Source organism: Scyliorhinus torazame, chromosome 19, assembly GCF_047496885.1.
Source record: "Scyliorhinus torazame isolate Kashiwa2021f chromosome 19, sScyTor2.1, whole genome shotgun sequence".
Taxonomy (NCBI): Eukaryota; Metazoa; Chordata; class Chondrichthyes; order Carcharhiniformes; family Scyliorhinidae; genus Scyliorhinus; species Scyliorhinus torazame.
This window is the reverse complement of record NC_092725.1, coordinates 38427172-38677187: the sequence shown is the minus strand read 5'-3', so window position 1 is coordinate 38677187 and position 250016 is coordinate 38427172. Positions and strand designations below refer to the sequence as shown.

The 250016-nt window shown below is 45.7% G+C and overlaps 1 protein-coding gene across 4 annotated transcripts; it reads left to right on the top strand.

Annotated features, from left to right (window-relative positions):
* The first annotated feature begins 66288 nt into the window (after window positions 1-66288).
* ccdc77 (coiled-coil domain containing 77) lies at window positions 66289-248881 on the top strand. Of its 4 annotated transcripts, XM_072484198.1 has the most exons (12): window positions 66289-66384; window positions 67429-67645; window positions 91912-92054; window positions 92502-92598; window positions 117662-117722; window positions 126462-126569; window positions 160714-160805; window positions 162335-162483; window positions 172324-172552; window positions 196550-196675; window positions 223607-223759; window positions 248489-248881. In XM_072484198.1, exons 1-12 carry the CDS (start codon window positions 66356-66358, stop codon window positions 248633-248635), a joined length of 1551 nt encoding a protein of 516 aa, XP_072340299.1. In that variant the 5' UTR covers window positions 66289-66355; the 3' UTR covers window positions 248636-248881. The 4 variants fall into 4 exon arrangements, with proteins under 4 accessions (XP_072340299.1, XP_072340298.1, XP_072340300.1 ...); XM_072484197.1 differs by lacking the exon at window positions 66289-66384 and having other exon boundaries at window positions 67318-67645; XM_072484200.1 differs by lacking the exon at window positions 66289-66384 and having other exon boundaries at window positions 67483-69851.
* The last annotated feature ends 1135 nt before the right edge of the window (window positions 248882-250016 follow it).

Sequence of the window (250016 nt, the reverse complement as noted above, 5' to 3'; positions counted from 1 at the left end):
AAAGATCAGGAGGGAGCTTGTTTATATTAAAGATCAGGAGGGAGTTTGTTTATATTAAAGATCAGGAGGGAGTTTGTTTATATTAAAGATCAGGAGGGAGTTTGTTTATATTAAAGTTCAGGAGGGAGTCTATTTATATTAACAATCAGGAGGGAGTTTGTTTATATTAAAGATCAGGAGGGTGTTTGTTTATATTAACGATCAGGAGGGAGTTTGTTCATATTAACGATCAGGAGGGAGTTTGTTTATATTAAAGATCAGGAGGGAGTTTGTTCATATGAAAGATCAGGAGGGAGTTTGTTTATATTAAAGATCAGGAGGGAGCTTGTATATATTAAAGATCAGGAGGGAGTTTGTTTATATTAACGATCAGGAGGGAGTTTGTTCATTTTAACGATCAGGAGGGAGTTTTTTCATATTAACGATCAGGAGGGAGTTTGTTTATATTAAAGATCAGGAGGGAGTTTGTTTTGAATGAAAGATCAGGAGGGAGTTTGTTTATATTAAAGATCAGGACGGAGTATGTTTATATGAAAGATCAGGAGGGAGCTTGTTTATATTAAAGATCAGGAGGGAGTTTGTTTATATTAAAGATCAGGAGGGGTTTGTTTATATTAAAGATCAGGAGAGAGTTTGTTTATATTAAAGATCAGGAGGGAGTATGTTTATATTAAAGATCAGGAGGGAGTTTGTTTTCTTCAAGATCAGGAGGGAGTTTGTTTATATTCAAGATCAGGAGGGAGTTTGTTTATATTAAAGATCAGGAGGGGTTTGTTTATATTAACGATCAGGAGAGAGTTTGTTTATATTAAAGATCAGGAGGGAGTATGTTGATATTAAAGATCAGGAGGGAGTTTGTTTATATTAAAGATCAGGAGGGAGTTTGTTTATATGAAAGATCATGAGGGAGTTTGTTTATATTAAAGATCAGGAGGGAGTATGTTTATATTAAAGATCAGGAGGGAGTATGTTTATATTAAAGATCAGGAGGGGTTTGTTTATATTAAAGATCAGGAGAGAGTTTGTTTATATTAAAGATCAGGAGGGAGTATGTTTATATTAAAGATCAGGAGGGAGTTTGTTTTCTTCAAGATCAGGAGGGAGTTTGTTTATATTAAAGATCAGGAGGGAGTTTGTTTATATTAAAGATCAGGAGGGAGTTTGTTCATATTAAAGATCAGGAGGGAGCTTGTTTATATTAAAGATCAGGAGGGAGTTTGTTTATATTAACGATCAGGAGGGAGGTTGTTTATATTAAAGATCAGGAGGGAGCTTGTTTATATTAAAGATCAGGAGGGAGTATGTTTATATTAAAGATCAGGAAGGGGTTTGTTTATATTAAAGATCAGCAGGGAGTATGTTTATGTTAAAGATCAGGAGGGAGTTTGTTTATATTAAAGATCAGGAGGGAGCTTGTTTATATTAAAGATCAGGAGGGTGTTTGTTTATATTAACGATCAGGAGGGAGTTTGTTCATATTAACGATCAGGAGGGAGTTTGTTTATATTAAAGATCAGGTGGGTGTTTGTTTATATTAACGATCAGGAGGAAGTTTGTTTATATTAAAGATCAGGAGGGAGTTTGTTTATATTAAAGATCAGGAGGGAGTTTGTTTATATGAAAGATCAGGAGGGAGTTTGTTTATATTAAAGATCAGGAGGGAGCATATTTATATTAAAGATCAGGAAGGGGTTGTTTTATGTTAAAGATCAAGAGGGAGTATGTTTATATTAAAGATCAGGAGGGAGTTCGTTTATATTAAAGATCAGGTGGGAGTATGTTTATATTAAAGATCAGGAGGGAGTTTGTTTATATTAAAGATCAGGAGGGTGTTTGTTTATATTAACGATCAGGAGGGAGTTTGTTTATATTAACGATCAGGAGGGAGTTTGTTTATATTAAAGATCAGGAGGGAGTTTGTTCATATTAACGATCAGGAGGGAGTTTGTTTATATTAAAGATCAGGAGGGAGTTTGTTTATATTAACGATCAGGAGGGAGTTTGTTCATTTTAACGATCAGGAGGGAGTTTTTTCATATTAACGATCAGGAGGGAGTTTGTTTATATTAAAGATCAGGAGGGTGTTTGTTTATATTAACGATCAGGAGGGAGTTTGTTCATATTAACGATCAGGAGGGAGTTTGTTTATATTAAAGATCAGGAGGGAGCTTGTATATATTAAAGATCAGAAGGGAGTTTGTTTATATTAACGATCAGGAGGGAGTTTGTTCATTTTAACGATCAGGAGGGAGTTTTTTCATATTAACGATCAGGAGGGAGTTTGTTTATATTAAAGATCAGGAGGGAGCTTGTTTATATTAAAGATCAGGAGGGAGTTTGTTTATATTAAAGATCAGGATGGAGTTTGTTTATATTAAAGATCAGGAGGGAGTATGTTTATATTAAAGATCAGGAGGGAGTTTGTTTATATTAAAGATCAGGAGGGAGTTTGTTTATATTAAAGATCAGGAGGGAGTATGTTTATATTAAAGATCAGGAGGGGTTTGTTTATATTAAAGATCAGTAGGGAGTTTGTTTATATTAAAGATCAGGAGGGAGTTTGTTTATATTAAAGATCAGGAGGGAGTTTGTTTATATTAAAGATCAGGAGGGGTTTGTTTATATTAACGATCAGGAGAGAGTTTGTTTATATTAAAGATCAGGAGGGAGCATGTTTATATTAAAGATCAGGAGGGAGTTTGTTTATATTAAAGATCAGGAGGGAGTTTGTTTATATTAAAGATCAGGAGGGAGTTTGTTCATATGAAAGATCAGGAGGGAGTTTGTTTATATTAAAGATCAGGAGGGAGTATGTTTATATTAAAGATTAGGAGGGAGTATGTTTATATTAAAGATCAGGAGGGGTTTGTTTATATTAAAGATCAGGAGAGAGTTTGTTTATATTAAAGATCAGGAGGGAGTTTGTTTATATTAAAGATCAGGAGGGAGTTTGTTTATATTAAAGATCAGGAGGGAGTTTGTTCATATTAAAGATCAGGAGGGAGCTTGTTTATATTAAAGATCAGGAGGGAGTTTGTTTATATTAACGATCAGGAGGGAGCTTGTTTATATTAAAGATCAGGAGGGAGCTTGTTTATATTAAAGATCAGGAGGGAGTATGTTTAAATTAAAGATCAGGAAGGGGTTTGTTTATATTAAAGATCAGCAGGGAGTATGTTTATGTTAAAGATCAGGAGGGAGTTTGTTTGTATTAAAGATCAGGAGGGAGCTTGTTTATATTAAAGATCAGGAGGGAGTTTTATATTAACGATCAGGAGGGAGTTTGTTCATTTTAACGATCAGGAGGGAGTTTGTTCATATTAAAGATCAGGAGGGAGCTTGTTTACATTAAAGATCAGGAGGGGTTTGTTTATATTAAAGATCAGGAGGGAGCATATTTATATTAAAGATCAGGAAGGGGTTTGTTTATGTTAAAGATCAAGAGGGAGTATGTTTATATTAAAGATCAGGAGGGAGTTTGTTTATATTAAAGATAAGGTGGGAGTATGTTTATATTAAAGATCAGGAGGGAGTTTGTTTATATTAAAGATCAGGAGGGAGTATGTTTATATTAAAGATCAGGAGGGAGTTTGTTTATATTAAAGATCAGGAGGGAGTTTGTTTATATTAAAGATCAGGAGGGAGTTTGCTTATATTAAAGATCAGGAGGGAGTTTGTTTATATTAAAGGTCAGGAAGGAGTATGTTTATATTAAAGATCAGGAGGGAGATTGTTTATATTAAAGATCAGGAGGGGTTTGTTTATATTAAAGATCAGGAGGGAGTTTGTTTATATTAAAGATCAAGAGGGTGTATGTTTATATTAAAGATCAGGAGGGAGTTTGTTTATATTCAAGATCAGGAGGGAATATGTTTATATTGAAGATCAGGAGGGGGTTTGTTTATATTAACGATCAGGAGGGAGTTTGTTCATATTAAAGATCAGGAGGCAGCTTGTTTACATTAAAGATCAGGAGGGAGTTTGTTCATATTAACGATCAGGAGGGAGTTTGTTTATATTAACGATCAGGAGGGAGTTTGTTTATATTAAAGATCTGGAGGGAGTTTGTTTATATTAACGATCAGGAGGGAGTTTGTTCATATTAACGATCAGGAGGGAGTTTGTTTAGATTAAAGATCAGGAGGGTGTTTGTTTATATTAAAGATCAGGAGGGAGTTTGTTTATATTAAAGATCTGGAGGGAGTTTGTTTATATTAACGATCAGGAGGGAGTATGTTTATATTAAAGATTAGGAGGGAGCTTGTTTATATTAAAGATCAGGAGGGAGTTTGTTTATATTAACGATCAGGAGGGAGTATGTTTATATTAAAGATTAGGAGGGAGTTTGTTTATATTAAAGATCAGGAGGGAGTATGTTTATATTAAAGATCAGGAGGGAGTTTGTTTATATTAAAGATCAGGAGGGTGTTTGTTTATATTAACGATCAGGAGGGAGTTTGTTCATTTTAACGATCAGGAGGGAGTTTTTTCATATTAACGATCAGGAGGGAGTTTGTTTATATTAAAGATCAGGAGTGAGCTTGTTTATATTAAAGATCAGGAGTGAGCTTGTTTATATTAAAGATCAGGAGGGAGTTTGTTTATATTAAAGATCAGGATGGAGTTTGTTTATATTAAAGATCAGGAGGGAGTATGTTTATATTAAAGATCAGGAGGGAGTTTGTTTATATTAAAGATCAGGAGGGAGTTTGATTATATGAAAGATCAGGAGGGAGTTTGTTTATATTAAAGATCAGGAGTGGTTTGTTTATATTAAAGATCAGGAGAGAGTTTGTTTATATTAAAGATCAGGAGGGAGTATGTTTATATTAAAGATCAATAGGGAGTTTGTTTATATTAAAGATCCGGAGGGAGTTTGTTTATATTAAAGATCAGCAGGGAGTATGTTTATTTTAAAGATCAGGAGGGAGTTTGTTTATATTAAAGATCAGGAGGGAGTTTGTTTATATTAAAGATCAGGAGGGAGCCTGTTTAAATTAAAGATCAGGAGGGAATTTGTTTATATTAAAGATCAGGAGGAAGTTTGTTTATATTAAAGATCAGGAGGGAGTTTGTTTATATTAAAGATCAGGAGGGGTTTGTTTATATTAAAGATCAGGAGGGGTTTGTTTATATTAAAGATCAGGAGGGAGTATGTTTATATTAAAGATCAGGAGGAAGTTTGTTTATATTAAAGATCAGGAGGGGTTTGTTTATATTAAAGATCAGGAGGGGTTTGTTTATATTAAAGATCAGGAGGGAGTATGTTTATATTAAAGATCAGGAGGAAGTTTGTTTATATTAAAGATCAGGAGGGAGTTTGTTTATATTAAAGATCAGGAGGAAGTTTGTTTATATTAAAGATCAGGAGGAAGTTTGTTTATATTAAAGATCAGGAGGGGTTTGTTTATATTAAAGATCAGGAGGGAGTATGTTGATATTAAAGATCAGGAGGGGTTTGTTTATATTAAAGATCAGGAGGGAGTATGTTTATATTAAAGATCAGGAGGGGTTTGTTTATATTAAAGATCAGGAGGGAGTTTGTTTAAATTAAAGATCAGGAGGGAATTTGTTTATATTAAAGATCAGGAGGGAGTATGTTTATATTAAAGATCAGGAGGGGTTTGTTTATATTAAAGATCAGGAGAGAGTTTGTTTATAATAAAGATCAGGAGGGAATATGTTTATATTAAAGATCAGGAGGGAGTTTGTTTAAATTAAAGATCAGGAGGGAATTTGTTTATATTAAAGATCAGGAGGGGTTTGTTTATATTAACGATCACGAGGGAGTTTGTTTATATTAAAGATCAGGAGGGAATATGTTTATATTAAAGATCAGGAGGGAGTTTGTTTAAATTAAAGATCAGGAGGGAATTTGTTTATATTAAAGATCAGGAGGGGTTTGTTTATATTAACGATCACGAGGGAGTTTGTTTATATTAAAGATCAGGAGGGAGCATATTTATATTAAAGATCAGGAAGGGGTTTGTATATGTTAAAGATCAAGAGGGAGTATGTTTATATTAAAGATCAGGAGAGAGTTTGTTTATATTAAAAATCAGGAGGGAGATTGTTTATATTAAAGATCAGGAGGGAGTTTGTTTATATTAAAGATCAAGAGGGAGTATGTTTATATTAAAGATCAGGAGGGAGTTTGTTTATATTAAAGATCAGGAGGGAATATGTTTATATTAAAGATCAGGAGGGGGTTTGTTTATATTAAAGATCAGGAGGGAGTTTGTTTATATTAAAGATCAGGAGGGAGTTTGTTTATATTAAAGATCAGGAGGGAGTTTGTTTATATTAATGATCAGGAGGGAGTTTGTTTATATTAAAGTTCAGGAGGGAGTTTATTTATATTAACGATCAGGAGGGGTTTGTTTATATTAACGATCAGGAGGGAGTTTGTTCATATTAACGATCAGGAGGGGGTTTGTTAATATTAAAGATCAGGAGGGAGTTTGTTTATATTAAACATCAGGAGGGAGCTTGTTTATATAAAAGATCAGGAGGGAGCTTGTTTACATTAAAGATCAGGAGGGAGTTTGTTCATATTAACGATCAGGAGGGAGTTTGTTTATATTAAAGATCAGGAGGGTGTTTGTTTATATTAAAGATCAGGAGGGAGTTTGTTTATATTAAAGATCAGGAGGGAGCTTGTTTATATTAAAGATCAGGAGGGAGTTTGTTCATTTTAACGATCAGGAGGGAGTTTTTTCACATTAACGATCAGGAGGGAGTTTGTTTATATTAAAGATCAGGAGGGAGCTTGTTTATATTAAAGATCAGGAGGGAGTTTGTTTATATTAAAGATCAGGATGGAGTTTGTTTATATTAAAGATCAGGAGGGAGTTTGTTTATATTAAAGATCAGGAGGGAGTTTGCTTATATTAAAGATCAGGAGGGAGTTTGTTTATATTAAAGGTCAGGAAGGAGTATGTTTATATTAAAGATCAGGAGGGAGATTGTTTATATTAAAGATCAGGAGGGGTTTGTTTATATTAAAGATCAGGAGGGAGTTTGTTTATATTAAAGATCAAGAGGGTGTATGTTTATATTAAAGATCAGGAGGGAGTTTGTTTATATTCAAGATCAGGAGGGAATATGTTTATATTGAAGATCAGGAGGGGGTTTGTTTATATTAAAGATCAGGAGGGAGTTTGTTTATATTAAAGATCAGGAGGGAGTTTGTTTATATTAAAGATCAGGAGGGAGTTTGTTCATATTAAAGATCAGGAGGGAGTTTGTTTATATTGAAGTTCAGGAGGGAGTTTATTTATATTAACGATCAGGAGGGAGTTTGTTTATATTAAAGATCAGGAGGGTGTTTGTTTATATTAACGATCAGGAGGGAGTTTGTTCATATTAACGATCAGGAGGGAGTTTGTTCATATTAAAGATCTGGAGGGAGCTTGTTTATATTAAAGGTCAGGAGGGAGTTTGTTTATATTAAAGATCAGGAGGGAGTTTGTTTATATTAACGATCAGGAGGGAGTTTGTTCATATTAACGATCAGGAGGGAGTTTGTTCATATTAAAGATCAGGAGGAAGTTTGTTTATATTAAAGATCAGGAGGGAGTTTGTTTATATTAACGATCAGGAGGGAGTTTGTTCATTTTAACGATCAGGAGGGAGTTTTTTCATATTAACGATCAGGAGGGAGTTTGTTTATATTAAAGATCAGGAGTGAGCTTGTTTATATTAAAGATCAGGAGGGAGTTTGTTTATATTAAAGATCAGGAGGGAGTTTGTTTATATTAAAGATCAGGAGGGAGTTTGTTCATATTAAAGATCAGGAGGGAGTTTGTTTATATTAAAGATCAGGAGGGAGTTTGTTTATATTAAAGATCAGGAGGGAGCTTGTTTACATTAAAGATCAGGAGGGAGTTTGTTTATATTAAAGATCAGGAGGGGTTTGTTTCTTTTAAAGATCAGGAGGGAGTTTGTTTATATTAACGATCAGGAGGGAGTTTGTTCATTTTAACGATCAGGAGGGAGTTTTTTCATATTAACGATCAGGAGGGAGTTTGTTTATATTAAAGATCAGGAGTGAGCTTGTTTATATTAAAGATCAGGAGTGAGCTTGTTTATATTAAAGATCAGGAGGGAGCTTGTTTATATTAAAGATCAGGAGGGAGTTTGTTTATATTAACGATCAGGAGGGAGTTTGTTCATTTTAACGATCAGGAGGGAGTTTTTTCATATTAACGATCAGGAGGGAGTTTGTTTATATTAAAGATCAGGAGTGAGCTTGTTTATATTAAAGATCAGGAGTGAGCTTGTTTATATTAAAGATCAGGAGGGAGTTTGTTTATATTAAAGATCAGGATGGAGTTTGTTTATATTAAAGATCAGGAGGGAGTATGTTTATATTAAAGATCAGGAGGGAGTTTGTTTATATTAAAGTTCAGGAGGGAGTTTGATTATATGAAAGATCAGGAGGGAGTTTGTTTATATTAAAGATCAGGAGTGGTTTGTTTATATTAAAGATCAGGAGAGAGTTTGTTTATATTAAAGATCAGGAGGGAGTATGTTTATATTAAAGATCAATAGGGAGTTTGTTTATATTAAAGATCCGGAGGGAGTTTGTTTATATTAAAGATCAGGAGGGAGCCTGTTTAAATTAAAGATCAGGAGGGAATTTGTTTATATTAAAGATCAGGAGGAAGTTTGTTTATATTAAAGATCAGGAGGGAGTATGTTTATATTAAAGATCAGGAGGGAGTATGTTGATATTAAAGATCAGGAGGGGTTTGTTTATATTAAAGATCAGGAGAGAGTTTGTTTATAATAAAGATCAGGAGGGAGTATGTTTATATTAAAGATCAGGAGGGAGTTTGTTTATATTAAAGATGAGGAGGGAGTTTGTTTATATTAAAGATCAGCAGGGAGTATGTTTATATTAAAGATCAGGAGGGAGTTTGTTTAGATTAAAGGTCAGGAGGGAGCTTGTTTATATTAAAGATCAGGAGGGAGTTTGTTTATATTAACGATCAGGAGGGAGTTTGTTTATATTAAAGATCAGGAGAGAGTTTGTTTATAATAAAGATCAGGAGGGAGTATGTTTATATTAAAGATCAGGAGGGAGTTTGTTTATATTAAAGATGAGGAGGGAGTTTGTTTATATTAAAGATCAGCAGGGAGTATGTTTATATTAAAGATCAGGAGGGAGTTTGTTTAGATTAAAGGTCAGGAGGGAGCTTGTTTATATTAAAGATCAGGAGGGAGTTTGTTTATATTAACGATCAGGAGGGAGTTTGTTTATATTAAAGATCAGGAGAGAGTTTGTTTATAATAAAGATAAGGAGGGAGTATGTTTATATTAAAGATCAGGAGGGAGTTTGTTTATATTAAAGATGAGGAGGGAGTTTGTTTATATTAAAGATCAGCAGGGAGTATGTTTATATTAAAGATCAGGAGGGAGTTTGTTTAGATTAAAGGTCAGGAGGCAGTTTGTTTGTATTAAAGATCAGGAGGGGTTTGTTTATATTAAAGATCAGGAGAGAGTATGTTTATATTAAAGATCAGGAGGGAGTATGTTTATATTAAAGATCAGGAGGGAGTATGTTAATGTTAAAGATCAGGAGGTAGTTTGTTTATATTAAAGATCAGGAGGGAGTATGTTGATATTAAAGATCAGGAGGGAGTATGTTTGTATTAAAGATCAGGAGGGGTTTGTTTATATTAAAGATCAGGAGGGGTTTGTTTATATTAAAGATCAGGAGAGAGTATGTTTATATTAAAGATCAGGAGGGAGTATGTTTGTATTAAAGATCAGGAGGGGTTTGTTTATATTAAAGATCAGGAGGGGTTTGTTTATATTAAAGATCAGGAGGGAGTTTGTTTATATTAAAGATCAGGAGGGAGTATGTTTATATTAAAGATCAGGAGGGAGTATGTTTGTATTAAAGATCAGGAGGGGTTTGTTTATATTAAAGATCAGGAGAGAGTTTGTTTATATTAAAGATCAGGAGGGAGTTTGTTTTCTTCAAGATCAGGAGGGAGTTTGTTTATATTAAAGATCAGGAGGGAGTTTGTTTATATTAAAGATCAGGAGGGAGTTTGTTCATATTAAAGATCAGGAGGGAGTATGTTTATATTAAAGATCAGGAGAGAGTTTGTTTATATTAAAGATCAGGAGGGAGTATGTTTATATTAAAGATCAGGAGGGAGTTTGTTTTCTTCAAGATCAGGAGGGAATATGTTTATATTAAAGATCAGGAGGGGGTTTGTTTATATTAAAGATCAGGAGGGAGTTTGTTTATATTAAAGATCAGGAGGGAGTTTGTTTATATTAAAGATCAGGAGGGAGTTTGTTTATATTAAAGTTCAGGAGGGAGTCTATTTATATTAACAATCAGGAGGGAGTTTGTTTATATTAAAGATCAGGAGGGTGTTTGTTTATATTAACGATCAGGAGGGAGTTTGTTCATATTAACGATCAGGAGGGAGTTTGTTTATATTAAAGATCAGGAGGGAGCTTGTTTATATTAAAGATCAGGAGGGAGCTTGTTTATATTAAAGATCAGGAGGGAGTTTGTTCATATTAACGATCAGGAGGGAGTTTGTTCATTTTAACGATCAGGAGGGAGTTTTTTCATATTAACGATCAGGAGGGAGTTTGTTTATATTAAAGATCAGGAGGGAGTTTGTTTTGAATGAAAGATCAGGAGGGAGTTTGTTTATATTAAAGATCAGGACGGAGTATGTTTATATTAAAGATCAGGAGGGAGTATGTTTATATTAAAGATCAGGAGGGGTTTGTTTATATTAAAGATCAGGAGAGAGTTTGTTTATATTAAAGATCAGGAGGGAGTATGTTTATATTAAAGATCAGGAGGGAGTTTGTTTTCTTCAAGATCAGGAGGGAGTTTGTTTATATTCAAGATCAGGAGGGAGTTTGTTTATATTAAAGATCAGGAGGGGTTTGTTTATATTAACGATCAGGAGAGAGTTTGTTTATATTAAAGATCAGGAGGGAGTTTGTTTATATTAAAGATCAGGAGGGAGTTTGTTTATATGAAAGATCAGGAGGGAGTTTGTTTATATTAAAGATCAAGAGGGAGTATGTTTATATTAAAGATCAGGAGGGAGTATGTTTATATTAAAGATCAGGAGGGGTTTGTTTATATTAAAGATCAGGAGAGAGTTTGTTTATATTAAAGATCAGGAGGGAGTATGTTTATATTAAAGATCAGGAGGGAGTTTGTTTATATGAAAGATCAGGAGGGAGTTTGTTTATATTAAAGATCAGGAGGGAGTATGTTTATATTAAAGATCAGGAGGGAGTATGTTTATATTAAAGATCAGGAGGGGTTTGTTTATATTAAAGATCAGGAGAGAGTTTGTTTATATTAAAGATCAGGAGGGAGTTTGTTTATATGAAAGATCAGGAGGGAGTTTGTTTATATTAAAGATCAGGAGGGAGTATGTTTATATTAAAGATCAGGAGGGAGTATGTTTATATTAAAGATCAGGAGGGGTTTGTTTATATTAAAGATCAGGAGAGAGTTTGTTTATATTAAAGATCAGGAGGGAGTATGTTTATATTAAAGATCAGGAGGGAGTTTGTTTTCTTCAAGATCAGGAGGGAGTTTGTTTATATTAAAGATCAGGAGGGAGTTTGTTTATATTAAAGATCAGGAGGGAGTTTGTTCATATTAAAGATCAGGAGGGAGCTTGTTTATATTAAAGATCAGGAGGGAGTTTGTTTATATTAACGATCAGGAGGGAGGTTGTTTATATTAAAGATCAGGAGGGAGCTTGTTTATATTAAAGATCAGGAGGGAGTATGTTTATATTAAAGATCAGGAAGGGGTTTGTTTATATTAAAGATCAGCAGGGAGTATGTTTATGTTAAAGATCAGGAGGGAGTTTGTTTATTTTAAAGATCAGGAGGGAGCTTGTTTATATTAAAGATCAGGAGGGAGTTTTATATTAACGATCAGGAGGGTGTTTGTTTATATTAACGATCAGGAGGGAGTTTGTTCATATTAACGATCAGGAGGGAGTTTGTTTATATTAAAGATCAGGTGGGTGTTTGTTTATATTAACGATCAGGAGGAAGTTTGTTTATATTAAAGATCAGGAGGGAGTTTGTTTATATTAAAGATCAGGAGGGAGTTTGTTTATATGAAAGATCAGGAGGGAGTTTGTTTATATTAAAGATCAGGAGGGAGCATATTTATATTAAAGATCAGGAAGGGGTTTGTTTATGTTAAAGATCAAGAGGGAGTATGTTTATATTAAAGATCAGGAGGGAGTTTGTTTATATTAAAGATCAGGTGGGAGTATGTTTATATTAAAGATCAGGAGGGAGTTTGTTTATATTAAAGATCAGGAGGGAGTATGTTTATATTAAAGATCAGGAGGGAGTTTGTTTATATTAAAGATCAGGAGGGAGTTTGTTTATATTAAAGATCAGGAGGGAGTTTGCTTATATTAAAGATCAGGAGGGAGTTTGTTTATATTAAAGGTCAGGAAGGAGTTTGTTTATATTAAAGATCAGGAGGGAGTATGTTTATATTAAAGATCAGGAGGGAGATTGTTTATATTAAAGATCAGGAGGGAGTTTGTTTATATTAAAGATCAAGAGGGAGTATGTTTATATTAAAGATCAGGAGGGAGTTTGTTTATATTAAAGATCAGGAGGGAATATGTTTATATTAAAGATCAGGAGGGGGTTTGTTTATATTAAAGATCAGGAGGGAGTTTGTTTATATTAAAGATCAGGAGGGAGTTTGTTTATATTAAAGATCAGGAGGGAGTTTGTTTATATTAAAGTTCAGGAGGGAGTCTATTTATATTAACAATCAGGAGGGAGTTTGTTTATATTAAAGATCAGGAGGGTGTTTGTTTATATTAACGATCAGGAGGGAGTTTGTTCATATTAACGATCAGGAGGGAGTTTGTTTATATTAAAGATCAGGAGGGAGTTTGTTCATATTAACGATCAGGAGGGAGTTTGTTTATATTAAAGATCAGGAGGGAGTTTGTTTATATTAACGATCAGGAGGGAGTTTGTTCATTTTAACGATCAGGAGGGAGTTTTTTCATATTAACGATCAGGAGGGAGTTTGTTTATATTAAAGATCAGGAGGGTGTTTGTTTATATTAACGATCAGGAGGGAGTTTGTTCATATTAACGATCAGGAGGGAGTTTGTTTATATTAAAGATCAGGAGGGAGCTTGTATATATTAAAGATCAGGAGGGAGTTTGTTTATATTAACGATCAGGAGGGAGTTTGTTCATTTTAACGATCAGGAGGGAGTTTTTTCATATTAACGATCAGGAGGGAGTTTGTTTATATTAAAGATCAGGAGGGAGCTTGTTTATATTAAAGATCAGGAGGGAGTTTGTTTATATTAAAGATCAGGATGGAGTTTGTTTATATTAAAGATCAGGAGGGAGTATGTTTATATTAAAGATCAGGAGGGAGTTTGTTTATATTAAAGATCAGGAGGGAGTTTGATTATATTAAAGATCAGGAGGGAGTATGTTTATATTAAAGATCAGGAGGGGTTTGTTTATATTAAAGATCAGTAGGGAGTTTGTTTATATTAAAGATCAGGAGGGAGTTTGTTTATATTAAAGATCAGGAGGGAGTTTGTTTATATTAAAGATCAGGAGGGGTTTGTTTATATTAACGATCAGGAGAGAGTTTGTTTATATTAAAGATCAGGAGGGAGCATGTTTATATTAAAGATCAGGAGGGAGTATGTTGATATTAAAGATCAGGAGGGAGTTTGTTTATATTAAAGATCAGGAGGGAGTTTGTTTATATGAAAGATCAGGAGGGAGTTTGTTTATATTAAAGATCAGGAGGGAGTATGTTTATATTAAAGATTAGGAGGGAGTATGTTTATATTAAAGATCAGGAGGGGTTTGTTTATATTAAAGATCAGGAGAGAGTATGTTTATATTAAAGATCAGGAGGGAGTTTGTTTATATTAAAGATCAGGAGGGAGTTTGTTTATATTAAAGATCAGGAGGGAGTTTGTTTATATTAAAGATCAGGAGGGAGTTTGTTTATATTAAAGATCAGGAGGGAGTTTGTTCATATTAAAGATCAGGAGGGAGCTTGTTTATATTAAAGATCAGGAGGGAGTTTGTTTATATTAACGATCAGGAGGGAGCTTGTTTATATTAAAGATCAGGAGGGAGCTTGTTTATATTAAAGATCAGGAGGGAGTATGTTTAAATTAAAGATCAGGAAGGGGTTTGTTTATATTAAAGATCAGCAGGGAGTATGTTTATGTTAAAGATCAGGAGGGAGTTTGTTTGTATTAAAGATCAGGAGGGAGCTTGTTTATATTAAAGATCAGGAGGGAGTTTTATATTAACGATCAGGAGGGAGTTTGTTCATTTTAACGATCAGGAGGGAGTTTGTTCATATTAAAGATCAGGAGGGAGCTTGTTTACATTAAAGATCAGGAGGGGTTTGTTTATATTAAAGATCAGGAGGGAGCATATTTATATTAAAGATCAGGAAGGGGTTTGTTTATGTTAAAGATCAAGAGGGAGTATGTTTATATTAAAGATCAGGAGGGAGTTTGTTTATATTAAAGATAAGGTGGGAGTATGTTTATATTAAAGATCAGGAGGGAGTTTGTTTATATTAAAGATCAGGAGGGAGTTTGTTTATATTAAAGATCAGGAGGGAGTTTGTTTATATTAAAGATCAGGAGGGAGTTTGTTTATATTAAAGATCAGGAGGGAGTTTGCTTATATTAAAGATCAGGAGGGAGTTTGTTTATATTAAAGGTCAGGAAGGAGTATGTTTATATTAAAGATCAGGAGGGAGATTGTTTATATTAAAGATCAGGAGGGGTTTGTTTATATTAAAGATCAGGAGGGAGTTTGTTTATATTAAAGATCAAGAGGGTGTATGTTTATATTAAAGATCAGGAGGGAGTTTGTTTATATTCAAGATCAGGAGGGAATATGTTTATATTGAAGATCAGGAGGGGGTTTGTTTATATTAAAGATCAGGAGGGAGTTTGTTCATATTAACGATCAGGAGGGAGTTTGTTCATATTAAAGATCAGGAGGGAGCTTGTTTACATTAAAGATCAGGAGGGAGTTTGTTCATATTAACGATCAGGAGGGAGTTTGTTTATATTAACGATCAGGAGGGAGTTTGTTTATATTAAAGATCTGGAGGGAGTTTGTTTATATTAACGATCAGGAGGGAGTTTGTTCATATTAACGATCAGGAGGGAGTTTGTTTATATTAAAGATCAGGAGGGTGTTTGTTTATATTAAAGATCAGGAGGGAGTTTGTTTATATTAAAGATCTGGAGGGAGTTTGTTTATATTAACGATCAGGAGGGAGTATGTTTATATTAAAGATTAGGAGGGAGCTTGTTTATATTAAAGATCAGGAGGGAGTTTGTTTATATTAACGATCAGGAGGGAGTATGTTTATATTAAAGATTAGGAGGGAGTTTGTTTATATTAAAGATCAGGAGGGAGTATGTTTATATTAAAGATCAGGAGGGAGTTTGTTTATATTAAAGATCAGGAGGGTGTTTGTTTATATTAACGATCAGGAGGGAGTTTGTTCATTTTAACGATCAGGAGGGAGTTTTTTCATATTAACGATCAGGAGGGAGTTTGTTGATATTAAAGATCAGGAGTGAGCTTGTTTATATTAAAGATCAGGAGTGAGCTTGTTTATATTAAAGATCAGGAGGGAGTTTGTTTATATTAAAGATCAGGATGGAGTTTGTTCATATTAAAGATCAGGAGGGAGTTTGTTTATATTAAAGATCAGGAGGGAGTTTGATTATATGAAAGATCAGGAGGGAGTTTGTTTATATTAAAGATCAGGAGGGAGTTTGTTTATATTAAAGATCAGGAGGGAGCCTGTTTAAATTAAAGATCAGGAGGGAATTTGTTTATATTAAAGATCAGGAGGAAGTTTGTTTATATTAAAGATCAGGAGGGAGTATGTTTATTTTAAAGATCAGGAGGGAGTTTGTTTATATTAAAGATCAGGAGGGAGTTTGTTTATATTAAAGATCAGGAGGGAGCCTGTTTAAATTAAAGATCAGGAGGGAATTTGTTTATATTAAAGATCAGGAGGAAGTTTGTTTATATTAAAGATCAGGAGGGAGTTTGTTTATATTAAAGATCAGGAGAGAGTTTGTTTATAATAAAGATCAGGAGGGAGTATGTTGATATTAACGATCACGAGGGAGTTTGTTTATATTAAAGATCAGGAGGGAGCATATTTATATTAAAGATCAGGAAGGGGTTTGTATATGTTAAAGATCAAGAGGGAGTATGTTTATATTAAAGATCAGGAGGGAGTTTGTTTATATTAAAGATCAGGTGGGAGTATGTTTATATTAAAAATCAGGAGGGAGATTGTTTATATTAAAGATCAGGAGGGAGTTTGTTTATATTAAAGATCAAGAGGGAGTATGTTTATATTAAAGATCAGGAGGGAGTTTGTTTATATTAAAGATCAGGAGGGAATATGTTTATATTAAAGATCAGGAGGGGGTTTGTTTATATTAAAGATCAGGAGGGAGTTTGTTTATATTAAAGATCAGGAGGGAGTTTGTTTATATTAATGATCAGGAGGGAGTTTGTTTATATTAAAGTTCAGGAGGGAGTTTATTTATATTAACGATCAGGAGGGAGTTTGTTTATATTAAAGATCAGGAGGGTGTTTGTTTATATTAACGATCAGGAGGGAGTTTGTTCATATTAACGATCAGGAGGGGGTTTGTTTATATTAAAGATCAGGAGGGAGTTTGTTTATATTAAACATCAGGAGGGAGCTTGTTTATATAAAAGATCAGGAGGGAGCTTGTTTACATTAAAGATCAGGAGGGAGTTTGTTCATATTAACGATCAGGAGGGAGTTTGTTTATATTAAAGATCAGGAGGGTGTTTGTTTATATTAAAGATCAGGAGGGAGTTTGTTTATATTAAAGATCAGGAGGGAGCTTGTTTATATTAAAGTTCAGGAGGGAGTTTGTTCATTTTAACGATCAGGAGGGAGTTTTTTCACATTAACGATCAGGAGGGAGTTTGTTTATATTAAAGATCAGGAGGGAGCTTGTTTATATTAAAGATCAGGAGGGAGTTTGTTTATATTAAAGATCAGGATGGAGTTTGTTTATTTTAAAGATCAGGAGGGAGTATGTTTATATTAAAGATCAGGAGGCAGTTTGTTTGTATTAAAGATCAGGAGGGAGTTTGATTATATGAAAGATCAGGAGGGAGTTTGTTTATATTAAAGATCAGGAGGGGTTTGTTTATATTAAAGATCAGGAGAGAGTTTGTTTATATTAAAGATCAGGAGGGAGTATGTTTATATTAAAGATCAATAGGGAGTTTGTTTATATTAAAGATCCGGAGGGAGTTTGTTTATATTAAAGATCAGCAGGGAGTATATTTATTTTAAAGATCAGGAGGGAGTTTGTTTATATTAAAGATCAGGAGGGAGTTTGTTTACATTAAAGATCAGGAGGGAGTTTGTTCATATTAAAGATCAGGAGGGAGCTTGTTTATATTAAAGATCAGGAGGGAGTTTGTTTATATTAACGATCAGGAGGGAGTTTGTTTAGATTAAAGATCAGGAGGGAGCTTGTTTATATTAAAGATCAGGAGGGAGTTTGTTTATATTAAAGATCAGGAAGGGGTTTGTTTATATTACAGATCAGGAGGGGGTTTGTTTATATTAAAGATCAGGAGGGACTATGTTTATATTAAAGATCAGGAGGAAGTTTGTTTATTAAAGATCAGGAGGGAGTATGTTTATATTAAAGATCAGGAGGAAGTTTGTTTATATTAAAGATCAGGAGGGAGTATGTTGATATTAAAGATCAGGAGGGGTTTGTTTATATTAAAGATCAGGAGAGAGTTTGTTTATAATAAAGATCAGGAGGGAGTATGTTTATATTAAAGATCAGGAGGGAGTTTGTTTATATTAAAGATCAGGAGGGAGTATGTTTATATTAAAGATCAGGAGGGGTTTGTTTATATTAAAGATCAGGAGAGAGTTTGTTTATAATAAAGATCAGGAGGGAGTTTGTTTATATTAAAGATCAGGAGGGGTTTGTTTATATTAAAGATCAGGAGGGGTTTGTTTATATTAAAGATCAGGAGGGAGTATGTTTATATTAAAGATCAGGAGGGAGTATGTTTATATTAAAGATCAGGAGGGAGTTTGTTTATATTAAAGATCAGGAGGGAGTTTGTTTATATTAAAGATCAGGAGGGGTTTGTTTATATTAAAGATCAGGAGGGAGTATGTTTATATTAAAGATCAGGAGGGAGTTTGTTTATAATAAAGATCAGGAGGGAGTTTGTTTATATTAAAGATCAGGAGGGGTTTGTTTATATTAAAGATCAGGAGGGAGTATGTTTATATTAAAGATCAGGAGGGAGTTTGTTTATATTAAAGATCAGGAGGGAGTTTGTTTATATTAAAGATCAGGAGGGAGTTTGTTTAGATTAAAGGTCAGGAGGGAGTTTGTTTATATTAAAGATCAGGAGGGAGTTTGTTTATATTAAAGATCAGGAGGGAGTTTGTTTATATTAAAGATCAGGAGGGAGTTTGTTTAGATTAAAGGTCAGGAGGGAGTTTGTTTATATTAAAGATCAGGAGGGAGTTTGTTTATATTAAAGATCAGGAAGGGGTTTGTTTATATTACAGATCAGGAGGGGGTTTGTTTATATTAAAGATCAGGAGGGACTATGTTTATATTAAAGATCAGGAGGAAGTTTGTTTATATTAAAGATCAGGAGGGAGTATGTTTAGATTAAAGGTCAGGAGGGAGTATGTTTTTATTAAAGATCAGGAGGGAGTATGTTTATATTAAAGATCAGGAGGGAGTTTGTTTAGATTAAAGGTCAGGAGGGAGTTTGTTTATATTAAAGATCAGGAGGGAGTTTGTTTATATTAAAGATCAGGAAGGGGTTTGTTTATATTACAGATCAGGAGGGGGTTTGTTTATATTAAAGATCAGGAGGGACTATGTTTATATTAAAGATCAGGAGGAAGTTTGTTTATTGAAGATCAGGAGGGAGTATGTTAATATTAAAGATCAGGAGGGGTTTGTTTATATTAAAGATCAGGAGAGAGTTTGTTTATAATAAAGATCAGGAGGGAGTATGTTTATATTAAAGATCAGGAGGGAGTTTGTTTATATTAAAGATGAGGAGGGAGTTTGTTTATATTAAAGATCAGGAGGGAGTATGTTGATATTAAAGATCAGGAGGGGTTTGTTTATATTAAAGATCAGGAGAGAGTTTGTTTATAATAAAGATCAGGAGGGAGTATGTTTATATTAAAGATCAGGAGGGAGTTTGTTTAGATTAAAGGTCAGGAGGGAGTTTGTTTATATTAAAGATCAGGAGGGAGTTTGTTTATGTTAAAGATCAGGAGGGAGTATGTTTATATTAAAGATCAGGAGGGAGTATGTTTATATTAAAGATCAGGAGGGAGTATGTTTGTATTAAAGATCAGGAGGGAGTATGTTTGTATTAAAGATCAGGAGGGAGTATGTTTATATTAAAGATCAGGAGGGAGTATGTTTATATTAAAGATCAGGAGGGAGTATGTTTATATTAAAGATCAGGAGGGAGTTTGTTTGTATTAAAGATCAGGAGGGGTTTGTTTATATTAAAGATCAGGAGAGAGTTTGTTTATATTAAAGATCAGGAGGGAGTATGTTTATATTCAAGATCAGGAGGGAGTTTGTTTTCTTCAAGATCAGGAGGGAGTTTGTTTATATTAAAGATCAGGAGGGAGTTTGTTTATATTAAAGATCAGGAGGGAGTTTGTTCATATTAAAGATCAGGAGGGAGCTTGTTTATATTAAAGATCAGGAGGGAGTTTGTTTATATTAACGATCAGGAGGGAGGTTGTTTATATTAAAGATCAGGAGAGAGTTTGTTTCTATTAAAGATCAGGAGGGAGTATGTTTATATTAAAGATCAGGAGAGAGTTTGTTAATATTAAAGATCAGGAGGGAGTATGTTTATATTAAAGATCAGGAGGGAGTTTGTTTTCTTCAAGATCAGGAGGGAGTTTGTTTATATTAAAGATCAGGAGGGAGTTTGTTTATATTAAAGTTCAGGAGGGAGTTTGTTTATATTAAAGATCAGGAGGGAGTATGTTTATATTAAAGATCAGGAGGGAGTTTGTTTTCTTCAAGATCAGTAGGGAGTTTGTTTATATTAAAGATCAGGAGGGAGTTTGTTTATATTAAAGATCAGGAGGGAGTTTGTTCATATTAAAGATCAGGAGGGAGCTTGTTTATATTAAAGATCAGGAGGGAGTTTGTTTATATTAACGATCAGGAGGGAGGTTGTTTGTATTAAAGATCAGGAGGGAGCTTGTTTATATTAAAGATCAGGAGGGAGTATGTTTATATTAAAGATCAGGAAGGGGTTTGTTTATATTAAAGATCAGCAGGGAGTATGTTTATTTTAAAGATCAGGAGGGAGTTTGTTTATATTAAAGATCAGGTGGGAGCTTGTTTATATTAAAGATCAGGAGGGAGTTTGTTTATATTAAAGATCAGGAGGGAGTTTGTTTATATTAAAGATCAGGAGGGAGCTTGTTTATATTAAAGATCAGGAGGGAGCTTGTTTACATTAAAGATCAGGAGGGAGTTTGTTCATATTAACGATCAGGAGGGAGTTTGTTTATATTAAAGATCAGGAGGGTGTTTGTTTATATTAACGATCAGGAGGGAGTTTGCTTATATTAAAGATCAGGAGGGAGTATGTTTATATTAAAGATCAAGAGGGGTTTGTTTATATTAAAGATCAGGAGAGAGTTTGTTTATAATAAAGATCAGGAGGGAGTATGTTTATATTAAAGATCAGGAGGGAGTTTGTTTATATTAAAGATGAGGAGGGAGTTTGTTTATATTAAAGATCAGCAGGGAGTATGTTTATATTAAAGATCAGGATGGAGTTTGTTTATATTAAAGATCAGGAGGGAGTATGTTTATATTAAAGATCAGGAGGCAGTTTGTTTATATTAACGATCAGGAGGGAGGTTGTTTATATTAAAGATCAGGAGAGAGTTTGTTTCTATTAAAGATCAGGAGGGAGTATGTTTATATTAAAGATCAGGAGAGAGTTTGTTAATATTAAAGATCAGGAGGGAGTATGTTTATATTAAAGATCAGGAGGGAGTTTGTTTTCTTCAAGATCAGGAGGGAGTTTGTTTATATTAAAGATCAGGAGGGAGTTTGTTTATATTAAAGTTCAGGAGGGAGTTTGTTTATATTAAAGATCAGGAGGGAGTATGTTTATATTAAAGATCAGGAGGGAGTTTGTTTTCTTCAAGATCAGTAGGGAGTTTGTTTATATTAAAGATCAGGAGGGAGTTTGTTCATATTAAAGATCAGGAGGGAGCTTGTTTATATTAAAGATCAGGAGGGAGTTTGTTTATATTAACGATCAGGAGGGAGGTTGTTTGTATTAAAGATCAGGAGGGAGCTTGTTTATATTAAAGATCAGGAGGGAGTATGTTTATATTAAAGATCAGGAAGGGGTTTGTTTATATTAAAGATCAGCAGGGAGTATGTTTATTTTAAAGATCAGGAGGGAGTTTGTTTATATTAAAGATCAGGAGGGAGCTTGTTTATATTAAAGATCAGGAGGGAGTTTGTTTATATTAACGATCAGGAGGGAGTTTGTTTATATTAAAGATCAGGAGGGAGTTTGTTTATATTAACGATCAGGAGGGAGTTTGTTTATATTAAAGATCAGGAGGGAGTTTGTTTATATTAAAGATCAGGAGGGAGCTTGTTTATATTAAAGATCAGGAGGGAGCTTGTTTACATTAAAGATCAGGAGGGAGTTTGTTCATATTAACGATCAGGAGGGAGTTTGTTTATATTAAAGATCAGGAGGGTGTTTGTTTATATTAACGATCAGGAGGGAGTTTGCTTATATTAAAGATCAGGAGGGAGTATGTTTATATTAAAGATCAGGAGGGGTTTGTTTATATTAAAGATCAGGAGAGAGTTTGTTTATAATAAAGATCAGGAGGGAGTATGTTTATATTAAAGATCAGGAGGGAGTTTGTTTATATTAAAGATGAGGAGGGAGTTTGTTTATATTAAAGATCAGCAGGGAGTATGTTTATATTAAAGATCAGGATGGAGTTTGTTTATATTAAAGATCAGGAGGGAGTATGTTTATATTAAAGATCAGGAGGCAGTTTGTTTATATTAAAGATCAGGAAGGGGTTTGTTTATATTACAGATCAGGAGGGGGTTTGTTTATATTAAAGATCAGGAGGGACTATGTTTATATTAAAGATCAGGAGGAAGTTTGTTTATATTAAAGATCAGGAGGGAGTATGTTAATATAAAGATCAGGAGGAAGTTTGTTTATATTAAAGATCAGGAGGGAGTTTGTTTACATTAAAGATCAGGAGGGAGTTTGTTTATATGAAAGATCAGGAGGGAGTTTGTTTATATTAAAGATCAGGAGGGAGTATGTTTATATTAAAGATCAGGAGGGAGCTTGTTTATATTAAAGATCAGGAGGGAGCTTGTTTACATTAAAGATCAGGAGGGAGTTTGTTCATATTAACGATCAGGAGGGAGTTTGTTTATATTAAAGATCAGGAGGGTGTTTGTTTATATTAACGATCAGGAGGGAGTTTGTTGATATTAAAGATCAGGAGGGAGTTTGTTTATATTAAAGATCAGGAGGGAGCTTGTTTATATTAAAGATCAGGAGGGAGCTTGTTTACATTAAAGATCAGGAGGGAGTTTGTTCATATTAACGATCAGGAGGGAGTTTGTTTATATTAAAGATCAGGAGGGTGTTTGTTTATATTAACGATCAGGAGGGAGTATGTTAATATAAAGATCAGGAGGAAGTTTGTTGATATTAAAGATCAGGAGGGAGTTTGTTTACATTAAAGATCAGGAGGGAGTTTGTTTATATGAAAGATCAGGAGGGAGTTTGTTTATATTAAAGATCAGGAGGGAGTATGTTTATATTAAAGATCAGGAGGGAGCTTGTTTATATTAAAGATCAGGAGGGAGCTTGTTTACATTAAAGATCAGGAGGGAGTTTGTTCATATTAACGATCAGGAGGGAGTTTGTTTATATTAAAGATCAGGAGGGTGTTTGTTTATATTAACGATCAGGAGGGAGTTTGTTTATATTAAAGATCAGGAGGGAGTTTGTTTATATTAAAGATCAGGAGGGAGTTTGTTTATATTAAAGATCAGGAGGGAGCTTGTTTATATTAAAGATCAGGAGGGAGCTTGTTTACATTAAAGATCAGGAGGGAGTTTGTTCATATTAACGATCAGGAGGGAGTTTGTTTATATTAAAGATCAGGAGGGTGTTTGTTTATATTAACGATCAGGAGGGAGTTTGCTTATATTAAAGATCAGGAGGGAGTATGTTTATATTAAAGATCAGGAGGGGTTTGTTTATATTAAAGATCAGGAGAGAGTTTGTTTATAATAAAGATCAGGAGGGAGTTTGTTTATATTAAAGATGAGGAGGGAGTTTGTTTATATTAAAGATCAGCAGGGAGTATGTTTATATTAAAGATCAGGATGGAGTTTGTTTATATTAAAGATCAGGAGGGAGTATGTTTATATTAAAGATCAGGAGGCAGTTTGTTTATATTAAAGATCAGGAAGGGGTTTGTTTATATTACAGATCAGGAGGGGGTTTGTTTATATTAAAGATCAGGAGGGACTATGTTTATATTAAAGATCAGGAGGAAGTTTGTTTATATTAAAGATCAGGAGGGAGTATGTTAATATTAAAGATCAGGAGGAAGATTGTTTATATTAAAGATCAGGAGGGAGTATGTTGATATTAAAGATCAGGAGGGAGATTGTTTACATTAAAGATCAGGAGGGAGTTTGTTTATATGAAAGATCAGGAGGGAGTTTGTTTATATTAAAGATCAGGAGGGAGTATGTTTATATTAAAGATCAGGAGGGAGTATGTTTGTATTAACGATCAGGAGGGGTTTGTTTATATTAAAGATCAGGAGAGAGTTTGTTTATATTAAAGATCAGGAGGGAGTATGTTTATATTAAAGATCAGGAGGGAGTTTGTTTTCTTCAAGATCAGGAGGGAGTTTGTTTATATTAAAGATCAGGAGGGAGTTTGTTTATATTAAAGATCAGGAGGGAGTTTGTTCATATTAAAGATCAGGAGGGAGCTTGTTTATATTAAAGATCAGGAGGGAGTTTGTTTATATTAACGATCAGGAGGGAGGTTGTTTATATTAAAGATCAGGAGAGAGTTTGTTTATATTAAAGATCAGGAGGGAGTATGTTTATATTAAAGATCAGGAGAGAGTTTGTTTATATTAAAGATCAGGAGGGAGTATGTTTATATTAAAGATCAGGAGGGAGTTTGTTTTCTTCAAGATCAGGAGGGAGTTTGTTTATATTAAAGATCAGGAGGGAGTTTGTTTATATTAAAGTTCAGGAGGGAGTTTGTTTATATTAAAGATCAGGAGGGAGTATGTTTATATTAAAGGTCAGGAGGGAGTTTGTTTATATTAAAGATCAGTAGGGAGTTTGTTTATATTAAAGATCAGGAGGGAGTTTGTTTATATTAAAGATCAGGAGGGAGCTTGTTTATATTAAAGATCAGGAGGGAGTTTGTTTATATTAACGATCAGGAGGGAGGTTGTTTGTATTAAAGATCAGGAGGGAGCTTGTTTATATTAAAGATCAGGAGGGAGTATGTTTATATTAAAGATCAGGAAGGGGTTTGTTTATATTAAAGATCAGCAGGGAGTATGTTTATTTTAAAGATCAGGAGGGAGTTTGTTTATATTAAAGATCAGGAGGGAGCTTGTTTATATTAAAGATCAGGAGGGAGTTTGTTTATATTAACGATCAGGAGGGAGTTTGTTTATATTAAAGATCAGGAGGGAGTTTGTTTATATTAACGATCAGGAGGGAGTTTGTTTATATTAAGGATCAGGAGGGAGTTTGTTCATATTAACGATCAGGAGGGAGTTTGTTTATAGTAAAGATCAGGAGGGTGTTTGTTTATATTAACGATCAGGAGGGAGTTTGCTTATATTAAAGATCAGGAGGGAATTTGTTTATATTAAAGATCAGGAGGAAGTTTGTTTATATTAAAGATCAGAAGGGAGTATGTTTATATTAAAGATCAGGAGGGAGTATGTTTATATTAAAGATCAGGAGGGGTTTGTTTATATTAAAGATCAGGAGAGAGTTTGTTTATAATAAAGATCAGGAGGGAGTATGTTTATATTAAAGATCAGGAGGGAGTTTGTTTATATTAAAGATGAGGAGGGAGTTTGTTTATATTAAAGATCAGCAGGGAGGATGTTTATATTAAAGATCAGGAGGGAGTTTGTTTAGATTAAAGGTCAGGAGGGAGTTTGTTTATATTAAAGATCAGGAGGGAGTTTGTTTATATTAAAGATCAGGAAGGGGTTTGTTTATATTAAAGATCAGGAGAGAGTTTGTTTATATTAAAGATCAGGAGGGAGTTTGTTTATATGAAAGATCAGGAGGGAGCTTGTTTATATTAAAGATCAGGAGGGAGTATGTTTATATTAAAGATCAGGAGGGGTTTGTTTATATTAAAGATCAGGAGGGAGTTTGTTTATATTAAAGATCAGCAGGGAGTATGTTTATATTAAAGATCAGGAGGGAGTATGTTTATATTAAAGATCAGGAGGGGTTTGTTTATATTAAAGATCAGGAGAGAGTTTGTTTATATTAAAGATCAGGAGGGAGTTTGTTTTCTTCAAGATCAGGAGGGAGTTTGTTTATATTAAAGGTCAGGAAGGAGTATGTTTATATTAAAGATCAGGAGGGAGTTTGTTTTCTTCAAGATCAGGAGGGAGTTTGTTTATATTAAAGATCAGGAGGGAGTTTGTTTATATTAAAGATCAGGAGGGAGTTTGTTCATATTAAAGATCAGGAGGGAGCTTGTTTATATTAAAGATCAGGAGGGTGTTTGTTTATATTAACGATCAGGAGGGAGTTTGTTTATATTAAAGATCAGCAGGGAGTATGTTTATATTAAAGATCAGGAGGGAGTTTGTTTAGATTAAAGGTCAGGAGGGAGTTTGTTTATATTAAAGATCAGGAGGGAGTTTGTTTATATTAAAGATCAGGAAGGGGTTTGTTTATATTAAAGATCAGGAGAGAGTTTGTTTATATTAAAGATCAGGAGGGAGTTTGTTTATATGAAAGATCAGGAGGGAGTATGTTAATATTAAAGATCAGGAGGAAGTTGGTTTATATAAAAGATCAGGAGGGAGTATGTTTATATTAAAGATCAGGAGGGGTTTGTTTATATTAAAGATCAGGAGAGAGTTTGTTTATATTAAAGATCAGGAGGGAGTTTGTTTATATGAAAGATCAGGAGGGAGTATGTTAATATTAAAGATCAGGAGGAAGTTGGTTTATATAAAAGATCAGGAGGGAGTATGTTTATATTAAAGATCAGGAGGGGTTTGTTTATATTAAAGATCAGGAGAGAGTTTGTTTATATTAACGATCAGGAGGGAGTATATTTATATTAAAGATCAGGAGGGAGTTTGTTTTCTTCAAGATCAGGAGGGAGTTTGTTTATATTAAAGATCAGGAGGGAGTTTGTTTATATTAAAGATCAGGAGGGAGTTTGTTGATATTAAAGATCAGGAGGGAGCTTGTTTATATTAAAGATCAGGAGGGAGCTTGTTTATATTAAAGATCAGGAGGGATTTTGTTTATATTAACTATCAGGAGGGAGGTTGTTTATATTAAAGATCAGGAGGGAGCTTGTTTATATTAAAGATCAGGAGGGAGTATGTTTATATTAAAGATCAGGAAGGGGTTTGTTTATATTAAAGATCAGCAGGGAGTATGTTTATTTTAAAGATCAGGACGGAGTATGTTTATATTAAAGATCAGGAGGGAGTTTGTTTATATTAAAGATCAGGAGGGGTTTGTTTATATTAAAGATCAGGAGAGAGTTTGTTTATATTAAAGATCAGGAGGGAGTTTGTTTATATTAAAGATCAGCAGGGAGTATATTTATTTTAAAGATCAGGAGGGAGTTTGTTTATATTAAAGATCAGGAGGGAGTTTGTTTACATTAAAGATCAGGAGGGAGTTTGTTCATATTAAAGATCAGGAGGGAGCTTGTTTATATTAAAGATCAGGAGGGAGTTTGTTTATATTAAAGATCAGGAGGGAGTTTGTTTATATTAAAGATCAGGAGGGAGTTTGTTTACATTAAAGATCAGGAGGGAGTTTGTTCATATTAAAGATCAGGAGGGAGCTTGTTTATATTAAAGATCAGGAGGGAGTTTGTTTATATTAAAGATCAGGTGGGAGTATGTTTATATTAAAGATCAGGAGGGAGTTTGTTTATATTAAAGATCAGGAGGGAGTTTGTTTATATTAAAGATCAGGAGGGAGTTTGTTTACATTAAAGATCAGGAGGGAGTTTGTTCATATTAAAGATCAGGAGGGAGCTTGTTTATATTAAAGATCAGGAGGGAGTTTGTTTATATTAACGATCAGGAGGGAGTTTGTTTATATTAAAGATCAGGAGGGAGCTTGTTTATATTAAAGATCAGGAGGGAATTTGTTTATATTAAACATCAGGAGGAAGTTTGTTTATATTAAAGATCAGGAGGGAGTATGTTTTTATTAAAGATCAGGAGGGAGTATGTTTATATTAAAGATCAGGAGGGAGTTTGTTTAGATTAAAGGTCAGGAGGGAGTTTGTTTATATTAAAGATCAGGAGGGGTTTGTTTATATTACAGATCAGGAGGGGGTTTGTTTATATTAAAGATCAGGAGGGACTATGTTTATATTAAAGATCAGGAGGAAGTTTGTTTATATTAAAGATCAGGAGGGAGTATGTTCATATTAAAGATCAGGAGGAAGTTTGTTTATATTAAAGATCAGGAGGGAGTATGTTGATATTAAAGATCAGGAGGGAGTTTGTTTAGATTAAAGATCAGGAGGGAGTTTGTTTATATGAAAGATCAGGAGGGAGTTTGTTTATATTAAAGATCAGGAGGGAGTATGTTTATATTAAAGATCAGGAGGGAGTATGTTTATATTAAAGATCAGGAGGGGTTTGTTTATATTAAAGATCAGGAGAGAGTTTGTTTATATTAAAGATCAGGAGGGAGTATGTTTATATTAAAGATCAGGAGGGAGTTTGTTTTCTTCAAGATCAGGACGGAGTTTGTTTATATTAAAGATCAGGAGGGAGTTTGTTTATATTAACGATCAGGAGGGAGGTCGTTTATATTAAAGATCAGGAGGGAGCTTGTTTATATTAAAGATCAGGAGGGAGTATGTTTATATTAAAGATCAGGAAGGGGTTTGTTTATATTAAAGATCAGCAGGGAGTATGTTTATTTTAAAGATCAGGAGGGAGTTTGTTTATATTAAAGATCAGGAGGGAGCTTGTTTATATTAAAGATCAGGAAGGGAGTATGTTTATATTAAAGATCAGGAGGGAGTTTGTTTATATTAAAGATCAGGAGGTGGTTTGTTTATATTAAAGATCAAGAGGGAGTATGTTTATATTCAAGATCAGGAAGGAGTTTGTTTATATTAAAGATCAGGACGGAGTATGTTTATATTAAAGATCAGGAGGAAGTTTGTTTATATTAAAGATCAGGAGGGAGTTTGTTTATATTAAAGATCAGGAGGGAGTTTGTTTATATTAAAGATCAGGAGGGAGTTTGTTTATATTAAAGATCAGGAAGGGGTTTGTTTAAAATAAAGATCAGGAGGGGGTTTGTTTATATTAAAGATCAGGAGGGAGTTTGTTTATATTAAAGATCAGGAGGGAGTTTGTTTATATTAAAGATCAGGAAGGGGTTTGTTTATATTAAAGATCAGGAAGGGGTTTGTTTATATTAAAGATCAGGAGGGAGTATGTTTATATTAAAGAACAGGAGGAAGTTTGTTTCTATTAAAGATCAGGCGGGAGTATGTCTATATTAAAGATCAGGAAGGGGTTTGTTTATATTAAAGATCAAGAGTGAGTATGTTAATATTAAAGATCAGGAGGAAGTTTGTTTATATTAAAGATCAGGAGGGAGTTTGTTAATATTAAAGATCAGGAGGGAGTATGTTTATATTAAAGATCAGGAGGGAGTTTGTTTATATTAAAGATCAGGAGGGAGCTTGTTTATATTAAAGATCAGGAGGGAGCTTGTTTATATTAAAGATCAGGAGGGAGTTTGTTTATATTAACGATCAGGAGGCAGTTTGTTCATATTAACGATCAGGAGGGAGTTTGTTCATATTAAAGATCAGGAGGGAGCTTGTTTATATTAACGATCACGAGGGAGTTTGTTTATATTAAAGATCAGGAGGGAGCATATTCATATTAAAGATCAGGAAGGGAGTATGTTTATATTAAAGATCAGGAGGGGGTTTGTTTATATTAAAGATCAAGAGGGAGTATGTTTATATTAAAGATCAGGAGGGAGTTTGTTTATATTAAAGATCAGGAGGTGGTTTGTTTATATTAAAGATCAAGAGGGAGTATGTTTATATTCAAGATCAGGAAGGAGTTTGTTTATATTAAAGATCAGGACGGAGTATGTTTATATTAAAGATCAGGAGGAAGTTTGTTTATATTAAAGATCAGGAGGGAGTTTGTTTATATGAAAGATCAGGAGGGAGTTTGTTTATATTAAAGATCAGGAGGGAGTTTGTTTATATTAAAGATCAGGAAGGGGTTTGTTTATAATAAAGATCAGGAGGGGGTTTGTTTATATTAAAGATCAGGAGGGAGTTGTTTATATTAAAGATCAGGAAGGGGTTTGTTTATATTAAAGATCAGGAGGGGGTTTGTTTATATTAAAGATCAGGAGGGAGTATGTTTATATTAAAGATCAGGAGGAAGTTTGTTTATATTAAAGATCAGGAGGGAGTATGTTTATTTTAAAGATCAGGAAGGGGTTTCTTTATATTAAAGATCAAGAGGGAGTATGTTAATATTAAAGATCAGGAGGGAGTTTGTTTATATTAAAGATCAGGAGGGAGTTTGTTTATATTAAAGATCAGGAAGGGGTTTGTTTATATTAAAGATCAGGAGGGAGTTTGTTTATATTAAAGATCAAGAGGGAGTATGTTAATATTAAAGATCAGGAGGGGGTTTGTTTATATTAAAGATCAGGAGGGAGTTTGTTTATTTAAAGATCAGGAGGGAGTTTGTTTATATTAAAGATCAGGAAGGGGTTTGTTTATATTAAAGATCAAGAGGGAGTATGTTTATATTCAAGATCAGGAAGGAGTTTGTTCATATTAAAGATCAGGACGGAGTATGTTTATATTAAAGATCAGGAGGAAGTTTGTTTGTATTAAAGATCAGGAGGGAGTTTGTTTATATGAAAGATCAGGAGGGAGTTTGTTTATATTAAAGATCAGGAGGGAGTTTGTTTATATTAAAGATCAGGAAGGGGTTTGTTTATAATAAAGATCAGGAGGGGGTTTGTTTATATTAAAGATCAGGAGGGAGTTTGTTTATTTAAAGATCAGGAGGGAGTTTGTTTATATTAAAGATCAGGAAGGGGTTTGTTTATATTAAAGATCAGGAGGGGGTTTGTTTATATTAAAGATCAGGAGGCAGTATGTTTATATTAAAGATCAGGAGGAAGTTTGTTTATATTAAAGATCAGGAGGGAGTATGTTTATATTAAAGATCAGGAAGGGGTTTGTTTATATTAAAGATCAAGAGGGAGTATGTTAATATTAAAGATCAGGAGGAAGTTTGTTTATATTAAAGATCAGGAGGGAGTTTGTTTATATTAAAGATCAGGAGGGAGTATGTTTATATTAAAGATCAGGAGGGAGTTTGTTTTCTTCAAGATCAGGAGGGAGTTTGTTTATATTAAAGATCAGGAGGGAGTTTGTTTATATTCAAGATCAGCAGGGAGTATGTTTATTTTAAAGATCAGGAGGGAGTTTGTTTATATTAAAGATCAGGAGCGAGTTTGTTTATATTAACGATCAGTAGGGAGTTTGTTTATATGAAAGATCAGGAGGGAGTTTGTTTATATTAAAGATCAGGAGGGAGTTTGTTTATATTAAAGATCAGGAGAGAGTTTGTTTATATTAAAGATCAGGAAGGGGTTTGTTTATATTAAAGATCAGGAGGGAGTTTGTTCATATTAAAGATAAGGAGGAACTTTGTTTATATTAAAGATCAGGAGGGGGTTTGTTTATATTAAAGAATGGAGGGAGTTTGTTTATATTAAACATCAGGAGGGAGTTTGTTTATATTAAAGATCAGGAGGGAGTTTGTTTATATTAAAGATCAGGAGGGGTTTGTTTATATTAACGATCAGGAGAGAGTTTGTTTATATTAAAGATCAGGAGGGAGTTCGTTTATATTAAAGATCAGGAGGGGTTTGTTTATATTAAAGATCAGGAGGGAGTTTGTTTATATTAAAGATCGGGGGGGGGTTGTTTAATATAAAGATCAGGAGGGAGTATGTTTATATTAAAGATCAGGAGGGTGTTTGTTTATATTAAAGATCAGGAGGGGTTTGTTTATATTTAAGATCAGTAGGGAGTTTGTCTATATTAAAGATCAGGAGGGAGTATGTTTATATTAAATATCAGGAGGAAGTTTGTTTATATTAAAAATCAGGAGGGAGTTTGTTTATATTAAAGATCAGGAAGGGGTTTGTTTATATTAAAGATCAGGGGAGAATTTGTTTATATTAAAGATCAGGAGGGAGTTTGTTTATATTAAAGATCAGGAAGGGGTTTGTTTATATTAAAGATCAGGAGGGAGTTTGTTTATATTAAAGATCAGGAAGGGGTTTGTTTATATTAAAGTTCAGGAGAGAATTTGTTTGTATTAAAGATCAGGAGGGAGTTTGTTTATATTAAAGATCAGGAAGGGGTTTGTTTATATTAAAGATCAGGAGAGAATTTGTTTATATTAAAGATCAGGAGGGAGTTTGTTTATATTAAAGATCAGGAAGGGGTTTGTTTATATCAAAGATCAGGAGGGAGTTTGTTTATATTAAAGATCAGGAGGGAGTATGTTTATATTAAAGATCAGGAGGGAGTTTGTTTATATTAAAGATCAGGAAGGAGTTTGTTTATATTAAAGATCAGGAGGGAGCTTGTTTATATTAAAGATCAGGAGGGAGTATGTTTATATTAAAGATCAGGAGGGAGTTTGTTTATATTAAAGATCAGGAGGGGTTTGTTTCTATTAACGATCAGGAGAGAGTTTGTTTATATTAAAGATCAGGAAGGGGTTTGTTTATATTAAAGATCAGGAGGGAGTTTGTTCATATTAAAGATCAGGAGGGAGCTTGTTTATATTAAAGATCAGGAGGGAGTTTGTTTATATTAACGATCAGGAGGGAGGTTGTTTATATTAAAGATCAGGAGGGAGCTTGTTTATATTAAAGATCAGGAGGGAGTATGTTTATATTAAAGATCAGGAAGGGGTTTGTTTATATTAAAGATCATGAGGGTGTTTGTTTATATTAACGATCAGGAGGGAGTTTGTTCATATTAACGATCAGGAGGGAGTTTGTTTATATTAAAGATCAGGAGGGTGTTTGTTTATATTAACGATCAGGAGGAAGTTTGTTTATATTAAAGATCAGGAGGGAGTTTGTTTATATTAAAGATCAGGAGGGAGCTTGTTTATATTAAAGATCAGGAGGGAGTTTGTTTATATTAACGATCAAGAGGGAGTTTGTTCATTTTAACGATCAGGAGGGAGTTTGTTTACATTAAAGATCAGGAGGGAGTTTGTTTATATGAACGATCACGAGGGAGTTTGTTTATATTCAAGATCAGGAGGGAGCATATTTATATTAAAGATCAGGAAGGGGTTTGTTTATGTTAAAGATCAGGACGGAGTTTGTTTATATTAAAGATAAAGAGGGAGTATGTTTATATTAAAGATCAGGAGGGAGTTTGTTTATATTAAAGATCAGGAGGGAATATGTTTATATTAAAGATCAGGAGGGGGTTTGTTTATATTAAAGATCAGGAGGGAGTTTGTTTATATTAAAGATCAGGAGGGGGTTTGTTTATATTAAAGATCAAGAGGGAGTATGTTTATATTAAAGATCAGGAGGGAGTTTGTTTATATTAAAGATCAGGACGGAGTATGTTTATATTAAAGATCAGGAGGAAGTTTGTTTATATTAAAGATCAGGAGGGAGTTTGTTTATATTAAAGATCAGGAGGGAGTTTGTTTATATTAAAGATCAGGAGGGAGTTTGTTTATATTAAAGATCAGGAGGGAGTTTGTTTATATTAAAGATCAGGAGGGAGTTTGTTTATATTAAAGATCAGGAGGGAGTTTGTTTATATTAAAGATCAGGAAGGGGTTTGTTTATATTAAAGATCAGGAGGGAGTATGTTTATATTAAAGAACAGGAGGAAGTTTGTTTCTATTAAAGATCAGGCGGGAGTATGTTTATATTAAAGATCAGGAAGGGGTTTGTTTATATTAAAGATCAGGAAGGGGTTTGTTTATATTAAAGATCAGGAGGGTGTTTGTTTATATTAAAGATCACGAGGGAGTTTGTTTATATTAAAGATCAGGAGGGAGTTTGTTTATATTAAAGATCAGGAGGGAGTTTGTTTATATTAAAGATCAGGAGGGAGTTTGTTTATATTAAAGATCAGGAGGGAGTTTGTTTATATTAAAGATCAGGAAGGGGTTTGTTTATATTAAAGATCAGGAGGGAGTATGTTTATATTAAAGATCACGAGGGAGTTTGTTTATATTAAAGATCAGGAGGGAGCATATTTATATTAAAGATCAGGAAGGGGTTTGTTTATGTTAAAGATCAGGAGGGAGTTTGTTTATATTAAAGATCAAGAGGGAGTATGTTTATATTAAAGATCAGGAGGGAGTTTGTTTATATTAAAGATCAGGAGGGAATATGTTTATATTAAAGATCAGGAGGGGGTTTGTTTATATTAAAGATCAGGAGGGAGTTTGTTTATATTAAAGATCAGGAGGGAGCTTGTTTATATTAAAGATCAGGAAGGGAGTATGTTTATATTAAAGATCAGGAGGGGGTTTGTTTATATTAAAGATCAAGAGGGAGTATGTTTATATTAAAGATCAGGAGGGAGTTTGTTTATATTAAAGATCAGGAGGTGGTTTGTTTATATTAAAGATCAAGAGGGAGTATGTTTATATTCAAGATCAGGAAGGAGTTTGTTTATATTAAAGATCAGGACGGAGTATGTTTATATTAAAGATCAGGAGGAAGTTTGTTTATATTAAAGATCAGGAGGGAGTTTGTTTATATTAAAGATCAGGAGGGAGTTTGTTTATATTAAAGATCAGGAAGGGGTTTGTTTATAATAAAGATCAGGAGGGGGTTTGTTGATATTAAAGATCAGGAGGGAGTTTGTTTATATTAAAGATCAGGAGGGAGTTTGTTTATATTAAAGATCAGCAGGGAGTATGTTTATTTTAAAGATCAGGAGGGAGTTTGTTTATATTAAAGATCAGGAGGGAGTTTGTTTATATTAAAGATCAGGAGGGAGTTTGTTTATATTAAAGATCAGGAAGGGGTTTGTTTATATTAAAGATCAGGAGGGAGTTTGTTTATATTAAAGATCAGGAGGGTGTTTGTTTATATTAAAGATCAGGAGGGAGCTTGTTTATATTAAAGATCAGGAAGGGGTTTGTTTATATTAAAGATCAGGAGGGAGCTTGTTTATATTAAAGATCAGGAGGGAGCTTGTTTATATTAAAGATCAGGAGGGAGTTTGTTTATATTAAAGATCAGGAGGGAGCTTGTTTATATTAAAGATCAGGAAGGGGTTTGTTTATATTAAAGATCAGGAGGGAGTTTGTTTATATTAAAGATCAGGAGGGTGTTTGTTTATATTAACGATCAGGAGGGAGTTTGTTCATATTAAAGATGAGGAGGGAGTATGTATATATTAAAGATCAGGAGGGAGTATGTTTATATTAAAGATCAGGAAGGAGTTTGTTTATATTAAAGATCGGGAAGGAGTTTGTTTATATTAAAGATCAGGAGGGGTTTGTTTATATTAACCATCAGGAGAGTGTTTGTTTATATTAAAGATCAGGAGGGAGTTTGTTTACATTAAAGATCAGGAGGTGGTTTGTCTATATTAAAAATGAGGAGGGGATTGTTTATATTAAAGCTCAGGAGGGGATTGTTTATATTAAAGATTAGGAGGGAGTTTGTTTATATTAAAGATCAGGAAGGAGTTTGTTTATATTAAAGATCAGGAGGGGTTTGTTTATATTAACGATCAGGAGAGAGTTTGTTTATATTAAAGATCAGGAAGGGGTTTGTTTATATTAAAGATCAAGAGGGAGTATGTTTATATTAAAGATCAGGAGGGAGTTTGTTCATATTAAAGATAAGGAGGAACTTTGTTTATATTAAAGATCAGGAGGGAGTTTGTTTATATTAAAGATCAGGAGGGGTTTGTTTATATTAAAGATCAGGAGAGAGTTCGTTCATATTAAAGATGAGGAGGAACTTTGTTTATATTAAAGATCAGGAGGGGTTTGTTTATATTAAAGATCAGTAGGGAGTTTGTTTATATTAAAGACCAGGAGGGAGTTTGTTCATATTAAAGATCAGGAGGGAGTTCGTTTATATTAAAGATCAGGAGGGAGTTTGTTTATATTAAAGATCAGGAGGGGGTTTGTTTATATTAAATATCAGGAGGGAGTTTGTTCATGTTAAAGATAAGGAGGAACTTTGTTTATATTAAAGATCAGGAGGGAGTTTGTTTATATTAAAGATCAGGAGGGAGTTTGTTTATATTAAAGATCAGGAGGGTGTTTGTTTATATTAAAGATCAGGAAGAGGTTTGTTTATATTAAAGATCAGGAGGGAGTTTGTTTATATTAAAGATCAGGAAGGAGTTTGTTTATATTAAAGATCAGGAGGGAGTTTGTTTATATTAAAGATCAGGAGGGAGTTTATTTATATTAAAGATCAGGAGGGAGTTTGTTTATATTAAAGATCAGGAGGGAGTATGTTTATATTAAAGATCAGGAGGGAATTTGTTTATATTAAAGATCAGGAGGGAGTATGTTTATATTAAAGATCAGGAGGGGTTTGTTTATATTAAAGATCAGTAGGGAGTTTGTTTATATTAAAGATCAGGAGGGAGTTTGTTTATATTAAAGATGAGGAGGGAGTTTGTTTATATTAAAGATCAGGAGGGGTTTGTTTATATTAACGATCAGGAGAGAGTTTGTTTATATTACAGATCAGGAAGGGGTTTGTTTATATTAAAGATCAGTAGGGAGTTTGTTTATATTAAAGATCAGGAGGGAGTTTGTTTATATTAAAGATGAGGAGGGAGTTTGTTTATATTAAAGATCAGGAGGGGTTTGTTTATATTAACGATCAGGAGAGAGTTTGTTTATATTACAGATCAGGAAGGGGTTTGTTTATATTAAAGATCAGGAGGGAGTTTGTTCATATTAAAGATAAGGAGGAACTTTGTTTATATTAAAGATCAGGAGGGAGTTTGTTTATATTAAAGATCAGGAGGGAGTTTGTTTATATTAAAGATCAGGAGGGAGTTTGTTTATATTAAAGATCAGGAGGGAGTTTGTTTATATTAAAGATCAGGAGGTTGTTTGTTTATATTAAAGATCAGGAAGGAGTTTGTTTATATTAAAGATCAGGATGGGTTTGTTTATATTAACGATCAGGAGAGAGTTTGTTTATATTAAAGATCAGGAGGGAGTTTGTTTATATTAAAGATCAGGAGGGGTTTGTTTATATTAAAGATCAGGAGGGAGTTTGTTTATATTAAAGATCAGGAGGGGTTTGTTTATATTAAAGATCAGGAAGAGCTTTGTTTATATTAAAGATCAGGAAGGGGTTTGTTTATATTAAAGATCAGGAGAGAATTTGTTTATATTAAAGATCAGGAGGGAGTTTGTTTATATTAACGATCAGGAGAGAGTTTGTTTATATTAAAGATCAGGAGGGGGTTTGTTTATATTAAAGATCAGGAAGGGGTTTGTTTATATTAAAGATCAGGAGGGAGTTTGTTTATATTAAAGATCAGGAAGGGGTTTGTTTATATTAAAGATCAGGAGGAACTTTGTTTATATCAAAGATCAGGAGGGAGTTTCTTTATATTAAAGATCAGGAGGGAGTTTGTTTATATTAAAGATCAGGAGTGACTTTTTTTATATTAAAGATCAGGAGGGAGTTTGTTTATATTAAAGATCAGGAAGGGGTTTGTTTATATTAAAGATCAGGAGGAACTTTGTTTATGTTAAAGATCAGGAGGGAGCTTGTTTATATTCAAGATCTGGAGGGAGTTTGTTTATATTAAAGATCAGGAAGGAGTTTGTTTATATTAAAGATCAGGAAGGAGTTTGTTTATATTAAAGATCAGGAGGGGTTTGTTTATATTAACCATCAGGAGAGTGTTTGTTTATATTAAAGATCAGGAGGGAGTTTGTTTATATTAAAGATCAGGAGGGAGTTTCTTTATATTAAAGATCAGGAAGGAGTTTGTTTATATTAAAGATCAGGAGGGAGTTTGTTCATATTAAAGATAAGGAGGAACTTTGTTTATATTAAAGATCAGGAGGGGTTTGTTTATATTAAAGATCAGGAGAGAGTTTGTTCATATTAAAGATAAGGAGGAACTTTGTTTATATTAAAGATCAGGATGGAGTTTGTTTACATTAAAGATCAGGAGGGAGTTTGTTTATATTAAAGATTAAAGATCAGGAGGGAGTTTGTTTATATTAAAGATCAGGAGGGAGTTTGTTTATATTAAAGATCAGGAGGCGTTTGTTTATATTAACAATCAGGAGAGAGTTTGTTTATATTAAAGATCAGGAGGGAGTTTGTTTATATTAAAGATCAGGAGGGGTTTGTTTATATTAAAGATCAGGAGGGAGTATGTTTATATTAAAGATCAGGAGGGAGTTTGTTTATATTAAAGATCAGGAGGGGTTTGTTTATATTAACGATCAGGAGAGAGTTTGTTTATATTAAAGATCAGGAGGGAGTTTGTTGATATTAAAGATCAGGAGGGAGAATGTTTATATTAAAGATCAGGAGGGAGTTTGTTTATATTATAGATCAGGAGGGAGTTTGTTTATATTAAAGATCAGGAAGGAGTTTGTTTATATTAAAGATCAGGAGGGAGTTTGTTTATATTAAAGATCAGGAGGGAGTTTGTTTATATTAAAGATCAGGAGGGAGTTTGTTTATATTAAAGATCAGGAGGCAGTTTGTTTATATTAAAGATTAAAGATCAGGAGGGAGTTTGTTTATATTAAAGATCAGGAGGGAGTTTGTTTATATTAAAGATCAGGAGGCGTTTGTTTATATTAACGATCAGGAGAGAGTTTGTTTATATTAAAGATCAGGAGGGAGTTTGTTTATATTAAAGATCAGGAGGGGTTTGTTTATATTAAAGATCAGGAGGGAGTATGTTTATATTAAAGATCAGGAGGGAGTTTGTTTATATTAAAGATCAGGAGGGGTTTGTTTATATTAACGATCAGGAGAGAGTTTGTTTATATTAAAGATCAGGAGGGAGTTTGTTGATATTAAAGATCAGGAGGGAGAATGTTTATATTAAAGATCAGGAGGGAGTTTGTTTATATTATAGATCAGGAGGGAGTTTGTTTATATTAAAGATCAGGAAGGAGTTTGTTTATATTAAAGATCAGGAGGGAGTTTGTTTATATTAAAGATCAGGAGGGAGTTTGTTTATATTAAAGATCAGGAGGGAGTTTGTTTATATTAAAGATCAGGAGGCAGTTTGTTTATATTAAAGATCAGGAGGGAGTTTGTCACTTCCGGGTGCGGCTATGCAGAGCTAGGTCACATATTCGGCAGCTCCCGCTTGAAACTGATTTTTGGGCTCTTTTACAGGGCTCCCACGGCATTTGTTTGACATTTCCCGGTGTGGGAAGAAGGCTGCAGCATTCCCCTGACAGTGTCCCCCAGGAGTGTTGTGTCTTTTGGCTACCAGACCCGGCAGAAACAGTGAAAGATTTGGCTTGAGCTGCAGCAGTAGACGAGGGCCTCTTCCAGCATGCAGGCGGGGGAAGGGCAAGCTTACAGCTGCAATCTGGCTTGACTCTATCAAAGGTGAATTCTAGCAGCAGAGGGAACAACTGTGAAAAGATCTACCAGGGCCATTGAAGAAGCAGGCTTCTGGTGGCGGCCATGGGGGAGTAGGTCGCGCATTCGGCAGCCCCCGTGGGGAAGGGAAGAGAGAGGTCCCCCTCCAACTTCTATGAAACGGACCAGAAGTGCAACGGCCAAAGGAGCGGCACTGGAGCAACGGGAGAAGTGAGGGAAAGAAAACAAAATGGCGGCGGCCAGGGACAAAGGGGAGCTGCAGGAGTTCATCAAGCGCTGCTTAGAGGAGCAGCGCGAGGAGATGCGCAAAGAGATGTTGGCGCCTATGCTTTCGGCAATTGAAGGACTCGGGATCACGCAGAAGGCCCACGAAGCTAAGATCCAGGAGGTACAGAAAAGAGTCAGTCAGAACGAGGTTGAGCTCGTGGGCCTGGCAGTGAGAGTGGAGCAGAACACGGAGCTACACAAGAAGTGGGCGGGAAGACTCGAAGACCTGGAGAACAGGTCGAGGAGAAAGAATCTGCGAATCCTGGGTCTCCCTGAGGGAGTGGAGGGGGCTGATGCCGGGGCATACGCGAGCACGATGCTCGAGGCAATGATGGGCACGAAGGCCCCTTCGAGGCCGCTGGAGTCATGAGCATCGGACCCTCACTCAGACAGGAGCCCCGGACCCTCACTCAGACAGGAGCCCCGGACCCTCACTCAGACAGGAGCCCCGGACCCTCACTCAGACAGGAGCCCCGGACCCTCACTCAGACATGAGCCCCGGATCCTCACTCAGACATGAGCTCCGGACCCTCACTCAGACAGGAGTCCCGGACCCTCACTCAGACATGAGCCCGGGACTCTCACTCAGACATGAACCCCGGACCCTCACTCAGACAGGAGCCCCAGACCCTCACTCAGACATGAGCCCGGGACCCTCACTCAGACATGAACGCCGGACCCTCACTCAGACAGGAGCCCCGGACCCTCACTCAGACATGAGCCCGGGACCCTCACTCAGACATGAGCCCGGGACCCTCACTCAGACATGAACCCCGGACCCTCACTCAGACATGAGCCCGGGACCCTCACTCAGACATGAACCCCGGACCCTCACTCAGACATGAGCACCGGACCCTCACTCAGACATGAGCCCGGGACCCTCACTCAGACATGAACCTCGGACCCTCACTCAGACATGAGCCCCAGAACCTTACTCAGACATATGCCCCCCACACTCAGTCAGACATGAGCCCCGGACCCTCACTCCGACAAGAGCTCCGGACCCTCACTCAGCCATGAGCCCCGGACCCTCACTCAGACATGAACCCCAGACACTCACTCAGACATGAGCACCGGACCCTCACTCAGACATGAACCCCCCACACTCACTCAGACATGAGCCCCGGACCCTCACTCGGACATGAGCCCCGGACTCTCACTCAGATATGTGCCCCGGACTCTCACTCAGACATGAGTCCCCGACCCTCACTCAGACATGTGCCCCCCACACTCACTCAGACATGTGACCCCCACACTCACTCAGACAGGACCCCCCCCCGACCCTCACTCAGACATGAGCCCCCCACACTCACTCAGACAGGACCCCCCGACCCTCACTCAGACATGAGCCCCCCACACTCACTCAGACATGATTCCGGGAGTCAGTGTGCAGTCAGCAGATCAATCGGAGCCTGACATAAGCTGAGCCTAATGAGCATCACAGCTTCCCTCAGTGCGAGTCGTCCTCACCCTCCTGTATAGACATGTAACACGGGCCCTGTACCCTGATCATAGAATCATAGAAGTTTACAGCATGGAAACAGGCCCTTCGGCCCAACCAGTCCACGCCGCCCAGTTTTTACCATTAAGCTAGTCCCAGTTGCCCGCACTTGGCCCATAACCCTCTATACCCATCTTACCCATGTAACTATCTAAATGCTTTTTAAAAGACACAATTGTACCCGCCTCTACTACTACCTCTGGCAGCACATTCCAGACACTCACTACCCTCTGAGTGAAGAAATTGCCCTTCTGGGCCCTTCTGAATCTCTCCCCTCTCACCTTAAACCTATGCCCTCTAGTTTTAGACTCCCCTACCTTTTGGGGAAAGATGTTGACTATCTACCTTATCTATGCCCCTCATTATTTTATAGACCTCTATAAGATCACCCCTAAGCCTCCTACGCTCCAGGGAAAAAAGTCCCAGTCTATCCAGCCTCTCCTTATAACTCAAACCATCAAGTCCCGGTAACATCCTAGTAAATCTTTTCTGCACTCTTTCTAGTTTAATAATATCCTTTCTATAATAGGGTGACCAGAACTGCACACAGTATTCCAAGTGTGGCCGTACCAATGTCTTGTACAACTTCAACAAGACGTCCCAACTCCTGTATTCAATGTTCTGACCAATGAAACCAAGCATGCCGAATGCCTTCTTCACCACCCTGTCCACCTGCGACTCCACCTTCAAGGAGCTATGAACCTGTACTCCTAGATCTCTTTGTTCTATAACTCTCCCCAACACCATACCATTAACTGAGTAGGTCCTGGCCTGATTCGATCTGCCAAAATGCATCACCTCACATTTATCTAAATTAAACTCCATCTGCCATTCGTCGGCCCACTGGCCTAATTGATCAAGGTTCCGTTGCAATCCTAGATAACCTTCTTCACTATCCACTGTGCCACCAATCTTGGTGTCATCTGCAAACTTACTAACCATGCCTCCTAAATTCTCATCCAAATCATTAATATAAATCACAAATAACAGTGGACCCAGCACCGATCCCTGAGGCACACCACTGGTCACAGGCCTCCAGTTTGAAAGACAACCCTCTACAACCACCCTCTGTATTCTGTCGTCCAGCCAATTTTGAATCCAATTGGCAACCTCACCCTGGATCCCGTGAGCTTTAACCTTCTGCAACAACCTACCATGCGGTACCTTGTCAAAGGCTTTGCTAAAGTCCATGTAGACAATGTCTACTGCACTGCCTTCATCTACCTTCTTGGTCACCCCCTCAAAAAAATCAATCAAATTTGTGAGACATGATTTTCCACGCACAAAGCCATGCTGACTGCCCCGAATCAGTCCTTGCCTCTCTAAATGCTTGTAGATCCTGTCTCTCAGAATACCTTCTAGCAACTTACCTACTACAGACGTTAGGCTCACCGGTCTGTAGTTCCCAGGCTTTTCCCTGCTGCCCTTCTTAAACAAGGGCACAACATTCGCCACTCTCCAATCTTCAGGCACCTCACCTGTGGCTGTCGATGATTCAAATATCTCGGTTAGGGGACCCGCAATTTCCTCGCTAGCCTCCCTCAACATCCTGGGATACATTTCATCAGGTCCCGGGGATTTATCTACCTTGATGCGCTTTAAGACTTCCAGCACCTCTGTAATATGCACACTTCTCAAGACATCACTATTTATTTCCCTTAGTTTCCTAACATCCATGCCTTTCTCCACCGTGAATACCGATGAGAAATATTCATTCAGGATCTCACCCAACTCTTGTGGCTCTGCACATAGATGTCCTTGTTGATCCTTAAGAGGCCCTACTCTGTCCCTAGTTACTCTTTTCCCCTTTATGTATCTGTAGAAGCTCTTTGGATTCTCCTTTGCATTATTTGCCAAAGCAATTTCATGTCCCCTTTTTGCCCTCCTGATTTCCCTCTTAACTCTATTTCGACAATCTCTATACTCTTCAAGGGATCCACTTGATCCCAGTTGTTTATGTACGTCATATGCCTCCTTCTTTTTTTTGACCAGAGTCTCAATATCTCGAGTCATCCAGGGTTCCCTACTTCTACCAGCCTTGCCCTTCACTCTAAAGGGAATGTGCTTACCCTGAACCCTGGTTAACACATTTTTAAAAGCCTCCCATTTACCAGCCGTCCCTTTGACTGCCAACAGTCTCCCCCAATCTACCTCTGAAAGTTCCTGTCTGATACCATCAAAATTGGCCTTGCCCCAATTTAGAATTTTAACTCTTGGGCCAGACCTATCATTATCCATAGCTATCTTAAAACTAATGGAGTTATGGTCACTTGTCCCAAAGTGATCCCTCACTAACACTTCTGTCACTTGCCCTTCCTTATTTCCCAAGACGAGGTCAAGTTTTGCCCCCTCTCTAGTCGGTCCATCCACATACTGAATGAGAAATTCCTCCTGAATACACTCAACAAATTTCCCTCCATCCAAGCCCCTAATGCTATGGCTGTCCCAGTCAATGTTGGGAAAGTTAAAGTCCCCTACTATTACCACCCTATTATTCTTGCAGCTATCTGTAATCTCCTTACATATTTGCTCCTCAATTTCCCGCTGACTATTTGGGGGCCTGTAGTACAGTCCTATCAAGGTGATCTCACCCTTCTTATTTTTCAGTTCCACCCAGATGTTAATAATTCCACCAGTGCGGGATGTCTTGGAGGAACCAAGGGGAGGGGGGTTGTAACTGACGGACAACAAGTCTCCTATTGAAAGAATCTGGAAGTGATGAGGGCACCTGCCCATCTGCACCTGGCTGCGCCCACCCTCCATCCTCCTGCTCCTCCTCGGGCTCTTCATAGAACATAGAACGATACAGCGCAGTACAGGCCCTTCGGCCCACGATGTTGCACCGAAACAAAAGCCATCTGGTTCCTCCTGGTTCTCCTCCTAACTTAGAACATATAGAACATAGAACAGTACAGCACAGAATAGGCCCTTCGGCCCTCGATGTTCTGCCGAGCATTGTCCGAAACCAAGATCAAGCTATCCCACCCCCTGTCATTCTGGTGTGCTCCATGTGCCTATCCAATAACCGCTTGAAAGTTCCTAAAGTGTCCGACTTCACTATCACAGCAGGCAGTCCATTCCACACCCTAACCACTCTCTGAGTAAAGAACCTACCTCGGACATCCCTCCTATATCTCTCACCCTGAACCTGATAGTTATGCCCCCTTGTGACAGCTACATCCACCCGAGGAAATAGTCTCTGAATGTCCAATCTATCTATCCCCCTCATCATCTTATAACCCTCTATTAAGTCGCCTCTCATCTTCCTCCGCTCTAAAGAGAAAAGCCCTAGCTCCCTCAACCTTTCCTCATAAGACCTATCCTGCAAACCAGGCAGCATCCTGGTAAATCTCCTTTGCACCCTTTCCAATGCTTCCACATCCTTCCTATAATGAGGTGACCAGAACTGCACACAATACTCCAAATGTGGTCTCACCAGGGTCATGTATAGTTGCAGCATAACCCCGCGGCTCTTAAACTCAAGCCCCCCGTTAATAAATGCTCACACACTATAAACCTTCTTCACGGCTCTATCCACTTGAGTGACAACCTTCAGAGATCTGTGGACATGAACTCCAAGATCTCTCTGTTCCTCCACATTCCTCAGAACCCTGCCGTTGACCCTGTATTCCACATTCAAATGTTTTCTACCAAAATGAAACACCTCGCACTTATCAGGGTTAAACTCCATCTGCCATTTTTCGGCCCAGCTCTGCATCCTATCAATGTCTCTTTGCAGCCTACAACAGCCCTCCACCTCATCCACTACTCCACCAATCTTGGTGTCATCAGCAAATTTACTGACCCACCCTTCAGCCCCCTCCTCCAAGTCATTGATAAAAATCACAAATAGCAGAGGACCCAACACTGATCCCTGTGGTACACTGCTGGTAACTGGTCTACGGTCTGAAAATTTTCCATCCACCACCACCCTCTGTCTTCTATGTGATAGCCAGTTACTTATCCAATTGGCCAAATTTCCCTCCATCCCACACCTCCTTACTTTCTTCATAAGCCGACCATGGGGAACCTTATCAAACACCTTACTAAAATCCATGTATACGTCATCAACTGCTCTACCTTCATCTGCACACTTAGTTACCTCCTCAAAGAATTCAACCAAATTTGTGAGGCAAGACTTACCCTTCACGAATCTGTGTCGACTATCCTGGATTAAGCTGCATCTTTCCAAATGGTCATAAATCCTATCCTTCAGGACCTTTTCCATTAACTTACCGAGCACCAAAGTAAGACTAACTGGCCTATAATTACCAGGGTCATTCTATTCCCTTTCTTGAACAGAGGAACAACATTCACTACTCTCCAGTCCTCTGGCACTATCCCCGTGGACAGTGAGGACCCAAAGATCAAAGCCAAAGGCTCTGCAATCTCATCCCTTGCCTCCCAAAGAATCCTAGGATATATCCCATCTGGCCCAGGGGACTTGTCGACCCGAAGGTTTTTCAAAATTGCTAATACATCCTTCCTCAGAACATATACCTCCTCCAGCCTACCCGCCTGTATCACACTCTCATCCTCAAAAACATGGCCCCTCTCCTTGGTGAATACTGAAGAAAAGTATTCATTCAACACCTCTCCTATCTCTTCTGACTCCATGCACAAGTTCCCACTACTGTCCTTGACTCCTCATCAAACAACGGGATTCGCTCCTTCTTGTCCCCTTCGAGCATGTTGCCCCGCAGCTGTGCCAAGTTAAGGAGTGCAGAATATACCACGACAATGCAGAATTGGCTGGCTGAAAGAAGACAGCGAGTGGTAGTGGATGGAAAGTATGCCGCCTGGAGGTCGGTGACCAGTTGCGTCCTGCAAGGATCTGTTCTGGGACCTCTGCTCTTTGTGGTTTTTTTAAATGACTTGGATGAGGAGGTGGAAGGGTGGGTTAGTAAGTTTGCCGATGACACGAAGGTTGGTGGAGTTGTAGATAGTGTTGAGTGTTGTTGCAGGTTACAACAGGACTTTGACAGGATGCAGAGCTGGGCTGAGAAGTGGCAGATGGAGTTCAACTTTGGTAAATGTGAAGTGATTAATTTTGGAAGGTCGAATTTAAATGCTGAATACAAGGTTAAAGGCAGGATTCTTGGAAGTGTGGAGGAACAGAGGGATCTTGGGGTCGACGTACTTAGATCCCTCAAAGTTGCCACCCAGGTTGATAGGGTGGTTAAGAAGGCGTATGGTGTGTTGGCTTTCATTAACAGGGGGATTGAGCGGGCTTTGTGTGGGCGAATAAAACCCCGCGGGTGAAGAAAATGTTGTTGGAGCGCAGTCGAGGGTGGGTTGGCGCTGCCGAACTTCTGCAACTACTACTTGGCGGCAAATGTAGCGATGATTAGGAAGTGGGTAATGGGGGAGGGGTCGGCATGGGAGTGGATGGAGGCTGTGTCATTCAAAGGCACCAGTTTGGGGGCACTGGTAACGGCACCTCTGCCGTTCTCGCCGGCCCGTTATTCCACTAGCCCGGTGGTGGTGACGGCATTGAGGATCTGGGGGCAATGGAGGAGGTATAAGGTGGAGGGTGCATCAGTCTGGACCCCGATTTGCAATAACCACAGGTTCGCGCCAGGCAGGATAGATGGCGGGTTCCGAAGTTGGCAGAGAGCAGGAATTAGAAGGATGGGAGATCTATTCATAGACGGGAGTTTTCCCAGTCTGAAGGCGCTGGAGGACAAGTTCAAGCTGCCGCCGGGGAATGGTTTCAGATATTTACAAGTCCGGGACTTTCTGAGGAAAGAGGTGTTGGCTTTCCCGCTGATCCCGCCCCGGGGGGGGGGGATACAGGACAGAGTAGTGTCCGGTACCTGGGTGGGGGAAGCGGAAAGTGTCAGATATCTCTCAGGAGTTGTTGGAGGCGGAGGAGACCCCGGTGGAGGAACTGAAGGGCAAGTGGGAGGAGGAACTAGGTGTGGAGTTAGAGGCGGTCTGTGGGCAGACGCCCTAAGCAGGGTTAATTCCTCCTCATCATGTGTTAGGCTCAGTCTAATACAGTTTAAGGTGGTACACTGGGCACACATGATGGCGGCGAGGATGAGCAAGTTTTTCAGGGTAGAAGACAGATGTGTTAGGTGTGCAGGAAGCCCAGGAAACCAGGTCCATATGTTTTGGGCATGCCCGAAGCTTGGAGGATTCTGGCAGGGGTTTGCCAAGGCAATGTCCAAGGTGTTAGGTACGCGGGTGGTGCCGAGTCCAGAGATGGCGATCTTCGGAGTGTCGGAAGACCCGGGAGTTCAGGGAGTTAAAGAGGCCGACATTCTGGCCTTTGCCTCCCTGGTAGCCCGGAGACGGATTCTTTCAATGTGGAGGGACTCAAAGCCCCCCGAGTGTGGAGACTTGGGTCAGTGACCAGTTGCGTCCTGCAAGGATCTGTTCTGGGACCTCTGCTCTTTGTGGTTTTTTTAAATGACTTGGATGAGGAGGTGGAAGGGTGGGTTAGTAAGTTTGCCGATGACACGAAGGTTGGTGGAGTTGTAGATAGTGTTGAGTGTTGTTGCAGGTTACAACAGGACTTTGACAGGATGCAGAGCTGGGCTGAGAAGTGGCAGATGGAGTTCAACTTTGGTAAATGTGAAGTGATTAATTTTGGAAGGTCGAATTTAAATGCTGAATACAAGGTTAAAGGCAGGATTCTTGGAAGTGTGGAGGAACAGAGGGATCTTGGGGTCGACGTACTTAGATCCCTCAAAGTTGCCACCCAGGTTGATAGGGTGGTTAAGAAGGCGTATGGTGTGTTGGCTTTCATTAACAGGGGGATTGAGCGGGCTTTGTGTGGGCGAATAAAACCCCGCGGGTGAAGAAAATGTTGTTGGAGCGCAGTCGAGGGGAGGGTGGGTTGGCGCTGCCGAACTTCTGCAACTACTACTAGGGCAGACGCCCTAAGCAGGGTTAATTCCTTATCATCATGTGTTAGGCTCAGTCTAATACAGTTTAAGGTGGTACACTGGGCACATGATGGCGGCGAGGATGAGCAAGTTTTTCAGGGTAGAAGACAGATGTGTGAGGTGTGCGGGAAGTCCAGGAAACCATGTCCATATGTTTTGGGCCCGAAGCTTGGAGGATTCTGGCAGGGGTTTGCCAAGGCAATGTCCAAGGTGCTAGGTACGCGGGTGGTGCCGAGTCCAGAGATGGCGATCTTCGGAGTGTCGGAAGACCCGGGAGTTCAGGGAGTTAAAGAGGCCGACATTCTGGCCTTTGCCTCCCTGGTAGCCCGGAGACGGATTCTTTTAATGTGGAGGGACTCAAAGCTCCCGAGTGTGGAGACTTGGGTCAGTGACATGGCTGGGTTTCTCAAGCTGGAGAAAATAAAGTTTGCCTTGAGGAGGTCAATGCTGGGGTTCTCTCGGAAGTGGATGCCGGTCATCGACTTTCTCGGGAAAAATTAAAATGTCAGCAGAGCAGCATTCTTAAAGGGGGGGGGGGGGAGGTGCAATATGGTTAAGGGGTGTACAGAAGGGGTTGGGTGGGAAATGTCTAGTTTACCATGTTGATGTTTATGTTATTATTGTTTTGTTTGTTATTCTCATATAAATTTTGCAAATGCTTCAATAAAAATATTTTTTTTAAAACAGGGGGATTGAGTTTTTGCTGCAGCTTTATAAAACTCTAGTTAGACCACACTTGGAATATTGTGTCCAGTTCTGGTCGCCTCATTATAGGAAGGATGTGGATGCTTTGGAGTGGGTACAGAGGAGATTTACCAGGATGCTGCCTGGGCTGGAGGGCATGTCTTATGAAGAAAGGTTGAGGGAGCTAGGGATTTTCTCACTGGAGCGAAGAAGGCAGAGAGGTGACTTGATAGAGGTGTACAAGGTGATGAGAGGCATGGATAGAGTGGATAGCCAGAGATTTTTCCCCAGGGTGGAAATGGCTGTCACGAGGGGACATAATGTTAAGGTGATTGGAGGAAGGTATAGGGGATATATCAGAGGTAGGTTCATTACACAGAGAGTGGTGGGTGTGTGGAATGCACTGCCAGCGGAGGTGGTGGAGTCAGAGTCATTAGGGACATTTAAGCGACTCTTAGACAGGCACATGGACAGCAGTAAATTGAAGGGGTGTAGGTTAGGTTGATCTTAGATTAGGATAAATGGTCGGCACAATATCATGGGCTGAAGGGCCTGTTCTGTGCTGTACTGTTCTATGTTTCTATGTTCTAATGCGGGGGAGACCTGGGACCTTCTGTAGACTACTGATGGGCCCCACTAGACCAGTAAAGACAATGGAAGTACATCTTCAGTGTACCAATGCAACCCTCTAGGGTCGCACTTTGTGCCTCATTATACCAGGACTCCTCATCGATCTCAGGCCTCCTTTTGGCGTCATCAGCCAAGACCTTGTCCCCCTCCAGCCATCCCGGCTGATTTTCAAAGATCCCAGGAATCTGCGAGTGCCTCAGGACGAAGCTGTGATGCATGCTCCCTGGGAAGTGTGCACAATGTTCACACGGTGATTACACAGGAGTTGGACATTAAGGAAATGGAACCCATTCCAGTTGATGAGGGGGAAATCCCTGATACCAGAGTTCTCTTAACGCCACCTTCGTTCATGGGACATGGGCATTGCAGGCTGTGCCAGCATTTATTGCCAATCTCTAATTGCCCTGGAGGAGTTGAGGAGGAGACAACGCTGTGGATCTGAAGTAATTTGGTTGACTCATTAGGTGCATCCCTAATTGCAAACCGTATGAATGGAATTCCTTTATCCCAATCCTCTGGATAATCTTGACAATGAGCCCTCAACTTTGTCCTTAATGTTTGATGCTACCTTTCTAACGCTCCCCGCGATTCTGGATGGTACGCAGTTGATTTAAATTGTTTTATTCCTAAACTATCCATTATGGTCAAAAGATATTGATTCCCACATTTTGTTTTCGGAAGCGGTCCGACGTAATCAATTAGGACCCTTGTAATAGGTTCCTCAAATGCTGGAATGGGTATTAAGGGCGAAGGTTTTATCACTGCTTGAGGTTTCTCTATCACTTGACATGTGTGACATGATTGACAAAATTTAACGACATCTTTATGTAGTCCAGGCCAATAAAAATGTTTTTAAATTTTAGCTTGAGTTTTCCTTATTCCCAAATGACCTCCCACTGGTACCTCATGTGCAACTCGCAACACCTCCTTTCAATACCCTACCGGCAATACTACTTGATGAACTTCTGCCCACTTTTCATCCGCCTGCATATGTAAAGGTCTCCATTTTCTCATCAAGACATCACTTTTATGGTAATAACACTCTGGTATACACTCAGATTCCTCTTCCGTATATGCTTTCTGATACATCCGTTTTATTTCTACATCTTTCTGTTGCAACTCTGCCAATTTTCCTGAACTAAAAATATCTGCCTCATCCTCCATCTGTTCTTGTTCTTTTTCAACCATCTGATCAAAAAACGTTTTTGATAATTGCACCTCAACTTCATCTTCACTCTTTGATTTCTCCTCTTGTCTTAACCTGCTACTTTGCGACCGTGTTACTACACAATCCTGAAAAATCCCAGGATATTCGTCCTTCAACACTTCAGTTGTCTGGTTTTCCACTGGCTTATAAACCACAGTAGGTATCACTCCCACCTGCGATCCAGCTATATCATTACCCAAGATAAACTGTATTCCTGGACAAGATAGTTTCTCTATTACTCCTGCTACCACTTCACCACTCTTCACTGGACTTTCCAACCTTACCTTATATAATAGAACGCTACTCCTCTCACCCTGAATTCCACACATTACCACCTTTTCTGGCAACATTCTTCCCAAACTACATAACTCTTCATCTCTTACCATTAAAGATTGACTAGCTCCCGTATCTCTTAAAATTGTGACTTCTTTACCTGCTCCTCTTGATACACATGAGTAAACTTTACCCACACAAGTTAATTATTTTCCGACATCTGGCACCTTCTTATCAATCACCTCTTGAACAGTCTGTACAATCTTTTGCACCTCCTTCGCTTCCCTTGGGATTTCCTTTACCACTCTAACAAACCCCACTGTCTTATCCTGTTTTACCACATCAGCCTTCCCAGTGCTTTTCTTCAACCACCAACAATGTGACTTTACATTGTTTATTACAGTGAAAACATTTGAAACTTTTCATGTCTCTTCCACCATCCTGGATTTCTTTTTTAATCTGAGGTACACTCTCCTTATTATCTCCCATCAGATCACCTTTACCTTTCCCACTTGAGTATTTCTCATGTCCCCAGTTTCTATCCCTCACAGGCTGAAACTGATGTCGGAAACCAACCTTTGATTTATGAACTAATTCATAATCATCTGCCATTTCTGCTGCTAATCTCACAGTTTTAACCCTCTGCTCTTCCACGAGTTCTCACTACATCAGGAATTGAATTTTGAAACTCCTCAAAGTATAATTTTCTGGGAGCTTCAAACATTTGGTCTATTTTCAAAGCCCTTATCCACCTATCAAAATTACTCTGAGCCTTTCAAACCCCATGTATGTTTGACCAAATTCTTTCCTTAAATTTCTAAACCTTTGGCTGTAAGCTTCAGGCACTAGTTCATGTGCACCCAAGATGGATTATTTCACCTCCTCATACGTCTCAGATACCTCCTCCGGTAATGATGCAAACACTTCACTAGCCCTACCTACCAGCTTTGTTTAAATCAGTAATTCCCACATGTCCTGTGGTCATTTCATTTGTTTAGCTACCTTCTCAAATTAAATGAAAAAGGCTTCTACCTCCTTCTCGTCAAACCTTGGCAATGCTTGGACATATTTAAATAGATCCCCACCATGCCTTCGACTACAACGCTCTTTCTCACTATCCTCATCACTATCATCCAACTGTACGTTTCCCTTTACATCTGCCAATTTTAACTAACTTATGTTTCATAGCCATTTTCTGACGTTCAAACTCTCTCTTTTTCCCTTTCCTCTCTATCTCTTTCTTTTTGTTCTGCTAGGGCTACTCTTTCTTTGTTTTTTTTTCTTCTTTTCTTTTTCTCCGATCTGTATCTCCCTCTTTTTCTTTTTCTCTCATTGCATATTCAAGCTGCTTTAATTCTTTTTCATGTTCAAATTGCATAATCTGCAACTGGATCTTTGCCATTTCTAATGAGTCAGACAACTCAGGCAACTTTAAATGCTTAGCCACCGCCATAATTACCTCATCTTTTCACATTTTGTCAGGTAATGTTAACTGCAATGTTTTTGCCAAATCTAAAAGTCTATTTTTAGTCTCTGTTCGTAAGGTACTGCGTGTGACCGTCTCCGCCCCCAAAAACTCCTGAGCCTCTGAAAGAGTCATTGTCCACAACACACTCCCCACTTAAACTAAAATACCACACCTGAAAAGCAACCACAATATGCTCACCCCTCACTCCCTTTAAGCTCACTAAGCCAATCCAATAGATAGACTTTTATCCCCCTCGAGGCCCCAATTGTTATGGTTCAGGGTTTAGAGTTCAGCTGACCCACAACTTTTAATAGATTGTGGTATGGGGAGCACGCGGCCCACTCTACAGGCGTGGTACAGCAGAAAAGGATAAGTATTTTTAAAATCAAAACAATCTTTATTCTATGAACGTAAGTTAACCTTTTTTAAAACAGACAGTGAACATCTGAGCAACCATTAATTCAAATACAACCCCAAAGACTACAACCCTAAGTAACCCTGTAAGCTGTCCCTTTAACACCCAAAAGACTTAATAAACCTTCAAACAGGAGCACATTAGGTTTACATTCAATACTGAGACCTTTTACAATCCTGGGTTCACCAAGTGATCCATAGATAGTCTTTGGATGGCAGAGATCAACAGTACTTCAGATGCAGCTCACTGAAAAACACAGACACACCAAGCTTTTCTCAAACTGAAACTAAAAAGCAGAAGTAGAGCTCAGCTCCACCCACACTCTAACATCACTCCAGTAACATGAGCAGCTCCATTTCTTAAAGGTACATTTCGTAAACACCCATTTCTTAAAGGTACTCTCACATGACAATATATTCCGAGGCCCAGGCATATAGAGCATCCATCACTACATGGATGCATTCATGAGCGGAGGACTCTGCTATTCCACAGAGGTCATTGGTTGGACCCTGCAATTAATCAGTTGCTGTGACCTTCATGGCCAGAGGGAGGGGGTTCCCTCCTCCTCCTTCACATGGCGCGAGGATCACAGGGTTTCCTGAGGCACATGTTGTTCAACAGCTCCATGAAGGACACTTGGGTTCTGTCCTGCTACGTCTTCTTCTATGCCATAAGGCCCCCTCTTTGGTTTGATGGGTGGCCTACCATGAGCCTGCCCAGAGGCCCCCTGGCGCTGGGTCCTCCCTGGGTGCGGCATCTCTTAACCGCTGGAGTCTGTTCTCCTCCAGCGCGTGATGTTTAAAAGTCAGTTCCATAGGCTCTATCCCGATATATCTCGGGGCTCTGGGAGGGATAAGAGACACAGAGAAAGAGAGATTGGTTTTCCATCCCGTTACCCTCAAGCCCCCCACCCCTGCACCATCTCCTCCCCAGCTCCTCCTCATCCCCTCCTCCATCTCCTCCTCATCCCCTCCACCATCTCCTCCTCATCCCCTCCTCCATCTCCTCCCCACCCCCTCCTCCTCCCCAACCCCACCTCCTCCTCCTCCATCTCCTCCCCCCACCTCCTCCCCACCCCATCTCCACCCCACCCCTCCATCCCACACCCTGTCCCCACCCCCCTCACCCACACCCTTTCACCCCCCACCGTGTCCCCCACCCCCTCCCCCCCCAACTCCGCCCCCCCCACCCCCTCCCCCACCTACCCACACCCCATCCCTCCCCTCTCCCCCCACCCACACACCCTCCCCCCTACACCGCATCCCCCCACACCCTCTCCCTCCCCCACACCCCCTCCCCCCACCCCATCACCCCCACATCCTCTCCCCACCCCTATCCCATCTCTGCCCCCCACCCCCTCCCTACCCGCTACACCCCCTCCCTACCCGCTACACCCCCTCCCCTCCTACCCACACCTCCTCCCTCCCCACCCCCTGCCCCCCGTCACCTACACACCCACACCCCCCAACCACCCACCCCCCCACCCCACCCCCACCCCCAACTACCCCCCTCCCCAACCACCCCCCCTCCCCAACCACCTCCCCCTCCCACACACCCCCAACCACCCACACCCTCCAACCACCCGTCCCTCCCCAACCACCTACCCCTCCCCCAACCCCCCACCCCCAAAACCCCAACCCCCAACCATCCACACACATCTCCCCCCACCCCCTTCCCCTCACCCCCACCTGATCTCCTCCATCGCCTCCCCACTCCCACCTCCATCGCCTCACCACTCCCTCCTCCATTTCCTCCCCATCCCCTCCTCCCTTCCCCACAACCCCTCACGACCCCCTCCCCCGTCTCCTCCCCACCCCGTCTCCTCCCCACCCCACACCGTCTCCTCCCCACCCCCTTACCACCCACACCACACCCTACCCCCCACACCCCTCCCTCCTACACACCCACTCCCCCCAACCACCCCGCCCCCCTCCCTCTCTCCCCCACCCCCTCCACTACCCCTACCCCCAACCATCTAGCCCCTCCCCCAAAACTCCCACCCCTCCCCCACACGCCCCCAACCATCCACACCCTTCCCCCCAACACCCCCCTCCACCACCCACCTGATCACCTCCCCATCCTCTCTTCCATCGCCTCCCGACTCTATCCTCCGTCGCCTCCCCACTCCCTCGCCTCCCCACTCCCTCCTCCATTTCTTTCCTCCCCACTCCCTCCTCCATTTCCTCCCCACTCGCTCCTCCATTTCCTCCCCATCCCCTCCTCCATCTCTTCCCCACCCCCTCCTCCATCTCCTCCCCACCCCCTCCTCCATCTCCTCCCCACCCCCTCCTCCTCCCCTCTTTTCTCGTACTCTTCGGGAGGGTTTAAACTAATTTGGCAGCGGAATGGGAACCGGATTTGTAGTCCAGCAACTAAGGAAGCCGATATTCAGGACGCCAAAGCGTGTAGTGAGGCAGTGGGGAAGGGAACACTGACAAAGGAGAGTACTTGCAGTCACGGAGATGGGTTGAAGTGTATATACTTCAACGCAAGAAGCATCAGGAATAAGGTGGGTGAACTTAAGACATGGATCGGTACTTGGGACTACGATGTGGTGGCCATCACGGAAACTTGGATAGAAGAGGGGCAGAAATGGTTGTTGGAGGTCCCTGGTTATAGATGTTTCAATAAGATGAGGGAGGGTGGTAAAAGAGGTGGGGGGGGGGGGGGTGGCATTGTTAATTAGAGATAGTATAACAGCTGCAGAAAGGCAGTTTGAGGAGTATCAACCGACTGAGGTAGTGTGGGTTGAAGTCAGAAATAGGAAAGGAGCAGTCACCTTGTTAGGAGTTTTCTATAGGCCCCCCAATAGTAGCAGAGATGTGGAGGAACAGATTGGGGAACAGGTTTTGGAAAGGTGCAGAAGTCACAGGGTAGTAGTCATGGGTGACTTTAACTTCCCAAATATTGAGTGGAAACTCTTTAGATCAAATAGTTTGGATGCGGTGGTGTTTGTGCAGTGTGTCCAGGAAGCTTTTCTAACACAGTATGTAGATTGTCCGACCAGAGGAAGGGAAATATTGGATTTAGTACTTGGTAATGAACCAGGGCAAGTGATAGATTTGTTAGTGGGGGAGCATTTTCGAGATAGTGACCACAATTCTGTGACTTTCACTTTAGTAATGGAGAGGGATAGGTGCGTGCAACAGGGCAAGGTTTACAATTGGGGGAAGGGTAAATACGATGTTGTCAGACAAGAATTGAAGTGCATAAGTTGGGAACATAGGCTGTCAGGAAAGGACACAAGTGAAATAGAACATAGAACAATACAGCGCAGAACAGGCCCTTCAGCCCACAATGTTGCACCGAAACAAAAGCCATCTAACCTACACTGTGCCATTATCATCCATATGTTTATCCAATAAACTTTTAAATGCCCTCAATGTTGGAGAGTTCACTACCGTAGCAGGTAGGGCATTCCACGGCCTCACTACTCTTTGCGTAAAGAACCTACCTCTGACCTCTATCTATTACCCCTCAGTTTAAAGCTATGTCCCCTCGTGCCAGCCATTTCCATCCGCGGGAGAAGGCTCTCACTGTCCACCCTATCCAACCCCCTGATCATTTTGTATGCCTCTATTAAGTCTCCTCTTAACCTTCTTCTCTCCAACGAAAACAACCTCAAGTCCATCAGCCTTTCCTCATAAGATTTTCCCTCCATACCAGGCAACATCCTGGTAAATCTCCTCTGCACCCGCTCCAAAGCCTCCACGTCCTTCCTATAATGTGGTGACCAGAACTGTACGCAATACTCCAAATGCGGCCGTACCAGAGTTCTGTACAGCTACAACATGACCTCCTGACTCCGGAACTCAATCCCTCTACCAATAAAGGCCAACACTCCAAAGGCCTTCTTCACAACCCTATCAACCTGGGTGGCAACTTTCAGGGATCTATGTACATGGACACCTAGATCCCTCTGCTCATCCACACTTTCAAGAACTTTTCCATTAGCCAAATATTCTGCATTCCTGTTATTCCTTCCAAAGTGAATCACCTCACACTTCTCTACATTAAACTCCATTTGCCACCTCTCAGCCCAGCTCTGCAGCTTATCTATATCCCTCTGTAACCTGCTACATCCTTCCACACAATCGACAACACCACCGACTTTAGTATCGTCTGCAAATTTACTCACCCACCCTTCTGCGCCTTCCTCTAGGTCATTGATAAAAATGACAAACAGCAACGGCCCCAGAACAGATCCTTGTGGTACTCCACTTGTAACTGAACTCCATTCTGAACATTTCCCATCAACCACCACCCTCTGTCTTCTTTCAGCTAGCCAATTTCTGATCCACATCTCTAAATCACCCTCAATCCCCAGCCTCCGTATTTTCTGCAATAGCCTACCGTGGGGAACCTTATCAAACGCTTTGCTGAAATCCATATACACCACATCAACTGCTCTACCCTCGTCCACCTGTTCAGTCACCTTCTCAAAGAACTCGATAAGGTTTGTGAGGCATGACCTACCCTTCACAAAGCCATGCTGACTATCCCTGATCATATTATTCCTATCTAGATGATTATAAATCTTGTCTCTTATAATCCCCTCCAAGACTTTACCCACTACAGACGTGAGGCTCACCGGTCTATAGTTGCCGGGGTTGTCTCTGCTCCCCTTTTTGAACAAAGGGACCACATTTGCTATCCTCCAGTCCTCTGGCACTATTCCTGTAGCCAATGCTGACATAAAAATCAAAGCCAAAGGTCCAGCATCTCTTCCCTGGCCTCCCAGAGAATCCTAGGATAAATCCCATCAGGTCCTGGGGACTTATCTATTTTCAGCCTGTCCAGAATTGCCAACACCTCTTCCCTACGTACCTCAATGCCATCTATTCTATTAGCCTGGGGCTCAGCATTCTCCTCCACAACATTATCTTTTTCCTGAGTGAATACTGACAAAAAATATTCATTTAGTATCTCGCCTATCTCTTCAGACTCCACACACAACTTTCCATCCCTGTCCTTGACTGGTCCTACTCTTTCCCTAGTCATTCGCTTATTCCTGACATACCTATAGAAAGCTTTTGGATTTTCCTTGATCCTACTTGCCAAATACTTCTCATGTCCCCTCCTTGCTCGTCTTAGCTCTCTCTTTAGATCCTTCCTCGCTACCTTGTAACTATCCATCGCCCCAACTGAAACTTCACACCTCATCTTCACATAGGCCTCCTTCTTCCTCTTAACAAGAGAGTCCAATTCTTTGGTAAACCACGGTTCCCTCGCTCGACGCCTTCCTCCCTGCCTGACCGGTACATACTTATCAAGAACACGCAGTAGCTGATCCTTGAACAAGCTCCACTTATCCAGTGTGCCCAGCACTTGCAACCTACTTCTCCACCTTATCCCCCCCAAGTCACGTCTAATGGCATCATAATTGCCCTTCCCCCAGCTATAACTCTTGCCCTGCGGTGTATACTTATCCCTTTCCATCATTAACGTAAACGTCACCGAATTGTGGTCACTGTCCCCAAAGTGCTCTCCTACCTCCAAATCCAACACCTGGCCTGGTTCATTACCCAAAACCAAATCCAACGTGGCCTCGCCTCTTGTTGGCCTGTCAACATATTCTGTCAGGAAACCCTCCTGCACACACTGTACAAAAAACGACCCATCTAATGTACTCGAACTATATCTTTTCCAGTCAATATTTGGAAAGTTAAAGTCTCCCATAATAACTACCCTGTTACTTTCGCTCTTATCCAGGATCATCCTCGCCATCCTTTCCTCTACATCCCTAGAACTATTTGGAGGCCTGTAGCAGACTCCCAACAGTGTGACCTCTCCTTTCATGTTTCTAACCTCAGCCCATACTACCTCGGAAGATGAGTCCCCATCTAGCATCCTCTCCGCCACCGTAATACTGCTCTTGACTAGCAGCGCCACACCTCCCCCTCTTTTGCCTCCTTCTCTGAGCTTACTAAAACACCTAACCCCCGGAACCTGCAACATCCATTCCTGTCCCTGTTCTATCCATGTCTCCGAAATGGCCACAGCATCGAAGTCCCAGGTACCAACCCATGCTGCCAGTTCCCCAACCTTATTTCGTATAGTACGAAGTCTTACAACACCAGGTTAAAGTCCAACAGGTTTGTTTCGATGTCACTAGCTTTCAGAGCGCTGCTCCTTCCTCAGGTGAATGAAGAGGTCTGTTCCAGAAACACATATATAGACAAATTCAAAGATGCCAAACAATGCTAGGAATGCGACCATTAGCAGGTGATTAAATCTTTACAGATCCAGAGATGGTGTAACCCCAGGTTAAAGAGGTGTGAATTGCATCAAGCCAGGACAGTTGGTAGGATTTTGCAGGCTAGATGGTGGGGGATGAATGTAATGCGACATGAATCCCAGGTCCCGGTTGAGGCCGCACTCATGTGTGCGGAACTTGGCTATAAGTTTCTGCTCGTCGATTCTGCGTTGTCGCGCGTCCTGAAGGCCGCCTTGGAGAACGCTTACCCGGAGATCAGAGGCTGAATGCCCTTGACTGCTGAAGTGTTCCCCGACTGGAAGGGAACATTCCTGCCTGGTGATTGTTGCGCGATGTCCGTTCATTCGTTGTCGCAGCGTCTGCATGGTCTCGCCAATGTACCACGCTTCGGGACATCCTTTCCTGCAGCGTATGAGGTAGACAATGTTGGCCGAGTCGCAAGAGTATGTACCGCGTACCTGGTGGGTGGTGTTCTCACGTATAATAGTGGTATCCATGTCGATGATCTGGCACGTCTTGCAGAGATTGCCATGGCAGGGTTGTGTGGTGTCGTGGTCACTGTTCTGAAGACTGGGTAGTTTGCTGCAAACAATGGTTCGTTTGAGGTTGCGCGGTTGTTTGAAGGCAAGTAGTGGGGGTGTGGGATGACCTTGGCAAGATGTTCATCGTCATCAATGACGTGTTGAAGTCTGTGAAGAAGATGACGTAGTTTCTCCGCTCCGGGGAAGTACTGGACGACGAAGGGTATTCTGTCGGTTGTGTCCCATGTTTGTCTTCTGAGGAGGTCGGTGCGGTTTTTCGCTGTGCCGCGTTGGAACTGTCGCTCGATGAGTCGAGTGCCATATCCCGTTCGTAAGAGGGCATCTTTCAACGTCTGTTACGCTCCTCCTCGTCTGAGCAGATCCTGTGTATACGGAGCGCCTGTCCATAGGGGATGGCTTCTTTAATGTGTTTAGGGTGGAAGCTGGAGAAGTGGAGCACCATGAGGTTATCCGTGGGTTTGTGGTAAAGCAAAGTGCTGAGGTGACCGTCCTTGATGGAGATGAGTGTGTCCAAGAATGCAACTGATTTTGGAGAGTAGTCCATGGTGAGTCTGATGGTTGGATGGAACTTATTAATGTCATCGTGTAGTCGTTTCAGTGATTCTTCGCCGTGGGTCCAAAGGAAAAAAATGTCATCGATGTATCTGGTGTATAACGTCAGTTGAAGGTCCTGTGCGGTGAGTAGGTCCTGTTCAAACTTGTGCATGAAGATGTTGGCGTATTGGGGTGCGAATTTGGTCCCCATGGCTGTTCCGTGCGTCTGGATGAAGAACTTGTTGTCGAAGGTGAAGACGTTGTGATCCAGAATGAAGCGGATGAGTTGCAGAATTGCGTCTGGAGATTGGCAGTTGTCGGTGTTGAGTACTGAGGCTGTTGCAGCAATGCCGTCGTCATGGGGGATGCTGGTGTAGAGTGCCGAGACGTCCATTGTGATGAGGAATGTTCCTGGTTCAACTGGTCCATGGGTGCTGAGTTTCTGTCGGAAGTCCGTCGTGTCGCGACAGAAGCTGGGTGTACCTTGTACGATGGGTTTCAAGATGCCCTCGATGTAGCCAGAGAGGTTCTCACACAGGGTCCCATTGCCTGAAACGATAGGGCGGCCTGGTGTGTTGGCCTTATGTATTTTCGGGAGGCAGTAGAGATCTCCAATGCGGGGAGTACGTGGGATGAGAGCACGTAGGGTGCTCTGAAGATCTGGATCCAAGGTCTTGATCAGTCTGTTAAGTTGGCGGATGTGTTCCTTGGTCGGATCTGCGGGTAACTGTCTATAGTGTTCTTGGTTGTTCAGTTGTCGGTATACTTCTTTGCAGTAGTCCATTCTGTTCAGTACGACAGTGGCCCCTCCTTTGTCTGCTGGTTTGATGACGATGCTGCGGTTGGTCTTGAGAGCGCGGATGGCATTGCGTTGTGCTTGGGTGACGTTCGGGGCTGTCTTGTGAATGCGACTGATGAATCTGGCATTGACGCGACTCCTGACGGCTTGAGCATACATGTCGAGTCTAAGGCAGCGGCCTTCCGGAGGGGTCCAATTCGACTCTTTCCTCTTCGGTTGCCGCACCGCAGATCTCTCCGTCTGCTGTTCCGATTCATTGATAGTCTGCTTGAGTTCGCTGTTGGCCTCTTGGGGTCTGTGGAAGAATTCCCGGAGCCTCATTCGCCTGATGAATTCCTCCGTGTCTGCCGCGAGACTGATGGGGTCCATTTTGGTGGTGGTGCAGAAATTGAGCCCTCTGCTGAGGACTTCGATTTCGTCTGGTTGAAGGGTGTAGTCTGACACGTTGACAACAGATTTCCCTGTATTGTTTTCTACTGTGGTACCGGGGGTGGCTTGGTTGCTGCCGGTGGTGATGCCAAGTTTCTCAAGCTTTCTGTTCTTGGTGTGCATATAGGTGGCATAGTATTGTTGTCTCATCTGTTTGGCGGTGTTCCGCAGCTGGTCTGCTGCATCCTGAGCACAAGTTGAGAATATAGCCTCTATCTTGGTTTCCAGGTTGCGTCGTCTGCTGTAGAGCTGGCGGACGAGGTGGTTGAGGAGTGTGAGAGAGGTGCGACGGCAGAGTCTCTCAGCGTAGTCTGTGTTGTAGGTCGACTTGAGTGGGTTTGTGATCTGTAGCCCTTTCGGGATCTTGTCTGCTTTCTTGCAGCTTTGTAGAAACTTAATGTCAGTGTCTATATCGCGCCATTGTTTGCAGCAAACTACCCAGTCTTCAGAACAGTGACCACGACACCACACAACCCTGCCATGGCAATCTCTGAAAGACGTGCCAGATCATCGACATGGATACCACTATTACACGTGAGAACACCACCCACCAGGTACGCGGTACATACTCGTGCGACTCGGCCAACGTTGTCTACCTCATACGCTGCAGGAAAGGATGTCCCGAAGCTTGGTACATTGGCGAGACCATGCAGACGCTGCAACAACGAATGAACGGACATCGCACAACAATCACCAGGCAGGAATATTCCCTTCCAGTCAGGGAACACTTCAGCAGTCAAGGGCATTCAGCCTCTGATCTCCGGGTAAGCGTTCTCCAAGGCGGCCTTCAGGACACGCGACAACGCAGAATCGACGAGCAGAAACTTATAGCCAAGTTCCGCACACATGAGTGCGGCCTCAACCGGGACCTGGGATTCATGTCGCATTACATTCATCCCCCACCATCTGGCCTGCAAAATCCTACCAACTGTCCTGGCTTGATGCAATTCACACCTCTTTAACCTGGGGTTACCCCATCTCTGGATCTGTAAAGATTTAATCACCTGCTAATGGTCGCATTCCTAGCATTGTTTGGCATCTTTTAATTTGTCTATATGTGTTTCTGGAACATACCTCTTCATTCACCTGAGGAAGGAGCAGCGCTCTGAAAGCTAGTGACATCGAAACAAACCTGTTGGACTTTAACCTGGTGTTGTAAGACTTCGTACTGTGCTCACCCCAGTCCAACGCCGGCATCTCCACATCATTGTTTCGTATACTCCTGGCATTGAAGTAGACACTCTTCAAACCACCTACCTGAACACTGGCCCCCTCCTGCGACGTCAAATCTGTGCTCCTGACCTCTATACTCTCATTCTCCCTTACCCTAAAACTACAATCCAGGTTCCCATGCCCCTGCTGCATTAGTTTAAACCCCTGCTGCATTAGTTTAAACCCCCCCAAAGAGCACTAACAAATCTCCCCCCCAGGATATTTGTGCCCCTCAGGTTCAGATGTAGACCATCCTGTCTGTAGAGGTCCCACCTTCCCCAGAAAGATCCCCAGTTATCCAGAAATTTGAATCCCTCCCGCCTGCACCATCCCTGTAGCCACGTGTTTCATTGCTCTCTCTCCCTATTCCTCATCTCACTATCACGTGGCACGGGCAACAACCCAGAGATAACAACTCTGTTTGTTCTAGTTCTGAGCTTCCATCCTAGCTCCCTGAAAGCCTGCCTGACATCCTTGTCCCCTCATCCCTCCCCCATCTCATCCCCCATCCCCCCCATCTCATCCCATCCCCCACCCCTCCATCTCATCCCCCATCCCCCCCACCTCAGCCCCCACCCATATCAGCCCCCACCCCCCCATCTCAGCCCCTACCCCCCCCATCTCAGCCCCCACCCCCCCATCTCAGCCCCCACCCCCCCAACTCAGCCCCCACCCCCCCATCTCAGCCCCCACCCCCCCCATCTCAGCCCCCACCCCCCCCATCTCAGCCCCCACCCCATCTCAGCCCCCACCCCACCACCATCTCAGCCCCCACCCCACCACCATCTCAGCCACCACCCCACCCCCATCTCAGCCCCCACCCCCCCATCTCAGCCCCCACCAACCCCCCCATCTCAGCCCCCACCCATCTCAGCCCCACCCATCTCAGCCCCCACCCCCACCCCCATCTCATCCCCCACCCCCATCTCATCCCACACCCCCCATCTCAGCCCCCACCCCCCCATCTCAGCCCCCACCCCCCCCACCTCAGCCCCCACCCCCATCTCAGCCCCCACCACAGCCCCCACCCCCACCCCAGCCCCCCCATTCATCCCCCCCATATCTCATTTCCCCCATATCTCATTTCCCCCCCATATCTCATTTCCCCCCTCCTCTCATTCCCCCCTCCTCTCATTTCCCCCCAATCTCATTTTCACCCCCCCATCTCAACCGTCCTACCCCCCATGTGATCCCTCCTACCCCCCATCTCATCCCTCCTACCCCCCCATCTCATCCCTCCTACCCCCCCCATCTCATCCCTCCTACCCCCCCCATATCTCATCCCTCCTACCCCCCCATATCTCATCCCTCCTACCCCCCCCATATCTCATCCCTCCTACCCCCCCCTATATCATCCCTCCTACCCCCCCATCTCATCCCTCCTACCCCCATCTCATCCCTCCTACCCCCCCAACCTCATCCTTCCTACCCTTCCCCCATCTCATCCCTCCTACCCCCCCATCTCATCCCTCCTACCCCCCCATCTCATCCCTCCTACCCCCCCATCTCATCCCTCCTACCCCCCCATCTCATCCCTCCTACCCCCCCATCTCATCCCTCCTACCCCCCCATCTCATCCCTCCTACCCCCCCATCTCATCCCTCCTACCCATCTCATCCCTCCTACCCCCCAATCTCATCCTTCCTACCCCCATCTCATCCCTCCTACCCTTCCCCCCATCTCATCCCTCCTACCCCCCCATCTCATCCCTCCTACCCATCTCATCCCTCCTACCCCCCAATCTCATCCTTCCTACCCCCATCTCATCCCTCCTACCCTTCCCCCCATCTCATCCCTCCTACCCCCCCATCTCATCCCTCCTACCCCCCCCATCTCATCCCTCCTACCCCCCCATCTCATCCCTCCTACCCCCCCCATCTCATCCCTCCTACCCCCCATCTCATCCCTCCTACCCCCCATCTCATCCCTCCTACCCCCCCATCTCATCCCTCCTACCCCCCCCATCTCATCCCTCCTACCCCCCCATCTCATCCCTCCTACCCCCCCATCTCATCCCTCCTACCCATCTCATCCCCCCATCCCCCAATCTCATCCTTCCTACCCCCATCTCATCCCTCCTACCCTTCCCCCCATCTCATCCCTCCTACCCCCCCATCTCATCCCTCCTACCCCCCCATCTCATCCCTCCTACCCCCCCCCATCTCATCCCTCCTACCCCCCCCATCTCATCCCTCCTACCCCCCCATCTCATCCCTCCTACCCCCCATCTCATCCCTCCTACCCCCCATCTCATCCCTCCTACCCCCCCATCTCATCCCTCCTACCCCCCCATCTCATCCCTCCTACCCCCCCATCTCATCCCTCCTACCCCCCCATCTCATCCCTCCTACCCCCCCATCTCATCCCTCCTACCCCCCATCTCATCCCTCCTACCCCCCCATCTCATCCCTCCTACCCCCCCATCTCATCCCTCCTACCCATCTCATCCCTCCTACCCATCTCATCCCTCCTACCCCCCAATCCCATCCCTCCTACCCCCCAATCCCATCCCTCCTACCCCCCAATCTCATCCCTCCTACCCCCCCAATCTCATCCCTCCTACCCCCCCAATCTCATCCCTCCTACCCCCCCCAATCTCATCCCTCCTACCCCCCCAATCTCATCCCTCCTACTACCCCCAATCTCATCCCTCCTACCCCCCTCCCCAATCTCATCGCTCCTACCCCCCCAAATCTCATCCCTCCTACCCCCCCCCCCCAATCTCATCCCTCCTACCCCCCCATATCTCATCCCTCCTACCCCCCCCTATCTCATCCCTCCTACCCCCCCCTATCTCATCCCTCCTACCCCCCCCATCTCATCCCTCCTACCCCCCCAATCTCATCCCTCCTACCCCCCCAATCTCATCCCTCCTACCCCCCCCCAATCTCATCCCTCCTACCCCCCCATCTCATCCCTCCTACCCCCCTATATCATCCCTCCTACCCCCCCAATCTCATCCCTCCTACCCCCCCAATCTCATCCCTCCTACCCCCCCAATCTCATCCCTCCTACCCCCCCAATCTCATCCCTCCTAACCCCCCCCCAATCTCATCCCTCCTACCCCCCCCCAATCTCATCCCTCCTACCCCCCCAATCTCATCCCTCCTACCCCCCCCAATCTCATCCCTCCTACCCCCCCCAATCTCATCCCTCCTACCCCCCCAATCTCATCCCTCCAACCCCACAATCTCATCCCACCTACCCCCCCAATCTCATTCCACCTACCCCCCCAATCTCATCCCTCCTACCACCCCCCCAATCTCATCCCTCCTACCCCCCCCAATCTCATCCCTCCTACCCCCCCCCCAATCTCATCCCTCCTACCCACCCCCCAATCTCATCCCTCCTACCCCCCCCAATCTCATCCCTCCTACCCCCCCCAATCTCATCCCTCCTACCCCCCCCAATCTCATCCCTCCTACCCCCCCCCCAATCTCATCGCTCCTACCCCCCCCCAATCTCATCCCTCCTACCCCCCCCCAATCTCATCCCTCCTACCCCCCCCCCCAATCTCATCCCTCCTACCCCCCCCCCAATCTCATCCCTCCTACCCCCCCCCCAATCTCATCCCTCCTACCCCCCCCCCAATCTCATCCCTCCTACCCCCCCCCAATCTCATCCCTCCTACCCCCCCCCCCCAATCTCATCCCTCCTACCCCCCCCCCCCAATCTCATCCCTCCTACCCCCCCCAATCTCATCCCTCCTACCCCCCCCCCCAATCTCATCCCTCCTTACCCCCCCCCCCCAATCTCATCCCTCCTTACCCCCCCCCACAATCTCATCCCTCCTTACCCCCCCCCCCAATCTCATCCCTCCTTACCCCCCCCCCCCCATCTCATCCCTCCTTACCCCCCCCCCCCAATCTCATCCCTCCTTACCCCCCCCCCCCCAATCTCATCCCTCCTTACCCCCCCCCCAATCTCATCCCTCCTTACCCCCCCCCCCAATCTCATCCCTCCTTACCCCCCCCCAATCTCATCCCTCCTTACCCCCCCCCCCCCCCCCCCCCAATCTCATCACTTCCCTCGTCTCCGCCCCTCCCCTTCACTGTATTTCCCTCCCCCTCCCGCCTGACAGCAGCGGTACCTGATTGGTTGGTTCCGGTCCTGAGCACCCAATGGTTGATTTGCGCGCGGAGGAAGCGCGAGGAGCAGTTGTTGTTGTTGTAATTTACCCGGATGGAGAGAGAGAGAGCGCCGCAGAGCCGGTGAGAGACACCCCCCCCACCCCACTCTCTACCCTCCCCCCCCCCCCCCCCACACTCTCTACCCTCCCCCCCCCCCACACTCTCTACCCTCCCCCCCCCCCCCCCCCCCCACACTCTCTTACCCCCCCCCCACACTCTCTCTACCCCCCCCCCCACACTCTCTCTACCCCCCCACTCTCTCTCTACCCCCACTCTCTCTACCCCCCCCACACTCTCTCTACCCCCCCCACACTCTCTCTACCCCCCCACTCTCTCTCTACCCCCACTCTCTCTACCCCCCCCACACTCTCTCTACCCCCCCCCACACTCTCTCTACCCCCCCCCCCACACTCTCTCTACCCCCCCACACTCTCTCTACCCCCCCCACACTCTCTCTACCCCCCCCCCACACTCTCTCTACCCCCCCCCCCCCACACTCTCTCTACCCCCCCCCCCACACTCTCTCTACCCCCCCCCCACACTCTCTCTACCCCCCCCACACTCTCTCTACCCCCCCCCCCACTCTCTCTACCCCCCCCCACACTCTCTCTACCCCCCCCCACACTCTCTCTACCCCCCCCCACACTCTCTCTACCCCCCCACTCTCTCTCTACCCCCACTCTCTCTACCCCCCCCCACACTCTCTCTACCCCCTCCACACTCTCTCTACCCCCCCCCACACTCTCTCTACCCCCCCCCACACTCTCTCTACCCCCCCACACTCTCTCTACCCCCCCCACACTCTCTCTACCCCCCCCCACACTCTCTCTACCCCCCCACACTCTCTCTACCCCCCCCCCACACTCTCTCTACCCCCCCCCACACTCTCTCTACCCCCCCCCACACTCTCTCTACCCCCCCCCACACTCTCTCTACCCCCCCCCCACACTCTCTCTACCCCCCCACACTCTCTCTACCCCCCCCCACACTCTCTCTACCCCCCCCCTACTCTCTACCCCCCCCACTCTCCCCAGTTCAAGGGTAATTAGGAATAGGCAATAAGTGCTGGCCCTGCCAAAAAACACTGATGACCAATACGGGAAATGCTTTCTTTCTGCAATGTAGGTCAACAATGGGCCGTCACTCATCTCGCTCCGCCAAACGACAGGATCTCCGAACTGATGATTCTCCACTCATTCCATCTGTTAATGAACGTTTGGCTTTTCTTCGTCCTTCCCGGGAGCTTCTGGAGTATTATCGTAAAAAGATTGCAGAGTTTGATGAGGAACATGAGACACTCTTAAAAAGACTGGAAAACTACAAGGCGACATATGAAGAGCAGGTGGGTCTTGACAAGCACGGTGAAACGGTGGAAGTCACAAATCATTCACCTTTGGCACTGTGAGTTGGAGCAGTATTGGAAGTCCTGTAAAGGGATCATATGGACTTGAAACGTTAATTCTGTTTCTCCACAGATGCTGCCAGATCTGCTGAGCTTACCCAGTATTTTGTGTTTTATATTGGAAGGAGTCAATGTTTAATTTCAAGAAGTGATCAAAATTGCCAAATATTCTGTGTTCATCCATGAAACCAGAGTGACAAGATTCTAAAGCACCTTCCAGTACACAATTCCTTGTGTGCACTCTGTCTGACTCCCAGGTCCCAGAATGCTATCTTGTTTGTCTGAAATGGTGATTAATTTGTGTGCCTATAGTTCTCAACTCGACCCCCTCAATTTGTTTCCAACCAATAACTTGCACGGCGTTATCACCGTGCTAAATGGGATATACTTCGCCCAGATATAGCAACTGAAGACTGGATATCTATGAGGTGCTGTAGACCATCAGCAGCGGTAAAATTGTATTCAGCCACAATCTGTCACCTCATGGGCTGACATAGCCCCCACTCTACCATTGCCACTAAGCCAGGGGATTAACCCTGGTTCAACGAAGAGTGCAGGAGAGCCTGCCAGGAGCAACACCAGGCATACCGAAAAAGTGAGTGTCAACTTGGTGAAGCTACAATGCAAACAGCACAAGCAGCAAGTAATAGAGCAAAGCAAGTCCACAACCAACAAATCAGATCTAAGTTGTGCAGTCCTACCACATCCAGTTGTAAATGGTGGTGGACACTGGAGGAGGAGGCTCCACAAATATTCCCACCCTCAATGATCCAGGCGCCCAGCACATCAGTGCAAAGAACAAGGCTGAAGCATTAGCAACAATCTTCAGCAAAAGTGGCGAGTGGCTGATCAATCTCAGCCCTCCTTCAGAGTCCCCAGCATCACAGGTGTCCGTCATCAGCTAATTCGATACACCCCACCTGACAGCAAGAGACACCGAAGGCACTGGACACTGCAAAGGCTTTGGACTCTGACAATATTCCGGCAATAGTACTGAAGACTTGTGCTCTAGAACTTGCCGTGCCATGAGCCAAACTGTTCCAGTACAGCTCCAACACTATCATCTACTTGGCAATGTGGAAAATTGCCCCGGTGTTTCCGGTACACAAGAAACACGACAAATCCAACCCAGTCAATTACAACCCATCAGTCAATTTCATAGAATCATAGAATTTACAATGCAGATGGAGGCCATTTGGCCCATCTTGTCTGCACTGGCCCTTGGAAAGATCATCCTACCTAAGCGCATATCCCCACCCTGTCCCAGTAACCCCACCTAACCTTTTTTTGGACGCTAAGGGCAATTTAGCATGGCCAATCCACCGAACCTGCACATCTTTGGACTGTGGGAGGAAACCAGAGCACCCGGAGGAAACCCACGCAGACACGGGGAGAACGTGCAGACTCCACACAGACAGTGACCCAAGCCGGGAATCGAACCTGGGACCCTGGAGCTGTGAAGCAAATGTTCTAACCACATCAGTAAAGCGGTGGAAGGGTTTACCAACAGCACCATCAAGCAGCAATTAGTTAGTAATAAACTGCTCATGGAAACTCAGTTTGAGTTCCGCCAGGGTCACTCTCAGCTCTTGGCCTCATTGCAACTTTGGTTCAAATATGGGCAAAGGAGTTGAATGCCAGAGGTGAGGGGAGAGTGACTGCCCTTGACATCAAGGCTGCATTTGACGGAATATGGCATGAAGGAACCCTCGCTAAACTGGAAGAGGATCAGGGGGAAAACTCTCCGCTGTTGGAGTCATACCTGGCACAAAGGCTGTGATTGGATGTTAATCACTTCCGCTCCAGGACATACTGCAGGAGTTCCTCAGGGTCGTGTCCTAGGCCCAGCCATCTTTAGCTGCTTCATCAATGATCTTGCTTCCAACATAGGTCAGAAATGGGGATGTTCGCTGATGTTCAGCACCATTCATGACTAATATACTGAGCAGTCCATGTCCAAATGCAATATTACCTGGCTGTTAAGTGGCAAGTAACATTGCCGCCACACGAGAGAGGCAGTGACTATCTCCAACAAGAAAGCATCTAATCATCACCCGTTGGGGGTCACCATTGACTAGTAACTTAACTGGACTGGCCAGAGAGATACTGTAGCAACTGGAACAGGTCAAAGGCTAAGAATTTTACAGTTGAGTATCTGGCCCCCCCCCCCCCCCCACTAAGTCTGTCCCCCATGTCCGAGGCGCATGTCAGGAGTGTAATGGAATATTCCTCACTTGCCTGGATGAGTGAAACTTAACACCTTCCAGGATGAAGCCTGTTTGTTTGCTCCCCATTCCACAAGCATTCACTCTCCACTGACACACAGTGGCAGCAGTGCACCATCTACAGCACAGCAGGAGCTCACCTTCGTTTCTCACCTGTATTAGACCGTCCAAAATGCATTACCTCACATTTGCCCAGATTAAACTCTATCTGCCATATCTCCACCCATCCGATCTATATCCTGCTGTATCCTCTGACAGTCCTCATTGCTATCTGCAATTCCACCAACTTTTGGGTCGTCTGCAAACTTAATGTAAATATGTACTGCAAAGGTCCCAGCACTGATCCATGTGGAACACCACTAGTCACAGCCCTCTTTCTTCCCCCCCCCCTCCCCCACACCTTACTCCAGTTTACCAGCCAGCATTGCGTTTGTTAGCGGGAAGGCCCGTACCAGAGCCCCCTCCCCACAACGAAAAAACACACTAGCTCCAAAGCTCCCCCACACCCACCTCTTCCAAACTCCCAACACCCCACATCCAAACAAACCCCAACCAATCATCAATCCTAACCGTCCTTCCCAAACCACCGCAGAAATATCGATTACACAAAAGAATTAACCATAACATCCAAAAAGGGAAAGAGCAACTTTAGTGAAAAATCCAGTCAAAAACCTTCAAGGCCCAAATTCAGTCCAGTCCCAAGGCTTCTGCCTTCATGAATGCCTCCACCGCTGACTAAAAGTAGTAGTCCCTGCCATTGTGTGTGACCCTCAGTCTCGCCAGGTAGACCACACAAAACCACATTTTGGATTTATATAACGCTGCCTCAGCTCGACAAAGGTCGCCCGTATCTTCGCCAGTTCCATTGTCAGATCCTGGTTATACGTATACCGTTGCCGTCCACTACACCTCCAGCTTCTGCTTCACCAACCTCAGCAACTTTTCTTTCACTTGAAAATTGTGAAAGCAGATTCTAGTCAGTTCATTCGTTCTTGGTTTCAGCTGAAGACCACGGTGGGCCCTGTCCAATTCATACTAGGAGGGATCGTCCCCCTCACCCATCAACTTTGTCAGTATGTCGGCGATGTATCGTAGGCCTCCAACTCCATCCCTTCAGACACACCCAGGATCCTCAGATTCTGCCTTTGTGACCTGTTCTTCAGGTCTTCAACTTTGGCTCACAGCCCTCTGGTGATCTCTGCTACCTTCTGCAGCCCATCGCTATGAACTGGCTGCTATGCTGCGACAATGCCTCCTCCACCCTCTTAAGTTTCTCTCCTTGCTCCTGCACTGCCGTCAAAGTCTTCGCCAATCCCCTCGCATCGGGAAAAGGGTATCACCAACCCACTCCTTAAGCGAGATCATCATCTCTGTCCGCTTTGAGAGCAGCCACTCAAACTTCCAGGCCACCACTTCAGCCACATGATGGCGTACCCCACCCGATAGGCTCTCTCCCGCCATCTTTACTCCCTCTGAACACCTCATCACGCTTGACCGCGGGGTTTTGCTCACTTCCTTTTTCCCTGGGTTCGTTTTTCCTGTTTCTGACATTCTATAAATGCCTCCCACCTTCCCACAGCTTCTTACCAAAGAACTTCCCCAAAAGCTGGATGTAAAGAGCCTAAAAAGACTACTCTGGCAGGAGCCACCAAACATACGACTTCCACCTACAAGCTGCACCCAGAAGTCTCCTCACCCCCGCCCATTCATAAATGTTGACTTACTTTCCCTGCTCCTTAAATTTGGAGTGTTCCAATTGTCATGCGAGAGTGCCTTTAAGAACTGGATGTTTAAGTAATGTACCTTTAAGAAAACAGTGATGTCATAGAGTGAGTGGAGCTCAGCTCAGTTCAGCCATTTTGCAGGTTTGGTTTTGCAGTTTAAAAGTGCCTGGCTGTTTTGCTGTGAGCTGATTAAAAGGAGAAAGCCAGTTTGAGACAGCAGCTTGAGAAGTTCTGGTTTGCTGTGAGTTGCTTGAAGGGAGAAAGCCAGTTTTGAAAAGAGCTGGTGTGTGTCTGTGTTTTGCAGTGAGCTGGATCTCTCACATGAAAGACTATCTCTGGATAATTTGGGTGATTTAAACATGATCGTGAAGCCTTTAACCTGATGTGATTTTGTTTAAAGGTGTTAAGTCTCTTGGAAGTTTGAAGGAACATTTTCAGGAATTATTTACTGTTTCAATATTTTCAGAGTTATCTTTGAAGTGAGGGGTGTTCAGAGATCCAATGTTTATTTAAGATGTTAAGTTGAGTTCATGGAATAAACAGTGTTTTGTGCTTAAAAACCCACCTTCCATAGTTGTAATACCACACCTAGGGAAAAAGCCGTGTTCTAGGAAAAGCAACAAATCCATTAAAGGGAGAGGTTGGTTGAACTCCATCATACATTTTGGGGTTTTGAAAAAGCCTCCCCCATAACACAATTGTCTACCAATATCTGCCGCAGCAAAACCGAGATAAGGTAAAATAAAGCGGCTTTATTTATTCTTATATGCACACATACAAATATGAGGAGGGGTTTCACAATGCCCACCCTTTTTACTGTCACACAATAAACACGGGCTAAGAAAAAAAGAAAGAGGGTCCAGTGCACAGCCACCACAAGACTCGAGGGATTTATTGTGTTCAGAGTCTGGAATCAGAAGTCTACTGGGAGGCTCCTTCCAAGGCTACCAGGGACACAAATGAGAGGGGTCCGGAGGGTCCAGGTGGGTTAGGCTTTTTATAATGTATGTGGCCCCCACAAGCTGTCAGCAAGGCTAGTTTGAACAAAGAACAATACAACACCGGAACAGGCCCTTCGGCCCTCCAAGCCTGCGCTGATCACGTCTCCTATCTAGACCAACCGCCGGTGTCTTTCTATACCCCATCTGTTCATGTGCCTATCTAGATAAGTCTTAAAGGTCGCTAACGTATCTGCCTCAGCCACCTCACTTGGCAGTGCATTCCAGACCTCACTTGGCAGTGCATTCCATCACCCTCTGTGTTAAAAAAAAAAAAAAAAAACGTACCCCGCACATGTCCACTGAACCTGTCCCACCTCACCTTGAACTTGTGCCCCCTTGTAATTGTCATTTCCACCCTGGGAAAAAGCCTCTAACTGTTCACCCTATCTATACCCCGAACAATTTTATAAACTTCTGTCAGGTCGCCCTTCAGCCTCCGTCTCTCTAAGGAGAACAACCCCAGTTTATTCAATCTCTCCTAAAGGGGATTAGTGTTCCAGATGGGTTTTTACGACAATCGACAATGGTTTCATGGTCATCGTTAGACTTTTAATTCCAGATTTTTATTGAGTTCAATGCCGTGATGGGTTCCTGGAGTATTACCCTGGGTCTCTGGATTAACCCACGCAGTAACAACACCAGCACACCACTGCCTCCTCAAACCTTTGAAAAAAAGGCTACAACGTGTTTGGGTAAAGAAGGCCTTGTGGCAGCATGTTTGTGCCAGCATTTATTACCCTTGAGGGGCAGTTAAGAGTCAACCACATTGCTGTGGGTCTGGAGTCACATGTAGGCCAGACCAGATAAGAACGGCAGATTTCCTTCCTTGAAGGACATTAGTAAACTAGATGGGTTTTTACGACAATCGACAATGGTTTCATGGTCACCATTAGACTTTTTGAATTGAGGATTTTTATTGAATTCAAATTTCACCATTTGCAGTGGCAGAATTTGAACCTGGATCCCCAGAGAACTCTGGGTCTCGGATTACTAGTCCAGTGACAATATCCCTATGCCACCACCTCCCACAGCAATTGGTGTCGACGGCAGCTGCACTGAATCCTTGTCGCCAGTGTTAAGATCCGAGGTAAGCAGCAACGTAAGCCATATATAACATAGAACGTACAGTGCAGAAGGAGGCCATTCGGCCCATAGGGTCTGCACCGACCCACTTAAGCCCTCACTTCCACCCTATCCCCGTAACCCAATAACCCCTCCTAACCCCTTTGGACACTAAGGGCAATTTATCATGGCCAATCCACCTAACCTGCACGTCTTTGGACTGTGGGAGGAAACCGGAGCACTCGGAGGAAACCCACGCAGACATGGGGAGAACGTGCAGACTCCGCACAGACAGTGACTCAGCGGGGAATCAAACCTGGGGCCCTGGCACTGTGAAGCCACAGTGCTAGCCACTGTGCTACCGTGCTGCCAATGTTAGAGCACAGAGGTTTATTGTTACTTGTAATCAAACCACCACCGCTCCCTGGGAGGTATACTAGAGTGGCAGCACTTGTCTGACATTAGTCGACACACCTCCAACCTCATATGATCCGGGATTCGTCCGCTGACTCTCCAGGATACCGATGCAAGGTTAGCAACCTACACGGGAGTTTCTCGCGATTGCGGGCACACCATCGTATATATAGCAGCAGGTCAGCCAATTTACCACTGGTCATGGGGTGTGACTGGCGCCGTCCACACCTTCACTTACTGGTTAGAGGGTTTACCAAATGCATGCAAATAGCCCCAAGGGATAATAATCTTTCTTCGTGTCACAAGTCGGCTTATGTTTACACTGCAATGAAGTTACTGTGAAAATCCCCCAGTCGCCACACTCCGGCACCTGTTCAGGTACACAGGGATCATTCAGAATGTGCAATTCTAGAAAATGTGAAAAAGGAGGAGAATAAAAAGATAATTAAGAAAAAAAAGAATGCCCAATTCACCTAACATGCATGTCTTTCGGGCTTTTTGGCCAGATTCCCAATTGGGAAGGTTTGGGAACCATCCGGTGGGTGGTGGGTGGTGGGGGTTGGGGGGGGGGGAGCCCAAATAACCGTGGACCCTATGCCTTGCTATTTCCGCACCTGCCCTGAACCCCGCGCCCCAAGGTAGATGTGTTGGATCGCTTGGAGGACCTGGCGATCGTAAGACCAGGACAATTTCCGAGTGGGCGGTGCCAGTCGTACCGGTACTGAAGCCCGACGGTCGGTGCATCTCTGCAGGGATTATAAAATGGCAGTAAACCGGGTATGGCGCTTGGGCCGTTATCCAGACCCCAGGGTTAAGGATGTGTATACCAAGCTCAGCTGTGGACTTGCATTCACCAAGCTAGATATGAGCCATTGTCAAGAAGTTTCGCCACCATCAGAATTCACCTGGGAATCTGAGTATACCTGGCTGCCATTTGGGGTCTTCTCGGCATGTACAATATTTCAGAGGATCATGGAGAACATATTGTGGCAGTCTACTTCGGCGACAGATTGAAAACCGGTTCGTCCGTCCAGGTGCACCTCTGCAACGTGGCAGAAGTGCTACAACACAGGTGGCTGCCGTTGAGAGAAGTGCGTCTTCAACCGAGGTGGTGGACCGCCATGGTCTGCACCCCATGGGTGAAGAAGGTCCAGGCCATCTGCCAAGACTTGGCGCCAGGAGGACCAATGGAACTTCTGGCTTTTCTGTCGCTGGTCAAGTATTCGGGAAAGTTTCTTCCGGGATTAGCCACGCCATTGGCTTCATTCTATAAACGACTAACGCATGGACAACTCTGGGCATGTGGCACCGAGCAGCTTTCCTCTTCAAGACTGCTTACTGATTTTGACCTTCCACTGACCTGCGACGCATCCCCTTACGGCATTGGGGCCTGGTCGCCCACATAATGGAAGATGGTTCCGAGCGACCTATTTGCATCTGAGAAAATGTCCGATACGGAGAAACGGATGTGCACGTGAAGGAAGAAGAACCCATACGTCAACGAGCACTACTTCACCATCCTGATGGCCATAAGTCCCTTCTGGGACCTTTCAAGGAGGGCCGTGCGATTCCTCCCATAGCCTCCATTCGCGTTCAGCGCTGGGTGCTATTACTGGCAGTGTATGATTACGCCCTGGAACACTGCTCTGGGGCCCACCTACCTCACGCAGACACTTTGAGCCCCAACCAACTAAGCCACCTAATCCTGCAACCACTGATTAGGTAATCGCTACCTCATTGTCTCACCACCGGTCACGGCATCTCACATCCGCAGCCAGGTTCAGACCCAGCCACAGCTCTCCTGCGTCAGGCACAGGATAGAGTACGGGGCCAACACCGGGCTATGCCCGAGGACCTGAAGGCTTACATGGGGAAGATGCAAGAACGGAGCATCGAAGATTGTGTGCTCTGATCGAGCACCTGTGTGGTGGTCCTCGAACGTGAACGTGCAGAGCTCTTGCTAGACATCCATAATAGTCACCCGGGAGTGTCTAAAATGCTCGCTCAGAGCTACGTCTGGTGGCCCAGCAGACGTGGATATTGCACGAGTAGCCCAGCGATTTGCCCCCCCCCCCCCATGTCAGGTGCATTAACGATTATTCCCCCCCACCCAGCACTCCAGCCGTGGGAATAGCCTGGACGGAAGACCTTGGGCCCGGGTTCATATTATATTTGCGGGCCCTTTCTAGGGGGGCAGTGGATGCAGGCGATGACTGCCCTGGCCACCATGAAAAATCTACCCCAGATTTTCAGTACGTATGGAATACCTGAGGTACTGGTGTCTGATAATGGCGAGGAGTTTGCAGCATTCAACTCCGCAAATGGGACCCAACGCATGAGGACTGCTCCCTACCACCCAGCTTCGAACGGACTTGCCGAAAGAGTAGCCCAAACATTTAAGTTGGGCACAAAGAGGCTGACTGGGATACTTGCCTGGTGTGTTTTTTATATCGTACCACACGGGTGTCGCATCAGCAGAGCTCTTAATGGGCTGTCGCCTCTGCACCCGCCTGAGCATCGACATCCCTGATCTGGGGGCGGAGGGTCCGACAGGACCACTCCGAGATTAACGGCGGTCACCGTCCGCAGGCCCGCATGGTGACTGGGTGCACGTCTGGAACTTTGGTGCTGGGGTCCCAGGTGTCACCTTGGCAACTACTGCCCAGTATCCTCCAAGGTCCGGGCTCGAGGGCGGGAATTCAATCGCCATGAGGATCATTTTCGGAGGTGCGAGCCCCCCCCCCCCCCCCCCCCCCCCCCCCCCCCCCCCACTGAAGCTCGGATTCAGTGACTGAAATGGACACGCTGCTGCTGCACGAGGAACCTGCGCTGGCTGCGGCACCGACAACATGAGACTGAGGAAGGAGCTCTGCTCCGAAAGCTAGTGATTTGAAACAAACCTGTTGGACTTGAACTTACTCAAGGCAGAGTAAGGCAGATTTCTGATCGAGTGTGTCTCCGTTTATGGGGCTTGACATCAAAATGGAGGCGACCACAACCAGATAAATGATACAACATTTATCTTCAAGCAGGCTTGAAGGGCTGAATGGTCTAATAATCATAATCTTTATTGTCACAAGTAGGCTTACATTAACATTGCAATGAAGTTACTGTGAAAAGCCCCTAGTCGCCACACTCCGGCGCCTGTTCAGGTGCACAGAGGGAGAATTCAGAATGTCCAAATTATCTAACAGCACCTCTTTTGAGACTTGTGGGAGGAAACCGGAGCAGCTGGAGGAACCCCACGCAGACATAGAACATATAGAACATAGAAAATACAGCACAGAACAGGCCCTTCGGCCCACGATGTTGTGCCGAACCTTTGTCCTAGATTAATCATAGATTATCATTGAATTTACAGTGCAGAAGGAGGCCATTCAGCCCTTTGAGTCTGCACCGGCTCCTGGAAAGAGCACCCTACCCAAACTCAACACCTCCACCCAACACCAAGGGCAATTTTGGACATTAAGGGCAATTTATCATTGGCCAATTCACCTAACCTGCACATCTTTGGACTGTGGGAGCAAACCGGAGCACCCGGAGGAAACCCACGCAGACACGGGGAGGACGTGCAGACTCCGCACAGACAGTGACCCAAGCCGGAATCGAACCTGGGACCCTGGAGCTGTGAAGCAATTGTTCTATCCACAATGCTACCGTACTGCCCTTAAGAACAAATAAATCTACACTATATCATTTTACCATAATCCATGTACCTATCCAATAGCTGCTTGAAGGTCCCTAATGTTTTCGACTCAACTACTTCCACAGGCAGTGCATTCCATGCCCCCACTACTCTCTGGGTAAAGAAGCTACCTCTGATATCCCTCCTATACCTTTCACCTTTAAATTTATGTCCCCTTGTAATGGTTTGTTCCACCCGGGGGAAAAAGTCTCTGACTGTCTACTCTATCTATTCCCCTGATCATCTTATAAACCTCTATCAAGTCGCCCCTCATCCTTCTCCGTTCTAATGAGAAAAGACCTAGCACCCTCAACCTTTCCTCGTAAGACCTACTCTCCATTCCAGGCAACATCCTGGTAAATCTTCTTTGCACCTTTTCCAAAGCTTCCACATCCTTCCTAAAATTAGGCGACCAGAACTGTACACAGTACTCCAAATGTGGCCTTACCAAAGTTTTGTACAGCTGCATCATCACCTCACGGCTCTTAAATTCAATCCCTCTGTTAATGAACGCGAGCACACCATAGGCCTTCTTCACAGCTCTATCCACTTGAGTGGCAACTTTCAAAGATGTATGAACATAGACCCCAAGATCTCTCTGCTCCTCCACATTGCCAAGAACTCTACCGTTAACCCTGTATTCTGCATTCATATTTGTCCTTCCAAAATGGACAACCTCACACTTTTCAGGGTTAAACTCCATCTGCCACTTCTCAGCCCAGCTCTGCATCCTATCTATGTCTCTTTGCAGCCGACAACAGCCCTCCTTACTATCCACAACTCCACCAATCTTCGTATCGTCTGCAAATTTACTGACCCACCCTTCAACTCCCTCATCCAAGTCATTAATGAAAATCACAAACAGCAGAGGACCCAGAACTGATCCCTGCGGTACGCCACTGGTAACTGGGATCCAGGCTGAATGTTTACCATCCACCACCACTCTCTGACTTCTATTGGTTAGCCAGTTCGTTATCCAACTGGCCAAATTTCCCACTATCCCATGCCTCCTTACTTTCTGCATAAGCCTACCATGGGGAACCTTATAAAATGCCTTACTAAAATCCATGTACACTACATCCACTGCTTTACCTTCATCCACATGCTTGGTCACCTCCTCAAAGAATTCAATAAGACTTGCAAGGCAAGACCTACCCCTCACAAATCCGTGCTGACTATCCCTAATCAAGCAGTGTCTTTCCAGATGCTCAGAAATCCTATCCTTCAGTACCCTTTCCATTACTTTGCCTACCACCGAAGTAAGACTAACTGGCCTGTAATTCCCAGGGTTATCCCTCGTCCCTTTTTTGAACAGGGGCATGACATTCGCCACTCTCCAATCCCCTGGTACCACCCCTGTTGACAGTGAGGATGAAAAGATCATTGCCAACGGCTCTGCAATTTCATCTCTTGCTTCCCATAGAATCCTTGGATCTCTCCCGTCAGGCCCAGGGGACTTGTCTATGCTCAAGTTTTTCAAAATGCCCAACACATCTTCCTTCCTAACAAGTATTTCCTCGAGCTTACCAATCTGTTTCACACTGTCCTCTCCAACAATATCGCCCCTCTCATTTGTAAATACAGAAGAAAAGTACTCGTTCAAGACCTCTCCTATCTCTTCAGACTCAATACACAATCTCCCGCTACTGTCCTTGATCGGACCTACCCTCGCTCTAGTCATTCTCATATTTCTCACATGTGTAAAAGGCCTTGGGGTTTTCCTTGATCCTACCTGCCAAAGATTGTTCATGCCCTCTCTTAGCTCTCCTAATCCCTTTCTTCAGTTCCCTCCTGGCTATCTTGTATCCCTCCAATGCCCTGTCTGAACCTTGTTTCCTCAGCCTTACATAAGTCTCCTTTTTCCTCTTAACAAGACATTCAACCTCTCTTGTCAACCATGGTTCCCTCACTCGACCATCTCTTCCCTGCCTGACAGGGACATACATATCAAGGACACGTAGCACCTGTTCCTTGAACAAGTTCCACATTTCACTTGTGTCCTTCCCTGCCAGCCTATGTTCCCAACTTATGCACTTCAATTCTTGTCTGACAACATCGTATTTACCCTTCCCCCAATTGTAAACCTTGCCCTGTTGCACGTACCTATCCCTCTCCATCACTAAAGTGAAAGTCACAGAATTGTGGTCACTATCTCCAAAATGCTCCCCCACTAACAAATCTATCACTTGCCCTGGTTCATTACCCAGTACTAAATCCAATATTGCCCCTCCTCTGGTTGGACAATCTACATACTGTGTTAGAAAAGCTTCCTGGACACACTGCACAAACACCACCCCATCCAAACTATTTGATCTAAAGAGTTTCCACTCAATATTTGCGAAGTTAAAGTCGCCCATGACTACTACCCTATGACTTCTGCACCTTTCCAAAATCTGTTTCCCAATCTGTTCCTCCACATCTCTGCTACTATTGGGGAGCCTATAGAAAACTCCTAACAAGGTGACTGCTCCTTTCCTATTTCTGACTTCAACCCATACTACCTCAATAGGGTGATACTCCTCGAACTGCCTTTCTGCAGCTGTTATACTATCTCTAATTAATAATGCCACCCCCCCACCTCTTTTACCACCCTCCCTAATCTTATTGAAACATCTATAACCAGGGACCTCCAACAACCATTTCTGCCCCACTTCTATCCAAGTTTCCGTGATGGCCACCACATCGTAGTCCCAAGTACCGATCCATGCCTTAAGTTCACCCACCTTATTCCTGATGTTTCTTGCGTTGAAGTATACACACTTCAACCCATCTCCGTGCCTGCAAGTACTCTCCTTTGTCAGTGTTCTCTTCCCCACTGCCTCATTACACGCTTTGGCGTCCTGAATATCGGCTACCTTAGTTGCTGGACTACAAATCCGGTTCCCATTCCCCTGCCAAATTAGTTTAAACCCTCCCGAAGAGTACTAGAAAACCTCCCTCCCAGGATATTGGTGCCCCTCTGGTTCAGATGCAACCCGTCCTGCTTGTACAGGTCCCACCTTCCCCAGAATGTGCTCCAATTATCCAAATACCTGAAGCCCTCCCTCCTCCACCATTCCTGCAGCCACATGTTCAGCTGCACTCTCTCCCTATTCCTAGCCTCGCTATCACGTGGCACCGGCAACAAACCAGAGATGACAACTCTGTCTGTCCTGGCTTTAAACTTCCAGCCTAACTCCCTAAACTTGTTTATTACCTCCACACCCCTTTTCCTACCTATGTCGTTGGTACCAATGTGCACCACGACTTCTGGCTGCTCCCCCTCCCCCTTAAGGATCCTGAAGACACGATCCGAGACATCCCTGGCCCTGGCACCCGGGAGGCAACATACCTTCCGGGAGTCTCACTCGCGACCACAGAATCTCCTATCTATTCCCCTAACCATTGAATCTCCTACAACTATTGCTTTTGTATTCTCCCCCCTTCCCTTCTGAGCCCCAGAGCCAGACTCAGTGCCAGAGACCTGACCTCTAGGGCCTTCCCCAGGTAGGTCATCCCCCCCCCCCCCCCCCCCCCCCCAAACAGCATCCAAAACGGTATACTTGTTTTGAAGGGGGAACGGCCACGAGGGATCCCTGCACTGTCTGCCTGTTTGTTTTTTTCCCCCTGACTGTAACCCAGCTATTCTTGTCCTGTACCTTGGGTGTGGTTACCTCCTTGTAACTCTTCTCAATCACCCCCTCTGCCTCCCGGATGATCCGAAGTTCATCCAGCTTCAGCTCCAGTTCCCTAACACGGTCTTTGAGGAGCTGACGTTGGGTGCACTTCCCGCAGGTATAGTCAGTGGGGACACCAGTGGTATCCCTCACCACCCACATCCTACAGGAGGAGCATGCAACTGGCCTAGCCTCCATCCCCTCTTACCTTACAGAATATAGCTGCCGTGTGGACTAACTAGATCTCCGCCCTCCGACTCTGCTCCCAGTCAGCTACACTTTCTGTAAACTCCTGGCTCTCTTCGCACTCTTTGCGGAAATGTCGGAAACAAAATGAAATGAGCGCCTTACTCCCTCCTCACCTAACTCCCTCTGTCACCAAACTCTTACTATAGCACTCAAAAAGCACCAAATTCAGCACGGAGATTGTGCAGACTCTGCACAGTCAGTGACCCGAGCGGGAATCGGACTTAGGACCCTGGAGCTGTGAAGCAATAGTGCTAACCACTGTGCTACCATGCCGCCTATAATCTACTCCCAAATCCTATATTCCTAATTATACATGTTAGTCCAGTTTGTTGCACAGCTGTAGCAAAATATCCCAGCACTCTTGTTATGAAGGCTGACATGCTATTAGCATTTTTTTGGTTTTCCTTTTGACTTGGTAACAATAATCATAGCATGTTTGATCTTTGGGTACAGACTGCTTTGCAGCCCACAGTTTCTAACTTTTCGCCATTTAAATAATACTCTGATTTTAAAAAAGATTTGACACACAGTGTCAAATTCATCTGTTTCAGTTTCACCCGCTCACTTAATTTATCAATATCTCTTTATAAGTTGGTGCGCCCATCCACAGTACAACCAGTCATCATCAAACTCTGTTACCTGGCACTCAATTGTCTTATCCATGCTATCAATTCAGTTCATAGTTGAGAGATGACACATTTCTTGTGGGATACTACAGATCACATCCTTCCAATTTGGGTACATAACCATTCACCCAATTTCCTTGTCTTCCACTGCCTAACCAATCTCCGAAGTGGGTCAATAATTCCCTTTCAAATGCATGAGCTTTAATTTTCGCTAACAGTCTCTGATCAAATGTCTTCTGAAGTCCTATAGAAAACGTAATCCAACGACGTATTGCCTGTCTATTACCGTAATAGAACATAGAACAATACAGCGCCGTACAGGCCCTTCGGCCCACGATGTTGCACCGAAACAAAAGCCATCTAACCTACACTATACCATTATCATCCATATGTTTATCCAATAAACTTTTAAATGCCCTCAACGTTGGCGAGTTCACTACTGTAGCAGGTAGGGCATTCCACGGCCTCACTACTCTTTGCGTAAAGAACCTACCCCTGACCTCTGTCCTATATCTATTACCCCTCAGTTTAAGGCTATGTCCCCTCGTGCTAGCCATTTCCATCCGCGGGAGAAGGCTCTCACTGCCCACCCTATCTAACCCTCTGATCATTTTGTATGCCTCTATTAAGTCTCCTCTTAACCTTCTTCTCTCCAACGAAAACAACCTCAAGTCCATCAGCCTTTCCTCATAAGATTTTCCCTCCATACCAGGCAACATCCTGGTAAATCTCCTCTGCACCCGCTCCAAAGCCTCCACGTCCTTCCTATAATGTGGTGACCAGAACTGTACGCAATACTCCAAATGCGGCCGTACCAGAGTTCTGTACAGCTGCAACATGACCTCCTGACTCCGGAACTCAATCCCTCTACCAATAAAGGCCAACACTCCATAGGCCTTCTTCACCACCCTATCAACCTGGGTGGCAACTTTCAGGGATCTATGTACATGGACACCTAGATCCCTCTGCTCGTCCACACTTTCAAGAACTTTTCCATTAGCCAAATATTCCACATTCCTGTTTTTCCTTCCAAAGTGAATCACCTCACACTTCTCCACATTAAACTCCATTTGCCACCTCTCAGCCCAGCTCTGCAGCTTATCTATATCCCTCTGTAACCTGCTACTTCCTTCCACACTATCGACAACACCACCGACTTTAGTATCGTCTGCAAATTTACTCACCCACCCTTCTGCGCCTTCCTCTAGGTTATTGATAAAAATGACAAACTGCAACGGCCCCAGAACAGATCCTTGTGGTACTCCACTTGTGACAGAACTCCATTCTGAACATTTCCCATCAACCACCACCCTCTTATATCCTCAAAGTCAAGTAAGCTTGTTAGACTTGACCCACCCTTTACAAATCCAAGTAGCTCTCATCAGCTTGAATTTCTGCTAAGTGATCAATCAGCCTTTCCTTAATTATAGAAATGCAAAGCATAGGAAAAGAGAGCATGACGCATCATATCATGCTGGTTGAAGCTGAATCCCATTTTCTGGCTATTTATAGTCTACAGAACCTTTTTGAGTGCATATTCAAGCACAGTATTTATAATTATACTGTTTTATTTGATAAGTTATTTAACATAAAATGATTTAGGAAAGTACAGTATCATGTTTTTTTTCTGATAAATTTCTTCAGGACCCAACTACAGGAAACCTCGCTTAAAGTTGTTGATTGGTTTCTGGTAATGTGGAATGATGTTATGCAAAGTAGCCTGTCTCAGGCTTATAGCCCCCTCTCAAGATTGCCTGCTCTCCATCTTAGCCAAGATGCCACTCTCTCAGGCTCAAGATGGGAGGTACATGGGGTATCAAGGTGGCTGGCAACATTACCGTGAAACAGCAGCAACGCAATGAGAATTCAACATTCTAATTGGAAGTGACATTAAAGCAACACGACATTGCACAGAACAACATTAAGCAAGATATTCCTGTACTCTTTCACATCAGGTGTAATGGGAAAATCTAATTCAGTGACATTGTTTCACTTAAACTCACATTTTTCCGGAACACAACTACAACATTAAGTGAAAACTTACTGAATTTTTGCAAGGTTTCTGCTTCTACCATAAGTACCAGAACCCCACCACCCACCGGGTGAACAAATCTTTATCTTTTTTTTTTAAATAATATTTTATTGAAAATTTTTGGTCAACCAACACAGTACATTGTGCATCCTTTACACAACATTGTAACAATACAGATAATAATGACCTTTTTAAATTTAAACAAAAACAACAACAAATAAATAAATATTAAATAACAAAAAATAAAAACTAGCCCTAATTGGCAACTGCCTTGTCTCAGGCCACACACCACCACCCCCATCCCCCCCCCCATCCCCCCCCCCCCCCCCCCCCCCAAGTCCTGGGCCGCTGCTGCTGCCTTCTTTGTTCTCCCCTATCTATCTTTCCGCGAGATATTCGACGAACGGTTGCCACCGCCTAGTAAACCCTTGAGCCGACCCCCTTAGGACGAACTTAATCCGCTCTAACTTTATGAACCCCGCCATATCATTTATCCAGGTCTCCACCCCCGGGGGCTTGGCTTCTTTCCACATTAGCAATATTCTGCGCCGGGCTACTAGGGACGCAAAGGCCAAAACATCGGCCTCTTTCGCCTCCTGCACTCCCGGCTCTTGTGCAACCCCAAATATAGCCAACCCCCAGCTTGGTTCGACCCGGACTCCTACTACTTTCGAAAGCACCTTTGTCACCCCCATCCAAAACCCCTGTAGTGCCGGGCATGACCAAAACATATGGGTATGATTCGCTGGGCTTCTCGAGCACCTCGCACACCTATCCTCCACCCCAAAAAATTTACTGAGCCGTGTTCCAGTCATATGTGCCCTGTGTAATACCTTAAACTGAATCAGGCTTAGCCTGGCGCACGAGGACGACGAGTTTACCCTGTTTAGGGCATCTGCCCACATCCCCTCCTCAATCTCCTCCCCTAGCTCTTCTTCCCATTTCCCTTTTAGTTCGTCCATCATAGTCTCCCCTTCGTCTCTCATTTCCCTATATATATCCGACACCTTACCGTCCCCCACCCATTTCTTTGAGATGACTCTGTCCTGCACCTCTTGTGTCGGGAGCTGCGGGAATTCCCTCACCTGTTGCCTCGCAAAAGCCCTCAATTGCATGTACCTGAATGCATTCCCTTGGGGCAACCCATATTTCTCGGTCAGCGCTCCCAGACTCGCAAACTTCCCATCCACAAATAGATCTTTCAATTGCGTTATACCTGCTCTTTGCCACATTCCATATCCCCCATCCATTCCCCCCGGGGCAAACCTATGGTTGTTTCTTATTGGGGACCCCCCCAGTGCTCCGGTCTTTCCCCTATGTCGTCTCCACTGTCCCCAAATCTTCAGTGTAGCTACCACCACCGGACTCGTGGTATAGTTCCTTGGTGAGAACGGCAATGGGGCTGTCACCATAGCCTGCAGGCTGGTCCCCTACAGGACGCCCTCTCTAATCTCTTCCACGCCGCTCCTTCCTCCTCCTCCCATCCACTTACTCACCATTGAAATATTAGCGGCCCAATAATACTCACTTAGGCTCGGTAGTGCCAGCCCCCCCCTATCCCTACTACGCTGTAAGAATCCCTTCCTCACTCTCGGAGTCTTCCCGGCCCAAACAAAACCCATGATACTCTTTTCTATCCTTTTGAAAAAAGCCTTCGTGATCACCACCGGGAGACACTGAAACACAAAGAGGAATCTCGGGAGGACCACCATCTTAACTGCCTGCACCCTCCCTGCCATTGACAATGCTACCATATCCCATCTCTTGAAATCTTCCTCCATCTGTTCCACCAACCGCGTCAAATTTAGCCTGTGCAATGTGCCCCAATTCTTAGCTATCTGGATCCCCAGGTAACGAAAGTCTCTTGTTACCTTCCTCAACGGTAGGTCTTCTATTTCTCTACTCTGCTCCCCTGGATGCACCACAAACAGCTCACTCTTCCCCATGTTCAATTTATACCCTGAAAAATCCCCAAACTCCCCAAGTATCCGCATTATTTCTGGCATCCCCTCCGCTGGATCCGCCACATATAGTAGCAGATCATCCGCATATAAAGATACCCGGTGTTCTTCTCCTCCCCTAAGTATTCCCCTCCATCCCTTGGAACCTCTCAGCGCTATCGCCAGGGGCTCAATCGCCAGTGCAAACAGTAATGGGGACAGAGGACATCCCTGCCTTGTCCCTCTATGGAGCCGAAAATATGCCGATCCCCGTCCATTCGTGACCACACTCGCCACTGGGGCCCTATACAACAGCTGCACCCATCTAACATACCCCTCTCCGAACCCAAATCTCCTCAACACCTCCCACAGATAATCCCACTCCACTCTATCAAATGCTTTCTCGGCATCCATCGCCACTACTATCTCCGTTTCACCCTCTGGTGGGGCCATCATCATTACCCCTAACAACCTCCGTATGTTCGTGTTCAGCTGTCTCCCCTTCACAAACCCAGTTTGGTCCTCATGAACCACCCCCGGGACACATTCCTCTATTCTCATTGCCATTACCTTGGCCAAGACCTTGGCATCTACATTGAGGAGGGAGATTGGTCTGTCGGACCCGCATTGTAGCGGATCCTTTTCCTTCTTTAAAAGAAGCGATATCGTTGCTTCTGACATAGTCGGGGGCAGTTGTCCCCTTTCCTTTGCCTCGTTAAAGGTCCTCGTCAGTAGCGGGGCGAGCAAGTCCAAATATTTTCTGTAAAATTCAACTGGGAATCCGTCCGGTCCCGGGGCCTTTCCCGTCTGCATGTTCCTAATTCCTTTCACCACTTCTTCTACCGTGATCTGTGCTCCCAATCCCATCCTTTCCTGCTCTTCCACCTTGGGAATTTCCAGCCGATCCAAAAACTCCATCATTCTCTCCCTCCCATCCGGGGGTTGAGCTTCATACAATTTTTTATAAAATGTCTTAAACACTTCATTCACTCTCTCCGCTCCCCGCTCCGTCTCTCCATCTTCGTCTCTCACCCCCCCTATTTCCCTCGCTGCTCCCCTTTTCCTCAATTGGTGTGCCAGCAATCTGCTCGCCTTCTCTCCATATTCATACTGTACACCCTGCGCCTTCCTCCATTGTGCCTGTGGTCAGCAAGTCAAATTCCACATGCAGCCTTTGCCTTTCCCTATACAGTCCCTCCTCCGGTGCTTCCGCATACTGTCTGTCCACCCTCAAAAGTTCTTGCAACAACCGCTCCCGTTCCTTACTTTCCTGCTTCCCTTTATGTGTCCTTATTGATATCAGCTCCCCCCTAACCACCGCCTTCAACGCCTCCCAGACCACTCCCACCTGAACCTCCCCATTGTCATTGAGTTCCAAGTACTTTTCAATGCATCCCCTCACCCTTAAGCACACCCCCTCATCCGCCATTAGTCCCATGTCCATTCTCCAGGGTGGACGCCCTCTTGTTTCCTCCCCTATCTCCAAGTCTACCCAGTGTGGGGCATGATCCGAAATGGCTATAGCCGTATATTCCGTTCCCCTCACCCTCGGGATCAATGCCCTACCCAACACAAAAAAGTCTATGCGTGAATAGACTTTATGGACATAGGAGAAAAACGAGAACTCCTTACTCCTAGGTCTACTGAATCTCCACGGGTCCACCCCTCCCATCTGCTCCATAAAATCCTTAAGCACCTTGGCTGCTGCCGGCCTCCTACCAGTCCTGGACTTCGACCTATCCAGCCTTGGTTCCAACACCGTGTTAAAGTCTCCCCCCATTATCAGCTTTCCGGTCTCTAGGTCTCTAGGTCAATTCATAAAATTGGCATCGTCCCAATTCGGGGCATACACGTTTACCAACACCACCATCTCTCCCTGTAATTTGCCACTCACCTTCACGTATCTGCCCCCGTTATCCGCCACTATAGTCTTTGCCTCGAACATTACCCGCTTCCCCACTAATATAGCCACCCCCCTGTTTTTCGCATCCAGCCCCGAATGGAACACCTGCCCTACCCATCCTTTGCGCAACCTAACCTGATCTATCAGTTTCAGGTGCGTTTCCTGTAACATGGCCACATCTGCTTTAAGTTTCTTAAGGTGTGCGAGTACTCGTGCCCTCTTTATCGGCCCGTTAAGCCCCCTCACGTTCCACGTGATCAGCCGAGTTGGGGGGCTTCCCACCCCCCCCTCCCCCTGCCGGTTAGCCATCATCTTTTTCCAGCTTCTCGCCCAGTTCCCACGCAGCTGTATTTCTCCCAGACGGTGCCCCCCCGCCCATCCTTTCCCGTACCCACTCCCCCCTTTCCCCAGCAGCAGCAACCCAGTAATTCCCCCCCCCCCCCACGCTAGACCCCCCGCTAGCGTAATTACTCCCCCCATGTTGCTCCCACAAGTCAGCAAACTCTGGCTGACCTCGGCTTCCCCCCGTGATCACGGCTCGCCCCGTGCGGCGCCCCCTCCTTCCTGCTTCTCTATTCCCGCCATAATTATCATAGCGCGGGAACCAAGCCCGCGCCTCTCCCTCGGCCCCGCCTCCCATGGCCAACGCCCCATCTCCTCTCCCTCCCCACCTCCCCCCCATCACCACCTGTGGGAGAAAGAAAAGTTACCATACCGCAGGATTAATCATACAATCCCTCTTCGCCCCCCCCCCCCCACTCGTCCCACCACTTTGTCCAAACGTTCATTTTCGTAGTCCAATCATTCCAATTTTTCTTCTCCAATAAAAGTCCACGCTTCATCCGCCGTCTCAAAGTAGTGGTGCCTCCCTTGATATGTGACCCACAGTCTTGCCGGTTGCAGCATTCCAAACTTTATCTTTTTTTTGTGAAGTACCGCTTTGGCCCGATTAAAGCTCGCCCTCCTTCTCGCCACCTCCGCACTCCAATCTTGATAGACGCGGATCACCGCGTTCTCCCATTTACTACACCGAGTTTTCTTCGCCCATCTAAGGACCATTTCTCTATCCTTAAAACGGAGAAATCTCACCACTATGGCTCTTTAAGCTTCTCCTGCTCTCGATCCTCGCACCATAACTCGGTATGCTCCCTCCACCTCCAACGGACCCGTCGGGGCCTCCACTCCCATTAACGAGTGCAGCATCGTGCTCACATATGCCCCGACGTCCGCCCCCTCCACACCTTCAGGAAGGCCAAGAATCCTCAAGTTGTTCCTCCTTGCGTTATTTTCCAGTGCCTCCAACCTCTCCACAGATCGTTTCTGGTGTGCCTCCTGTATCTCCGACTTCACCACCAGGCCCTGTATATCGTTTTCATTCTCTGCTGCTTTCGCCTTCACGACCCGAAGCTCCTGCTCCTGGGTCTTTTGTTCCTCTTTCAGCCCTTCAATCGCCTGTAATATCGGGGCCAACAACTCTTTCTTCATTTCCTTTTTTATCTCCTCCACGCAGCGTTTCAAAAACTCTTGTTGTTCAGGGCCCCATATGAAACTGCCACCTTCCGACGCCATCTTGGTTTCTGCTTGCCTTCCTTGCCGTTGTTCCAAAGGATCCGCTGCAATCCGGCCACTTTCCTCTCCTTTTTCCATCCGTGTCCAGGGGGAACACCCTTCTGGTTTACCGCACGGTGTTTTCAGCCGTTAAAATTGCCGTTGGGGCTCCTATCAAGAGCCCAAAAGTCCGTTTCACAGGGAGCTGCCGAAACGTGCGACTCAGCTGGTCATCGCCGCACCCGGAAGTTTCGAACAAATCTTTATCAACTGCCCTCTAAATCTCCTGACAGTTATTTTAAATCTAGCTTTCTTATATCAATCTCTCTGCTAAGTTATGTCAATCCACACCGCAGGCCCTGCAGTTTTATGCACCTCAACTCAATTTTTTACACAGGGTAGTGGGTGCCTGGAACTCGCTGCAGGAGGAGGTGGTGAAGCAGGGACGATAGTGACGTTTAAGGGGCATCTTGACAAATACATGAATAGGATGGGAATAGAGGGATACGGACCCCGGAAGTGTAGAAAATTTTAGTTTAGACGGGTAGCATGGTCGGCGCAGGCTTGGAGGGCCGAAGGGCCTGTTCCTGTGCTGTACTTTTCTTTGTTGTTTGTTAAATCTCCTCACTATCTTCTCTGCTTTAAGGAAAGCAACCTTTTTCCTCATTGGTAAAATGTTCCATTCCAAGAGGTAGCATGGTGGCGCAGTGGTTAGCACTGCTGCCTCACGGAGCCGAGGACCCGGGGTCGACCCCGACTCTGGGACAGTGTGCATTCACCTCGTGTCTGCGTGGGTCGCACCCCCACAAACCCAAAGATGTGCAGGTTAGGTAGTTTGGCCACGCTAAATTGCCCCTTAATTTGAAAAAAAAAGAATTGGGTACTCCAAATTTACAAAAAAATAATAAAATAAAATGTTCCATTCTTGACAACACTTTGTAAATTTCCTTCTTTCCCTCTAAGTGCAACCTTATCCTGGAATGCTGTGACCAGAACTATATGCAGCACTTAGCTGTGGCCTAGCGAGTGTTTTTCCAACTCGTGATTTAATCTCCCAGTTCTTCTGTGCTCTGCCTCAGCTAATAAAGTATCTTGTATATCTTCATCACCATCCTGTCTATCTACTGCTCCCTTCAGGGATCTGTGGATCAAGCTTCCTTTCTTTCTAGTATCCTTACATTGATTGTATATTCCCTTGCCTTGTTCTAAATGAAAGTTTATATTGTCCTTCATTTTTTTGCAGTAATTTGTCCATCAAGATTGCATTGTCTAGCCTGCAGTTCTAGCCTTTTATTCTCGGCCACCTTCAAGTTGTTTGGCAGAAGGGTGGTACGATGGCATAGTGTTTAGCAGAGGACCCGGGTTCAATCCCGGCCCCGGGTCACTGTACTTGTGGAGTTTGCACGTTCTCCCCATGTCTGCCCGCACAACCCAAAGATGTGCTGGATAGGTGGATTGGCCACACTAAATTGCCTTTAATTGGGGAAAAAAGTCTTCCGGCACAACACCTGTAGGATTGAAAAAATTCCTCCCTTGCTTCTCTTAGCAAATGGATACGCACTATCTGGGTCTGGTGGTTTATTCACCTTTAAAAATGCTAAACCCCTTGACAGTTTCTTTCACTGTTTATACCATTCTCCCTCTTTACCTGCAATATCTGTTTCAGCCTTTCTCTTGTGAAGAGAAAACAAATACTCACTTGAAACAGAGAAAATTATGATCTGGATTTCAGTTACATGAAAGAGTGGTGCAAGCAAACTCAATACTAACTTTCCAAAGGGCTATGTAATTGAAATGGAAAAACATGATGTGGAAAGAGTAGGGGAGTTGTATCAGTTGGATAACTCTTTCCAAAAGCAAATACAGAAGGGCTGAATGGCTTCCTTCTGTATTGTTCTGATTCTAGTTAACCCACGGAAGAATTAATGACAGATGTGGTGGTTTGTGACATTAAACTCCAGGAGGGAAATTAAAGAATGTTAAGATATTTAGTGTGTGAATATGTGTACATCCCCTTGTTACCACTGTACACAACAGATGCTCAGCTAACTTGCGATTAGTGTTGCTGGTTTTTTTGATCTCAAACCCACGTTTGTGCTATCATTTAATTTGTACAATGATGTGAAATACTATTTTCTCAGCATAAACTCCAGTGGGAGATGCGGCAGAGGGAAGAGGAAATTGAGGAGTTACAGAAGGCACTCAGCGATATGCAGGTTTACCTCTTTCAAGAGCGTGAACATGCACTGAGACTCTATGCTGAAAATGACCGGCTAAAGATCAGGTAGGAAACCAGATTTCAGTGAATTGCTGCTGTGGCAAGATCCCTGAAAAGCAGGACTGCCATGTTCCTGAGACACAATATTTTCAAATTAGAAGTAGGCGGCACCAAATACCAGATGTAATAGGTGTTTGTTTGGTGGATGTTAGAAGTTGATGCCATAAGAAAATTTGGATGAAAATTATGCTGAAGCAGACAGTTTCCATTGTTGGCTTTCATCTGTCCTCTCCACCAGAACGCGCACCTACTTCTACTTCTATAGTGCTGCCCACCTCATCAAATCAGGCGCAGATAGTACATATCATTCGAACCCGATTCAGATTTAACTTCCGGTGTTGCTTTGGCCAGTCTTGCATCCCCCATTAGTGCTACCCATATCTTGATAAAAACTGAACAATCTAAAATTTTTCTGGTGATGAGCTGACATTTTGTCAAATTTGGTCATTGTAGGGAGTTGGAAGATCGGAAAAAGATTCAACATCTCTTGGCCCTGGTGGGCCCTGAAGCAGAAGCAACCACGTACTTTCACAAAGAGCCACCTCACAAGGTAATGTCGCTTACTCCATGGGCTGAGTGAAGGAACAGCTCTTCATATTTTTTGTATTTGGAGAATCCAGTTACAAAATTACATTTATTCTTCAGTTTCCATCACCTGTTCAGGTTTTGTCAATGTTTAATCCGTCCCAGTAAAGCTCTAGGGATGTATTCTTAACAGTTTGACCATCATGGTGCAAGATTATTGTTTTGCAATTGGTGCCTGTAAATTTTCTTGGATCTCACTAATTTTTCTGTCTTTCCCTTTTACAATAATCCATATTCTCGGGCTTATACTTCATTTCACATGGCCTGATTTGATATCTCAAAGCTCTCCTCAATTTTTTTCAGAACCCGCTGCCTGAATAAATGCTTGCCTCCCTGCATGCATGGCATTCGGATGTTCTGCAAAAATTGAACCAATAGTAGGTCCCTCAAAAGCCAGGGGATGGTTGCGCACTGTTGAATTCCTGCCATGTCGTAATCGATACGGCCTGTGACCCCAGACATCTGGAGTGTGTTTTGCATATATTGCCCACAAAGAAAAGTAGAGCACAGGATCAGGCCCTTCGACCCTCCAAGCCTGCGCTGACCATGCTGCTCACCTGACCTAAAACCTTCTACACTTCCGGGGTCTGTATCCCTTTATTCCCATTCTATTCATGTATTTGTCAAGACGCCCCTTAAACGTCACTATCGTACCTGCTTCCACCATCATCTACACACCCACGATCCTTTGTGTAAAAAAAATTTTTTTTAATCCGTTGCACGCACATCTCCTTTCGACTTTGCTCCTTTCGACTTTGCCCCTTGCACCTGTAAATCACAATGTGATTTCTCTTGATTATCCCATTGCTAAAAGGACTTCAGCGTCGCTCCAAAATTCAAATTTTCACTCATTCTCCTGAAGTCATAATTGGCTAATTCTCCATTGTCCTTCAAAAATTTAGCTGGTGCTCCCGGCCCTGTTCCTATCCATCGCTCCCATTATTTGATTGATAATTACTTTTTTGTCTTTAAAAAATCCGGTTGACAGACTAAATCTAGTTGCTACATCTATAAAATGTAAAAAAATATTTTTTTCTGTATCCCATGCTTTGAGATCCATTACTAGTTTCAAAGTCTCATCAATGGGCAGCACGGTAGCTCGCACTGTGACGTCACAGCGCCAGGGTCCCAGGTTCGATTCCCTGCTGGGTCACTGTCAGTGAGGAGTCTGCACGTTCTCCTCGTGTCTGTGTGGGTTTCCTCCGGGTGCTCCGGTTTCCTCCCACAGTCCAAAGATGTGTAGGTTAGGTCGATTGACGAAGCTGAATTGCCCCTTGTGTCTAAAAAATGTTAGGTGGGGTTACGGGGATAGGATGGAGGTGTGGGCTTAGGTGAAATGAAATGAAATGAAAATCACTTAGTGTCACAAGTAGGCTTCAATGAAGTTACTGTGAAAAGCCCCTAGTCGCCACATTCCGGTGCTAGGGTGCTCTTTCCAATAGACGGTGCAGACTCGATGGGCCGAATGGCCTCCTTCTGCACTGTAAATTCTATGATATGTCAATATTCTTTGTCCATTCGCAAATGCCCTTTAGAAGGTAGTGGTGCTCAACAACCACCTCAAACTGCTGCAGTCCATGAGGTGTTAAGGAGGGAATTTCAGGATTTTGACCCAGCGACCGTGTACAAACGGCAATATATTTTGAAGTGACTCGCATGGGAACTTGCAGGTGATGGCGTTCCCATGCATCTGCTGCCCTTGTTCAGGATGATAGAGGTTCTCGTTTGGAAGGTGCTGTAGAAGGAGCGTTGGTGGGTTCCAGCAGTGCATACAAGGCCATTGTCATGTGAGGGTACCTTTAAGACATGGATGTTTAAGCAATGTACCTTTAAGAAAACAGTGATGTCAGAGAGTGGGTGGGGCTGAGCTCAGCTCAGCCATTTTGCAGGTTTTTAATTTCAGTTTAAAAAGCAGTGTGTGTCTGTGTTTCCAGACAGCTGCAAGTTTTGAAAAAGAGCTGGTGTGTGTCTGTGTTTCCAGAGAGCTGCAAGTTTGAAAAGAGCTTGGGAGTGTCTGTGTTTGTGGGAAGCTGGATCTCTGACATGAAAGGCCATCTCTGGATCATTTGGGTGATTTCAACTGATAATAGTGAAGCCTTTAACCTGATGTGATTTTGTTTAAAGGTGTTAAGTCTTGGAAGTTTGAAGGAACATTTTCAGGAATTATTTACTGTTTCAATATTTTCTGAGTTATCTTTGAAGTAAGGGGTGTTCAGAGATCCAATGTTTATTTAAGATGTTAAGTTGAGTTCATGGAATAAACAGTGTTTTGTGTTTAAAAACCCACCTTCCATAGTTGTAATACCACACCTAGGGAAAAAGCCGTGTGCTAGGAAAAGCAACAAATCCATTAAAGGGAGAGGTTGGTTAAACTCCATGGTACGTTTTGGGGTTCTGAAAACGCCTCGCCCATAACAATTGGGGGCTCGTCCGGGATAAAAGCCTATCTATTGGATTGGCTTTTGTGAATTTAAAGACAGTGAAGGAGTGTTGCTTTTCCAGTGTGGTATTTTAGTTTAAGTGGGGAGAGTGTTGTGAACAATGGCTCTTTCAGAGGCTCAGAAGTTTTTGGAGGTGGACATGATAACAAGTGATACCTTACTTTCAGAGAGTAAAAATAGACTTAGATTTGGCAAAAACATTGCAGTTAACGTTACCTGACAAAAATGCGAAAAGCTGAGGTAATTATGGCGGTGGTTAAGCATTTAAAGTTGCCTGAGATACAGTTTGACTCATTGGAAATGGCAAAAATTCAGTTGCAAATTAAACAAATGGAACATGAGAGAGAATTAAAGCGGCTTGCATACGAGAGTTAGAGAGAGGAAAAAGAAAGAGAAAGAGAGAGGAAAAAGAAAAGGAGAAGAAAGAATAGCCCTAGCAGAACAAAAAGACAAAGAAAGGGCGATACAGATCAGGGAAAAAGATAGAGAGGGAGTTTGAACTTCAGAAAATGGCCATGAAACATGACAATCAGTTAAAATTGGCAGACGTAAAGGGACACGTACAGTTGGAGGAGATGGATGAGAATAATGAGACAGAGCGTCATAGTCAAAGACATGGTGAGGATCTATTTAAGTATGTCCAAGCATTGCCAAGGTTTGACGAGAAGGAAGTGGAAGCCTTTTTCATTTCATCTGAGAAGGTAGCGAAACAAATGAAATGGCCACAGGACATGTGGGTGCTACTGATTCAAACAAAGCTGGTAGGTCGAGCTCGTGAAGTGTTTGCATCATTACCGGAGCGGAGGAGGTATCTGGAGCTTATGAGGAGGTGAAGAAATCCATCTTAAGTGCATATGAGCTAGTGCCTGAAGCTTACAGACAAAGGTTTAGAAATTTAAGGAAAAAATTTGGTCAAACATACATGGAGGTTGAAAGGCTCAAACAGAGTAATTTTGATAGGTGGATTAGGGCTTTGAAAATTGACCAAACGTATGAAGCTCTCGGAGAAATTATACTTTTGGAGGAGTTTAAAAATTCAATTCCTGATGTAGTGAGAACTCATGTGGAAGAACAGAGGGTTAAAACTGAGATTAGCAGCGGAAATGGCAGATGATTATGAATTAGTTCATAAATTAAAGATTGGTTTCCGACATCTGTTTCAGCCTATGAGGGATAGAAACTGGGGACATGAGAAATACTCAAGTGCTAAAGGTAAAGGTGATCTGATGGGAGACAATAAAGAGAGTGTACCTCAGATTTTTAATTAAATCCAGGAGGGTGGAAAAGAAAAGAAAAGTTTCAGATGTTTTCACTGTAATAAACTAGACCATGTAAAGTCACAGTGTTGGTGGTTGAAGAAAAGCACTGGGAAAGCTGATGTGGTAAAACAGGATAAGACAGTGGGGTTTGTTAGCGTGGTAAAGGAAATCCCAAGGGAAGCGAAGGATTGTACAGCCTGTTCAAGAAGTAATTGTTAAGAAGGAGCAAGATGTCTTTAAAGAATTTACTTGTGTGGGTAAAGTTTATTCATGTGTATCAGGAGGAGCAGGTAAAGAAGTCACAATTTTAAGAGATACAGGGGCTAATCAATCTTTAATGGTAAAAGATGAGGAATTATGTAGTTTGGGAAGAATGTTGCCAGAAAAGGTGGTGATATGTGGAATTCAGGGTGAGAGGAGTAGCGTTCCATTATGTAAGGTTGGAAAGTCCAGTGAAGAGTGGTGAAGTGGTAGTAGGAGTAATAGATAAACTATCTTGTCCAGGAATACAGTTTATCTTGGGTAATGATATAGCTGGATCGCAGGTGGGAGTGATGCCTACTGTGGTTGATAAGCCAGTGGAAAATCAGACAACTGAAGGGTTGAAGGATGAATATCCTGGGATTTTTCCGGATTGTGTAGTAACAAGGTCGCAAAATCACAGGCTAAGACAAGAGGAGAAATCAAAGAGTGAAGATGAAGTTGAGGTGCAATTATCAGAAACTATTTTTGATCAGATGGTTGAAAAAGAACAAGAACAGATGGAGGATGAGGCAGATATTTTTAGTTCAGGAAAATTGGCAGAGTTGCAACAGAAAGATATAAAAATAAAACGGATGTATCAGAAAGCATATACGGAAGAGGAATCTGAGTGTATACCAGAGCGTTATTACCGTAAAAGTGATGTCTTGATGAGAAAATGGAGACCTGTACATATGCAGGCGGATGAAAAGTGGGCAGACGTTCATCAAGTAGTATTGCCGGTAGGGTACAGAAAGGAGGTGTTGCGAGTTGCACATGAGGTACCAGTGGGAGGTCATTTGGGAATAAGGAAAACTCAAGCTAGAATCCAGAAACATTTTTATTGGCCTGGACTACATAAAGATGTAGTTAAATTTTGTCAATCAGGTCACACATGTCAAGTGATAGGGAAACCTCAAGCAGTGGTAAAACCAGCGCCCTCAATACCCATTCCAGCATTTGAGGAACCTTTTACAAGGGTCCTAATCGATTGTGTAGGACCGCTTCCTAAAACAAAAAGCGGTAATCAATATCTTCTGACTATAATGGATGTGTCTACTAGGTTTCCAGAGGCCATTCCAGTATGTAATATTACAGCTAAAAGGATTGTGGAGGAGTTACTTATATTCTTTACTAGATTTGGACTACCCACAGAAATTCAATCGGGTCAAGGAACAAATTTTACTTCAAAGTTATTCAAAGAAGTTATGGATAGTTTAGGAATAAAACAATTTAAATCAAGTGCGTACCATCCAGAATCGCGGGGAGCGTTAGAAAGGTGGCATCAGACATTAAAGACAGTGTTGAGGGTGTATTGTCAAGATTATCCAGAGGATTGGAATAAAGGAATTCCATTCGTATTGTTTGCGATTAGGGATGCACCTAATGAGTCTACCAAATTTACTCCTTTTGAACTAATTTTTGGTCATGAGGTAAGAGGACCACTTAAATTGACTAAGGAAAAATTGGTGGGTGAGAAATCGGAAATTACACTATTGGATTACGTGTCAAATTTTAGGGAACGATTAAATAGAGCAGGTGAATTGGCTAGACAACATTTGAAAGTTGCACAAAATGTGATGAAATGGGTAGCGGACAAGAAATCCGAAGTTCGTAGTTTTGCCAGTGGGAATAAAGTTTTAGTGTTGTCACCAGTGGAGCCTTTAAAAGCTAGGTTTTGTGGACCTTATCAGATTGAAAGGAAATGAAGTGAGGTGAATTATGTGGTAAAAACACCAGATAGAAGGAAGACTCACCGAGTGTGTCATGTGAATATGCTTAAAAGATACTTTGAAAGGGAAGAAGAAAAGAGGTTTTAATGATTCTAACTCCATGACGAACCAAATCCAGATGACTGTGAATTTGACATACCTCAAATTAAATTGGAAAATGAGGATGTTCTTAAAAATTGGGATGAATTGCTAAGTTAACTTCCAGAGGAAAAACAAACTGACCTGAAAGAGTTATTGATATCACATGGGCAAGTCTGTAGAGATACATTGGGAAGTACTAAAATGGCTATACATGATGTAGATGTGGGAAATACTGTTCCTTTCAAACAACATCCATATAGACTTAATCCTTTAAAATTGGCACAGGTTGACAGAGAGATTGAGAGTATGCTTAAAAATGGTATAATTGAAATGGGTTGCAGCCAATGGAGCTCACCCATAATGATAGTACCTAAACCAGACGGTACCCAACGGTTGTGTGTGGACTATCGAAAGGTGAATGCAGTTACAAGAACAGACTCTTATCCTGTCCCACCATTGAAGGATTGCATGGAGAAAGTGGGACAATCTGCTTTTATTTCCAACTTCCAGACATGGAAAGAACATTTAAAACATCGTATGGAGTTCTTCGATCGACTTCAGCTGGCGGGTTTGGTGATGAACCTAGCTGAAAGTGAATTTGGAGAAGCCCAAATCACTTGCGGAGCTTCCGATGCCCTCAAGACGAAGGAAAATAAATCAATCTCTTAGCATGAATGAATCTGATCGACACTTTGTGCAAAGGTTTTGTGGCGTGATTACTCCACTGATGGACTTGCGAATGAAACGTCAAAAATTTCAATGGACAGCGGACTTTCAACAGGCATTTGACTGCCTGAAAGCTGTGATCACCAATGTTCCTGTATTGGAGATGTACAACGGGCTCTGTGGTCAGATTGAACTAAAGTATCTGATTCTGAAGAGAAATGCGGAGGAGTAGAGGAATGGATGGATCGTGCAGAGGCTTTGTTCAAAGAGACTGTCAATCGAGAAGGATTTTGGTTGAGACTTCCGGGTGCGGCGATGACCAGCTGAGTCGCACGTTTCGGCAGCTCCCTGTGAAACGGACTTTTGGGCTCTTGATAGGAGCCCCAACGGCAATTTTGACGGCTAAAAACACTGTGCGGTAAACCAGAAGGGAATCCCCCCTGGATACGGATGGAAAAAGGAGGAGAAAGTGGCCGGATTGCAGTGGATCCCTTAGAGCAGCGGCAAGGAAGGCAAGCAAAAACCAAGATGGCGTCGGAAGGTGGCAGTTTAACATGGGGCCCTGAACAACAAGAGTTCTTGAAATGCTGTGTGGAAGAGATCAAAAAGGAAATGAAGAAAGAGCTGTTGGCCCCGATACTACAGGCGATCGAAGGGCTAAAGGAGGAACAAAAGACCCAGGAGCGGGAGCTTCGGGTCGTGAAGGCAAAGGCAGCTGAGAATGAGGACGATATACAGGGCCTGGTGGTGAAGACGGAGACGCAGGAGGCACATCAGAAACGATGTGTGGAAAGGTTGGAGGCACTGGAAAACAACGCAAGGAGGAACAACCTGAGGATTCTTGGTCTTCCTGAAGGTGTGGAGGGAGCGGACGTCGGGGCATATGTGAGCACGATGCTGCACTCGTTAATGGGAGCGGAGGCCCCGGCGGGTCCGTTGGAGGTGGAGGGAGCATACCGAGTGATGGCGCGAGGACCGAGAGCAGGAGAAATTCCCAGAGCCATAGTGGTGAGATTCCTCCTTGAAGGATAGAGAAATGGTCCTTAGATGGGCGAAGAAAACTCGGAGCAGTAAATGGGAGAACGCGGTGATCCGCGTTTATCAAGACTGGAGTGCGGAGGTGGCGAGAAGGAGGGCGAGCTTTAATCGGGCCAAGGCGGTGCTTCATAAAAAGAAGATAAAATGTGGAATGCTGCAACCGGCAAGACTGTGGGTCACATATCGAGGGAGGCACCACTACTTTGAGACGGCGGATGAAGCGTGGAGGGGGGAGCTGGTATGGGAGAGGATGGGCGGGGGGCACCGCCTGGGGGAGATACAGCTGCGTGGGAACCGGGTGAGGAGCTGGAAAAAGGTGATGGCTAATCGACAAGGGGGGGTGGGGTAGGAAGCCCCCCAACTCGGCTGATCACGTTGAACGTGAGAGGGCTGAACGAGCCGATAAAGAGGGCACGGGTACTCGCACACCTTAAGAAACTTAAGGCAGATGTGGTTATGTTACAGGAAACGCACCTGAAACTGATAGACCAGGTTAGGCTACGCAAAGGATGGGTGGGGCAGGTGTTCCATTCGGGGCTAGATGCGAAAAGCAGGGGGGTGGCTATATTAGTGGGGAAGCGGGTAATGTTCGAGGCAAAGACTATAGTGGCGGATAACGGGGGCAGATACGTGATGGTGAGTGGCAAACTACAGGGGGAGACGGTGGTTTTGGTAAACGTATATGCCCCGAACTGGGATGATGCCAATTTTATGAGGCGGATGCTAGGACGCATTCCGGACCTAGAGATGGGAAAGCTGATAATGGGGGGAGATTTTAATACGGTGTTGGAACCAGGGCTGGATAGGTCGAAGTCCAGGACTGGAAGGAGGCCGGCAGCAGCCAAGGTACTTAAAGATTTTATGGAGCAGATGGGAGGTGTAGACCCATGGAGATTTAGCAGACCTAGGAGTAAGGAGTTCTCGTTTTTCTCCTATGTCCATAAAGTCTACTCGCGAATAGACTTTTTTGTGCTGGGTAGGGCATTGATCCCGAAGGTGAGGGGAACGGAGTATACGGCTATAGCCATATCGGATCACGCTCCACACTGGGTGGACTTGGAGATAGGGGAGGAAACAGGAGGGCGCCCACCCTGGAGAATGGACATGGGACTAATGGCAGATGAGGGGGTGTGTCTAAGGGTGAGGGGGTGCATTGAAAAGTACTTGGAACTCAATGATAATGGGGAGGTCCAGGTGGGAGTGGTCTGGGAGGCGTTGAAGGCGGTGGTTAGAGGGGAGCTGATATCAATAAGGGCACATAAAGGGAAGCAGGAGAGTAAGGAACGGGAGCGGTTGCTGCAAGAACTTTTGAGGGTGGACAGACAATATGTGGAAGCACCGGAGGAGGGACTGTACAGGGAAAGGCAAAGGCTACATGTAGAATTTGACTTGCTGACTACAGGCACTGCAGAGGCACAATGGAGGAAGGCACAGGGTGTACAGTACGAATATGGGGAGAAGGCGAGCAGGTTGCTGGCACACCAATTGAGGAAAAGGGGAGCAGCGAGGGAAATAGGGGGAGTGAGGGATCAGGAAGGAGAGATGGAGCGGGGAGCGGAGAGAGTGAATGGAGTGTTCAAGACATTTTATAAAAAATTATATGAAGCTCAACCCCCGGATGGGAGGGAGAGAATGATGGGCTTCTTGGATCGGCTGGAATTTCCCAAGGTGGAAGAGCAGGAAAGGGTGGGACTGGGAGCACAGATCGAGGTAGAAGAAGTGGTGAAAGGAATTAGGAGCATGCAGGCGGGAAAGGCCCCGGGACCGGATGGATTCCCAGTCGAATTCTATAGAAAATATGTGGACTTGCTCGCCCCAGTACTGACGAGGACCTTTAATGAGGCAAAGGAAAGGGGACAACTGCCCCCGACTATGTCTGAAGCAACGATATCACTTCTCTTAAAGAAGGAAAAGGACCCGCTACAATGCGGGTCCTATAGACCTATTTCCCTCCTAAATGTAGATGCCAAGGTCCTGGCCAAGGTAATGGCAATGAGAATAGAGGAATGTGTCCCGGGGGTGGTCCACGAGGACCAAACTGAGTTTGTGAAGGGGAGACAGCTGAACACGAATATACGGAGGTTGTTAGGGGTAATGATGATGGCCCCACCAGAGGGAGAAACGGAGATAGTAGTGGCGATGGATGCCGAGAAAGCATTTGATAGAGTGGAGTGGGATTATTTGTGGGAGGTGTTGAGGAGATTTGGTTTTGGAGAGGGGTATGTTAGATGGGTGCAGCTGTTGTATAGGGGCCCGATGGCGAGCGTGGTCACGAATGGACGGGGATCTGCATATTTTCGGCTCCATAGAGGGACAAGGCAGGGATGCCCTCTGTCCCCATTATTGTTTGCACTGGCGATTGAGCCCCTGGCGATAGCGTTGAGGGGTTCCAAGAAGTGGAGGGGAGTACTTAGGGGAGGAGAAGAGCACCGGGTATCTTTGTATGCGGACGATTTGCTACTATACGTGGCGGACCCGGCGGAGGGGATGCCAGAAATAATGCGGATACTTGGGGAGTTTGGGGATTTTTCAGGGTATAAATTGAACATGGGGAAAAGTGAGTTGTTTGTGGTGCATCCAGGGGAGCAGAGTAGAGAAATAGAGGACCTACCGTTGAGGAAGGTAACAAGAGACTTTCGTTACCTGGGGATCCAGATAGCTAAGAATTGGGGCACATTGCATAGGTTAAATTTAACGCGGTTGGTGGAACAGATGGAGGAGGATTTCAAGAGATGGGATATGGTATCCCTGTCAATGGCAGGTTGGGTGCAGGCGGTTAAGATGGTGGTCCTCCCGAGATTCCTCTTTGTGTTTCAGTGCCTCCCGGTGGTGATCACGAAGGCTTTTTTTAAAAGGATTGAAAAGAGCATCATGGGTTTTGTGTGGGCCGGGAAGACCCCAAGAGTGAGGAAGGGATTCTTACAGCGTAGCAGGGATAGGGGGGGGGCTGGCACTACCGAGCCTAGGTGAGTATTATTGGGCCGCTAATATTTCAATGGTGAGTAAGTGGATGGGAGAGGAGGAGGGAGCGGCGTGGAAGAGATTAGAGAGGGCGTCCTGTAGGGGGACTAGCCTACAGGCTATGGTGACAGCCCCATTGCCGTTCTCACCGAGGAACTACACCACAAGCCCGGTGGTGGTGGCTACACTGAAGATTTGGGGACAGTGGAGACGGCATAGGGGAAAGACTGGAGCCTTGGGGGGGTCCCCGATAAGAAACAACCATAGGTTTGCCCTGGGGGGAATGGATGGGGGATATGGAATGTGGCAAAGAGCAGGAATAACGCAACTGAAAGATCTGTTTGTGGATGGGAAGTTCGCGAGTCTGGGAGCGCTGACCGAGACATATGGGTTGCCCCAAGGCAATGCATTCAGGTATATGCAACTGAGGGCTTTTGCGAGGCAACAGGTGAGGGAATTCCCGCAGCTCCTGACACACGAGGTGCAGGACAGAGTGATCTCAAAGACATGGGTGGGGGATGGTAAGGTGTCAGATATATATAGGGAAATGAGGGACGAGGGGGAGATTATGGTAGATGAACTAAAAGGGAAATGGGAAGAAGAGCTGGGGGAGGAGATCGAGGAGGGGCTGTGGGCAGATGCCCTAAGCAGGGTAAACTCGTCGTCCTCGTGTGCCAGGCTAAGCCTGATTCAGTTTAAGGTATTACACAGGGCACATATGACTGGAGCACGGCTCAGTAAATTTTTTGGGGTGGAGGATAGGTGTGCGAGGTGCTCGAGAAGCCCAGCGAATCATACCCATATGTTTTGGTCATGCCCGGCACTACAGGCGTTTTGGATGGGGGTGACAAAGGTGCTTTCAAAAGTAGTAGGAGTCCGGGTCGAACCAAGCTGGGGGTTGGCTATATTTGGGGTTGCACAAGAGCCGGGAGTGCAGGAGGCGAGAGAGGCCGATGTTTTGGCCTTTGCGTCCCTAGTAGCCCGGCGCAGGATATTGCTAATGTGGAAAGAAGCCAAGCCCCCGGGGGTGGAGACCTGGATAAATGACATGGCGGGGTTTATAAAGCTAGAGCGGATTAAGTTCGTCCTAAGGGGGTCGGCTCAAGGGTTCACCAGGCGGTGGCAACCGTTCGTCGAATACCTCGCAGAAAGATAGACGGAATGGGAAAAAGAAGGCAGCAGCAGCAGCCCAGGATCGGGGGGGGGGGGGCGGGGAGGAACCAGACGGACTCTCAGGGTTGTTAATATATACTGTATAGTATGTATAGGTCGTTGCTACAGATAATTATATATTGGACTGTTAAATTATATTTTTGGAGAGTGTTACTTGTGACAAGGCAGTTGCCAATTAGGGCTAGTTTTCATTTTTGTTATTTATTATTTATTCATTTTTGTTTATAAAATAGGTCATTGTTATTTGAACATAGAACAATACAGCGCAGTACAGGCCCTTCGGCCCACGATGTTGCACCGAAACAAAAGCCATCCAACCTACACTATGCCATTATCATCCATATGTTTATCCAATAAACTTTTAAATGCCCTCAATGTTGGCGAGTTCACCACTGTAGCAGGTAGGGCATTCCACGGCCTCACTACTCTTTGCGTAAAGAACCTACCTCTGACCTCTGTCCTATATCTATTACCCCTCAGTTTAAAGTTATGTCCCCTCGTGCCAGCCATATCCATCCGCGGGAGAAGGCTCTCACTGTCCACCCTATCCAACCCCCTGATCATTTTGTATGCCTCTATTAAGTCTCCTCTTAACCTTCTTCTCTCCAACGAAAACAACCTCAAGTTGAGTTCATGGAATAAACAGTGTTTTGTGTTTAAAAACCCACCTTCCATAGTTGTAATACCACACCTAGGGAAAAAGCCGTGTGCTAGGAAAAGCAACAAATCCATTAAAGGGAGAGGTTGGTTGAACTCCATGATACATTTTGGGGTTTTGAAAACGCCTCGTCCATAACACCATTGTGCATTGGTTGTCAAAGAAGTGAATGTTGAAGGTGGTGATGTGCCGATCAAGCGGGTAGCTTCATCCTGGATAGTGTTGAGCTTCTTGAGTGTTGTTGGAGCTGCAACCATCCAGGCAAGTGGAGAGTTTTTTATTACACTTCTGACTTGTGCCTTGTTGATGGTGGTCAGGCTTTGGAGAGTCAGGAGGTGAGTTACTCTCTGCAGGATTCCTAGTGTCTGACCTGCTCTGGTAGCCACAGTATTTATATGGCGAGTCCAATTCAGGTTCTGGTCATGGTAATTCCCAGGATGTTGATGGTGGGGATTCCAACCAAAGTACAAAGAACAAAGAAAAGTACAGCACAGGAACAGGCCCTTCGGCCCTCCAATCCCGTGCCGACCATGCTGCCCGACTAAGCTACAATCTTCTACACTTCCTGGGTCCGTATCCCTCTATTCCCATCCTATTCATGTATTTGTCAAGATGCCCCTTAAATGTCCCTATCGTCCCTGCTTCCACTACCTCCTCCGGTAGCGAGTTCCAGGCACCCACTACCCTCTGCGTAAAAAAACTTGCCTCGTACATCTACTCTAAACCTTGCCCCTCTCACCTTAAACCTATGCCCCCTAGTAATTGACCCCTCTACCCTGGGGAAAAGCCTCTGACTATCCACTCTGTCTTGAATGTCATGGGAGGATGGTTAGATTATCTCTTGTTGGAGATGGTTACTTATTGGAGCTGTGTGGCACACATGTTATTTGCCACTTATCAGCCTAAATCTGAATGTAGTGAAGGGTGAAGGTCAAGCTGCACACTGACATGTGTTATGGGCCAGGGTTTAGAAAACACCAAAGTATATTATGGTTTATTGATTTTTGGCTACAATGACCACAAGAGCCTGCCTTTCAGGTGTTACTCCAGAGTTCTTAGGTGCTTTTAATCAAAAAAACAAGCGTTATTCTACAAATTTAGTTAACATTTTTATAAACATACAGTAAGAATTTTTATCAGCTACAAACATAAAGACACCACACAGCTACAGTAATCTACGTTTAACTCTTAATGAATTCCCCCTTAACTGTTCTAATTCAATAACAAAATCCATGTAAAACCAGAAACCCCTTTTCAAAGGTGTGGCCCAGCACACGGCACTCTTACTGGTATAAGACCTGTTAGTGATACTTTGTCCCCTTTCCCAGCAGCAGGTTTGAATTCCTTCCAGAAAGCAATTATCTTTTAGGTTATCAAGCAGTCTGGAAACAGCTTTTAAAATGAAGATAGGCACTTCTTTCAACCTGTGCAGTTCAAAACCAGTCCAAATTCTGTGACTGATTTAGGTCATTCCGGACCTGATACCTTATTATTAACGTATGATTTAGGTTAACCCACCAAAAGAGGGAAATCCGTTTCTCTGCTAAGACTCAAAATAGATCTCTCAATGGGAGAATGCTTTTCCGGGTCTCAGACAGTTAAACAGGATATCAGTTACTTTTTATGGGAAAAGTTCAGATTCACCAGTTGTAACTAAATCGTTACCTCTGTCGTCGTGGGTCCTCGTCATTTAAGAGTTCCTAAATGAGCGTCTAGGATTTTAAACTTTGAGAGTAAGTCTACACAGTATAATTTTAATCAAAGTATTTTTATTGTAAAATACTCTCAATTGATACGTACAGAATTGCAGAGTTAAAAATATAAATTGATTAACAGTCTTTAGTTATCTGTTCATCATATAACACCGTTAACAGTCCTTTGGTATCGGCTAACACACTAACTTCTCTTAAGAGAATGAGATATCTAAAACATGGAAAATCCTAAAGTATCTCCTGTCAATTTCTAATACATTTCTAGGAAGTTTAACAGAAACATACTTTCAAAAACCACGAGGTCTTTGTCTGACGAGGCAAGCTGGTTTGAACAGAGCTTTTCTCCCTTCAGTTGTACTGACGAGGAGAGGTAACTTTCACTAAATTGCCTCCTCCTTATATACATAAAATCTTCTAAGCGGTCAAGGACTGTTTCTGTTATCGGTGTTGTTGGTTAATTGCCTATAGCCAAATGGCTAATTTGATGTATTATCATCAATATATGTTTTAATTATCTTAGTGTCTGCGTGAATGTCAGGTGCCTTAAGATATATTGGCAAAGAGGGACTCGTATAGAGATCTGTCTCTTTTCAATGTTGCCATGTTTCTTAGATATATAGATTGTCAAACAGACACTTCTTTGAGGGTGTTATTCTAAATGTCAAGAGTTATATAAGGAAAGATTTGTCGTATTGTTTATCTGAAGAATGTTCCTGTCATGGTTTGAATAATTATAGTTGTAGGGGAGTGATTTGGAGAATTTACGGTATGTCAATGCAAGGATTTCCTTATCCTGTATTTGTTTGGATCCTAATGATCCTTGAAGTCTGCAAGGAGTTTCACCTTTCAAATGGTGACTTCTGGACGATCTTTAGCTGAAGTGGCTTTATCCCACTTTGAATTAAAATACTGGTCATATTAATTTCTGTTGCCTTATTTCAAACCAAATTCTGCGGCGAACGTGACATCCATCACAACTCAAAGTAAAACTTCTCGGAGCCACAGCCCAGTTCCACCCGCACAATGACATCACTGAAGCCATGTGATAAGACAAAAACATTTCTTAAAGGGGCACTCCCATGGCACATGGAAAAAGTTCTTTATCAAGGTTGTTCGCCTTTGGAATTCTCTTCCCCAGAGTTAAGTGGAGACAGGGTCATTGGATATATAAAAGACTGAGTTAGACAGCAAGGACTATGTGGCACAGACAGGAAAGTGGAGATAAACTCACAGTCAGATCAACCAGAATAGCAGAGAGGCTCAAGGGCCTACTCCTATTTCTTATGATCATAAGATCTTCTGACTGCGTCAGTACATTGGGAATTGTGAATGGCGCTGAACATTGAGCAGTCAGTGAACATACCACTTCTGACCTATGATGAAGCACCTGAAGATGGGCCGAGGACACATTCTGAGGAACTACAGCGATGTCCCAGGACTGATATAATCGGCCTCCAAAAACCACAACAATCTGCCTTTGTGCTAGCGCTGACACCAACCACTGCAGGGTTTTCCCTCTAATTTGCATTGGCTCTCATTTTGCTCCGGCCCCTTGATGTGACACTTGCTCAAAATACATCTTAATGCCAAAGGCCTTCACTCTCTCCTCACCTCTTAAGTTGAGCTCTTTTATCCATCTTTTGATCAAGGCTATAATGCGTTCAGGAGCTGAGTGACCTTGGCAGAAACCAAACTGAATATCAGTGAACAGGATATTGCTGAGTACATGTTTCTTGATAGTAGTGTTGGTGACTCCTTCCATTACTTCGCTGATGCTGAAGGCTAGAATCATAGAACAGGAGGAGGCCATTTGAGGTCTACTCGACATTCATTATGGTCATGGCCTGATCCCGCCTTACCTCATATCCTTTTATTCCCTTCGCCCCAAGAGCTATATCTAACTCCTTCTTGAAAACAAACAGCGTTTTGACTTCAATTGCTTCCCGTGGTAGCCAATTCCACAGGCTTACCACTCAACCGATTCAATCTCTACTCATAAGTCAGTCCCGCCATCCCAGAAATCAGTCTGGTAAACCTTCTCTCACTCCCTCCACAGCAAGAACATCCGTCCTCGGATATGGAGACCAAAATTGCAGGTGTGGCCTCACCAAGGCCCTGTATAATTGCAGTAAAACACCCTGGCTCCTGTACTCTAATCCTCTCGCTATAAAAGCCAACATATAATTTGCCTTGTTTACCATCTGCTGCACCTGCATGCTTATCTTCAGTGACTGGTGTATGAGGACCCCCAGGTCTCGTTGCACATTTCCCCCTCTCAATTTAAAGCCATTCAGATAACAAGCCTTCCTGTTTTTGTGGATAACCCCACATTTTATCCACATTATACTGCATCAGCCAGGCATTTTCCCACTCCCTCAGCTTGTCCAAATCACTGCAGCATTTCTCCACCCAAGTTCCTAATATCTCCCTATCATGCCACCACACAGACACTGGGAGAAAGTGCAAACTCCACACAGCCAGTCACCCAAGGCCGGCATTGAACCTGGATCCCTGGTGCTGAGAGGCAGCAGTGCTAGCCATTTTGCCACTCTGCTCTGTTCCTACTCGTTTTCTTCCTGTCTGCCAACCAGTTTTCTATCCGTCTCAATACACTACCCCCAGTCACATGTGCTTTACTTTTACGCGCCAATCTCTTATCTGAGATTTTGTCGTGAACCTTCTGAAAGTACAAATAAACCACATCCACTCGCTCCCCCTCGTCAACTCGATTATAAGACCATAAGACATAGGAGCGGAAGTAAGGCCATTCGGCCCATTGATTCCACTCCACCATTCAATCATGGCTGATTTCAACTCCATTTACCCGCTCTCTCTCCATAGCCCTTAATTCCTTGAGAAATCAAGAATTTATCAACTTCTGTCTTAAAGACACTCAACGTCCCGGCCTCCACCGCCCTCTGTGGCAATGAATTCCACAGACCCACCACTCTCTAGCTGAAGAAATTTCTCCTCATCTCTGTTCTAAAGTGACTCCCTTTTATTCTAAGGCTGTGCCCCGGGTCCTAGTCTCCCCTGCTAATGGAAACAACTTCCCTACGTCCACCCTATCTAAGCCATTCATTATCTTGTAAGTTTCTATTCGATCTCTAATTTCTAGATTAGTTCCATTGTCGATGAATTCCAGGAGATTTGTCAAGAATGATATCCCATTCTTAAACCCATGCTGACTCTGTACGATCCTGCCATTGTTTTCCAAGTGCCCTGCTATAGAATCTTTGATAACGGATTCTGGAAATTTCCCCACTAGATGGTGGGGTTACATTATCTACCCTCCAATCTGTAGCAACTGTTCCAGAGTCTATAGAATCTTGGAAGATGACCACCCATGCATCCACTATTTCTCTTGATATCATCAAACTCTTTCATCATCTGTTTGTATGGTGATTGATATTGGACCTGTTCTAATAAATTCTAATATTTTTTTTTAGAATTTACAATGCAGAAGAAGGCCATTCTGCCCATCGAGGCTACACTGGCCCTTGGAAAGAGCACCCTACATAAGCCCACGCCTGCACCCTATCCCCGTAACCCACCAACCCACTTAATCTTTCAGACACCATGGGGCAATTTATCATCGCCAATCCACTAACCACATCCTTGCACAGTGTGAAGAAACCGGAGCACCCAGAGGAAACCCACGCAGACACGGGGAGAAAGTGCAAACTCCTCACAGACAGTCACCTGGGCTACCGTGCTGCCCTATTCATACATCCTATTCATGCATTTGTCACGACGCCCCTTAAACTATCGTACTTGATTCCACCACTCATCCAGCAGCAAGTTCCAGGCACCCACAATCCTCTGGGGGAAAAAAAAAACTTCCCTCGCACATCTCCTCTAAGCTTTGCCCTCGAACTTTAATGTCTCCCTAGTAATTGACTCTTCCACCATGGGAAAAAGCTTCTGACTATCCACTCTGTCCATGCCACTCATTATTTTGTAGACCTCTATCAGGTCGCCCCTCAACCTCTGTCGTTCCAGTGAGAAAAAAATGAGTTTATCCAACCTCTCCTCATTGCTAATGCCCTCCATACCAGGCAACATTCTGGTAAATCTCTTCTGCACCCTCTCTAAAGCCTCCACATCCTTCTGGTAGTTTGGCGACCAGAATTGAACACTATACTCCAAGTGTGGCCTAACTAAGGTTCTATACAGCTGCAACATGACTTGCCAATTCTTATACTCAATGCCCCGGCTGATGAAGGCAAACATGCCATATGCCTTCTTGACTACCTTCTCCACCTGTGTTGCCACTTTCAGTGACCTCAGCACTCTTCTCAGTCACTTTCAGTGACTGTGCACTCAGATCCCTCTGCCTATCACTACTCTTAAGGGTTCTGCCATTTACTGTATATTTCCCACCGGTATTAGACCTACCAAAATGCAGTACCTCCCATTTGTCCGGATTAAATTTCATCTGCCATCTCTCCGCCCAAGTCTCCAAACGATCTAAATCCTGCTGTATCCTCAGACAGTCCTCATCGCTGTCTGCAATTCCACCAACCTTTGTGTCGTCCGCAAACATACTAATCAGACCAGTTACATTTTTCTCCAAATCATTTGTATATACTACCAACAGCAAAGGTCCCATCACTGATCCCTGCGGAACACCACTAGTCATAGCCCTCCATTCAGAAACGCACCTTTCCATTGCTACCCTCTGTCTTCTGTGACCGAGCCAGTTCTGTATCCAACTTGTCAGCTCACCCTATGTGACTTCACCTTCTGCACTAGTCTACCTTGAGGGACCTTGTCAAAGGCCTAACTGAAGTCCAGACAAACAACATCCACAGCCCTACCTTCATCAATCGTCTTTGTCACTTCCTCGAAAACTCGATCAACTTAGTGAGATGCGACCTCCCCTTCACAAAACCATGTTGCCTCCCGCAATGTGTCCATTTGCTTCCAAATCCTGTCTTGAAGAATCCTCTCGAATGATTTCCCGAGCACAAGGCTCACTGGCCTGTAATTTCCTGGATTATCCTTGCTCCCCTTTTAGAAAGGAACAACATTGGCTATTCTCCAGTGCTCTTGGACCTCACCTGTAGCCAGTGAGGATGCAAAAATTCATGTGAAGGCCCCAGCATTTCCTCCCTCAGTTTCCTGGGGTATATCCCATCAGGCCCTGGGGACTTATTTACCTTAATTTGTTTCAAGACCAACCTCTCTATACCAGGCAACATTCTGGTAAACCTCTTCTGTATTCTCTCCAAAGCCCAACACCATCTCCTTTTTGATTTCAATGTAACCCAGACTATCTACACACACTTCCTCAGACTCATCATTCACCAAGTCTTTCTCTTTGGTGAATACTGATGCAAAGTACTCCTTTAGTACCTCATCCATTTCCTCTGGCTCCACGCATAGATTCCCTCCCCTGTCCTTGAGGTGGCCAACCCTTTCCCTGGCTTCCCTCTTGCTCTTTCTATACGTATAAAAAGCCTTGGAATTTTCCTTAATCCTGTTTGCCAATATTATCGTGACACCTTTTAGCCCTCCACGAAACCACTAATGTCTGTGACAGAAAAGTTAAAAAGGAATGAAACTATACAAGACCTAGCATCTTAGGCACCAGATACATTACACACACTTGACCCTGTCAACCCTACAAAGTCACCTTTAATTGAGTGGACATTGTTTTGTGCCGAGTTTGATTTCAGGCATGTCAGTTGAGTTACAGCTGTACGGTCTCAGCTGCAAAGGAATGCTGATGACTGAACTCGTCAATTATCCTGCCCTTGACAACATGCTGCCTCCAGAAAGGACCCCATCCCCCAAGTCTGAATTGAGTTTGAACCGTCAGCCCGTGATGACTCACTGCTCCAGGCACCCCTACCCTCTGAGACCGTTCTAAGAAGTCTGTGGGGTCTCCCTCGGAATCAACTCCGGTAGGCCAAGTCAAACCTGGTGTCCACCGAGCCAGATCCCGCTACCCACCAGTCAAACTCCTGATTAAGCGGAGCTGTTGCGCGAGTGCTCAGCTCCGAATTCCCCTCAGTATGTTTGATTGCGGGCGGCTTACACAGCTGAGGTCCCGGGTTCGAATCCCGGCCCTGGGTCACTGTCCGTGTGGAATTGGCACATTCTCCTCGTGTCTACGTTGGTTTCACCCACACAACCCAAAGATGTGCAGGGTAGGTGGATGGGCCATGCTAAATTGCCCCTTTTTAATTTAGTTTGTTTACCAGTTGTACTTCTGAAGCCAGTTGTGATTCGCCCCGTTCTTAGATCATGGCGCCGTGGATGGATTTTTTTGATGGGATCTTTTGATTCTGACATATAGGCCTAATAATGAGATGCAAATGTATTCGATGTTGTTCCCGACATTGAATCTCCTCACTGACTGGGAGGGGATGATTGCGGCAAGCTTTCACACCAACTCCTGTCACCAAACCCGCCAAAGCAAACAGCAATGGGAAATTCCGGCCATTGTATCCTCCTCACAACTTATTTCCCTACTTTTGTATCATCAGAAAATGTGGCCGCAACATTCGCTACAGTCCCTTCAGCATAATCGTTAATATAGGTGGCATGGCTAGCACAGCTGCTTCACAGCGCCAGAGACCCAGGTTTGATTCCTGGCTTGGGTCACTGTCTGTGTGGAGTCTGCATGTTCTCCCCATGTCTGCGTGGGTTTCCTCCGGGTGCTCCGGTTTCCTCCCATAAGTCCAGAAAGACGTGCTGTTCGGTAATTTGGACATTCTGAATTCTCCCTCCGTGTACTTGAATAGGCGCCGGAATGTGGTGACTAGGGGATTTTCACAGTAACGCCATTGCAGTGTTTTTGTAAGCTACTTGTGACAATAATAAAGATTATTATTATTATTAGTTTGTAAATAATTGAGACCCCAGCACTGTGGTGCTCCACTAGTTGCCAACCTGAAAATGTCCCATTTACCCCTTAATATTTGTTTCCTGTTAGTAAGCCATGCTAATATATCACCTCCCCACCACCATGAACTCTTATCTTGTGTAGTAACCATTTATGTGACAGCTTATCAAATGCGTTTTGCAAATCCAAATGTACTGCATCTACAGGTTCCCCTTTATCCACCCTGCTTGTCACATCTTCAAAAGACTAAGTAAATTGCCAAATTCAATTTTACTTTCAGAAAAATGGTGTATATGGATTTCAGCAAGGCGTTTGATAAGGTTCCCCACAGTAGGCTATTGCAGAAAATACGGAGGCTGGGGATTGAGGGTGATTTAGAGATGTGGATCAGAAATTGGCTAGCTGAAAGAAGACAGAGGGTGGTGGTTGATGGGAAATGTTCAGAATGGAGTACAGTTACAAGTGGAGTACCACAAGGATCTGTTCTGGGGCCGTTGCTGTTTGTCATTTTTATCAATGACCTAGAGGAAGGCGCAGAAGGGTGGGTGAGTAAATTTGCAGACGATACTAAAGTCGGTGGTGTTGTCGATAGTGTGGAAGGATGTAGCAGGTTACAGAGGGATATAGATAAGCTGCAGAGCTGGGCTGAGAGGTGGCAAATGGAGTTTAATGTAGAGAAGTGTGAGGTGATTCACTTTGGAAGGAATAACAGGAATGCGGAATATTTGGCTAATGGTAAAGTTCTTGGAAGTGTGGATGAGCAGAGGGATCTAGGTGTCCATGTACATAGATCCCTGAAAGTTGCCACCCAGGTTGATAGGGTTGTGAAGAAGCCTATGGAGTGTTGGCCTTTATTGGTAGAGGGATTGAGTTCCGGAGTCGGGAGGTCATGTTGCAGCTGTACAGAACTCTGGTACGGCCGCATTTGGAGTATTGCGTACAGTTCTGGTCACCGCATTATAGGAAGGACGTGGAGGCTTTGGAGCGGGTGCAGAGGAGATTTACCAGGATGTTGCCTGGTATGGAGGGAAAATCTTATGAGGAAAGGCTGATGGACTTGAGGTTGTTATCGTTGGAGAGAAGAAGGTTAAGAGGAGACTTAATAGAGGCATACAAAATGATCAGGGGGTTGGATAGGGTGGACAGTGAGAGCCTTCTCCCGCGGATGGAAATGGCTGGCACGAGGGGACATAACTTTAAACTGAGGGGTAATAGATATAGGACAGAGGTCAGAGGTAGGTTCTTTACGCAAAGAGTAGTGAGGCCGTGGAATGCCCTACCTGCTACAGTAGTAAACTCGCCAACATTGAGGGCATTTAAAAGTTTATTGGATAAACATATCGATGATAATGGCATAGTGTAGGTTAGATGGCTTTTGTTTCGGTGCAACATCGTGGGCCGAAGGGCCTGTACTGCGCTGTATTGTTCTATGTTCTATTCGGGGGTACGTGGAACTGAATGAAATAGGTGGGGTTCTGGCCGCCATGCTATGGGAGGGGTTCAAAGCAATGGTTCGGGGGGGAGTTCATATTGATCCGGGCGCATAGGGAGAAGGTGGAATGAGCAGAGATGACTAGGTTGGTGGATGAGATTTTGCAGGTGGATAGGAGATATTCAGAGGCCCCGGAGACAGGATAGTTAAGAGAGGCATAAGTTCCAGATGGAGTTTGGGTTGGTGTCCACGGGGAAGGCAGTAGGGCAGTTGTGGAGGGGCAGTGTATTAGTACGGCGAGAAGGCAAGTCGGATGCTGGCCCACCAACTCAGGAAGCAGGAGGCGGCAAGGGTGATGAGTGGTACTGGATCCAGTGACATTGAATAGGGTATTTGAGGAGTTTTATTGGAGCTCCCGACCCGGGTGGGGGTGGGGATGAAATGCGGCGATTCCTAGACGTGTTGGCGTTCCCCAAGGTGGAGGAGGGGCTGCGGGCTTCCATTGAACATGTGCAGGTGATGAGTGGGCATGGGAGCATTGCAGACAGTGAAGGCCCTGGGCCCGAATGGGTTTCCTGTAGAATTTTATCAGACTTTTGGTCACCTGGGACCCTTCCTGGTAAGGGCATATAATGAGGGGAGGGAAAAGGGGGAGCTCCCCCCCCCCCCCCCCCCCCCCCTACATTATCGCAGGAGTCCATATCCCTAATATTAAAGAAGGATAAAGATCTGGAGCAGTGTGGGTCCTATCACCTGAAATCGTTGCTAAATGTGGATGTCAAATTGTTGGCAACGATCTTGGCCTTGTGAATTGAAGTCTGTGTGCAAGGGGAAAACCAGACAGGGTGTGTAAAGAGAAGGCATTTGTCGGTGAACGCCAGAAGATTACTAAATGTGATAATGTTGCCCCCGGACGGACAGGATGTGGAGGTGGCAGTTTCAATGAATGCAGAGAAGGCGTTCGATCGGGTGGAATGGGAGTACTTGTGGGAAGTGTTGGGACGGTTCGGGCAGGGGTTTCCTGCACGCTTACTGATGAACGAGGATGGCACAGTGGTTGGAACTGCTGCCTCACAGCGCCAGGGATCCGGGTTCAATTTGGCCTTGGGTGACTGTCAGTCTGGAGTTTCTCCCCGTGTCTGCGTTGGTTTCCTCCGGGTTCCTTCTACAGTGCAAAGATGTTGAGGTTAGGTAGATTGGCTATGCAAAATTGCACTTAGTGTTCAGGGATGTGCAGTTTAGGTGGGACTGTGGAGATAGGGCGAGGGAGTGGGCCTGGGTGGGGTGGTCTTTCAGAGGGTCGGTGCAGACTCCTATTTTTGCTAACGAAGCGGATAACCTTGTATTTATCCACATTATACTGCACCTGCCATGCATATGCCCACTCACTCAGCCTGTCCAAATCCCCCTGAAGCATCTCTGCATCTTCCTACAGCTCACCCTCCCACCCAACTTTATATCATCTGCAATTTTATGATACATTTAGATCCGTCATCCAAATCATTAATATATAATGTGAACGAACAGTTGGCGTCCTACTACAGATCCCTGTGGCACCCCACTAGCCACTGTCTGCCAATCAAAAAAGATCCATTTAATCCAATTTTTTGCTTCCTTGCTCCTAACCAGCTTTCTATCCATCTCAAGACACTACCTGTAATCCCATGAGCTTTAATTTTACATATTAATCTGCTATGAGACCTTGTCGAAAACCATCTGAAAATCTAGATAAACCACATCCACCGGGTGTCCCTGGTCAACTCTACTCGTTACATCTTAAAATAATTCCAGTTGATTTATCAATTATGATTTCCGTTTCATATTACATACATAGAACATACAGTGCAGAAGGAGGCCATTCGGCCCATCGAGTCTGCACCGACCCACATTAATCCCTCACTTCCACCTTATCCCCGCAACCCAATAACCCCTCCCAACCCTTATGGACACTACGGGTAATTTAGCATGGCCAATCCACCTAACCTGGTTTCATTAATGCATGCTGACTTTGTCAGATTATACCACTGCTTTCCAAATGCTGTGCTATGAAACCCTTGATAATGGACTCTAGCAACTTCCCTAATACCAATGATAGGCTCACTGGTCTATAATTCCCTGTTTTCTCTCTAACCTCCTTTTGAATAGCAGGGTTATATTAGCTACCTTCCAATCTGTAGAAACCATTCCAGAATTCAAAGAATTTGCTGGAGCTTTTGAGAGTAAATAAGGGTGGCCTGATGGAGGCCTTTAAGATAATGAAAGTAGTTAATAGGATAAATGTAGAGAAAATATTTCCACTTATGGGGATAACAAAACATACATAAAAGGTGGCCACTAATAAATCCCATTAAGTATTTGCGTAGCCAGACTGCAGTTACACTGTGGAACTCACTAACGCAAGTAGTAATTGAGGTGACTAGCAAGAGTTAATGGGGTTAGATGACGAAGGATGGAAGGATGCCGATGCGGATTAGTAACACTGATTGAACTCTGCTATAATTACAATCTAATACCTCCTTTGACTTTCTGTAAATTCATTAAATAACTCAAATCCGGTCTGAGTTGATTTTCTCTTAGAAACATATTCATCTCTGAATAAGAAATAAATTTGTTCTTGACTGGCCTCTGGTAATTTTCTATTTAGTGAAGGCACTGATTAGACTGTAGTTATCTGGTTTATCCATCTCCGCTGTTTCTGAACAAGGGTGTATGTTTTTAACCTTCTAATCTTTTGGTACCACTCCATTTAAAAAAAAATAACTTGATTTACATTTTTTCCAGGTCACTGTCCCCCAGCGTACTGTGCAGCATGGATGCACCGAAACTAGATCTTCAAAGAACGGTAAATGATAATCTTAATTTTTTTCCATCATTCATTCATAGGATGTGGGCATCGCTGGCTGGGCCAGCATTTATTGTCCATCCCTAATTGCCCTCGAGAGCTCGATTTATTGTCAGCCAAGCAGTCAGTTAGGGCAAGGAGCACAACACAAGAAATAGGAGCAAGAGGAATCCATATGGCCCACCAAGCCTTCTCCTCCATTCAGTAAGGTCATGACTGATCTTGGGCTTCACCCACTCCCCATATCTTATAATAATTGAAATGAAAAACCTGTCTATCCCCAATTTAAATGTATTGAACAATGGAGATTCCAAAAACTTGTGGGTTGAAAATCTGTGATAAATTAGTTCACTATAAATTAGTCCTAAATGATCGGTCCTTTATCCTGAGACTGCCCGTATTTTTTAGACTCTCTTGTGAGTGGAAACATTCTCTGTGTCTACCTCATTGAGCCCCCTTCAGAACTTTGTAGGTTTAGATGAGATCACCCCTCATTCTGAGTACTGGAGAATCGCAAGCCCAATTTACTCAGCATCTCATCAAAGGACAGTGACCTCATCCCATGGACTAAACTAGTGAACCGTAGCTGTATCACCTGCAATGCAGGTGTATTGTCACGAGAATGTCGCTTTAAGAAATGGTTAGCTGCTCATGTTACTGCAGTGATGTCAGAGTGTGGGTGGAGCTGAGCTCTGGTTCTGCTTTTTAGTTTCACTTTGAGAAAAGCTTGGGTGTGTCTGTCTTTTTGGTTTGTTTTTCCAGTGTGTTGCAGCTGAAGTCAGACAAAGCAGCTGTACTGTTGATCTCTCTCTGCCATGAAGGACTATCTCTTGATCATTTGGTGAATTCAGAAGAATTATAAATGTTTTCAGTAGTGAATGTAAACTCTGATGTGCTTCTGTTTAAAGGTTTGTTAAGTCTTCTGGGTGTTAAAAGGACAGCATACAGATTACTGAGTTGTATTCTTTGGGGGGTGTAATTGATTTACTGGTTGCTAAGATGTTCACCGTTTGTTTTAAAAAGATTAACTTGAGTTAAGAATAGGGCAGCACGGTAGCATTGTGGATAGCACAATTGCTTCACAGCTCCAGGGTCCCAGGTTCGATTCCGGCTTGGGTCACTGTCTGTGCGGAGTCTGCACATCCCCGTGTGTGCGTGGGTTTCGTCCGGGTGCTCCGGTTTCCTCCCACAGTCCAAAGATGTGCAGGTTAGGTGCATTGGCCATGATAAATTGCCCTTAGCGTCCAAAATTGCCCTCAGTGTTGTGTGGAGTTACTGGGTTATGGGGATAGGGCGGAGGTGTTGACCTTGGGTAGGGTGCTCTTTCCAAGAGCCGGTGCAGACTCGATGGGCCGAATGGCCTCCTTCTGCATTGTAAATTCTATGATAACTCTGAGTTCATAGAATAAACATTGTTTTGTTTTAAAAAGTACTGGTCCACTGCTGTTCTACCACACCTGTAGAGTGAGCCGTCTGCTCCCCATACCACAATCTATTAAAAGTTGTGGATCAGGTGAACTCCATGATACACTTTGGGATTCTCTAAACCCTGACCCACAACAGTATCCTTTGTTAAATATGAAGACCAAAACTGCACATAGTATTTCAGATGTGGCATCACCAAAGCCCTGTCTAATTGTAACAAGGCTTCTTTGCTTTTGTAGTCAATCCCCTGGCAATAGAGACCAACGTGACATTTGCTTTCCCAATTGCTTACTGAACCAGCATGGTAATTTTCTGGGTTCCTTGTATGAACATACCTAAGTCCCTTCGAAGACCAACACTAAACAAATTTCCCACCAAAAATCTTTCTGCTTTCTATTCTTACGATCCAAAGTGAAGAGCTTTACACTTCCCTACATTCTACTCCACCTGCCAACTTATTTCCCTGACTTAACCTGTTTATATCTTCACTGTGTGCTCCCTCCAGCTAACCTTCCCACCAGCATGGTATTATCAGCAACCTTAGCTACATTATTCTCTGTCTCTTCATCTAAGTTCTGAATATAGACTGTAAGTAGCTGAGGCCAGAGCACTGATCCTTGTTGTACTTCACTGCCTACCAACTTGAAAAAGCTGCATTTGTGCCCACTCTGTGCTTTCTATCGATTAACCAATCCTCTATCCATGTTAAAATATTACCCTCAACTCCATGAGCCTTATGTTTTTTAAATGCAATTAGAGTACCCAATTCATTTTTTCCAATTAAGGGCCAAGCCACCTACCCTGCACATCTTTGGGTTGTGGGGATGAAACCCACGCAAACATGGGAGAATGTGCAAACTCCACACAGACAGTGACCCAGGGCCGGGATCGAACCTGGGACCTCGGCGCCATGAGGCAGCTGTGCTAACCACTGTGCCACCGTGCTGCCCCTAATGAGCGTTATCTTGCCTATTAAACTTTTGTGTGGCACTTTATTGAATGCCTTCTGGAAATATAGGTATTCTACATTTACTGGTTCCCCTTTATCTACTCTGCTTGTAACGTCCTTAGAAAAACACTAATAAATTTGTCAAACAGGATTTCCCTTTAGGGGGGGCATGGTGGCACAGTGGTTAGCACTGCTGCCTCAGCTTTAGGGACCCGGGTTCAATTCCGGCCTCGGGTCACTGTCTGTGTGGAGTTTGCACTTTCTCCCCATGTCTGCGTGGATTTCCTCCAGGTGCTCTGGTTTCCTCCCACCGTCCAAACACGTGCAGGTTAGGTGGATTAGCCATGCCAAATTGCCCCTTGGTGTACAAAAATGTAGATGGCGTTACAGGGAAAGGGTGAGCTTAAGTTGGCGGGCTCGTGCAGACTTGATGGGCCGAATGGCCTCCTTCTGCACTGTAGATTCTATGATTCTAAAACCATGTGGCCTTGTTCAAATCGTACTGTGCTTTTCAAAGTTTGTTGTTGAGGCTTCAATCACTTTGATTCCAGCACCTGTGCTTTCTGCTGTGAAGGTTGACACAATATCTGTTCAATGCCTCATTCCCCATACTTTCTCCTGCTTCTGCTTCTAAGGGACCATCATTTACTTTAGCTGCTAGCTTTCTTTTTATAGATTCAAAAGCTCTTACAATTTGTTTTTCCAGCTTCAGCAGGATTTGGAACATATTTTTGTCAAACATTTTAAATTGCCTCTTGAATGTTTCCCTCCAAATTTTTCATTGACCTCCAAATCTTTGTCAATTTATCTAATTAACTTTAGACAGTTCTGATATGTAATTAACTTTGTGTAAGTTTAAGATTCTTTTGTGTTTTTTGTAGTATGTCACTTTCAAACTTAACATGGACTTCAATGGTAGTTGACTTGGACATGCCCTATCTTTCTGCAGTTAAACACACAGGCTGCTTGGCCTTGCCTTTCATTTCATAGAATCATAGAATTTACAGTGCAGAAGGAGACCATTTGGCCCATCGAGTCTACCGGCCCTTGAAAGAGCACCCTACTTCAGCCCACACCTCCATCCTATCCCCGTAACCCAACCTAATCTTTGGACACTAAGGGGCAATTTAGCATGGCCAATCCACCTAACCTACACATTTGGACTGTGGGAGGAAACCGGAGCACCTGGAGGAAACCCACGCAGACACGGGGACAAGTGAAAATTTCAGTACCTCCTTTTTTGTCCTGAGGAGGGTTCCCAGAATTTCCCCCTCTTCCATGGGTTCTCACTTTCTTATCACTCTCACCACCTCTATCCTTCCCAGTTGGTTCAAAGCGCCTGGGACCCAGGTTCAATTCCAGCCTTGGGTAGCTGTCTGTGTGAAATTTGCACGTTCCCCCTCTGTCTGCATGGGTTTCCTTTGGGTGCTCTGGTTTCCTCCTTCAGTCCGAAGATATGCATGTTAGGTGGGGTTATGGGGATAGAGCCTCTTTGAAATTATCCATGATCCCTTTGTGCTCCTTCCTGAAATTCCCTTTCTTTTTATCTCCTGAAATTCTAACTTCCACTTTTCCAATTTTAATCTCTCTACTGCTATGACATCTTATCTTTCTCACGTTTCAGATGCAGACCCTTCTCATAGTTCGGGTTTTTGGACTTTCGGCTGAAATTCTAATTCAAAGTCCTTCGCTAACTGTTCGAGGGACAGAACTTTTAAATCCTCACAGTAATATTCTCTGGTTCTGCTATAAAATCATTGGCATCAAAGGTGGACATGTTTACAGTTTAATTGGACAGACTCCAGAAAGCCTTTTTTGGAGTTTCGTAAAATTGGTTTTAAGGAACAATTTACTTTCCCCACTCTAATTCATTTATTTTGTCTGTAGGAACAAATTTCAAACCCTGTTGCTCCTAATTTGTTAGCCATCTGTGGGAACAATGTCAGCACGAGCCCCCCCAAATCGTTCAGATTACAGACAAACATCCCATTTTGTTCTGAGCACCCCAAGGTGAATTTCCCCAACGTTGCTGTTCAGGGTGAGACTCTCAATTTGTCACTGCCCGGCTGGAATACCCTCAAATTGTTACACACTCGGACGAGGAGGGATGAACTGGCTTTGTGTCTTTATCTAATCCCCTCTGTTGTTATATAGAACATTACAGCGCAGTACAGGCCCTTCGGCCCTCAATGTTGCGCCGACCTGTGAAACCACTCTAAAGCCCATCTACACTATTCCCTTATCATCCATATGTCTATCCAATGACCTTTGAATGTCCTTTGTGTTGGCGAGTCCACTACTGTTGCAGGCAGAGCATTCCACGCCCTTACTACTCTCGGAGTAAAGAACCTACATCTGACATCTGTCTTACATCTATCACCCCTCAATTTAAAGCTATGTCCCCTCGTGCTAGACATCACCATCCGAGGAAAAAAGCTCTCCCTGTCCACCCTATCTAATCCTCTGATCATCTTGTATGCCTCTATTAAGTCACCTCTTAACCTTCTTCTCTCTAACGAAAACAGCCTCATGTCCCTCAGCCTTTCTCATAAGATCTTCCCTCCATACCAGGCAACATTCTGGTAAATCTCCTCTGCACCCTTTCCAATGCTTCCACATCCTTCCTATAATGCGGCGACCAGAATTGCACGGAATACTCCAAATGCGGCCGCACCAGAGTTTTGTACAGCTGCAACATGACCTCATGGCTCCTAAACTCAATCCCTCTCCCAATAAAAGCTAACACACGGTATGCCTTCTTAACAAACCTCTCAACCTGGGTGGCAACTTTCAGGGATCTATGTACATGGACTCCGAGATCTCTCTGCTCATCCACACTGCCAAGAATCTTACCATTAACCCAGTACTCAGTCTTCCTGTTATTCCTTCCAAAATGAATCACCTCACACTTTTCTGCATTAATCTCCATTTGCCACCTCAGCCCAGCGCTGCAGCTTATCTATGTCCCTCTGTAACTTGTAACGTCCTTCCGCACTGTCCACAACTCCACCGACTTTAGTATCATCTGCAAATTTACTCACCCATCCTTCTACGCCCTCCTCCAAGTCATTTATAAAAATGACTAACAGCAGTGGCCCCAAAACAGATCCTTGTGGTACACCACTAGTAACTGGACTCCAGTCTGAACATTTCCCATCAAACCCTTTGTCTTCTTCCAGCAAGCCAATTTCTTATCCAAACTGCTAAATCACCCTGAATCCCATGCCTCCGTATTTTCTGCAGTAGCCTACCATGGGGAACCTTATCAAACGCTTTACTGAAATCCATATACACCACATCAACTGCAGACAAAGATGACTTAAAGATCAAGGCCAAAGGCTCAGTAATCTTCTCCCTAGCTTCCCAGAGAATCCTAGGATAAATCCCATCCGGCCCAGGTGACTTATCTATTTTCACACTTTCCAGAATTGCTAACACCTCCTCCTTATAAACCTCAAGCCCTTCTAGTCTAGTAGCCTGAATCTCCGTATTCTCCTCGACAACATTGTCTTTTTCCTGTGTGAATACTGACGAAAAATATTCATTTAGCACCTCTCCTATCTCCAAGCACAACTTCCCACTACTGTCCTTGACTGGCCCTACTCTTACCCTAGTCATTCTTTTATTCCTGACATATCTCTAGAAAGCTTTAGGGTTATCCTTGATCCTACCTGCCAAAGACTTCTCATGTCCCCCTCCTGGCTCTTCTTAGCTCTCTGTTGAGGTCCTTCCTAGCTAAGTTGTAACTCTGGAGCGCCCTAACTGAACCTTCATGTCTCATCTTTACATAAGTCTCCTTCTTCCTCTTGACAAGTGTTTTGACTGCTTTAGTAAACCACGGTTCCCTCACTCGACCACTTCCTCCCTGCCTGACAGGTACATACTTATCAAGGACACGCAGTAGCTGTTCCTTGAACAAGCTCCACATTTCCATTGTGCCAATCCCATGCAGTTTTCCTCTCCATCCGATGTATCCCAAGTCTTGCCTCATCGCATCATAATTGCCTTTCCCCCAGATATAACTTGCCCTGCGGTATATACCTATCCCTTTCCATCACTAAAGTAAACTTAATCGAATTGTGGTAACTATCACCAAAGTGCTCACCTACCTCCAAATCTAACACCTGTCCTGGTTCATTACCCAGTACCAAATCCAATATGGCCTCACCTCTCATTGGCCTATCTACATACTGTCAGGAAACCCTCCTGCACACATTGGGCAAAAACGGACCCATCTAATGTACTCGAACTATAGCGTTTCCAGTCAATATTTGGAAAGTTAAAGGCCCCCATAACAACTACTCTGTTGCTTTCGCTCCTATCCAGAATCATCTTTGCAATCCTCTCCTCTACATCTCTGGAACTTTTCGGAGGCCTATAGAAAACCCCTAACAGGGTGGCCTCTCCTTTTCTGTTTCTAACCTCAGCCCATACTACCTCAGTAGACGAGTCCTCATCAAACGTCCTTTCTGCCACCGTAATACTGTCCTTGACTAACAATGCCACCCCTCCCCCTCTTTTACCACCTTCCCTGAGCTTACTGAAATATCTAAATCCTGGCACCTGCAACAACCATTCCTGTCCCTGCTCTATCCATGTCTCCGAAATGGCCACAACATCGAAGTCCCAGGTACCAACCCATGCTGCAAGTTCACCCACCTTATTCCGGATGCTCCTGGCATTGAAGAAGACACACTTTAAACCACCTTCCTGCCTGCCGGCACACTCCTGCAACTCTGAAACCCTACTCATGACCTCACTAGTCTCAACCTTCTGTATACTGGAGCTACAATTCAGGTTCCCAAGCCCCTGCTGAACTAGTTTAAACCCTCCCGAAGAGCATTAGCAAATTTCCCCCCCAGAATATTGGTACCCCTCTGGTCCAGGTGCAGACCATCCCGTTTGTAGAGGTCCCACCGACCCCAGAGTGAGCCCCAATTATCCAGAAATCTGAAACCCTCCCTCCTGCACCATCCCTGTAGCCACGTGTTCAACTGCTCTCTCTCCCTATTCCTCGTCTCGCTATCACGAAGCACGGGTAACAACCCGGAGATAATAACTCTGTTTGTCCTAGATCTAAGTTTCCACCCTAGCTCCCTGAATTCCTGCCTTAGTGTTGGAATCTTTAATTTGAAGGGATCTTAACCTGCCGAACTACGCCAAGTTGGGGGAAGCTTAGCTGATGAATCAAAGTCCTGGCGTACTACGACAAGTTGAAAGATTTGTAATATTTTTGGACTAGGCCAAGTTGTTGGATTCCTAGTATTATTTGACTGTGTAAAGTTGAAGGAATTTATATTATTTCTACTATTCGGTTACCAGTAGCACTTTGCGATTACTGGGACTCAGCAGAAATTTGCAGTTAAAACTTCTCAGGTGCAAAAGGAATTATTTTATTTGTCTTCTATTGATTACAATTTGAAAATCATTTAAAAGGCAATTCGTAGACAATTCGAAGCTTTCAGAGAATCAAAGACATTATCTTCTTGCTTAGGCAGACAGCTCGAAAGTAACTTTTAAAAGGTCAAAGTCTGGAAATGAAACATGAAGAGAGAGAAAGCTTCAGCTAAACTCAAAGCTAACCTTCAGCTAAACTCAAACTCAAAGTAGAAAACAGACTAACAGACTGACTGAATCAAAGACAGAACCCCCAAAATTAAAGAAAACAAAACTAAAAGAATTAAAGACAGACAATTAAGGACAGAGACAGACTGCATCACTGACACAGACTAAAACCCCGAAAAAGACAACTAAAATGGCAGGAGGAAACGTTTCAGTTATACACTTTCATATCTGTCTTAAGCCATCTAATCACCCCCCAATATAATCCTAATTGGTTTGGGTTAGACTCAAACACATTTGATTTGATGGCAAGCCGTCCATCTTCAATGTGCAACATGAGCTTTTAATTGTTTCATGTCTGCATGTTATGGAATGTGATATTCTGCTAATCTTTACCAGCAATAAACTGGTTTTCCGCTAGCTTGGCTAATGTAACAATGGAGACTTCATATCGAGAAAGATTGAGTAAAATATGTATTTGATTCAATGCTCTTACAAACTGCACTGGACTCCTGCCACCTCGTTGCCATGGAACTCAGCCCTTGTCCTTGACAATTAGCACAAGCAGTGTCAAATCATCTTGCAACTGTGCAGTTTTAATCTATGATGAAATTTTATGCTGTTTCATGTATCTATTGAAGACCTAAATTTATGGGTGCTGAAATTCTCATTTTTAAATGAGTATTTAAAACTTGGGCTTAATATTTATGCTGAAACAGCTATCTTTTACCTATACTAGTTGTATTCAAAATACCTGGCTTCTACACTTACATCCCCATCCCTTTTCCTACCTATGTCGTTAGTGCCAATGTGGACCACGACTTGGGGCTGCTCCCCCTCCCCCTTAAGGATCCCGAAAACACGATCCGAGACATCACGCACCCTGGCACCTGGGAGGCAACACACCAACCGTGAGTCTCTCTCGTTCCCACAGAATCTCCTATCTATCCCCCGAACTATGGCGTCTCCAATGACTAATGCTCTACTCCTCTCCCCCCTTCCCTTCTGAGCAACAGGGACAGACTCTACCAGAGACCTGTACCCCATGGCTTAACCCTGGTAAGTCTCCTCCCCCCCCCCCCCCCCCCCCGCCCCCAACAGTATCCAAAGCGGTATACTTGTTACTAAGGGGAACGGCCACAGGGGATCCCTGTACTGACTGCTTCCTCCCAGCCCCTCTCATCGTCACCTAGCTATCTTTAATCTTCGGAGTAACTACATCCCTGATCTACATCTATCTATGACCAACTCTGCCTCCCGAATGATCCGAAGTTCATCCAGCTCCAGTTCCCTAACGCGGTTTCTGAGGAGCTGGATGGAGATGGGTGCACTTCCCACAGATGAAATCAGCAGGGACACTGACGGCGTCCCTCACCTCAAACATTCTGCAGGAGGAATATTGCACCACCTTCCCTGTCATCCCCTCTAGATTAAAAAAAAAAGAAAGAAAGAGCTTACCTGTTATTCACTCCCCTTTTCAGCAAGCACTCACTCAGCAACCTCTGCGCCCCGCACGATAACACCTGAGGGAAAATAAATAAAAACTACTGACCAGTCACCAGCCAATCCTTTACCTGCAGGCTGTGACATCACGGTTGAACTTTCCCCTTCTACCTGCCCTCGAGCCTTCCTCTTGATCCTTACAGCGGTTGTTTTTATTTGGTTAGAGGAGGGGGTAGGGAGGGAAACACTGAAGAAGTGTTTCTGGTTTAAGTGTCACTTGACAAGAGCTCCTTCACAAACCACCTCCAAGTTAGGGTGAGCACACGGACGTATGCAAATTTCCCCTGCAACGGCCAATCAGCAGCTCCGCTCTAATGCCCTCTGCTGGATGCTTGTCTTCACTTGAACAGCTAGGGTCTCTTGTTCAGGTACGCCTCCAAGTTAGGGTGAGCAACACCTAGGGTGTTAGCAACAAGATTTAATCTAACAGGATTCCTTTTCCTGTGGCTACCCTTTTCCCAGACCCAATAGTTTGGCAGATAAACTCCTCAGTACTCAGTGGAATGGGTTAAAGTGTGTCTGTTTCAATGCAAGAGGTGTCAGGAATAACGGAGATGAACTTAAGAGCATGGATCAGTACTTGGAACTACGATATTGTGGCCATTATGGAGATATGGATTTCACAAGGGCAGGAATGGTTGTTCGATGTTCCGGGGTTTAGATGTTTTCAGGAGAATAGGCAGGAAGGCAAACGAGGAGGGCGAGTGTCACTGTTAATTAGGGAGTGCACCACAGCTGCAGGAAAGGAGGTAGTTGAGGAGGGTTTGCCTACTGAGTCAGTATGGGTGGAAGTCAGAAACAAGAAAGGAGCAGTCACTTTATTGGGAGTTTTCTACAGACCCCCCCAATAGCAGCAGAGAGATAGAGGAACAGATTGAGTGGCAGATATTGGAAAAGTGCAGAAGTAACAGTTGTTGTCATGGATGACTTCAACTTCCCGAATATTGACTGGAACCCCCTTAATGCAAATGGTTTGGATGGAGCAGGTTTTGTCAGGTGTGTACAGGAAGAATTCCTGACTCAATATGTAGATAGGCCGACTAGGGGGGAGGTGACATTGGATTTGGTGCTTGGCAACAAACTAGGCCAGGTGTCAGATGTCTCGGTGGGAGAGCATTTCGGTGACAGTGACCACAATTGGTGGGGGGGAAATTATACTGCTATTGGACAGGAGCTGAGGCGAATAAAGTAGGAACAAGTGTTCTTCGGGAAATGCACAACAGTAATGTGGGGGTTCTTTCTGGACCACTTGCTGGGAGTGCTGAATAGTTTTGTCCCAATGAGACGAGGAAGGAATGGTAAGGTGAAGGAGCCTTGGATGACTAGAGAAATGGAGTTTCTAGTCAAGAGGAAGAAGGAAGCTTACGTAAGGTTGAGGAAGCAAGGATCTGACTCTGCTCTAGATGGTTGCAAGGTAGCTAGGAAAGAACTCAAAAATTAACTTAGGAGAGCTAAAAGGGGGCATGAAAAAGCACTGGCGGGAAGGATTAGGGAAAACCCCAAAGTTTATGCTGACTTATGTGCGAAATAAGAGGATGATCAGAGTGAGAGTAAGGCCGATCAGGGATAATGGAGGGAACTTGTGCCAAGAGTCTGAGGAGATGTGGGAGGCCCGAAATGAATACTTTGCTTCAGTATTCACCAGAGAGGAGGGATCTTGTTGCCCATGAGAACAGTGTGAACCAGGTTCATAGAATCGAACAGGTTGATATTAAGAAGGAGGATGTGCTGGAAATTTTGAAAAGCATCGGGATAGAGAAGTCCCCTGGGCATGACAGGATACACCCAAGGTTACTACGGGAAACGAGGGAGGAGATTGCTGCGCCATTGGTGATGATCTTTGCGTCCTCGTTCTCCACTGGAGTAGTACCGGATGATTAGAGGGAGGAGAATGTTGTTCCCCTGTTCAAGAAAGGGAATAGGGAAATCCCTGGGAATTACAGATCCATCAGTCTTAAGTCTGTGGTGAGCAAAATATTGGAAAGGATTCTGAGAGATCGGATTTATGATTATTTAGACAAAAATAGTATGATTAAAGATAGTCAGTGTGGCTTTGTGACGGGCAGGTCATGCCTCACAAGTCTCATTGAATTCTTTTAGGATGTGACAAGACACATTGATGAAAGTCGGGCAGTGGATGTGGTGTATATGGATTTCAATAAATCATTTGATAAGGTTCCCCATGGTAGGCTCATTCAGAAAGTTAGGGGGCCTGGGATACAGGGAAATTTGGCTGTCTGGATACAGAATTGGCTGGCCGAAAGAAGACAGCGAGTGGTAGTGGATGGAAAGTATTCCGCCTGGAGGTCGGTGACCAGTGGTGTCCCTCAAGGGTCTGTTCTGGGACCTCTGCTCTTTATGGTTTTTATAAATGACTTGTGTGAGGAAGTGGAAGGGTAGGTTAGTACGTTTTGCCGATGACACGAAGGTTGGGGGAGTTGTAGATAGTGTTGCAGGTTACAACAGGACATCGACAGGATGCAGAGCTGGGCTGAAAAGTAGCAGATGGAGTTCAACTTGGATAAATGTGAAGTGATTCATTTTGGAAGGTCGAATTTGAATGCTGAATACAGGGCTAAAGGCAGGATTCTTGGAAGTGTGGAGGAACAGAAGGATCTTGGGGTCTGCGTACATAGATCTCTCATAGTTGCCATCCAGGTTGATAGGGTTGTGAAGAAGGCGTATGGTGTGTTGGCTTTCATGAACAGGGGGATTGTGTTTAAGAGCTGGGAGGTTTTGCTGCAGCTTTATAAAACTCTAGTTAGACCACACTTGGAATATTGTGTCCCGTTCTGGTCTCCTCATTATAGGAAGGATGTGGATGCTTTGGAAAGGGTACAGAGGAGATTTACCAGGATGCTGCCTGGACTGGAGGGCATGTCTTATGAAGAAAGGTTGAGGGAGCTAGGGCTTTTCTCACTGGAGCGAAGAAGGCAGAGAGGTGACTTGATCGAGGTGTACAAGGTGATGATAGGCATGAATAGAGTGGATAGCCAGAGACTTTTCCCCAGGGTGGAAATGGCTGTCACGAGGGGACATAATTTTAAGGTGATTGGAGGAAGGTATAGGGGATATATCAGAGGTAGGTTCTTTACACAGAGTGGTGGGTGTGTGGAATGCACTGCCAGCAGAGATGGTGGAGTCAGAGTCATTCGGGACATTTAAGCGACTCATGGACAGGCACATGGACAGCGGTAAATTGAAGGGGTGTAGGTTAGGTTGATCTTAGATTAGGATAAATGGTCGGCACAACATCGTGGGCTGAAGGGCCTGTACTGTGCTGTACTGTTCCATTTCCTCTTTACAGCTGCAATCTTTTTTTGTTGGCTGTAGCTGACTTAGTCAGAGAGAGAGAAAGATATACCTGCGAAAATGGCTGTTTTTCAAAGGCACTACTGGCTGCTTCTGTTACAATGTCTCACACCTTCAGTACGACCAACTGCTTGCTCTCACACGGCACACATAGACATACTGTGGGGCAGCTGTTTCGCTGGCATTTAACCCATTCTTTGTATATTCCTTGCGGGAAGGCGAGCCCACAATTCCGTCTCTGCATTGCTCACACGATCTCTTGAGTTGTGTCGGCCATTATTGTCCTTTTGTCTTTACCAGACACGGTAATCAGTCACTGAACACTTCAGTAGAAACAGGGAGGGGTACCTTTGTCCCTCAGAAAATCACCCTTCAGTAATCCAGCCGGTGGCTTGCGTGTACATTCTCAGCCATCTTTGGGTTTGTGTCAATTGTTAAAGGTATTTCTTGGTTTTTAAAATATGTTCGTGTCTCACTAACTTGATAGAGTTTTTCGAGGAGGTCACTAAGATGATTGATGCAGGTAGGGCAGTAGATGTTGTCTATATGGACTTCAGTAAGGCCTTTGACAAGGTCCCTCATGGTAGACTAGTACAAAAGGTGAAGTCACACGGGATCAGGGGTGAGTTGGCAAAGTGGATACAGAACTGGCTAGATCATAGAAGGCAGAGAGTAGCAATGGAAGGACGCTTTTCTAATTGGAGGGCTGCGACCAGTGGTGTTCCACAGGGATCAGTGCTGGGACGTTTGCTGTTTGTAGTATATATAAATGATTTGGAGGAAAATGTAACTGGTCTGATTAGTAAGTTTGCAGACGACACAAAGGTTGGTGGAATTGCGGATAGCGATGAGGACTGTCAGAGGATACAGCAGGATTTAGATTGTTTGGAAACTTGGGCGGAGAGATGGCAGATGGAGTTTAATCCGGACAAATGTGAGGTAATGCATTTTGGAAGGTCTAATGCAGGTAGGGAATATACAGTGAATGGTAGAACCCTCAAGAGTATTGAAAGTCAAAGAGAGCTACGAGTACAGGTCCACAGGTCATTGAAGGGGGCAACACAGGTGGAGAAGGTAGTCAAGAAGGCATACGGCATGCTTGCCTTCATTGGCCGGGGCATTGAGTATAAGAATTGGCAAGTCATGTTGCAGCTGTATAGAACCTTAGTTAGGCCACACTTGGAGTATAGTGTTCAATTCTGGTCGCCACACTACCAGAAGGATGTGGAGGCTTTAGAGAGGGTGCAGAAGAGATTTACCAGAATGTTGCCTGGTATGGAGGGCATTAGCTATGAGGAGCAGTTGAATAAACTCGGTTTGTTCTCACTGGAACGAAGGAGGTTGAGGGGAGACCTGATAGAGGTCTATAAAATTATGAGGGGCATAGACAGAGTGGATAGTCAGAGGCTTTTCCCCAGGGTAGAGGGGTCAATTACTAGGGGGCATAGGTTTAAGGTGAGAGGGGCAAGGTTTAGAGTAGATGTACGAGGCAAGTTTTTTACGCAGAGGGTAGTGGGTGCCTGGAACTCGCTACCGGAGGAGGTGGTGGAAGCAGGGACGATAGTGACATTTAAGGGGCATCTTGACAAATACATGAATAGGATGGGAATAGAGGGATACGGACCCAGGAAGTGTAGAAGATTGTAGTTTAGTCGGGCAGCATGGTCGGCACAGGCTTGGAGGGCCGGAGGGCCTGTTCCTGTGCTGTACATTTCTTTGTTCTTTGTTCTAGTTCTAATAGTTTTCCTGGTTCGATGATTTTCTTTTCTCCATCAATATGACAACATGCGGACTTCCGGGTGCGGCGATGATCAGCTGAGTCGCACGTTTCGGCAGCTCCCGGTGAAACGGACTTTTGGGCTCTTGATAGGAGCCCCAACGGCAATTTTGACGGCTAAAAACACTGTGCGGTAAACCAGAAGGGAATCCCCCCTGGATACGGATGGAAAAAGGAGGAGAAAGTGGCCGGATTGCAGTGGATCCTTTAGAACAGCGGCAAGGAAGGCAAGCAAAAACCAAGATGGCGTCGGAAGGTGGCAGTTTAACATGGGGCCCTGAACAACAAGAGTTCTTGAAATGCTGTGTGGAAGAGATCAAAAAGGAAATGAAGAAAGAGCTGTTGGCCCCAATACTACAGGCGATCGAAGGGCTAAAGGAGGAACAAAAGACCCAGGAGCGGGAGCTTCGGGTCGTGAAGGCAAAGGCAGCCGAGAATGAGGACGACATACAGGGCCTGGTGGTGAAGACGGAGACGCAGGAGGCACATCAGAAACGATGTGTGGAAAGGTTGGAGGCACTGGAAAACAACGCAAGGAGGAACAACCTGAGGATTCTTGGTCTTCCTGAAGGTGTGGAGGGAGCGGACGTCGGGGCATATGTGAGCACGATGCTGCACTCGTTAATGGGAGCAGAGGCCCCGGCGGGTCCGTTGGAGGTGGAGGGAGCATACCGAGTGATGGCGCGAGGACCGAGAGCAGGAGAAATTCCCAGAGCCATAGTGGTGAGATTCCTCCGTTTTAAGGATAGAGAAATGGTCCTTAGATGGGCGAAGAAAACTCGGAGCAGTAAATGGGAGAACGCGGTGATCCGCGTTTATCAAGACTGGAGTGCGGAGGTGGCGAGAAGGAGGGCGAGCTTTAATCGGGCCAAGGCGGTGCTTCATAAAAAGAAGATAAAATTTGGAATGCTGCAACCGGCAAGACTGTGGGTCACATATCGAGGGGGGCACCACTACTTTGAGACGGCGGATGAAGCGTGGACTTTTATTGTGGAAGAAAAACTGGAATGAGCGGGTTATTAAAAAGAACGTTTGAACAAAGTGGTGGGGTGAATGTGGGGGGCAAAGAGGGGGGTTAAAAAGGTGGGAAAGAGGAGTTTTATGTACTAATCCTGCGATGTGGTAACTTTTCTCTCTCCCACAGGTGGTGATGGGGGGAGGAGGGGAGGTGGAGGAGATGGGGCGTTGGCCATTGGGGGCGGGGCCAAGGGAGAAGCTTGGTTCCCGCGCTATGATAATCATGGCGGGAATAGAGAAGCAGGAAGGAGGGGGCGTCGCACGGTGCGAGCCGAGGTCACGGGGGGAAGCCGAGGTCGGCCAGAGTTTGCTGACTTCTGGGAGCAACATGGGGGGAGTAATTACGCTAGCGGGGGATCTAGCGCGGGGGGGGGGGGGGTGGGAGGGGGGGATTTACTGGGTTGCTGCTACTGGGGAGAGGGGGGAGCTGGTATGGGAGAGGATGGGCGGGGGGCACCGCCTGGGGGAGATACAGCTGCGTGGGAACCGGGTGAGGAGCTGGAAAAAGGTGATGGCTAATCGACAAGGTGGGGGGTAGGAAGCCCCCCAACTCGGCTGATCACGTGGAACGTGAGAGGGCTGAACGGGCCGATAAAGAGGGCACGGGTACTCGCACACCTTAAGAAACTTAAGGCAGATGTGGTTATGTTACAGGAAACGCACCTGAAACTGATAGACCAGGTTAGGCTACGCAAAGGATGGGTGGGGCAGGTGTTCCATTCGGGGCTAGATGCGAAAAACAGGGGGGTGGCTATATTAGTGGGGAAGCGGGTAATGTTCGAGGCAAAGACTATAGTGGCGGATAACGGGGGCAGATACGTGATGGTGAGTGGCAAACTACAGGGGGAGACGGTGGTTTTGGTAAACGTATATGCCCCGAACTGGGATGATGCCAATTTTAAGAGGCGGATGCTAGGACGCATTCCGGAGCTAGAGATGGGAAAGCTGATAATGGGGGGAGATTTTAATACGGTGTTGGAACCAGGGCTGGATAGGTCGAAGTCCAGGACTGGAAGGAGGCCGGCAGCAGCCAAGGTACTTAAAGATTTTATGGAGCAGATGGGAGGTGTAGACCCGTGGAGATTTAGCAGCCCTAGGAGTTCTCGTTTTTCTCCTATGTCCATAAAGTCTACTCGCGAATAGACTTTTTTGTGCTGGGTAGGGCATTGATCCCGAAGGTGAGGGGAACTGAGCATACGGCTATAGCCATTTCGGATCACGCTCCACACTGGGTGGACTTGGAGATAGGGGAGGAAACAGGAGGGCGCCCACCCTGGAGAATGGACATGGGACTAATGGCAGATGAGGGGGTGTGTCTGAGGGTGAGGGGGTGCATTGAAAAGTACTTGGAACTCAATGATAATGGGGAGGTCCAGGTGGGAGTGGTCTGGGAGGCGTTGAAGGCGGTGGTTAGAGGGGAGCTGATATCAATAAGGGCACATAAAGGGAAGCAGGAGAGTAAGGAACGGGAGCGGTTGCTGCAAGAACTTTTGAGGGTGGACAGACAATATGCGGAAGCACCGGAGGAGGGACTGTACAGGGAAAGGCAAAGGCTACATGTAGAATTTGACTTGCTGACTACGGGCACTGCAGAGGCACAATGGAGGAAGGCACAGGGTGTACAGTACGAATGTTGATTCCCAAATTTCTTTCTCTGTCAGTCTGGCCTCAATAAAAGTTGAGATGGATTCGCACGTAAAAAGAAGTTATTTATTTAGCTTGCAAGCTTGATTCATTTCATAGAAACATAAGAGACATCCAGTTTCCTATATCCCAGAAAGCGAATGAACAAAGAAACAAAGGGATCTCTGCAAATCAATTCAAATGGTATCAAGTTTCACATACTCGACGCCCATAGGTCAGCCTATATCCCTCCTGACCTGTTTGATCTATTCTGATTGGCTCACTTCCAATCCCTTTCTCTGGCCCCTATCAATGCAGCATCACTCTCATAGACACACCTCTTCCTGCTTTTTCCATGCGGTCTCAAATCCCTTTGTCCCTAACTGCCAGAATCAAAGTGGCTTATTTCTACATTACATTAACTAGTATCTCTAAAGTAACTATTTTATATCACATTTGTCACGAATATGGGGAGAAGGCGAGCAGGTTGCTGGCACACCAATTGAGGAAAAGGGGAGCAGCGAGGGAAAAAGGTGAGTGAGGGATGAGGAAGGAGAGATGGAGCGGGGAGCGGAGAGAGTGAATGGAGTGTTCAAGACATTTTATAAAAAATTATATGAAGCTCAACCCCCGGATGGGAGGGAGAGAATGATGGGCTTCTTGGATCGGCTGGAATTTCCCAAAGTGGAAGAGCAGGAAAGGGTGGGACTGGGAGCACAGATCGAGGTAGAAGAAGTGGTGAAAGGAATTAGGAGCATGCAGGCGGGAAAGGCCCCGGGACCGGATGGATTCCCAGTCGAATTCTATAGAAAATATGTGGACTTGCTCGCCCCGGTACTGACGAGGACCTTTAATGAGGCAAAGGAAAGGGGACAACTGCCCCCGACTATGTCTGAAGCAACGATATCGCCTCTCTTAAAGAAGGAAAAGGACCCGCTACAATGCGGGTCCTATAGACCTATTTCCCTCCTAAATGTAGATGCCAAGATCCTGGCCAAGGTAATGGCAATGAGAATAGAGGAATGTGTCCCGGGGGTGGTCCACGAGGACCAAACTGGGTTTGTGAAGGGGAGACAGCTGAACACGAATATATGGAGGTTGTTAGGGGTAATGATGATGGCCCCACCAGAGGGAGAAACTGAGATAGTAGTGGCGATGGATGCCGAGAAAGCATTTGATAGAGTGGAGTGGGATTATTTGTGGGAGGTGTTGAGGAGATTTGGTTTTGGAGAGGGGTATGTTAGATGGGTGCAGCTGTTGTATAGGGCCCCAGTGGCGAGCGTGGTCACGAATGGACGGGGATCTGCATATTTTCGGCTCCATAGAGGGACAAGGCAGGGATGCCCTCTGTCCCCATTATTGTTTGCACTGGCGATTCAGCCCATGGCGATAGCGTTGAGGGGTTCCAAGAAGTGGAGGGGAGTACTTAGGGGAGGAGAAGAACACTGGGTATCTTTGTATGCGGACGATTTGCTACTACACGTGGCGGACCCGGCGGAGGGGATGCCAGAAATAATGCGGATACTTGGGGAGTTTGGGGATTTTTCAGGGTATAAATTGAACATGGGGAAAGGTGAGTTGTTTGTGGTGCATCCAGGGGAGCAGAGTAGAGAAATAGAGGACCTACCGTTGAGGAAGGTAACAAGGGACTTTTGTTACCTGGGGATACAGATAGCTAAGAGTTGGGGCACATTGCATAGGTTAAATTTAACGCGGTTGGTGGAACAGATGGAGGAGGATTTCAAGAGATGGGATATGGTATCCCTGTCACTGGCAGGGAGGGTGCAGGCGGTTAAGATCGTGGTCCTCCCGAGATTCCTCTTTGTGTTTCAGTGCCTCCCGGTGGTGATCACGAAGGCTTTTTTTAAAAGGATTGAAAAGAGCATCATGGGTTTTGTGTGGGCCGGGAAGACCCCGAGAGTGAGGAAGGGATTCTTACAGCGTAGCAGGGATAGGGGGGAGCTGGCACTACCGAGCCTAAGTGAGTATTATTGGGCCGCTAATATTTCAATGGTGAGTAAGTGGATGGGAGAGGAGGAGGTAGCGGCGTGGAAGAGATTAGAGAGGGCGTCCTGTAGGGGGACTGGCCTACAGGCTATGGTGACAGCCCCATTGCCGTTCTCACCGAGGAACTACACCACAAGCCCGGTGGTGGTGGCTACACTGAAGATTTGGGGACAGTGGAGACGGCATAGGGGAAAGACTGGAGCTTTGGGGGGGGGGTCCCCGATAAGAAACAATCATAGGTTTGCCCCGGGGGGAATGGATGGGGGATATGGAATGTGGCAAAGAGCAGGAATAACGCAACTGAAAGATCTGTTTGTGGATGGGAAGTTCGCGAGTCTGGGAGCGCTGACCGAGAAATATGGGTTGCCCCAAGGGAATGCATTAGGTATATGCAACTGAGGGCTTTTGCGAGGCAACAGGTGAGGGAATTCCCGCAGCTCCCGACACAAGAGGTGCAGGACAGAGTGATCTCAAAGACATGGGTGGGGGATGGTAAGGTGTCAGATATATATAGGGAAATGAGGGACGAAGGGGAGACTATGGTAGATGAACTAAAAGGGAAATGGGAAGAAGAGCTGGGGGAGGAGATCGAGGAGGGGCTGTGGGCAGATGCCCTAAGCAGGGTAAACTCGTCGTCCTCGTGTGCCAGGCTAAGCCTGATTCAGTTTAAGGTATTACACAGGGCACATGACTGGAGCACGGCTCAGTAAATTTTTTGGGGTGGAGGATAGGTGTGCGAGGTGCTCGAGAAGCCCAGCGAATCATACCCATATGTTTTGGTCATGCCCGGCACTACAGGGGTTTTGGATGGGGGTGACAAAGGTGCTTTCAAAAGTAGTAGGAGTCCGGGTCGAACCAAGCTGGGGGTTGGCTATATTTGGGGTTGCACAAGAGCCGGGAGTGCAGGAGGCGAGAGAGGCCGATGTTTTGGCCTTTGCGTCCCTAGTAGCCCGGCGCAGGATATTGCTAATGTGGAAAGAAGCCAAGCCCCCGGGGGTGGAGACCTGGATAAATGACATGGCGGGGTTTATAAAGCTAGAGCGGATTAAGTTCGTCCTAAGGGGGTCGGCTCAAGGGTTCACCAGGCGGTGGCAACCGTTCGTCGAATACCTCGCAGAAAGATAGACGGAATGGAAAAAAGAAGGCAGCAGCAGCAGCCCAGGATCGGGGGGGGGGGGGGGGGGGAGGAACCAGAAGGACTCTCAGGGTTGTTAATATATACTGTATAGTATGTATAGGTCGTTGCTACAGATAATTATATATTGGACTGTTAAATTATATTTTTGGAGAGTGTTACTTGTGACCAGGCGGTTGCCAATTAGGGCTAGTTTTCATTTTTGTTATTTATTATTTATTCATTTTTTGTTTATAAAATAGGTCATTGTTATTTGTGTTGTTATAATATTGTGTAAAGGATGCACAATGTACTGTGTTGGTTGACCAAAACTTTTCAATAAAATATTTAATTAAAAAAAAATAATATGACAACATGCACCTTGTTATGTTCCCTGATCAGAGCCCAGATCTTGAGTGGCGGCGATCCGGTTAGGGACCAATAACGGATTAGCGTGTTTAGCGTAGATCAAGTTTTAGATTCAAGATGCTTACTAAATGAATAAAACCACAAGATTCCGTGGGTTTTGAACAAAAATAAGCTTCACTGTGCAAGTTCAGAAAGTTAAACAATTTACAATATCAACTTTATACTTTAACCTAAGTTTCGGGTACATGTGAATTTGCAAGCAAACAGGTCAAATATACCACACTAAAGACTAAATGCCAAAAGCAACCAAACCCAATTCCAAGGATTTCTGAACAACCCACCCAGACAAGATCTTCAAAGGTGGAAATTGGAAACCCGCAATTTTGGACATTAAGGGCAATTTAGCATGGGCACTCCACCTAACCTGCACATCTTTGGACTGTGGGAGGAAACCGGGGCACCCGGAGGAAACCCACGCACACACGGGGAGGATGTGCAGACGCCGCACAGACAGTGACCCAAGCCGGAATCGAACCACGGACCCTGGAGCTGTGAAGCAATTGTGCTATCCACAATGCTACCGTGCTGCCCACCTCATTCCCTTTGTCAACCTTCATCAACATTTCAATTCGACAGCACAGCCTTTTACAAATCTATGCTCTCCTTAGTTCATAGATCATAGAATTTACAGTGCAGAAGGAGGCCATTCGGCCCATCGAGTCTGCACCGGCTCTTGGAAAGAGCACCCTACCCAAGGTCAACACCTCCACCCTATCCCCATAACCCAGTAACCCCACCCAACACGAAGGGCAATTTTGGACACTAAGGGCAATTTATCATGGCCAATCCACCTAACCTGCACATCTTTGGGCTGTGGGAGGAAACCGGAGCACCCGGAGGAAACCCACGTACACACGGGGAGGATGTGCAGACTCCGCACAGACAGTGACCCAAGCCGTTCACTCAAACCTCTCCATGATGTTTTTCCCCCTGATTTATTGTTCTTAAAACTTTCACTTGTGTAATTTTAAACTAACTGGTTGCTCGAACTGTCCTTGCATCCTTTCTTGAATAATGGTGTTACATATGCTACTGTCCAATTAATAATGCAAGGCATTGAGCCTGCTCTGCTATTCCGTCTGATCAGGGCTGATTTTGGGCTTCAACTCCATTTTTCCACCCGCTCCACATATCTCTTGATTCCCTGAGAGATCAAAGTTTGTCCTTCCCAGGCTTAAATACATTCATGCACAACCCTCTGAGGAAAAGAATTCCAGAAATTCACAACTGTGAACAAATTGCTGCTCTTCGCAGACCTAATAATTGACCCCTTATCCCTTATGCTTCATCTGCCGTAAGAACGAAGAGCAGGAATAGCCACTTCAGTCCCTCAAGCCTGGTCTGTCATTCAATCTGATCATGGCTGATCTCTCAGCCTCAACTGCACTTTCCTGCCGGTTCTCCATAGCCCTTCAACCCATTACTAATTAAAAATCTGTCTGCCTCCTCAAAATTTCTCAATGTCCCGCCATCCACTGCACTCTGTGGGAGTGAATTCCACAGATTCATGAAACTTGAGAGAAGTAATTTCTCCTCATCTGTTTTAAATCTGATGCCCCTTATCAGAAAACTTGACTATTCGAGCTAAATTTCCCCACAAGTGGAAGCATCTTCTCTACGACTACTTTGTCAATATCTTTTATCATCATATATGCCTCAATTAGATCCTCTCTCATTCATCTTAACTTGAGAGAGTTTAGGCACATCTCTCTTCATAAGACTAACACGGTGGGCAGCACGGTAGCACAGTGGGTAGCACTGTTGCTTCCCAGCTCCAGGGCTCCAGGTTCGATTCCCGGTTTGGGTCACTGTCTGTGTGGAGTCTGCACGTTCTCCCCATGTCGACGTGGATTTCCTCCAGGTGCTCCCGTTTCCTCCCACGAGTCTTGAAAGACGTGCTGTTAGGTCATTTGGACATTCTGAATTCTCCCTCTGTGTACCCGAGCAGGCACCGCAATGTGGCGAGTAGGGGCTGGTCACGGTAACTTCATTGCAGTGTTAATGTAAGCCTACTTGTGAGAAGAAGGATTATTATTATAACCCCTCAACTATGGAATGAATCCAGTGAACCTCCTCTGAACTACTTCCAATGCAATTACATCCCTCCTCAAGTAAGGGGACCAGAACTGTACACAGTACTCCAGATGTGGTCTCACCAATGCACTTCCCTACTTTTATACTCTATTCCTTTAGCTATAAAGGCCATAATTTCCATCAAATATGGACCAGTGGACTGGTCCATATTTAAGAACTCAGCAACCAACTTAAATGAGTATGCCACCACCGTCACAAGACTTCATCAGCAAATGTGTGGATGACTGCATGCCAAAGAAAGCAGCACGTATGTTCCCCAACCGGAGTCCATGGCTCAATCGCGAGATTGACTCCCTACTGAAGGACAGATCTGAGGAGTTCAAGGCAGACGACCCTGACCTATACAAGAAATCCTGGTACGAACTCCGCAAAGCCATCCGAGATGCCAAGAGAGAATATCAAACCAAGCTAGAGTAACAGACAAACTCTCGGCGGTTGTGGCAAGGACTAAACAACATAATGGGCTACAAAGCGAAGCCAAGCAGTATCTCCGGCAGCAGCGCACCCCTACCCGATGAACCAACAATGGCCGCTGTCGAGTGCCCCCACTCACCCATAGCCACCATCACAGCTTCTGAAGTCACCTCGGCCTTCCTGAAAGTGAACCCTCGGAAGGCGACGGGAACCCTGGTCGTGCACTCGGCCTGTGCGGACCAGCTGGCAGAGATCTTCACGGACATCTTTAACCTGTCCCTACTCCACTCCGAGGTCCCCACCTGCTTCAAGAAGACCACCATCGGTGCCAAAAAAGAACAGGCAACGTGCCTCAATGACTACCGTCCGATGGCCCTGACTTCAGTCGTAATGAAGTGCTTCGAGAGGTTGATCATAAATCGCAATCACCTCCATACTCCCAGAATGCCTTGATCCACTGCAATTTGCATACCGTCGCAACCAGTCCACAGCAGACGCCATTTTCCTGGCCCCACACTCATCTCTAGAGCACCTCGACCACAAGGACTCCTACATCAGACTCCTATTTATTGACTACAGCTTCGCCTTCTGCACCATAATCCCAGCCAAGCTCATATCAAAGCTCCAAAACCTAGGACTTGGCAACTGGATCCTCGATTTTCTGACCAACAGACCACAATCAGTAAGAATGAACAACAACACCTCCTCCACAATAGTCCTCAATACCGAGGCCCCGCAAGGCTGCGTACTTAGCCCCCTACTCTACTCCCTGTACACACGACTGCATGGCAAAATTTGGTTCCAACACCATCTCCAAGTTTGCTGACGATACAACCATACTGGGCCAGATCTCGAATAACGACGAGTCAGAATACAGGCGGGAGATAGAGAACCTCGTGGAGTTGTGTAGCGACAACAATCTCTCCCTCAATGCCAGCAAAACTAAAGAGCCAGCTGGTCATTGACTTCAGGAAGCAAAGTACTGTACACACCCCTATCAGCATCAACGGGGCCGAGGTGGAGATGGTGAGCAGTTTCAAATTCCATGGGGTGCACATCTCCAAAAATCTGCCCTGGTCCACCCACATCGACGCTACCACCAAGAAAGCACAACAGCGCCTATACGGCCTCAGGAAACTAAGGAAATTCGGCATGTCCACATTAACCCTTACCAACTTTTACAGATGCACCATAGAAAGCATCCTATCGGGCTGCATCACAGCCTGGTATGGCAACTGCTCGGCCCAGGACCGCAAGAAACTTCAGAGAGTCGTGAACACCGCCCAGTCCATCACACGAACCTGCCTCCCATCCATTGACTCCATCTACACCTCTCGCTGCCTGGGGAAAGCGGGCAGCATAATCAAAGATCCCTCCCACCCGGCTTACTCACTCTTCCAACTTCTTCCATTGGGCAGGAAATACAGAAGTCTGAGAACACGCACGAACAGACTCAAAAACAGCTTCTTTCCCACTGTCACCAGACTCCTAAATGACCCTCTTATGGACTGACCTCATTAATACGACACCCTGTATGCTTCATCCGATGCCAGTGCTTATGTAGTTACATTGTATACCTTGTGTTGCCCTATTATGTATTTTCTTTTATTCCCTTTTCTTCCCATATACTTAATGATCTGTTGAGCTGCTCGCAGAAAAATACTTTTCACTGTACCTCGGTACACATGACAATAAACAAATCCAATTTGCCTTCCATATTGCCTGCTGTACCTGCATATTTTGCGATTCATTCACTAGGACAACCAGGTCCTTTGAAGTTTCTTTAGAACATAGAACATAGAACAATACAGCGCAGTACAGGCCCTTCGGCCCACGATGTTGCACCGAAACAAAAGCCATCTAACCTACACTATGCCATTATCATCCATATGTTTATCCAATAAACTTTTAAATGCCCTCAATGTTGGCGAGTTCACTACTGTAGCAGGTAGGGCATTCCACGGCCTCACTACTCTTTGCGTAAAGAACCTACCTCTGACCTCTGTCCTATATCTATTACCCCTCAGTTTAAAGTTATGTCCCCTCGTGCCAGCCATATCCATCCGCGGGAGAAGGCTCTCACTGTCCACCCTATCCAACCCCCTGATCATTTTGTATGCCTCTATTAAGTCTCCTCTTAACCTTCTTCTCTCCAACGAAAACAACCTCAAGTCCGTCAGCCTTTCCTCATAAGATTTTCCCTCCATACCAGGCAACATCCTGGTAAATCTCCTCTGCACCCGCTCCAAAGCCTCCACGTCCTTCCTATAATGCGGTGACCAGAACTGTACGCAATACTCCAAATGCGGCCGGACCAGAGTTCTGTACAGCTGCAACATCACCTCCCGACTCCGGAACTCAATCCCTCTACCAATAAAGGCCAACACTCCATAGGCCTTCTTCACAACCCTATCAACCTGGGTGGCAACTTTCAGGGATCTATGTACATGGACACCTAGATCCCTCTGCTCAGCCACACTTTCAAGAACTTTACCATTAGCCAAATATTCCGCATTCCTGTTATTCCTTCCAAAGTGAATCACCTCACACTTCTCTACATTAAACTCCATTTGCCACCTCTCAGCCCAGCTCTGCAGCTTATCTATATCCCTCTGTAACCTGCTACATCCTTCCACACTATCGACAACACCACCGACTTTAGTATCGTCTGCAAATTTACTCACCCACCCTTCTGCGCCTTCCTCTAGGTCATTGATAAAAATGACAAACAGCAACGGCCCCAGAACAGATCCTTGTGGTACTCCACTTGTGACTGTACTCCATTCTGAACATTTCCCATCAACCACCACCCTCTGTCTTCTTTCAGCTAGCCAATTTCTGATCCACATCTCTAAATCACCCTCAATCCCCAGCCTCCGTATTTTTTGCAATAGCCTACCGTGGGGAACCTTATCAAACGCTTTGCTGAAATCCATATACACCACATCAACTGCTCTACCCTCGTCTACCTGTTCAGTCACCTTCTCAAAGAACTCAATAAGGTTTGTGAGGCATGACCTACCCTTCACAAAGCCATGCTGACTATCCCTGATCATATTATTCCTATCTAGATGATTATAAATCTTGTCCTTTATAATCCCCTCCAAGACTTTACCCACTACAGACGTGAGGCTCACCGGTCTATAGTTGCCGGGGTTGTCTCTGCTCCCCTTTTTGAACAAAGGGACCACATTTGCTGTCCTCCAGTCCTCTGGCACTATTCCTGTAGCCAATGATGACATAAAAATCAAAGCCAAAGGTCCAGCAATCTCTTCCCTGGCCTCCCATAGAATCCTAGGATAAATCCCATCAGGTCCCGGGGACTTATCTATTTTCAGCCTGTCCAGAATTGCCAACACCTCTTCCCTACGTACCTCAATGCCATCTATTCTATTAGCCTGGGGCTCAGCATTCTCCTCCACAACATTATCTTTTTCCTGAGTGAATACTGACGAAAAATATTCATTTAGTATCTCGCCTATCTCTTCAAACTCCACACACAATTTCCCATCCCTGTCCTTGACTGGTCCTACTCTTTCCCTAGTCATTCGCTTATTCCTGACATACCTATAGAAAGCTTTTGGGTTTTCCTTGATCCTTCCTGCCAAATACTTCTCATGTCCCCTCCTTGCTCGTCTTAGCTCTCTCTTTAGATCCTTCCTCGCTACCTTGTAACTATCCATCGCCCCAACCGAAACTTCACACTTCATCTTCACATAGGCCTTCTTCTTCCTCTTAACAAGAGATTCCACTTCCTTGGTAAACCACGGTTCCCTCGCTCGACGCCTTCCTCCCTGTCTGACCGGTACATACTTATCAAGAACACGCAGTAGCTGATCCTTGAACAAGCCCCACTTATCCAGTGTGCCCAACACTTGCAGCCTACTTCTCCACCTTATCCCCCCCAAGTCACGTCTAATGGCATCATAATTGCCCTTCCCCCAGCTATAACTCTTGCCCTGCGGTGTATACTTATCCCTTTCCATCATTAACGTAAACGTCACCGAATTGTGGTCACTGTCCCCAAAGTGCTCTCCTACCTCCAAATCCAACACCTGGCCTGGTTCATTACCCAAAACCAAATCCAACGTGGCCTCGCCTCTTGTTGGCCTGTCAACATATTGTTTCAGGAAACCCTCCTGCACACACTGTACAAAAAACGACCCATCTATTGTACTCGAACTATATCTTTTCCAGTCAATATTTGGAAAGTTAAAGTCTCCCATAATAACTACCCTGTTACTTTCGCTCATATCCAGAATCATCTTCGCCATCCTTTCCTCTACATCCCTAGAACTATTAGGAGGCCTATAAAAAAACTCCCAACAGGGTGACCTCTCCTTTCCTGTTTCTAACTTCAGCCAATACTACCTCGGAAGAAGAGTCCCCATCTAGCATCCTCTCCGCCACCGTAATACTGCTCTTGACTAGCAGCGCCACACCTCCCCCTCTTTTGCCTCCTTCTCTGAGCTTACTAAAACACCTAAACCCCGGAACCTGCAACATCCATTCCTGTCCCTGCTCTATCCATGTCTCCGAAATGGCCACAACATCGAAGTCCCAGGTACCAACCCACGCTGCCAGTTCCCCTACCTTGTTTCGTATACTCCTGGCATTGAAGTAGACACACTTCAAACCACCTACCTGAACGCTGGCCCCCTCCTGCGACGTCAAATCTGTGCTCCTGACCTCTATACTCTCATTCTCCCTTACCCTAAAACTACAATCCAGGTTCCCATGCCCCTGCTGCATTAGTTTAAACCCCCCCAAAGAGCACTAACAAATCTCCCCCCCAGGATATTTGTGCCCCTCAGGTTCAGATGTAGACCATCCTGTCTGTAGAGGTCCCACCTTCCCCAGAAAGAGCCCCAGTTATCCAAAAATCTGAAACCCTCCCGCCTGCACCATCCCTGTAGCCACGTGTTTAAATGCTCTCTCTCCCTATTCCTCATCTCACTATCACACTTCAGATAATATATTGCCTTTCCATTTTTCTGACAAAAATGGATGACCTCACACTTATATACGTTAAACTCCCATCTGCCAGATTTTGGCCACTCACTTAACCTATGTATATCCATTTGTAAATATCTTATTTCTTCATTGCAACTTGCTTTCCCACCTATTTAGTTTCATTTGCAAATTTGTCTATAGCACCTTCTATCCCGACATCCAAGTCATTCATATGATAGAATTTACAGTGCAGAAGGAGGCCATTCAGCCAATCAAGTCTGCACCAGCCCTTGGAAAGAGTACCCTACTCCCATGCCTCCACCCTATCCCTGTAAACCTGTAATCCAACCTAACGTTTTGGACACTTGAGGGCAATTTAGCATGGCCACCTAACCTGCATATCTTTGGACTGTGGGAGGAAACCGGAGCACCCAGAGGAAGGCCATGCAGACAGTGACCCGAGGCCGGAATCGAATTCGGGACCCTGGAGCTGTGAGGCAGCAGTGCCAACCACTGCCACCGTGCCGCCTAATATATTTTGTAAATAGTTGGGGCCCAAGGACTGAACCCTGTGGCACCCCACTAGTTACTATTTTGCAGCCAGAAAAAGACTGCCTTCTGTCAGTTAGCCAGTCTTCTATCAAAGCGAATAAATTACCCCAATCCCATGTGTCTTGACCTTTTGTGCGGCACCTTATCAAATGCCTTCTGGAAGTCTAGATACACCATGGGGTGGCACAGTGGTTAGCACTGCTGCCTCTGCACCAGGGACCCGGGTTTGATTCTGACCTTCAATGACTGGAATTTGCACATTCTCCTGTGTCTGCGTGAGTTTCCTCTGGGTGCCATGGTTTCCTCCCACAGTCCAAAAATGTGCAGGTTAGGTGGATTGGCCATGCTAAATTGCCCCTTAGTACCTCAGATGTACGGGTTCGGTTACGGGGATAGGGTGAAGGATTGGGCTTGGGTGGAGTGTATGGTATTCTCTAAGTCCTGAATAAAGATTGTAGACTTCCAGTTAACACAAATACTTTATTCAATGGGTTTGTTCTGTTTCCAGGGCTTAACTAGATATAATACAGTCAAGAGGTATCACCAGTAAATCTAAGGTAAACTGCCTATGCTGAGCTGTCTCTGTGTGCTGCTGCTCACTAGCCCTGTGCTTCTGAAAGAGGCGGATCCTCCCTTGGGCTGGACCCTTTATACCCATCTCTGATGCTGCCCTTTAGTGATGCTGTGGCTGTTACATCTGTCTGTAGTCCCTGGTGTATGTGCAGATGTATGTACATATGTACAGGTCACTAGATTCCCCCCCCCCCCTTTCATTGGACATGTTTTCTAGACTGGCCTCAAGAAAACTGTACATAACCAGTGGTGAGAATATGAAAATGATAAAAGTAATACAGAAACAATTAACTGTATTGTGAGTCCATCGTGAGAAAAGTTCATATTCGTCTTGTGTGTGTGTGTGTGTGTTGGTGACGTTACAAATCTAGCCGGTCGGGTGCCTTACGGCTTCTGCTGGAGCGTCTTAACGGTGGTAATAGGGATGATGGTTTGATGTCATCAAGAGTACTGTCTGGTGTTGTGTGGCGAGGAACGTCCTGTGGACAAATGGACTCAGTCAAGTCCAGTGAGAAATACTGCCGTTGTAGGTCGAATCTCTTAATAGATCACCGGCGGTGACTGAGGATTTGACAATGTAGGACCGCGGTGGCTCCTGCCTGATCACCGTGGCTGACTCAGACCATCCGCCTTCTGGCTCCCTGATTCTGATGGTGTCACCTATTGTCAGTGGCTTGAGTGGGATCGCATGTTGATCGTAGCATAGTTTTTGTTTGGAGCATAGTGCCCGCATGTCGTCGAGAACTGGTGCGTTGCCGGGGTCTCGGAATTGCTTTGCCGGTAGGGTTGTCCGGATGTCTCTGCCGAAGAGTATTTGCGCTGGCGACAGTCCTGAACTCAATGGGGTTGCTCGGTACGATAACAGAGCTAGGTTGATGTTGGAACGTGACTCGGCTGCTTTGCTGATGAGTTGTTTAATGATGTGGACACCTTTTTCCCCAGTTCCATTTGATTGCGGGTAGCGATTCTGTGTCGCACACTTGTCTGACCTCGACTTTTTCCTGTGTTTGTGGTGTTGATTCTGTATGTCATCATTCGTTAAAGCTGTTTTGCTCGTTTGTTCTGGAGCAGATGTGAATTTGTGAGATTCTTTATCATGCCATGGCATGTTTGTAATCTTGTCATTGTTTCGCAGTGTGCTGTGGCATTGTCCCTCACGTGCAGAGTTCTACCATGTTGTATAGGTCACGGTTTCATTGTTGTCCTTTCTGTCTTTGTTGTTTTCGTTGTCGTTCTTGTTGTTGTCGTTCTTCTTTTTGTCGCCCTTGTTGATTCTGTTTTCGTTGTTTTCGCTTTTATTCTTGTTCTTTTTCATGTCGTGCTTGTTGTTTCTGGGATTCTTCTTGTTGCTTTTTTCGTTCTTGTTGCGCTGCATGTTGTTTTTGCTGTTGCTGTTGTTCTTGTTTCTGCTGTGCTTCTTGCGGTTTTTGTTGCGCTCAGTGAGTGTGCCATGTGGATGATTTGAGTCATTGTCACGGTTATTGGTGTCCATGTCCTTTGTGGTCTCTGCTACATTGAGAGTTTCTTCTTGAGAATTGTGAGAATGATCTGATGTTGCATTGATGTTGTGACATCAGTCATTTGTGGTGGATTCGATTTCTCTTCTTTGCTTCCTTGGTATTCCTCTTCTAGAGTCATTTCTGGTTCACTTGAATCATCATTGATCTCTTTGTGCTCCTTTTCTGGAGTCAAAATCTTCACAATTTTATCTTGTTGTGGGTCGTGGTGCTCCTTTTCTGGAGTCAAAATCTTCAGGATTTCTATTGACGTGGTCTCTCTGGACTCTTGGTGCTCCTCTTCTGGAGTCAAAATCTTCAAGATTTCAATTGATGTGGTCACTCTGGATTCATGAGTAGCCGTCCTTTGAGTAATGAGTGCTTCTGTGCAGACGAGCTGAGATATGTCAGCCTCGTTGTGATGCTGCACATCCGGTATGAGAATTGTGATTTCTTCGTCACTTGTCTCACATACAGTGGGTAGACATTCAGTGTCTTCTTGTTGGTTAAATGAGCTGGGTAGTTGTCATAGACTTCTTCTGTTAGCCATCTCCCAAGATGAAATCTTCGTCTGAGTCGTAGGACCATATCATCTTCTAGAGCGGTACTAACTGCTTGTTCCAGGGTGTTGTGACAGTTATTTTCAACTGCTGGTGTCAGTTTGGGCATTGTTCTGTCTTTTGAGGCAAGAAAATTGGATTTTGCAGCTTTAAATTTTGTCTTGTTCATTTTCGGCATTTCCCTTTTAAGTGGGCGTAGTCCTGGTCCTCTGACGTCATGATGCTCGTGATGTCATGCGTAGGACTCGATTGCCCATGCGCACACCGAGTTTCCTGTACTGTGCGCTCTTTTCGCAACTGAGCATGTGCGGCTCCTTTCTCAAGATGGCTGTCGCTCAGAACCTCCGCCTTCCTCCGGTTCAACTCCGCCTCGTGGTGAGTGTTCGCGCCATTTTTACCGATTTTGTTTTCTAAATGATGATTCTGTGTTTGTAGAGACTTACAGTACTGATTTTGTTCACAGCCGTGTGGTATTAACTTGAGATTTGTAATAAAATCAGAGATGGGCCCTCCGTTTCACTGACGGGTTAAATCTTTCCAGCATCTCACCAGCCTGACTGTTACAGCGGTCATCAAATGTTTTGAGTATAACGTGTTGTCCTCACCTTCTCAGTAATTAAAGCAATTATAGATTTCTCTAGCTTCATGCCCTCCTGTTGAGAGTAGTAGGGCTATTTTTGTTGCGTCAGAGGCAGTGCTTAAATCATTAGCTGTGATAAATATTTGGAACAGCTGTTTAAACATTTTCCAGTTATAACTTAAATTACCGGCTGTTTCCAGCTGCCATGGAGTTCCAACAAGTTCCATCGAATCAGTTAGTCGGCGAGGATCCATTTGCTGCGAAGTCTTCCACAGTCGAATTCCGGTTTAGGTTTTTCTTCTCTTGCTGGTGTCTAGCTAGCTTTCTGAAATCACTCCTGGTATCATATGTTATTCTCTAAGTCTGAATGAAGATTGTAGACTTCCAGTTAACACAAATACTTTATTCAATGGGTTCGTTCTGTTTCCAGAGCTGAACTAGATATAATACAGTCAAGTGGTATCACCAGTGAAGCTGAGGTAAACTGCCTATGCTGAGCTATCCCTGTGTGCTGCTGCTCCCTAGCTCTGTGCTTCTGAAAGAGGCGGATCCTCCCTTGGGCTGGACCCTTTATACCCATCTCTGATGCTGCCCTTTAGTGATGCTGTGGCTGTTACATCTGTCTGTAGTCCCTGGTGTATGTGCAGATGTATGTACATATGTACAGGTCACTAGATTCCCCCCCCCCCCCTTCCATTGGACATGTTTTCTAGACTGGCCTCAAGAAAACTGTACATAACCAGTGGTGAGAATATGAAAATGATAAAAGTAATACAGAAACAATTAACTGTAACATCCCACCCCAACCAACACATACACATTTCTCAAGCCCCTCCATCTCTCGCTGATCCCGCCTAAACTAAATTAAACCAACGTTCAATCCCTAACCCAACTTCCCCCCGCCCCCCCCGCTTTATTGTATCTGCTAAAAGTTTAGTTTTCCCCGAAGAAGTTGATAAACGGCTGCCACCTCCGGACGAACCCGAACATTGATCCTCTCAGGGCGACCTTAACACTGAGAAACCCCCGTTTCGGGGACTCCGAGGCTCTCCAGGATAATAGGATCCGTGTCCGAGCTACCAAGGAGGCAAAGGCCAAAACGTCAACCTCTCCCGCCCCCTGGACTCCCGGGTCTTCCGACACACTAAAAATCGCCACCTCTGGACTCGGCGCCATCCTCGTTTTTAGCACCTTGGACATGACATCGGCAAATCCCTACCAGAATCCCCTAAGCTTCAGACATGCCCAAAACATGTCCTCCACCCCAAAAAACCTGCTCATCCGGGCCACCATCATGTGTGCTCGGTGAACCACCTTGAATTGAATCAGGCTGAGCCTGGCACATAGAACATAGAACAATACAGCGCAGTACAGGCCCTTCGGCCCACGATGTTGCACCGGAACAAAAGCCATCTAACCTACACTATGCCATTATCATCCATATGCTTATCCAATAAACTTTTAAATGCCTCAATGTTGGCGAGTTCACTACTGTTGCAGGTAGGGCATTCCACGGCCTCACCACTCTTTGCGTAAAGAACCTACCTCTGACCTCTGTCCTATATCTATTACATGATGAGGACGTATTGACTCTGCTCAGAGCATCCTCCCACAGACCTGCCTCTAGCTCCTTACCCAGCTCATTTGCGCTTTACCTCCCCTATCTGGGTTCCCTCCCACTCCATAAGCTCTTTATTAATTTCTGAGATCTTCCCATCCCCCAGCCCCATTCTAGAGACTATCTTATCCTGTATCCTCTGTGGTGGTAGAAGCAGAAAGGTCAAGACCTGCCTTAGGACAAAGTCCCTCACCTGCAGATAGCGAAACCCATTCCCACCCGGCAATTCAAACTCCTCCTCCAGATCCTCCAAACAGGGAAAGCTCCCGTCGATAAACAGATCCTCCAGCCTCTCAGTACCTGCTCTCTGCCACCTCCTGAACCTCCCCGGGACAAACCAGTGATTGCCACAAATTGGAGCCCACACTGACGTTCCCTTCACTCCCATGTGCTTCTGTCACTGCCCCCAAACTCTCAGAGCCGCCCCCACCACTGGGCTTGTGGATACCGGGCCGGCGAGAACGACGGCGGTGCCATTACCAGTGCTCCTAAACTTGTGCCCCTACATGATGCTGCCTCCACCTGCTCCCATACCAACCCCTCCCCCACTACCCACTTCCTGATCATGGCTATATTTGCCATCCAGTAGTAATTCCTAAAGTTAGGCAGTGCCAACTCTCTTTGCCCCCCGGCTCCGCTCCAACAGCAGTTTCCTCACTCGCGGGGTTTTACCCGCCCACACAAACCCAGAGATCACCGCATTAACCCACTTAAAAAAGGCCTTTGGTATAAAAATAGGGAGACACTGCAAAACAAACAAAAATCTCGGGAGAACCGTCACCTTTACGGTCTGTACCCTTCCCCCAGTCACAGCGGGAGCTTGTCCCACCTCCGAAAGTCCTCCTTCATTTGCTGAACTAACCGGGCCAGATTTAATTGATGTAGCTGCTGCCATCCCTGGGCCACGTGGATTCCCAAGTATCGAATACTCCCTCCCACCACTTTAAACGGCATCTCCCCCAGCCTCCTCTCCTGCCCCCTCACCTGTATCACAAACAACTCACTCTTACCCATATTCAATTTATACCCCGAGAACCGGCCAAATTACTCTAAGATCTGCATAATCTCCCCCATCCCCCCTAAAGGGTCAGAAATATTCAGGAGTAGATTGTCCGCATACAACGAGACCATGTATTCCACTCCCCCCTGGACTAGCCCCTTCCAGTCTGTTGACGCTCTCAGGGCCATCGCCAATGATGCTATAGCCAAGGCAAACAACAGTGGGGAGAGTGGACATCTCTGCCTCGTGCCCCCGGCTCAGTCTGAAATAGTCCAAACTCAACTGGTTCGTCCGCACACTCGCCACCGGTGCCTGGTACAGCAACCATACCCAGTCTACAAAACCGTACCCAAACCGCCCAGGACCTCCCACAAATACTTCCACTCCACCCGGGCAAAGGCCTTTTCCACGTCCAAAGCAACCACCACCTCAACCTCCCTCCCCTCGGAGGGCATCATGATGACATTCAAGAGCCTTCTAACGTTGGCTGTTAACTGCCTGCCTTTGACAAATCCCGTCTGGTCCTTCCCTATCACCCCCGGAAAACAATCCTCTATTCTCGAGGCCAAAATCTTGGCCAAAGATTTGGCGTCAACATTCAGTCGGGAGATTGGTCTGTATGACCCACATTGTTGTGGGTCCTTCTCCCGCTTCAGGATCAATGAAATCGAAGCCTGTGACATTGTTGGGGTATCCGTCCGGTCCCAGGGCCTTGCCCGACTGCATGGCCTCCAATCCATTTGCTACTTCCACAATCCCAATCGGGGCCACCAGCCCCTCCACCAACACTTGGAAACTCCAAACCCTCATCCCCTCCACCCCAGCTGGGGGCTCCGACTCGGACAGCCGACTGTAAAATTCCCCCCGGGTCCAAAATAGTGTTTTCCCCCCTCTATCCTTCACTCGTCCTATCTCCCTGGCCGCCTCCCTTTTCCTGAGCTTGTGTGCTAACATCCTACAGGCCTTCTCCCCTCACTCGCCTTCCTCAACTGCCCCACTGCCTTCCCTGTGGCTATCAGACCAAGCTCCATCAGCAGCCTCTGTAGCTCCTTCAACTGCTCCTTCTCCGTGGCCTCCGAGTACCTCCTGTCCACCTGGAGAATCTCTCTAACCAGATTGTCCATTTCTGCATGTTCCACCTTCTTCCTATGAGCCCGCACCAAAATCAGCACCCCCTCCCCCCGCTCCCCCTAACAACTGCCTTCAATGCCTCCCACACCATTGCTGCCGAAACCTCCCCTGTGTAATTAATTAATTAATTTTATAAATTTAAGAGTGCCCAATTCATTTTTTCCAATTAAGGGGGAACTTCGTGTGGCCAATCTACCTACCCTGCACATCTTTTTGGGTTGTGGGGGCGAAACCCACGCAAACACTGGGAGAATGTCCAAACACAACATGGACATGTCGTGTCTCACTAACTTGATAGAGTTTTTCGAGGAGGTCACTAAGATGATTGATGCAGGTAGGGCAGTGGATGTTGTCCATATGGACTTCAGTAAGGCCTTTGACAAGGTCCCTCATGGTAGACTAGTACAAAAGGTGAAGTCACACGGGATCAGGGGTGAGCTGGCAAGGTGGATACAGAATTGGCTAGGCCATAGAAGGCAGAGAGTAGCAATGGAAGGATGCTTTTCTAATTGGAGGGCTGTGACCAGTGGTGTTCCACAGGGATCAGTGCTGGGACCTTTGCTCTTTGTAGTATATATAAATGATTTGGAGGAAAATGTAACTGGTCTGATTAGTAAGTTTGCAGACGACACAAAGGTTGGTGGAATTGCGGATAGCGATGAGGACTGTCGGAGGATACAGCAGGATTTAGATTGTTTGGAGACTTGGGCGGAGAGATGGCAGATGGAGTTTAATCTGGACAAATGTGAGGTAATGCATTTTGGAAGGTCTAATGCAGGTAGGGAATATACAGTGAATGGTAGAACCCTCAAGAGTATTGAAAGTCAAAGAGATCTAGGAGTACAGGTCCACAGGTCATTGAAAGGGGCAACACAGGTGGAGAAGGTAGTCAAGAAGGCATACGGCATGCTTGCCTTCATTGGCCGGGGCATTGAGTATAAGAATTGGCAAGTCATGTTGCAGCTGTATAGAACCTTAGTTAGGCCACACTTGGAGTATAGTGTTCAATTCTGGTCGCCACACTACCAGAAGGATGTGGAGGCTTTAGAGAGGGTGCAGAAGAGATTTACCAGAATGTTGCCTGGTATGGAGGGCATTAGCTATGAGGAGCGGTTGAATAAACTCGGTTTGTTCTCACTGGAACGAAGGAGGTTGAGGGGAGACCTGATAGAGGTATACAAAATTATGAGGGGCATAGACAGAGTGGATAGTCAGAGGCTTTTCCCCAGGGTAGAGGGGTCAATTACTAGGGGGCATAGGTTTAAGGTGAGAGGGGCAAGGTTTAGAGTAGATGTACGAGGCAAGTTGTTTACGCAGAGGGTAGTGGGTGCCTGGAACTCGCTACCGGAGGAGGTGGTGGAAGCAGGGACGATAGTGACATTTAAGGGGCATCTTGACAAATACATGAATAGGATGGGAATAGAGGGATACGGTCCCAGGAAGTGTAGAAGATTGTAGTTTAGTCGGGCAGCATGGTCGGCACGGGCTTGGAGGGCCGAAGGGCCTGTTCCTGTGCTGTACATTTCTTTGTTCTTTGTTTGACAGTGACACAGAGCCGGGATCTGTAGCCACCTGGGTTGGCCAAGTCCCGATTTAAAATGGAGAACAGCAAAGGCTGAAGGGAAATTCAGCCAACACAGGCAGAAACTAGCAGGTGCAAGTTACTGTGTATTAAACTCTGCAAAAGCCCAGACAGCATTGATACAAGCAGCCATCTGCATAATGTAGCAGCCATCTACATACTAAGGAGCGACCCCCGGGAACAATCGAAACATTTGGGATAAACAAAGCCAAGCCAGACTCCCTGGCGGCAGCAGGAGCCAACACAAAAGAGGTTAATGGACACCTCGAGACCGCCCATCGATCAGGGAACCGCTCTAGTATTGGAGAAATCGAACCAAGCGATTGGAGCGAAGTCCAATCACTTGGAACCAGGTACAGGGTCCGCCCCGAAAGGCGGGAAGTCCCTGGGGACTATAAAGTTAAGCCCCCAAGTTCAAATCGTTCTTCTTGACCGGGTCACTCAGCAACGCGAACCAAACCTTGACAGTGACCGGTGCAGCTGCCGCCGATATCCAGTAAGTCTTAAGTCAACGCTCGCTACGAGATACGCGCTCCTAGCTACCAATCCGTACCAACTTCGAATCCCGCAGACTCAGAACCCGAACAAAAGGCCATTTGTTCCCCTGACCTGGTGGGCCAGTCTGAAGCTAAGTGTAGGCCTGTTAGTTGTAGAAGTAGCTTAGAAGTAGAATTTGTGCATGAGTAGCGATTACCGTGTATAATAAATGTGATTTGATTTGACTTTTACTAATCGGTGTATTGAGTTATTGGTCATTACTTGAACTTGAACCTTGTGGCGGTATCATAAAGATACCTGGCAACTCGAGAGCAAAGGTTATAAAACAGCCAATTGAACCAACCAAACGTTAGCAACAGATCGAACCTGGGACCACGGTGCCGTGAGGCAGCAATGCTAACCACTGAGCCACCGTGCTGCCCCCCTTGTCATTTATCTCCAAAAAGGTCTGGATGGCCTCCCTCACCCGTCCACACACTTCCTCATCCGCCCGCACACTTCCTCGTCCGCTAACAGTCCGACATCCAATCTCCATTGCGGGCGCTGACCTGCCCTCCTTGCTCACCCATAGATCCACCCAGTGTGGGGCATGGTCCGACACAACAATCGCCAAACACTCAACATCCACCACCCCTGCCAGCAAAGCCCTGTTCAAATCGAAAAAAAATCAATCCGGGAGTACACTTTGTGTACATGGGAGAAAAAAGAAATTTTCTTCACTCTTCGTCATCCGAACCTCCATGGATCTCACCCCCCCATCTGTTCCATAAACTCCATTTGTTCCTTCGCCGGGCTGGCACCCCCCATGTCCTTGAACTCGACTGATCCTACCTCGAATCTATAAACGTATTGAAGTTTCTCCCCCCCACCACCCCCCCGGTGATCAGTTTATGCGAGCCCAGGTCAGGAATCTTCCCTAATACCCGCCTCATGAACTCTGCGTTGTCCCAGTTTGGAGCATAGCCGTTCACTAATACCACCGGCATCCCCTCCAGCTTCCCACTCACCATAACGTACCTATCCCCCCCCCCCCCCCCCCCCCCCCCCCCGAGTCCACCACTATGCTCCCTACCCCAAATGACACCCATTTATTAATTAAGATCACTAACCCTCCCTAGTTTTAGAGTCTACCCCCAAATGAAATACCTGCCCAACCCACCCCTTCCTCAGCCTAGTCTGATCCACTACCCTCAGGTGCGCCTCCTGTAACATTGCCACGTCCGCCTTCAAACGCTTCAAATACGCGTACACGTGAGCCCTCTTGACCAGCCCATTCAGCCCTCTCGCGTTCCATGTGATCAGCCTGGTTGGGGGTGCACCCCCGCCCACCCATAGCCCTTCTTAGGCCAGCTTCCAGCCCGCGTCCCGCGCCTCCTCAGGCCCGCCCTCGGGTGCCCACCATCATCGACTCCTAATCTGTCCCCAAGCGCCAACCCCTCCCATGTCAGCAGATCAATCCCCCGCCCCCTCCCCCCACCTGCCCCTCCAATAACAAAATAATCCCAACCCCCTCAACAAACTGATCACCCGCTTGCCCACCACTGCGCTTCCGCGAGCTAGCCTGCTCAGCTAGCCTGGTAGTCCCCACCCATGACGCCAAGCATCCTACCCCCCACTGATCTCTCTTTTTTTTTCCCCACCCCCCACCCCGCTCGAACATACATATGCTAAACATCACAATCCACAACAAACACAAAGAAGAAAATTCCACCCACCGTCCCCCATTAAGAACAAAGTTAACCCGCATACAAAACTGAGCAACGGCCCCAAATTCAGTGGAAAACAAAACTTACAAATCCCAACGTGAAAAGGAATTAAGCAGCATAACAAGAACACAACTACTCGCCCCCAAGTTCAATGTCCTCCATCATCTGCCAGTCCCCTGTCCTTAACAAAGTTCATCACCTCATCTGGTGATCCGAAATAAAGTTCCTGGCTCTCATAAGTGATCCACAAACGCGCTGGGTACAGCATGCTGAACTTCATCCCCTTCTTAAAGAGGGCCGAATTCATCTTATTGAAACTTTCTCTTCTTTTGGCCAGTTCCGCACCTAAATCCTGGTAAATACGCAGCTCATTGCCTTCCCATATGCAGCTCCTCATCTGCCTGTCCCACCTCAAGTTCTGCTCCTCGTCCAGGAACCGGTGCATTTGTATCACCATCACCCTCGGCAGCTCATTCCTCAGCGGCTTCCTCCAAGCGCTCTCTGTGCCCTGTCCACCTCCAAGGGTCGAGCAAACGCATCTTCCCCCAGCAGTTTCTCGAACATATGAGCCACGTATGTGCCTGCATCCAAACCCTCGCTGCCCTCCGGAAGGCCAACGTCTTCAGGTTCTCCCTGCGCGACCTGTTCTCCAAATCCTCCACTTTCTCTAGCAGCCTCTTCTGATGGTCCTTCATCAGCACCATCTCCACCGCCATTGTGGCTAGCTGCTCCTCGTGCCCAGCAACTGCCTCTTCCATCTTCTGGATTGCCTGTCCCTGGGCTTCCAATTTCTGCTCCACACGATCAATCCCTGTCTTAATCAGATCCAGGTATTCTTTTCTTTGCTGAGCAAATCTCTCCTGGAGAAAGTCCACCAGCTGCTCCATTGACCACTGGGCCGGCAATCCCACTCCCTGACCCTCCGCCATATTCTGCGCTGCAGACTCCACTCACGTCTTCGACTGTCGATCTCTCCTGTTCAGATCACTTCTGGTCCACGAATCCATACACTGGTGGGGAATCCTTCTCTACTTCACCAGTCTCCTCTACTTCACCAGTCTCCTGTTTAGTCGGTCAGATCCACTGTAAATCGTGGGGGCAAAGGTCCCAAAGATCCACCGCGAGCGGGAGCTACCAAATAAGCGACCACGCATTCCATGGCCCCCACCAGAAGTGAGGCAGGTTTTTTTTAACCACACCGATAGGATCCCCATTATCCATTTGGCTTGTTACATCTTCGAAGAACTCTTGTTGCCCGCTCACTTAACACATCTATATCTATTTGCAGCCCCCTGTATCATCCTCACAGCTAACATTTCTACCTCACTTTGTATCATCATTACTCTGTCACTTTGTAGAAGTTATGATATAAATTGCAAATAAGGCCCAACAGTGATCCTCTCTCATAACACTCCACCGGTCACAGCCAACCAACTTAATGTCTCATAATGTCTTTGCTTTCTATCTTAAACATTGCTCTATCCATGCTGATGTATTACTTCTAATCCGTAAGCCCTATCTTGCCTTTTATCCTTGGTATGGAACCTTATCGAATGCCTTCTGGAAATCCAGTACATCAAATCTATTGGTTCTCTTTTATCTACCCAACTGGATACATGCTCCAAAAATTAATAAGTTGTCAAGCATAGAATCCTCTGACACCTTCCCTGTTGGTAAAGAGGTTTGGAGGAATATGGTAAGCCCTACATAGAATTTACAGTCTATGTAAATTCTATGTAAGCCTTTCTACTGTATGCACAGCCACCTCTGTCAGAAGCCTGGAATCCAAATTGAGATGACTTACCGGCCCTAGGTATGGCCAGACTTTTCAGTACATTCACCTCTCCCGTTTTCACCCTTGTACTATCTCCGCCTTTCCAAATATTTTCTCAGCATCCTCTACCTTAATAAACACCAATTTAAAATACTCATTAAGTATTCAAGTCTTCATTGTCCCTGATAGGCCCCAATCTGCCTCATACTGCTCTTTACATTCCTAGTTACATTTTTTTATCTACAACTTTTTTCTGTTTCATCATAATCTCGTCATCCAAGCCTTTGGTTTCCTTGCATTCCAACAAGGGCAAATAGCATCGAGCTTGTACCTGAATCATCTCTCTTAAAGATGTCATCACTTTGAAATGAGCCCACTACCAATTTAGACATTCTATATAAATTTTGCTTTTCTTCAATGCCATTTCTAAACCTTATGAAATGATAATCACTCTTACCAACTGTTCCTCCACAAAAAACCTGGCCCGCCTCATTTCCCAGCACTAGATTTAGCAATACTTCCTTTCTAGTTGAGCTAAGAACATATTGACACATTTCAGAATTTTTTCCCCCTCCTTCCTCCTCCAGTAATTAAGTAAAGTCACCATAGTCCCAGATGACCACAGGCAGCTTTCCCCTTTGAGGGGGGAGAGCTGACTAGTGGTGATATAACCTGAGGATTACCACACCTCTGGTGAGGGGCAAGGTTGAGAAGGCAGGGCCCAGCCGGTACGGGAATTGAACCTGCTGTTGGCCTTGCTCTGCCCAGCAGTCCAGCCAACTGAGCTAAACCAACCCAAACCGATCCCCTTTTCTAGCATTGTCCCAACTGATATTTGGATAATTCAAATTCCCGCAGCAGCATCTTTCGATCTTCTTTTCCACATTTTTGGAATCTTCCTGTAGATTTACACCTCTAACTCTTTGTATTTGGAGCCCTAAGGAATAGTGTGATCAGACACTTTTTTTCTCTCAATTCTAAACAAATTTATCCTGTCCTTGCTCCCTCAAGGACATCCCCTCTTTCGAACACTACACTGCCTACCCACCTCTCTTCTTTCCTTCTCTATCTTTTCTGAACACTTTATATCCTTGCATAGTTCTCACTATTTTTAAGTCATGTTGCCATTATTGTCACTGCATCATATTCCCATGTGGCTGTTTGTACCACGCTCTGCCAGATTCAGGTAGAGTTCTGGCCGATGGGCTTTAGGAAATTAATCCAGAAGTTTCTGTGGCAGAGCTGGAGGGTGGGTGGATTCATTTGAATAGGGTTGAGTTGGGCATTGGTTGAAGCGAGTGAGCAGGGTTGAGTTTGTGGCAGTGGAGTAAAGTGTGTGGAGACCCAAGCATGAGGCAGGGACAAAAAAAAGAAAATATAGATTAAAACACACAGTTGCAGTGAGGGGAGGGGGAAGAGAAGCTGGAATATACAGTAGAATTTGGCATTGAGAGAGTAGCCTGCAGTCTGGATAATTTGTAAACAACTGCATTTTTCGGTCAGATAGCTAGTACTGTCAGTTGAAGTTATTTATCCACCTTTCCTGGTTTTCAGTGACTGATGTGTGGACTCAATGAAACAATTCTCGAAAATTAAATATGCCTGACATTGTGAAAATAATCCTTATTGTATCATTCTTCATGAAGCACACTGTACTTTTCTCAGAAGCTTCACATACCATATCAACAATTATATTTTATTGCTATGCTTTTTGTATTTTGTTTTGCTTTTGTCTTCAAAAGGTCATCAAAAAACAGCTTCAAAAGTGACCAGAGGTGTTAGTCCTACTTTCCCAGAAAACTACCAGAAAGATAATCAAACTTTGCTGCTCCAGGTACATTTTGAGTTTCCACACTGTGATCCAGACTCTGCTGCTGTATGTCTGTAGGAAGCTCTTGTAGTTTTTATAAAAACTGGCAAGTCATGCTACAGTTGTATAGAACCTTGGTAAGGCCACACTTGGAATATTGTGCGCACATTTCTGGTCGCCACACTAATAGAAAGATGTGGGGGCTTGGAAAAGGTGCAGAGGAGTTTTACCAGGATATTGCCTGGTCTAGAGGGTGTTAGCTATGTGGAGAGGCTGAATATACCCGGACCGTTTTCATTAGAACGACAAAGGTTGAGGGATGACCTGACAGAGGTCTACGAGATAATGAAGGCCACGGATAGAGTGAATGGGCATGCAGGGTGGAAGGTTCAGTCAGTAGGAGGCATTGTTTAAGGTCCGTGGGGCAAAGTTTAGAGGAGATGTGCGAAGCAGGTTTTTTACAGAGGGTGCTGAGTGCTGCCAGGGGAGGTTGTGGAAGCAGATACATTAATGCCGTTCAAAAGGCATCTCGACAAATACGTGGATAGGATGGGTATAGAGGAATGCGGCACTGGGAAACGCTGAGGGTTTGGCCAAAGGTGGTATCATGACCGGTACAGGCTTGGAGGGCCAAAGGGCCTGTTCCTGTGCTGTATTGTTCTTTTATTTTTGTTAAGTCCTTGAGGGAGGGAAGTATCCAATCCTTACCTGATCTGGCTTACATGTGGTTGACTCTAAACTGTCCCCTCTGCAATGAACTAACAAAACACTCAATTCAAGGGAAATTAGGAATTAGCAACAAATGCTGGCCCAGCCAATGGCACTCACATCCCATAAAATAATAAAAAAAGAACAATGTGCCACTGCATTAAAAAACATTAATATTTGTTCTGAGTTAATTCAGTTTGCAGGTGATCACAAAAGAGTATAAATTTCTAGACCAGCTGCCCGGGATTCTTACTGCACTGATTGAAGATGTCTATTCAACAGTTGCTCATATCTGGCAATCGGGCCTAGATGTCGCCCCTCAACACTCCTATTAACTGCGCTTCTACAAATTTTCTTCATTTTTCATCTTCAAAGTGACCTCTTCTTGAATCGATTGGTGATTCCTGCATGGTGGCAGCTCCAGCTCATATAGTCGTAGATTCCCTCCCTCCTGCATGTGCTGCTCTTCCAGTCATCAATTCTCTCTCTCTGCAGAGAGAAAACCTGTGGTTGGGCGGATCAGGAGCAACAAACCTGGGAGGGACAGAATCTCTTATTGGAGGAGCAGTTCCTCATAGATTCTGTCACTCCCATGTACGGGGCTTTTCTTGTATTTTCGTTTGTTTAGGGTTTTGGGGGCTTTTTGATTTGTTTAGGGTTTTGGGCGCTTTCAAGAGCAAGTTCATCCGCAGCCTGTGCATTTTTAATTCTCTGCCCAAATTTTTCCATGTTTAGCATTCCTTTCCGTGTGCATGTGACATTGAAGACCTGCAGCAGCTTCCTTTCGTGTTAATTTTGCTACTTATTGTTTGCTTTTCTTGTGTTTCCCTTCCCCCACCTCTAAGGTTGAAGCCTTGCAGTCCCAGTTGCAGGAACAAACACAATTGGCGAAAGAACAAATTGATGCATTGTTGGAGGATCGAAGGATTCGCATGGAGGAGGCACATGTGCAGCAAGAACGGGATAAAGACAAAATCAAAACTCTGACAGACAAGTCAGTTTAATGTAGAGTGCGACAACCAGTGATTGCTGTTTATCAGTGATTGATTCCTCCCCTTTTTATATGATCTGTTGCAGGCCTATGATAAAAACAGGGGCCACTCACATTGGGGTGCAGTCTTAGAACATGGAACATAGAAAAATACAGCACAGAACAGGCCCTTCGGCCCACCATGTCGTGTCGAACCTTTGTCCTAGTTTAATCATAGATTATCATTGCATTTACAGTGCAGAAGGAGGCCATTCGGCCCATTGAGTCTGCACCGGCTCTTGGAAAGAGCACCCTACCCAAAGTCAATACCTCCACCCAACACGAAGGGCAATTTTGGACACCAAGGGCAATTTATCACGGCCAATCCACCTAACCTGCACATCTTTGGACTGTGGGAGGAAACCGGAGCACCCGGAGGAAACCCACGCAGACACAGGGAGGATGTGCAGACTCCGCACAGACAGTGACCCAAGCCGGAATCGAACCTGGGACCCTGGAGCTGTGAAGCAATTGTGCTATCCACAATGCTACCGTGCTGCCCTTAAGAACAAATAAATCTACACTATATCATTTTACCGTAATCCATGTACCTATCCAATAGCTGCTTGAAGGGCCCTAATGTTTCTGACTCAACTACTTCCACAGGCAGTGCGCATTCCATGCCCCCACTACACTCTGGGTAAAGAACCTACCTCTGAAATCCCCCCTATATCTTCCACCATTCACCTTAAATTCATGTCCCCTTGTAATGGTTTGTTCCACCCGGGGAAAAAGTCTCTGACTGTCTACTCTATCTATTCCCCTGATCATCTTATAAACCTCTATCAAGTCGCCCCCTCATCCTTCCCCGTTCTAATGAGAAAAGGCCTAGCACCCTCAACCTTTCCTCGTAAGACCTACTCTCCATTCCAGGCAACATCCTGGTAAATCTCCTTTGCACCTTTTCCAAAGCTTCCACATCCTTCCTAAAATGAGGCGACCAGAACTGTACACAGTGCTCCAAATGTGGCCTTACCAAAGTTTTGTGCAGCTGCATCATCACCTCACGGCTCTTAAATTCAATCCCTCTGTTAATGAACGCGGGCACACCATAGGCCTTCTTCACAGCTCTATCCACTTGAGTGGCAACTTTCAAAGATGTATGAACATAGACCCCAAGATCTCTCTGCTCCTCCACATTGCCAAGAACTCTACCGTTAACCCTGTATTCCGCATTCATATTTGTCCTTCCAAAATGGACAACCTCACACTTTTCAGGGTTAAACTCCATCTGCCACTTCTCAGCCCAGCTCTGCATCCTATCTATGTCTCTTTGGAGCCGACAACAGCCCTCCTCACTATCACCACTCCACCAATCTTCGTATCGTCTGCAAATTTACTGACCCACCCTTCAACTCCCTCATCCAAGTCATTAATGAAAATCACAAACAGCAGAGGACCCAGAACTGACCCCTGCGGTACGCCACTGGTAACTGGGATCCAGGCTGAATATTTGCCATCCACCACCACTCTCTGACTTCTATCGGTTAGCCAGTTTGTTATCCAACTGGCCAAATTTCCCACTATCCGATGCCTCCTTACTTTCTGCAGAAGCCTACCATGGGGAACCTTATCTTTAACAATATTGGGACACAGACAGAATGTATAATATGGCATGTTCCGAGGAAGCATCCGGCGACGCAGGGCAGCATGGTAGCATAGTGGTTAGCACTGGCTTCACAGCACCAGGGTCCCAGGTTCGATTCCTGGCTTGGGTCACCGTCTGTGCGGAGTCCGCATGCTCTCCCAGTGTCTGCGTGGGTTTCCTCCGGGTGTTCCGGTTTCCTCCCACAGTCCAAAGATGTACAGGTTAGGTGGATTGGCCATGCTAAATTGCCCTTAGTGTCCAAAAAGGTTAGGTGGGGTTACTGGATTACGGGGATAGGTTGGAAATATAGGTTTAAATGGGGTGCCCTTTCCAAGGGCTGGTGCAGACTCAATGGGCCAAATGGCCTCCTTATACTCTAAATTCTATGATTCTATGACCCATTTGCTGGTGGCAAACTGACCAATGATATAGGCTGAACCTATAGCACCTTAAGAGTAAAGAAAAGAGCAGCACAGGGACAGACCCTTGGCCCTCCAAGCCTGCATCGACAATGCTGACCGTAAGACATAGGAGCAGAGTCTGCTCTGCCATTCAATCATGGCCGATATTTTTCTCATCCCCATTCTCCTGCTTTCTCCCTGTAGCCCCTGATCCCCTTATTAATCAAGAACCTATCTATCTCTGTCTTAAAGACACTCAGTGATTTGGCCTCCACAGCCTTCTGTGGCAAAGAGTTCCACAGATTCACCACCCTCTGGCTGAAGAAACTCCTCCTCATCTCTATTTTAAAGGATTAGCCCTTTAGTCTGAGATGGTGTCCTCTGGTTCTAGTTTTTCCTACAAGTGGAAACATCCTCTCCACGTCCACTCTATCCAGGCCTCGCAGTTTCAATATGATTTTCCCCCCCCCCATCCTTCTAAACTCCGAGTACAGACCCAGAGTCCTCAACCGTTCCACATACAACAAGCTGTTCATTCCAGGGATCATTCTTGTGAACCTCCTCTGGACCCTTTCCATGGCCAACACATCCTTCCTTCGATTCGGGACCCAAAACTGTTTACAATACTCCAAATGGGGTCTGACCAGAGTCTTGTACAGCCTCAGAAGTACATCCCTGGTCTTGTATTCTAGCCCTCTTGACATGAATGCGAACATTGCATTTGCCTTCTTAACTGCCGACTGAACCTGTACATTAACCTTAAGAGAATCGTGAACAAGGACTCCCAAGTCCCTTTGTGTTTCTGTTTCCTAAGCATTTCCCGTTTAGAAAATAGTCTATGCCTAAATTCCTCCTTTTAAAGTGCATAACCTCACACTTTTCTACATTGTATTTCATTTACCTCTTCATTGCCCACTCTCCTAGCGTTTTCGAGTCCTTCTGCAGCTCCCTTGCTTCCTCAGTACTACCTGTCCCTCTAAAGATGTTTGTATAATCTGCAAACTTAGCAACAGTGCCTTCAGTTCCTTCTTCCAGATCATGAATGTACATTGTGTAGTCCCAGCACAGATCCCTGAGGCACACCACTAGTCACCGGCTGCCATCCTGAAAAATACCCCTTTATCCCCACACTCTGCCTGCTGCCAGTCAGCCAATCCTCTACCCATGCCAGGATCTTACCCTTAACACCACGGGCTTTTAACTTATTTAATATTCTCCTGTGCAGCACCTTGTCAAAGGCCTTCTGGAAATCTAAATAAATCATGTCCACTGGTTCTCCTTTGTCTAACTTCCTTGTTACCTCCTCAAAGAACTCTTAATAGATTTGTCAGACGTGACCTCCCTTTGACAAAGCCGTGCTGACTCAGTCCTATTTTACCATGCACTTCCGAGTACTCCGCGATCTCATCTTTAATAACGGACTCTAAAATCTAACCAATCACCGACGTCAGGCTAATGGGCCTATAATTTTCCGTCTTCTGCCTCCCTCCCTTCTTAAACAGTGGTGTTACATTCGCCACTTTCCAGTCCTCTGGGATCCTTCCTACCTCCAGTGATTCATGAAAGATCACCAATGCCTCCACAATTTTCTCAGCTATCTCTTTTAGGACCCTGGGGTGTAGTCCATCCGGTCTAGGTGACTTATCCACCTGCAGAACTTTCAGTTTTCCCAGAACCCTCTCCTTAGTAATGGTCACTGCACTCACCTCTGCCTCCTGGAGCTCTGGCATCCCACTGGTGTCTTCCACCGCGAAGACGTATGTAAAGTCTGCCATTTCTTTGTTTCCTATTACTTCTCCAGCCACATTTTCCAGCGGTCCAATGTCTATTTTTGCCTCTCTCTTCCCTTTTGTACATTGAATGAAACTCTTCCTATCTTCTTTTATATTACTAGCTAGCTTGCACTCAGATTTCATTTTCTCTCCCCTTATTGCTTTTCTAGTTGTCCTCTGCTCACTTTTGAAGGCTTCCCAATCCTCTGGCTTCCCACTAATCCTCACCACTTTGTATGCTTTCTCTTGCTTTTATGCTGTTCTTGACTTCCCTCGTCAACCATGGATGCCTTGTCCTGCCCTGAGCGTGTTTCCTCCTCCTTGGGATGAATTTCTGTTGTGCCTCCCGAATAACCCCCCAAAACTCCTGCCATTGCAGTTTCACTGTCTTCCCTACTAGGCTCCTTTTCCAATCAACACTGGCCACCTCCTCCCTCCTGTCTTTGTAGTTACCCTTATTTAATTTTGATACTGTTACATCTGACTCCAACTTCTCGCCCTCAAACTGCAGGGTAAATTCTATCATATTGTGGTCACTGCTTCCTAAGGCTTCCTTCATCTTCAGATCCCTAATCGAGTCTGCCTCATTACACATCACCAAATCCAGAATTGCCTGTTCCCTAGTGCAGTGTTCTTCAAACTTTTTTTCAGTGGACCCATTTTTACTAACCGGCTGACCTTCGCGACCCACGCCGGCCAACCTGCGCGACCCACCATTTTCTCTTGCCTTGTTTGCTGCTGACAAGAATGGAGGAAATGGTTTTGGGTCCCTTTGGCCCTCGTACACACTCCTCCAATGGAACCCGTTGGATGAAGGTGAAGCCTTCTGGTGTCGGAAAGTATGGAGTCTCCATCTGTTCAAAGTTCAGAATTTTTTTCCTGTAAAATTTTATCAAATAAACCACTCCCCCGAACTTGTAAAAAAAAAAAAAAAAAAAATTTTTTTAAATGAGTAAAATAAATGAAAAAAATGAATAAAACTTGTAAATAAAATAAAATGAATAAAAACCACTACAGAACCTGTGAAACAAAAAGCTGCAACCGTTTATAAAAAAAAATAGCGGCCACCCTGCGCATGCGTGCCCGATCATGTGTAATGCAGCCAATTTTTTTTTTTTTTTTAACATGTTCGCGGCCACTTTCAGCCGGCATTATGAAAAGCCGGCTGCCAACCTGATTTTCCCAGTCCACGTGCTCATTGAAGTTCCCCATGATTATTGTGCCTTTTTTACATGCTTTCTTTATCTCCTGATTTATTTTCTGCCCCACATCTGACTACTGCCCAGGGGCCTGTACATAACTCCCATATGGGTCTTTTTGCCTTTGTGATTCCTCAACTCTACCCACAAGAGATTCTATGCATTCTGATTCTATATTGCTCCGTGCTATCAATTTAACTTCATTCCTTACTGACAATCTGCCCATCTGCCTGTCCTTTCGATGGGACACATATCCTTGTATATTTAGATCCCAGCCCTGATCCTCTTGCAGCCACCTCACTGTGATGCTCACAACATCGTACCGGCGAATTTCAATGTGCGCAACAAGCTCATTTACCTTGTTCTGTATATTGCGCACATTGAGGTACAATACCCTCAGTCCTGCATTGAACACCTCCCTTCTCACACTTGTCACCTTTTTTTGCTCTGCCTGAGGGTGATGTTGTTAGCTTATTTTTGTTCTCTATTTCCCCTTCAGTTATGACACCTAAGTTAACTCTTTGGTTCCCACCCCTGCCATATTAGTTTAAATCCTCCTGAGTGACACTAGCAAACCTCCCAGCCACGATATTGGTGCCCCTCGAGTTTAGATGCAATCCGTCCTTCTTGTACAGGTCCCACCTGCCCCGGAAGAGATCCCAATGGTCCAGGAATCTGAAACCCTCCCTCCTACACCATTAGTTTTGCCATGTGTTTAGCTGCTCTATCCTCCTATTTGCCCGTCTGACCTAAAACCATCTACACGTCTGGGGTCATAGAGCCACAGAGGTTTACAGCATGGAAACAGACCCTTGGGCCCAACTTGTCATGCCGCCCAGTTTTTTACCACTAAGCTAGTCCCATTTGGCCCATAACCCGCTACCCAGCTTTTCCATATTATTCTCTAAATTACTGTTTTAAAAGACAAAATTGTAGCCGCCTCTACTACTGCCTCTGGCAGCTCGTTCCAGACACTAACCGGATACGGATCCGATTTCCCCCCTCGAACCATAGTCTCTGGTTTCCTTTGCCCAACTCAGAATCTTTTTCTGCAACTTGTGAATACACACAATCACCGCCCATGGCGGCTCACTTGCTCTCAGCCTCTGTCGCAGTGACCGTTGGGCATGATCCACCTCCGGAACATTCTCGAAGACTTGATCAGCTGCGTGACCATCTTCAAAATGTCGCCATGGCACTCGTTCCCTCCATGTCGTCTAACAGATTGACAATTCGTGACTTCTGCTGCCTGGTCCACTTCTCATGGCCCACCTTCGCCCTCAGCAGTTTTCAGACCACACCCAGCATTGCCACCTCTGCCTCCAACGACACAATCCGATCACTATGGTCCGACTTCTTGGATTGTTGCACTTTGCTGCTCCTGGTACCTCCCCACGTGATCCACACTCCTACGAAGAGGTGCTACTGCTTCCTCAATCGCTCTGGACCAGTCCTTCTGCATCTCTTGATTCTGGATAAGAGCGAAAGTAACAGGGTAGTTATTATGGGAGACTTTAACTTTCCAAATATTGACTGGAAAAGATATAGTTCGAGTACAATAGATGGGTCGTTTTTTGTACAGTGTGTGCAGGAGGGTTTCCTGAAACAATATGTTGACAGGCCAACAAGAGGCGAGGCCACGTTGGATTTGGTTTTGGGTAATGAACCAGGCCAGGTGTTGGATTTGGAGGGAGGAGAGCACTTTGGGGACAGTGACCACAATTCGGTGACGTTTACGTTAATGATGGAAAGGGATAAGTATACACCGCAGGGCAAGAGTTATAGCTGGGGGAAGGGCAATTATGATGCCATTAGACGTGACTTGGGGGGGGATAAGGTGGAGAAGTAGGCTGCAAGTGTTGGGCACACTGGATAAGTGGGGCTTGTTCAAGGATCAGCTACTGCGTGTTCTTGATAAGTATGTACCAGTCAGGCAGGGAGGAAGGCGTAGAGCGAGGGAACCGTGGTTTACCAAGGAAGTGGAATCTCTTGTTAAGAGGAAGAAGGAGGCCTATGTGAAGATGAAGTGTGAAGTTTCGGCACCAGGGAGGCAACATACCATCCTGGAGTCTCTTTCACGTCCACAGAAGCGCCTATCTGTGCCCCTTACTATAGAGTCCCCTATTACTATTACTCTTCTGCGCTTTGACCCTCCCTTCTGAACATCAGAGCCAGCCGTGGTGCCACTGCTCTGGCTGCTGCTGTTTTCCCCTGATAGGCTATCCCCCCCGACAGTATCCAAAGGGGTATACCTGTTCGAGAGGGGGACAACCACAGGGGATTCCTGCACTAACTGCCTGCCTTTCTGGTGGTCACCCATTTCTCTGCCTGCACCTTGGGTGTGACCACATTTATATAACTGCGATCTATGACGCTTTCCGCCACCTGCATGCTCCTAAGTGCATCCAATTGCTGCTCCAACCGAACCATGCGGTCTGTGAGGAGCTCCAGTTGGGTGCACTTTCTGCAGATGAAGCCATCCGGGACGCTGGAAGCCTCCCGGACCTGCCACATCTCACAGTCAGAGCACTGCACCCCTCTAACTGACATTGCGTCAATTAATTAAAAGTAAAAGTTTTTTTTAAAAATTTATATATATTTTTTAAATTTTTTCAAAGCTACCGTTAACTATCTGCTTCCTAGCACTAGATTTCTAATATAAATGCAAAAGCTAAATATAGTACTCTCCGATCTCTGGCTTAGATACCCCTCTAAATTATCATTCAGTAATTATGTTTAATTAGTTACCAATGCTTAATTTTTTTAATGTAGTGTAGATTCCCAACCAGCCACTCAGGTCACAGCTTTTCTGTGATGTCACTTCAGTTTCCCCCCGACACACACAATTTGAAAAAGGTATAAAAGTAAAAATGAGTAAAAATCACTTACCTTCTGAGTGTCTTAGATGTTCTCAGGTTCTCTTCCTGACAGAGACTGCTCCTCCTCCTCCGAACGGCTCCCGAAACTATGCCGCGATCTTTTAAAATCTCCGCTCTGACTCGCAGCTCCTGCGCTTTTTAAATCTCCCGCGCTGTTTTCAATGTCCTGGCTCATTCTCCTCCGAACGGCTCCCGAAACTAGGGCGCGATCTTTTAAAATCTCCGCGATCTTTTAAAATCTAGCTCCCTGAATTCCTGCCTTACATCCCTATCCCTTTTCCTGCCTATGTCGTTGGTACCTATGTGGACCACGACTTGGGGCTGCCTCCCCCCCCCCCCTTAAGGATCCCGAAATCATGATCCGAGACATCACGCACCCTGGCACCTGGGAGGCAACACACCAACCGCGAGTCTCTCTCGTTCCCACAGAATCTCCTATCTATCCCCCTGACTATGGAGTCTCCAATGACTAATGCTCTACACCTCTCCCCCCTTACCTTCTGAGCAGCAGGGACAGACTCTGTGCCAGAGACCTGTACCCCATGGCTTACCCCTGGTAAGTCCCCCCCCCCCCCTCCCCCAACAGTATCCAAAGCAGTATACTTGTTACTCAGGGGAACACCACAGGGGATCCCTGTACTGACTGCTTCCTCCCAGCCCCTCTCACCGTCACCCATTTATCTTTATTCTTCGGAGTAACTACATCCCTGAAGCTTCTATCATTGGAGAAAACAATTCAGAGATTGGGTGAAATCTTCAGATTCTGTGACCCTGAACAACTAGTGAGCAGTAATGGACCGCAGTTCATATCTCAAGAGTTAATAAACTCCCTACCTCGGGTCACTATCTGTGTGGAGTTTGCACATTCTCCCCGTGTCTGCGTGGGTCTCACCCCCACAACCCAAGGATGTGCAGGTGAGGTGGGTTAGCCATGCTAAATTGCCCCTTAATTGGAAAAAAAAAATTGGGCACTTTAAATTTTAAAAAAAATCTACTTGAAGGAGAACGGAATTCAACACATCTGGTCCGCTCCTTATGACCCTATCACAAATGTGCCAAGAGGTTCTGACAAGAAATTATACCGCAGATGAAAAGTGGATTCCTGCCACTTTCTGAACACAGACAGGACTGGTCTACACCGTACAAACCGAGATGATGTAATATGGAGAAGACATGCAGATCAACTTTTGGCAACAAGAACCAACAGAGCCCAAATCCAGCTGTGCCAAGAGACGACCTGGACGTTCCCGAGAACCTGACACTAATTGAATCAATTGGGGAAAACACCTCAATTGCAAATCGAACGCAAAGCAACCTCAGATCACTATGTCAACTCCAGTTAAGATAAACACTGACGATGCTCACACCAAGTCAAAGACACCAGAGGTTGCAGCAAATACGATAACACAGACACCTGAGGTTCGTCAACAACCACAACGAACGACGACCTCTGGAATGTCTGACGTATTGACTGTTGCTGATTGATTATTCATGTTACTAATTGATAAATATGCTAGGGACCTAAGATTTAAAGGGGGAGGAAATGTGTATTGCGAGCATTTTAAGTGTTTCCTCAAAAGCAGCCTTGTAGCACTTTAAGAGAATGATTGCGTCACATCATCAGAGATTACATCATTGGTCATTTGTGCAGATGGGCAGTCTAACATTGCAACCTCTGGTGTTAACATCTTCCAAATAAAGCCCTGTCGAGGCCTGCAGACTCAATATTGAATCCACTACAGATATCGGGATGTGATCTGTTGAATAGAAGTGGATATTATATCAGGAGTAGGGAGAGATATTGATCAGATCTGGATATTGGGAATTTGTATATTTCCGTGGCTCTCATTGGAATGACTCAAATACCTAAATATAGGGGCTACTTCCTTTGACTGTGTTGGTATTGGAGAGGCGGGAGAACCAAATTCTCAGAACTAAGTGTCAAATCCGTTGCATTTTCCCCAGACTGCACAAGACTCAGAATCTACTCTATGAGAGTACCAAAGACTTCCTTCAACTGAAATTCGAGGGTCGAGATGCTGAAAAAGTGTGGATGGCTGAGAAGGATCATCTGTTACAGGAGTTGGACAAGCGTAGTGAGCTGAGAAATGGAGGCTGTGACCCTGAGACACAATTGCTTCGAGAGTTACCTATGGAACATGAGATACAACGGATACAAAGTGAGGAAATAAAGGTAGATACCCTGTTTCAAAGGGCTTAAGCAAGAACAGTCCTAAAACAGATGTTTTCCATTTCAGGTAAGAAACTAAATGGTTAACAAAAAAGCAGAGCGCTGTACATCTACATAAACCACTGAAAGAAGCAACTCGATTTCTGAAGTTGTAGAACACCAAGCAGGGAGGCAGTGTTAAATCTATACAGAACCATGATGAGAGCACGCTCGCAGTTCTGCAAGCATTTCAAGTCTCCATTTTACAAAAATGAAATTGAACCAGTAGCAGAAAGTTTGGAAAAAGATGCTGCTGGCTTGGGCTATTTTACTCAGCAGGAGAGGAGAGTCAAAAAGTCATCAATATTATGATGGAGCTTGATAGAGTGGACGTGGAGAAATAGCTCCCACTTGTGGGTGTCTAGAACAGTATATAATAGCAGGCTCTTGGAAATGAGATGGGATAAAGTGTCAGTGTGGGAACATTTAGGAGACAGAGATCATTGTATTGTAAAGTTTAGGGTGATGATAGAAAAGGATTATAGGCAATCCAGAGTAAAAATAATTAACTGTGAGAAGAATCTTCAATGGGGCAAGAAGGGAGCTGGGCCAGTTAGGCTGGAATGGAAGGTTGGGGTGAAAACTTGCAGATGAAGTTTGGGCTACTTTCAAAATAGAAATGGCCTAGACACAGTCATGGGAAAGGACGGGCAAACAAATCCAGAGCTCCATGGGTGAAAAGGCAGATAGAAATTCAGATAAAGAAGAAAATGTTTGCTTTTGACAGCTGTCAGGTAGAAAATACAATTCAAGAGGAATACAGAAGGTTCAAAGGGGAGTTGAAAAAGCTAATTAGAGAAGCAAAGAGGGAGGGCAGCACGGTGGTGCAGTGGTTAGCACTGCTGTCTCACGGCGTTGAGGTCCCAAGTTCGATCCCGGCTCTGGGTTACTGTCCGTGTGGAGTTTGCACATTCTCCCCGCGCCCCTAAAACACACAGATGTGCAGGGTAGGTGGATTTGCCATGCTAAATTGCCCCTTAATTGGAAAAAATGAATTGGATACTCTTACATTTATTTAAAAAATAATAATTTTTTAAAAAGAGAAGCAAAGAGGTATAATGAGAAGATTGGAAGCCAACATTGAGGGGAATCCGAATGTTTTCTATTGGCATATAAATAGTAAAGGGATGGGAAAGGGGAGTAGGGTTGATTAGGGACCGAGAAGGAAATTTGCACATGAAGGCACCATGGCTGAGGTATGAGGTTTGCGGACGACATAAAACTTGGAAGTATTGTAAACTGAAGAGCACAGTGTAGAGCAGTTAATAAAATATACGCTATTCTGGGCTTTATTAACAGTGGCATAGGGCAAAAGAATGAGCAGGTTCTGCTAAAACGTATACAATGACACTAGTTAGACCTCAGCTGGAGTATTGTTCACAGTTCTGGGCGCCACACTAGGTAGGATGTGAATATGTTGGAGAGCGAGTGCAGAAGAGGTTTACAAGAATGGTTCTAGGGATGAGAAACTTCAGTTATGGAATGGGTAGGTTGTCTTAAGAGGAAAGGATCGACAGGCTGAACTTGTATCTGCTGGAGTAAGACGTGCCTTGTTGAAACATATAAGTGCCTGAGCGGTGTTGGCAGGGTGGATGTCGAGAGGATGTTTCCTCTTGTGGAAGAATCGAGAACACTGTTTAAAAATAAGCGGTCGCCATTTAAAATGGAGATGAGGTGAAATTTTTCTCTTGTGTTTGTAACTCTCTTCCTGAACAGGTGATGGAAACAGTCTTTGAATATTTTGAAGGCAAAGGTGGATAGATTATTGGATAGACAGGATGCAGATGTGAGGTTATCATCAGACCAGCCAGAAGTTTATTAGATGGCAGTGCATTTCCGAAACACTGAATGGCCTGATCCATGTTTGTATGTTTCAGTAAGAAGTATAAGTATAACCTCGATGAGGAAATAGTAAGATTGTTTTTATTTTGAAGTGATGAGAATGTAGAACCCGCCATTACATGGAACAATTGAAACCCCCCCCCCCCGGCAGCGACACCCTCTGGGGGGGGAAAAAAGTGCCTTGCGCATCTCTAAACTTTGCCCCTCGTACCTTAAGCTTATGACCCCTAGTAATTGACTTTTCCACCCTAGTACGAAGCTTTTGACTATCCACTCTGTCCATGTAAACTTCTATCAGGTCGTCCCTCAACCTCCATCATTCCAGGGAAAACAAACAGAGTTTCTCCAACCTCTCCTCATTGCTAATGCCCTCCAAACCAGGCAACATCCTGGTAAATCTCTTCTGTACCCTCTCCAAAGCCTCCACATCCTTCTGGTAGTGTAGCGACCAGAATTGTGCGCAATGTTGTTATTCTGGCCTAATTAAGGTTCTGCACGGCTGCAGCATGACTTGCAAATTTTTTTTACTCGATGCTCCGACCGATGAAGACAACATAGATTACATAGAATTTACAGTGCAGAATGAGGCCATTCGGCCCATCGAGTCTGCACCGGCTCTTGGAAAGAGCATCCTACCCAAGGTCCACACCTCCACCCTATCCCCATAACCCAGTAACCCCACCCAACACTAAGGGCAATTTTGGACACTAAGGGCAATTTAGCATAGCCAATCCACCTAACCTGCACATCTTTGGACTGTGGGAGGAAACCGGAGCACCCGGAGGAAACCCACGCACACACGGGGAGAATGTGCAGACTCTGCACAGACAGTGACCCAAGCCGGGAATCGAACCTGGGACCCTGGAGCTGTGCAATCCACAATTGTGGATATCCACAATTGTGCAATTGTGCTATCCACAAAGCTACCGTGCTGCCTTCTTGACTACCTCATCCACTTGCGTTGCCACTTTCAGTAATCTCTGACACCACCTCCTTTTTGATCTCTATGTTACCCAGACTATCTACACACACTTCCCCAGACTCTTCATCCACCAAGTCCTTCTCTTTGGTGAATATTGATGTAAAGTACTCCTTTAATACCTTACCCAATTCCTCTGGCTCCACACATAGATTCCCTCCCCTGACCTTGAGTGGGCCAATCCTTTCCCTGGCTACCCTCTTGCTCTTTATGTATGTGTAAAAAGTCTTGGGATTCTCCTTAATCCTGTTTGCCAATGATGTGGAGATGCCTGCATTGGACTAGGGTGAGCACAGTTAGAAGTCTTACAACACCAAGTTAAAGTCCCTGAGGAAGGAGCAGTGCTCCGAAAGCTAGTGATTTGAAACAAACCTGTTGGACTTTAACCTGATGTTGTAAGACTTCTTACTGTTTGCCAATGGCCATGACCCCTTTTAGCCCTTCTGACTCCTTGCTACTTACTTTATGTTCCTCAAGAGCTCTGTTCCCAGCGTTCTAGCCCGTACAAATGCATCCTTTTTCTTTTTGACTAGGCTCACAATATCCCTCGTTATCCAAGGTTCCTGAAATTGCCATACTTATCCTTCTTCCTCACAGGAACATGCCGTCCTGAATTCCTAAAGACTCCCGCATGCCAGATGTTGATTTATCCTCAAACAGCCGCCCCCAATCTACATTCTTCAGTTCCTGCCGGATATTGTTATAATTAGCCTTCCCTAATTTAATACCGTCATCTGAGGAGGACTCTTAGCCTTACAAGCATCTTAAAATTTACTGAATTATGGTCACTGTTCCTAAAATGCTCCCCTACTGAAGCTTCGACCACCTGGCCGGGCTCATTCCCCTATACCAGGTCCAATACGGCCCCTTCCCGAGTTGGACTATTTACATATTCTTTCAAGAAGCCCTCCTGGATGCTCCACACAAACCCTGCCCCATCCAAGCCCCAGCGCTAAGTGAGTCCCAGTCAATATCGGGGAAGTTAAAATCACCCACCACAACACCCCTGTTGCTTTTATATGTCCAAAACCTGTCTGCATATATGTTCCTCTATCGCCCACTGGCTGTTCGGAGGCCTGTAGTAAACCCCCAACATTGTGACTGTACCCTTCCTATTCCAGAGCTCTACCCAGATTACCTCGCTGCATGAACCCTCCGAGATGTCATCCCATAGTCCAGCTGTGATATTCTCCTTAACCAGTAGTGTAACTCCACCACCCCATTTGCATTCCCCTCTATCTCTCCTTTTTTAAAAAAATATATATTTTATTAAAGTTTTCAAACACAATTTTTCCACCTTACAAATCAACAAAAAAGATAACACAATAACTAATAGATAACATTATTTAAATAAAATAGTGAACTAACAAAGTAACAAAAAATAGTGCTCCCCCCCTCCACCCCAACCAGGACAAACAGGTTGCGCCCCCCCCCCCCCACCTCCTCCTCTGGGCTGCTGCTGACGATCTATTTTCCCTTAACGTTCCGCGAGATAGTCAAGGAACGGTTGCCACCGCCTGGAAAACCCCTGAACCGATCCTCTCAACGCAATCTTCATCCGTTCCAGTTTTATGAACCCTGCCATATCGTTTGTCCAGGCCTCCACGCCGGGGGGTTTCACTTCCTTCCACATGAATAAGATCCTTCGCCGGGCTACCAGGGACTCAAAGGCCAGAATATCGGCCTCTTTCGCCTCCTGCACCCCGGCTCATCCGCTACCCCAAATATAGCTAACCCCCAACCTGGCTTGACCCGGACCTTCACCACCTTTGAAATCACTCTTGCCACTCCCCTCCAGTACTCATCCAGTGCCGGACACGACCAAAACATGTGTGTGGTTCGCCGGGCTTCCCAAGCACCTCCCGCACCTGTCCTCCACCCCGAAGAACCTGCTCAGCCTCGCTCCCGTCATGTGTGCTCTGTGTAGAACCTTGAATTGTATCAGGCTAAGCCTGGCACACGAGGAAGAGGAATTTACCCTACTTAGGGCATCAGCCCACAGACCCTCCTCAATCTCCTCCCCCAGCTCTTCCCATTTTCCCTTCAGCTCCTCTACCAGTGCCTCCCCCTCGTCTCTCATCTCCTGATATATTTCGGACACTTTTCCCTCCCCGACCCATACCCCCGAAATCACTCTATCCTGGATCCCCTGTGTCAGGAGCAGCGTAAATTCCCTCACCTGTTGCCACGTAAACGCCCTCACTTGCATGTATCTAAAGATATTCCCTGGGGGCAACTCATACTTTTCCTCCAGCGCTCCCAGGCTCGCAAACGTCCCGTCGATAAACATATCTCACAATCTCCTAATTGCTGCCCGATGCCAGCTCTGGAACCCTCCGTCCATCCTTCCTGGGACAAACCTATGGTTGTTCCTGACCACACCGAGGCACCCGTCACACCCCTAAGTCGCCTCCATTGCCCCCAGATCCTTAAGGTTGCCGCCACCACTGGGTTCGTGGTATACCTTTTCGGGGAGAGCGGTAGCGGCGCCGTCACCAGCGCCTTTAGGCTTGTTCCTTTACAGGACGCCGTCTCCAGCCTCTTCCACGCCGCCCCCTCTCCCTCCCTCATCCACTTGCGAACCATCGCAACATTGGCGGCCCAGTAATAATCGTCCAGATTCGGCAACGCCAGTCCTCCTCTGTCCCTGCTGCACTGCAGGAACCCCCTCCTTACCCTCGGGGTCTTCCCTGCCCACACAAAACTCATAACAATCTTATCTATTTTATTAAAAAAGGCCTTAGTGATCAAAATGGGGAGACATTGAAACACAAAAAGAAACCTTGGGAGGACCATCATCTTGACCGCCTGTACTCTGCCCACCAATGAGAGCGGCAGCATATCCCACCTCTTGAAATCCTTCTCCATCTGCTCCACCAGCCGTGTCAGATTGAGTTTGTGTAAAGTTCCCCAGCTCCTGGCTACCTGAATCCCCAAATATCGGAAGCTCCTTTCCGCTTTCCTTAATGACAGGCCGTCTATCCCTCTTCCCTGATCCCCGGGGTGTACTACGAAAAGCTCACTCTTCCCCATATTAAGCCTATATCCCGAAAAATCTCCTAACTCCCTCAATATCTGCATGACCTCTGTCATCCCCTCCACAGGATCCGCCACATACAGCAGTAGGTCATCTGCGTAGAGTGACACTGTGTGTTCCTTTCCCCCTCTAACCACCCCCCTCCATTTACTAGAGTCTCTCAACGCTATGGCCAGTGGTTCAATTGCCAGCGCGAGCAGTAATGGGGACAGAGGGCACCCCTGCCTTGTTCCCCTATGTAACCGAAAATACTCCGATCTCTGCCGATTTGTGACTACACTTGCCACTGGGGCCCCATAGAGGAGTTTAACCCAACTGACAAACCCCTCCCCGAACCCAAACCTCCTCAGCACCTCCCATAAATACTCCCACTCTACCCTATCAAATGCCTTCTCTGCATCCATCGCTGCCACTATCTCTGCCTCCCTCTCCGCTGGGGGCATCATTATCACCCCAACAGCCGTCGCACGTTAACATTCAGTTGTCTCCCCTTTACAAACCCTGTCTGGTCTTCATGCACCACCCCCGGGACACAATCCTCGATCCTCGTCGCCAGCACTTTTGCCAGCAACTTGGCGTCTACATTCAGGAGCGAGATAGGCCTATATGATCCGCATTGCAGCGGATCTTTATCTCGCTTCAGGATTAATGATATCGTCGCCTCCGACATTGTCGGGGGTAGAGTTCCCCCTTCTCTGGCCTCGTTAAAGGTTCTTGCCAACAGCGGGGCCAACAAGTCCACGTGCCTCCTATAAAATTCCACCGGGAACCTGTCTGGTCCCGGGGCCTTCCCTTCCTGCACGTTCCCCAGCCCTTTAGTCACCTTGTTCACCCCGATTGGCGCCCCCAGACCTGCCACCACCAGCTCCTCCACCTCTTTTCCCTCCTGGGGGTTGGGACCTATATAGCCTCTCATAAAAGGCCTTAAACACCTCATTTACCTTCCCTGCACTCCGCACCGTAGTTCTCTTTTCATCCCTAACTCCCCCTATTTCCGTCGCCGCTATCCTCTTACGAAGCTGGTGGGCCAGCAGCCGACTCGCCTTTTCCCCATATTCGTATCTCATCCCCTGTGCCTTCCTCCACTGTGCCTCTGCCTTCCCTGTGGTCAGCAGGTCAAACTCCGTCTGAAGTCTTCGCCTCTCCCTATATAGTCCTTCGTCCGGGGCCTCCGCATATCTTTTATCCACACTCAAAATCTCCCCCACTAATCTCTCCCTTTCTTTGCCCTCTTTTTTTTTCTCCTTGTAAGCCCTAATGGAGATCAACTCTCCCCTAACCACCGCCTTCAGTGCTTCCCATACTACCCCCACCTGGACCTCACCATCATCATTGGCCTCCAGGTACCTTTCAATACATCCCCGCGCCCTTCCACAGACTCCCTCATCCGCCAATAGTCCCACATCCAGTCGCCAGAGTGGGCGCTGTTCCCTCTCCTCTCCTAGTTCCAGATCCACCCAGTGCGGGTCATGATCTGAAACGGCTATGGCCGAGTACTCCGTTCCTTCCACCCTCGAAATCAGTGCCCTACTCAAAACAAAGAAATCTATCCGGGAGTAAACCTTATGAACATGGGAGAAAAAGGAAAACTCTTTGGCCAACGGCCTAGCAAATCTCCACGGATCCACTCCCCCCATTTGCTCCATAAACCCCCTGAGCACCTTGGCCGCTGCCGGCCTTCTTCCGGTCCTGGATCTAGACCAATCTAACCTTGGATCCAGCACAGTATTGAAATCCACCCCCCCCCCCTCATTACCAGGCTTCCTACCTCCAGGCCTGGGATACGTCCCAGCATCCGCTTCATAAATCCCGCATCATCCCAGTTCGGGGCATATACATGTACCAGCACGACCTCCATTCCCTGCAATCTACCACTCACCATCACATATCTGCCACCGTTGTCCACTACTATATTCCTAGCCTCGAACGACACCCGTTTCCCCACCAATATAGCCACCCCTCAATCTTTCGCGTCCAACCCTGAGTGGAACACCTGTCCCACCCATCCTTTCCTTAACCTAACCTGATCCGCCACCTTCAGATGCGTCTCCTGAAGCATGGCCACGTCTGCCTTCAGTCCTTTTAAGATCGCGAACACTCGGGGCCCTCTTAATCGGCCCATTTAGGCCTCTCGCATGCCACGTGATCAGCCGGATTGGGGGGCTGCCTGCCCCACCCCCCGCCAACTAGCCATCACCTACTCTAGGCCAGTCCCACTTCCAGGTCCCGCGCACCCACCAGGCGGCGCACTCTTGCCAGCTCCCTCTCGATCCCAGCAGCAGCAACCCAGTTATTCCCCCCCCCTTGCTAGATCCCCATCTAGCATGGTTACTCCCCCTATAATGCTTCCGAAAGTCAGCTGACTCCAACTGACCCCGTCTTCCCCCGCTCTCTCCTTGACCCCCCCCCCGTGTGTGGAACTCTCTTCCTCCTTGCGCCTATCTTCCCGCCATCATCTCCCTAGCGCGGGAAAAAACCCGCGCTTTCCTAGATCAGCCCCGCCCCTATGGCGCAGCTCCCCCTACAGCCCCGTTCCCATTCCCCATCCCCCACCTATGTCCCTTTTTCCACCAGCGCCCACATTTCTCAGTGTTTCCCCATTCAAAGAAAAAAGGGATTTTTCTCTTCCCTTTCCCCTCCCCATCTATCGTCCCGATACGGTGAACCTCCCATTCCCCAATTTACATTTTCTGTCCATCAACAACATCATCTCCCCCACAGCATCAGTCCCTCAGTTCTGGCCCAATTTCTCCTCTTGGATGAAGGTCCATGCCTCTTCCGACGTTTCAAAATAGTAGCGTCTATCTTGGTGCGTGACCCACTTTCTTCTTGTGAGCGCCGCCTTGGCCCGATTAAAACTCGCTCTCCTTCTCGCCACCTCCGCGCTCCAGTCCTGATACACTCGTATCACCGCATTCTCCCACCTGCTACTCCGTACCTTCTTGGCCCAGCTCAAAACCGCCTCTGTCGGTGAAGCGGTGAAATCTCACCACTATCGCCCTTGGTGGTTCTCCAGCCTTGGGTCTCCTCGCAAGGACCCGGTGAGCCCCTTCCACCTCCAGGGAACCCGGGGGGGCCTCAGCTCCCATTAGCGAATGGAGCATCGTGCTCACATAAGCCCCAACATCAGCTCCCTCCACTCCCTCGGGGAGACCCAGAATCCGGAGATTCGTTCTCCTCTACCTGCTCTCCAGGACTTCGAGTCTTTCGATACACCTCTTGTGTAGCGCCTCGTGCGTCTCCATTGTTACAGCTAGGCCCAGAATCTCATCCTCGTTCTCAGCTGCCTTCTCCTTCACCCCACGGAGCTCTAACGCCTGGGCCTGTTGTGTTTCTTTTAGCCCTTCGATTGCCAACAATATCGGCGCCAGCACCTCCTTCTTTAATTCCTCCACACACCGTCTAAGGAATTCCTGCTGATCCGGCCTCCATGTCGTCTGGTCTCCATCCGTCGCCATCTTGCTTCTTCCTTCTCTTCTCTGCCACTGCTCCAGAGGATCCTTCGCAATCTGGCCACTACCACCGATCTTTTCCATACACACTAGGGGGGACTCCTTACTTCGTCACCCCACGCTGGGTTTGGTCCGAAAAAATTTCCGTTGGGGCTCTCAAAAAGAGCCCAAAAGTCCATTAGAGCGGGGGCTGCCGAAACGTGCGGCTTAGCAGTGCATCGCCACAACCGGAATCCTCTCTATCTCTTCTGATGCATCTAAATGCTGTAATGTTTAGCTGCCAATCCTGTCCCTCCCTCAACCAAGTCGCTTTCATAGCATCAACATCATAGTTCCAAGTACTAATCCAAGCTCCAAGTTCCAATTGCCTTATCTGTTATACTTCTCGCATTGAAACAAATACACTTCAGACCACCAGTCCCGCTGTGTTCCATAACATCTCCCTGCCTGCTCTTCCTCTCAGTCTTACTGACTGTATTCACTCGTACTCCCTCAGTTATTTCACCTGCTGACCTACTGCTCTGGCTCCCACCCCCGCTGCACTAGTTTAAATTCTCCTGACTAACGTTAGCAAACATCGCAGCCGGGATATCTGGGCCTCCCCAGTTTAGATGCAGCCCGTCCTTCTCAGGTCCCACCTGCCCCAGAAGAAATCTCATTGATCCAGATATCTGAAACTCTCCCTCCTACACCAGCTGTTGAGCCATGTGTTTAGCTGCACTGTCTTCCTATTTCTAGCCTCACTGGCACGTGGCACAGGGAGTAATTCCGGGATTTGCAACGTTAGAGGCACAGTTTTTAAATTTATTACCTAACTCTCTGAACTCTTCATTCTTCCTGCCTATGTCGTTAGTACCAATGTGTCCCATAACCACTAACTGTTCACCCCCCCCAACCCCACTTCAGAATGCTCCCTGCCCATTCAGAGATATCCTGGACCACTGCACCAGGGAGGCAACATTCCATCTTGGAGTCTCTTTCACGTCCATAGAAGCTTTGCACCCCCCCCACCCCCCCGCCCCCAACAGTATCCGACTTGGTGACGGACCTCCCACATCTCACAGGTGAAGCACTTTACCCCTCTAACTGATATTTGTAGCAATAATTAATTAATAAATGCTTACTAAATTAATGTGCAATTAACTATATGCTCCCTAGCTCTAATTTCTGCTGAAAATATTAAATACTAAATACAGTAATCTCTTCCCTCCAGTTTAGTTAGTCAATTAGTTTATCAATGTTTTATTTTAAAATTCAGTACAGATTCCCTACCAGCCAATCAGGTCACAGCTTTCTGTGATGGAGGGGCAGCACTGTGGTGCACTGGTTAGCACTGCCGCCTCATGGCGCCGAAGACCGGGTCCAATCCCAGCCCCAAGTCACAGTCCGTGTGGTGTTTGCACATTCTCACCATGCCTGGGTGGGTTTCACCCCCAGAATCCAAAGATGTGCAGGGTAGGTGGATTGGCCACGCTAAATTGCCCCTTAATTGGAAAAAATTAATTGGATACTCTAAATTTATATTTAAAAAAAGTAGCGTGCCCTTTCCAAGGGCTGGTGCAGACTCGATCGGCCGAATGGCCTCTTGCACTGTAAATTCTATGGAAACTCGATAATAATCAAACCAAAATCAACATCAAGTAAACGTGAGAACAGGCAAATGGTATTCAATTGAGTCTATTATGTAGCCAATACAACAAAGACCTCACTGATTTACTGGCATATACATGACACCATGAGCAAGTCCAAAGTCCTTCACAACTGTCTCCCCTGGTCAATTCCTTTTCGTACAGGATTTAGGCACCAGGTTGCCTCTGACAAGAACTTTACTCCATCATGGTCACGGTTATTTTGGTATCTTTCAATAATGTTGTTTAATAATGGCTGCTTGCAGTTGAGTGCCTGTTTGTGCAGGCACTCACAATTATAACAATTTGGATTTGTTTATTGTCACGTGTACCGAGGTACAGAGAAAAGTATTTTTCTGCGAGCAGCTCAATAAATCATTAACTACATGGAAAGAAAAGGGAAGAAAAGAAAATACATAATAGGGCAACACAAGGTATACAATGTAACTACATAAGCATCGGATGAAGCATACAGGGTGTAGTGTTAATGAGGTTAGTCCATAAGAGGGTCATTTTGGAGTCTGGTAACAGTGGGGAAGAAGCTGTTTTTGAGTCTGTTTGTGCATGTTCTCAGACTTCTGTATCTCCTGCCCGATGGAACGACTGACGAACATTGTGACAGACTTTCTGGAGCTTCTAAAATTGTGTCTAATGGAAGTTTGAACAATTGTTCCATGTGCACATTGTGTTCAGGTACAGCTGAGTGAGTCAGCACGGGTCTCAAATGAGAGAAGATGACACCAAAGGCATATTTGGGAAAATGGGGGAATTCAAATCTCTGATGCGAATAAAATAGATGAGGATAAATACTTTCCTCACCATGAGATGTTTTCTTTTATATAAATTTAGAGTACCCAATTTTTTTTTTCTAATTAAGGGGCAGTTTAGCGTGGTCAATCCACCTACCCTGCACATGGGGAGAATGTGCAAACTCCACACGGACAGTGACCCGGGGCCAGGATTGAACCTTGGTCCTCAGCACTGTAAGCATGGGATGCTTTTGATGTTGTGTCTAACTGATGTTGTCCACGAGACCCCAGTACTATAGAATATGCTAATTTTAATAAAATTTGGTCTCTGATAATAGTATGAAGAAGAAAAAAAATTGCAGATAGCCATTATTGAGATAACTTTAATTATTCCTTCCCATTAGAAACCAAGAGCAGCTGTACAATGCTATAGTTAACGCCAAAAAGGCACACTTCTGCAGAACCTCCTTAACTACTCACAACAGCCCAGATGGCATAAATTCCCCAGAGATCCCTCTGACCATTCAAAACCCCAGTGTATGGTATGGCCAGCTCTGGTAAAATCTGAGGCACTGGAGGTAATTTTATTTCACCATCAGCTTCAGTTTTCACTCTTTTAGCTGTGCAGTTCTGACCACTGGCCGAGATTTGACGCCTTAGCTTTACGTTTCTTCCCCATTCCTTTTGCCCGAGCAACTGAAGGCCACAGGCTGATTTTTCACAAGTCGCAACCAGGAAATAGTTCCAGAAACCTGGTTTCTTTTTCCGTTAGGAATTATCTCAAAAAGTGCAGGCTTTGAAGCCACAGTCAGTGGAGACAATGGCTTGCAGACGCTAGATTTCATCACAAAACATTGTTGCTGATCCACCTCTGGACAATGTTATTGGCTATCTGACGTGACCCTTGGAAAGAGGTGATCTGTTACTCCAAAGCTTAGATCTGTGCCCCTATAATACTCTTGGCATCGTTAGACTAATGCAGAATATTTACTGATCCTGCAAATGTCGAGAAAATACAAACTTTATTGGACCACATCTTACTGCTGTGGCTACAACTTCCACGGCGCTGCACAGGAAAGAGAGCCACATATGGGATGCTGCATCACTTCATGATGATGTACACTGTATCTGACTAGTATATTAAACTGTTAGAGTTCACCCATTATGTTACATTCTACCTAAACCTGTCACAATCTTGTACATCTCTATAAAACCTATCCTCACTCTCCTTTGCTCCAAGGAAAACAACTCTGGCTCCTCCAAACTAACTTTGTACCTAAAATCCCTCCCTGGAATGATTTATTCTTTTATTTCCTCATCAAAAAATGCAGTCAGAGCAGTGGAGCATGATCTGCCTTTGACAAGTCCCTGCTGGCTCTGCTCAAACCTCCAAGTTCCCATTTTCCTCTCTAATTATCGTTTCTTAAACCTTACCCACCACTGATGCTAAACTGATAGATCTCTAGTCACGAGGACTGTCCTTGCACCCTTTGCTATCTGGAATCTCCCATGTATCTCCGGAAGATTGGCAAGCCCTTTCACTGTCTGCATTCCCTCTCAGCAACCTGGAATATAAGTCATTTGGACCAGGCTGCTTATCCACTATATTCATAGCCGGCTTTTCCAGCACATCCTGCTTCTCAACATCCATCACATCCATAACAAAGAACAAACAAAGAAAAGTACAGCACAGGAACAGGCCCTTCGGCCCTCCAAGCCCGTGCCGACCATGCTGCCCGACTAAACTACAATCTTCTACACTTCCTGGGTCCGTATCCCTCTATTTGTATTAGTGAGAGGCAGCACGGTTTTGTGAAGGGGAGGTCGTGTCTCACTAACTTGATAGAGTTTTTCGAGGAGGTCACTAAGATGATTGATGCAGGTAGGGCAGTAGATGTTGTCTATATGGACTTCAGTAAGGCCTTTGACAAGGTCCCTCATGGTAGACTAGTACAAAAGGTGAAGTCACACGGGATCAGGGGTGAACTGGCAAGGTGGATACAGAACTGGCTAGGCCATAGAAGGCAGAGGGTAGCAATGGAGGGATGCTTTTCTAATTGGAGGGCTGTGACCAGTGGTGTTCCACAGGGATCAGTGCTGGGACCTTTGCTCTTTGTAGTATATATAAATGATTTGGAGGAAAATGTAACTGGTCTGATTAGTAAGTTTGCAGATGACACAAAGGTTGGTGGAATTGCGGATAGCGATGAGGACTGTCTGAGGATACAGCAGGATTTAGATTGTCTGGAGACTTGGGCGGAGAGATGGCAGATGGAGTTTAATCCGGACAAATGTGAGGTAATGCATTTTGGAAGGTCTAATGCAGGTAGGGAATATACAGTGAATGGTAGAACCCTCAAGAGTATTGAAAGTCAAAGAGATCTAGGAGTACAGGTCCACAGGTCATTGAAAGGGGCAACACAGGTGGAGAAGGTAGTCAAGAAGGCATACGGCATGCTTGCCTTCATTGGCCGGGGCATTGAGTATAAGAATTGGCAAGTCATGTTGCAGCTGTATAGAACCTTAGTTAGGCCACACTTGGAGTATAGTGTTCAATTCTGGTCGCCACACTACCAGAAGGATGTGGAGGCTTTAGAGAGGGTGCAGAAGAGATTTACCAGAATGTTGCCTGGTATGGAGGGCATAAGCTATGAGGAGCGATTGAATAAACTCGGTTTGTTTTAACTGGAACGAAGGAGGTTGAGGGGCGACCTGATAGAGGTATACAAAATTATGAGGGGCATAGACAGAGTGGATAGTCAGAGGCTTTTCCCCAGGGTACAGGGGTCAATTACTAGGGGGCATAGGTTTAAGGTGAGAGGGGCAAGGTTTAGAGTAGATGTACGAGGCAAGTTTTTTACGCAGAGGGTAGTGGGTACCTGGAACTCGCTACCGGAGGAGGTAGTGGAAGCAGGGACGATAGGGACATTTAAGGGGCATCTTGACAAATATATGAATAGGATGGGAATAGAAGGATACGGACCCAGGAAGTGTAGAAGATTGTAGTTTAGTCGGGCAGTATGGTCGGCACGGGCTTGGAGGGCCGAAGGGCCTGTTCCTGTGCTGTACATTTCTTTGTTCTTTGTTCTTTGTATTCCCATCCTATTGATGTATTTGTCAAGATGCCCCTTAAATGTCACTATCGTCCCTGCATCCACCACCTCCTCCGGTAGCGAGTTCCAGGCACCCACTACCCTCTGCGTAAAAAACTTGCCTCGTACATCTACTCTAAACCTTGCCCCTCTCACCTTAAACCTATGCCCCCTAGTAATTGACCCCTCTACCCTGGGGAAAAGCCTCTGACTATCCACTCTGTCTATGCCCCTCATAATTTTGTAGACCTCATAGCTAATGCCCTCCATACCAGGCAACATCCTGGTAAATCTCTTCTGCACCCTCTCCAAAGCCTCCACATCCTTCTGGTAGTGTGGCGACCAGAATTGGAACACTAGACCAAGTGTGGCCTAACTAAGGTTCTATACAGCTGCAACATGACTTGCCAATTCTTGTACTCAATGACCTCAACTATTTTCTGCTTTTCCTGATATTTTATTTGCATTCCCCTTCTGGGTAAACACTGATAGAAATAACTTATTGAGTATTCTAGCCTCGTCCTGCTCCTGCAAGCATACATTACTGTATATGCCGTACTAGCTTCTTACTACACACTTTTATATATATATATTTTTTAATTTATTTATGGAACGTGGGTGTCGCTGATTAGGCCAGCATTTATTTACATCCCTAGTTGCCCTTCAGAAGGTGGTGGCGTGTTGCTTCCTTGAACCGCTGCAGTTCCTGAGGTGTAGTGCATCCACAGTGCTTTTAGGGAGAGAGTTCCAGGATTTTGACCCAGCAACAGTGAAGGAACGGCGATATGGGCAGCACGGTAGCACAGTGGTTAGAATTGTGGCTTCACAGTGCCAGGGTCCCAGGTTCAATTCCCGGCTGAGTCACTGTCGGTGCGAAGTGTGCACATTCTCCCCGTGTCTGTGTGGGTTTCCTCCGGGTACTCTGGTTTCCTCCCACAAGTTAGGTAATTTGGACATTTTGAATTCTCCCTCTGTGCACCCGAACAGGCGCTGGAATGTGGCAACTAGCTTTTCACAGTAATTTCATTGCAGTGTAAGCCTACTTGTGACAGTAAAGATTATTAAAATATATATATATTTCCAAGTCGGGTTGGTGAATGACTTGGAGGGGAACCTCCAGGTGCTGGGGTTCCCAGGTATCTGCTGCTCTTGTCCTTCTAGATGGTAGTGGTTGTCTGTTTGGAAGGTGTTGTCTAAGGAACCTTGGTGAGTTACTGCAGTGCATCTTGTAGATGGTACACACGGCTGCCACTGTTCGTCGGTGGTGGAGGGTTTGAATGTTTGTGGAAGGGGGAACTATCGAACGGGCTGCTTTGTCCTGGATGGTGTTGAGCTCCTTGAGTGTTGTTCGAGCTGCACTCATCCAGGCAAGTGGAGAGTGTTCCATTACACTCCTGACTTGTGCTTGTAGATGGTGGTCGGACTTTAGGGTGTCAGGAGGTGAGTTACACGCGGTAGGATTCCTATCCTTTGACCTGCTCTTATAGCCATAGTATTATATGGCTAGCCCAGTTCAGTTTCTGATCAATGGTAATCCCAGGATGTTGATTGTGGGGGATTCAGCGATGGTAATGCCATTGACCTTCGAGGGGCGATGGTTAAATCCTCTCTTGTAGGAGATGGTTATTGCCTGGCACTTGTGTGGTACGAATGTTACTTACCACTTGTCAGCCCAATCCTGGATATTGTCCAGGGCTTGCTGCATTTGGACACTGACTGCTTCATTATTTGAAGAGTTGCAAATGGTGCTGAACATTGTGCAATCGTCTGCGAACATCTCCACTTCTGACCTTATGATGGAAGGAAGGTCTATATGCCAATGGAAGTATTTTGGGTTCCCTTTTGTGTCAACTGCCATTCTACTCTCATACTATCTCTTTGCTACTGTTATTTTTCTCTTTAGTTTCCCTCAACTTATTGTATTTGGCTTGATTACTATCTGAAGAATGCATCAACATGCATAAGAACATAAGAACTAGGAGCAGGAGTAGGCCATCTGGCCTCTCGAGCCTGCTCCACCATTCAATGAGATCATGGCTGATCTTTTGTGGACTCAGCTCCACTTTCCGGCCCGAACACCATAACCCTTAATCCCTTTATTCTTCAAAAAACTATCTATCTTTATCTTAAAAACATTTAATGAATGAGCCTCTACTGCTTCACTGGGAAAGGAATTCCATAGATTCACAACCCTTTAGGTGAAGAAGTTCCTCCTAAACTCAGTCCTAAATCTACTTCCCCTTACTTTGAGGCTATGCCCCCTAGTTCTGCTGTCACCCGCCAGTGGAAACAACCTGCCCGCATCTATCCTATCTATTCCCTTCATAATCTTATATGTTTCGATAAGATCCCCCCTCATCCTTCTAAATTCCAACGAGTACAGTCCCAGCCTACTCAACCTCTCCTCGTAATCCAACCCCTTCAGCTCTGGGATTAACCTAGCGAATCTCCTCTGCACACCCTCCAGTGCCAGTACGTCCTTTCTCAAGTAAGAAGACCAAAACTGAACACACTACTCCAGGTGTGGCCTCACTAACACCTTATACAATTGCAGCAGAACCTCCCTAGTCTTAAACTCCATCCCTCTAGCAATGAAGGACAAAATTCCATTTGCCTTCTTAATCACCTGTTGCACCTGAAAACCAACTTTTTGCGACTCATGCACTAGCACACCCAGGTCTCTCTGCACAGCAGCATGTTTTAATATTTTATCATTTAAATAATCCTTTTGCTGTTTTTCCTACCAAAATGGATAACCTCACATTTGTCAACATTGTATTCCATCTGCCAGACCCTAGCCCATTCACTTAGCCTATCCAAATCCCTCTGCAGACTTCCAGTATCGTCTGCACTTTTTGCTTTACCACTTATCTTAGTGTCGTCTGCAAACTTGGACACATTGCCCTTGGTCCCCAACTCCAAATCATCTATGTAAATTGTGAACAGTTGTGGGCCCAACACTGATCCCTGAGGTACACCACTAGCTACTGATTGCCAACCAGAGAAACACCCATTAATCCCCACTCTTTGCTTTCTATTAATTAACCAATCCTCTATCCATGCTACTACTTTCCCCTTAATGCCATGCATCTTTATCTTATGCAACAACCTTTTGTGTGGCACCTTGTCAAAGGCTTTCTGGAAATCCAGATATACCACATCCATTGGCTCCCCGTTATCTACCGCACTGTTAATGTCCTCAAAAAATTCCACTAAATTAGTTAGACACGACCTGCCCTTTTGAACCCATGCTACGTCTGTCCAATGGGACAATTTCCATCCAGATGCCTCGCTATTTCTTCCTTGATGATAGATTCCAGCATCTTCCCTACTAACGAAGTTAAGCTCACTGGCCTATAATTACCCGCTTTCTGCCTACCTCCTTTTTTTAAACAGTGGTGTCACGTTTGCTAATTTCCAATCCGCCGGGACCACCGCAGAGTCTAGTGAATTTTGGTAAATTATAGTGCAACATTTTCTTTTGTTTCATCATATTCTCTCTCTCTCCTTTGTCCTCCATGGATTTCTGGCTTAATTTACCCTTCTCTTTTACCCTTCTTAGAATATACCGAGCCTGGAGGGTTTAAACTAATGTTGGAGGGTTTAAACTAATGTGGAGGGTTTAAACTAATGTGCCAGGGGGATGGGAACCGATGTAGGAAGTCAGTGGGGACAGAAACAAAAGGCAGGAAGGGAGAGTGTGTAAAGCATGACCAGAGAAAGCAGGGCAGAGAGCAAGGAAGGTCTACATTAAACTGCATTTATTTCAATGCAAGGGGCCTGACGGGCAAAGCGGATGAACTCAGGGCATGGACGGGCACATGGGACTGGGATATTATAGCTATGACTGAAACATGGCTAAGGGAGGGGCAGGACTGGCAGCTCAATGTTCCGGGCTACAGATGCTATAGAAAGGATAGAACAGGAGGTAAGAGAGGAGGGGGAGTGGCGTTTTTGATTAGGGAGAACATCACGGCAGTACTTAGAGGGGATATATCCGAGGGTTCGCCCACTGAGTCTATATGGGTGGAACTGAAAAATAAGAAGGGAGAGATCACCTTGGTAGGACTGTACTACAGGCCCCCAAATAGTCAGCGGGAAATTGAGGAGCAAATATGTAAGGAGATTACAGATAGCTGCAAGAATAATAGGGTGGTAGTAGTAGGGGACTTTAACTTTCCCAACATTGACTGGGACAGTCATAGCATTAGGGGCTTGGATGGAGGGAAATTTGTTGAGTGTATTCAGGAGGAATTTCTCATTCAGTATGTGGATGGACCGACTAGAGAGGGGGCAAAACTTGACCTCGTCTTGGGAAATAAGGAAGGGCAAGTGATAGAAGTGCTAGTGAGGGATCACTTTGGGACAAGTGACCATAATTCCATTAGTTTTAAGATAGCTATGGAGAATGATAGGTCTGGCCCAAGAGTTAAAATTCTTAATTGGGGCAAGGCCAATTTTGATGGTATCAGACAGGAACTTGCAGAGGTAGATTGGGGGAGACTATTGGCAGACAAAGGGACGGCTGGTAAATGGGAGGCTTTTAAAAATGTGTTAACCAGGGTGCAGGGTAAGCACATTCCCTTTAGAGTGAAGGGCAAGGCTGGTAGAAGTAGGGAACCCTGGATGACTCGAGATATTGAGACTCTGGTCAAAAAGAAGAAGGAGGCATATGACGTACATAAGCACCTGGGATCAAGTAGATCCCTTGAAGAGTATAGAGATTGTCGAAATAGAGTTAAGAGGGAAATCAGGAGGGCAAAAAGGGGACATGAAATTGCTTTGGCAAATAATGCAAGGGAGAATCCAAAGAGCTTCTACAGATACATAAAGGGGAAAAGAGTAACTAGGGACAGAGTAGGGCCTCTTAAGGATCAACAAGGGCATTTATGTGCAGAGCCACAAGAGTTGGGTGAGATCCTGAATGAATATTTCTCATCGGTATTCACGGTGGAGAAAGGCATGGATGTTAGGAAACTAAGGGAAATAAATAGTGATGTCTTGAGAAGTGTGCATATTACAGAGGAGGAGGTGCTGGAAGTCTTAAAGCGCATCAAGGTAGATAAATCCCCGGGACCTGATGAAATGTATCCCAGGATGTTGTGGGAGGCTAGGGAGGAAATTGCGGGTCCCCTAACCGAGATATTTGAATCATCGGCAGCCACAGGTGAGGTGCCTGAAGATTGGAGAGTGGCGAATGTTGTGCCCTTGTTTAAGAAGGGCAGCAGGGAAAAGCCTGGGAACTACAGACCGGTGAGCCTAACGTCTGTACTGGGTAAGTTGCTAGAAGGTATTCTGAGAGACAGGATCTACAAGCATTTAGAGAGGCAAGGACTGATTCGGGGCAGTCAGCATGGCTTTGTGCGTGGAAAATCATGTCTCACAAATTTGATTGAGTTTTTTGAGGGAGTGACCAAGAAGGTAGATGAGGGTAGTGCAGTAGACGTTGTCTACATGGACTTTAGCAAAGCCTTTGACAAGGTACCGCATGGTAGGTTGTTGCAGAAGGTTAAAGCTCACGGGATCCAGGGTGAGGTTGCCAATTGGATTCAAAATTGGCTGGACGACAGAAGGCAGAGGGTGGTTGTAGAGGGTTGTTTTTCAAACTGGAGGCCTGTGACCAGTGGTGTGCCTCAGGGATCGGTGCTGGGTCCACTGTTATTTGTGATTTATATTAATGATTTGGATGAGAATTTAGGAGGCATGGTTAGTAAGTTTGCAGATGACACCAAGATTGGTGGCATAGTGGATAGTGAAGAAGGTTATCTAGGATTGCAACGGGATCTTGATCAATTAGGCCAGTGGGCCGACGAATGGCAGATGGAGTTTAATTTAGATAAATGTGAGGTGATGCATTTTGGCAGATCGAATCAGGCCAGGACCTACTCAGTTAATGGTATGGCGTTGGGGAGAGTTATAGAACAAAGAGATCTAGGAGTACAGGTTCATAGCTCCTTGAAGGTGGAGTCGCAGGTGGACAGGGTGGTGAAGAAGGCATTCGGCATGCTTGGTTTCATTGGTCAGAACATTGAATATAGGAGTTGGGACGTCTTGTTGAAGTTGTACAAGACATTGGTACGGCCACACTTGGAATACTGTGTGCAGTTCTGGTCACCCTATTATAGAAAGGATATTATTAAACTAGAAAGAGTGCAGAAAAGATTTACTAGGATGTTGCCGGGACTTGATGGTTTGAGTTATAAGGAGAGGCTGGATAGACTGGGACTTTTTTCCCTGGAGCGTAGGAGGCTTAGGGGTGATCTTATAGAGGTCTATAAAATAATGAGGGGCATAGATAAGGTAGATAGTCAACATCTTTTCCCAAAGGTAGGGGAGTCTAAAACTAGAGGGCATAGGTTTAAGGTGAGAGGGGAGAGATTCAGAAGGGCCCAGAGGGGCAATTTCTTCACTCAGAGGGTAGTGAGTGTCTGGAATGGGCTGCCAGAGGTAGTAGTAGAAGCGGGTACAATTGTGACTTTCAAAAAGCATTTAGATGGTTACATGGGTAAGATGGGTATAGAGGGTTATGGGCCAAGTGCGGGCAACTGGGACTAGCTTTAATGGTAAAAAACTGGGCGGCATGGACTGGTTGGGCCGAAGGGCCTGTTTCCATGCTGTAAACGTCTATGATTCTATGTCTATGATTCTGTACCTGGAACAGCTCCCAAAAGACCACCTTTAGAACATAGAACAATACAGCGCAGTACAGGCCCTTCGGCCCACGATGTTGCACCGAAACAAAAGCCATCTAACCTACACTATGCCATTATCATCCATATGTTTATCCAATAAACTTTTAAATGCCCTCAATGTTGGCGAGTTCACTACTGTAGCAGGTAGGGCATTCCACGGCCTCACTACACTTTGTGTAAAGAACCTACCTCTGACCTCTGTCCTATATCTATTACCCCTCAGTTTAAAGTTATGTCCCCTCGTGCCAGCCATTTCCATCCGCGGGAGAAGGCTCTCACTGTCCACCCTATCCAACCCCCTGATCATTTTGTATGCCTCTATTAAGTCTCCTCTTAACCTTCTTCTCTCCAACGAAAACAACCTCAAGTCCATCAGCCTTTCCTCATAAGATTTTCCCTCCATACCAGGCAACATCCTGGTAAATCTCCTCTGCACCCGCTCCAAAGCCTCCACATCCTTCCTATAATGCGGTGACCAGAACTGTACGCAATACTCCAAATGCGGCCGTACCAGAGTTCTGTACAGCTGCAACATGACCTCCCGACTCCGGAACTCAATCCCTCTACCAATAAAGGCCAACACTCCATAGGCCTTCTTCACAACCCTATCAACCTGGGTGGCAACTTTCAGGGATCTATGTACATGGACACCTAGATCCCTCTGCTCATCCACACTTTCAAGAACTTTACCATTAGCCAAATATTCCGCATTCCTGTTATTCCTTCCAAAGTGAATTACCTCACACTTCTCTACATTAAACTCCATTTGCCACCTCTCAGCCCAGCTCTGCAGCTTATCTATATCCCTCTGTAACCTGCTACATCCTTCCACACTATCGACAATACCACCGACTTTAGTATCGTCTGCAAATTTACTCACCCACCCTTCTGCTCCTTCCTCTAGGTCATTGATAAAAATGACAAACAGCAACGGCCCCAGAACAGATCCTTGTGTTACTCCACTTGTGACTGTACTCCATTCTGAACATTTCCCATCAACCACCACCCTCTGCCTTCTTTCAGCTAGCCAATTTCTGATCCACATCTCTAAATCACCCTCAATCCCCAGCCTCCGTATTTTCAGCAATAGCCTACCGTGGGGAACCTTATCAAACGCTTTGCTGAAATCCATATACACCACATCAACTGCTCTACCCTCATCTACCTGTTCAGTCACCTTCTCAAAGAACTCGATAAGGTTTGTGAGGCATGACCTACCCTTCACAAAGCCATGCTGACTATCCCTGACCTTTGTCCTAGACCAGACCCCACAGAACCCCAATATTACTTTAATTTTGTAAGACTGAGGGGGAAGGATACCCTGCTCCAGGAGTGATTTCATGAAGAAATAGGGATCTGATATATTAAAACAAACTTTATTACTCACACTATATTAAAATATCTTAACCATCACATGCAAAAATAGCTGACAATTACCCCGCAAACAATGTTACTCAATACAATGAATACAATACCCATAACTGCGAGCTATCTTTATTACTTAAACAACAAGGAAAAACAAATTCAGCTCTCAATCCACTGTTGAACCATTGGCACTCAGGAATTCCTGTTTTATCATGAAGTTCTATGATAAAGAAAGATTTTGACACTGCTTTAAAGACAAAATCTGACTCCTGTCAGAACCATGCAGATTGTCCGACTGTATGTCTTCAGTTGATGCATCTCGTCTTGTTTCAGCTCCCCTTGTTCTCAGATGTGTCTGCACTGCTTTCAAGACTGTGAATCTCTTTTAACTGAACTGCAGTGAGAGCAAACTGCTTCATTTCTGGACACAGCTTCATTCAGCTCACAACTGAACTACTTTCTGCAAAATGCCTTCGTTCAACCTAACAGCGACATCATCTTATCAAAGCTACAATCTAATTAACCCCAGGGAATCCCCTTAATCCAAACAAAATTCCATTCGCCCAAGCCTTTTACCATGCTTTAATTGCACTTCTGGCTCCAAAATACTTTGCTGTCTTTCAAACTAGGATTTCTTTTAAAACATGATTGCAGCAGTCACACCAACAAACCCAGGCTTTTAACCCAGGGTTACTGCACCAAATACCTATAATACAATACACCTGAGATTCCTACGTTCATCGCCCATCGTTGGAGGCACAGTGGTTAGCACTGCTGCCTCACAGAGCCAGGGACCCAGGTTCAATTCCGGTCATGGATGACTGTGGAGTTGCACTTTTTCCCCATGTCTGCGTGGGTTATCTACGGATGCTCCAGTTTCCTCCTACAGTCCAAAGATGTGCAGGTTTGCTGGCTTGGTCACGCTAAATTGCCCTTGGTGTCCAAAGTTTAGGTTGGGGTTACGGGGATAGGGAAGTGGATTGGGCCTAGATAGGGTGCTCTTTCAGAGGGTCGGTGCAGACTCAATGGACCACATGGCCTGCACTGTCGCAATTCTTTGATTCTATATTTGAGATACCAGAGTCTATGTTTAATGCATCAATTATCTGTAATTGCCTTTCTCAGGCACTGGAGGAACAAGTGAACCAAGCACATCGACTGGCAGACATGTATAGGGAGCAATGTGTGACACTGGAAAACGACCTGGCGCAGATTCGGGAAGAAGGGGACATAGGACGGCAGCTGTTTAAGGTAAGACTGCAAATGGTTTGAGATGCTTTTGTTGCTCAGGAAATGGTTGAATATTGTGCCAATGGACTTCCGAAAGGCGTTTGGCAAAGTACCACTTGATGGATTTTTAAGTATAATTGAACCTTATAGGATTAAAGGGACCGTGGCAGTGTGGACATCAAACTGGCACTGAGTGTATTGGCACACAGATGTTTTTCAGATTGGTGTAGTGCAGTACACAGTGGAGATCCTCAAGACTCGATATTGGACCACTGCATTTATTTATGTTAGTGACCTGGAGTTGAATGTACAGGGCGTAATTTCAATGTTTTCAGATGACATGAAATTCGGAAATTAAATGAGTGAGTAAAATGCTTCAAGAGGGTTTAGACAGGCTGATAAATTGCGTAGACATGTCACAGATGGAATTTGATCCCCCAAAAATTTACTTTTAAAACACATCTTTATTAACAAAGTTTCCAGTATAAAGGGTGAAAATCTCTGGCCCCGTTGCGATCTTGCTCGAAATGGAATAATAGGGGTCCCAGCACAGATCGCTGTGGTACGCCACTGGACACTGACTTCCAGTCACTAAAGCAGCCATCTGTCATCACCCTCTGTTTCTGACAGCTCAGCCAGCTTTGATCCACCTCATCAAGTTCCCCTGTATCCCTTGTGCATTTGCCTTCTTGTCAAATGCTTTGGTGAGATCAATGTAAACTACATCAACTGCACTACCCTCATCTACATACTTAGTCACGTGCTCAAAAAATGCAATCATATTTGTTAGGCATGACCTCGCTCTACAATACTGACTATTCCTGACCAAACCTTGCCCCTCCAAGTGGAGATAGATTCTCTCCTTCAGAATTTTCTCCATTAGTTACCCCACCACTGACGTGAGGCTCACTGGCCTGTAGTTCGCTGGCTTATCTGACAGCCTTTCTTAAATCGTGGGACCACATTCGCGGTTCTCCAGTCCTCTGGCACCTCTCCTGTGGCCAGAGAAGTATTAAATATGTGGATCAGGGCCCCTGCATCTCCGTCCTCACCCCCACAGCAAACTGGGACACAAATCGTCCGGACCTGGAGATTTCTCCACTTTTAAGCCAGTGAACACCTCTAATTCCTTGTCCCTCCCTGTGACAACTTGGTCAATAGCCTCACAGTCTCTCCCCGAGCTCCATATCTGCCTCCTCATTCTCTTGGGTGAAGACAGATGTGAAATATTCATTTAACACCCAACCAATGTGGCTACACCCACAGATTCCCCCCTTGGTCCCTAATGGGCCCTACTTTTTCCCTAGTTATTCTCTTCCCATTGATATACTTATAGAATATCTTGGGATTTTCCCTACTTTTACCAGCTAGAGATTTCTCACATCCCCTCTTTGAACAAAGAACAATACAGCACAGGAACAGGCTATTCGGCCCTCCAAACCTGCGCTGATCACGTGTCCTATCTAGACCAACCGCCTATCTATATCCTGCTGTATTCTCTAACTATCTTCATCACTATCCACAACTCCTGCAATCTTAGTATCATCCGCAAACTTGCTAATTTGACCAGCTACGTTTTCTTCCAAGTCATTTATATATATATATATATATATATATTACAAACAGCAGAGGTCCCAGTACTGATCCCTGCGGAACACCGCTACTTGCAGACCGTCATTTGCTCTCCTAATTGCTTTTGCTTTCTTAAGTTCCATCCTGCACTTTCTGTACTCCATGAATGCCTCTGTTCATTTTCTCCCCTTATACTTATTAAAAGCCTCTTTTCCTTCTCATTGTATCCTGAATATCTCTGGTCAGCCATGGTTCTCTGGGCTTGTTACACCTTCCTATTACCCCAGAGGGAACATATTGGGCCTGTACCCTCCCCATTTCCTCTTTGAACACCCCCCACTGCTCTTCTGTAGATCTACCCACCAGTAACTTGTTCCAATCTACTTTGACCAGATCCTGACTAATTTTACTAAAGTCTGCTCTCCCCCAATCCAAGACCTTTTTCTGCAATTTGTCTGTAACCTTGTCCATATAAATTTAACTGCACCATGTTGTGGTCGCTATCACTAAAATATTCCCCACCTTCACATCAACCACCTGTCTGGCTTCATTCTCCAGAATTAGGTCCAGCATCATTCCCCAGAATTATGTCCAGCACTGCACCATCCCTTGTTGGACCCTCCACATGTTGAGCTAAAAAGTTCTCATGTATATATTTTATGAACTCTGCTCCATCTAAGTCCTTAAAACAATGACCATCCCAGTTAAAGTTGGGAAAGTGAAGGGCAGCATGTGGCACAGTGGTTAGCATTGCTGCCTACCCGTTCGAATCCCGGCCCTGGGTCACTGTCCGTGTGAAGTTTGCACATTCTCCCCGTATCTGCGTGGGTTTCACCCCCACAACCCAAAGATGTGCAGGGTAGGTGGAATGGCCACGCTAAATTGCTCCTTAATTGGAAAAAAAATAATTGGGGACTCTAAATTTTTTTTTTTTAAAGTTGGGGAAGTTGAAATCACCCACTATCGTTACCCTATTATTATTTTTACACACTTCTGCAAATTGCGCACATATTTGCTCCTCAATTTCCCACTGACTATCTGGGGGTTTATAATAAACACCTAGCAATGTGGCTGTCCCTTTTGTATTCCTAAACTCTACCCACAAACCTTAATTTAACTCCACTCCCAAGATATTGTCTCCTTACTGCAGTAATTGACTCTTTAAGTAATAGTACAATGCCTCCCCCTCTATTGCCCCCTCCCTCGGCCACGTCTCTATGATGGCTACTATATCTTGGCAACCCTTGCCCTTAACTCAGCCATTTTACCTGTAATAATCTGGGCATTAAAGTAGAGGCTATTCAGCCTTGTCTTACTCTCCTGAAATTTACTACCCCACTATATTCCCTCTGACTTGATTGTTTTTCGATGATACACTGTATCCCTATTCTACTAACAGCCTGCATCCCTTCCCCCTGCCGAATTAGTTTAAACTCCTCACAACAGCACTAGCAAACCCACCTGCCCTGGTTCAGATGTAGACCATCCCGCTCGTACAGGTCCCACCTTTCCCAGAAATGGTCCAAGTGGTCTAAAACCTTCCCTCCTGTACTAACTGTTAAGCCACGCATTCATCTGCGCTGTTCTCTTATTTCTATACTCCCCAGCACTGGGAGTAATCCAGAGATTACAATCCACGAGGTCCTGCTGTTTAGACTACAGCCCTGAATTAGCTCCCTGAATTCCTGATTCAAGACCTCTTCCCTCTTTCTACCTATGGTAAGAAGTCCTACAACACCAGGTTAAAGTCCAACAGGTTTGTTTCAAATCACTAGCTTTCACAGCACTGCTCCTTCCTCAGGTGAATTCACCTGAGGAAGGAGCAGTGTTCCGAAAGCTAGTGATTTGAAACAAATCTGTTGGACTTTAACCTGGTGTTGTAAGACTTCTTACTGTGCTCACCCTAGTCCAATGCCGGCATCTCCACATCATTCGCAAACAGGATTAAGGAGAATCCCAAGACTTTTTACACGTACATAAAGAGCAAGAGGGTCGCCAGGGAAAGGATTGGCCCACTCAAGGACAGGGGAGGGAATCTATGTGTGGAGCCAGAGGAATTGGGTAAGGCATTAAATGAGTACTTGTTAGAGAGGGGTCAACCCTCACTTGGGTGTGCTTGGCTGGAGTAGGTGTATAACAGGGAATAGATGTATTCCTCTCGGAAACACATTCTTCTTCCCACAGCCAGTCAACTATGCTATACGGAGAGGCTGAATCGACTCGGACTGTTTTCATTAGAACGACGGGTGTCGAGGGGCGAGCTGATAAGAGGTCTACAAGATTATGAGGGGCATGGATATAATGGATGGGCAGGCACTCTTTCCCTGGGTGGAGGGGTCAGCCACCAGGGGACATGGACATAGGACAAAGTTTAGATGAGATGTGCGAGGCAAGTTTTTTACACAGAAGGTGGTGAGTGCCTAGAACGCGTTGTCAGGGGAGGTTGGAGAAGCAAGAACAAAGAAATGTACAGCACAGGAACAGGCCCTTCGGCCCTCCAAGCCCGTGCCGACCATGCTGCCCGACTAAACTACAATCTTCTACACTTCCTGGGTCCGTATCCCTCTATTCCCATCCTATTCATGTATTTGTCAAGATGCCCCTTAAATGTCACTATCGTCCCTGCTTCCACCACCTCCTCCGGTAGCGAGTTCCAGGCACCCACTACCCTCTGCGTAAAAAACATGCCTCGTACATCTACTCTAAACCTTGCCCCTCTCACCTTAAACCTATGCCCCCTAGTAATTGACCCATCTACCCTGGGGAAATACCTCTGACTATCCACTCTGTCTATGCCCCTCATAATTTTGTATACCTCTATCAGGTCTCCCCTCCACCTCCTTCGTTCCAGTGAGAACAAACCGAGTTTATTCAACCGCTCCTCATAGCTAATGCCCTCCATACCAGGCAACATTCTGGTAAATCTCTTCTGCACCCTCTCTAAAGCCTCCACATCCTTCTGGTAGTGTGGCGACCAGAATTGAACACTATACTCCAAGTGTGGCCTAACTAAGGTTCTATACAGCTGCAACATGACTTGCCAATTCTTATACTCAATGCCCCGGCCAATGAAGGCAAGCATGCCGTATGCCTTCTTGACTACCTTCTCCACCTGTGTTGCCCCTTTCAATGACCTGTGGACCTGTACTCCTAGATCTCTTTGACTTTCAATACTCTTGAGGGTTCTACCATTCACTGTATATTCCCTACCTGCATTAGACCTTCCAAAATGCATTACCTCACATTTGTCCGGATTAAACTCCATCTGCCATCTCTCCGCCCAAGTCTCCAAACAATCTATATCCTCCGACAGTCCTCATCGCTATCCGCAATTCCACCAACCTTTGTGTCGTCTGCAAACTTACTAATCCAGACCAGTTACATTTTCCTCCGAATCATTTATATATACTACAAAGAGCAAAGGTCCCAGCACTGATCCCTGTGGAACACCACTGGTCACAGCCCTCCAATTAGAAAAGCATCCTTCCATTGCTACTCTCTGCCTTCTATGGCCTAGCCAGTTCTGTATCCACCTTGCCAGCTCACCCCTGATCCCGTGTGACTTCACCTTTTGTACTAGTCTACCATGAGGGACCTTGTCAAAGGCCTTACTGAAGTCCATATAGACAACATCCACTGCCCTACCTGCATCAATCATCTTAGTGACCTCCTCGAAAAACTCTATCAAGTTACTGAGACACGACCTTCCCTTCACAAAACCGTGCTGCCTCTCACTAATACATCCATTTGCTTCCAAATGGGAGTAGATCCTGTCTCGAAGAATTCTCTCCAGTAATTTCCCTACCACTGAAGTAAGGCTCACCGGCCTGTAGTTCCCGGGATTATCCTTGTTACCCTTCTTAAACGGAGGAACAACATTGGCTATTCTCCAGTCCTCCGGGACATCCCCTGAAGACAGCGAGGATCCAAAGATTTCTGTCAAGGCCTCAGCAATTTCCTCTCCAGCCTCCTTCAGTATCCTGGGGTAGATCCCATCAGGCCCTGGGGACTTATCTACCTTAATATTTTTTAAGACACCCAACACCTCGTCTTTTTGGATCTCAATGTGACCCAGGCTATCTACACACCCTTCTCCAGACTCAACATCTACCAATTTCTTCTCTTTGGTGAATACTGATGCAAAGTATTCATTTAGTACCTCGCCCATTTCCTCTGGCTCCACACATAGATTCCCTTGCCTATCCTTCAGTGGGCCAACCCTTTCCCTGGCTACCCTCTTGCTTTTTATGTACCTGTAAAAAGCCTTGGGATTTTCCTTAACCCTATTTGCCAATGACTTTTCGTGACCCCTTCTAGCCCTCCTGACTCCTTGCTTAAGTTCCTTCCTACTTTCCTTATATTCCACGCAGGCTTCGTCTGTTCCCAGCCTTTTAGCCCTGACAAATGCCTCCTTTTTCTTTTTGACGAGGCCTACAATATCTCTCGTCATCCAAGGTTCCCGAAAATTGCCGTATTTATCCTTCTTCCTCACAGGAACATGCCAGTCCTGAATTCCTTTCAACTGCCACTTGAAAGCCTCCCACATGTCAGATGTTGATTTGCCCTCAAACATCCGCCCCCAATCTATGTTCTTCAGTTCCCGCCTAATATTGTTATAATTCGCCTTCCCCCAATTTAACACATTCATCCTAGGACCACTCTTATCCTTGTCCACCAGTACTTTAAAACTTACTGAATGGTGGTCACTGTTACCGAAATGCTCCCCTACTGAAACATCTACCACCTGGCCGAGCTCATTCCCCAATACCAGGTCCAGCCCCTTCCCTAGTTGGACTGTCTACATATTGTTTTAAGAAGCCCTCCTGGATGCTCCTTACAAACTCTGCCCAGTCTAAGCCCCTGGCACTAAGTGAGTCCCAGTCAATATTGGGGAAGTTGAAGTCTCCCATCACCACAACCCTGTTGTTTTTACTCTTTTCCAAAATCTGTCTACCTATCTGCTCCTCTATCTCCCGCTGGCTGTTGGGAGGCCTGTAGTAAACCCCCAACATTGTGACTGCACCCTTCTTATTCCTGATCTCTACCCATATAGCCTCACTGCCCTCAGGTGTCCTCCCGCAGTACAGCTGTGATATTCTCCCGAACCAGTAGCGCAACTCCGCCTCCCCTTTTACATCCCCCTCTATCCCTCCTGAAACATCTAAATCCTGGAACGTTTAGCTGCCAATCCTGCCCTTCCCTCAACCAGGTCTCTGTAATGGCAACAACATCATAGTTCCAAGTACTAATCCAAGCTCTAAGTTCATCTGCCTTACCCATAATACTTCTTGCATTAAAACATATGCACTTCAGGCCACCAGACCCTCTGTGTTCAGCAACTTCTCCCTGTCTGCTCTGCCTCAGAGCCACACTGTCCCTATTCCCTAGTTCTCCCTCAATGCTCTCACCTTCTGACCTATTGCTCCCGTGCCCACCCCCCTGCCATTGCTCCCGTGCCCACCCCCCAAGCAGATACATTAACGGCATTCAAAAGACATCTCAAACACATGGGTAGGATGGGTATAGAGGGATACGGCACTAGGAAGTCCTGAGGATTTTGGCCAAGGTTGGTATCATGACAGGTACAGGATTAGAGGGCCGAAGGGCCTGTTCCTGTGCTGTATTCTTTGTTGTTCTTTGTCTGTTGATTTAAAGGTTATGACATAGAATAGCATGGGGAATATGCTTGGCTGGGGTAGGTGTGTGACCCTGATGGCCTTAACAGGAAAGAGGTGTATTCAACTGGGAAACACATTCTTTCCCCATAGCCAGCCAACTGTTTATTTACTTATTTATTTATTTGTTTAAATTTAGAGGTTTTTTTCCAATGAAGGGGCAATTTCGTGAGGCCAATCCACCTAACCTGCGCATCTTTGGGTTGTGGGGGGGGAGACCCATGCAGACACGAGAAGAATGTGCAAACTCCACATGGACAGTAACCCAGGGCCGGGATTCGAACCTGGGTCCTCAGCGCCGTAGGCAGCAGTGTGCCACATGCCGGCCCCCCCCCAACCCTCATGTCTGGGTCTTGTGGTATGGTTTGCGGGAGCTCAAAGATTCCCTCCAAAGTGGCGTGATGTTGTTGGAAGTTCTGATTGCCATAGTACCATCCGGCTTTCTTGGGGTCCACCAATACCTTGTATACAAAGGGGCTTACTTTATCTACCACCAAATAGGGTCCAGGCATATTTGGGGAACAAGAAAGAACCAGGTGGAAAACTTGGAGCATTACCTGTTGTTCTACCTCATGTTCGACAGGATTCATCTTCCCATCGAAGTAGGCCTTACTCTGTTGTCTCTGTTTGCCTATCTTAACGGCTGCGGCCTGTTGTGCAGCCTGGATATTCTGTAAGCGCCTTCACGGCGTTCTCGTGTGTGAGCGCTGCGACTTCGGAACCGGATAGATCTAACCTGAGTAGAGGCTCTATTCCTCTCATGGGTGGGCCGGTCAGGACGTGGGGGGGAACAAGACATGATAGTACGGAACGCGAGTATGAAGAGCAGGACTTTATTCCATGAGTGGTCGTTTTGCTGAACAGTTTTTCGGATCATGTCTTTTAGGGTGCAGTTCATTCTCTCTACCAGACCACTGGACTGGGGTGGTATGCAATGTGGAATTGTTGTTTTATTCCAAACAGTTCCATCACCCGTTGCATTACCTGGGCTGTGAAATAAGTGCCCTGGTCAGAGTCGATGCTGCAGGGGAGACCCCATCTAGTGAATATGTACTGCACTAGGATGTCAGACTTTGGACGTGTTAGTGTGGGTTGGGAAAGCCTCGACAACGACCAGGATGTATTTGTAACCTCCCACACCAGCTGGTATGGGACCAATATAGTCAATCTGGAGGTTCGTCCAGGGACCCTCCAGCAGGCGAGTATGTCTCAACTCCCCTTTTCAAGCATATTTATCGGGATTGTTCTGTGCACATATTATACAATTATCAACATAATGTCCCACATCCTGTTCTGGGTGGGCCACCAGCACAAAATCCCTTAATCCGCCCGCTTATGGCCCCTGGTGGCTCTGGACATCATGGTTCTGGAAAATAATTTGACTGCGGCTCCTGTTTGGAACCACATATAGGTCCGTCCTTAACCGCTAGTCCATCTTTTACAGAGATTGTGTTCCACCATTTCTCAAAGGTGTGCCCCTTCCTGAATCTGTTTCAGGTCCTGGCCTGTTTAAGGTCTTTGACTTTGGTCTGGGAGACGGTTACTGCTTTGATCCGTTTGGTGACCGTGGGTTGCCAAAGGTCTCCTTCCCGGACCCCTTGTTTGGCCTTGTCTGCCCAGATATTTCCAGGTGGGGTGGTGAGCCTTAACTTTGGTGATGCTGTACTCTCAGCTTTGGGTGGTCTGAAAAATTAACCTCAGCAAGGGGTTGGAGGGCAGAGGTTTCCCATCTGCCAAGACAAATCCCCTCGCTTCCCACAGTGGCAGGAAGTCGATTAAGTTATTACAGACATAGAGTATGTATGTATGTAGGGGCGGGGACAGGTCAGCCACCCACATAAGCTATGGCTGCTATCTCAGCAGTTTGGACGCTCGTATGTGCGGGGCTGGTCCCTTGGCTTGGTGGTAATGGTAGAGTGGGGGATATGCTGGACCATGAGGTTGCAGATTGTGGTTGAATACAATTCTGCTGCTGCTGATGGCCCACAGCGCCTCATGGGTTCCTAGTCTTGAGTTGCTGGATCTGTTCTGAATCTATCCCATTTAGCACTGTGGTCGTGCCACACAGCACGATGGAGGGTATTCTCAATGTGAAGACGGGACTTTGTCTCCACAAGGACTGGTCAGTGGTCACTTCTATCGATACTGCCATGGACAGATGCATGTGCAGCAGGCAGATTGGTAAGGTTGAGGGGCAGCATGGTAGCACAGTTACTTCACAGCTCCAGGGTCCCAGGTTCGATCCCCGCTGGGTCACTGTCTCTGCAGAGTCTGCACGTTCTCCCCGTGTCTGCGTGGGTTTCCTCCGGGTGCTCCGGTTTTCTCCCACAGTCCAATGATGTGCAGGTTAGGTGGATTGGCCATGCTAAATTGCCCTTGGTGTCCAAAAAGGTTAGGTTGGGTTGCTGGGTTATGGGGATAGGGTGAAGGTGTGGGCTTGGGTGGGGTGCCTCTTTCTGCACTGTACATTCTATGATTCCTCTATGATTCTGAAGTCAAGTATGTTTTTCCCTCTTGGTTCCCTCACCACCTGCAGTCCCAGTCTAGCAGGTGTGTCCTTTTAGGACCGGCCAACTCGGTCTGTGATGATACGACCGAGCCACTCTTGGTGATGGCCATTGAAGTCCCCCACCCAGAGTATATTCTGCACTCTTGCCACCCTCAGTGCTTCCTCCAAGTGGTGATCAACATGGAGGAGTACTGATCCATCAGCTGGAGAAATGTCACAAGCCTTTGGCTAGTCTTAAGATAAGGGTGGGTTGTGGAAACATTGGATAGACATGTCCAGGTGTTCCTGGAATCTGAACGCAAACTTATACTTACAGTGGCGCTCCAGGGGAATCGACCAGAAGCCGTTACTGATATCTAGCACCGTGAAGTATTTGGCCTGTGGGGCCCATCGTATTGTGGCTTTGGGCTGGTCTCCACTGGGGGGGTGCTGTGACTGGGGTGGTCTGGTTCAGTGCACGGTAGTTAATGGTTAGCCTCCAAGAACTGTCTGGTTTTCTCACCGGCCATGTGGGGGATTATTGGTGGAGGCGACGGGGGGCAGGACTCCCTGTTTCAGTAAACCTGGCCACGTCCCCTTCGGCTTGCTTAGAGAAGCCATACTGTCTTTGGGGTTTTGGGTCAGGCCCCTCTATGATTACCTCCCCTGTCATTCGGCCACTATCAGTTTGTGGTGGGCGAACGCCCTGGTGTGTTTAGCTCACATACCCTGTACTCCCAGGTCATCAGTCATCTCAGTGGGTTTACCCACAACTCTCTGATAGTGGAGATGCGATCTATTTGCTTAGCCTCGGCAACCTGGACAGGGGATCCCCGGTTGGTTGGCAGCAACCGTATGCAGGAATTGGCTAGATCAAAGGATTAATTTTTCTCGCGAGGTCAGTCCCCAATATGTGCTCTGCTTCGGGTGGAGTTTAACTAAGATAGCAGGGTGGTGACAGGCCAGGTATCAGAATCTAAATTCTAGTGGGTCAGTTTCTGCCCCCTCCTGTAAGTGACCTGTGAAGACACTCAACGTGATGGTTCTGCAGGTGCGCCATGTGCAGTCAATGTCGCGGGATGTGGTGTGGGATCCTCCTGTGTCCCATAGGAATTTGACGGGGCGGCCTTCTACCTCGCCTTGTACTAGGGATCTCACTGCACTATCCCTTGTGGTGTTACACACCCATTTTGGTGAGGCCGGGCACCGTCATGCGTCTGGTCCGTATTGAACCTGGGGATTCAGTCCGATGGGAGTGTCGGGATTCTCTACCTGAATTGTATTGGCCTGTCGTGCTGGTCCTTCAAGAAGCATGGGCCAGGGTCCATCATCGAGGAACCGTGGAGAAGGTCAAGGGGGGTAGTTGGCTGGGGCACTACAGTCCTAGGCAAAATGGTTGGACGAGCCGCAGTTGTAACACTGCGCTTGTGGGGGTGGGTGCCTTGGGTCGAGTCTGTGCTGTTCCCAGTTTTGGGGATTGGGAATATAGGGCAAACGGGCTTGTGGCTTCCTGTATCGGCAATGGGCAGGGGTATAAAGAGTGGGTGTTCAGGGTTTGGGGGTCCCCTGTTTCTCCCCCTCTCCTCGTTTTGCCATATCCGGGCCAGGAGGTGCATTCGGGCGGATGGGATTCATCGTCCCTGGTTTGGTGGGCTTAGGAGTGTTCAGCTGTTTTACGCCCTTTCCCAGGCACGGGCTATTTTGCAGATAGCCCAAGCTTCGTGATGTCTGTTATCCTCAAGGTTGTAGTTCTCACCTGCTTTGCGACCGCTGTCTGTGGCATGGGCGATCAGGGTGCGGATCCATGTGGAGCGGTGGTGTGGGTCTAATTGGACTCTATTTAATGGTCCGAATACCCCAGTAAACTGGTTCCAGAGCCGGCCACCAAATGTCGTTGGATGTTCCCCTTGTTTCTGTTGCGAATTGGTTAGGCCGTTTACCGGGTTGTCCCTACTGTACCCTACAGCGGTCTGAATGTCTGGTCGGGCTCCCCCTGCTACATTTTGGGGAGCGGGTAGGGCGGGACGAATTGTGGGGCTTAAACATTATAATATTAACTTGACCTTCTCTGCCTCATCCAGGCCATTTAGAACCCGGTTCTGTGCGACATTGTGAAAAGGGGCATTTGATCCCCAGAGGGTTAAACATCCCGATTGCTTTGGCAATGCCTGTGAGCTGGGTCATGGTATAGGGTGTTACATAGGTTACGTGGTGGTTCTGTCCGTCTTGTCGCCGAGTAGTGACTGGATTCATCGGGATGGGGGTTGGGTCCGGGGATAGTTCAGATGGTGCGGTGGGCTCTGTTGCTTGAAACGGAGATGGGGGTCCCCAGTTGGTTGTGGGGTTGGCAGTCGTATCGGTACAGGCAGCCTCTTCTAATTCTTCCCATTCTACCCCTGGGGTCGCTGTTCCTGGAATATGTGCTAGGTAGTTGGGACTGTAGTCTGTCTATCTCAAAGAACATAGAAAAATTCAGGCCCTTCAGCTCTCCAAGCCTGTGCCAATCATGATGCCCTAACTTTAAAAAAAAACCTTCTTCCCCTTCCCTTCCTCCCTATTCATGTATCCATCCAGATGCCTTTTAAATGTTGCTAATGTACCTGCTTCCACTACACCCTCTGGCAGCACGTCCCAGGCACCCACCACTCTCTGTGTGAAAAACTTACCCCGCACATCTCCCTTAAACTGTCCCCCTCTCACCTTGAACCTGTGCCCCTTGTAACTGCCACTTCCACCCTTGGGGAAAAGCCTATAAACTATCCACCCTGTCTATGTCTTTCATAATTTTGTAGACCTCTATCTGAGGTCTCCCCTCAGCCTCCATCGTCCCAATGAAAACAATCCTAGTTTATTCAACCTCCCCTCGCCTCCCTCAGTAACCTGGGATAGGTCCCATCCGGCCCCGGGGACTTGTCTACTTAAATGCAATTTAGGATACTCAACACTTCCTCCTTTGATATAACTTGTGCAGGAATTTGGTATGGTCGGTTGTGCGGGCACGATTGTCTTTCCCTGCTTGAAGTAAGACTTTTGCTGCAGCTGCAGGTTGCTGCATTTTAAGTTTAGTTCTTCTAATTGTGCTAGTGTGCTGTCTTTGTCGCAAATGGCGCACTGTAATTTTTGATTAGCCTTATCGTTCTGAGCCTGAAACTGGTTCATGTGTATGAGGTTGAGCCATTACCTCACCTGGTGTGGGATTTGGGTATCTCGCCTGTCTAACTGTTTGTCTTTGTTCTCCTTTAATTGGATTATTTGGGCTTCTCTGTCCCGTTTAATTCGAACTATCTCCCTCTCACTTCCACGGAGTTGTTCCAGGCAGCTTGCTGTCGCAATCTTCTTACTTAGTTTGGAGGCCCTCTTACCCACCTTTGTTTGGGGCGTGGCGTCAACAATTTTCTCCTTCGGATACCTGATCTGATGTTGGGGTGTCACCCCACTGCACCCACTTGGGCCATTTGCTACTCAAATATCTATGAAGGACACTTAGTTTATGGCCCAATTTTACTGGTTGAAATCTGTATTTGTCTTTCATTCACTGCTCTTCTCTGATTCTGGTCAAGCTCACCTCCCACGCCGAGTCTTCACCACTGAGGGGTCCGGGGTGCCTACTTTTATCCCCCTTTGGCTTCATGCCCTTTTCCCACTTCCTGTGGCATGTTGCCAATGGGGTATCAAAAGGGGTTTTTAGTGTCCAATGATCTGGCTGATACCCGATTGACTCCCCAGGTGTCCATCTCCAGTGGCATTATTCGCATGTACACCTTTACCGAATATGGTGACGGCAGGAACTTTAGGCGCCGAGAGTGTGGCCCGGCCTGGGTTTGCAACAACAGATCGGTGCATATCAATCGGATTGATGGCCGATTGACAAGGGCAGGTGTGGACATGTCTTGGCAGCTTGTCTGACCTTCAGTGTATTCGAACTTGGCCAGTTCAAATTCTCATGAAGCTGTGTGCTGGAGTGACTGTGCCTTGTTTTTAAAACGGACAATTTTAATCGGGCCTAAAAGCTAGGGAGGGTGAACGTCTCCACCTCGTGTGCGACGTTGGGGCTGATGCAGCTGAAGGTGGTATATAGAGCGCACCTTACAAGAGCGAGGATGAACCGGCTCTTTGAGGGGGTAGCAGATGTGTGTGAATGTTTGGGGGGAGGGGGGCCCGCAAATCACGTTCATATGATTTGGCCCTGTCCAAAACTGAAGGACAGCACGGTAGCATTGTGGATAGCACAATTGCTTCACAGCTCCAAGGTCCCAGGTTCGATTCTGGCTTGGGTCACTGTCTGTACATCCTCCCCGTGTGTGCGTGGGTTTACTCCGGGTGCTCCGGAGTTTCCTCCCACAGTCCAAAGATGTGCAGGTTAGGTGGATTGGCCATGATAAATTGCCCTTAGTGTCCCAAATTGCCCTTAGTGTTGGGTGGGGTTGCTGGGTTATGGGGATAGGGTGGAGGTGTTGACCTTGGGTAGGGTGCTCTTTCCAAGAGCCGGTGCAGATTTGATGGGCCGAATGGCCTCCTGCACTGTAAATTCTATGATAATTACTGGAAGGAGGTTTTTTAGGGTAAAATCTAAAGTGGTGCCCGTGAAACTGGACCAGGGCCCTCGGGAGGCCAGATTCGAGGTGTCGGACCAGCCGGGGTTAGAAACGGGCGCGGAGGCAGATGTTGTAGCCTTCGCCTCGTCGATCGCCCGAAGGCGGATCCTGTTAGGGTGGAGATCAACCTCTCCATCCTGTACCCTGGTGTGGCGGGGGGACCTGCTGGAATTCTTGATGCTTGAAATGGTCAAATTTGAACTGATGGGCATTATTCATTATGCACTTTCGAGAATTGGATCACATTGAACATTAGTGGGGGGGCTGGGATGGTTGGGGGGAGAGGGACTGTATGTGTTAATGGTGACTATGGGTGAATCCTGATTCCTTTTTGTCATTTGTTTATGTTAACATGCAAGCTGATGTCTGGGGTTTGGTGGGAGGATGCGATCGTTGTTATTGATATGGGGATTGACATTACATTCGTTACTGATTATTGTTTATTATTATTGTTGGGAGAAAATGTGAAAAAGGAGAACTAAAAATATATTTTTTAAAAAGAATGTCCAAATCACCTATCGGCACGTCTTTCAGGACTTGTGGGAGGAACCTGGAGCACCCGGAGGAAGCGCACGTGGAGATGGCGAGAACGTGCAGACTCCGGACAGACAGTGACCCAAGCCGGGAATCGACCCGGGGTACCTGGTGTTGTAAAGCAACAGTGCTAACCACTGAGCTACCATGCCGTGAATGGGACTAAAGGCTGATGAGTTCCCTGGGCCAGATGGGTTGCATCTTAGGATATTAAAGGAAATAGTTACTGAGATAGTGGATGCACTGGTCGTAATCTTTAGATTCTGGAAAATTCTGGCACCTACCTCTGACATCTGCCCTGTACCTTCCTCCAATCACCTTAAAATGATGTCCCCTCGTGACAGCCATTTCCACCCTGGGGAAAAGCCTCTGGCTATCCACTCTATCCATGACTCTCATCACCTTGTACACCTGTATCAAGTCACCTCTCTTCCTTCTTCGCTCCAGTGAGAAAAGCCCGAGCTCCCTCAACCTTTCATCGTAAGATAGAACATAGAACAATACAGCGCAGTACAGGCCCTTCGGCCCACAATGTTGCACCGACATGGGAAGTCAAAAAACAAAAGCCATCTATCCTACACTATGCCATTATCATCCATATGCTTATCCAATAAACTTTTAAATGCCCTCAATGTTGGCGAGTTCACTACTGTTGCAGGTAGGGCATTCCACGGCCTCACCACTCTTTGCGTAAAGAACCTACCTCTGACCTCTGTCCTATATCTATTACCCCTCAGTTTAAGGCTATGTCCCCTCATGCGAGCCATTTCCATCTGCGGGAGAAGGCTCTCACTGTCCACCCTATCTAACCCCCTGGTCATTTTGTATGCCTCTATTAATTCTCCTCTTAACCTTCTCTCCAACGAAAACAACCTCAAGTCCATCAGCCTTTCCTCATAAGATTTTCCCTCCATACCAGGCAACATCCTGGTAAATCTCCTCTGCACCCGCTCCAAAGCTTCCACGTCCTTCCTACAATGCGCTGACCAGAACATAGAACATAGAACATTGAAAATACAGCACAGAACAAGCCCTTCGGCCCACGATGTTGTGCCGAACCTTTGTCCTGGATTAATCATAGATTATCATTGAATTTACAGTGCAGAAGGAGGCCATTTGGCCCTTTGAGTCTGCACCGGCTCTTGGAAAGAGCACCCTACCCAAACCCAACACCAAGGGCAATTTGGACATTAAGGGCAATTTATCATTGGCCACTTCACCTAATCCGCACATCTTTGGACTGTGGGAGGAAACCGGAGCACCCGGAGGAAACCCACGCAGACACGGGGAGGGCATGCAGACTCCGCACAGACAGTGACCCAAGCCGGAATCGAACCTGAGACCCTGGACCTGTGAAGCAATTGTGCTATCCACAATGCTACCGTGCTGCCCTTAAGAACAAATAAATCTACATTATATCATTTTACCGTAATCCATGTACCTATCCAATAGCTGCTTGAAGGTCCCTAATGTTTCCGACTCAACTACTTCCACAGGCAGTGCATTCCATGCCCCCACTACTCTCTGGGTAAAGAACCTACCTCTGACATCCCTCCTATATCTTCCACCATTCACCTTAAATTTATGTCCCCTTGTAATGGTTTGTTCCACCCGGGGAAAAAGTCTCTGACTGTCTACTCTATCTATTCCCCTGATCATCTTATAAACCTCTATCAAGTCGCCCCTCATCCTTCTCCGTTCTAATGAGAAAAGGCCTAGCACCCTCAACCTTTCCTCGTAAGACCTGTTCTCCATTCCAGGCAACATCCTGGTAAATCTTCTTTGCACTTTTTCCAAAGCTTCCACATCTTTCCTAAAATGAGGCGACCAGAACTGTACACAGTACTCCAAATGTGGCCTTACCAAAGTTTTGTACAGCTGCATCATCACCTCACGGCTCTTAAATTCAGTCCCTCTGTTAATGAACGCGAGCACACCATAGGCCTTCTTCACAGCTCTATCCACTTGAGTGGCAACTTTCAAAGATGTATGAACATAGACCCCAAGATCTCTCTGCTCCTCCACATTGCCAAGAACTCTACCGTTAACCCTGTATTCCGTATTCATATTTGTCCTTCCAAAATGGACAACCTCACACTTTTCAGGGTTAAACTCCATCTGCCACTTCTCAGCCCAGCTCTGCATCCTATCTATGTCTCTTTGCAGCCGACAACAGCCCTCCTTACTATCCACAACTCCACCAATCTTCGTATCGTCTGCAAATTTACTGACCCACCCTTCAACTCCCTCATCCAAGTCATTAATGAAAATCACAAACAGCAGAGGACCCAGAACTGATCCCTGTGGTACGCCACTGGTAACTGGGATCCAGGCTGAATATTTGCCATCCACCACCACTCTCTGACTTATATCGGTTAGCCAGTTCGTTATCCAACTGGCCAAATTTCCCACTATCCCATGCCTCCTTACTTTCTGCATCAGCCTACCATGGGGAACTTTATCAAATGCCTTACTAAAATCCATGTACACTGCATCCACTGCTTTACCTTCATCCACATGCTTGGTCACCTCCTCAAAGAATTCAATAAGACTTGTAAGGCAAGACGTACCCCTCACAAATACGTGCTGACTATCCCTAATCAAGCAGTGTCTTTCCAGATGCTCAGAAATCCTATCCTTCAGTACCCTTTCCATTACTTTGCCTACCACCGAAGTAAGACTAACTGGCCTGTAATTCCCAGGGTTATCCCTAGTTCCTTTTTTGAACAGGGGCACGACATTCGCCACTCTCCAATCCCCTGGTACCACCCCTGTTGACAGTGAGGACGAAAAGATAATTGCCAACGGCTCTGCAATTTCATCTCTTGCTTCCCATAGAATCCTTGGATATATCCCGTCAGGCCCGGGGGACTTGTCTATCCTCAATTTTTTCAAAATGTCCAACACATCTTCCTTCCTAACAAGTATTTCCTCGAGCTTACCAATCTGTTTCACACTGTCCTCTCCAACAATATCGCCCCTCTCATTTGTAAATACAGAAGAAAAGTACTCATTCAAGACCTCTCCTATCTCTTCAGACTCAATACACAATCTCCCGCTACCGTCCTTGATCGGACCTACCCTCGCTCTAGTCATTCTCATATTTCTCACATATGTGTAAAAGGCCTTGGGGTTTTCCTTGATCCTACCCGCCAAAGATTGTTCATGCCCTCTCTTAGCTCTCCTAATCCCTTTCTTCAGTTCCCTCCTGGCTATCTTGTATCCCTCCAATGCCCTGTCTGAACCTTGTTTCCTCAGCCTTACATAAGTCACCTTTTTCCTCTTAACAAGACATTCAACCTCTCTTGTCAACCATGGTTCCCTCACTCGACCATCTCTTCCCTGCCTGACAGGGACATACATATCAAGGACACGTAGCACCTGTTCCTTGAACAAGTTCCACATTTCACTTGTGTCCTTCTCTGCCAGCCTATGTTCCCAACTTATGCACTTCAATTCTTGTCTGACAACATCGTATTTACCCTTCCCCCAATTGTAAACCTTGCCCTGTTGCACGTACCTATCCCTCTCCATTACTAAAGTGAAAGTCACAGAATTGTGGTCACTATCTCCAAAATGCACCCCACTAACAAATCTATCACTTGCCCTGGTTCATTACCCAGTACTAAATCCAATATTGCCCCTCCTCTGGTCGGACAATCTACATACTGTGTTAGAAAAGCTTCCTGGACACACTGCACAAACACCACCCCATCCAAACTATTTGATCTAAAGAGTTTCCACTCAATATTTGGGAAGAACTGTACGCGATACTCCAAATGCGGCCATACCAGAGTTTTGTACAGCTGCAACATGACCTCATGACTCCGGAACTCAATCCCTCTACCAATAAAGGCCAACACTCCATAGGCCTTCTTCACAACCCTATCAACCTGGGTGGCAACTTTCAGGGATCTATGTACATGGACACCTAGATCCCTCTGCTCATCCACACTTTCAAGAACTTTACCATTAGCCAAATATTCTACATTCCTGTTATTCCTTCCTAAGTGAATCACCTCACACTTCTCTACATTAAACTCCATTTGCCACCTCTCAGCCCAGCTCTGCAGCTTATCTATGTCCCTCTGTAACCTGCTACATCCTTCCGCACTGTCGACAACACCACCGACTTTAGTGTCGTCTGCAAATTTACTCACCCACCCTTCTGCGCCCTCCTCTAGGTCATTGATAAAAATGACAAACAGCAACGGCCCCAGAACAGATCCTTGTGGTACGCCACTTGTAACTGAACTCCATTCTGAACATTTCCCATCAACCACCACCCTCTGTCTTCTTTCAGCTAGCCAATTTCTGATCCACATCTCTAAATCACCCTCAATCCCCAGCCTCCGTATTTTCTGCAATAGCCTACCGTGGGGAACCTGATCAAACGCTTTGCTGAAATCCATATACACCACATCAACTGCTCTACCCTCGTCTACCTGTTCAGTCACCTTCTCAAAGAACTCGATAAGGTTTGTGAGGCATGACCTACCCTTCACAAAGCCATGCTGACTATCCCTAATCATATTATTCCTATCTAAATGATTATAAATCTTGTCTCTTATAATCCCCTCCAAGACTTTACCCACAACAGACGTGAGGCCCACCGGTCTATAGTTGCCGGGGTTGTCTCTACTCCCCTTCTTGAACAAAGGGACCACATTTGCTATCCTGCAGTCCTCTGGCACTATTCCTGTAGCCAATGATGACATAAAAATCAAAGCCAAAGGCCCAGCAATCTCTTCCCTGATAAATCCCATCAGGCCCCGGGGACTTATCTATTTTCAGCCTGTCCAGAATTGCCAACACCTCTTCCCTACGTACCTCAATGCCATCTATTCTAATAGCCTGGGTCTCAGCATTCTCCTCCACATTATCTTTTTCCTGAGTGAATACTGCCAAAAAATATTCGTTTAGTATCTCGCCTATCTCTTCAGACTCCACAAACAACTTCCCATCCCTGTCCTTGACTGGCCCTACTCTTACCCTAGTCATTCTTTTATTCCTGACATACCTATAGAAATCTTTTGGGTTTTCCTTGATCCTACCTGCCAAATACTTCTCATGTCCCCTCCTTGCTCGTCTTAGCTCTCTCTTTAGATCCTTCCTCGCTACCTTGTAACTATCAAGAGCCCCAACTGAAACTTCACTCCTCATCTTCACATAGGCCTCCTTCTTCCTCTTAACAAGAGATTCCACTTCTTTGGTAAACCACGGTTCCCTCGCTCGACGCCTTCCTCCCTGCCTGACCGGTACGTACTTATCAAGAACACACAGTAGCTGCTCCTTAAACCAGCTCCACATATCCAGTGTGCCCAACACTTGCAGCCTACTTCTCCAACTTATCCCCCCCAAGTCATGTCTAATGGCATCATAATTGCCCTTCCCCCAGCTATAACTCTTGCCCTGCGGGGTACACTTATCCCTTTCCATCACTAACATAAACGTCACCGAATTGTGGTCACTGTCCCCAAAGTGCTCACCTACCTCCAAATCTAACACCTGGCTTGGTTCATTACCCAAAACCAAATCCAATGTGGCCTCTCCTCTTGGCAACATATTGTGTCAGGAAACCCTCCTACACACATTGTACAAAAAACGACCCATCTCGTGTACTCGAACTATATCTTTTCCAGTCAATATTTGGAAAGTTAAAGTCTCCCATAATAACTACCCTGTTACTTTCGCTCTTATCCAGAATCATCTTCGCCATCCTTTCCTCTACATCCCTAGAACTATTTGGAGGCCTGTAGAAAACTCCCAACAGGGTGACCTCTCTTTCCTGTTTCTAACCTCAGCCCATACTACCTCAGAAGAAGAGTCCCCATCTAGCATCCTCTCCGCCACCGTAATACTGTTTTTGACTAGCAGCGCCACACCTCCCCCTCTTTTGCCTCCTTCTCTGAGCTTACTAAAACACCTAAACCCCGGAACCTGCAACATCCATTCCTGTCCCTGCTCTATCCATGTCTCCGAAATGGCCACAACATCGAAGTCCCAGGTACCAACCCATGCTGCCAGTTCCCCTACCTTATTTCGTATACTCCTGGCATTGAAGTAGACACACTTCAAACCACCTACCTGAACACTGGCTCCTGACCTCTATACTCTCAATCTCTCGTACCCTAAAACTACAATCCAGGTTCCCATGCCCCTGCTGTATTAGTTTAAACCCCCCCCAAAGAGCACTAACAAATCTCTCCCCCCCCCCCCCCCCCCCCCCACGATATTTGTGCCCCTCAGGTTCAGATATAGACCATCCTGTCTGTAGAGGTCCCACCTTCCCCAGAAAGAGCCCCAGTATTCCAGAAATCTGAATCCCTCCCGCCTGCACCATCCCTGTAGCCACGTGTTTAATTGCTCTCGCTCCCTATTCCTCATCTCATTATCACGTGGCATGGGCAACAACCCAGAAATAACAACTCTGTTTGTTCTAGTTCTGAGCTTCCATCCTAGCTCCCTGAAAGCCTGCCTGACATCCTTGTCCCCTTTCCTACCTATGTCGTTAGTGCCAATGTGGACCACGACTTGGGGCTGCTCCCCCTCCCCCTTAAGGACCCGGAAAACACGATCCGAGACATCACGTACCCTTGCACCTGGGAGGCAACATACCAAACGTGAGTCTCTCTCGCTCCCACAAAATCTCCTATCTGTGCCCCTGACTATCGAGTTCCCAATTACTAATGCTCTGCTCCTCTCCCCCCTTCCCTTCTGAGCAACAGGGACAGACTCCGTGCCAGAGGCCCGTACCCCATGGCTTACCCCTGGTAAGTCCCCCCCCAACAAGTATCCAAAGTGGTATACTTGTTACTCAGGCGGACGACCGCAGGGGATCCCTGCACTGACTGCTTCTTCCCAGTCCCTCTTACAGTTACCCATCTATCTCCAATCTTTGGTGTAACTAATTCCCTGAAGCTGCTATCTATGACCCCCTCTGCCTCCCGAATGATCCGAAGTTCATCCAACTCCAGCTCCAGTTCCCTAACTCGGTCTTGGAGGAGCTGGAGATGGCTGCACTTCCTGCAGGTAAAATCAGCAGGGACACTAACGGCATCCCTCACCTCAAACATCCTGCAGGAGGAACATTGCACTACCTTCCCTGCCATCCCTCTAACCTCCAACCAAGATCTGGTTAATAAATAAATAAATAAAAAAAATAAAAACATATTATAATAATATGGCACTTTCCTCCCACCAATGGGTCTTATTATTAGGTTACAGGAGGAGGGTGGGTGGGAGACACTACACGTGTAGTGTCTCGGGTTTCCTCTTCACCAGAATTTATTGGTTGGGTGGGGGGGGGAGACTCCGCGGGGCAAACTTCCGGTTCCCGCCTTATATTTTTAAAAAATTAAAAAGAAAACCGAAAATAAAAACAGAAACGGGACCAGGTTAGTGTTTTTAAAGTAAAAACTTACCTCCCAGAAGGCCCTTGCGCACCGCTCCCGCCGAAATCCAAAGTGCTGCTCCTGCAAAGGTAAGGGTTTTTAAAGTAAAAACTTACCTCCCAGAAGGCCCTTGCGCACCGCTCCCGCCGAAATCCAAAGTGCTGCTCCTGCAAAGGTAAGGGTTTTTAAAGTAAAAACTTACCTCCCAGAAGGCCCTTGCGCACCGCTCCCGCCGAAATCCAAAGATGCCTCCATTCCAGGCAGCATCCCGGTAAATCTCCTCTGCACCCTCTCCAAAGCATCCACATCCTTTCTATAATGAGGCGACCAGAACTGGACACACTATTCCAAGTGTGGTCGAACCAGGGTTTTATAAAACTGCAGCAAAACCTCGTGGCTCTAAAACTTAATCCCCCTGTTAATGAAAGCCAACACACCACACACCTTCTTAACAACTGTATCAACCTGGGTAGCAACTTTGAGGGATCTATGTACGTGGACCCCAAGATCCCTCTGTTCCTCCACACTTCCAAGAATCCTACCTTTAACCTAAGAGGGGCATTTTCACGATTGCAACCTGTAACTAGTGGAGTGCTACAGGGACCAGTGCTGGGCCTCAATTATGACAATGCATATTAATGATTTGGACAAGGTAAGTAAATGTACCACTGCTAAATTTGAGGATGACACTAAAATAGGTGGGGAGGCAAGTGGTGAGGATGACCCAAATAGTCTACGGAGGGGTATAGACAGGATAAGTGAGTGGGCAAGAACTTGGCAGATGCATTAGAATGCAGGAAAATTTGAAGTTATGCGCCTTGGTAGGAGTGGAATGTTATTTAATGAAGAAAGACGCCAGAAAGGTGCAGCACAGAGCGTCTCGGGATCCTCATGCATAAATCACAAAATGTTAGCCTGCAATTTCAGCAGGTAATAGGGAAGGCCATTTCCAAGGAATAGAGGGACAGGACTGGGGTCCTGGAGTCCATGTACATAGATCCCTCAAAGTTGCCACCCACGTTGACAGGGTTGTTAAGAAGGCGTGTGGTGTGTTGGCTTTCATTAACAGGGGGATTGAGTTTAAGAGCTGTGAGGTTTTGCTGCAGCTTAAGGTTCCAGGGTACAGGTGCTTTAGATGGGACAGGGGTGGAGGAAAGGGAGGAGGAGGAGTTGCATTTTTGATTAGTGGGAGCACATATTAGTTCGGCCCTCCAAGCCCGTGCCGACCATACTGCCCGACTAAACTACAATCTTCTACACTTCCTGGGTCCGTATCCTTCTATTCCCATCCTATTCATATATTTGTCAAGATGCCCCTTGAATGTCACTATCGTCCCTGCTTCCACCACCTCCTCCGGTAACGTGTTCCAGGCACCCACTACCCTCTGCGTAAAAAAACTTGCCTCGTACATCTACTCTAAACCTTGCCCCACTCACCTTAAACCTATGCCCCCTAGTAATTGACCCCTCTACCCCGTGGAAAAGCCTCTGACTATCCACTCTGTCTATGCCCCTCATAATTTTGTTGACCTCTATCAGGTCACCCCTCAACCTCCTTCGTTCCAGTGAGAACAAACCGAGTTTATTCAACCGCTCCTCATAGCTAATGCCCTCCATACCAGGCAACATTCTGGTAAATCTCTTCTGCACCCTCTCTAAAGCCTCCACATCCTTCTGGTAGTGTGGCGACCAGAATTGAACACTATACTCCAAGTGTGGCCTAACTAAGGTTCTATACAGCTGCAACATGACTTGCCAATTCTTATACTCAATGCCCCGGCCAATGAAGGCAAGCATGCCCTATGCCTTCTTGACTACCTTCTCCACCTGTATTGCCCCTTTCAATGACCTGTGGACCTGTACTCCTAGATCTCTTTGACTTTCAATACTCTTGAGGGTTCTACCATTCACTGTATATTCCCTACCTGCATTAGCCCTTCCAAAATGCATTACATCACATTTGTCCGGATTAAACTCCATCTGCCATCTCTCCGCCCAAGTCTCCAAACAATCTAAATCCTGCTGTATCCTCTGATAGTCCTCATTGCTATCCGCAATTCCACCAACCTTTGCGTCGTCTGCAAACTTGCTAATCAGACCAGTTACATTTTCCTCCAAATCATTTATATATACTACAAACAGCAAAGGTCCCAGCACTGATCCCTGTGGAACACCACTGGTCGCAGCCCTCCAATTAGAAAAGCATCCCTCCATTGCTACCCTCTGCCTTCTATGGCCTAGCCAGTTCTGTATCCACCTTGCCAGTTCACCCCTGATCCCGTGTGACTTCACCTTTTGTACTAGTCTACCATGAGGGACCTTGTCAAAGGCCTTACTGAAGTCCATATAGACAACATCGACTGCCCTACCTGCATCAATCATCTTAGTGACCTCCTCGAAAAACTCTATCAAGTTAGTGAGACACGACCTCCCCTTCACAAAATCGTGCTGCCTCTCACTAATACGTCCATTTGCTTCCAAATGGGAGTAGATCCTGTCTCGAAGAATTCTCTCCAGTAATTTCCCTACCACTGAAGTAAGGCTCACCGGCCTGTAGTTCCCGGGATTATCCTTGCTACCCTTCTTAAACAGAGGAACAACATTGGCTATTCTCCAGTCCTCCGGGACATCCCCTGAAGACAGCGAGGATCCAAAGATTTCTGTCAAGGCCTCAGCAATTTCCTCTCCAGCCTCCTTCAGTATTCTAGGGTAGATCCCATCAGGCCCTGGGGACTTATCTACCTTAATATTTTTTAAGACACCCAACACCTCGTCTTTTTGGATCACAATGTGACCCAGGCTATCTACACCCCCTTCTCCAGACTCAACATCTACCAATTCCTTCTCTTTGGTGAATACTGATGCAAAGTATTCATTTAGTACCTCGCCCATTTCCTCTGGCTCCACACATAGATTCCCTTGCCTATCCTTCAGTGGGCCAACCCTTTCCCTGGCTACCCTCTTGCTTTTTATGTACGTGTAAAAAGCCTTGGGATTTTCCTTAACCCTATTTGCCAATGACTTTTCGTGACCCCTTCTAGCCCTCCTGACTCCTTGCTTAAGTTCCTTCCTACTTTCTTTATATGCCACACAGGCTTCGTCTGTTCCCAACCTTTTAGCCCTGACAAATGCCTCCTTTTTCTTTTTGACGAGGCCTACAATATCACTCGTCATCCAAGGTTCCCGAAAATTGCCGTATTTATCTTTCTTCCTCACAGGAACATGCCTGTCCTGTATTCCTTTCAACTGACACTTGAAAGCCTCCCACATGTCAGATGTTGATTTGCCCTCAAACATCCGCCCCCAATCTATGTTCTTCAGTTCCCGCCTAATATTGTTATAATTAGCCTTCCCCCAATTTAGCACATTCATCCTCGGACCACTCTTATCCTTGTCCACCAGTACTTTAAAACTTACTGAATTGTGGTCACTGTTACCGAAATGCTCCCCTACTGAAACATCTACCACCTGGCCGGGCTCATTCCCCAATACCAGGTCCAGTACTGCCCCTTCCCTAGTTGGACTGTTTACATATTGTTTTAAGAAGCCCTCCTGGATGCTCCTTACAAACTCCGCCCCGTCTAAGCCCCTGGCACTAAGTGAGTCCCAGTCAATATTGGGGAAGTTGAAGTCTCCCATCACCACAACCCTGTTGTTTTAACTCTTTTCCAAAATCTGTCTACCTATCTACCTATCAATTTGAACTTAACTTTATTTTCAAGTTAAAAAGGTAAAAACTACTTTTATAGAAAGGTAAAAAAGATCTTTTCTTGGTCGGACCAGTTGCAGACTTTCAAGTCTATCTTGACAATCAGTTTCCTTTAACTTTTGGTCTTCTGTTCGGTTCTCTGGTCTGCTCGATCTTCAGATGCTGCTTGTCCCATCACTGAGGAAGAAGCTCACTTTTCAGGGTTTTTATAGCACTTTTTGCAGTCTGATTTTTACAAATGACACCCTTCTGGTATTTGCGCCTAACAATTGACGGTTAGTTTCTTATCGGTTAGAAGTGTGGCACCTTTGCGGCTTCATTCCACCAGCTCGCCGTTACTTACTTTGAACTTGCTCGCTTTGCTCGACAGGTAATAAATTTGTCTGTGTCTTCGGCAGTACCCTTTCCGATTTATGTCTTTTCTTCATGATTTTTCAGACTCAACCCGGGTCATCTTTGGGTTAGGCTGATGTCATGTTCAGGTTACCCCCTTCGACTCTATCCTTATCTGGCGCGGCCATTTTCTAAAAGCTTTTAACATCAAAATGGTGTAACCTAGTCACCTTCTAGTTCTCTTAATTTGTAAATCAGTTGTCTCATCTTATTACTGGTGTCAGCAAGTTTTCACACTCAACAGTTGTTCCTTATCTTAAACTTTAGATTCTGTCTGTTTTCTTAATTGTTCAATAAAATAATTTATTAATTAAAGAATTGTGAAATACTGTTCCCTTTCATATAGCTTAAGAAATTAAGTTGATCAAATTACTTTTTTAACTTGTAAATCAGAATGAATTGTTCCTATCTGTTTTCTTCCCTGTCTGTGAAGTTGTCTGCTTTTCAAACAGGCTGCTGCTGTTAACCCCTTGTGGAACTTTTCCCTTTCATTAAAAGTCTCAGGCATTCTCAGTGTTACTTTCATGTTTCAAATGTCATATTCTTCCGATTTTCCATTGCAGTCTGAACCCATTTGTTTGCTTTGATCCAGGAGCGTTCTGATAAAACGGTGAAGCGGCTTCAACTAATGACCCAGCGATACGAGGCACTGGAGAAACGACGCGGGATGGAAGTGGAAGGCTTTAAAAATGACATCAAGTTGCTGCGACAGCGGCTGAAAGATGTGGAGAAGCAGCTATTCAAGGTCAGCCCAAACATTCCAAATTCACCTTGGTGACATTCTACCCATCATTCTGAAAGTATTTCATTTTTTCCTCAGTTCCCAAACTGCTAATTATTTGCTCTCAGGCCACTGACAATTCCACTCCTTTAGAACATGACTCGTAATTATTCACCTCTGTGTCAGCTAAATATGTCAAACAAAATCCAGAGTTGCTTTTATCCACAAGCTTTCACTTGCCTATTAAAACTAAGGTGGTGGCAGCAAAAAGCTCAGTGTATAGGTGGGGTACATGGGGATTGGTGTACAGGTGGAGTACATGAGGAACGGTGTATAGGTGGGGTGCGTGAGGAACGGTGTATAGGTGGGGTACATGGGGATCGGTGTATCGGTGGGGTACATGGGGAGGGGTGTATAGGTGGGGTACATGGGGAACGGTGTACAAGTGGAGTACATGGGGAGGGGTGTATAGGTGGGGTACATGGGGAACGGTGTATAGGTGGGGTACATGGGGACCGGTGTATAGGTGGGGTACATGGGGAACGGTGTATAGGTGGGGTACATTGGGATCGGTGTATAGTTGGGGTACATGGGGACCGGTGTATAGGTGGGGTACATGGGGAGGGGTGTATAGGTGGGGTACATGGGAGGGGTGTATATGTGGGGTACATGGGGAACGGTGGACATGGGGAGGGGTGTATAGGTGGGGTCCATGGGGAGGGTGTATAGGTGAGGTACATGGGGAGGGGTGTATAGGTGGGGTACATGGCGATCGGTGTATACGTGTGGTACATGGGAGGGGTGTATAGGTGGGGTACATGGGGAACGGTGTATTGGTGGGGTACATGGGGAAGGGTGTATAGGTGGGGTATCACGGGGAGGGGTGTATAGGTGGGGTACACGGGGAAGGGTGTATAGGTGGGGTACACGGGGAAGGGTGTATAGGTGGGGTCCACGGGGAAGGGTGTATAGGTGGGGTACATGGAGAACGGTGTATAGGTGGGGTACATTTGTTTCTACAAATATATAAAACAAAAAAGAGTGGCTAAGGTAAATATTGGTCCTTTAGAGGATGAGAAAGGTGATTTAATAATGAGAGATGAGGAAATGGCTGAGGAACTGAACAGGTTTTTGGGGTCGGTCTTCACAGTGGAAGACACAAATAACATGCCAGTGAAAATGGAAATGAGGCTCGGTGAGAACCTTGAGATGATTGTTATCACAAAGGAAGTAGTGATGGGCAAGCTAATGGGGCTAAAGGTAGACCAGTCTCCTGGCCCTGATGGAATGCATCCCAGAGTGCTAAAAGAGATGGCATGGGAAATTGCACTAGTGATAATTTACCAAAATTCACTAGACTCAGGGGTGGTTCCGGCGGATTGGAAATTAGCAAACGTGACACCACTTTAAAAAAGGAGGTAGGCAGAAAGTTGGGTAATTATAGGCCAGTTGGCTTAACTTCGGTAGTAGGGAAGATGCTGGAATCTATCATCAAGGAAGAAATAGCTAGGCATCTGGATGGAAATTGTCCCATTGATCAGACGCAGCATGGGTTCATAAAGGGCAGGTCATGCCTAACTAATTCAGTGGAATTTTTTGAGGAGATTGCCAGTGCGGTAGATAGGTGGGGTACATGGGGAACGGTGTATAGGTGGGGTACATGGGGATCGGTGTATAGTTGGGGTACATGGGGACCGGTGTATAGGTGGGGTACATGGGGAGGGGTGTATAGGTGGGGTACATGGGAGGGGTGTATAGGTGGGGTACATGGGGAACGGTGGACATGGGGAGGGGTGTATAGGTGGGGTCCATGGGGAGGGTGTATAGGGAGCCAATGGATGTGGTATATCTGGATTTCCAGAAAGCATTTGAGAAGATGCCACACAAAAGGTTGCTGCATAAGATAAAGATGCATGGCATTAAGGGTAAAGTAGTAGCATGGATAGAGGATTGGTTAATTAATAGAAAGCAAAGAGAGGGGATTAATGGGTTTTTCTCTGATTGGCAACCAGTAGCTAGTGGTGTCCCTCAGGGATCAGTGTTGGGCCCACAATTGTTCACAATTTACATAGATGATTTGGAGTTTGGGTTCAAGGGCAATGTGTCCAGGTTTGCAGACGACACTAAGATGAGTGGGAAAGCAAAAGGTGCAGAGGCTACCGGAAGTTTGCTGAGGGATTTGGATAGGTTAAGTCAATGGGCTAGGGTCTGGCAGTTGGAATACAATGTTGACAAATGTGAGGTTATCCATTTTGGTGGGAATAATAGCAAAAGGGATTTTTCTTTAAATGATAAAATATTTAAACATGCCGCTCTGCAGAGAGACCTGGGTGTGCTAGTGCATGAGTTGCAAAAAGTTGGTTTACAGGTGCAACAGGTGATTAAGAAGGCAAATGGAGTTTTGTCCTTCATTGCTAGAGGGATGGAGTTTAAGACTAGGGAGGTTATGCTGCAATTGTATAAGGTGTTAGTGAGGCCACACCTGGAGTATTGTGTTCAGTTTTGGTCTCCTTACCTGAGAAAGGACTGTACTCGTTGGAATTTAGAAGGATGTGGGGGGATCTTACAGAAACATATAAGATTATGAAGGGAATAGATAGGATAGATGCGGGCAGGTTGTTTCCACTGGCGGGTGAAAACAGGACTAGGGGGCTGATGCTCGATCAATAGCTCCAGAAGCAAGATTGGATGACAATTGAAGGCTTTATTGGACTAGATGTTTCCCCCAGCAGCACAGGTACAGAATGCAGCTGCTAGGGAGACACATGGGCGGAACCAGCAGGCAGGCTTCACCAATGATCTTGCTGTCTCAGGTACCTTCCCCACCAATGGTCTTACAGCATCAAACTGGGTACTGTACAACCCTTAAACCAACTACCACATTCACCCCCTGTTAAAAATAGAGTCCGGCGGGAGTGGTGATTTCGCGTTATACAGTGGTAGCGGTTGAGGCTATGGTGGTACCCTGTATACATTAGTAAAGTGTTTTGCCTCATTACATGTCACAACTATTTACAGTATTTATTTACATTCAAAAGGAAGCAATTAGTCGATCAGGGGCCCTGGTCGGCCTCTGCGATCGTCGCAGTTTCGGCCGTGATCAAGGCGCCGGCTCGGGCATCCGTGGCTTTCCCGGAGCCACGGATGCCCGAGCTGGCGCCTTGATCACGGCCGAAACTGCGACGATCGCAGAGGCCGACCAGGGCCCCTGATCGACTAATTGCTTCCTTTTGAATGTAAATAAATACTGTAAATAGTTGTGACATGTAGTGTGACTTCAGCTTCTTCGGCAGCTTCGTCACCCCTAGATGGGACCGGTGGGAGGACCGATCCACCTGGGAAGGGGGCGGCTGTGGGCACCCCGGTGGGAGGGAGGACCAGTAGGACGGTCTTCCAGACCGTTACGTTCTCCCCCTCTACCTGTCCCTTTCCCCAGGGGTTGTAACTGGTCGTCCTGCTCAAGGCAATGCCGTTGCTGAGCAGGAATTGACGCAGTTCGTCGCTCATAAAGGAGGACCCCCTTGATGAAAGGGAAGAATCAAGTGACCCCTGGGTGGCAGAGGTCCTCGAGGAGGGCCCGGAGTCGGTCCACTTGTGCGTTGGCACATGTGCCGCGGGATAGGGCATCAGGAGGCTCGTTTAGCTTCCCGGGACGAAACAAGATCTCATAGTTGTAAGTGGAGAGCTCGATCCTCCACCGTAAGATCTTATCGTTCTTTATCTTGCCCCGCTGTGCATTATCGAACATGAAAGCAACCAGTGAGGAGAGTGAATCTCCTGCCGGCCAGGTAATGCCTCCAGTGCCGCACAGCTTCTACTATGGCCTGGGCCTCTGTTTCAAAGGAGGAATGGTGGATTTCTGAAGCGTGGAGGGTGCGTGAGAAGAAGGCCACGGGCCTGCCCGCATGGTTGAGGGTGGCTGCCAGAGCTACGTCAGACGCGTCGCTCTCGACTTGGAAGGGAAGGGATTCATCGATTGCGTGCATCGTGGCCTTTGCAATGTCCGCTTTGATGCTGCTGAAGGCCTGGCGGGCCTCTGCCGACAGGGGAAAAACCGTGGATTGAATTAGTGGGCGGGCCTTGTCCGCATAGTTGGGGACCCACTGGGCATAATATGAAAAAAATCCCAAGCAGCGTTTCAGGGCCTTGGAGCAGTGGGGAGGGGAAACTCCCTGAGGGGGCGCATGCGCTCGGGATCTGGGCCTATAACTCCATCATGCACTACGTAGCCGAGGATGGCTAGACGGTCGGTGCTGAACATGCATTTGTCCTTGTTGTATGTTAGATTAAGGATTTTTGCGGTATGGAGGAATTTTCGGAGGTTTGTGTCGTGGTCCTCCTGGTCATGTCTGCAGATGGTGATGTTATTGAGGTACGGAAACGTGGCCCGCAAACCGTACCGGTCAACCATTCGGTCCATCTCCCGTTGGAAGACCGAGACTCCATTTGTGACACCAAAGGGAACCCTTAGGAAGTGGTAGAGCTGCCCATCTGCATCGAATGCAGTGTATTTGCGGTCGCTAGGGCGGATGGGGAGCTGGTGGGAGGCGGATTTTAGATCCACCGTGGAAAAGACCTTGTATTGTGCAATCTGATTGACCAAATCAAATATGCGGGGGAGGGGGTACGCGTCAAGCTGCGTATACCTGTTGATGGTCTGGCTATAATCGATGACCATCCTATGCTTCTCCCCGGTCTTTACAACCATTACTTGAGCTCTCCAGGGACTGTTGCTAGCCTCAATAATATCTTCCTTCAGTAACCACTGGACTTCCGACCAAATGAAGGTCCGGTCCTGGGCACTGTACCGTCTGCCCCTGGTGGCGACGGGTTTGCAATCCGGGGTGAGGTTCGCAAAAAGGGAAGGCGGATCGACCTTGAGGGTCACGAGGCTGCAGACAGTGAGGGGGGGGGTATATGGCCGCCAAATTTAAAAGTTCAACTCTGGAGGTTACATTGGAAGTCTAACCCTAGGAGCGTGGCAGCGCAGAGGTGAGAGAGGACGTAGAGGCGGAAATTTTTCAATTCCCTTCCCTGGACCATGAGGTTCGCTACGCAGAACCCTTTGATCTCTACAGAGTGAGACCCGGAGGCCAGAGAGGTTTTTGGTTAACTGGGTGGATGGGAAGAGAACAGCGCCTTACCGTGTTGGGGTGTATGAAGCTCTCTGTGCTCCCGGAGCCGATCAGGTAGGGTGTTTTGTGCCCATTGATGAGCACGGTCGTTGTCGCGGTCGAGAGCCTTCGGGGCCGAGACTGGTCCAGGGTCACCGAGGCAAGTCGTGGCAAAAGTTCGAGGTTTTCCTCGGGCGGTGTGTGGTCATCCGAATCGGGGTCCTAAGACTCCAGCCAAGATGGCGGCGCCCACTGGTCGCACATGGCTGGGGGGGTGCAAGATGGCGGCGCCCATCCATCGCACGTGGTCCCTGGGGAACAAGATGGCAGCGCCCGGGGCCCGCACGTGGCTCTGGAAAAGGAAGATGGCGGCGTCCGCTGGCCAAACGTGGCTCATGGGGAGAACAAGAACAAAGAAAATTACAGCACAGGAACAGGCCCTTTGGCCCTCCCAGCCTGCGCCGATCTAGATCCTTTATCTAAACCTGTCACCTATTTTCAAAGGATCTACTTCCCTCTGTTCCCCGCCTGTTCATATATCTGTGTAGATGCATCTTAAATGATGCTATTGTGCCCGCCTCTACCACCTCTGCAGGCAAAACGTTCCAGGCACCCACCACCCTCTGCGTAAAAAAACTTTCCACGCACATCTCCCTTAAACTTTCCCCCTCTCACCTTGAAATCGTGACCCACCTTGTAATTGACACCCCCACTCTTGGAAAAAATTTGTTGCTATCCGCCCTGTCCATACCTCTCATAATTTTGTAGACCTCAATCAGGTCCCCCCCTCAACATCCGTCTTTACAACAAAAACAATCCTAATCTACTCAATCTTTCTTCATAGCTAGCACCCTCCATACCAGGCAACATCCTGGTGAACCGCCTCTGCACCCTCTCTAAAGCATCCACATCCTTCTGGTAATGTGGTGACCAGAACTGCACGCAGTATTCCAAATGTGGCCTAACCAAAGTCCTATACAACTGTACATGATCTGCCGACTCTTGTACTCAATACCCCGTCCGATGAAGGCAAGCATGCTGTATGCCTTCTTGACCACTCTATCGACCTGCGTTGCCACCTTCAGGGTACAATGGACCTGAACTCCCAGATCTCTCTGTACATCAATTTTCCCCAGGACTCTTCCATTGACCGTATAGTCCGCTCTTGAATTAGATCTTCCAAAATGCATCACCTCGCATTTGTCTGGATTACATAGAACATAGAACATAGAAAATACAGCACGATGTTGTGCCGAACCTTTGTCCTAGATTAATCATAGATTATCATTGAATTTACAGTGCAGAAGGAGGCCATTCGGCCCTTTGAGTCTGCACCGGCTCTTGGAAAGAGCACCCTACCCAAACTCAACACCTCCAACCAACACCAAGGGCAATTTTGGACACTAAGGGCAATTTATCATGGCCAATTCACCTAACCTGCACATCTTTGGACTGTGGGAGGAAACCGGAGCACCCGGAGGAAACCCACGCAGACACGGGGAGGACGTGCAGACTCCGCACAGACAGTGACCCAAGCCGGAATCGAACCTGGGACCCTGGAGCTGTGAAACAATTGTGCTATCCACAATGCTACCGTGCTGCTCTTAAGAACAAATAAATCTACACTATATCATTTTACCGTAATCCATGTATCTATCCAATAGCTGCTTGAAGGTCCCTAATGTTTCCGACTCAACTACTTCCACAGGCAGTGCATTCCATGCCCCCACTACTCTCTTGGTAAAGAACCTACCTCTGATATCCCTCCTATATCTTCCACCTTTCACCTTAAATTTATGTCCCCTTGTAATGGTTTGTTTCACCCGGGGAAAAAGTCTCTGACTGTCTACTCTATCTATTCCCCTGATCATCTTATAAACCTCTATCAAGTCGCCCCTCATCCTTCTCCGTTCTAATGAGAAAAGGCCTCGCACCCTCAACCTTTCCTCGTAAGACCTACTCTCCATTCCAGGCAACATCCTGGTAAATCTTCTTTGCACCTTTTCCAAAGCTTCCACATCCTTCCTAAAATGAGGCGACCAGAACTGTACACAGTACTCCAAATGTGGCCTTACCAAAGTTTTGTACAGCTGCATCATCACCTCACGGCTCTTAAATTCAATCCCTCTGTTAATGAACGCGAGCACACCATAGGCCTTCTTCACAGCTCTATCCACTTGAGTGGCAACTTTCAATGATGATTGAACATAGACCCCAAGATCTCTCTGCTCCTCCACATTGCCAAGAACTCTACCGTTAACCCTGTATTCCGCATTCATATTTGTCCTTCCAAAATGGACAACCTCACACTTTTCAGGGTTAAACTCCATCTGCCACTTCTCAGCCCAGCTCTGCATCCTATCTATGTCTCTTTGCAGCCGACAACAGCCCTCCTTACTATCCACAACTCCACCAATCTTCGTATCGTCTGCAAATTTACTGACCCACCCTTCAACTCCCTCATCCAAGTCATTAATGAAAATCACAAACAGACGCTAGCGGGGGGTCTAGCGGGGGGGGTGGGAGGGGGGAATTACTGGGTTGCTGGGGAAAGGGGGGAGCGGGTACGGGAGAGGATGGGCGGGGGGGCGCCGCCTGGGGGAGATACAGCTGCGTGGGAACTGGGTGAGAAGCTGGAAAAGGATGATGGCTAATCGGCATGGGAAGCCCCCCAACTCGGCTGATCACGTGGAACGTGAGAGGGCTCAACGGGCCGATAAAGAGGGCACGGGTACTCGCACACCTTAAGAAACTTAAAGCAGATGTGGTTATGTTACAGGAAACGCACCTGAAACTGATAGACCAGGTTAGGCTGCGCAAAGGATGGGTGGGGCAGGTGTTCCATTCGGGGCTAGATGCGAAAAACAGGGGGGTGGCTATATTAGTGGGGAAGCGGGTAATGTTCGAGGCAAAGACTATAGTGGCGGATAACGGGGGCAGATACGTGATGGTGAGTGGCAAACTACAGGGAGAGACGGTGGTTTTGGTAAACGTGTATGCCCCGAACTGGGATGATGCCAATTTTATGAGGCGGATGCTAGGACGCATCCCGGACCTGGAGACAGGAAAGCTGATAATGGGGGGAGACTTTAACACGGTGTTGGAACCAGGGCTGGATAGGTCGAAGTCCAGGACTGGAAGGAGGCCGGCAGCAGCCAAGGTGCTTAAAGATTTTATGGAGCAGATGGGAGGTGTGGACCCGTGGAGATTCAGTAGACCTAGGAGTAAGGAGTTCTCGTTTTTCTCATATGTCCATAAAGTCTATTCGCGCATAGACTTTTTCGTGCTGGGTAGGGCGTTGATCCCGAAGGTGAGGGGAACGGAGTATACGGCTATAGCCATTTCGGATCACGCCCCACACTGGGTGGACTTGGAGATAGGGGAGGAAACAGGAGGGTGCCCACCCTGGAGAATGGACATGGGACTAATGGCGGATGAGGGGGTGTGTCTAAGGGTGAGGGGATGTATTGAAAAGTACTTGGAACTCAATGACAATGGGGAGGTCCAGGTGGGAGTGGTCTGGGAGGCGTTGAAGGCGGTGGTTAGAGGGGAGCTGATATCAATAAGGGCACATAAAGGGAAGCAGGAGAGTAAGGAACGGGAGCGGTTGCTGCAAGAACTTTTGAGGGTGGACAGACAATATGTGGAAGCACCGGAGGAGGGACTGTACAGGGAAAGGCAAAGGCTACATGTAGAATTTGACTTGCTGACTACAGGCACTGCAGAGGCACAATGGAGGAAGGCACAGGGTGTACAGTACGAATATGGGGAGAAGGCGAGCAGGTTGCTGGCACACCAATTGAGGAAAAGGGGAGCAGCGAGGGAAATAGGGGGAGTGAGGGATGAGGAAGGAGAGATGGAGTGGGGAGCGGAGAGAGTGAATGGAGTGTTCAAGACATTTTATAAAAAATTATATGAAGCTCAACCCCCGGATGGGAGGGAGAGAATGATGGGCTTCTTGGATCGGCTGGAATTTCCCAAGGTGGAAGAGCAGGAAAGGGTGGGACTGGGAGCACAGATCGAGGTAGAAGAAGTGGTGAAAGGAATTAGGAGCATGCAGGCGGGAAAGGCCCCGGGACCGGATGGATTCCCAGTCGAATTCTATAGAAAATATGTGGACTTGCTCGCCCCGGTACTGACGAGGACCTTTAATGAGGCAAAGGAAAGGGGACAACTGCCCCCGACTATGTCTGAAGCAACGATATCACTTCTCTTAAAGAAGGAAAAGGACCCGCTACAATGCGGGTCCTATAGACCTATTTCCCTCCTAAATGTAGATGCCAAGGTCCTGGCCAAGGTAATGGCAATGAGAATAGAGGAATGTGTCCCGGGGGTGGTCCACGAGGACCAAACTGGATTTGTGAAGGGGAGACAGCTGAACACGAATATACGGAGGTTGTTAGGGGTAATGATGATGGCCCCACCAGAGGGAGAAACGGAGATAGTAGTGGCGATGGATGCCGAGAAAGCATTTGATAGAGTGGAGTGGGATTATTTGTGGGAGGTGTTGAGGAGATTTGGTTTTGGAGAGGGGTATGTTAGATGGGTGCAGCTGTTGTATAGGGCCCCAGTGGCGAGCGTGGTCACGAATGGACGGGGATCTGCATATTTTCGGCTCCATAGAGGGACAAGGCAGGGATGCCCTCTGTCCCCATTACTGTTTGCACTGGCGATTGAGCCCCTGGCGATAGCGCTGAGGGGTTCCAAGAAGTGGAGGGGAGTACTTAGGGGAGGAGAAGAACACCGGGTATCTTTGTATGCGGACGATTTGCTACTATATGTGGCGGATCCGGCGGAGGGGATGCCAGAAATAATGCGGATACTTGGGGAGTTTGGGGAGTTTTCAGGGTATAAATTGAACATGGGGAAGAGTGAGCTGTTTGTGGTGCATCCTGGGGAGCAGAGTAGAGAAATAGAGGACCTACCGTTGAGGAAGGTAACAAGAGACTTTCATTACCTGGGGATCCAGACAGCTAAGAATTGGGGCACGCTGCACAGGTTAAATTTAACGCGGTTGGTGGAACAGATGGAGGAAGATTTCAAGAGATGGGATATGGTAGCCCTGTCAATGGCAGGGAGGGTGCAGGCGGTTAAGATGGTGGTCCTCCCGAGATTCCTCTTTGTGTTTCAGTGCCTCCCGGTGGTGATCACGAAGGCTTTTTTTAAAAGGATTGAAAAGAGCATCATGGGTTTTGTTTGGGCCGGGAAGACCCCGAGAGTGAGGAAGGGATTCTTACAGCGTAGCAGGGATAGGGGGGGGCTGGCACTACCGAGCCTAAGTGAGTACTATTGGGCCGCTAATATTTCAATGGTGAGTAAGTGGATGGGAGAGGAGGAGGGAGCGGCGTGGAAGAGATTAGAGAGGGCGTCCTGTAGGGGGACTAGCCTGCAGGCTATGGTGACAGCCCCATTGCCGTTCTCACCGAGGAATTACACCACAAGCCCGGTGGTGGTAGCTACACTGAAGATTTGGGGACAGTGGAGACGGCATAGGGGAAAGACTGGAGCTTTGGGGGGGTCCCCGATAAGAAACAACCATAGGTTTGCCCCGGGGGGAATGGATGGGGGATATGGAATGTGGCAAAGAGCAGGAATAACGCAACTGAAAGATCTATTTGTGGATGGGAAGTTCGCGAGTCTGGGAGCGCTGACCGAGAAATATGGGTTGCCCCAAGGGAATGCATTCCGGTATATGCAACTGAGGGCTTTTGCGAGGCAACAGGTGAGAGATTTTCCGCAGCTCCCGACACGAGGTGCAGGACAGAGTGATCTCAAAGACATGGGTGGGGGATGGTAAGGTGTCAGATATATATAGGGAAATGAGGGACGAAGGGGAGACTATGGTAGATGAACTAAAAGGGAAATGGGAAGAAGAGCTGGGGGAGGAGATCGAGGAGGGGCTGTGGGCGGATGCCCTAAATAGGGTAAACTCGTCGTCCTCGTGTGCCAGGCTAAGCCTGATTCAGTTTAAGGTATTACACAGGGCGCATATGACTGGAGCACGGCTCAGTAAATTTTTTGGGGTGGAGGATAGGTGTGCGAGGTGCTCGAGAAGCCCAGCGAATCATACCCATATGTTTTGGTCATGCCCGGCACTACGGGGGTTTTGGATGGGGGTGACAAAGGTGCTTTCAAAAGTAGTGGAGGTCCGGGTCGAACCAAGCTGGGGGTTGGCTATATTTGGGGTTGCACAAGAGCCGGGAGTGCAGGAGGCGAGAGAGGCCGATGTTTTGGCCTTTGCGTCCCTAGTAGCCCGGCGCAGGATATTGCTAATGTGGAAGGAAGCCAAGCCCCCGGGGGTGGAGACCTGGATAAATGACATGGCGGGGTTTATAAAGCTAGAGCGGATTAAGTTCGTCCTAAGGGGGTCGGCTCAAGGGTTCACCAGGCGGTGGCAACCGTTCGTCGAATACCTTGCGGATAGATAGATGGAAGGGGAAAAAGAAGGCAGCAGCAGCGGCCCAGGATTTGGGGGGGGGGAGGGGTGGGGGGGGGGGTGGGCGGGGGGGGTGTAACTTGTGACAAGGCAGTTGCCAATTAGGGCTAGTTTTCATTCTTGTTATTTAATATTTATTCATTTTTTGTTTTTTGTTTATAAAAAAAATAGGTCATTGTTATTTGTGCTGTTATAATATTGTGTAAAGGATGCACAATGTACTGTGTTGGTTGACCAAAAATTTTCAATAAAATATTTATTAAAAAAAAAGAAAATCACAAACAGCAGAGGACCCAGAACTGATCCCTGCGGTACGCCACTGGGAACTGGGATCCAGGCTGAATATTTGCCATCCATCACCACTCTCTGACTTCTATCGGTTAGCCAGTTCGTTATCCAACTGGCCAGATTTCCCACTATCCCATGCCTCCTTACTTTCTGCATAAGCCTACCATGGGGAACCTTATCAAATGCCTTACTAAAATCCATGTACACTACATCCACTGCTTTACCTTCATCCACATGCTTGGTCACCTCCTCAAAGAATTCAATAAGACTTGCAAGGCAAGACCTACCCCTCACAAATCCGTGCTGACTATCCCTAATCAAGCAGTGTCTTTCCAGATGCTCAGAAATCCTATCCTTCAGTACCCTTTCCATTACTTTGCCTACCACCGAAGTAAGACTAACTGGCCTGTAATTCCCAGGGTTATCCCTAGTCCCTTTTTTGAACAGGGGCACGACATTCGCCACTCTCCAATCCCCTGGTACCACCCCTGTTGACAGTGAGGACAAAAAGATCATTGCCAACGGCTCTGCAATTTCATCTCTTGCTTCCCATAGAATCCTTGGATATATCCCGTCAGGCCCGGGGGACTTGTCTATCCTCAAGTTTTTCAAAATGCCCAACACATCTTCCTTCCTAACAAGTATTTCCTCGAGCTTACCAATCTGCTTCACACTGTCCTCTCCAACAATATTGCCCCTCTCATTTGTAAATACAGAAGAAAAGTACTCGTTCAAGACCTCTCCTATCTCTTCAGACTCAATACACAATCTCCCGCTACTGTCCTTGATCGGACCTACCCTCGCTCTAGTCATTCTCATATTTCTCACATATGTGTAAAAGGCCTTGGGGTTTTCCTTGATCCTACCCGCTAAAGATTGCTCATGCCCTCTCTTAGCTCTCCTAATCCCTTTCTTCAGTTCCCTCCTGGCTATCTTGTATCCCTCCAATGTCCTGTCTGAACCTTGTTTCCTCAGCCTTACATAAGGCTCCTTTTTCCTCTTAACAAGACATTCAACCTCTCTTGTCAACCATGGTTCCCTCACTCGACCATCTCTTCCCTGCCTGACAGGGACATACATATCAAGGACACGTAGCTCCTGTTCCTTGAACAAGTTCCACATTTCACTTGTGTCCTTCCCTGCCAGCCTATGTTCCCAACTTATGCACTTCAATTCTTGTCTGACAACATCGTATTTACCCTTCCCCCAATTGTAAACCTTGCCCTGTTGCACGTACCTATCCCTCTCCATTACTAAAGTGAAAGTCACAGAATTGTGGTCACTATCTCCAAAATGCTCCCCCACTAACAAATCTATCACTTGCCCTGGTTCATTACCAAGTACTAAATCCAATATTGCCCCTCCTCTGGTCGGACAATCTACATACTGTGTTAGAAAAGCTTCCTGGACACACTGCACAAACACCACCCCATCCAAACTATTTGATCTAAAGAGTTTCCACTCAATATTTGGGAAGTTAAAGTCACCCATGACTACTACCCTGTGACTTCTGCACCTTTTCAAAATCTGTTTCCCAATCTGTTCCTCCACATCTCTGCTACTATTGGGAGGCCTATAGAAAACTCCTAACAAGGTGACTGCTCCTTTCCTATTTCTGACTTCAACCCATACGACCTCAATAGGGTGATACTCCTTGAACTGCCTTTCTGCAGCTGTTATACTATCTCTAATTAATAATGCCACCTCCCCACCTCTTTTACCACCCTCCCTAATCTTATTGAAACATCTATAACCAGGGACCTCCAACAACCATTTCTGCCCCTCTTCTATCCAAGTTTCCGTGATGGCCACCACATCGTAGTCCCAAGTACCGATCCATGCCTTAAGTTCACCCACCTTATTCCTGATGCTTCTTGCGTTGTATACACACTTCAACCCATCTCCGTGCCTGCAAGTACTCTCCTTTGTCAGTGTTCCCTTCCCCACTGCCTCATTACACGCTTTGGCGTCCTGAATATCGGCTACCTTTGTTGCTGGACTACAAATCCGGTTCCCATTCCCCTGCCAAATTAGTTTAAACCCTCCCGAAGAGTACTAGAAAACCTCCCTCCCAGGATATTAGTGCCCCTCTGGTTCAGATGCAACCCGTCCTGCTTGTACAGGTCCCACCTTCCCCAGAATGCGCTCCAATTATCCAAATACCTGAAGCCCTCCCTCCTACACCATTCCTGCAGCCACGTGTTCAACTGCACTCTCTCCCTATTCCTCCCTCGCTATCACGTGGCACCGGCAACAAACCAGAGATGACAACTCTGTCTGTCCTGGCTTTTAACTTCCAGCCTAACTCCCTAATTAAACTCCATCTGCCATTTCTCTGCCCAACTCTCCAATCTATTTATAGTTTGCTGTATTCTCTGACAGTCCTCCTCGCTATCTGCAACTCCACCAATCTTAGTATCATCTGCAACCTTGCTAATCAGACCGCCTATACCTTCATCCAGATCATTTATGTATATCACAAACAACAGTGGTCCGAGCACAGATCCCTGTGGAATACCACTAGTCACCTTTCTCCATTTTGAGACACTCCCTTCCACCACGACTCTGTCTCCTGTTGCCCAGCCAGTTCTTTATCCATCTAGCTACTACACCCTGAATCCCATATGACTTCACTTTTTCCATCAACCTGCCATGGGAAACTTTATCAACGCCTTACTGAAGTCCATGTATATGACATCTACAGCCCTTCCCTCATCAATTAACGTCACTTCCTCAAAGAATTCTATTAGGTTTGTAAGACATGGCCTTACCTGCACAAAACCATGCTGCCTATCCCTGCTCCCCTTCTTCAACAAAGGGACAACAATAGCAATTCTCCAGTCCTCCAGCACCTCACCCGTGCTCAAGGATGCTGCAAAAATATCTGTTAAGGCCCCAGCTATTTCGTCCCTCGCTTCCCTCAGTAACCTGGGATAGATCCCATCCGGACCTGGGGACTTGTCCACCTTAATGCCTTTTAGAATACCCAAAACTTCCCCCTTCCTTATGCCGACTTGACCTAGAGTATTTAAACATCCATCCCTAACTTCAACATCCGCCATGTCCCTCTCCTTGGTGAATACCAATGCAAAGTACTCATTAAGAATCTCACCCATTTCCTCTGACTCCACGCATAAATTCCCTCTTTTGTCTTTGAGTGGGCCAATCCTTTCTCTAGTTACCCTCTTATATACGAAGTTACTCTTTATATACGAATAAAAGGCTTTGGGATTTTCCTTAACCCTGTTAGCCAAAGATATTTCATGACCCCTTTTAGCCCTCTTTATTGCGCGTTTGAGATTTGTCCTATTTTCCCGATATTCCTCCAAAGCTTCATCAGATTTAAGTCGCCTAGATCTTATGTATGCTTCCTTTTTCATTTTAGCTAGTCTCACAATTCCACCCGTCATCCATGATTCCCTAATCTTGCCATTTCTATTCCTCATTTTCACAGGGACATGTCTGTCCTGCACTCCAATCAGCCTTTCCTTAAAAGACTCCCACATTTCAAATGTGGATTTACCCTTTAAGAGCTGCTCCCAATCCACATTTCCTAGCTCCTGCCGAATTTTGTTATACTTGGCCTTTCCCCAATTTAGCACTCTTTCTTTAGGACCACTCTCGTCCTTGCCCATGAGTATTCTAAAACTTACGGAATTGTGATCCCTATTCCCAAAGTAATCACCGACTGAAACTTCAACCACCTGGCCGGGATTATTCCCCAATATCAGGTCCAACATGGCCCCTTCCCGAGTCGGACTATTTACATACTGCCCTAAAAAGACTCTCCTGGATGCTCCTTACAAATTCTGCTCCATTTGCGCCTCCAACACTACATGAGTCCCATTCAATGTTGGGGAAGTTAAAATCTCCCATCACGACCACCCTATTGCTCCTACATTTTTCTATAATCTGTCTACATATTTGTACCTCTACTTCACGTTCGCTTTTGGGAGGCCTGTAGTAAAGACCCAACAATGTTACTGCACCCTTCCTATTTCTTAGCTCTACCAATATTGCCTCAGTGCTCGAATCCTCCATCGTGCCCTCCTTAATCACAGCTGTGGTATCATCTCTGACCAATAATGCAATTCCTCCACCCCTTTTACCTCCCTCTCTATCCCTCCTGAAGCATCTATACCCTGGAATATTTATTTGCCAAGCTTGCCCTTCCCTCAACCAAGTCCACGTAATACCAATAACATCATATTCCCAGGTACTAATCCAAGCCCTAAATTCATCTGCCTTACCTGCTACATTTCTTGCATTAAAACAAATGCACCTCAGACCACCTGTCCCTTTGCGTTCATCATCTCTTCCCTGTCTACTCTTCCCCTTAGCCACATTGAGTTTATTATCTAGTACCTTACTGGCTTTAGTTGCTGCCTCTTTACTGACCTCTAACTTCCTAATCTGGTTCCCATTCCCCTGCCACATTAGTTTAAAACCTCCCCAACAGTGTTAGCAAAAGCACCCCTTAGGACATTGGTTCCAGTCCTGCCCAGGTGTAGACCATCAGATTTGTAATGGTCCCACCGCCCTCAGAACCGGTTCCAGTGTCCCAAAAATCTGAACCCCTTCCTTCTGCACCATCTCTCAAGCCACGTATTCATTCTGGCTATTCTTGAATTTCTACTCTGACTGTCACGTGGCACTGGTAGCAATCCTGAGATTACTACCTTTTGAGGTCCTACTTTTTAACTTATCTCCTAACTCCCTAAATTCTGATTGTAGTACCTCATCCCGTTTTTTACCTATATCGTTGATGCCTTTATGCACCACCACAACTGGCTGTTCACCCTCCCCCTTCAGTATGTCCTGCAGCCGATCTGAGACATCCCTGACCCGTGCACCCGGGAGACAACATACCATTCGGGAGTCTCGTTTTCGACCACAGAAACGCCTGTCTACTCCCCTTATGATTGAATCCCCAATGACTATAGCCCTGCCAGTCTTTTTCCTGCCCTTCTGTGCAGCAGAGCCAGCCACGGTGCCATGAGCCTGGCTACTACTGCCTTCCCCTGGTGAGTCATCTCCCCCAACAGTATCCAAAACAGTATACCTGTTTTGGAGGGAGATGACCGCAGGGGACACCTGCACTGCCTTCCTGCTCTTTCTCTGCCTTTTGGTCACCTCTTCCCTGTCTCCCTCACCAATCCAAATCTGCGGTGTGACCAACTCACTGAACGTGGTATCCACAACCTCCTCAGCATCGCGGATGCTCCAAAGTGAGTCCATCCGCAGCTCCAGAGCCGTCATGCGGTCTAACAGGAGCTGCAGCTGGACACACTTCCCGCACATAGAACATAGAACGATACAGCGCAGTACAGGCCCTTCGGCCTACTATGTTGCACCGAAACAAAAGCCATCTAACCTACACTATGCCATTATCATCCATATGCTTATCCAATAAACTTTTAAATGCCCTCAATGTTGGCGAGTTCACTCCTGTTGCAGGTAGGGCATTCAACGGCCTCGCCACTCTTTGCGTAAAGAACCTACCTCTGACCTCTGTCCTATATCTATTACCCCTCAGTTTAAAGCTATGTCCCCTCGTGCTAGCCATTTCCATCCGCGGGAGAAGGCTCTCACTGTCCACCCTATCTAACCCCCTGATCATTTTGTATGCCTCTATTAAGTCTCCTCTTAACCTTCTTCTCTCTAACGAAAACAACCTCAAGTCCATCAGCCTTTCCTCATAAGATTTTCCCTCAATACAAGGCAACATCCTGGTAAATCTCCTCTGCACCCGCTCCAAAGCTTCCACGTCCTTCCTATAATGCGGTGACCAGAACTGTACGCAATACTCCAAATGCGGCCGTACCAGAGTTTTGTACAGCTGCAACATGACCTCCTGACTCCGGAACTCAATCCCTCTACCAATAAAGGCCAACACTCCATAGGCCTTCTTCACAACCCTATCAACCTGGGTGGCAACTTTCAGGGATCTATGTACATGGACACCTAGATCCCTCTGCTCATCCACACTTCCAAGAACTTTACCATTAGCCAAATATTCCGCATTCCTGTTATTCCTTCCAAAGTGAATCACCTCACACTTCTCTACATTAAACTCCATTTGCCACCTCTCAGCCCAGCTCTGCAGCTCTGACATGAAGGAGTCAGGGGCATCGGCCGCGTCCCTGAACTCCCACATTGAGCACGAGGAGCATAACGCGGGTCTGGGATCTCCTGCCATTTTTACACTTTACCTTAACTGATTACAAATATAATATCAAATAATGAATAAATGAAAAGAATAAGGATTTTTCTTAGCAATCACAATACTGACCAACCCACGAAGAGTTAAATTTCTCCAAGCTACTTACATTCCCGACCGACCCCTGGCCACTGCTCCTGCCGAAAATCTGAAGCTATACTTGCGGATAAAAGAACAAGAAAAGAGAGAGCTTACCTGATATTCACTCACCCCCTTAGGTTAGAGGAGGTGGAAGGGTGGGGGACACTACAAGTGTAGTGCCTCGGGTTTAGCAACCGCCCAACTTAAGTAGTGGTAAAAACCAAACACTTCAGCACCTACCTGATTCCCAAGCAGCACTCCGGCTCCCTCTCTCTCTCCCGCTCCCGGAATTGAAGGCCGCTGGAACCTGGGGGCAAGTTTAAACACCTACCTGAATCCCAAGCTGCACTCGCACTCCGGCTCCCTCTCTCTCTCCCGCTTACGGAAATGAAGGTCGCTGGGACCTGGGGGCAAGTTTAAACACCTACCTAAATCCCAAGCTGCATTCGCCGCACTCCGGCTCTCTCTCTCTCTCTCTTCCTCACCCGGAAAATGGAGAGTTGGGGTGGCGGTCCCGGTTTGCCCCTGGAGACCACGGCGACCACCCGGGCCTGGCATACCGCCACAAAATGGCTCTTTTTGCCGCACCCTTTGTAGGTGGAGGAGCGGGCCGGGCAGCGCTGCCGGGTGTGCTTGGCTTGCCTGCAAAAGTAGCAGCGGGGCCCCCCGGGGTTGCCTGGTAGTTACGCAGCACAAGCTTGTGGGGAGATGGGGGATGCTTTGGAGTCGGCCGCGGGGGGGTTCCACGCTGCCCAAGGGGCTGCCGTGCGGTCGGAGACGTCCGCGCGGGCGTTTCGGGAGGCCACATCCAGGGAGCTAGCAAGGGCCCGTGCCTCCTGGTTTACTGGGCGAATATAGTGTCCTTTCAGCAGGGTCATTGCGGCCTCAAAATCCTTCGCATCCTCTGAGGGTGTCGATCTCTGGGCTCACCCTCGAGTGGAGAACCTGCAGTTTCTGGTCCTCCGTAGGTGCAGCCGTGGCCGTCCCGAGGTACCCTTTGAAGCACGCTAGCCAGTGTTTGAAGGTTGCCGCGTGGGGGCTGAGTTGCAGACACTTGATTCGGAGCTCCATTCTTTAAAATTTAGTCCAATAAATTAATGCGCGACCAATAGCTCCAGAAGCGAGATTGGATGACAATTGAAGGCTTTATTGGACTAGATGATTCCCCCAGCAGCACAGGTACAGAATGCAGCTGCTGGGGAGACACTGGCTCTTATACTCCGCCTTACTGGGCTTCACCAATGATCTTGCTGTCTCGGGTACCTCCGCCACCAATGGTCTTACAGCATCAACCATAATATTACCCCTAATACCGACTACCACAGGGGCATAGCCTCAAAATAAGGGGAAGTAGATTTAGGACTGAGCTTAGGAGGAACTTCTTCACCCAAAGGGTTGTGAATCTATGGGATTCCTTGCCCAGTGAAGGAGTTGAGGCTCCTTCATTCAATGTTTTTAAGTTAAAGATGGATAGTTTTTTGAAGAATTAAGGGTTATGGTGTTCGGGCCGGAAAGTGGAGCTGAGTCCAAAAAAGATCAGCCATGATCTCATTGAATGGCGGAGCAGGCTCGAGGGGCCAGATGGCCTACTCCTGCTCCTAGTTCTTATGTTCTTACATGGGGAAGTGTGTATAGGTGGGGTACATGGGGAGGGGTGTACAGGTGGAGTACATGGGGAGGGTTGTACAGGTGGGGTACATGGGGAGGGGTGTACAGGTGGGGTACATGGGGAGGGTTGTACAGGTGGGGTACATGGAGAGGGGTGTATAGGTCGGGTACATGGGACATGTGTATGGGTGGGGTACATGGGGAGGGGTGTACAGATGGGGTACATGGGGAAGGGTGTATAGGTGGAGTACATGGGGAAGGGTGTGCAGGTGGAGTACATGGGGTGGGCTCTATAGATGGGGTACATGGGGAACAGTGTATAGGTGGGGTACATGGGGAGGGGTGTATACGTGGGGTACATAGAGACGGGTGTATATGTGGGGTACATGGGGAGGGGTGTATAGGTGGAGTACATGGGGATCGGTGTATAGGTGGGGTACATGGGGAAGGGTGTGCAGGTGGGGTACATGGGGAAGGGTGTGCAGGTGGGGTACATGGGGAAGGGTGTATACGTGGAGTACATGGGGAAATGAAAAAATGAAATGAAATGAAAATCGCTTCTTGTCACAAGTAGGCTTCAAATGAAGTTACTGTGAAAAGTCTCTACTCGCCACACCGGCGCCTGTTCGGGGAGGCTGGTATGGGAATTGAACCGTGCTGCTGGCCTGCCTTGGTCTGCTTTAAAAGCCAGCTATTTAGCCCTGTGCCAAACCAGCCCCTCGGTGGGGTACATGGGGAAGGGTGTACAGGTGGGGTACATGGAGAAGGGTGTATAGGTGGGGTACATGGGGAAGGGTGTATAGGTGGGGTACATGGGGAAGGGTGTATAGGTGGGGTACATGGAGAAGGATGTATAGGTGGGGTACATGGGGAAGGATGTATAGGTGGGGTACACGGGGAAGCGTATGTAGGTGGGGTACATGGGGAAGGGTGTATAGGTGGGGTACATGGGGAAGGATGTATAGGTGGGGTACATGGGGAAGGATGTATAGGTGGGGTACATGGGGAAGGATGTATCGGTGGGGTATATGGGGAAGGGGATATGTGTGGGGTACATGGGGAAGGATGTATCGGTGGGGTACATGGGGAAGGGTGTATAGGTGGGGTACACGGGGAAGGGTGTATAGGTGGGGTACACGGGGAAGGATGTATAGGTGGGGTACATGGGGAATGGTGTATAGGTGGGGTACATGGGGAAGGGTGTATAGGTGGGGTACACGGGGAAGGATGTATAGGTGGGGTACATGGGGAAGGGTGTATAGGTGGGGTACATGGGGAAGGGTGTATAGGTGGGGTACACGGGGAAGGATGTATAGGTGGGGTACATGGGGAACGGTGTATAGGTGGGGTACATGGGGAATGGTGTATAGGTGGGGTACATGGGGAATGGTGTATAGGTGGAGTACATGGGGAAGGATGTATAGGTGGGATACATGGGGAATGGTGTATAGGTGGGGTACATGGGGAAGGATGTATAGGTGGGGTACACGGGGAAGGATGTATAGGTGGGGTACATGGGGAAGGGTGTATAGGTGGGGTACACGGGGAAGGGTGTATAGGTGGGGTACATGGGGAACTGTGTATAGGTGGGGTACATGGGGAATGGTGTATAGGTGGGGTACATGGGGAATGGTGTATAGGTGGGGTACATGGGGAAGGGTGTAAGGGTGGGGTACACTGGAAACGTGTAGAGGTGGGGTACATGGGGAAGGGTGTATAGGTGGGGTACATGGGGACCGGTGTATAGGTGGGGTACACGGGGAAGCGTATGTAGGTGGGGTCCATGGGGAAGGGTGTATAGGTGGGGTACACGGGGAAGGATTTATAGGTGGGGTACACGGGGAAGGATTTATAGGTGGGGTACATGGGGAATGGTGTATAGGTGGGGTACACGGGGAAGGGTGTATAGGTGAGGTACATGGGGAAGGGTGTATAGGTGGGGTACATGGGGAAGGGTGTATAGGTGGGGTACACGGGGAAGGATGTATAGGTGGGGTACATGGGGAACGGTGTATAGGTGGGGTACATGGGGAATGGTGTATAGGTGGGGTACATGGGGAATGGTGTATAGGTGGGGTACACGGGGAAGCGTATGTAGGTGGGGTACATGGGGAAGGGTGTAAGGGTGGGGTACACTGGAAACGTGTAGAGGTGGGGTACATGGGGAAGGGTGCATTGGTGGGGTACATGGGGAAGGGTATATAGGTGGGGTACACGGGGAACGGTGTACAGGTGGGGTACATGGGGAAGGGTTTATAGGTGGTGTACATGGGGAAGGCTATAGAGGCAGGGTACATGGGGCTGGATGGGATGTACGGCCACTCTATAAGGGATCCAGTAAGCTGTGTAGTTAGTGAAAGGATCCAGGAAAGGTGATTTTTTTAAATAAAAGTATATTTATTAAGTTTTCACATTTCCAAACAACGCAACAGAATTACAAAATAATTGCAGTAAGCCAGGGAAATACGACTCAACATCCACAAAACAGGAGACTTACATTAATTGGCTCGATACAATCATTACTCCGAACTAGATGCCTCTATAAGCCCCACAAGTGACCAAGGGAGAATCTGGATGAGGCCATGAAAACATGGTAAAATGGTGCACACCAATCCACACATTTACCACAAGAGTTCAGGATAAATTTTTCACATCATATTTGGGTATGCACCAATATGTAACTTCCTCAACTCCAGTACCAAAGGCACCATCGACGCAACACAACCTCCTCTCCACGCGTACCAAACCCATTTGCACCCATGCAGAAACCAATCATGGATTCTTTATATCCACCCTTACAAAAAAAAAACAAAGAAAGAATGCAAAACCCCTGTTCTAAAGGGGAGCTACATATGTACCAAACAACGCAGCTTAATCCCAGTCTCAGGCCCAGTACAGAACCAACTTTCCATACATTTATACAGAGGGGACCAGCAACGACATGTTCGGATTATGATCAACACCTTCAGGGCCTACCAAGAAAAACAGAGAAAAGTGAGAGCTATTTAAGGTAAACCACAGAATAACAAAGGATCAAGACCCAACCCTGGATCCATATCTTCGTGAACCTTGGATAATGAGAGATATTGTAGGCCTCGTCAAAAAGAAAAAGGAGGCATTTGTCAGGGCTAAAAGGCTGGGAACAGACGAAGTCTATGTGGAATATAAGGAAAGTAGGAAGGAACTTAAGCAAGGAGTCAGGAGGGTTAGAAGGGGTCACGAAAAGTCATTGGCAAATAGGGTTAAGGAAAATCCCAAGGCTTTTTACACGTACATAAAAAGCAAGAGGGTAGCCAGGGAAAGGGTTGGCCCACTGAAGGATAGGCAAGGGAATCTACATGTGGAGCTAGAGGAAGCATTGTGGATAGCACAATTGCTTCACAGCTCCAGGGTCCCAGGTTCGATTCCGGCTTGGGTCACTGTCTGTGCGGAGTCTGCACATCCTCCCCGTGTGTGCGTGGGTTTCCTGCGGGTGCTCCGGTTTCCTCCCACAGTCCAAAGATGGGCAGGTTAGGTGGATTGGCCGTGATAAATTGCCCTTAGTGTTGGGTGGGGTTACTGGGTTATGGTGATAGGGTGGAGGTGTTGACCTTGGGTAGGGTGCTCTTTCCAAGAGCCGGTGCAGACTCGATGGGCCGAATGGCCTCCTTCTGCACTGTAAATTATATGATAATCTATGATAAATGGGCGAGGTACTAAATTAATACTTTGCATCAGTATTCACCAAAGAGAAGGAATTGGGAGATGTTGTGTCTGGAGAAGGGTGTGTAGATAGCCTGGGTCACATTGAGATCCAAAAAGACGAGGTGTTGGGCGTCTTGAAAAATATTACGGTAGATAAGTCCCCAGGGCCTGATGGGATCTACCCCAGAATACTGAAGGAGGCTAGAGAGGAAATTGCTGAGGCCTTGACAGAAATCTTTGGATCCTCACTGTCTTCAGGGGATGTCCCGGAGGACTGGAGAATAGCCAATGTTGTTGCTCTGTTTAAGAAGGGTAGCAAGGATAATCCAGGGAACTACAGGCCAGTGAGCCTTACGTCAGTGGTAGGGAAATTATTGGAAAGAATTCTTTGAGACAGGATCTACTCCCATTTGGAAGCAAATGGACGTATTAGTGAGAGGCAGCATGGTTTTGTGAAGGGGAGGTCGTGTCTCACTAACTTGATAGAGGTTTTCGAGGAGGTCACTAAGATGATTGATGCAGGTAGGGCAGTGGATGTTGTCTATATGGACTTCAGTAAGGCCTTTGACAAGGTCCCTCATGGTAGACTAGTACAAAAGATGAAGTCACACGGGATCGGGGTGAGCTGGCAAGGTGGATACAGAACTGGCTAGGTGCTGAAAGCAGCAGTGCGAGAAATGGGACAGACAAAGTGAGGTCACCCTGACCGTCATGGTTGGCAGGAATTGAAGATCATCAGAAACGCGACAAAGAACTGGGAAATTGGGATGGAGTCCTCCCAGATAGCAAGGTGTCAGGAAGTGTGATGTGGCTGAAGCATGACTTTTACATCTTTTACTCCAGTCCTAGATTTAAATGCCCTCATTCTATTGGCCTTTTTGATTATTTTCTGTACTTGTTGGGCAACCAATACTCAATACTTCACTGTGGGTGGCCTCATATTTTCCTTTATTGAAATCCATTTGCTGCAATTTTGCCCACTCAATCTATCAATATCTCTGTAATTTTTTACTTCCATCTACGCCACCTACAGTCACAACTAATTTTATGTTGTCGGTAAATTTGGAATTGTGGCTTTCTATCCGATTGTCGTTCTTCTTAAATTTGGCCAATAGTTGAATTTTGACATCGATCCATGCGGAACATCAAGCGTGACACTTTGCCAATTAGCTGCCCATTATTTCTACCATTGTCTGCTGTCCCTCCGCCAATTTCCGAATCGGGATAATTTTCAACTCAATGGGTTACAACTTTAGCTAACATTCTCTTGCCTTAGGGAAGTCCGCTAAATAATTAAATATTTCAGTTCTTTCTCTCTGCAGGTAACGCTTGGAATCGGGCCTGACCAAGATCTCGCTATCCTTCATGAGGTGCGTCAAACAAACAGTCAGTCAAGGAAGATCCAAGGCGAGCTCAAGAATCTAAAGGCAAAGATTTACGGCTTAGAAAACCAATTGCGGTTTGGTTAACATGGAGTAGCCACCACATTATTTCACTATCTCGTATGGCAGTGTCTGTCACACTATTGCACCAGAAAGTGACAAAGTGATCTGAATCTAGTAGTAGTCCATCCATCCAACATAGTTTATTTAAACTCAAAAGTTTTGATGGGCTTGGACCAACTTTGCAGAGAGGAACACCTAAACCCTCGTACAGTGTCTTTGCTCCTTACATTTCTTCTGACATTAAACATGAATGACTCACAATTGATCAAATGTTCAGACAAACCTCTTCAATTTCATTTTCCTCAAAATTAGTTATTTTAGTCCCTTCTTTTTAAGTAAGAAAGTTGAGGGTGAAGGGAGCAATTCTATGGGACACCCCAGTATTTTAGTTGTCCCTGAACTGTGCAGTGTGCAGTTAAAATTGGTGTTTTGTGTGACGACTGTTTCAGTTTCTGTAAAATTTAAAATTTCTTTGGTTTGTTTGATGATGTCACGTGGAAAATCTTTGCAAGAATTTCTGAGCCAACTGGGTCAGAAATGCCAGCTTGGTCTGGGGTTGGAGTGGGGGTCCTGTCGGGGTCTGGGATTGGAGTGGGGGTCCTGTCGGGGTCTGGGGTTGGAGTGGGGGGGTCCTGTCGGGGTCTGGGGTTGGAGTGGGGGGGTCCTGTCGGGGTCTGGGGTTGGAGTGGGGGGTCCTGTCGGGGTCTGGGGTTGGAGTGGGGGCCCTGTCGGGGTCTGGGGTTGGAGTGGGGGTCCTGTCGGGGTCTGGGGTTGGAGTGGGGGGTCCTGTCGGGGTCTGGGGTTGGAGTGGGGGGGTCCTGTCGGGGTCTGGGGTTGGGGGTCCTGTCGGGGTCTGGGGTTGGAGTGGGGGGTCCTGTCGGGGTCTGGGGTTGGAGTGGGGGGTCCTGTCGGGGTCTGGAGTTGGAGTGGGGGGTCCTGTCGGGGTCTGGGGTTGGGGGTCCTGTCGGGGTCTGGGGTTGGAGTGGGGGGTCCTGTCGGGGTCTGGGGTTGGAATGGGGGGGTCCTGTCGGGGTCTGGGGTTGGGGGTCCAGTCTGGGGTTGGAGTGGGGGGTCCTGTCGGGGTCTGGGGTTGGAGTGGGGGGTCCTGTCGGGGTCAGAGGTTGGAGTGGGGGGTCCTGTCGGGGTCTGGGGTTAGAGTGGGAGGTCCTGTCGGGGTCTGGGGTTGGAGTGGGGGGGTCCTGTCGGGGTCTGGGGTTGGAGTGCGGGGTCCTGTCGGGGTCTGGGGTTGGAGTGGGGGGTCCTGTCGGGGTCTGGGGTTGGAGTGGGGGGTCCTGTCGGGGTCTGGGGTTGGAGTGGGGGGTCCTGTCGGGGTCTGGGATTGGAGTGGGGGTCCTGTCGGGGTCTGGGGTTGGAGTGGGGGGTCCTGTCGGGGTCTGGGGTTGGA

What these genes read in the sequence shown, in the direction of transcription:
- ccdc77 (XM_072484197.1), top strand. Translation starts at nt 67,391, where the DNA reads ATGACCAATACGGGAAATGCTTTCTTTCTGCAATGTAGGTCAACAATG. An exon ending in AATGACCGGCTAAAGATCAG is followed by an intron (nt 92,055 to 92,501) that starts GTAGGAAACCAG and finishes TGGTCATTGTAG; the next exon opens with GGAGTTGGAAGATCGGAAAA. An exon ending in ATCAAACTTTGCTGCTCCAG is followed by an intron (nt 160,806 to 162,334) that starts GTACATTTTGAG and finishes CCCACCTCTAAG; the next exon opens with GTTGAAGCCTTGCAGTCCCA.